The sequence below is a fragment of the Pseudopodoces humilis genome, chromosome 1 (assembly GCF_049639895.1).
Source record: "Pseudopodoces humilis isolate 2021_Gansu_Grassland_sample_001 chromosome 1, ASM4963989v1, whole genome shotgun sequence".
Taxonomy (NCBI): domain Eukaryota; kingdom Metazoa; phylum Chordata; class Aves; order Passeriformes; family Paridae; genus Pseudopodoces; species Pseudopodoces humilis.
In genome coordinates, this window is record NC_142200.1 from 10,971,564 (window position 1) to 11,259,921 (window position 288,358).

Sequence of the window (288,358 nt, forward strand, 5' to 3'; positions counted from 1 at the left end):
GTGTTTCTTTTTTCTTTTTCTTTTTCTTTTCAGTTTGGTGCTGGATGAGATTGCTTCTGGGATGCTTCTGTAGCTTTTGGCTCTGGCTAAATAGCAAGAGAGCTCCCAATAGCAGGAGTCATATGACATGCTCTTGTGCACTTGTGAATGGAAAATCATGTGTCTTCACAAGTCACAGGAATATAAAGACCAGATGTGATGTTCTGAGCTCCCACATATTCACATGAGAATGGGCCAATGCTAGCAAAGAAATATGAAAGGAGAATTATCTGCACTATGTGTTTTACTTTGCTTTAATACTGAATGTAAGTGGAGAAGGGAAAAAATATAAATAAAAGAGAATGTAAAGAATAATGAAAAAAATGTGTGTTCCAGGCTCAGAAAATTTTTTTTTACACCAGCTTTCACATTTTTTTATTATCACCCCTTTGGGCAAAGTCATTCAAAAGAACAAACAGAAAATCATACCTCAGACTAAGATACAGAACCTACCTCTCTCAGCAGACTGGATGTGACAGCAGAAATAAGACCCCAGGATCCAAGTATGGTGGAAAATAAAAATGTTATTTTAAAATATAAAGAAGATCCCAGAATCCAAGAATGGTAGAAAATAAAAATGTTATTTTAAATTATTTTAGTAAGTGGGGAAGTGAGGGGTGAACCCTCTGTTATTACAAAGGTGATTGCCTTACCATTACCTTACCCTAATTTTTCCCCAGATTTAATACAGGCAGACTGAACCACCACCTCCTGAGTGTGATAAGCATCTGCCAGGATTTGCTCCAGGACTTACTAGGGCTGTCCCTAAAGACCTGATTTGCCCTTGAGTGTGTCTGTCCTCTGTGGATGCTGGAGAGACACCCACAGTTGGTGCAGAGGATGCTCCTGTGTCTGGAGCTACGTGTGCTACTTCTCACCTTCACATGGAGTACCTACCTACCAACCACACCACACTACAGGTAGCAAGGATTAGTTGGACTTTCCTTTGTAGCACCTCTTTGCAGACAACAGGGTGCACAGCTGGCCTTCCTTGCTCTTGTCCATTCATTCTTTCTGTTTTATAGGGTTTTTATTTTTTTCAGCCTTCTCCAGTATATCACTGTCATGGAAATTGTTTTACTCACCTTTGATTTGTAATATATGAACACACATACAACCAAGACCTTTGGACCATTGAATTAGCATTCCTCTGCCCTACGGGGCTCCTTCTTTTCCCTTGGGATTTGCTTTCTGAATACTTTTGGAGCTATGACTCTGGCCTATATGAATTAAGGTTGCTCCCATGTATTTTAACAGAGGGAAAAAATTAAGGGACATAAACATGGAGTAGTTTGGGTTGGAAGGGACCTCAAGGATCATCTAGTTCCAACTCACCTAAACATGGGCAGAGACACCTTCCACTAGACCAGGTTGCTCAAAGCCCCATCCAACCTGACCTTGAACACTGCCAAGGATGAAGTATCAACAGCTTCTCTGCACAACCTGGACCAGTGCCTCACCACTCTCACAGAAAATAATTTCTTACTAATATCTAATCTGGATCTACCCTCTTGCAGTTTAAAGCTATTCCCTCTTGTCCCATGCCTTTATTAAAAGGTCCCTCTCCAGCCCTTTTGTAGCCCATTTACAGACTGGAAGATGCTCTAAGGTGTCCCTGGAGCCTTCACTTGTCCAGGCCGTGTAACCCCAACTCTCTCAGCCTGTCTTCATACAAGAGGAGCTCAAGCCCACTGATCATCTTCATGACCCTCATCTGAAGTCATTGCAACTGGTCCATGTCCTTCTTGTGCTGAGAGACCCAGAGCTGGATGCAGATACCATGTCATGCGGCCATCACCTCATGAGGTCCCATCACCTATTAAATTTGAGAAAAATGTGCTCCAGTGGCTGCTGAGCTGGCTTGACTCTTGGAATAGCTGTTTCCACATCCTGTTCAAACTTTCCTCATGACCTTTAGTGAGCTATTTAGGACCTGATCCTCCAGGCTTTTAAAACTTTGGAAGGCCTGGGGCATAGGATGTGTCTATCTTGCAGAAATACCAGCTGGATATGCAGCCTGGTATTCAGCAGGGATTGGTTTGTCTTGCTGCAAATAAGGGAAATTGTGGACTATGGTTCATGATTACTTTAAACCAGAGATTTCTGTTGTATCTCTACAATACTGCTGCCACTTTTTAATTGTAGTGAAGATACACACATAGTGCTGCTGCAGATATGCCAAGGGACACATACACTGAAAACTGAGATACAATGAGGGGATTAACAGAAATTAGCACCAACAAAACAGGAAAAAAATCCTCCCTGTCTGAAAATAAGATATTGCTACACCACAAAGCAAATTTGCACTCATTTGGCATAAAGAGTACTGGGGAGCAGGGTCAAATACTAAGCATCAACACTGCAAAAGGTCTCCTCAGCAAAGGCTCAGGAGTTAGCATGGACCAGGGACTAATAGTAATAGGAAGTAAGGAAGTTTGCAAACTTGTTTGGGAAGCAAAATGAAAAGTAGGGAGATGTCCAGATGATGCCAGCTGGCCCCAGGACCCAAGGGTGGGCACTGGCACCAGTTCCTCAGCACAGGTGTAGCCAGGAGAGGCCAACAGACCCCACAGCCATCAGTGACTTGGCACTCCTCACTGCTATTCATCAGTGACTTGGCCCTGCTCTGGGCTGTAATTTTTTTATGCCCTAAAGAGTGGCTGGCAGTTCCACAGAGACAACAGGTTTCTGCTCCACTGAATATCTGTTAAGGTGTAAAGGAGATGTATCTGGGCTAAGGATGGAGGGTGAGATACAGAAGGATATCACAAAGCTCTGAATGCTTAGTCTAAGTGTAGGCATATTTCAGGTGAATAAAAAGTGGTGGGCAAAAGCATGTAAACACAGCCCAGTCAACATAACAAGGAAGAATATTAAAGAATCTCAGTAAGTCTTTTTGCCAGGTCCATCATGGTTTCAAAGTGACTGTGTCCTGCACAGACTTAAAGAGTGAAAGATAAGGGGGTTTTTAATCCATCTCATTACAAGAGCTGTGAGAAGACCAGCCAGGTCAAGCTAACTGCACCCAAGTACAAGAAAACCTCTGTGGAATCTGACAAGGTTTAGACATGGTTTAAAAAGGCATTTCACCCCAAGTCACACCTCACCTGCAATAAAGAATTGTGGTTCTAGGTCCTCTCCCCACCCTTTACTTCACTCCCTGCATCCCCCCTATGTCACTATGTTACATTCCTCACCAAAAGGTACCTAAAAACAGCAATACACTTGAATTCTCATAGATGAGACCTGATATTTTGACTTAGATTAAAATTTCCTTCATAAAGAGAGCTAATTTTTGCCTTATATTCCAGCGGACAATTCGCTGAGGTGTATTTTTTAGGCACACCTCTGGGTACAAGGGAGATATGTAATAATCTATGTAATAGAGGAGTTCTGAACTCTCAGCTCTGCCTGAGCATGGCCAGAAGTCTTCAGAATGAGGCCTCTGATCTGCATGTTGATGATTGCCCAGAGAAAATTGAATGGACTTTGAAACATTTGTCAAGGCTCACAGAAAAGGTTCAACAGAAAGGATGATTCACAGCAAGAATAAATTTTCCCAAGAAAGTTAACCCTTCCACTAAAAGACACTTTTTGGGAACACAAGAGTGAAGTTTAAACAAAATACCTTGTTAAAAACAGTTATGAAAGAACTCATCTAGTGCTTGAAATGTCTGGTCTTGCTGTACTTTCACCAACTGTTGGGCTGTATCAGGTGCAGGTGGATGGTTTTACTTGGTTAAATCAATGTGATTGTCTTTGTAATGCTGGCCTCCATGGCAAGAGACTGCCAATAAGCCCACAACAGAGCTGAGCTTTTGTGAGCTGCAGCAAAGTGATACTAAGGTCTGAAGGGGGACAGGGAAATGGAAAAATAGGAGAAAATGTCATGATAAGCTCATGTGGCTGTATTCTTAGTTTGAGTCCTTTTGGGGTTTGCCATTGTCAACCTGAGTCCTGATTTCCCTGTGTAGAAATATGATCCAGAAGAGAAATTCTGGTTTTGAAGTTCAGTCCCATGAGTAATGCATGAACTTTTCAACTTAGCACTAGTTTTCAAACACTAACTGCAAGTTTGCAGTTTTTCATCAGAACCAAGGGAAAAAAGCAAAACATAATTTGCACAAGAAGTGTATTAAGGCTATCACCGTAGAGCACACTAGGATGGAGCTCCTTAGCCCCACACTTACAATGTGAATGATATTCACATTACTTTAATAGTGAAGGGAAATGAAGAAATAGGGTAAAAAAGAATCTCCGAATCAGTGTGTAACTGTGCTTTATTTTATAGATGAATGATGATGCTTAATGGCTTAGAATGAAGCAAGGAGCTCAGGGTCTCCATTGAATGTCACCATTTAGGGCTGTAGTGCAGTATTTTTGATATAATTCAAATCCATGAAGGTCTAATTCACCCATGCTTCAGCCCCTGAAGTGAGGAGGAGCATGAGTAGGGTCACAGACAGAGTAAAAGCAAGTCAGTGAATTTAAAAGAAAAATCACATCAGTAGATCAGGACATGGGGTTAGTCCAAGATCCTCATGAACGGTTCCGCTCTCTGCAGCACTTGGGCTCAATGGATTCATAGATGTAAACTGCTTTGAGATTTCAACGGGAGAGGAAAGCAGGTGTCAAACATTGTTATTTACACTAAGTAATTGCATAAAGAAAATCCCAGAATCAGATCTTTGTTCTACATTCACAAATGTATTCCCTTAATGATTTCTTTTCAAGCGTTTCGAGCTATAAATAGGTTTGCAAATTTAAGAGCTGGAAATAAGCCACCAGCAATTGTGGCTGGGTATTGTGAGAAGGGTTTATTAATTTTGTGTTGTGGGAAGGGGCCAGACTAAATCAGAGTAGAGCAGACATGCTGAAACCAGCTAGGGTCCACCGAGGAGAGAGGGCAAGGAATGAAGGGAATAGGGAACAAAAGCAACACAAAACAATTGGGACTAATATGATACTAAATGTTAAGGTAGTAAAACCATGTTAAAGTTTTTGAAAATAAGCAGAGATAACAAAGAAAGTCCTTGCCTTGCTAAAAATAGATATAGGTTATATAAACAGAGGAAAAGCACAAGCACATAGACTTATGCTTAGGGATTTCTTGATCAAAGTGGCAAGGGATTCTATTTCTCACAGCTAAAAAAATATTTCACCACCAGACACTGTCTTTGCAACAATAGGTCAGTGTGGCCAAGCAAGAACAGCATGTGAGAAGTGAGTGGCTGTGATGGAAATCAGGGGAAAAGGGTCTGCTGAAGGATCTCTTCCCTCTCCAAAAATTTGCAAGTGTACTGCCTACTATGCCAACTCCACAGACTCCAGAAACTAAATTCAGGACATCATCTGTTGGAGATAAGCTGGAGCAAGCCAGCACCCAGAAGGAACACAGCAGAATCCTGTGTTAAATTGAGCATACAGCACACTACTGGTGCTTCTCCCAGGAGTGGATGCTGGGTTTCAAGCTTTGGACCATTTTTACTCCTATTTGACAAAGCTTTGTAGCTCCTCAAGGTCAAAATTTTGGTCCTACTCATTGTGAATTTAGTAGAGACTAATCAGCCTTTCCCTGTGCAGGGAAATGTTTATTCTCATGTTGTAACTCACAGAACAAAGAACTAAGTAACTGTATCACCAAGGACGTTTTTTAATGAACTGTGCTAGCAAAAATAACTCTAATAATCTCTAGCATCTTGTATGCATACATTTCTCTAGCCAAAAACTGTCTGAAAGGGACTTCAAAACCATCCTACTCCAGCATTACTCACAACAGCGGAGGGCTGAGGTCTGCAAAATGTCCCAGGCTCCACACCCAGTGTGACTCCTGTTGAAGACACCAACATAAGTTTAGTGATGTCAGCAGGAGCCCCTCTCTTCTAGCCTTTGGTTCATCATCCACATCCTCTGTCTTTCAAAAGTATTTTTAGTGAAATTTGCAGTTAACTATCAGCTACGTGATAGGATTCCCTGTGCATTGCACCAGGATTTTGTCTATCAGTGGGACAAACAAGTTTGTTGCTTGTGCTAAGAGATATACAAGAGCCCAGGGAGGCAGGCAGAGGTTGTGGGAATTAGACAGCAGTGGGATGAAACAAGTGGAAGAGTTTTTTCCCAGTTTATTTTTTTCTCTTCCCCTCTGGCAATGATCAGTTAATAAGATACAGACCAGGCTCTTGAGTTACTTTAAATTCAGTAGGTCAGAGCTGCTTTTATAGCCTTTCAATATGGAGAATAGAGAAGATACCTGCTCTTATCACCTCATGCAGTGAGTCCACAGTAGAGGTGGGGATGTCTCTGAGCATCCTGCTCCTGCACAGCCAGTCTGTTCCCAGTCCCACTGTGGTCTTGTCCTACAGCCCACAGCCAAACCAACCTGAGGCTAGGTTTGGGGGTGACATAGCAGTGCAGACGGCAACCTCACTTCATCACATCATCCTTTTGTATAAAATGTATAAAAGCTACAGTCCCATCTTCTCTCAGGGGCTTCCCAAAGTGCCACTGTCCCCTACTAGAGCTGAGGTCTGCAGAGAGACACAGGTGCCAGGCAAGCTGTGAGACGGGAAAGAGGCAGGCGAGGGATCCTCTGCTGCAGGCTAGGAAAGGATTGCAAGGGGAGATCTGCTCTGGATGCTTGGCTGCTGAGGATGGTGCTATGTGGGCACGCAGGAGAGACTGGCAGCGGAGGCAGATGTTGTGTGAGGAGCGGCTGCCGTCCCCTCTTGCCAAGCCGACGTGTTTGCACACACGGGCTGGTTACTCCCTCTCAGAGTCGCCGTGGGAGGCAGGTTTGGCTGAAAACCACTTCTCACTGCTGAGTCACCCCTTGCTGCTGATACACTCCCTGATCCCAGGCCCCTTGGAGGATGGTGAAACAAACGTTCCAGAAGTGCTTTTGAAAGGTAGTGTGGATGTGAAGAAATCAGTCTGAGTTCTTGGAATGGGAAAGGCAAATATTGGGGTGAGGAAAAAGATAAAACCATTGGACTTCACAAATTTGGGTGGTTCCTTCTTTGGATCTAGCTTTTGAACCACGAGTGTCTGGTCTCATTTGCTGAGAAGTTGAAGACTACCAGCTTCAGATCCTCAGATATTCAAGTACCTTGGAAAATCAGGCAAATCGCATCAAAAGCACAAACATGTGGGCTCTGCACATTACTTTAGAAGCCTGTTGTCAATAGACCCAGACTTGACACTTATCAAAAAGAAAATGCTTGTGCTTTTTCAATCATCAGAATTATATTATAGATTCAGAGCTATATGGCTGTTGGAAAGAGCATAGAAAGTGAAATATAGCATAGATCCCACTGTGTAACACATTTCTTAATGGTATTTTTTAAGCATTTCACATTGGCAATAAAATACAGAGGGAGGGAGAAAAGAGTACAGTCTTCACTGAACATGAAAGACAAAAGAAAAATAATAATCACAGGAGCTTTTCACTGATGTGGGCTGTGGCATCATGCTATCTGCTGCTCAGACAGTGTTTCCAAAATACACAGCACAAATCCAGCAGAGCAAAACTTGAATAACTAGTCATGATCCCCTGGATTTAAATAGGTTGCCAACTCCCTATGGAAAGGGACACCAAAAATAACTAAATCTGGATCACTGGAATATTCCAGTTGTCTCTTAAATAAACAACTTCTGTAGTAACATGTGATTTTCAACCATTTCCCACTGAAGCTACAAAGGTCTGTATCCAGTGATTTATGAGACTGTTGATCCCATTTTCAGGATGAGTAGGGGGTATTTATTTGTTGTTACCCCTTGAGACAAGAATGTGATTTATCACAAAAGAATGGTGAATTTCACAAGAGGGTACCAGGCTCTGTTCAGCTGTGATAGAGAGGTCAGCATTGAGCAGGCAGTGTTTTTAGTACAACCCTGGAAATGTTTTAGGACAGGATTACAGCAAGGTGAAATTCAGACACCACTGAAGATGATTCCAAAAGTCCTGTTGACTTCACCATCGCCAAAATTTCCTCAAAAGAATCCCTATGAATATTTTAAGTCCCTGGAGCTTTATTTTAATAGCAATGCTTTCCCAATGGAACTAGAAATAGAGAGGAAAAAAAGGGAAGTGAAGATGTGGGATAAAGAGGAATCAAAGCTTCCTTCCCCCATCTCTTTCATGGGAAGATGCTCCTTATTACCCTCAGAAATCCACATCTCTTTTCTCTCCTCTTCCTTTTGCTGCTACAGGTCTCATCCCTTCAAAGCAAACGAGCCCATGGGCAGCTTCAGCCTGGTAATGCTCCACTGCTGGCACTTCTTGCTCCACGGGACCAGCCAACAGCTGAACAGCATCCTGACTTCTTGTTCACCTTTATTATAAAAGGTTGACATGACAGAAATGTGATGGCTTCACTGCACCCATAAGTGCAGTGACAATGACTTCCTTCAAGTGAGTCCTGCTGAAGGTCCAGCTTACAAATGGGCTGAAATGGGGCTTTAGCTGAGGTACCTAAGACTCTTCACCAAATCCCTCAGTGTGTTGTAGGCAGTCAGTGCTGAAGAGGGAAGAAACATGACCAGCTATATATATGACAGTCTGTTTCTCATGAATGCCTTACCTTTAATTACAAATAATCAGAACCTTACTTAATCCCCAAACAGGAAACTTCTTTCTCTTTTTCAAAATGTTACTGATTACAAACTGTGATTAGATGGCCTTGATACCTATAGAATTGTCAAGGTCTCTGATTTGATTCCAGAGTCAACCTATAGCTAAGCTGTCCACAGCAAAACTACATGTGAAATAAAAGCAATTTTTCTTATTTTGGTGAAAGCTATTTGCTATTTCAGTCACCTGAGTGATAGTGCTTTGAGAGAATCTGGTGGCTGGAGTTTCAGAGGATGTTTTGCCAAGAAATCACTCACTGGAGAAAGCTGCTTGCAGCAGTACACCTTGCCTCTCCTCCCTTTTTATCTTTTTTTAATCTATTTTTTTTCCCCAGAAAATTATCATTCACCCAGCCTGGGGAAGGAGGGAGTGCTGCATTTGTAAGACCAGCAAAGAGAGCCACTGCTCCCGGTGAGCTCCTGCAAACACATTGCAGCAGGTGAGCAGCAGCACTGTCTGTCACTGTGAGAAGATCCCACCAGCCAGCTGAGAGTGATTTCCTGCTTCTGGGACAGGCTGGAGCAATTGGTTTGTAATCCAATTGAATTTTGGCCAGAACACAGCCTGGGAGACTCACTGCTAAACCACTTCACTTTGACAGCTGGCAATGATTTGTGGAGCCTGCTGAGCTCTGTGCTCAGAGGTGGATGCAGGCTTTCACAGAGCTTGCCAATGTGAGAGACACCTGCTCCTGCCTCCCAGCTCCCACCTGGAGATAAAACCCTCAGCGCCTCTTGAGACAGAAATTCTCCTATCACTTGTGAAATGCAGGAGCCCCTGGCATATAAAGCATCCCTTTTTCTTTTTTCTTTCTCTATTTTGGCCATTGCAGAAAATAATTTTGTAAAAGCCTGCTTTAGTTTCAAGAACTACATTAAGTTCTGAGTCTTAATACAGATCAAGGCATGGACATTAAATCGATTAAATAATGCAATGCCATATCTACAAAATCCTCATTATCAGATTTCACATACAATATGCTGTTATCACAATAGACAGTTCCTCCTCCCAGCATTTGTAGGTGGGAGACTTGCCTTTAGCACCAATAGAAAGTGCATTGAATACTAAAGAAATAAAATAGCAACCTGGCAAAATAAGGCTCAGGCATTACATAGACTGCAATTGTATAAATAAACACCCACAGCTTGAAAAATTAATGCTCCAAAAGTTCTGTTTTATTGGGATATCAGAAAGACAAGCTGACACAGTATTTCAAAGAGCTTATGCTGCAGCAGCTGTGCACCTACTGTGCCCTCTGTGTTTGGTCCACGTGGGAGCAGAAGGACCAGGTTTCACAACACAGACACAAGCCATTGTTCCTCCTTGGCACATTCAGCTTCTTACCTGGGATGAAGGAGCAGGATGGAGAAGGAAAGCAAGCCCAATGAGTGATCACAGTGGGAGAGAAATAACAAAACCTGGAAGCATATTTCCTGTTTGGTACCACTATCTCAGATTGCATTGGCAATCAATGAGTGATTATTGCAAGGGAATATTATTGTGCTCCTTTTAAAATTACTTCATCTAGCTGCATTAAAGTAAATTCATAAATAAAAATGGGGGAATGGAATATATCTATTGTGCTAGCCCTGATAAATATTTTAAATGCAATGCTTGCCATCTTTGCATTTACTTTATTACTTGGAAAGCCCAGTACCTTTAAGAGTAAAGCTGCTAAATTCAACTGAAAGTTAAACTTGTGGCAGGTGACAGACAAATCAGCTGACTTCTCATATTACCTTATTTTTAATCCACTGGTGCCTCTGCAATGCTATGTAGTGTATTTTGTATGCAAAAGTAAATCATCTACATTTTTCAATGAGGTACTCAATTCCACAATTTGAATAGAACACCTTCTAGTAACATCCTGTCCCTCAAAATATATATAAAAAAAAATAAAAAAAAAATCCTAAATATAGTCTATACTGTCAAATCATATATGTCTGCTTAAAACTGCCTCCAGACCTACATCTCTGATCACATCACACTGTCTGCCTTTGCAGCCTGGGAAAGATGGGCCTTGCAATGTGCACTGAGAGGTGGGAAAGGCAAGTAAATTCCCAGCTTCAGGGGCCCTTTGTGGGAAAGATGGAAACAAAAGATTCAACTTGTTTGTCCTGGGGCAAGCTTCACCTCAGTTTGGTTCTGCTCTGCTGAAATAAAGTTGGTGGCACTGGTCAACATTAAGCCTTTCCCCAGAGTAGTGGGGCGCCAAACTTTTAGGGCGTTGTGTTCTCTGTCACCTGAAAATCTCCACAGAAGTCAGATGGGCACTGGCTTCCAAGGCTGTCAGTCTTCCTTTGATGAAGTCCAGCCTCTGTCCCTAACCACACAAATACTCGGAAGTCCTCAGGGAGTGAGAAAACATCCTGTAAACATTTGTTCCTTGGGGATCTATTCTCAAAACCCAGTCCTGTTGCCACACAGCTTCTCCATCACTCTCTCCTGCCACCCAGATTTGTTACTCTGACTTCATTCTACATTTGAGGATTTGGCCCTGGCAAGACTGTGAATGTAGAAGAAAGATCAGAGGTTAATCAGAGGTTAGTGAGGTAGGAAAAAGAAGTGGCTTGAGGCAAAAATGAGGCTGACATTTCCCCAGACCAGTCCTTGTCACAGTCCCTCCATTGGCAAGAGCACTTCAGGAAATATTGCTATTTTTATTATCTCAAGAAGACAAGACAGATCGTAGGCCAGGGTTCTCAGAACTCATCTCCTTTTTACTTCCTCCTTCTTTAGGAAAATATGTCTCCTGAAGTCAGGGAATCCTTCACTTCTCTTGAGATGCTCATCTTTACAGCATCAGGTTTTTTAAATTCTAAGAAATGGTCAGGCTCCAAAGTTGTATTTTTATATAACCTGGAATAAGGCCACATTGTTTCCCCTGGCTTCTGCATTATTCACCTTGCCCTGCAAATCCTGCTGAGTGGATTACAGTGTTTATTGCTCTGCCTTGCAGAATTTTCTTGCCACTTATCTAAACAACCTAGTCTGCAAGAAAACCTGCCAGTAGTGGTCTCTTCTGTCATATGTGTCTGAAAAATGAGCCCATTGCTTCATACCACCAAACATGAAGCCAAAACCGCATTGTCCGTCCCACTGGACAAACACCACCACAGCTCTGGTGCAGCACACAGGGGCAGCTGGAACCTCTGAGGCTGCAGCAGCATTCTAATGAAGATAGAAGACCAAGGGATGGAGCTTGAGTAGTCTGATCTGCATGATTCATTTCAGGACACATGGAAGTGGCAGGAGGAACAGGGAACCAAGCCTGTGGCCCCACATGGTTCAGAGCAGAAAGGAATGCAGGGATTTTATTCAGAACACTCAGTAGTGTACCAAGTTCAACCAAGGAATCTGCAGGCCCAGGCAGCTCTTCTCCTTGTACTACCAAGGCAGCAAGGGAGTACAACACCATGCTTCATCCTGCTTCAGGATGCTGTGTCTTCTCACGATCTTGTGCTGTCACACGAAGCAAACCAGGAGGAGGAAGTTTGCCTTCTGGGATCTTCTACTTTTGTTGCCCTGTAGTCCTCTACAGGAAGACTACAATGATGAACATCCCCCTTTACTAGTGTTCCCAGATATATCTTTATACCTGTTAAATTTGTTAGAGAAAAAAAAATAGATTCGACAATGTAATTTGATTGTAGTGAAATTTCTGAGGCAATTAAAGGTTTGGTTTTTGGGTTTTTTTCAATTCCTCTCTAGCAGAGACACTTTATTTTTATAAAGACACTTTAATATTATCCACTGTATTTCTTAAAATTTCAGAAGCATTAAGGTTGGAAAAGACCTCCAAGGTCATCAAGTCCAACCTTTGACCAATCACCACCTTGTCAAATGAATCATAGCACTAAGTGCCACATCCAGTCATTTCTTGAACACTTCCAGCAATGGTGCCTCCACCACTTCCCTTGGCACCCCATTCCAATACTTAACAACCCTTTCCATGAAGCTCTTCTTGCTGTCCAACCTGAATGTCCCATGGCACAGCTTGAGACTATGTCCTCATCCTCACTCACTGCCTAGGAGAAGAGCCCAGCCCTTACCTGGCCACTCCTACAGGTAGTTGTAGCAATAAGGTTTCCCCTGAGCCTCCTTTGATCCAGGCTAAACATCCCCAGCTCCCTCAGCTGCTTCTGGTGTGACTTGCTCTCCAAACCCTCCACCCACTTTGTTGCCCTTCTCTGGACACACTCCAGCACCTCAGTATCTTGAAGCGAGGGGCCCAGAACTGGACACAGGACTCAAGGTGCATCCTCACATGCTGGACTGAGTGCCCTGTTAACACTACAGCCCTGGAGTGCAATGTGACCATCTCGGGTGGCTGCTGTCAGGGGCCCAGGCTTGTCCTCACTCCAGGCTCCCTTCTTTAGCTCATAAATTGCTCTCCCTACTCTCTGTTGACATACTATGGCACACATAGGAAAGCAGAGAATGGAGATGGCACATTTCTCTTAAGGACAGTGTATGTTAGAAATGTGTCAGGATTCCTGAGTTAAAGCAGCATAATGAGATGCCAGGGAAGACGAACAGAAGGGGAAAACTAAGGCAACAGATTTCCCTGGGAAACTCTGTTTTGCAGAAAAATCATTGGAGGAAAATGTTATTCTGATTAACATTAATTTGTCCCTATTTTTTTTATTTTTTTTTTTTTAATTTAATCTCCGAGGCAGGATATAGGGCAGAACAGAGATCAGGGAAATGGCAGCCCCATTGCTGAGCCAGTGCTGCAGCAGAGCTGATGGATATCTGGGTCAGTGTGCAGCAATTCTTCGCAGATGACTGAGATCTACAGAGCTGAAGGCCGGCCTTGGCAGTAGAGCCAAGGACTCCTTTTTTAACTGAAGGGATGTAAAATCTGCTCCTCCTTTCAAGCAGCATTTGCAGGAGGGAACCCCATGCTGCAGCCTCCATCAGCTGGAACTAACACCCGTCGGCTCTGCTCACCCATCCCTGCTCAGCAGAGCACAGGCTGGGAAACTCAGCGTTGCCATGGGATTCAGCTACAAAAGGCCAAAAGATGTGGATGTCAACCAAGCACCCAGATATACAGGGAGGGTATTTTCCACTCTAAAACTAAACCTGATGTGGAAGCTCTTCTTTAAGAAACAACACTTTGCTTTTTCAGTCACGAGAGCAAAGGTTACGCGGAGACAAGTTTTTTATTTTAAATGTCCTCACTTAGCTTTGAAGTTCTTGGTGTTTCAGGCAGGTTTTAGGAAAATCTCATTCATGCATTCAAACATTTGGCTACTTTTTCCAAATATCCTGCTTGGCCTAATGAGAGACATTACCTTTGCTGACAGCCGCAGAGCCCTCAGAAGAGATACAGCTTTGGAGACCAGCACACTGCCCACTGGGCATACACAGATCATGTATCATGCGATCTTGCTTCTTTCTGCTTCTATGCCTCAACCCACTGGGACAGGAGCATGAAAGGATCAGTGCTTTCTTTATATATCATCCCTGAGCATCAGTAAGACTGGCAGCTGTCTCTCAAGATTTGTGCTCAACCCTTCGTTAGAGGTTGATTCACACAGCCACAGCCTTCAAAGTCAAATGGCACTGCTAGATCATCCTGTCGGGTAGCACAGGCCATCAGGATTTGTGCTGATTTGTGTTTTGTTGAAATTGTCCTTCAGAAAAGGGTAGCCCATTCTTAATTTGACAGCCACAGAAGAGGGAAGATCTGTTATTTCCCTGTACTAACCAAAGTTTAGAAAGTCGTTCAGGAGGTTTTTTCTCAGATGTTGAAAGCACCAGGAGAATTTTTCATATCAATGATCTTGATTCCTGGCAGAATACAGCAAGTTTTGTGCTCAGGACCTAAAATTGTAAAATGTGATGCCAACCAGCTAACTAACCTGCCTTGCCACACATTGTTTAAAGACAAAATATGGAAGAAGTGCCTGATTTTTCAGCAGTAATATCGAGGAAAGGTCAAGGCCAGAAGAAATGTTTGTGTTTATAGAACAAATGCAACTACTTCTGCGTATGCTTGAAAGGAGGGTGGATATTAACACAAGGATTTTGAGGAAGTAGCTGTTTACTACTGGAATTTTGGATGACAGCTGCCACAGTATACGTGTTTATCTAATATTCACCCTAATACTGGTATGCATTGTCTGAACTAGTCAGCCTAATGCAGATCACTCCTTTGTTTCTGCCATAGCAGAATTTGCTGGAACAGCATTTTTTATTATAAACATTTCTGCTTAAATCCTTCATGTTCTGGTGCTGGATAATATCCTCTTCAAATTGACAATATAGGACAAAAGACAAAAAGATTTGGAGCAGAAAACACTTAATTTAGTGAGTAAATAGTATTGTACTCTTTTTATGTGGACACATAGAGGTACAGCATTTGACAAGACATAAGGATTCACACCAATTTCAGATCTGTCCATGCACTTTTGCCTTGGTCCATAGAGATGACCTCATAAATTAAGTGCAGAGATGGTTGTTCACAGTCCGAGTGATAGAGATACACATTCTGAATAGCACATAATGCACATTTAATTGTATTTATTTAGTGGCCATGGTTACAGAGACGTGACTTTTGTACTTTTTTCACATTGTAGATGTGTGACATTGAAAAACTATCTGTCCATCACTAGCTCCTGCACAGGTATATACCTGTGAGGGGTTAGCAAAAATAGGAAGGCAGGAAAGACCTCCTGTAATCTCTGCATTCTGCTGAGGCTTCACACATCTGCTTACTAAGTAAATAAAGGCTATTATGTTCCCAGACATGTTCACTCAGAGTCTTGTGGAGTCAGGAGCATTGCAATCCACGTGGTAAAACTGGTACAAAATGTTGCTAATCGAAGGATTGGAAAAAAGATGAAGGGAAGAGGGAATGAAGCTGTGATTACCTACTATTTTGACTGTTGAATCTGGACTATTCATAGTAACACACTAACTGTATCTATCCAACTGCAGTAACGAGTGATAGCTCACTATTCAACAATTAGGTTTTCCTTCCCCACCTCTGCAATTAAGGTCATAACCTTTTCTATTTACTTTTGGGATGTGGTAAATTAGAGCTTTGGCTTCGTTACAAAAATTAATTAAAACAGTCACACAATGGCACCATTCATGGCTGTGCTTGTCCTTCCCTGCAGTATGTCCTCATGTCAGCTCTCGTTGGTTTTAGTCCCAAATTCCAGTACGTGCTAGCCTGCCTGTATTATCTGGATCAGTAGACTAGATTTTTCTTTTTGTCCATCTTCTTTGACTCATTGGAAGGGCTTCTCTTGTTTCTAATTGCTCTGTTTCTTTCTTTTTTCTTGTAAGAAAGTGTACACTAGCAGGCTCTCATCATGATCTGATGTCCCCAAAATGCTTTCTGGCCACAGAGTTTGCAGTAGAATTTTAACTTGGTCTCACAGCAGAGACCTCTGCCTGACAATTTCTTCTTACTGACATACCAGGTATCTAGGTCTGGAAAAGAGGATTAGTGCTCTTTTCCTCAGAATTTCAAAAACTATACAGAACTTCGGAGATAGGAGGAAAAAAGCCTAACTATTCCCCAGTTACACAGAGTTGGGAGTCTGCCCATTGAAATAAGGCTGGGTTGGTTTTTTTTTTCTAAGCCATTTCTTTATGAATGTAGTGCTTGTTTTAAAAGCTGGATTTATGAACTGGCAAAAAATAATATTTTCTTTTGTAGGAGAAAGTGTTGCATTATGTTTCACATGACCATGTCCTGAGGTGGTTCAACATACCAAGTTCTGTGCATACCAATAAATACAGATCTCAGAGATTTCAGGAGTAGTGATTTACTAAAAATTATTGCTCTATGAGAAGTACAGAAGATCTCAGATTCATTTATATAACACCTAAAAGGAGAAATGGCCAACAAAGGCTTGAACTAATATAGGTGCTGGTGATAGAGCCCAACTGGCAACTTTGATATATATGTGTAATTACACTAAGTCAAAGTTGATGTTGCTCTGAAGATGAGCACATGAGATATTTGCAAGTGACATCTATTATAGGCTTTATTTCTTCAGAACACTTAAGTATGTGTGTAGCTGCAAGTACAATCAGATTTCTTTAACTTACTGCTTAACTACACAGGTGCACTCAGGAAATTTTATCCAAGTTAATTTAGGGCATGACTTCAAGATGCGTTAGCTTTAAAATGTAAAAGGGAAGCCTGACTTTGTAGGGTGAATATGTCCATGCCAGAACCTGATATAAGGTAGTAAGGCCAGTTTGAAAAAGGCTTCAGATCAACAGTTCCATTTCTAAACCTGTGTTGGCTGCAGATGAGAAACAAGAAGGTAACTACTGGGGAATGAGCATGGTGAAGGGTTATACAAGCTGTCCCCTCGTTGTGAAACACAATGAGGCAGGGTTCTCCTCTGGCCCAAAATAATCTTTCCTTGTAGGTTTAGTTTTCAGCCAAATAAGGTTGCTGTGTGACCCATCCCATGGGTGCCTGAGCTGGTGCTGGTGGCACGGGATGGTGCAGGAAGAAAGCCATGGATAGGAAGGGACTGTGGAAATACAGTCAGTGCTACTGTGGACTTGCATGGAATAAAAGCACTGACATAATCTTGGCCATGGGACCCCCTTGGCCTTTTACTGAGGTTGATCATGGAGGAGATTCAAAAGCAATGACAGGCCCACTGCTTGGAAGGAGGTGATGGACCTGAGCTCCTTTTCTGAACCTACCAGCCTCAGATGGCACATGTGAGCAAGGACATCCCACCTTCCCACTACTCCAAAATGTGGCCTCCCTGTAAAGCCCTTGATATAATACACAAACAATTTTCAGATTTTGTGCCTTGCACAGAGATACCTGGGGGCAGAACATTTCCCCCCTATTTGTTAGTAAGGGGGAAATGGAAGACAAGTTTAGTCCCTTAAAAATAAGCATCATGTCCTCTATGTGCCCTGAATAAATAGCATCCCGTGTAGAACTTTGCTGAAAATGCTTTTTTTTTCCCTTCTGAGAAAAGCCGAAAATGAGACCGCATTGATATTTTGCTGCAGAGCTGTTGCCTGTAGGTAGGCTTTAGATGGAGCTGTTCTGTGGAAATCAATCCTGATAAAGCAATAACAGCTGTTATATTGCCAGCACGCAGCAAGCAGAAACAATTGCAGAGGTACCCCCACTACAGCAATGCTACTTGGTAATTTAAAAACAATGCATGACATAAAATAACCCAGATAAGACTGGGGAACCACAGCATTGTGATTTCTCCTGTTCTGAAGCTGCAGACTGTAAACACACACTCATGAAAAAAAGGGAATTATCCTTCACCTCTGTGTCTGGCCAGTGAATCATATAATATTTATAATGCTGTTGGGACAACTGTGTGAAATGGATTCTGTTTGGTTTTCTCTATTTTTTCATCAATTCCTTTTGTCATCCTGCTGGCTGTGTCGCCTGCTATTCTACCTCTCCATCCAATAAGGTACTGCAAAGTGAGCTCATCTGCTTCCATGGACAGAACACGATTGTACCCTTTGAGCACCCTGAGGACTGGAGGGATTTGAGAGACTATTTCTTGGAAGCTCTTGGGCTCTTTTTTTCTTAATCTATAAATAGGAAAACACCATCATCCTTCAAAATATAAATCATTATTAGAAAGCCTCAAATGGGGACAGAATACACTGGTTTCAGAAAAAACTAAAGTATTCATTTTCTTCTCGAGTTTATTGATATATTTTATGAAGGCTCAAGGATAAAAGATTCTGAGGCAATATAATAAAGTATTATAATATTAATTTGCATCAATTTCTTAAAGAGATAATTCAATTAAATAGTTCAGCCTTTAGCAACCTATTCTTTTAAAATCGTATCTCTTTTTGAACTGTCAACCACTTGAAGGAACAGCCCTTGATTCTTTCTTGATTGTAAACTAGATGAGGCAATTTTTCCTTGGGGAATAACATTAGCTAAATTAGGAACACTGTAATTTAAAGGTGATTAAGTACCTTTTGTGATTATTGTTCTACGACTTCAATCTGATAACACTTAAGTGCATGTGTAATCTAGTCTTCCACAGGGCTACTCTCATTCATAAATGGGTTTAAATCCTCGTAGGATCAGGACCTAAATAAGTACCACAATTAAACCTTTTATGGCACATTGACAGAGCATGTATTTGTTCTGATTGCAATGACATTTCACACTTGTGCTTGGTGCATAAACAGTATGAATGCTTTTTAAATCTGGGATTTTCATTTTACAGAAGGAGAAAGCAAGGAACAGGATCCATATGAATGGATTAATTCTGGTCATAAGACAAGTCTGATGGAACACCTGGGAGCACATTGTGGATTCCTGACCCTCATGCATTTGTGTCCAGCTTCACTCCTGCTGTACTTTTTGCCTTGGTGCTCAGCATGGGAGGAGCAGCAGAAACCATCCAGGCCAGGCAAAGTGACCAAGTCATTGCTCAACCTGCCCACTTATGTCTTCTTGAGGTTTCAGTGGAATTTTTGTCAGCAGAGCACCCAACACGTTGAAGGATGTCAGAACATGGACTACTATTGCACCATTGACAAATTTAGGGTTGACATCTGTTGGGGGCTGCTGAGCAAGATGCACTCAGATGACCCATTGTCAAGAAGTGGTGCTGGCATTTGTCCATGCACCAGGATATTTTACAGAATGTCATCACTTGGTAATGAAATGCTCCCTGGTAACTATGGCTCACGAACACAAATAGCCTCTGCCCATAATAAACTTTTGCAAATAATGCTTGCAGGAAGTGATTTGCTACGAATCAATCAAGCAGATCCCAGAAATAATGTGGCAGATGGTAACCCGACATTACTGCAACATCACCAAACTACTTCTTACTCACACTTTAAATAACCATTTGGACTTAGGTCTTTAAAGAAAAATGTTCACTCTCACTCTACAGCTGGTTGAAGCTGAATTGTCACCCCCCAGAAAATTCTATCCTTAGAAGTCAGTAAAAGGCAGAATAAAATTAAAAGTCTGAAATGTCCTCCAATGCAAAAGAAAAAAAAATCAGTTATCAAGACTCTATTTTGATGCCTTCAGGCTATATGCCCTTTCTTTATTTTTAGCTATGTTAGGCTACAAACAAATAAAAATTCTAAATATAAAATGAACATAATCTTTGTTCTAAGTGATATATAAGCAAATAGATTTGAAAAAGAATATGCTGGAAAGAACAAATACATTCCTGTTTGCATTCTGATTCTTTGTCCTATAAATATTAAAGTTTGTTGAAATCATTGTCTCCATTTTTTACGCCCTAGCACCTTCTGACAGAAAATATATTCCACCTGAACAGTTTTGATTAGGTCTCTCTAGGTTGTGACCAGATACACTTGAGTTACAGTGGTTTAAAAAGTTAATCATCTTAACCAGTGAGATGCACTTTCTCATTTGCAAGGTAAAACCCATTGCCCTACATTGTACACCTAACTTACATGTAACAACTGGTTGAGATTGAAAATTATTAATTATTTTTTTCTCTTTACCTGCATATTCTTTCATCACTGTATGAAGACTTGTTGCATGTCACAGAGCTGGCACCCCTGATTTATTTACTGAAGGATCAATGCGTTCCTTAAACAACTGCTTTACTTTCAGAAGGAGATGTTTCCCCCTCCTCTCGCATGTGCATCACTGCACTCTGAAACCTTTCCAGAACCGAGATTAGGCAAGCCACTATTTGCACTAAAACAAGAATTATCCCAGAAATGGGGTGGCTGAAGAAAGCAAAGTAGGCCACAGCTTTCCCTGCCGGATTGCTGGCTGTGGCTCTGTCCCACAGGAACGCTGTCATGCTGGTTATGCGACGGCACCCGGAGCTCGGCATGCGATGAGCAGGTGTCATTATCACAAGACACTGGGGACATTTGCTGGGCTCGTCTTTGGGAGTGAGGGGCATGCAGAGCTCCAAATGAATCGCCTGCTCAGACCCATGCGGCTCAAAGCAGAGGGAAATTGCTGCCACAGCTTGTGCTGCCATGGCCCTGCTGGAGACAGGGCACCTGTCCAGCCTTTTCCCTCAGATAAATCAACACAGAGGATGCAATCCCTCATGTGCACCTGTCTAGGTGCTAGCTGAAATGAAGCAAAACACACTGGCACGGACACTGGCTCTTCTCGGACAGAGTTTGTAGGATAAATTTTAATTACTCGAATTCCTTTATTTCCGTCTCAGCCATGGTTATTCATGCACCACTGTGTGTGTGAACGGAAATACAGACCCCTTGCACCTCTTTCCAAGTCTAAGGCTTATTCTTCCGTACATCCACGTTCCTGCTTCTACAGTAGTTTCTTACTAAAACACGTAGCAGCACAGCCCGTGTCCCTCGAGGAGCAGCAGCTGTCCCTTTGGAGCTCTGCACGCCGAGCCATCCGGGCCGGGCTCCATCGCCCCCAACGGAGGCTCCCGGGCCCCCGGTGTGTTTGGCCTGCGCTGCCGTGTGCCGGCGTCACACGCGAGCAGGCACTGAGCCACGGCCGCTCTGCGAGAGGAAACAGAGGGTTTTGACCACGATGTTTCGTAAAATTTGGCAGAGTTAATGTGCAAACTGAATTACTTTAAACCCCCACGTTTCATACAACCCACTCTCACAGTCTTGCCTATCGTCTGGCATTTGTGGGAGAGGATGAATGAGCAGCCTCACAGCTGCTGCCGGCTGCACTCCCCAGGCTGCAGCTTTGCTGAGAGCTCTCAGCTCGGTATCGGGAGCCTCAGGCAGACGCTTGTCACCAGAAACAGCCGAACTTCGGCCATTTCGGCCAATGTCACCAGAATAAAACAGTTTCTTCGCCCAATGCTAAACATGCAGTCAGCTACTGCCCAGAAGAACGGGACCGGGACCAGCGGGGTCCTCGAGGCGACCCCTTCGGCAGCGGGGCGCGAACCCGCGATCCCCGGTCCGCCGGCCGCGCGGGGCCAATGGGCGGCCGCGCCGGTGACGCGGAGGGGCGGGCGGGGCGCTCTGCGCGGGGCCGGGCCGGGGCGGGCGCTGCCGCCGCGGGAGCAGCACGGGCGGGTGGAGCGGGCTGTTCCCGGAGAGGGCAGGCAGCGGCTCGGCAGCTTTGGCTGTAGTCTGCTCCGCTGGGGTTGCTGGAGTCCCTTCCAGGCTGCTCCGCGAGGACCGGCTTGACGCTCGATCCCTTTTTATAGAGACCGATCTTTTCCCCCTTGTTTTTTCGGGGTGCGCTTCGCCCAGCGCCGCGGGCGCCCGCTGCCCTGAGCGCTGCCGTGCCGGGAGGCGCGGGGGGCCGGGGCTGCGATGCGCAGAGATGGGGCCTGTGGCTGCTCCCGCATGGGCTCGTAGTGCCCGCTCGGCGCTGAGTGCCCGGGTGCCGGGGAGGTGCGTGTAGGAGAGAAGTGCCAGTAGCGCTGGATTTCATCCCGCTCTAGAGGTGCAGGCAGACAGGGATTCAGGTGTGTTGGGGTGTGGTTTTCCTTTTTGTTAGGGTATTTTTATTTTTTTTCCCCTCTCATTGCCTGTATCAGTTTGTTTGCCCCTTCCCCCCCCCCCCCCCCTTTTTTTTTTTTGGGTGAGGTGGGAGCCCGGGGTGTCTGATTTTCTCCAGCTGAGCAGTGCAGTTGCAGCGGTAGCGGTGAAATCCTGCTCCTCCTGTGAGCTCGAGCCAGGAAAATGGAGGCTGTGATAGAGAAGGAATGTAGTGCGCTCGGAGGGCTCTTCCAGACCATCATAAGCGACATGAAGGTAAGAGGCTCAGGAGTGTGGGGGGAGCACAGGGGAGGGCCAGCGTCTTCCCTCTTGGCCCGGCGAAACTTTGCCCCGGGCGGTGCAGCCGCAGCGGGGGCTGGGGGTAGCGCGACCTCCCCGCGGCGCTGGGGGGACGCTGCCCCGTGGCTGGGTCCGCGTCCCCGCCGGCGGGACCAGCCTGGCAGAGGAGCTCCCTGGCTTCACACCCAGGATTTGGGGCTTGCGAGTTGGTTGCAGGACACCACCTCTCTCTCCTTCCACCTTCCCTCTTTTCTCTGTTTGTCCTGCTCAAACACGCAGGCTGTTACCTTGCACCAGGGTCAGCGATTTCCAAGCCTGCCTCTTTATTTTGCAAATATTTTTATCCTCCTTTTTCTCCCCTGGTGTGGGCTGTCAGATCGGTAGCAGAATGAATGCAGCGGGGCGGGAGCGTGGTGCGGAGAGCCGGGCACGGAGCATGTCAGCCGTGGGGTGGGGCTGGGAAGGGCAGTGTGAGCGTTTCGGTGCCAAGCTGATGGGCGCGATGGAAAAAAAATCTCTGCCTGGAGATGCTCAAAAGTTGATGTGTTCCTGAATTAAAATTGCGGCTCAGTCGGTTATGTGGTATTATTTTCACGCTGTGTATGCTCGTGGAGGTGGCATTTCCTTCTTTCTGTGAATGGACGCAAAGGTTTCGAGTCCCGGGGTCCACCAGCCACCAAAAACCTGACTGTGCTGATCCCGTCTCTGCCAAAGGGTCCCTTTGAGAGAGGCGCTCCCACTGTATCCTTGGCACCCAAGGGCACTTCTGCAGGGTTTTCTTTGGATGAGCGGGTGCCTCCCACCCTTCTCTCGTGGAGATAAATAGCGTAAAAGCGTTGCTGTGTTCTGCCCGTCATGTCTCCCCCAAACCCCAGGGCTCGAGGCGCCCAGCCCCCGGCACACGGCCGTACTGCAGAATACTGCAGTGTTCCCCTGGACAAGGGCAGCTTGTCTTCCTGCCAGGGCCGACTGGGAAGGATGCAGTTGTCGGGAGATGTTGAGGGACGTGTCAGATAATGGGGGACTGCCGTAATTTAAAGGCGGTAACCGTGCATGCTATGCTTTTCCCAGCCAGGGCACGGGATTTCTCTGGGTGTTTTAATCCGTGCAGGGCTGGTGAGCAGCGAGGGCTGCGGGAGAAAGAGCTGCCAGGTAGTATTGGAGGACAGGGTCTGCTCTGAGAGGGAGCCTGGCAGAGGTGAATGGCTTCTAGTGTATTTTTTTGGGAGGGTGGAGAAGCTGTTTGCACTGGAAGTTATTTTTTGGCAAGTATTCCTACGCACCTTCCTCTCAACAGATCTTGGGAGACATTTAATTAAAAGCGTGGTTTGTCAAGAGCAGGCAGATTGCAGAGAGGAGGGGGGGGAGTCTGTGTCTATCTGTCAAGACAATGCTGCAGACCTGGCAGTGCTGGTCCTCAAGCTCTCAACCCCCTCAGATTTTTAATAATGACTGCACTTCAAAATAAACCCTCCCAAAACAGGATACAATCACAAATTCTGGAATCATTTTAGTGGCCAGTAAAGGGAACAGACAGGAGATGTTCTGTTCCACATGAAGTGTGGTTTTGGGTTTCATCACAGAGGGACACTGAGGATGTTTATTCTTTCCTTTTCATAAGTGATGCATTTGGTTTTTCTTGCTCTTAAGCCAGTGGCCCTCTGTGTGGATTCATTTTTTTTTTCTTCTACACATTGCTACTTGCATGGGAATGCTGCTCATCAAAAAACATGTTGACATGAGCATATGGAGATGGGCACAGGTGTGAATATTTTTTTCTTAATGCTCCATAGTAGTGGAACCTGTTTTGTGAACTGGCAGTTACTGAAGGGGGAGGTTTGAAAGGAATTGTTGAAGATCTTTAGCAGCATGGTAGTTGTTATGGTTAAAAAATTTGCTCATTATTTAGCATGAGTAGAACAAAGAATTTTTACCTGTAGATCAATTTGATGCAGCTGATGCTGTACTACTGATGAGATGCACTAGGATTCTTTGTGAATTGTGCACAAAGGAGCACAATGATTTTTAAGGAAAAGTAGCTATTTTTCTGATAGTTAACCAGAACCTCTCAACTAGTCATACCTTTAGTAGTATAGTGAAAATTACCATTTTAAGTGCTCTTTCACGTAGTCAGATCTGTGTGGGCAGGCTTCTGGCAGGATCGTGGAGATGTTGCGTAGGGGTCTGCCCACGCATACCCAAGTGCACTATCCGTGCCTATTTCTCATTGCAGGCTGTGATCAAGGCCCCACATGCCCTGCAGTGTTGAGAGATTTGATGCAGCATGCACCTTTTTTTTAACTAAATGGCTCACAGGTTCTTTTATCATATGTATTGCTCTACCTTAAACTTTGTTATAAAGATGGTAGGGTTAATCAACAGCTTAAATTACTCTGAAGTCTTGCCAGTGGATGCAGATGGGTGCTGCAGCTGAGGTGATGAAGATATAGTACATGTGGACTGATTTTTCTCTTTGTTCACAGTAACACAGAACTGGCTCAGGTATACCTGTTGTTAATTTTGATCTCTGCCTGATCTTGACAAGGTTACAGAAACTGGAATTACAATTCTGAGCAATGTGATTGTTTCCATTTGTCTCTGTATACTGTGTTAGGTTTGAAACTTCATATGGGCAATATATGTCCAGTGTGACTGACATCACATTTTTTGACAGCAAGATTGTGTCTTGCTGGCTGAGGTCTCCTGAATGGCATTTAATGTTTTCTCTGTATACCCCAAATTTTTCTCTACCCTCTACCAAAAATATTTTTGTGGCTAACAAAACCTGCTCCAAAGCAACTCAGCATAAAACTAAGTGATTTGGAGAAATGATGTAATGAGTAAATATAAGAACAGTTAATAAACATCCCATTTGTACTGCACGTGTGCATTGCAGAGTCACAGAATATTCTGAGTTGGAAGGAACTCGCAAGGATCATTGAATCCAGCTCTTAGCGCTGCACAGGACACCCCAACAATCCCACCATGTGTCTGAGTGCTTTGTCCAAACAGTTCTTAAAATCTGTCAGGTTTGGTGTTGTGACCACTTCCCTGGGGAACCTGTTCTAGTACCCAAACACCCTCTGGGTGAAGAAACTTTTCATCATAGCCAGCCTAAACCTCCCCTGACACAGCTTCATGCTGTTCCTTCGGGTCCTGTCACTGGTCACCAGAGAGATCAGTGCCTGCCTCTCCACTTCCCCCCGTGAGGAAGCTGTAGATTGCAATTAGGTCGCCACTCAGTCTCCTCCAGGCTGAACAGAACATCTGGAACTTCAACCCCCTAACAAGGGAAGTCCATTTTTTCCATTCCAAACAAGGGTCAGATTTGTTGAGTAATATGGTGGTGTACATGATGACAGGGTTGTTTGTGTAAAGTCCACAATGGGAACTGTACTTGGCCGTTGTGCTCTAGAATTTGATTTCTATGCTTTGAGATTACAGGATCTGATTAAAGAATCATAAAGGTGGGAGCATGTGTGCCCATCCCATCTTTATTTTGATCCACTGTCACAGCCCTGATGTTTCCTACAATACATCACTGAGCATGTGGCACTTATGATTTGTTACGCCTTTATGCAAAATCTTTTTCAAAGCAATCAAAGTTTATAAAAACAAAAATAAAATATGCATGTCCCCTCAGAGGAGTAGTCCTGTGTGCTACGTGCAGACACTGTGCAACTTGTTTTTGAATGCGGTGAATTTTCCGTAGCTCCTGTGGGAAGGGAGTATTTGATCTGAATGGTTTGTAACTCATTTCTTGCAACTGAAAAATGAGGTACTGTAGTGTGCTGTTAATTTCAATATCTCTTTTAGTGCAAAGCGAATCATTGCAGTTAATTTTTGGGAGGGCTTGTGGCAGATGGGTTTCAAAAGAACTTGTCTTCTCATGCAGAGCAGATTTTCTTTAATGCTTCTTTTCATTTTGAGTTGATTTTACATTCCTTTTAATCACATTGTTCTCCGCTGTCCTGAAGGAAAAAAAAAACAACTCTGAAAACATTGAAATTGGCTGTGTTTGTAGTTCACCACTTGTATGATGGCGTGTCTTCGGCTTTTAGAATTCTCTTTATTTGTCTTGCCTCTTCTGCCAGCATGTGTTTTGACAGAGCAGGGGCTTGCTGTGTATGTATGTACAGCACCTGACACCTGTGGGGTGGGCATGGGAGGAAGACGAGTAATGAGCAGTTGGATGAGCACAGGTTGTCTGTGGCTTAATTTATACCAAGTCAGAGGATTTACTAAATTTTTATGGGTCAGGTGTGTATTACCAGTTAGTCTCATTCATCTCCCTGCCTATGAGGGATGAGCAGGTATTGTCCTGAAACAAGGTTCCCAATGGACATGTGAGTTTTTGGAAAAATTTAGAAACTCTTTTATTATATGTGTATGTGCCTAATTTATATTTGTTTAGCTGAAAGCTCAATAAAATCAACTTTTTTGCTTCTGGCAGTAACCTCTACTTTAATATTCTAGAGGAAATGCTGGGACTCCTGGACTAGGCAGTGGTGCACCTTTTCTTTCAGCCATGCAAAGCTCTTGGTTGAAGCAGAAGAGAGAGATGTGAACATAGGGCATGAGAAACATTTATGTTTTTGCAGCCTTTTATCTGCTTTTAGAAGGTGATCCTTGAGAGGCAGCATTTTAATCTTGCTTTTGTAGAAGTTGGAACCAGGGGTGGCCACATCAAGGGTTGAGAGTTTTTTGTTAGGTAGCCCTGTTTGCTCACAAGGGATGTCCTCATGATATTTGCACAAATAATATAAACTGAGGAAAAAATATTTTGTGGAACAAATAGAACTGCTGAGATAGTTACTACAGCAAGTACAGCTGCAAGTCCTCGGTGTTTAGGTTAATCCAAGGAATGGCACACGTACCAGAAAACCTGGGTAAATTTATTTTACCGTGACATGTAGTGCAACAGCTCTTCCCCAGCTGTGCTTTATTTGAAGCTCGAGATCTCTGTGGAGATTAGGAATGTTCAGCTGGATGATTTTAAGGGCTAGTTTCAATCCAATTGTTAAGGATGATAACTACTGCAAGGAAAAGCAAATGTGTCATGTATTGGGACTGGCACAGTTTAACACCTTTGTTGGTGACATTGACAGTGGGATTGAGTGTTCCCTCCGTGGGTTTGGTGATGCCACCCAGCTGGGTGGTGCAGTCATCATGCTGAAGGGGAGCAATACCATCCAGAGGGACTTGGACAGATTTGAGATGTGGGACTGTGTGAACCTTACTGCACCTTGAGTACCTAAAGGGGTCTGCAAGAGAATTGGAGAAGGACTTTAGACAACGGCATGTAGTGACAGGACGAGGGAGAATGGCTTCAATAAAGAAGGCAGGGTTAGATTAGATACAAGTAAGGATTTTTTTTTTAATGGATGTTCAGAACATATTTTCCAGAGAAGTTGTGGATGCCCCTCCCTGGAAGAGTTCAAGGGCAGGTTAGATGGAGCCCTGAGCAACCTGTTCTAGTGGAAGGTGTCCCTGCCCATGGCAGGGGGGGTTGGAACAGATGATCTATAAGGTCCCTTCCAACCCAAAGCATTCTGTGATTTTCTGTGCAGCAGGCAGGTAGGTACAGGCTTGGAGAGGAAGTACACCTGCCGTGTTGCACTGGCATGTCCCTTACACAACAGTCTTTAGGACAACTATCTATTTCAAACCTAGCAAACTGGTATTTCTTCCCCTTCACAAAAAGTCTGAAATGAGTTAATTTGGAGCTTTTCTTCCCACTTACTTTGTTCCTCAAAGGTTTTACCACCAAGGCATTTGGAGCTTAGCTGGCTGCTCTGATTTCTTACCCCTCTACTTCCCAACCACCTGCTTGCTTAGGCAGTTGCTTTGTGTACACTGAAATTCTTGCCTTTTCCAAGCAGCTGCAGTATCTTCCTGTAAACATCTTTGAGGGGGAGGGATTGACATGTAGCAAAGGCTGAACGATGGTGCAGGAAGAGAGCCACTGCATGCCTGCCTAGACACTGGGGTTCAAGCACCAGGGCATAGCTGGGAACATACTTAGTCAAGTAGTTTATTTTTTAGGGACACATGCTTTCTTGATCCAAATACTTTTGTCTGAGCGTGAACAATTTATAACTGCTGAACATTTGCTATGTAAGTGTGTAGGGGGGTGGCTTATCCTATGACATACCCAGAGCAAGGATTTTTAATATCCCTTAAGAGTACTCCTTTTGGACCTGGCAGGATGCCAAGAACTGCACAATAAGGTTTGTGAGGTTCTAAGTGTGGAAGGAGTTGTGCAGTGCTGCATGAAACACAATTGACTGAACAAATGTTGGAGAACAAGAAGTCTGTGTAATTACGGGCTTAGTGCTGGTTAATACCTAACAGGAGGTGATATTCAGTGGAGTTTGCTGCTTCCTTCCTGAGTTCTGAGTGAACTGAACTCAAATATTTGTTAGAAAATACCTGAAAAGCTCCAAAAAAGTTTTTTTTTTCTCATTTTGTTTTTTGAAGCACAGAAGTTGCAAGAGTTGGCAGAGTATTCTTGTGAATCTGTGAACAGCATCTTCTGCATTGCAGTCTATACGTTTTCAACTTTTGAAGAACATTTTTAAGGTTCATGGTCTACCCAAAGACAGTGTGGTCCTGAAGATAAGCAGAGAGTAAAGTAGGAACTATATCTAAAAAGGCTTTTTGGTCTACTTCAAAGCATGCAAAGATGAGAATAGAGAAGTTTGAGTTAGTATCATAAAAAAGACTACTCTTCAGAATAAAGTAGTCTCTAGGCTACATATATAGAAATGCATTTTCCTCTTCAAGGGTACATTTTCAATTTGAAGATTATGTCTACCTTGATACTTTAAGGTGCCAAGCAGTGCTTTGTTTGCTGGGATCTATGCTGACCTTTAAGAACATTGATTGACTTTTTCCTGCTGGGCTGAGATTGTTTGAATGCCAAGATGTTTGGAAGAATTGGAGACAAAATGTCTTGTAGCTTTGTGGCTAAGACCATAGCAGCTTTCATCTTCAAAGTGCTCTCTGTGTGACTTGGCTCCAAGGAATGGCTCCCATTTCAGAGAAAGGCAAGCTATGGCTGCAGGTTTAGTGAGTTCTGCTCCCTCCCCCTAGGACAAGAAGAAATTGGGTGTATCTACAACATGGAGTTAATGAGGGGAGGCTGTTTACCCTCCCAGTATAATAGGTTTCTATCTTCACATGCGCACTACTTTGTTTTTACTGATTAAGATGTGGTGCTGTTCACCCCTGCGATAACCCAGTGTTTGCAGGCAGAAGAGATGACATCTAAAAATGATTGATAAATTCTCAACAGAAGTGTCCTGAACTCCTCTCCTGTAACTGAAAGTGTAGGACCTCTCTTAGTTTTTAGCAGAGAAGCCTGACTGGAACATCTTAACCGTCAGCTGGTTTATCATGAGGAATTTATGGGGTTTTGTGTGAGCTCTGTACTTTTCACTCTTCTGGTCAACAATCATAAGTGATATGTAGTTGATTTGAATTTTAGGATGTTAGCTGGAGTACAGTCATTCTTTAACAAAACATTCTTGGAGGAATGAGCTTGTGTTGGTGTGTGCAATGCTACTGATGAGTGTGTAACTAGAGACATTTGGTTCATGGTACAGAAAGGTTCTCATTTTGTCTTCCACATAAACTCCCACCATGCTTCTCACCTGAGCATGAGATGTTTGGGGTTTTTTTGCCACGAAAGTCACATTTGTGCTTTTTCATGTTTCCAAAGCCCTCTGTGTAGAGTCATAATATGGATTTTTTTGTTCATCAAGCTGTATTTGTGATGTCTCCTAACAATACCATTCATGAGCAAACTACATGGATGCTAATTGCCCATAAGCAAACCAAGGGTCTACTTTGGAGCTTGAAAGGGATTATTTATCATCTCATAAGTAAAATGGAAAGAAATTAGCCTGTGATAAGCATTCTTGTACTTCACTGTCTGTGAGGCAAAGTTCGATAAGTGTTAAAAACTTGGGTACCTGGCTGCTGTCTTTCCCCAGTAGATACTTTTCTGATTAACTTAAGTGCTTGTTAGTAGTTTGGGTCCTGGAGATGACTGCTCATGGGATGGAGATTGTTGAGTGGATGGTCAAAAATTAGGGTTTCTGCTTGCTTGGAAAGAAGTGAGGAGACCCCAGTCATGTTGGTGACATTACCAGCACAGGGCTGTTGGCTTGAGGCTGTTCTGTGTAGGTATTAACTTGACTGACTGCTTCCTGATATTTTAATTATCTTCTTTTTGATCCAGCTAAAATATTGTGGGTTTAGAAAATAGCTGCTGACTATGTGCAGTGGCCACTTAATGACTGAGTGGATGAAAGGTGGTATTGATGAGTCTCTGAGGAGAAATCTGCTATTCGGGCTGGCAAACTTGTTCAGACCTGCAGTGAAGAATGTGGAACTAAATGCTTCCTCTGGAAGACTACTTAATGTCCAGCTTTTCATGTGGCATGGGATAAAAGGTCTCTAGAAGCTGTGGCTAGTTGTTTCCCACCACCCTCCATGTCTTGTGAATAGCTTCCTATGTTTAGAGAAGGAGAGACTATGTTTATGCATGATGTATTTTCTCACAGTATGAGTCTAACTTTTGTTTGCTAATTACTCAATCTTGGATTTACACCATGAAGTGGCTGCTTTGGAACTTAGTTTCTTCATCTTAGAAACCATGAAACTGAGCTGTGGATGGGACAGATTTGACATGGTCCCTGTTGACATAGAAGGAGGCTCATGAGTTAGATTTGTAAACTAGGATGAGTTTTCATGGGTCCTTGCTGTGCTACAAATTGTAGTCAAAACCATAGAGCAACTGGTATCCTCCACTGGGGATGTTTAAGCATGGGCTAAAGCAGTGCAGGTATTATTACAATACAAATTTAAGACTCCAGAGCTCTGACAACGGAATGGTACCAGGCTTGGCTTCCCTCCTCCTTTAAATGGTTATTGAGATCTAATAAATATGTGTGTTCTTGCAAAGTAGCGCTGCATTTCAGTACTGCTGCTAAGGGAACTGGGCATTCTTTAGAGTTCTTCAGGTGGTTTAAGAATGTAAAAAAAATATCTATCTGTGTGGTTGTTCTTTGGGTTTTTTACCCCAATGGTGTGAATATCCTTTTCTGGACTTTCTTGACTGGATTTTATTCTTGATTTCTTCCATGTCATTATCTGTTTATCATTCTAATGCACTATTGAAACTAAAAACTAAACAGTTTTGAAAATATTAAACACCTGGTTCTGTGATAAACAGAAGAAATACTCGGTTAATAGTTTTTTTAATAGTGTATGAGATGTCTTCAGTTGTGTTTTGTTGAGTAATTTTCAATGTTGTGATAATGTATCACCTTGAAAAGCAAAGCTCGGCATGCCTGTTTATACTATGCGTGCTGAGGGAAACTGGTTTTTAATCCTGCCATTCCCTAAACAAGAGGCAGAAATAATGGAAGTAAATATCTGGATACAAGACTGTGGTTTTAATTACCCCTGCTTTATTTCCTGAAGGGTAGTTACTGGTTAAATGACATCTTATGCTGATCTTGGATGTGCTTTTACTTTCACCTGCATGCACTACAATTTCTCAGACCCTGAGTCTGTACCTGTCTGCTCCTCTGTTCAGTAATGTGTGTGTTCAGCTCTTGTTGTGAAATCCCCTGAAGTTCATGTTATTTGCTGTTGATGCCTTTTCACTCCTGGCCCAGCACAAATTGAGAATCCCTTTTGCTGATGGAGCTAAGCTCAAACTTCCCCTACGCTTGACCATTCCTTTAGGTTAGAAAGACAGATGGGACTTCAAAGCCAGGTGGTCCCTTTCCTTTTCTTGTGGGAATATTTCTGCAGGACCTCTATATGAATGTATTTCTCTTCCTGAAAGAGTTCTAGTGAAAGGAAGCTGCCTGACCTTTCAGAGTTGCCTGTTACCTGGTCTCAGAATTGAATGGGTTGTGCAATCTGAAACTTCCCTGCTGAAGCCAGACTGATTGTTTCTTGTCCTGTACCACTGGAAAATAGATGATGGGCAGCATCAGGCTATAGGATGCTCTTGAAATCAGTATTGTGACCTGGCTGAGTTCTCATTCTGAGTACAAGAAATAGTAGATAGGGTAGATTTACATTGGACACAAATTGAGTCACACTGGTGAGACAGTGAAAAAGGTCACCCAGAAAAGTTGTGGATTCTCCGTCATTGGAAGTGTTCATATTCAGTTTTGATGGGTTTGAGAACAGCCTGATTTAGAAAAGATATTCCTGCTCATGACAGGGGGCTTGGACTAGATGGTTGTTAAATGTCCCTTCTAAATTAAGCTGTTCTGTGATTCTATGCATTTGAAGTGAGGTGGGTAAAACCAAAGGAGTAATGGAATATGTTTTGTGTACAGCTGTCATTATAAAGACTGAAGTCTCTCTTGGCAGTAAAATTCCTATTTCAGTAGTGTAGAAGGATTTGAGACTTTAGATGCAGCTTGGAAACATTCATGAGACAGGCTCTTGATGCTTTTCAGAGTAGAAAGAGACAAAGCCAACAAGCAGAGTTTTTTAGATGAAGAAGATCAATTGTGAACTCCAAGGGAAGATGATGCTGATTCTTTGCAAGAAGACGTTTTGTGACTTGTTAAGGGTCTAGGCAGTCCTATCCATGAATCATGGACTTGGTTAAATTAGTGGATTGTACAGAGGATGTATTAATGTTTGGTAGCACTTTTTAACTCTTGCAGTTATAGCTGGCCAAGTGCTCTTTTACCCAGTTTGCTATTGATTCTTCTAGAAAAGAAGAACTTCCAGTGCCAAATGTTACCTGAGAAGGGAAACTGACTATCAACCATTGTGTCTTCCAATATGTTGAGACATCTATGGCTGGAGCCCTCTCTTTCTTCTTCCCCCCTGCCCCCTTTCTCTTTCTTTTAGACTGTTACTGTTTTCCTGTCCTCTTCCATTCCACTCTTTACTGGTTTTGTCTGTTAAAGGACTCAGGAAAAGTGGTAGTCTCTATGTGCAAACCATACTTGCTAATTGCCATTTCTTGTAATATCTGTGTCCTTGTCTGGTGTTTAGCACAATAAATTCTCTTTGCTACTTGGAGGTAGTGTAGTGAATGCCACAGAAATGAGACATTCATAATAATCCTTGTGATTCTGTTATCTGGTAAAAAAAGAAAAAGAAATCTTTTGTTTCCAGCATAATTTACTTTGGAGTGGTAGGAGGACACATGCACAAGCCAAGTTACAATTTTTGTTCCAAAAATAGATGTATGGCATTTGGATGCGTTATTCGGGCGTGGAGCTCTGTAACACTGTTGTGTGTTTGGGACTCAATTTTTAGTTTATCATAGCTGAACAACAGCACTGAGGTGGAGAAGTTCTAACTCCTGTAGCCTGTGTAGTTGTTTTTTTTTTTCCATTTAATTGAAGTCTTGCAGTTAGTCATTGTTAGTTCTTTCCTGGAAGGCATACAGCTCTTGGTTTGATAACCCTTGAGATAAAACCAAGGGGCAGCTCTAGCCTGGTTCCTCTCTCTGTTACCCCTCTAGCTGAAGCAGCCAAATTTAGATTCTGGATTTGCTTTACTGAAGAGCCACCTCCCTGTTTCTTTCCCCCTGCCCCAGAAGTTTAGATGGGTTGTTGCTGTGAACAAGATTCCAGATTGTTACTGCTACCTTTGTACTTGATGTCCCAGCAAGAGCTGGTAATAGGGCTGCAAAGCCTTTCTGATAAATGAGAGCCCTTAAAACAACACCGTCAAGGGTTTTTTGAAGATGGAATGAGTCTTGTCTGTGGGAATTGGGGTTCATGGAAATAAATTAATAAAGTAAGTGTATTTTTGCTTAATGGGAAAAGAAGAATCAACTTCTTGGCAGAAAGAGTGACGGAACATTTTAAAACTGTCAAGGCTGCTGATACACAAGTTGTAATCTTAGATACAACAATCTGGGTTCCTATTCTTGCCATTAGATGTCATCAATAACAATTTCAGAAGATATGATCCTTTGCTGCAAGTCTACTCTTCCTTTTTTGAGGAGTCACTGAGTTTCTCATGTCTCTTCTCACTCCTGGTGCGGGATCACTGGCCTGAAGGGAAGGGAGAAACTGTCTTTCATAAATATTCCATAAATATTCTGTAGAGTTGTGTTTATGTAAGTTGGTTGCGCTGGTTCACCAACAAAAAAAAAAAATCAACACAAGACTTAAATTCTTATTCCAAAGCTGCATCTTGGTAATAATTTCCTGCTCTTCCCTAGTGTGGAGGGCTGACCTTGGCCAGCTGCTTTTTTATCTACTCTTCCTTAATGGGATGGGGGAGAAAATAGTAAGAAAAAGCTCAGTGATTGAGACAATGACACAGAAATCTTGCTAGTTATTGTCATGAGCAAACCAGACCTGAATGGAGAAGATGAAATTTATTGCCAATTAAAATAGATGTGAACGGTAAGGAAGGTATACAAAATTAAGACAGCTGCCCATGTCCATGGGTGTAGGATGGGATTTCACAGGATGATGATGGTTCTCCCTTTTCCCGGGGGCAGTCCAGGAGCTGTGGCTTCGGAGGCCTCCGCCCAGGTCTGGGTGTTGGTGTCTGGCACTCCAGACACACTCGCTGTCCCTGAGGGGAAGCTGTTTCATGTCCCTAATTGCGCACTGGCTACCTGAGTGACAGGCACGAGGCACTGGTTTGTTTCTCAGCCCCGAGGCAGAAAGGTGTTTTCCGTGTTTTCCCTGCCTGTGTTTGGCACAGATTGGCTGGAGCTGGGCTGTGGGATCAGGTGACTAATCACCTATAAGCCCACTAATTAAGCAATGGGGTAGGATAATGGCATGCTACAGCTGACTGTGACATGCTGGGCAGGCAGCTGAGCCCCGCTGAGGAGCTCCAGGGGCCCTGATGCCGTGGAGTGTCATGGTAGTGGGAAACACCCATTCCGTGGAGGACAGGTCAAATTTATTCCTTCAATGATGAAGTAGTAATTGGGCACAAAGTTATTTTGGGGAAAATAGTCTTTGGATTAGTCCTTTAACAGTTTTTAAGAAAATTTTTTAAACAAACTCTCACTGTAATCGATCCCTGGCTTAAACCATGAGGAGCTAAATAGGAATTTGTGACCCAGAATCCTGCCATGGCTCTTTCTGAAGCATGGCTGGACCAGGGGGAGGCCTTCTGCTTTCACAGATAACACCAAGCCTGAGAAACCCTGACATTTGAAAGGGGAAAAATAATTTTCTTTATCAGACAGCTGAAATTGTAAATTGCAGGGGGAGCAGAGGAAGCTCTGGGAGAGGTAGCATTAAAAAATACTGTGTTATTATTCTTCAGAAGAGGCTTTATGTTGCAAGAGCATGTCTTGGACAAAGACATCGAATTCCACCTGCTGTTTCTTTGTGTTTAAATTGAGAAAGTAATACATGTTGAATCAAGGGTGTATGTGTTTTTCACCATTGTTAGGATTTCTCTAGATGCTGCTTTTGACAACAGCAAGAGCAGTTGGTGGAGGTGAGACACACCGGGGCTGCCGTGCTCCAGGTGGCACAGGAAGAGGTCTTGGAGAAGGAGCTGCTGCCCAGGGCGCTGGTGCTGTGCAGATTTACAGTACCAGTTTGATTCCTGCATAGTGGCAATGTTCTTTGGAAAAGCTGAATTGAATGATGCAATTTAGTGCGTGACTTGATGATCTGAGGGAGAGATGAGCTTGTGGATGTGGCTTCTGCAGGGAGAAGTGAGAGCAAATTATTCTGGAACCCAGATGAAGTACATGCCTCTTATTTTCAGCTGAGTTTTAGTGAGACCAAGATATGGCAAGCTGAGCAGATAATGCAGGATTTCATATCACTAATGTAAAACTGTTGGAAGGTTTTCTTTAAAAATGTAAAAACAACAAAAAAAAAAGAACTCCCAACAAAACCCACTAGCAAAGGTATTAATTCAGTGACATTAAAAACTCCCAAAAGCTCAATTTTTCTACTGTCTGAAATGAGATCAGATTCTCTTGGCTGCTATATAGGGAGCCCAGGTAAACAAACTGCATTGATTCAACCAAACAAACTGTTAAATAACGTGAGCTGTTACAGCTTACTTGAGCAGGCCTGGTTTGAGGAAAACAGCATTTTTATAGGCAAGAACTAAACATTTGTGGAAATGTTAGACTTTTCCAATTTTGCTTTCCAGGATGACCACAAAATAGAAAAAAAATGGGGGTGTTTCTCCCTGAGCTGTATTTTGATAGGAGTGTCTTAAGCTTCCCTGGGAGAGGCAGCTAAATGCAGGGCTGGTGTCAATCTCCTGCATGCCATCAGGTGTGTTTATCTGGATAATACACCAGCAAGATGGAAACATAATCAGGCTTTGGTATCCTCTGCTTGCCGGCTTGCATTTTGCTGGAGAATCCTGTAAAGCCTTGGGCCCTACTGGTGATTGTCAGGGCTTTCAGGGCTCCTGGCACCCACATGCATAATGCATGCACGGCGTGCAGGTGACAGAGACGGGGCTCAGAGAAGGGATTGCAGTAAGACTAATAGGTTTAAGGAAATAGCATTTTTTGCTTCTTTTAAATAATTTGGTTTCTTTCATTTCTAAAATGTCTGACAGTTTTTTGCTTAGCACAAAGTGCTTTATATTCTAGGTCTTGCCACCCAGATAACTGCTATTCTCTCTTTCCCCTTCTGTATTTACCGCTGGCTCTGTCATGTGTAGGGTATAACAAGGTTTTATGAACACCTGCTTTGCATTGTTCAGGGTCTTTTCCCTTTTTTTTTTTTTTTTTTTTCCTTTTAGCAAAAACCTCACAAGCCTTGGTGAAAAATACAGGGAGAATACCAATAGGCTTTTGAGCAGGTGTCTGGGAGCTGCCTTGCCAGGGTGTACTGAGGAGCTGAAATTTGTCTGACAGTTTTTGGCGAAGGGCCTGTCTTTGCCCTGAAAACTGTCTCTCATGGCACTGTGGACTGTGGATTTTGGTTTACTTACAGAAAGCAGTCCAGTTTATAAGGGTGGATTGAGTTTGCTACAAGCAACTGCACTTGCTTGCAACCTCTTCCAGTCAGAGGTGGAGTAATGTTAGCCTTGAGGATCTGCCTTATCTGGGTTTTATTGTGTTGTTGCTCTGGTAACAGCAAGTCTTATACCTTTATTAAAGGAAGCAGGAATATTTTATTTTACTCTCTAGACTCCAATCAAAGGGAAGTTTTGAGGTTTCCTTCTACCACATTTTTGCTGTTAGTGGAAAATTTGTACTTGCTCTGCAGAGAGCAATTTCAGTCTAATGAAATAATCTTTTTTGTTTTAACTTTGGCAAATAAAGATCAGGACTTGCAGGAATACTTCATATCTGTATTCTAAGTAAAACCTTGTTTTTTAATCCAGTTTTAAAAAATGGGGAAAATTCTACAGGAAACTTGAGGTCAGGAAGAATTAAACCTTCTTAAGCACTTTGTATACACTCAGTGCCATACTGTTTTATCAGCTTCAATTCATAAATCATCTCCAAGGCTTTTGACTGTTTTGGAAACAGGTCTTGCAGTGACAAGGCAGCTGTCAGGAAAGTTTGCTGTCTCAAGCTGTCACTGTGCTTTTCTGTGTCCTGTTATAAAATTATCTTGAGGCAGTGCTTGAGGTGGTCTCTTGGTCAAGTCACACATTTATTGTACAGGCTCTGAACCAGAAAAAAGCACAGATGATAAGTTGGTAAAGAAAAACATCTGTGATGCTGCCTTTGGTTTTGGGAGCTTCTCTATGCATACTGTTGCAATATACTAGTACCCTGCTTTGAATGGGCTTGGTTTTGTTATGTCCATCCAAAGAAAGACATTTCTTTTTGCTACTTCAGTTGAAATCCCTCTTGCCCAGTGTTTCTATTCAGAAAAACTGTAAAGCCTCATCAGAGGACTACTGTTTCATCTGGATTCTGAAGCGGTCAATTTTGGAGTTCGTGGATTAGGATTGAGTACAGTTTTAGTTATTGTTTTACTGTAGTTTAATTTGATCTATAGTATTAAAACCAGAATTCTCAAATTAAGTGTTCATTGTTGTGTTTTGTTTTTCTTGCAGGGAAGTTACCCAGTGTGGGAAGATTTTATAAATAAAGCTGGGAAACTGCAGTCTCAGCTTCGGTAAGTTCTATGTTACACAGTCAAGATCCCCTACAGTTCCTTGGATGTGCAAACAGTAAGATTAAATGCAGCTTTTGCAAGGGTAATTTTCTAAGCAGGTCCTAGTAAAATTGTGCATATTTCTTAGTCAACACCTGCATGTAATTTTTTAAATACGACTACTGGTGTTTTAATGTATTTAGGAAAATTCACAATATGCCACCAGCTATACATAATAAATGTAAAATGGGCTAAATTTCATGGATTTTGATGAAAAATTGGAAAAATAGTTCATTGTTGTTTAGTGAGCACACATTTGGAGTTAGGTCTATGTTGCCCTTTTTATTAGTGTAGAATACAGAGGGGTTATGTTGGAAGAAGGCTCAAAATATTAAAAAATCTTTGGCAGCCTTAACAGCATTTTTTTCAGACTTAAAAATTAAGGGAATTGCTTTGCTGGATTGGTGATTATTAAAACTTAAGGGTTTGGAGTATACTTAGAAAATGGCATTCTGTATGTTTTAATATATGGCAGATGTATCACACTCAGATCAATTCCACCTCTAGAATTTGTTCATTTGTAAAATTTGTTTCTGCTAATACAAGCTCCATTTCCTCACAATTCTCTCCAAACCACAGTCTCTTCTCTGCTGTATAAAGCACCAGGATTTTTCCCCAGCAGCTGTAGTGGTAACAGGTTATTGGCAGTCTGGTTTGTGGTTCCATGTTGCATTATGAACCATTCCCAATGAAGCCAGGGTTAGCTTCATTTGCCCTAAACAGCTGAAATATGCTGTTCTGCTACACCATGCCTATCATGCCACACTTCCATGTGGTTTTTTTTTTCCTTTTCCAGCAATCATGTCACAGTGAGTATGGAAGATGTAGAGGAAGTAGAGAAAGAAGATAAATGGAGAACTTTCCTAGCCTTTTGTACTCTTCAATCACAGGCCTTCTGGGATGACATGAGGCATAATTTTGTTTATTTCCCAGTCCTGTGGAGCTGCATTCAATCAGTGCAGTGCTACAGGAACATGCAAGCAGGCAGCTTGAAAGCCTGTGTTTGAGGATTTGCTGTTTGTTTCTAGCAAATGTGAGCCTTTTGCTGCTGTTTCATTTCTGCGTGCTCTGATAAAGAACAGCAGATGTCATTTGAGCTGGAGCCAGGTCTTTCTGGATCTTGTTACTGGGGAAATGGAACTTTGTTATTAGCAATATAATTAATAATTAACAGCATAGTACATGAATAACAGTGTGACCCATGAGTTTGGAAGATGAACATCACAAATAGTGTTAAGGAAAATTCTAGAAAAGATTTTCTGGTTCCAGAGCCCAGTATTGCTAGCTAGCTGTCAGGGTGGGGGGTTTGCCCTCCCTTTAATCCCTGGGCATGTGGAGAGTCCTTTTGCATTTGCTTGCTCCTTTCACACCTGGGGTGTTATTTTCTGTGTGTGTTCAAATCTTTTGTGCTGTCAGCAGGCCATTTACTACACTGCCAGTTATGTGCTCTGTACCTTGAGCATATTTGGAGTGAGACTTGCATAAAATCTGACCTAATTAAGCAGTCCTGTGGTCTTTCTGGCTAAGGATCAGCTTCCCTGCAAGTCTGCTGGGTTTTTTGAGGCTAGCAAGGAGCTCACGAAACAAAGTGAATATGATAGTCCCTGTTCTGGATTTTGCTTGAAAAGGCTGATTGACGCAGTCAGGAGAGAAAATCAGAGTTACTGTTAGAAAAGATGTGCAGAAACAGAACCATGAGGTAACTGTGGAGAGGGCAGAATTGGGTTTTACCTGTAGGGCCCTGGCCTACTTTGTCTTTAATTGGGTCAACCAGACTATAAACCTTCAGAAATCAGGACTGACCTGAGGTGTTGAGGGCTCTGGGGCATGCTTATCTAGAACAAATGTGTCTGGAAAATTGTAACTCACGTTTGCTGTCCACTTGAACAGATGTGTGGTCTGTGGGTGCTTTCGAAACATGGAGAGGGAATGGGCTAGTGAGGTTGACACTTTGGATTGTGAAGTCTGAGGTTGCTGGTGTACCTCTCAGGAAAGATCCTGTTTGGATGAACACTAGATCGGAAAGGGATCTTATTTATTTTGGGGGTTTGGGGATTAGTGGGTTTTGTGGATTTGAGTTGTTTTGTTTTTTTCTTGAAATGGAGGGGTTTTTTTCCTTCTTTTCCCATTTTTCCATTTGTCCAGGAACTGCAGACCAGTCTTATTTCCTAGAAATTTCTGTTTCAAGGGATGCTTTGCTCGCCACATGAAAAATGCAGGGAATTGTTTGGCCAGGATCCTAGATAAAAGAAAGTTCCTGCATGTTTATTCTTAAAATACGCATGTTCCCTGAAAATAGCAGTGGCTGTAATTTGTTCACTAATGGGTGAAGTATAATGTGTGTTAGATTTGTTTTTCATGTTTGACTGCTTAATATTACTTCATCAGAGGAAATCAGCTAGAAGGAGGGTGGCTGTGCTCTTTTGAAACAGCACCTGTCCTGTGCAATTCTCAGCATGGAATTAGTGTGGCTGCCTCCAAGTCCATAGTGCTAACACAAAGCGAGGAAGGGATTAAGAAATGAAGGAGGGAAAAGGCTAAGTTCAGATATAAAAGAGAATACTTTTTGTGGCCTCTGCAAGTTCACAGTGTTATTCTTTATAAGCCTAAATGTTTTTGGCAGTAATTAAATAGGCATCAATGAGACGCTGCTAATGTTTTGTTATCTGTATGCATTTCAGGACTACAGTAGTAGCAGCTGCTGCCTTTTTGGATGCCTTTCAGAAAGTGGCTGACATGGCTACTAATACACGTGGTAAGCAGATGTGTCAATATTGAGTTTAACAGAATGCTGTGTGGTTTATGCCATTTGTCGTAATAAAAAGAAGTCTTAACTTGTTACATTGACAAGCAGATCTGTGAGACATCTGTTAGATGGACTTGCACTTTGAAAAAGTGGCACGTGAAAAAGGAAGTTGTCTTTACTGAAAAAAAATGCTGGAAACCTGTAATTTAAATGTGTCATCAATCATGTGAACACTTCTTAATTACCATTTGAATTATACATTGATGAATAATATTTTAGAAAGCAAGATTTACAGAAATCTGTATTCACTCACGCTTCTGTACCTTGTATAAATGTAAAAGGCTTGATAGTCAGCTGGAATAAATAACTGTAGGGCTGCTGGAGACAGAGCAGATACTGGCTGATGCTATGGCCTTTGGGGTCTACCTGTAATGATGACAGGGACTTGTACTTATATCTTTGAGCAAAGACTTTGCTTGTCCTCCCCCTTAAGTCTGATGTTTTTGGTCAAACTGAATTTTCCTGGGCTGTGGGCTTCTCTAGGTAGTAGTCTCAGCTTATCGGTGTGTTTGGAGAGCCAAAACAGTGCAGCTAGCATTCTTTCCAGACTGCTGAGTTGGAAGGAGACAAAAGGCTGCTTCTCTCTGATGCTGGATTCCTGGTGACCAAGGCATCATGTGCAGATGTCCCTGCAGTGGTGTAGGGCATTCTGCATGGTCACTGTCCTTGGACAACTGCTGAAGAGTAAATCCAGAGTGCGGATAAATCACTGCTGAGGGAGTAGCTCTTGGTCACCTCTAAGGGTTTTGTAGCATTTTTTAAAGTCCTAATGTGCTGTTGACATTTGACTTGGAGAATAAGAACATAATATTGCTGATATGAAGAGTGTTTGTTCCCATTGGCAGAGTGCAAGCTCAGTCAGACTTCCCTTACCTGTGGCTGCCAGGAGCTGCCAGGAGCTGCTGGAGTGAGTACCAAGTCATAGAATGACAAGAGGGAAGAATACATCTTTTTCCTGTCTGAAGCTAATATTTACATTCTGATAAGAGGTTCCTCATTATATGTATACCTACTGTAAATTATAGGTAATCTACTCACACAAAATATTAAACGTGACAGAAAGTGGAATAAACTAAGGATGAGACCCAAGGCAGAACTTAACTTGGATTTCTAACATGTCCTTCATTCAAGAATGTTCGTTTCTCTTTCTTCTGCCTTCCCCAAGGGGAAACAAAGTAAACTACCAAAATCCTTCAGACTTGTCTTCTAGCTGTGCTGGCAGGCTTATAGGCCTTTCATTGAGATACCAGCATGACTGGAACTTTCCCACTCTCAAACAAAAATGGCTTGTGTGGGTTTTTGAAGGGTATTTTACACTTTCTGCTGTGTTGTGTCTTGTCTCTTATCTCTTCAAACACATCCTTTACAAAAGGAGCTCTGTGAATCCAGGCATGCCAAATTTGTATAGGTCCTCTGTTCTGTCTTCCCTGACTGAAAGGATAGAAGGGAATTTTGGTTTTATTTTTGGAAAGTGATGTTCTGGGCAATGAATCAAAACTCAAAAAAAAGTTAGCTGGTGGTTCTGATCTGCCTCCCAACCCAACTTCCATTTGTGCCCATTCAGGTTTATCTCTGAGGTTTCAACTTCGTCCTTTAATAAATACAGATCATTCTACCTTGCTGTGATCAGGGATAAACACCTGTCCCCATGGAAGGTGATGGAAAAAATCCCTATGACTTAGGAGGGCACAGTTCAATAAAAAATGTATTTTGCTGTTAGTATAAGGAATTCTATTCCAAAACTGAAACAGAACAAACAATATTTTTCTTCTGTGGTGTGGGAATTCTATCAGGCTCTCAGTTTTCCCTTTGAGGGGTTTCCTAAAGTGAAAAATTCTTTCTTAAATTTTGCCTGTTACTTACCAGTTTATAAAGTTATGTATCTGATTGTCTAATCAAACATCTGTCTGTGTTTCACATTGTTTAGAGGGTTAACAGATACACCAAAGTTTACAGTTAACAGATTAACCAAAGTCAGAAAAGTTCATGTTCAGTTGCTGAGGATATATGAGACTTGTGTAGCACTTCCCATGACAAAGGCAGGGAGGTTGGTGTGTTTTATATTGTGAGGCTGGTTTATCATTGCATGAGCCAAATGCTTCTTCTGGAAGCTAACTGTATATGAAAATGCTGAAGCAGGTGCCTGCTCTGGAGGGACAGTGTTAGTTCCTTGTAGGATGACTGAAGTCTTGTGAAGCTGCGTGCTGCCTTTAATTTGTAATTGCTTGTAGTTCTACAGAAAGTGGCCTGTTATTTTAAGACTCACTGATCTAGTTGATGAAAGTGTTTTGTCAATCAACAGAAGAACTCTGGCTACTCTTTAATCTGTATCAGCATTAGCTTTTAAAGAAAAAAAAAATGTTTGCATGGATATATGTGTCCATACACATGCAAGGGGAGACAGTCTCCTTTCTGTCTCCAGGTGCTCAAGAGTGAGAGCTTACTTCCATCATTGCCAGTCCGTGTTCCAACTGGTATCCTTTCTTTGTGTGCCATTACTGCTTTTCCTAAGCACTGTCTTTGCTCTTTTGGTGCATTGTTCTCACCATTCCACTTACTTCCTTCTAATCCTGCAGAGGTAGTGATGTTAATCTTCACATTCTCATCTAGAGCTCAGATAGAAGGCATAATTTGAGCTCTGCCTGTGGTAAAAACTATGATTGGATGAGTCAGATAACCTGTACTTTGCTCTGTTTTCTTCCCTTTGTAGCTTCTGAAATAGGAAAAACCCTGAATGTGAAGTAGCTGATGTTTTGTGACTCGATACACAAATTAATTTCCCAACCAGCTCATTTCAGCTTTTGCTTCCTCCTTTGCTGTCTCTCCATTTAGATGTACATCAACCCAAAGGTGTCTTTTTTGTTTCCTCAGTTCAGTTCCCTCGGTTCAATGCTTTGATTTTAGCCTGACAAGGGAAAACAAGGGGAAAGTAGTTCTGATGCGTGTATCTCCAAAATGTTAGATTTCTGTAGGTCTGGTCATCTGAGAATCATCATTTGAATGGGGGAGATTAAATTAGCAACATAGCTTGACAAAGTAATGCTAGCAGTATAGCAGTGTGTGCTGTTTTTGCTGTTACCAGAGATTTTTGAAAACCAAATTCCTTCAGATGTTTTGATTTCTGAGCCCTGACAAAATAGAGACATCTATGTAGCAGTTTTTGTTACTCAAGCTTCATCTGTTTGGCATACAGCCCGGCTGAACTCGGTAGACTGCTGTGGAATCTGTGTTCTCTCTCACTATGATTATTAAAGAGAATGCTGACAAAATATTTAATGATTGAGATACTTCAGGGTACCTTTAAGTCCTTAATATACTTTGAATAGTGTACCAGTAACTCTTGAATATCTTAAAAGTGAAGCTGCCTTTTGGGGAGATATGTGCTCATGAGTTTTAGTTCAAGCTTTTCTTACATGACTTATTTTTTTCAATATTTGAGATTCTGAATGTTTCTACTGGCATCAATTGTAACTGAAGCATGGAAGACATTTAAATCTAATTCTGTTTACCTGATTATTTTGCAATAAAAATATATTCTGTTATGAAGGCAAGAAGTGTGCATTCCAAATACTGTGTGTTTATATGTGATATATGTTTATAAGTTGGCTTTCAACAGTATGTAAAAGGGCATGTGTAAATTACTATGCTTTTCTAGTCTTCTTCTGCCTCTGCTGCATTTGGATGTCCTTTGTAGATAAGTACTAGAGCTTTTGTAGATAAGTACTAGAGCTCAGGAACCTGAAAAAGTAGGTGTGAAAAGTAACTATCCTCCTTGTGTTATGAGGGAGATTAATGTGAAGATAGGCACCCTTCTTCCGTATCCACTTAATACACCATCAACAGCTTCCGTGGATAAAACCCTGCCCCAATCTTGCCTACCTGCATCTGCACAGGTGTAAATTAAAATTTATGGAAAGATGATCTAAAAGCTTTGATTTACCCAAGCTTAAAATTGATCTTCAAAGTGAGATTGTTAATGAGGCAGCTGATCCTCAAGTCTTGTGGCTTTTTGTTTTTCATTCATATTGAAAGGTTTTGCATATACATAGGTGTGTTTGATATTAGCAGATTAGTTAAATCACTTCAAGAGGGTGTCGGTCTATCACACAGCTTTCTCTGGCCAGTTGGATTCCATGGATTGTAATGCTGTTTGAAGTTCCCTCTTGGCAAGCGCTACTAGAGGTATGTTTTCCCTGCCTTTGGTAATTCTGACATCTAGTACGTTTTCCATCTCTTTCATTTTACAGATGTCTGAGAGGATTTTAAGGCAATGCAGAGTCGCAGGAAATTCCGCCTGAGTGGGAGACCCTCTCTGCGGACTGAGAGACTTGAGATCAGAGTGGATACTATGGATAGTCAGCCAGCTACCAAGGGGCACTGAGTAGATTTGGAAGCAAAACTCAGCCTGTGTCTGCATGACATGCAGCAGCAGCAGGGTATCAAAATCAGCATAGTAATTTTCATGTTACCCTTTTGAGGGCTGGATATATCAGTGTGGAAGATGTGCTACATTAAAGTGCCTGTACTTTTTTCAGGCCTCATTAAATTTCAACAGCACACAAAAATGTAAATATGGTTTAACACTTTTACTTACAAAATTAAATTTGATTAATATTTCGGAGTGTCTACGTCAGGTAGCTCTTCTGTGACACTACTCAGTGACTGCTCTTCACGTTTAATAAGGCTACTTAAAATAGTACCTTTGCTGCAGATCGGTGTTCCTGGGCAGACTCTGCATCCATGTTGCTCCAGGTAGTGTGTAAGTACCCCTTCAGACAGTCCTTAATCTGGCTGGTCCATTTTTATATTAGCCAGGATCTGTATTGTATGTATTGAAGTGGTCTTCCAAGCTGCACCAAGTGTAGCAGGGCTGAAATTATCTATGATCTCCCAAGCAAGTGTGCTTAGGCCTCCTGAACCAATATCTCTCTCACTGCAGATATGGCGGTGTCACCCAAGGTATGGTAAAGTCTTGGTACTACAGCAAAATGTAATGGAGTACTGAAAGATGTATTTTATTGATCTATTTATTTTCATGGAGGGTTAAAAAAAAAAAAGAAACAGAAGTGAAGCCTGGGGAGCAGAATGACGACACAATCTTCAGCAGTATACCTAAAAGCTGTACAGCATTTTTGAAATAGACTGCTTTGCTCCTGGCTATGTACTGGGGAGATGTGATGGGTATCTGTGCCTAATTTCAGGGTGAAAACAAAGCTGGTCACAAGAGGAAAGGCATTCTCATTGTCCAGTTCCTTTGTCTGACTCCTCTTGAATTTCAGATGTTCATACTCAAATAGTAAAACCTTTGTTTGAGCTGCCTGTCAGTTAAGATAAGGCTTTGTAATAAGTACTTATTCCTCCTGTGGAGTCTTTGAAGAAAAATGCTGCAGTCCAGACTTTTTCTTTGTGGATTTTTGTATATAAAATGACGGGGAAGAAAAGTATTTAAATGAACCATTCAGTCTTCCATTATGTTTTCATGAAGATGATGCAAAATACAGGACCAAAATCAGGATCATGAGCAGATAATTTTGAAGGTGGAGGTATATTACATATCTGTTGCATTTGGAGAAGTGGGAGTTGGATATTCTGCTTTACAGCAGCTAAAACTACAAATCACAAAGTCCATGCTGTGTTATTTGCTGCTTCTGTGTTTCCTGTCTTTCTCTAGACCAGTTCAAATATCAGCCCATGTCTGTCAACAAGTGTGTCGCCCTGAAAACTCTGCTTCTGATGTGAGCCCATTTGGCTGGAGCAGTCAAAATGGGGTGAACATCCAAAATGCTCAAACACAAGAGAAGTGGGTTGATTGATGACTAGATTTTATACTTAAGGGCCTGAAAGGGCTGCACTGCAGGTAGAACCTGGCCATTGTCTTTTCTTTGGGTGAGTGCAGACATTGCAGCATAAAAAATGTTACTTGTTTATGCCTTTTTTTTTTTTAAGACAAAATCTAGGTCAGGGTCATTGACAACATTTGTTCTTATTTGTCCCTACTTAAGGAGAAATATTCAGGGCAATAGACAAAAATAATTGCTATAATAACTTATACAGTCAGATGCCCCTTGGTACAGTGCAGAGATTCACACAGGAATGGAGTTTGCATTTGCCCAAGTATTTTTTTGAGCTTGCTTAGGTGCTTACTAAGAGACTGAAATGTTGTTAGGAAGGGGAGTAAACCAGGTGATTGTGTGTGCTCAGCAGAAAATCTGAAAGCAAGACCAGCTTCTATGAGGAAGAAAAAAAAAAAGGGCAAGGGAAGAAGAAGCAAACAAAGTACTTTCTTTAGTACTTCATCCAAGGAGTGTGCCAGTGTGTTAAGATAGGAGAGGCTGGACTTTTTTCATGTGATTGAATGTAAGTCTGCTCACTATCATCTGAATTGGAAATCTTTGGGAATGTGGGTAGGGGGAACAGCTCAGAGTTAATTTTTCATACACTTGTCATGGTTCTTACACAGCTGTGTTGCTTTTAGGAGGGTAATATCAGATCCTGGTTTTTCTGAAGGCTTGGGATGGATGGATTGATTGTTGTTTCCAGCTACATGATGAATTTATATCTCTGTGGGCATCTTCACACAGAGCACCTACACTTCAGTAACTAAATACTGGTTTTGTAGCTGTAAAGAATTTTCTCAGTCTTGGCAACAGAACCAAACTTTTAATGTCTTAAACATCCAGTTTGGGAAGTAATGAGGATAAATCATAAGTGGCTCTAGATTTCCTTCAGATAATTTATTAGTTTAGAATCAAAGATGCAAAAGCATCCTTTTGATGATGGGATGTGGATTTGAAAGTGGAGGCTGAGGTTTTGGTTGTTGGTTGGTTTTCCCAGTGTAGCACATGTTTCTGTGGTGGGAGATCCCCTTTCAGGCTAATTCAGGCAGCCTTTTGATGTGATAAATTACTAGTTGGCATGTAGTTACAATACTGTAGTAATCACAACAAGAGAGTTGTTGCAACTCTTACTTGTTTTTAATCTGTCACCAGTTGGGTAACAAAGGTAGCTGAAGTTCTGTTCACATTGAGTTTTATTTAGTATCTTTTTTATTTGCCATATGAGAGAAAGGGAAGTTCTGTGTGGTGGGGGAAGAGAATTAGAAAATCAGTTCAGACTAAGCAAGATTTCTGTGAAAAAGGGTAGTGCTTCTTGCCTCGTGGACCTTGCCCATAACAGCCTGTGGAGGCTACAGAGCAGTTGCTGAGCTTCTGTGGCCTCATGCTTTGTGCCTCACAGCTGCCTGGAAACGCAGGTTTGGGGGTTGCCATTTTGTTGGTCACCTTAGTGGTGGCTTCCAAGAAGACATGTGTTGGTGAAGTATCAGATTGGGTGCTGTTAGCTGGCTTCTTGCAAACTTGCCAGACCTCTAGCAGTGTGAGTGTGGATCTAACCAGAATCCTGCAGTTAATGCAACCTCATTACACCCCAATCCATGTCCTTGAACCACTTGTGAAGTTCCTTTGTATCAGCAAGGCAATTTGTGTAAATGCTGTGATACAAAATGTGTGCTTTCACTTGGGGTGTCTTCTGCAGTTCCTCGTCTATTCCTACCCTGGCTGGACAAAAACCATGTTTGTTTCTAATGACATAAGAGAGCTATACAAAAAGTGAAATGACAAGCTGCAGCAGACTTAATTGCAAGCGGAGTGTCCATAACAATGGACTCCATCTAAACATTAACAAAAGCAGTAACAAAACTCATTTTCAAAAGCAGCAGTGGCATTTGCATTGTCTAACAGTTTTTTTGTTTTTTTTTTTGCTTTCCATGATTCAGGCTGCCTTGCAGAATGATGCTCTTACACACATTTTCATAGGTGTCAGGACCATAGATTGTATATGCTCACTCTGTGTGTGTCCATGCAAACTAGTGTTCCACTGCCAGGTGATTTACTTGGTGATATGATTCATCTCATGTTTGCATACCTGCTGCTTCTCAGGAAGCAATCTATGTTCATGGTAATAATGAGGTTTTGCTTAAAAATAGACCAGCTTCCTTCATTTTCTTGTCCTTCTGTTTGCTTGATGATTTGTCGGGTGTTGCCAGCACAAATGTTTGTCCCTGTTGCTGTGCAAGCTGTTCACCCCCTCCCTCCTCCCTTCTTAGTTTTCTTCAGTGAAGCAGTTCCCCGCTCTTTTCTTCCCTGGCTGATGTAGTAAAACCTGCCCTATTCAAGCTTATGGGCTCATTTAGAGAGGTGGGGAAGAGTCCCCACTGGTTCTTGAATTTCAGTAGAAAATTAAGCTCTGCTTGGGACAAAAAGTGCATTGTGCTGTGTGTCTTCCCTCTTCCACTCCCACGCATGATGGAGTCCAACCTGTAGAACTACTTCTGAAAAGTTAAAATAATATGATTACCTCACTGTTTCATTTTGCGGCTCAGAGTCCTCCCTCTTGTCTTTGTGCTTTCTGAAACAGTTTTTTTTCTACAGATTAATCTGTGACCTGCCCTCCATTCATATTGGTGTTTTGGACAGGGTGGAGAAGGAAAAGAAGATGGGCTGTTTCCAAAGGAGCCCTGGGTTGTGACCTGACAGTACTTCCTGTGAAATGTTAGGACTCTCTGTACTTATATACATGTTTAAATCTTCCTACTACTTTGCAGTTGGTGCTTGTTTTGTTGTTTTCACATGGGCTTCTTGCATGTAAAAACAAGTATGTTTTGCAGTCTAATGAAGCCATTGAAAAATGCTACCACCTTTCCAGCAGCCATCCCAACTCAAGCTTTTTGGAAACCACTTCAAAACTAGGAACAGTGGCAACTGTGTGCATGGGCACGTTCATCCGCAGTGTCATGGGGTAGAAGAGGTCTGGGTTTGTACAATCAGCCTCTGCAATTGTTGTGAATTTCTCCTCTCCTGCAGCATTTATTACTATGTAAAATTGAAATCTGCATGATTTCCTGCTGTGAGCGCCTGTGCCGAGGGACTGGTTTCTATAGTAACTAATATCAAGGAGCTGGCTGGGACTTCAGTTTGGAGCGGTATTTGAGCCTGTTTTGCAGTTTGATGCAACCCTGTGTGAGTACTTGATGGATGACAAACAAGCAGTCAGGTTACTGCCGTTACTACAGTAGTAGTGGTGTGCACCTCAGCATGAACACTGAGGGCTAAAAATAGGCATTTTGCAAAATGGAGTTGGAGGTGAGGAGGGGGTTATCTTTTTCTCTAACACCACTCCCCTCCCTTGCAGAGCTGCCAAATGGAAACACTGAAGAATAAATCAATGAGTATTTGTCCTGGAGTCACTTCCGCTCACCCCAAAGGGAAAGATATGCCTGGGAACTGGGTCCATTTTCTCCCAGGAGTGACAGCCATTGGTATTGCCATTATTCTGTTCTGAAGTAGAGCTGGTGTTTGTTCTGCTGAGCAAGATAAACAGCATTGTTAATGTGTTTTCATCTGCAGGACCAGATTCTTCCCTTACTTAGGCCCAGACACACCTGCTTAATGTATTTGGTTTTGCAGGGTTAAGCAGGGGTTGGAGAGTGGAAGCTTGGCTGGTAGAGACTGTAAGCTTTCCGAGTGCTGGGCAATATGCAAAGCCTGGTTTGCACCATTTGCAATTAGTCCAGAAAGGCATAATGGGGTCAGGTGCATGAAAATGAAACTGAATCTTCTATTCAGGGTCACTTCAAAAACTTGAATCATGTGATGGAGGTGAGAAAGGAATGCAGAGCAGTACTCACTGTCCAGACAAGTCCTTTAAGTGCAGAAACTGGATGTAGGCAGGCAGCAATGGTTTGGTCTCTTTCTTCCTCACCCCAGTAGTTCCCCAAATTGTGATGAGGCCAAACCTGGTCTTTAAAGCAAACTTGGGGCATTGATGAAATATAGTCTAAAGTATGAAGATGTCATTTTGTATGACTGAAGGTTGTTTTTCCTGGCTGTGCTAGAAAAGGAGGTATATATCAGATGTGCTTGTCTTCCAAGCCCTCTCCCCCCAGAAGCCAAGCATCTGAGGAGAGGGTGTGTACCTGCAGACATGGACACGAGTGTACATACACACAAGGAGTGCCATTTGCCCAGCCAGCTCAGGGGAATCATTGACTTGGCCACCCTCAGAGCAGCCTGTTATCTGGTATTTAGGGATGCTGGAGCAGGCTGAGGAAAGTGAGTGTAGAGAGTAAGAAATGTATGGTGGACAAAGAGGATCTGGGTGTGTTATACTGAGAATATTTAAGGGACATCTGCTGCATATCCATGAAAAAGCGAGGAGTTTTATTTTTAAAAAAAAATCTGTTCAGACAGGTCATCTTTTATATTCACTGTTTACTTATGCAAGTCCATAGTAAAAGTATTACAGTGATTTTAAAAAACCCCATAAATTACTGGATTAAACTATTTACGTCAAGAGAGTAATGATGCATTTGAATAATCTGAGATAATTTGGCACTGAGATATGACCAGATTAACAGTTTGAGAAGTTGGATTGAAAACTATAATTTAAGAATGTGACCCATGTTGCTGAGAAATCGTCTTCACCTTTGTCCTTGTGTAGAAGTAAAAAAATCTCCCTTTCTTTCAAGCAGGTACTAAGCAGAGTGCTGAAATAAGAATCGAGTAAGATTTTTTTATATTTACACAATACATTGACAGAAGTCCAGAACATTGAGTTGTTATAAATAAATGAAATCCAAAGTGCGTTTAGTAAATACTTTGAGTGCATATTGTGATGGATTATCCCTGTTTTTAATGCTTGTTCATTTTCTGCTAGTCTGCAAAATCACTGGAGTCCAATAGAGCACATTTCCATTGGATGCTATTGTGGCTATGTATCCATTTTAAATCTAGGTTGTCTTGCATGGAGAATAGCAGCTCTGTGTGAGCGTTAGTCACTTTGGTTCAAAGGTAAAGAGTTCATGTGTAGCTCTTATGGAGCTGCTGCAGAGGCAGGAGCCTGAGCTGTTAATATAGTCAAGGGAATGTTTTAGCTATTAAGCTGAAATGTAGCTTGCTGCTGGGGAAATGAGTGTTGTCACTGAGTGTGTGCTGTGATGCAAAGCCCTCCCCAGACTGTTGGGTTCAAGTGCACAATGTGCGCTCAGGACAGATAATTGATTTAGACGAATGAAAGATTTTAATCTTTCATTGTAAGCTTGAGGCTGGCTTCACTTAGAGCTGTAAACTCCATTTTTCTCAAGCTGCACTTTTGCAAGTGTTGTACCTGTTTTCTCTGAAGTGGCTGCATGTTTTCAGAGACTCTGCTCTTCACAACATGTTTTCTTTGTTGGCAACCTTACTAATTTAACGTGGCTTTCAAAATTAGGAGTGGGAGAAAAAGCCTTGTTCATGTGTGTTGCCAGCTGGGGTGAAAGTACTAAACTTGTGGTGTGCACCTCTAGAGACAATGAAGAAGCTGGTTGAGATGTTACTTTAGGATGACTTTATGCACAGTGTAATTAAGCTTAAAGTTTAGATCTGAGTATTTTATGTGCTTGTTAGAATGCAGCTTTCTTGTTAAAGTTTTATTTTAGGGTTAATAGGGTCTCTAACAGGAAAAAACCTAATGCCTTCAGAAGAGCATACAACCACCCATCTGTCCATCATGAATATAGCTAAAGGATTTTTGAGCCTAAGTGACAAGAAGTCTGTCCTGTCCTTTTAGGTCAGTTAATGAAGGCTAAAGCTTGGTCAGTTTAAAAAATTCATCTATTCAATATAATTTCCAAAGCTCCTTGTCTCCAATGTTTTAACTGTTGCCTAATTTGTTTCAATTGGTCTGAATTTCAGCCTCTCTAGAGTTCAGTTTTCGAGGCCATGATCGCCATGGATAAAGAAATGTATGTTTTCTTGTTAATGCGTAACTTTTGTTTACTTCAAGTTAGTCACAGTTTGGTTTCAGCTTATTTTCATGCGTGGGGTTTTGGTTTTTTGGAGTTTTTTTTGTCTAAAAAGGAAGCTGGACTCAAAATTTGTGCCCTCTAGGTGGTACATAAGGTGAAAGATGTATGAATAGCTTTCTTTAAAAGAAAAGGTCTCTTAGATGAAACATATTCAGCATGTAAAAAGCTTCTTGTGACCAATGGGAGTAAACATTAAACATTGATGATGCAGCTTTAAGTTGCATGGAAACAAACTGGGGCAAGTCAGTTCATTTTACCTTTGATTCACTGCTTCTAGCCGTTAGGAAAGGTTGAAGGGACACAAGGCAAACAGGAGTCTTTTCCTCCACCTTTTTCTTGTAATGACATATTTTGCCTCAAACAATACTTTAAGTAACTAGATGTGCAAAATTTATAATTCATAAAATTTATAATATTTTTTTTGTTTTTTAAAAGCAAGCAATGCGATAACAGTAATTTACATAATTGCAATGATTTATAGTTAAAGGGAGATCTAGTTCTGTTTAAAGAGAGAATAAAATACAGACTTCCAAGCAGTGTGCTGGATTGTAGAGGTTTTGACATCCCCCAGGATGGAGGTGTGAAGTGGTAGTTTGACCCCAAGACTTGGATGTCATGCACATCTATTTTGTATGACCTATCTATAGCAATGAGAATTCATTTTGGTCTTAAGATCTGCAAAGTTTGTTCAAGTTACTTGGGTGAGATGCAGCTTTGGAGATGAGTGTGAGATGCCATGTAATTCCTGCAAAGCGACTACATTAAAAATGGAGGGTCTGTATTTCCTGATACCTAATTCATTTAGTAATGTTATTTAGGATCCTAGCTATGCTGCTTTGCATGCCCAGAACTATCCCGAAGCATTACTGGCACTGGAGAGGTGGATACAGATGGATAACTGTTCACAGGATACAGGGAGCAGCTAGAGTTTCACATTCCCCTCACTTTCTTTTTCTTTTCCCTTTTTTAAAAGAAATCTGGGGTAACTTTTTTTCTGGTGTTTTGTGGCTCTGTTTGGATTTCCCTTTCTGGTTCACTTAGTTCTTCTTTGCAGCAGGCATTGTTTGTTTTTATTGGAAAGAGGCTTACGTGTGGTTTTTTGTTTTCAACTTTTGTGGGTTTCTGTGCTTTTTCCTTTCTGACTGTGGCCCTGCATGTTTCCTGCAGCATTTTCAGCATATTTGCATTAAGATGGATGACTCGGAAATACGTGTGTAGAACAGCCTCATTTTGCAAGAGGATTGGTAATAACAAGAGATGAGCAAGATGCAGTATTGACTGGTTGAATGGGATTAGGCCTAGCTGAAGTTATGTTACTCTTTTCTTGATCCCTGAAAACTTCAAGTGCTTGTCTTGCAGCACATACAGACCTTTCTCAGTGGTTGTAGAGGAAGGGTTAAGGCAGACAAACTCGTTTCTGCCATATAAAGAAGGTGTCAAACTAGACAGTCCTGAAAGCCTTGTTTTTAAGGCTCCAACTTCCCTGTCCATATTAGTTTAGGGTTTAATTACATAATAATAAGATTTCTTACATGCAATATATTTGAACAAAGACCTCTCCATGCAGCAATGAAGACTTTGTAATAACTTACCTTCTCTTTTGTTTTCTGTTAACTAGTTTTTGAGTTCAATTCCGTAGGTAGAGCTGCAACTCTTTCTAGGATATTTAAAAAGGGTCTACAGGGAGTTTGCTTTATGGGAATAGTTGTCAAAGTCTTCTCACTAGTTTAAGCTATTATGGAACTCATTTTAATATTCTTATAAGGCTATTTTTAAACTCATTTATGCTGATGGAAGAGTAGGAGTAGAGTTGCTTTGGCACAAACATAAGGAACAGCATCCTGAGTTTGATGGATATGTTCTCAATATAATTTATCAACTAATTAATTCTGTTTGAGAGGCTTTCTGTGAAAGCACTAGAAAGTGATGGCCTTGTATGATTTAAATATCTGTGAGCTGCTTTAGTATGGACAACTGGACAAATCAGTCTTGGAGGAAAAGTAGCTTCTAAGCTTAGAAAAAAGCCTCTTGGGTTGTCCTTGTTAATAGCCATCTAGTGCATAATTCAAAGTTTGTTTTTTTTTTTTTTAATATTTTTAAATTATTAGGGTGAGGCAAGACTAGAAGATTATTCAGTTACCTGTGCAAGAGGCCAAGTTTTGCCCAGCTGATGTGAAAACTGTTCTTTGATAAGAATGACTGAGAGAATGAATAGTGGAGACCAGTGGCTGCCATTTTAGGATTTACTTATGGAAAGCATCTGGCCAGAAAGCCTCTCAGGCTCTTTGTCGCCCTACCCTTTTGTTTCTTAGCACTGAATGCCTCCCTGTCCCACAGACAGAGAGAAGACTGTCTGGCTTCACCTTTCTTCTCTGGTCATCTCTTTTGCCTTGGTTTTGAAATATGTCTGTGCTGCTGACCACAGAAGTAAAACTTGGCTTCAATTTGAGTTTCATCTTGCAGTGGCTGGTCTCTGTCTGTGGGAGAAACTGGACCAGGGCTTCAAAGCATCAAAGTGATTCACTTTGTGATTCACTAAAATTTTCTTTTTAAGGACCAGGAGGACCATTAGATCATCTAACCTGATTATCTCTGGAGGGCTGGTCAGGGCTTAGTCTGCTGCAAGCCTTCTGCTGGACACAGCCACAGCTGGGGCCCTCCAGCACAGAGAGGCGTGGGAACAGGCAGTGTTTCTGGAGTGCAGGTGTGCTGGAAAGTGCTCTAGGTGCATCTTCTTTGTATAAATATATATGTAGAAAAAAAATTAATCAAACTAGTACCCATAAGAAGTCTTGCTTGGATTTCTGAAAGAAATACAGACTTTTGGGTTTGGTTGTGTCTGTCATCTCTGGTTTTGCATAAAATTCACAGGTGGAGAGATTGTCTTGCCACAATTCAGATTGTGCAAGAAAACATAGCACCTATAACGTGACTGTTCTGGTGCTCATGGACTGTGTCAAGCCACAGACTAGAGTGGAATGTCATGGCCAGGAGAGAGTAAGGTGTTGTGGAGAGAGAGGTGACCCCCGTTTGGGGGATGGTTAGCTGCAAGAGTTCAAGTGAAACTGCTGTGAAGAGATCTGCCTTTGCCCTCGCAGGGCTTATGACCTGTTCAGCACAGAGCTCCCATGGGTCATGCTGTTCCTGACAGTTCCTCTTCAGAACTGTCAGTTTTGTTTGCTTTTATTTTTCTTCCTCTTCTGGATTGGAATTTCCCAATGCAAATGATCCTATGCCCAAATTGCCCGAAGGTTACCCCTTTCTGTGAAATAAGCAGAGCTGTGTTGGTGGGAGCAGAGCCAAGAGTAGAGGCTTGCATCTTGATTTCCTATGGACTTAGTTCATTAATGAAATGGATGGTGGTAGTGGGTCACTTAACACTTGAGTTTTTTGCAGTTTTTGTCAGTGAGAGGAGACAAAAAGCCCAGCTGCAGCAGCGGTCATGGAAGCTGCAGGTGTGAGCTTGGCTGGAGAATGCCAAACTGCCATCTGTGGTGAGGCTTTGTGGAGATTTCTTTTGCAGGCTATTTGCCTAGAAATGAGAGCAAGAATACAAAATAACAGGAGTAACTGAAGATAGTTTTCCTCCAGTTTCTGCCACCTTTCTGGTTAGCCAGAAGTCTGTGAAAGTATAAGAGTTGAAATTGCATCAGGCTTAAGGGATGAATGTAGGTGGTTCCCTGCCAGCATATTCAGTCTTTTAGGTACTTTCTTCCTGTGTTGCTTTAAGTAGGTTTGTTTTCTGCTGTCTAGAAGTAAAGTTGCAGGTGTTATTTGCATAAAATATATAAAGACAAGAGAAGCAGCAGCATATTGCATTGCCTGCTGATGTAGTTAATACCCATTTTTGTGCCTGTGCTCTGACATTTTAAAGCTAGATAAATACAGTAAGTAACCATAAGCATTTAAAAAAAAGAAAAAGAAAATGTGATGGTTGTCATAATTAAGTCAGTGATGTCCTTGCTGTATGCATTTTAAATTCCTATATTTAAATTCCCACTATGCTGTTGAACACTTTTGTCTCTTATGCAGCATGTCTGCTTGTTTACAAAATGCCTTGGAGCTGCATGGATTCCCTCGCACTGTGTGCAGAGTGGTGTGTAACAGTTAGGCATGTGTTGTTCTGACCAGGGAGATGTGCTTGGAGCTGTGCTTTGGATTGCACAAATAACAGTTTCCAGGAATGGTCATGAGAATCAGCAGGAGGAGCTTTGAAGAGTGCGTGGGTGCAGCATGATCTTTGGCTGAGGGGAAGCCCTTCGCTGGTGGCTGGGGGAGCTGAAGCTATTCTGAAATGCAGAGCCTGAGCAGTTACTTTCCCAAACAGCTTCCTGGAATAACAGAGAGAAGGAATCTAAGCATGCTGTGTCTCCTCCCTTTTCCTCCTGATTTGCACTACAAGGAGTTAGGCAGTGAGGAAAGTGGTTTTCTTTTAAAGTTGAAAACATTTGCATAGGTTACATTCACAGCTGCCTACTTCTGAGACTTTTTTTTTTTTTTTGGAAGTGGAGGCTTTAAGCAGCTGGAAGACCAGAAATGCAGCACAACGCATTAGCGACTGTATTTGTCATTCTCATCTAGAGAGAAAATGTGCTGATTACATTAATTTCTTTTTTTAGCTGGAGAGAAATGAGATGCTGGTCTTTATTCAGCTAGCTTTGTGTATTTGCAAATTGCAATTTCAACTATCTGGGCAAAAGTGATGGGCACTTAACAATAAAAAGAAGTTAATATCTCACATCTCTTCATAGAGTTGATTGACTAGTCTTTTCATAACAATGAAATTTACATATTTATGAGCTGGTCTTAGAGTTTGGGTAATTTTTTTATTGCATTAAATTTATTTATATCAACTACTGCTAGATGATTTTTCTTTTGGTAGAGGCTGAGAGATCTTCTATTTGACAAGACTTCAAAGAATTAACAGATGATTTTGCAACATCTATCCAGCAGCTTGTTACTTGGAATTTTGATTTGCAATCTAGAGCACTTCAACTGGATGTGTCCACTATATCAGGAGTAAACAGTTTTAGCTTTTACAGATTTGCTAGTGCTTCTATGCAGCTGCCAGACTGCCAGAGGATACTTCTGTTATATCACATTTACAATAATATCTTAAGGTGACTTATTTTTCCTGCATACCAGTCTCCTAGTTATTCTCTTTAGAGCCTGTCTTTGAGCGGTGTTGTATTTTTGGTGTTAAAGTGATAATAGCTTCAGTGGTAGATCTCTGGTTTATATCCAATTCCTGTGACCTGAGCAATTAGTCTGTACCACAGGCTGCAACCTGCAAGTGTCTTCCATCAGACATTCCCAAGGGGTCATAAATCTACAGGTGGTCTGACCTGGCATCTGCTGTAAAGGGACTGAAAATGAGCCCTTCAGAGGCTTCATTGAAAGGATGTATAGCTCCTGCAAGTTAGCTGATGGAAATGACCAGTGAGGTGCCTTCATGGATCTGCTGGATTAATTACTATAATAAGCAGAAAAAAATGTTAGACCAAGACAGTGCGTAAAACGGGGAGGATTGCAGCACACCCATTATCCAGCTATTGTCTTTCTCTATGTGCAGGGTTGAGGAGACAAGTAGGAAGTATGATCCCCCTCCATAATAAGCTGCTTCTGGCATTCAGGGATCTCTTTGGCAGTAAAATGTGGTCATCCTAGTGATTAGAGGAGCTGGTTGGTAAAAGATGGAATTGCAGAGGTCTACAGAGGTTTATGTCTCAGGACTGAGGCTCAGTGTTTTACTTCAAATTGCATGTTCTACAGAAGGTGTTAGTGCTAGACCCATACATCTTCCCTGCTTTGAGCTTTGTCAAGGCACTGATCTTGTCAGTTGGTAAATGTCCTGAAAACAAGATGAGGCTTAGACTATTTAGAGCTGGATGAGTGCCATGGAAGCTGAGTGACAATGCAATTGCAGGTCAGTAGCTGCAGGTTAATAGTTAACAGTATGTTTAATGAATTTTCTGATTGCAAGACCTGTGAAACATTGTAATTGCATTCTCAGCATTGTGTGTTGCTGGGCTTGTCTTGGAGGAAGGAAAAACTCATGTGCCTGGTACTATCAAAATAACAGCTTGAGAACCTTTCACTCTTCCAATTCCTGAGACATTTACACCACAGAAGTAATCAAAAGCATAAGAATTTAGTCCAGAACATTATTTCCTTTAATCCATGACTTTTAAAGCATTACTGTTTTGTTTCTGTTAATGCAATGCAGAACACATGTCTTGCAGTTTTTGAGTAGTTCTTACTGGTACGACCATCTCTAATAGCTCAGACATACTTCATTCAAATCAAAATATACAGGGGCCTGTTTATAAACCCTCAGAGCCAGGTTTATGCCATAGACACTGACTGAGGCTACTTGTTAATTGTGAGAGTGGACTGGATATTTAGCTCTTAATTTCTATGAATAGGGTTTTTCTTAGCTAACCTCATTTGAGTGGAAGTGGGAGATTGGGGGAGGAAAAAGGAATGGGAGAGTGTTCACATTTATTGAACAAATATTTTTGAAAACCCTTAAAGTTATATGCTGTAAATTATACACTAGAATGCACATACATAACGTGCATTTTTGTAGTTGCTGGAATAAACATGGATGGCTGTGACCCTTTGAGATGAATATTGCTATCCTAAATTTAGCACTTCCTAATTAAGGAACCTCCCTTGCTAATTTTTACCACTGAGTGGAATAAGGGCTGTGCATTGAAAATGTATTCCTTAAAATTTTTCAGATCTGTTTGTGACTCTATGATGCTATGTGATATTCTATAGAAGACTCAAATTAATCAGGAGGGTTTCTGGGGCAGCATCTTGGTGTTCAGGGACATCCCAGTGCAAATTCTTGAATTCATCATACATTTTGATCTTTGTCCTTGGATGTTGTATGTTTTTCAGTTGGTGAAAAATAGAATTTTCATGTATGCAAAGGAGATAGTAATGTGGTATGTAAATGAAAAACTACAGGAAGGGAAACTTTTGGTTGCTTTATAATGTATTTTCCCCATAAACATTATTGGCAGAAGGTATTGCAAATTTATAGCTACAAGAAGGAATTTTACTACACCCTCTTTGGCATACGTGCAAGTTGTTCTATGGCACAGCAAGTCAATTTCCTGGACTTACTAATATCTTCACTCTTATAGAGGACAGAATCATACAATCATTTAAGCAGGAAATGACCTAGGATAATCTAGTCTAACCATAATGTTCAGGTTTTGTTTAAATTCTTATCTCTCTTGAGTTCTGAAGATTTAATGTGTTGTTTAAAAGTGACATTGCTTGGTTTAAAAATAAAACAAACCTTCAACAAAATAACATACAGATAACATACAACATACAAGTCAAAATCAAGGCACTTTGCTAATTCAGACAGGATTTGTTCCTGCATATTAAACAAGCTGAGAGCAGGGAAAAGATAACTTGTTTTTCAGCTTGTTTATTTTATTGTTGTTGGCTTCAGAATCTCCTCAGACAAATGATGGTCAGACAAAATATAATGTAAGTATTTAAGTGAATAAACAATCTGCCCCAGTAATAACAAAGCATATCCCATCACTTCCATGTTTGTAGTGCTGTAACTTCAGGTGCAAAAAGAGATTTTTTTTTCCCCTTACACTCATTCTACACTTCTTTTTCCAAGTCTATGTACTGATAGAGCACATCTGTGCTACTTGAGAACAAAAAACTATGAAGTCATAGTCCCATAAATAGCTTGTAGGATGAAAATGCTGAAGACAGCCTTCTTTTCATCTCCTGTGGGTCTCTTGTACGGGACTCTGGAATCTTGGCTTTGATTCTTCATGCAGAGTCTTCACAATATCCCCATCTGGGCTATGAATGTAGCTGAGAACAGATCTGCTTTAGATCTTCGTGGCTAATAATAACTTCAAGAAACAAATGCTTCTAGCAGAAGAATGTTTGTGTGGTCTCTAAAACAGACCAAGTTAAGACAAAAAGGAGAATCCAGAGCATCCAAATAGCATTGAATTGGTATCAGATGCCAGAGTTGTACAAGCAATTCTCTCAATTGACAAAAAATTTAGTTTTTAACTTCTTGATAAATCCTCTGTCACAGTGAAAATTCCTCTCATCTTTCTTTTGTGATATTTGCATATTCTCCCAGATAATCTACATTGTATTCAGTAGAGTGTCTATTTAAAATACAGCATTTTGCAGAGCTTATTGTTTCATTTTTTGTAATAACATACTAGGTCCTTTTCACTAGCATATGTTTTTAATCATATTTTCTTGGAAGCGGGATGTTATGTATTTAAATATCACTGTTCAGTGTTTCTGAATAACTGGTAAAAGATCAATCTGGTTTTAACTGCTAATTACTCTGACTACACCTGCATCTTGTAAAAATACCTGCAATACCTTAAATATGACTACATCAGGCACAGGAAAGACATCATAATTTAAATATTTGAGTAAATATATCAAACACATTTTGGATTGGAAGAAGAGAAAATTGATGGTTGGACATTTTTATTTTTAAATGTCATGAGGGTTGTGCTTTGTTGTGAAATAGTGTCTAAAAATGAGAGGGAGAAAAGAGATTGGCAACGTTTCCTCATTCTTCTGAAGGGAAGCAGCATCACACAGCTGACCTGGGAACGTGTGCCAAGAGATGACATGAGCGTCTCGGATTCATGCGAATGTTACTGTGGTCTTTGCAGTGTCTGAGGAGGTAGGGTGAGGCTGGGAGGAGGATCTCAGGATTTCCAGTGTTTGAATAGAATAGGAAACAAGATTCAAGTGAACTTTTGAATGAAAGTTGAAAGAAGTCAAGGTGACAGCAACCTCACTACAGGTCTCAAAACTGACTTGCCTTGAGTGTGAAGTTCATCCTGGGTGCCTGAAAGAAGAAAAAAATTCTGGTTGGATTTGAATGTTTTACACTTCCACAGTTGTGGGGTTGGAGTTATTTTTTGGTTTTTGTTTTTGTTTTGTTTGGTTGGGTTTTTTTTAATTGCAAGAGAAGAAACACTGGAATAGGCAATGCTTACAATGGTCTGAGGTATTTAACATCACACAGTCCTATCAGCACTGAAAGCAGGCGAGTTTGACAGTAAATTCATAGCTGCAAATTCGTGGAAGTTCATGTGCATCGTTAGAGGCTTGGGGAAGGGTGGCTTGAGAGCTGCTCAGCAGAACAGGACTTGGGGGTGCTGGTTGGCAGCAGCTGAACATGAAGCAGTGTGTGCCCAGGTGGCCAAGAAGGCCAGTGGCATCCTGGCCTGGATCAGGAACAGTGTGGCCAGCAGGACCATGGCAGAGATTGTCCCCCTGTGCTCAGTACTGGTGAGACCTTGAGTGCTGTGTCCAGTTCTGGGCCCCTCAGGTCAGAAAGAATATGAAGCTGCTGCCGTGTGCCCAGAGAAGGGCTATGGAGCTGGTGAAGGGTCTGGAGAACAAGTCTTATGAGAAGTGGCTGAGGGAGCTGGTAGTGTTTAGTTTAGTGTTTGGACAAAAGGAGGCTCAGGAGACCTCACTGTCTCTGTAGATGGAAGGAGGTTGTAGTGAGATGGGGGTTGGTCTCTTCTGCCATGTCTCAGGTGAAAGGATATGGGGAGATGGACTTAAATTGTGACAGGAATGGTTCAGATTCCATTTTTTCTCTCTAAGAGTGGTCAGACATTGGAATAAATAACCCAGGGAGAATGTGAAGTCATCATCTGGAAGTACTCAAGAGCCATCTGGGTGTGACACTTGGGGTTGGTTTAGGGGGTGGTTGTGGTGGTGCTGCTTGGCAGTTGGAGCACATGATCTTGAAGGTCTCTCCAACTTTGATGATTCTGTGAAAATCAAGCCTGGCTCAATTGGTTCACGTGCGTTTTTAAAAAGCCTAATAAGTAAAGATTTAAAATTCAAGCCTTGACATGCCTTTTCCTGGGTTATGCATGAGTGGATGTAGTTCACTGCACAGGAGATCTGGCCTTACTAAGTCTCTCTTTGAGAGCATGCCTTGGTGCTGCACCTATGTTTGCTGGTGCCATTTTTAGCAAAAAATGACAATCCAAAAAGCAGCGTGAGTGCCCAGTATAACATCTTGTATCTTTAGTCTTTGGAGGAAATGCTATAATTTAGTCTTTGTGGAAGTAAAATGTAAATATGTAATTGTGTAATTAAAACTACGCAATTTTTTTTGACTTCTCGTTCCCCACATCCACACAACGGTAAAAGCTCAAAACTATCAACATTTTAAACAGGAGGAAGAGAGGGATTCAAAAGTTTCATATAACCTCATGTGGGGATGGAAGAAGTAAGAGTTAAACAGTTATGTGAATTTAGTGGTAACAGTTTTTTTAAAGAATTAAATGGCTTGTTTGTTCTGCCTTACTCATTTAATTACAGCAGTGTATTAAACTTCTTATTTGCAGTGAAATAACCAGTAACAGACATGTTTAGGTTACATTTTTTCCAGAGACAAGTCCCTGCAAAAAAGTGCATTTGCTATATTTGCACACCCATGTAGGTATAATAGGTGTCTGCTTTTAGTTTTGAATATTTGTTGAACAACCAAAAATAGGTTTCTGGAGCCTCTGACACATCTGAAAACCAGAGTTTGAAGGGCAGGCCAAGGTTCACATCAGTCATGCACAGCAGTGTATTTGTTACCATACTGTATGACAAAGAATAAAAATTTTGGGGATTACTTTGGATGCTTCCTAGACATGTAAAATGAGTGTTCAATCCTTCTACTTTGATGTAAATGCAATTTATAAGTTCACATAGAACTTGGTTTCTTCCCAGCCTCCCCCTCAATATTCTGTTGTATCTGAAAGCCTTGGTATTTCGGTGAAGGGGAACTTTGGCATTTGAGGTAGCTGATTTTCAGCTTCACATACATTTTATCCAAACTAAGGTAATGCTGAGGTGGCACAGTTAGTGTTAAGAAGCGGGGGATTAGGGTGCAGTTGAGATTTCACTGTCATTATCCATTTTCACATGTTGCAGCCAGAAATGTTTTTGCTTTCTCTGCCAAGAAGCAGATTAGTTTATGTTGCTCCAATTGTGGAATTAAATTTTCCATTTTAAATACTGCATAAGAAAGTTCTGTTTCACAGTCAGGAAAACTTTCTTCCAAAGTATTTCAAATCTCTTTCCCACAGAAAGAGAATGGGAATCAAGTAGATATTAAAACAAGCAGCATCTAAATAATTATTCAGGCATAATTAGTCACCCAAGCCTCAAATAGAAAGCCACTTGGAAGCTTACATTTTCTTATTTAATTCTCAAGCCAAACAAGTGTCTACAAACAGCGTTAGTTATGGAATTTAAAACTGTTTTTTCACTGCCATAAAAAGGTACACTTGATAACCATTGATACAGTTGTAACTATTCCAGTAGTAGTTTACTAAAAAAAAAACCCTAGGCCTCCCCCCCCCCCCGCTTTTTTTTTTTCTACCCAGTTAGTTAATTTGTGAAAGGAAAAGAACTATTTTCAGAAACTGAAAAGGGAGGGTTCAAGTAAGTCTCCTGTTTTATTAATTAATTGCTGAATATCCCTTCAGTTCAGAAAGAGCAATTTATTTTCCTCTGACTATTTCCAAGAGGAAAATTAACTTCCTGGGAAGGAAGCTGTGGAGAAACAATGGGACACACAGAATACATTAATCTAAATGTGAGTGCATAAATGGCATAAAACGTGTTCTGGAAGATATCCCTTGTATAGAAGTAACCTGCACTTGCTAGCAGAAAGCTGCATCCTGTTGATGTCAACCAACTGTAAGGAAATACTGTTAGATTCTTAAAATAGGATTAAAATAGGCTGTATGGCTTCCATGAAAGTGTATCTTCCTTGACTTGCTGAGACTGACCACTTCATGAAGAATGCAGTGAAAATCCTTGCCTCTCTCCAAGAAGCTCAGCTTTGGTTCCCCCAAATGCCTAAGTGCAGTTGCCAAGTGGCTGATGCCAGCTGTCTGTAGCCTGACTTGTCCCCTCCTGGGAGGCTCTTAGCTGGTGAAACAGTTCCCAGTTCCTTTAAATATAGCAACACCATGAGTACTGAAACTGGAGAGAGTATGAACTCACAGCATTTTAGCAAGACTAAAGCTTTGGTATCTGACTATCTTGCTTGCTTCCTAGAGACTAGCAGTGTTTGATTTACACGGATTAATGTATCCCAGTATTCTTTCTTGCAGTACCTAACTTGCTTGCTGGAGATAATTGCTCTGTAAGGGGTAGTGAGTGTGTCTGGTGCATGCACTTAGAGCAGTTAATTTCATTACCTTTAACTTTAAAAAAGATATAAAAAGGAGCTGCACTTGATTAAAGACAGGGCTTTGGGAAAAATACCTGTGGAGTGCCTGATTATAGATAAACAGATACAGTGTCATAGCTTTATTGACAGTCCAGTTTTGTCAAAATGGTTTGTGCTAAGTACCCATAACCTCAGAGGGACAGGGAAAAGGCTTAGAAAGCTGGATAGTTCTCATGTGATTATATTATCATGGGTGTATTTATGTCCAAAATAGAGAGAGCACCAGAATAAATAGCACCAGTGTTTATTGCAGAACTTTGTGTTCTGTTTGTTGTGCTAACACAGCAAGTAGTGTGAAACGGCAGTGACAGGGAAGTATTTATGTAATTAGGTGATTTCTGCAATACTATCCTTGTTCTTCTCCAGCTTCTGCACTTGCTGCATGGGAATCCCACCTCATGCTATACTATGTGTTTTCTTTCATTTATTTATTTATTTGCATTCTGCGATTAATTTTGGGACTGAAAGTTGTGTTGTAGTCACACTTAAGAATGACGTAGTTTGTCTTGACCAGATTTAGCAAATGGTTTCTCTGTACCAGAGAAATCTCCCATACGGTACTTGAAAAATAGAAGCTTGCTTGTCTTCTTCCTGGAGAATCACCATTTTGGCTTCTGTGGTCTTCGACATTATGACTACACCTTGTCATAAGAAATGACAATATATGATGTTCCTGATGTAGCCCAAAGAAGTAAATGAGATCTCTTCACAGAGGTGAAATTGTTGGAGTAAACAGAAAAATCCTAGCCAAATTCCAGCCATTACATGTGCCATTTTCTTGTGGCCTCTCACAGGACCATCACAGTGCTATTTACTATTCTTTTTTTTTTTCTTTTTTTTTTAATAGGAATTTTGGCCCACATACCAGAGTTTATGTTAAGGTGGGGTAATAAACAGAGAAAACAGACTTTCCGCCTGGTCATTCAGGGTGCTTCTTTGCATGGTGTTTTATCCTAAGATTTTCACTGCAGCTGCAGTTGCATGTAAGGGAATGTCAGGATGGAGTTGCTTTATTTGGGTGTAAATCTATGGTGTGATGTCCATTGCCCCTGCAAGCCCCTAAACTCTGCTTCGCTGGGTTTCTTCTGTGCTCTCTGTTTTTTAGCCCCGGTGGGGATGCTACTGGCTTGGTGAGATCAGTAACTGCAGAGGTTACAAATGTGCTGCAGATTCTCTGTATAAACATCTTGGTCTTGTTTTTGTACTAGTCCTGGTACTACTGCCAAATACTATTACTGTAATTGGCCAAAGGAAACAGGGGGCCCAGGCTTGTACCAGAAATAGCAGCTCTTGTTAATGTACAGTGGTTTGTGTTGTCCGTGTGTCTTGCTCCAACACTCTGGGAGGCAGCTGATTGTATTGCTTTTCTTTTTAATGTTTGTATCAGAACTGGTTTTAGAAGAAGCAGAGTTCACTCCTGGTCTATGCTCCAGGAAAGTGGTACTTAGTTAACTGGTAAGAGTTTGTATCAGAGGAGGGGATTTGTATGATTGCACTTGATGGGGGAAAAGGGAGACACCGGGAGTTTAAATAAGTCATCCCTTTCTTTCAGTCACTTCTTTTCAGACGTGGTACGTATCTTCATTAAATGTTGCATGAGTGCTGTGATGAGAGAAGTGAGTTCCTGGCATTAGAGGCAGAGTGCAAACTATTTGGGATGGTAAATGATCACATTTGGATGTGGGGTGCTGTGGCCAGCAGCTAAGTCTGCCCTATTCCAGCCCCATGGGAACAGCAAAGCTCAGGAAGTTCCTTCAACAAACAACAGCACATAAGCTATCCTTGCAACAGGGTTGGAAGGACTTGAGAATTATTAAAGTTCACAGTTAAAAAACTACTCCAGGCTCCATTCTGCCCCTGTGTAATACTCCATACAGTGCTACAATTGTGTACCCAGTGGGTCAGTCTGTCTCATCCCAGTCTGAGAGGATTCCCCCAAAATGCTTCTTTCCTTGTGATTGTGGCTGACAGGAAGAGCAGGCTGAGACTGTGTTTTAGATTTTGTTGTAAAGCTGCAGTTTGTGGTTAGTCTCAACTCCTCTTGAGTAGCTTGTTTCCAAAAAGAGCTGCTGCCTTTGTGTGCCCCAGTCAGGAGATTGTTTCCACCAAAACTGGAGTGTTGTGGACAGTGGTGGGAGGCAGAGGAAGGTCATTGCCAGCCCCCCAAAAGGAGAAGGGTGCCAAGCAAAACTCAAACCTCTCTAGGGAACTGGTAGCTGAGCCTGTAAAGCTCGGTTGTATGCTGTAAACATGCAGTGGAGCAGCAAGCTGCTCTGGGATTTGGAGCTGCTTCCAGATGTGCAGTGATAGGCATCAAGAAGTGTCTCTTGTATTTGAAGATGACTCTCACCATGCACTGAAATGCACTTGAATTTGTTGGTCTGAAATAGTACTGGTGCAAGCAGCATTGCATCAGTGCCTTCACGTGACAAATGGCACGGAGCAATGGCTAATAGCTTTCACTTCCCTCAGAGGTTTGCCTTTGTCTTCAAAATAAAATATTAAGAAATTGAGAGATAGTGTTTTTCTTTCTCGTTCCCCCACCCATACACCAAAGAGTGGAAGCAGTGATGCTGGGGCAGGGGTATTACTTTGGGCCTGTGTGTGCTTCTGCATGGTGACAGAGTTTAACCCTTTGGACCCCATTGAGCATATGGCCAAACAGCTGTTGCCTATTTACGTCCTACAGCAGCTGCCCTCAGCCCTCCCTTCCACAGCACCAGCTGGTGGGGAAGCCACAGAGAAAAGCCTCTGCACCCACACATTCCTGTTCCTCTGAACTGCCTGTGGGTTGCTGGCTGGCTGGGAGTCTTCTGTTGGAAGTTATTAAAAGAGCACCCAAGTCTGGTGTGCCTGAGAAATGCATTTCTGTGAGTGGTTGCTTTAAAAGTGAGGGGAAAATACAGATGTTTTATTTATTATAGCCAGCTTTTTTGTGAGTGAAAGGGCTTAGTTTGCGGGTGACCATTCACGTTAGTGGAAAAGTTCGTTTTCACTCTGTTTCATATCCATTTGTCAGATTCTCCATGTCTTAGATTTTTTTTAGATTTTGATTTTAGATTTTTGATTTTTTTAGACTTTGATTGTCCTTTAATCCCTGGAACCCTGCCAGACACAGGAACTTTAATATTATTTTTTTAAAGTTCATTTTAGCCCCCATCCATCCTAAACACTGCATTTTATTTTAACCAGATGAGAATTAAGTAGCTGAATCTAGTTGATGAGGGCTGTTCCAAATAGATCTCGTATTCCCTAGCTCAGTGTTGAGGTTTTATGGCTTGGTTCCTGTGTCTGCAGGGAGTTTCTTTCCATGTTAAAGACTGAACAAATACTTTCCTCTGCAGAGTCTTCTGACAAACTGGTGAGAGGAAGCCTGGTTTCACAAAAATCACAGGAGAATGACCCACAGTGGCAGAGCTTTGATGTGGTGGTGCACTGGCACAAGGAAGCCATTGAACATTAAATTATGCCACTGCTGATTGGGATCAGTGAGCCGCCTCTTAATACTCTGGTTTGGTCATGGGACAAAACTCAGCAGTAGAGATCTGTGTTTCTTCACTGCCATTTTAAAATAACTTAAATGAAAGAGTTTGAGCTTACTTGATGTGTAGATCCCTTTGAGCCGGAAAAGCAGGGCTGCGGCTCAACTGAGCAGTGACTGGTGCTCTCAGCAGGGCCACAGTCCTGTGACTAACGCAAACTTGGGATATTTTTGGTGTTCTTCTTGAGTTGTTTGCCTGGTCCTCTCTGCACTTGGTTAGTGCTGCGAAGGTCATGCAAAGATAATAGACAGTTGTAAAGAGTGTTGAGGGGGCCAGCTGGTCGAGATGGCACTCCACCAGCAGTGCTCTGCTTTTGAGATAGAGGGATCAAGAAGGGCTGAGAAGTACTGGCATGCTGCTTTCAAGATATCAAACCCAGCTTTCTTCACACCTCTTAGCTAGGGGATAGGAATGTGCCAGGAAACAAATCCAGGCATCAGAAAATCAGCGACCTGGTCAGTTTGTCTGAAAGGATTAGGGAGTAATATACAGCCTGCAACCCAATAGTCAGGATCTCTTACCTTGCACCCTTCCCATTCAGCAGGGAGTAGCAGTAGCCTCTCTGTGGAGGGATCTGCCATCACTGAATATATTGACAAAGGGAAATGGCAGGAGACTCCCTTTACTGCTGGACTCTCCTGTAATCAGGTTCCCCCAAGTGTTTGTTTTTCTGCTTCTTACCTTTCGTCTTGCATTGTGAGTATTACAATTGCTGTTGGTGGAGGGTGAAATTAATCCAGCCCAAGGAGTGCTGCTGTCCTTTCACAATGCTGCTGTTCAGGGAACTTAATTGTGTGGCAGTATCTCATGAAGAAACCCTAAAACTCTCTGAGATGATCAGGACTGAAGGGAAAATATGCAGCTGAAGCCATCTCAGACTGTCTCTCAGGAAAAGGCTCTGGGAAAAGTGGGGCAGAAATGAATAAAATAAGTCACCAGAACAACACAGTGGTGTGTTAGCAACAGCTTTCTAGCTACCACTGTAAAGCACAGCATAACTGGAAGGAAAGGACATTCTTGGGAGCAAATAAGAATACAAATAATAAAATTACTTTTTCTGTGTGTATTAGACATTGAATGAAATACACTGGACTACCTTCAATGCAAGAACCATGAGTGAATTGTTTTAATTTACCTTGCAAAGCAGATTTGTTTTTCTCTATATCCTCCACCTGGAACTGCCTCATTCAAGGGACATTCAGGAGAAGCAGGCCTTGACTCCCAACTATTCCCTCTGCTTCTCCTCCTTGTTTGTTCTTCCCTCCATTTACCCAGGTTCTTTTGAGGGATGAGAGATGCTTTTCATTTTTTGGAAACTTCTGGCTATGCTGTTGTGTCTGTGGTTTCCTGAGGAATGGTTGTGTGGGGTTTCTGAACAGCTGCTCAGGGCAGACCCGGGCTGACGACATCAGCCTTGGAACTCTTTCCATTACATTATTGGCATTCCCCCTGAGGCAGGACAGCTATCTGTCTAATGGAATGACACGTTTTTCAGTGCTGTCAGTCCTTAAATATCAAGTAAGTGAATTAATAGAGAGCAGGTGAATGTTTCTTCAGAAGAAAGTTTAATGTCATGTAGCTGTTTGATGCATTGCCTCTGGTGCAACTGTCTTGTCATAAAACCTGACATCATTTGTTCAGTTGTCTTTCAGAATTATTTGCTGATTTTCAGGTTTGTTAATTATAAGTGACGTTATACATAGTCTGATATGAGCTAGAATTACAACTTTCAGATTGACTGCACAGAAAGAAAGCACTTTTCACTAGAAGACAGTGCAGCCTTCATCAATGTACTCGTCTGTTGATTGACAAATATCTGAAGGAATGACTTATTAGGATTGCTCTGGCTCCAGTGTTCAGTACAAATAGGTCTTTTTGAGTAGCACAGCACTGCTGCAGGAGCCTTTCATCAAATGATTTGAATGGGCTTTCTGCTTTGTAGTCACTGCCTTAATCCAGTGATGCAGGTGTGAAACCATGCTGCACACTGAGCTGCTGTAGTGTTGTGAAGAGGCTGATGGTGCTAAGCTGCTGTTGCTTGCTCAGTTGTGGAGCATGAACTTGTAACCTTTATATGAGCACTGTCTCTCCCAGTGAAGCTTTTTATTCCAAAACCAAAAAAGGCAGCAATGAAAGCCCCACACCTTTCCCCCACAGTAACAAACAGTTTGTAGTAGTGGTTGATGTGAATCAGCTGGTCATAAAGTATATCCCCAAAATGCTGTCAGTTGAACAGGAAAAAGTGGGTTAGAGAATTAGATGTCCAGTAAATTGATCTCTAGACAGAAGCAGGGGCTGTTAGGAGCACATGCAGTGGAATAACTGCTGACTGCAGTTGAGGGTGAATGCAGATAAACTTCTGCTGTAGCTTGCTGCAGGTTAAATGGCTTATTAGGGCATAGATGCAGCAGTGTGAAATGTTGGCTTGTTCATGTGGTTGTCTGAGAGAGCTACCATGGAAAAGGCAGTTGTAGCAATTTCTTCCTGTCTGCTCATTAAGCCACAAACTTTGAAGAGGGCTCAAAAAATCCAAAAGGGATATCTTGATCATTGAGCTGCTCCTTTTGGGAAGATACCAGTGTGTTGAGCAGGTAGCTTTTAATATATCACAGAGAACCTTTGTCCTGCTGCTTCTCCCCCAAGACTGCAAGCATCAAATAAATGCATCAATATAAAATTGAGTCTTTTGCCTCCCATTGAGCCTTGTGTTCTTCGAGTACTGTGTGTGTCCTTCACCTTCAGCATGCTTTATCTGGACTGCCTGAGTGTGTTTATATGGTGATGCTCTATTGCATTCTATTTTCCAGAAAATAACTATCAAATACTTTTCCCTATCTTTAAGTAGGTCAACCGTTAATCTAATTGATTAACTTTGTAGGTAGTCAATTAAATTGATTTACTCATATATGGGGGGCATATTTACCCACCGTATCAGTGTAAGTCACTATGTAGTTTTGCATAGAGGAGTTGTGAAAAGCTTTGCTGGACAGAACCTCAGGGGGAAAACCCGAAACCTAATAGGGAAGGCATTGCAAAAACCAGTTGGAACACTGAAGTATCTTTTAAAAACTAGTTCGAAGGTGGTTTTGGCTGAAATTTCAGACTGTCAGCTCACAGGTATCTTCATTGAATGGTGAAAGTTTGAGGGTATTACAAGGCAGTACTTTGCTGGAAACTAACCCATGAAATGCCGCTCTGTTTTGACAGAAGAGTCGCTGAAAGATAGTATTTTAAAGATTAGCTCCTTTGGGGAGTTCAGCAGCCACTACACTTTCATACTCAAAGCCTGAAGTAGCAGTAACAGCTTGCTCATGTTGCTGAGGAATGGACCATCATTCAAAAGCTGCCATGAATTATCCATGGAAAACAGCCCTTAGATAGGAGCCCCTTGGTGGTTGGTTAGTATAATTAATATAAGCATCTTGCTGCAGCTTTACATTTTGGTTTAGCAACTTCTCAATTTGAGAAGAGTCTTGGGATTGCTTAGATTTCAATTATCTCCCTGATGCTGGAGGTGGGGTTTTAACTTGATGTTAATTACATGTCTCAAGGGAAATGCAGACAGCAGGCAATGGTTAGGGTTGTGCAGACAACATAGCTTGCACCAAACATCTGAACCCAAAGCAAATGTACCATTTTAGGGGTTAAAAGTGCTGTGCTACTTGCTTTTTATTTTAGAAAGCCCCCTTTTTTTAAGGTGGCCTTTGGGAAATGTAGTAAATATGGAGTGTTACCAGACTTACATTCAAATCACGTTTTCCATGTTTTTTCAATTTTTTTTGTGAAACTTACTAAATACTTGATTAAAAGAATTCCAGTACAGGATAATGTGAAGACATGAACTGAATGTGCTGTAAATGCTGAAAAGCTAGAAGATAGCTCAGTTTCTTTACTTGTGGTACCTTTTTATTATTGATGTTGGCTGTGCTGCTGTCATGGTAGACAGGTAAGCCTTTGCTGTAAAAGTGATGGATTAAGCAAGGTTGGGCCTTCAGCTCAGTGCTCTCTCTTTGGGCAGATGCAGCATGCAGGAATTGCCATAGAATGAATCCTTTGGGAAGTGCCTTAGGTATCTGGACATTGCTGTCCAGAAGGAATTGTGTTGGCTTTGGGGAAAGACGAGCTAGAAGATGGAAGGGAATTTGAGAACTGAGCAGAGACCATTCCTCTAATAATCAGAGGCAGCAGCTTCAGCCAGACCCATGGTCACAGAAGAGATTGTGAGGGTCTTGTGAACTCCGTAGCACTCCCAGTCTCACAGGGAGTCCAACATACCCCAGCGTTCTATTCAGTGATTGTGTGAATTGCTGCTATTTTCTGTTCTTGGGAAAGAAGTGATGCTGGCCTGATGACCTCAAGGATACAAACACCCTTGGTACTGCTATGAGGGGAGGCACAGAGGGATGGCTGCATGGGGGCTACTCTTTCATAGTGTGGAGCTTGTCAGGGTGGAAAAAGGGAGGCAAGCAGTGCTTGCCAAGCATTGGGAGTTAATTCAGAGAATGCTTGGATTTTGTTTTTCCCTTTTGTCTGACAACACAGCCTCCTCCCAGTTTTCCCACACAATTTCACAATTAAAAATGTTTTCAGCACTGGCTTCTGTATGCACTTCTGCAGTTTCTGGAGGCAGATGTGCTGAATTCTGTTACTGGTTTTTTGCTTTAACATGGCCCGTGGTCCTTCATGCTGTATAGGTTCTCAGTATTCAAAACATGGGGCATTGGGATAAGGCTCAGCTCTCTTTATATGAAGAGCAAAACATACACCCTTCTGAGAAACATCTTTGCTCTGTAAATGTCTTTGCTCCCACTACCTGTTAGAATATGGGTGGATATTGATATACTTTTATGGATAGAACAAGTCAGCTTAGTGTGCTGGGTTTATGGCTATTCCTTTGAAAGTGGAAATTGAGTTAGTGTTACCATGATCAGGCTTTCATGCAAAGCTTCCATCTGCAAAACTCTTTCTCACTTGTTTTATCAGCTGCAACAGATCTTATTTAAAACCCAAACAGTAGCCAGCTCTGACTGTTAGCTTAAGGGTTTAATATCACCTTCTCCATAAAGTAGAAGCAACAGGTTATTTAAAATATGTAGGTCAGATTGGTCTGGTGTTTTCCAGTGAGATTATGTAAACACATTATTATTGCTATCAAAACTCTCCAATGCAGGACGTTTTTTGTGTGTGTTCCTCTTTGCTTCTCAAAATTTTATTGCAAACTATACTCTAAGCAGATTTTTTTCTTTACTTCCAAACTTGATATTAACACCAGAGTATTTCTGCTGACTCTTTTGCAATGGTATTCTTAATGTAAGTGTTGCATTGCAGGTTTAGGCTTAGGTTCAAAATGAAAATGTTTTCCTATGAGAAATCCCATCCTCCTTCTGCAAGAGTGCTGCACAGTTAAACAAAAAGTAAGATGAATGCTAGGTAGCCAGCCCATCCCTGGTTTTTGGTTATCAAAGCTAATAGCTGCAGAAAGTTGTTTAAAAGATTTTTAATTCTGCTAGAGTATTGCTTACAATTTAAAGTCCTGAGGTTTTTTTTATTGGTGTAAGGACAGACAATTATGTAATATAACTTCTGCATTATGGGAAAATTAGACTTGTTAGAAGTACAAATAGATATTTATGAACATTTAGGGCTATTTGCCTAGATATTGTGTTCCATAAATATTTAGGGCAGCCTTTTTCCTGAGACAGTAAAATCCATGGGTGCCTTTTGTAGGAAGTGAGGAAAAGGGCAATATTTACATGCAGAAATGGGCCAGATGCTCATCTGCTGGAATCTCAGCACTGCAGAAATGGTACCATTTGCAATCTGTTTTAAACTCTGGTGTTCAAAGGGCAGCAATAAGATTCCCACTCAGCACTGAAATTCAAGCAAATCTTTCTACAAATCTGTCCCTTTGCTTAGTTGTTGTTAATTGGTTTGGTAATTGTTGTGACAGCTTTCTGTAGAAGCAACAAGCCACTGCATTCTGGAAACAGCTTGGTAAGTTCTTGTCATTTTAACTGGCTGGCTTTAATACTACCAGTCCACAAAGAAAGAGTGGGAAAAATAGATTTTGGTGCTGCTCTGAGAAGGTGAAGATAGGCAACCGTGAATTTTACCTATCCAAGCAAATGACACACTGCACAGGCAGGTTCAAAATTCGTAACCCTCTTCAGCAATAATTCTTATGATTCACAGAAATAAAGACTTTCATGTGTGTGTGTGAGAGAGAGAGCAATCATGGAAAACTGCAGCACCCATGGAGGAAGGAAACAGATGGCAGAAAGAGCTTCCAGATACTTGACAGGCTGCAACAGACTTAAATGCAGGCAGTGATAAATGAGCACGAGATTGGGTTTTGCTGTAGCTATTGTTGTTTAGTCTTCGTTAAAATGCCTGATGTGCTCTATGTTAGCAGAACCAAAGTTTTATGTTCTCTCTGCTTTGGTGGTCCTTTGTTTAGCTGCTGTGGCCACTGGGGTGCTATGAATGGGAATGAAGATCCTGGCATTTCTATGAAAAATGAAGTTTTACATAGTTCCTACTTAATGTTGAGTAACAGCAAGGGAGGAGTGAAACTGAATTCAATTCCTGCATCTGGGTTATTCCAATCTCTCTGGCAGAAATGGCCATGTGAGGCTAATAATGAAAAGAAAAAAAAAGTTTTTGTATGTGTTTGAATGATTCATTCCTCCACCATCCTTGGAGCCTTATCAGGGATGGAAATGGGTAGCAGTTGATACTTTTCACCTTGCTTAGATTGCTGGGAACACTGGCCAGCAGCCTGCTGTGCAGCCAGTGTCTGTCCTGTAAGCGCAGTGCCCAATTTCATGTTGTTGATTATAACAGATAATAGACCAGTGTATACTGAGGAAATCCTATGGTTTCTGATAGGAGGTGCCAGTGTGGACTTCTGTGAGGCTGTTTGGACCTGAGTGAGTAAACACAGCACCTCCTCCTTTTAGGTACAGATCAGACAAATCAGACAACAGCTGATTTTCCTTCCCAGCTTCAGCCTGCAGTTGTGCAAGAAGACAGCTATGCTGCAATGTAAGGCTAAAACCATCAAGCCTCGGCATGAGGGTAAAACTCCACAGGGTTATTTAGGCATGTGACTTCTCATTGCTTAAATCCTCTAATACTTAACAGAAGTTGCCTCCTACGAGTTTGCGAAGTGGTTTTATAGGGCAGTTTAGCCTTTTCACCCTGGGTGCTCTTTTCCCCTGTACTAAACAGTCTTGTGGTCTGTCATACCTGCATGAGTTTGTTTTCAGCCAGGTGAAGTGTAATGTTACTCAAACTCAGCTTGAGAAGGAGCTGCTTTATTTCCAGGCAAGGCGGAGCGTGGGCAGGGAGCTGCAAGCTGTGTACGTGACTGAGGACAGCTAAGTAAGCAGGTACTTAACATGAGCAAGCAGTTGAAGGAATGCAGGCTGGGACAGCTGGCTTTGGGGCAATCTGAAGAACAGGGAAAGCAATTAGGTTGAAAAGTGTCTGCCTGGGCTCAGGAGCCTGTGTGTTCTTACAGCCCTGGTTTTGACCGCTGTCTGGATGACTTCTCAGTGATGGTGCAGTGCTGCCTGAAGTGATCGGCTTCACGTCCACCACTTAGCTGTGTGCAACCAGAGCTTCTCAGCCAGTAGCATTCGGGCTGAGGCAAAGCCAGGGTATGTATAAAGTTCTGAAAGTTAGTTCTTGAAAATATGACCAGAAGGAACTGAAGCCACTCTGTTGTGTACTGACTGTTACAGTGAAAACATCTGGGTGAGATGCTGCTGGTTCCACAGTGAATACCCAGACCCTACTCTGCCCAGGTAGTGTAGAATTGCCCATAGGGAATGTCTTGGAGACAGCCTGGTCCTGGACCACTGAGGGCTCTAAGTGCTTCAGATATTGAAGTGTGAAGATGATGGCCTCCTTTGAGCAGGGAAAAAAAGCCCTAAGGAATTGCTCCTCTTTTGCAAAGTCTCAATTAAAGGAGAAAGTCAAATGTCTGTGTCCTCAGTTGACTTGCTGATGTAATAGTAGACTGGACTGTAAGAGTGATCTGATGGAGCAACTCTGATGATACCAATGATCTGTGACAGAGATAAGTTGCTATGTAGCATCTGATTGAAAAGGTCATGGAATAAGATTTGGTTATTTGTGATTTGCATTATTGCTTGCTTCTCTGTTTGCAGTGGTCAGATGTAATGTTAGTCTGAAGCAATGGTGTCCTGTAGGAAAATAACTTCAAAAAATTAGCTGTTACATTCAGCACGCTGTTAAAGCAGCCCTTTCTAGAAATTGTTTACTTCAGCCTGAGCTTGCTGTTTCGTGTGGTTTTTTTGAACTTTAATGACAATGCTTCAGGATTGAGGTACTTTTGTTATGGGTGCTTTAATTCTATTGGCTTGTGTTAGGTAACTCACAGGGCTCCCTGCAAAGAGGGCTCCCTTCTGCCTGTATCTGCATCAGCAAATGGAGATGCTTTTTTGGTGCATGGCAGCAGCTCACTTAGGGCCGAGGACTACAGTCTTTTGTCGGGAGGAAAATACTAAGGATGTCTGGTTTGCTTTTTATTAATTTTTTGATAGTTGGATTACTCTTTTTATTAATGTCTTGACAGTTATTTAGTTCAGCATCTGTCCAAACAAGGAAAAACAGTAACTGGCTATTGTGAAATAGGGCCTAAATGTATTGCATATTATCTCCAGTCCAGTCTTTGCTGGCCTGGAATAGTGAAAGAGGTAGGGGGTGTCCTTAAATTTTCCTTCATGGGCAATAAAGATGGCAAATAACATATTTAGTCACACCAGGATTATGGTTAATCCTGTAGGTCACATCAGAAGAAAGCTCTATCACTGAAGTTGCATCACCCAGGTTTTTGCCTCCAAGGCTTGTCCACTCATGGAGTCTGTGATCTCTTGGCATAATATTTACTAGGAAAAGCTCCCTCCAGGAACTGCGAGTCTGCCCGGCGTGAAACAATTAAAAAACTGAAAAGATTTGGCAAGTGTTTCCCTGGTGAGTCACTGGGCAGAGGGAGCACAGGGCTCTGCATCATCCTCCCCAGCCTTGCCAGGTGCTTCACTGCCTACCTGAGGGTACAGACACTTCAATTTTAAGAAGTGAAACCGCTCCTTTGTGATCCAGGCACAAAACTGCTGTCACTTGTGCCAAAATGGAATTCCTGCCTGGTTTTGTTTTGTCTCCTTTGGTGTTTGTATTGGCTTTGCATTTTCATATTTTGTATCCAGTGTCAGTATTTGTTTCTGGGAAGAAAGTTTTGCTTAAACTTTAATTTCTGCAATTTGTTTGTTTAAACTTGTTGGCAACTTTGAAATGCTGTAGTCTGCTCCATATGCTAGTATCAGTGTTGCTATTAGTGACTGTCTTCCAAAGCAAAAAGCAGCAATTAGACAGGGAATGTTTTTTATGAAATAGTTGGGAGTATTCTCAGTTATAATAATATTTGGAAATATTTTTGAGCTATTTTGTGGCTAGTTTTTAATAAATGTAGGGTTACTTTGTGGCTGGTATTTAGTCCAGATTGTACAGAGCTGAACCCAGTGAAATTTTTTTTCCCCACAGACTTGCAGTGTATATGGTGGAAGTAGTCCATATATATAATATATATATATATATAAAATCATGATAACATTATGGACATGATAGGCTACAGCTGACTTGAGCACAGCAAAAGCTGTGAGGACAGACAGACGTGTGTTTGTACTTGACAGATGAATGGTGAATTCATTAGAGAAAAATCATGATATTGTATGTTGTAGCTTACCAGGTTAGCTGTGACTGCTGGACAGGGTGGCCAACCTGAGACTGTAACTGACATTTCAATAGCTCAGTGTAGTCAGTCTGTGAAGGTTGAAATAGCTTAAGCCTGAAAGGAAAGAAGAAGTTGAAAACCAGAATGCAGGCAATGATTTTAAGAGTAATTGGTAATAATAGATTAGTGGAAGGAAAGCCAGGTCTGAACAAAGCAACAGGACACACGTATCAAATAAGGAGATACTAGCATTACCAAAACCCAAGCTGAATTATGGGCATCAGTGCTCAGAAGGATGGGAAGAGGCATCTTAGGTGCCTTCAGAAGGAAAGCAAGGATCTAGAAAAAGAGTTGAGAAGCAGAAAGCAGCTATCCCATGGCTGGGTCTGTCAGTGGGTGACTGTGTCTCCAGTGATCAGGAAATGGGGCTAGAGGGGACTTAGTGACCTTTTTTCTGCAGTGGTTCACTTAAAGTAATGCCTGAACCTCATTAAAAAATGGAACTGATCCAAAATGTTAAAGACAGGGAACAAAACTGAAGAGCTAATTTGAGTCATCCACCTGAAGTTGTTTATTTTATGTTTACATTTGAGAATACTGAAAACACAGATACTTTATTCAGTGGTTGAGGATGCTTCACTACAGCTGATCACAACAAAAGTATTTCAGTGGGAGTTTGATCCCCTAGCAGGAGGAAGCTGAGCAGAGTGCAGAGAGCAAAAAGCCTGGGGGATGGAGCTATCAATGACTCCTGGAAACAGCTGGAGTGGGAAGGATGAGTAGAAAAATGGGAGAAGGCTAAACCACAAGAAACAAATGAGAAGACAGTTAAAAGAAGGAGGATGGCTGCTTGTGCTGAAGACAGCTGGTAGGCTGGGGAAGAAGGGAATGGATTGCTGAATGTTGTTCAGAGAAGGTAATTATTTCTGGCTTGGAGATCTGGCTCTGATTCACATAATATTTAAGGAATATATCTGTATTTTTCATGATAAGCAGCCTGAAAGCAAATGCTGGAAAGTTGCCATCTGTGGAGAAGCTTCTTTGCTGTGGATGTGTACCATGAAAGTGAATGTGACTGAAACAAAGTCCATTAAAAAATTCCTTTTTTAATAGAAGTAAGAGGTGAATGCTCTGGACCAGTTGAAATACCCAGTTAAAAAAAGTGCTGAACTGCTGAATTTCTTACCTAAAAAATTAAGTAGCATACGCAGATTTTTCTAGGGTTAGGGTTCAGATGCAAGAAAAACAGTAGTCATACTTCGTGCTGGATTGGCCTACTATTATAATAAATTAGGATGTTTGACCTTTCTGTGAGTATTCCATTTCGCAATTTTGCTTTCATTTGGACTTACTCCATGATATCAAGAGCAATCACTGGATGTATCCATCTGTAGTCCTTAGTAGATATATTAACTTCTACATTTATTTAGACAGTGTGTGTATTTTGAGGTTTTTGAAAACATAGTCTCTTTATCTTACCTGATCTCTAACTCAGTTCAGACCAGAATTTCACATAGAAATTCCTGTAATGAGATCTCCCTGATTTGACTGGGAGGCTTTTGTGCCCAGAACATTTGGGCAGGCTGTTCAAATCTCAGATTTGGATGCCTGAATGGGGATGAATTTATTGCTTTCTTTAGTACACTGGTTAAACTGACCCAGCTCGCTTCTGCTAAATAGAAGCAAGAAAGCAAGAATTTGTAAAAGAAACTCAGATACTTGTTTACACAGTCCTTTGGGAAGAGCACCGTTCTAACAAGCTATTTGAACAAACTCAGATGAGAGGGGGAGAGCTGGGGTGGATGTCTTCAGTCTGCACTGCACGGCGATGAGGACGCACAGAGTCATGTACCACGGCATGGTCATTCTGGAGAACGAGGAGCAGCCCGGGTTTCCTGCACACCGCGGCTGCAGGAGCAGCACCTGCATTAGGCTGTGGTACCTGCAGCTCTGAGAGCAGCTCTGCTGGACAGGGAGACAGGGACTGCCAGCCCTGCAGTGCAGAAGTCTGAAATTCCCCTCTGAGGGCTGCGGTGGTGTTGTCACTGCTCTGATCATGACCCTTAATGTCTGGAGATAATTTTGGCCCAGATGTTATAAATTAGAAACTACATTAGACTTTATTTCATCTGTCATGTAGTCAGTGATTAAATTTTTCTTTATTAATAACTATCTGCAGGAGGCAATTTTTAACCCTACTTTACTTTTTCAAAATGTTTTAAATTGCATGTTCTGTACAACCAAGGCAGCAGGATACAGGATTGTTCAGCTTCCTATAGGGTGACATTTCCAAATCCTGAATACTAACACAGAAAATGAGTCCTGGGGACTATTCAGAATGGCTGAATATACAATAGATTAGTAGTTTGTTGAAATATCTGGGAGCAGTGTCTCATATTTAAGTGTATATGTGTTTGTAGTGGGTTTCTGTGGTTGACTCTTTAGGATGCCATCATCTTCTGCTAACCTGAAATACAGCATCTGAAACATAACTCCCTCCTCCCGCCCCAAACCCAATATTTATCTTCTGTCAAGTATGACAGTGAGTTGGTTTTTGTATATTCAACTGGTTTGTTTCCATTTCTAAGTTTGGGGTTTGTATAGATATATATTTAGCCTTGTCTAGGGAAAAGTCCTTAGCTGTATGTTTGCATGGAGTCTCTTAAAAGAGCAGGGATAAAGCTGTGGTGGTACTTGCAGGTTATGCAGAAAGCCCCTCTAAATCATTCATCTTTGAAGGTGCCAGATATGAAATGTGAAGGTGTTGAAAGCTGCCCAGGAGAGCACAGCATAGAAGATAAAAAGAGTGTATAAAGCCTTTCACTGGAGGCTTGCTGGTTTTTAATATCTTTGTGCATGGGAGAGAACTCAGCTGAAGACTCCACCCAAAGGATGAGTGTCAGCAGCAAGGAAAGGGGACATTCAAGGGGCCACTGGAGATAAGCTGCCACCACTCCCCACCCTTTCCCAGTCTGAGGTTACTATTCCAGGTTACGATGGAAGAAACCGTGGTGGGAGAGAATTCTGCTTTTGCAGCATTGCATGTGAAGAGAGATCTTTCTTTTGCAAAGTTGCTTTTCTGGGTCCCATCTCATGTTTCCTAAATTCTTTGTTTAAAATAATCTCCATGCGAAGAAATCTCTCTTGTTCCTTAACAGCTTCGGGCTGGTTTTTGAACACTGAATTTCTACTTACACCAGATTTAGATGTGTTGCATCAGATGAAGAAACAAGTTAGCGTGTTATTGGCAGGGCAGCCTCTTTGCACATCCAATGCTTGTAGAGGGTGGCAGATACTGTACTTGGGACCTGTGTAATAGGAACAAAGACTCACTCAGCTCTGACATCTGGGGAGGTCTGGATCCACACCATGTGGTGTGGAGCTGACTCCAGCAGGGATGCTTAGCTTCCTCCTAATCTTTGCCCTGACTTGCAGCACTGCTGCAGCGAAGCTGGGGGGCCCACGCTAGACTGGGGGGTGGTTTTTGTGTGTTTGTTGACTTCACTGCAGTCACCTACTTGAAAGGAAAAGATAATTAAAGAAAATAAATGGGGTGGGTAGGGAGTGGAGGAGACCTTTGGTTTTTCTGTGGCACTAGAATTGACAATTTTCATATTGTTTAGGCCTTGTTAAAAATGTTTTGCTCTGCCTTTATTTTATATTGAATCCTCTGTGCTTGGTTAGCTTCTTTTCAAATTAAAAAAAAAAACCTCCATACATGGATTGAAAGCTTTATCTGTTTATCTCCTCATTAAAAAGACTGTCTATGAAATGTGCTGACAGGGCTTTTACTCTCTTGCTTTCTATTCTCATCACATTTTCCACTGAAAGCCTCCCCTCTGCTATTTCTAGTTCCATAGTAAATGGGGCTTTCTGGTGGTGGAGGCTCTGGATGCCGTTCCTGGCTCCTCACAGGCTGTGTCCATTGCTTGTGTGAGAAACCTCAGACATGCAATTCCAGCAGCAAGGAGGCTGGTGTGGTGCATGGGCTTGATCCCCTGAAAGGCACTTCTAACAGCCTGGAGGGGTCCTGGTATCAAACATAGTGAGAAGCACATCACAGTCATCTTCCAGCTGGATATTTAAGCAGGAGGCCCATTTTGAGAAGTGTGTGTGAAGTGAGCTGCTGAGGGAAGGCCTCAGTGGAAGCTGAGCTTCTCAGGAGATGGTGTCAGGACTTCTGGAGCCACTTTAAGAAATAGCTGAACAATTTGGTTAAGGGGAAAAAAAGTAGATACAGCAAGCATTACACCATTTGAACCACTTAGAGGTTTCTAGTGGCTGAGAATCCCTGCAGCCACGGCAAGTTCTGGTTACAGAAGAAATTGTGAAGAATAACTTTTGATATAAGCTGTATTTTTACTAATGTAATTGAAATTCTCACAATAAAAATGGTGATTGTTACCCAAGATGTGATAATGCAGATCTGATCTTGACACTGGACCAGTGATCTCCAGCCTTTGCTGATCTCCACCATTGATATTGATTATCCATTGCTGTTTGCTCTGCTTTACCTATAACTTCTGTTGCACCCAAGCATTTTGCCGAGAGTTTTGGAGAGCTTGGTGGGTTGTGAATGACCATGTCATGCAACTTAAAAATACATGCCTTTGTATATATGTCTCTATATCTGAGAGTCTGTTTTGTTTCTGTTTTCAGATCAAGGAGTTACTAGATAAAACCAAATAATATACTTTCACTCTTATCATGTCCCTTGTTCTCCACTGTGACAAAAGAAGTTTAACAAAAAGAACAAAAGGAAAAATATTTTCATTGTAATAAACAGAATTGCAGAATTTTTGGAAAAGATGCTTCACAGTGTTCATTTGCCAAGTCCTGCAAAAGACATAGTCTCCTGTGGGGTGAAAGCATAGTCATGGATGGGCAGAGTAAACACTTAGTTCTGGTTTTTGCACTGCTTTTGCCTGATCATCCCTTATAAAAAAATAATCCTGTGCAGCAACATGAACTTCGTGACATCTCCTATGTAGAGCAGACAGCTGCAGGCTCAATTAATTCACCCCTCTGATTTTTTTCATAGTATTTTTTTTTTTCCCAGGAGGCTGTAGTGACTTCCAAACCCTCACGGGTGAGTGGTGTTTATGGCTTGTTGACTTTGATTGAAGTGCAGAGTGCTGTTCACAGTGAGAGTGAGTTTGCATGTGAAAGTCTTCACTGGATGTCCTTTCGGGTGGATGGCCTGAGCTGCTGGGTACCACAGCTTCACTGGCACCCGTCTTGCCCAAAGCAAATGAAATTTTGGGCACTGGGCGCAGGAGGCTGAGCCTGCCTGGAGTTGAAGTGAGCCCTGGGAGGTGAAAGCAAGGAGCTGGCTATGGAAGCAGAGGGGGAAAGCAAAGTATGGCAGCCTGTTGTGCACGTTTGAGCCATGTGTGTGCCGTGAACACACAGAGGAAAAGCTGGCAGCTGCCTCTGCTCCCTCCACCCACCCATGCAACCCCCTCTGCCTGCTCTGGGTGAGCAGGAGCAGCAGCTCCCCGGTGCTCTCTGCCAGGGCACACACCTGTAATTCAAACACGGTGTCTGTGACCATGTGCCTGGTGCTGTCTGACACTTGGGTGCTGTCGGGGAGAGGTGTGGATGAGGAGCAGAGCCAAGAGCAGAGCTGGGGGGATTTGCTGCCGAGACCTCATCAGCTTCCTAATCGACGTGCAGGAGGTGGCAAAGCATGGGGCAGTGTGGTATCTTGGCTGAGAGAAAGGGGGAAGCCACCAGTTTGTCCATTTGTTTGCTTTAGAAACTGCTCTCCTTAAATGTGCTTCATCCATGCTAGTTGATCTGCATAGTTTTTGTAGTCAGGAGTATTGTGTTATTTTTGTTATATTGTTTTGTTTGGTTTTTTTTTTTTTCAATAAAAAGTGATTAAACAACAGGCTCTGCTAGATGGGACTGAGTGCTTCATTTTTTTTATTTAAGAGATTAGATTAGATTTGTCTAAAGCACTGTCTCCCCTTCCCCAGCAGTAAAGCAGCATGATGCTGGATATGTGCCTGCTTTATGGTACCATTTTTTTAAGCTTCTGGCTTCTGACATAGGTGACTGTGGGATTATAATGAAGCTGAAGTTACTAAAAAAAAGAAATTTATTACATTTCGGGGATGTTTGGGCTTCACGCTTCTATAGTGCTAATTAGATATGTGACCCATTTTCATTCTGCTTTAGCTCCTGGGGATGGTGGAGCCTCTTTATAAATAGAAGGACAGAGAATGCCCATGATCCTTACTCTAAATAGCTTCTTCAAAACATGCCCAAAGGGCTTTAGGGTGTTTTCTGTGTGGGCATTAGTTGTGTTTTCTTTAAGTGAGGAAGTGGGACAAGAGAAGATTTCTCTCTCCAGAAATAAATAATTGAATATTTTTTTTTCTTTCATTTGGAAAACCTAGTGGCAAATCAAGGTCCTCTTGAATTTCAAGTTTGCCTTGTTTTTATTAACAAGGGAATAAACTTGAAATTTTTTAAGAGCAAAAATGTGTTTAATGTTGCAGTAGCTTCCCATTAGCTGGTATTTTTAGCTCACAGAATCAGTGCAGCTTGTGTCTTTGTGGCATGCACTGAGTGGCTGGCTGGATGCTGACGAAAGGTAGCAGTCATAAGAGGTACTTGTTGGGAAACATCCTGACAAAGTGCATGATGTGACGTAAAACTGAGGCTGCAAGGAGCAAACAGTCCATTCCAGCATCTGTCCTTGGAAAGCCCTCGTGTTCCATGCTCTTCTTGTCAGAACTCAGTTGTTTCCAGAAAATCTGTAGTAAAGAGAGACCCCCAATGACTGAAAATGCTGACCTCTCTTTGGAGTGAACTCCGGGTGAGACCTGGGGATAAGTGTATTAAAAATAATATAAATGGATAAAAGATAACAGAGCGTTGCCAGGCAACTGTCAAAGGAGCTCTGACTCCTGCATCTCTGGGCTTTGCTGAAATGACCTCTTACATTTTGAGCATCTTGCCTGCCTGTGGATGAAATGATTGTTCTGAACTTTGCTGATACACCTCACAGGCAGCAGTTGAGCTTGAGTGCTGCTGTATTTACTGTTACAGTGCTGATGTTCTTGCCCTATCAATAAATATATATATATATATATATATAGTTCAAGGAATTAGAGTAAAGCTGAGCTGAATACAGCTCTCAGCAGAACAGCACTCATGACTAAGTAAGTACATTTTTGTGATTTAGCTATGTCAGTGGGGTTAATCTGAAAGCAGGCAGAGGAAGGAACTCTCCTGTCACTACACTGTTAATGACTCCACTAAACAGAAAGATAAGCTGGGTTCTCCCTCTGGATTTACTGGTCTGAGGACTTGTTCATAAACTGTAACTTGGAGGCTTGCTGTTAAAATTGAGTCTACTAAAGAAGCAGGCTGTTGCAGAGGAATTTGAGGCAGGTTAGTATAACATGAGGATGGTTTCCTGGGCATTTTGGCTGGGATCCTTCGAGAGGTTCTTTGGTGCAGTGGAATACAGGGCTGCGCTCCGCAGCTCCTTCCTTTGCATGATGGTTTGACGTGTGTGCAGCAGATGATGAAGCTAACCTTTTCTGTTTGCAGAGGAGGAGGGAAATAACCTTTTCAAAAGCTGTGTTTATCAGTATAAACATAAGTTTTTACATTGTAAACATGAACAGCATGACTAGGTTTTGGGTGGCTGCTTTATTGCTTGTATCACATTCCCATTTGGAGTATGTTAGGTGCTGTCATCTGTCTCCACCATGAGAAAACTGCTGTCTAAAAATTCCCAGTGTACAACAGGATGAGAAAAATCACTCCTACAGGGAGTCTATGATGGAATCTTACAGTCATTTAAGCTTAATTCACTGTAGATATGAAGGACTAGACAGAGTAAAGGTTAATGCATTTACAAGGCTTTAAAGATCAGAAGAAAACTTGATTTAATTTCAAATTTGTGTTACATTGTGTGATGCCTCACTGGTAAGTATTTCTCAGAAGATGCTGGTGGCATGTTACATGGCTGTTTGCTTTGGTCATGGGTTATTTTGCAGTTTTTTGTCACAGATCTATTTCCACATTTTCCCTCATCTTAGCCAATTGTTTTTCTTAATTCTGCTGTTTTCATTTTCCTCCTGCATATGTTATTTTCAGAAATTTTAGCTCAGTTGGCTCACTGAAGATGTAGAAAAGAAAAAAACTGTTACTGAAAATAAAGTCTGAATATTTTCCCTGCACAGAAACATTGAATTGAGAAGCTAGGTATTGCCAGGGCAGAGCCTTCAGCCTCAGTGAACTAACAGCTGATGGCGTCCTGTTAATTAATATTGTACTGCACAAATGTACAGTGCTCCACAGCTGTTGATAAGCAAGCTTTTCCTTGCAAAAAAAAAAATGTGATCATGAGGTGGTGATTTGGCTGGATGTTTTGAGTGCATATACCCAGACCCAGCTCACTCCCCAGGAAAGCATCTGAGATAGTGGTACTGCGGTGGAGGCTGTGTTGCCTGTGTGCTCCCAGAGGAATGCGGCTCCGTGCCGGGCCCTACGTGCCACGCTGGTGTTTTGCATTCCACTGGAGATAGTGCCTAGGACTTTCTCTTGAGAAGAAAACCAGAAAACACCTGTTGCTGTTGGCAGCTGGTGCCTCAACAGCAAACAGACAGACCAGGGCTCCTGCATTCCTGCCTACCGAATGTGTAGGCTGGGAAAGTCCTGCTTGGGAATAAAGAAATGATGTCTTAAAGAAAAAACTAGTGGTGTGTTTTGAGTCTAAATGGATTAGAGTCGCTATGGATCTCTTATGTAGGAATTTTCAAGGAAGCTGATGGACACATCCTGGAGGTGCTTTTTTTTCCCTTTAAATTAACTCACCAACTAAAGACGTGGAAATGGTGGATATATAATTGATAAAAGTTTTCTTCTTTGGTGGGGCTGAAGTATAAGCAGAGGAGAGAGTTTTTATGAAACTATAGGTAAGTATGCAGAATTTTGCTCTACAGATCACAGTGTCCAAGTATGTTCTCAGGCATAAAGACATGTTACAAAAAACCCCAAACTAATTAATTTATGTGTTTAGTCTTTCAGAATAGTGTTTCAGGCTGAATGAAACAATTTTCAAATCTCCTGGATTGAACCCAACACTAAATAGCTATAAATAGCCTGTTCCCCTGCAAGCACTGCATTTTACAACCAGGCATGCAGGGAAGAGATGCAGAATTTAAAGCATCTGAACCAGGTTTTGTTGTTCCACTGGTTGAAAAAGAGCTGAGGGACCACAGTAAACACGTGGGGAAGCTACTGGTGCATGTTAGCAAGTGTTTGTTTTTGGAGACTTGGTGTTGTTACAGGAGAAGCATTTGAAAAGGTTGATCTGTAGAAGATGCTTTGTTCCACTGTCTGGCTCTATGGCTGGGTGCTTTCCCCAGCATGGGGATCATGATGTGCCCGTAATTGTAGTTAAATGAACATGGCTGGCTCTCAGGCAAATGAAACCTAATTTATCACAGCTGTCAGAAAGATCATGTCATGTTTGTTGCCTTCAGGAGCAGTTTTAGGCTGCAAATCCTGTTAAGGTCACAGCTTTTTCTTGTTAAATATTGCACAGCATGTTTGCTGACCCTAGGATTTATCTTAGTGGGTTTTTTTAAAGGCAAACACACCAGTTCTGTCTCTTACATAAGCTGGGGTTGAACTTCTGTGAACCTTAGTCATGTGGGCTAGAGCTTGTTAATTTGGTGGTCTTCAAGGACTTGAGCATAGCAGTAATTTGAGCATTTGCATAGAGCAATTGAGAGATTTGCTCATGGATTTGTATGACCAAGATTTTGGAAATCGTGCTTCAACTTGGCTTTTAAAGAGCAGCCCTCACAGGCTGGATTGAACACATAGTTACACTGCACATCAACAGCAGCAGCAGACAAAAGCAGCACAGCAGCTTTGAATTTTACATTTGTGCCAGAAGGAAATACAGTAGTATAGCTGTAAGTGTCTGTTCTTAATATCTCTGGAAAACAGAGTGAAGTGTAGGCTTCTTGAAATTCCCCTTAGTCATAATTTCAGTATTTTTTATGCTTTTGTTTCTGCATTAACAGATTTGGTCTAAATTGAAGAGGGCAAGTCCTGTTCTGTAAAACAAACAAATGCTAATTTTTGGATGTGAAGCCTGAGGAAGCAGAGAGCTTTACTGCTCTATTCTTCTTCTAAAAAATGGAAACAAGGTTTCATGTAATTATTTGGATCCCTAAAATACCTGAGGCTAATTTCTCTGTTCTTTGTGCTGGTGGCTGTAGTAGAACATCAGAGGGAGAGGTGAAGGGTCTGTGCCTGTAGATAGTTAGAGTGCAAAGCTGGAAAATGTCAGTGGTGTTCACAAAACTACCCAGAGTTGGAAGAGCTGGGCTTCTAACAGAGAGATCATGCAGGCACACTGCTCTTGATGCAACACTGGCTGCCTCTTGTTTTGGTCACTGCTGAGACTTGGGGATATGGCCACATGGCCCCTTGGGCTGCAGCTGCCCCTCTCTGTGCACCTGCCCCATCCTGTTGGGGAGGACATTGGGCCACAGCTGTCTGCATCTGCCATCAGCTGGTGTCCCAGAGGGATGTCTGCAGGGCCATCCTTTTCCTCCTCCACCCTTCTGTCTGTGGGGCAGTGCCCAGCCCTTGGCTTTCCATCTTCCCAGCTATTCTGGGGCTGGGGAGGGAAAGCAAAGCTGGCTGGGGAATGACCAGTGCTGTGTGCAAGGGAGGGGGGTAGGAGAGCAACTGCTGACCCTGAAAAGCTCTTTCTGCTCTTGAAATGAGTCTGCCTTCTTCCCTGTTTTCTGCCTGTCCTCCCCTCCCATGGCAGGAGTTCCATGGCTCACAGGACTTTCCTTCATTGCTGAGGAGCCTTCAGACTGGCTCTGCTGCTGCCTTTACCTTGTTGTATGTATCATATACTTGGAAATATAGGGATGGAGTGTACCAGAAGACTACATGAGGGAAGATGGAGCAGAATTGGTCAAAATAATCTCAGAGCTGCCTTGTTAATGAAGTTTTGTGCATATCTAGCTGCCGGCTCGTCAGCAGAAGGTGAACAGCCTCACCCTCAAAACTTCATTTGCGTATATTTTATCTCCATTTCCTTTTTCAAAATATAGATTGGCATTCAAGTATCCATCCCTTCCATGACAAGAAACTGCAGTCCCTAATGCTCAACACTTTAAAAATAAAAGCTTCAATCTTTTGCAATAATTACATGACAGTTTAACAGTTAATAAAAGAAAAACAAAAAAGTTATGCATCTGCTTTTGTAGGTTGTGAGGACATGACATTGCAGATAAACATTATAAGCTTTAGTTTAATGATTTATTGAAGCTCATTTTTTCATTTTATTGTGGCTTTCAGTCTCTTACTATGTAGCTGTCTGGTTTCCCTAGAGAACAGAAGACTAGCTCAGAGATATAAATCTCTGTTAATGATTTTAAATAGCTATCTATCTATATATAATACAATTTTTTTTTTCGTTTGCCCTGGGTATTCAATCATGGGATTAGGAGAGGATAATCAATAATCCTGAATGCACAGCAGAGCCACTGTTGGTGGTGAGGGCTCAGAGCTGCTGCAAAATCCTGTTGCTGTCTTCCAGCCTCTCACTAAGAGGCCTCTCTCCCTGCTGAGCATCGTGAGATTTCTAGCAAAAATGGTCTCTCCAAGATCTTCAGCCTACACTGCATGCCAGAAGAGATCTCTGTTTTCCCAGACAGCTCATGTGAGCTGGTCACCTTAAGTCTCTTGTAGAACAAGAGAAATAAAGGAAGAGCTGTGCTGTAGCTTGTTGGGAACACTGTGGGGTTCCGTTAAGTTTTGTTTGTCCTCAGCAAATGAAGGTTGAGTGAGGTTTGTACAAATAGAAGAACCTGTTGTGAAGTAAGAGATACTGTAGGCAGCTGTACTAAGGAGCATGCAGTGAACGTGAGCAGACCCCTGGGCATTAGCCAGGATGTTCCTCATCTCCTGTAGTTTGTGTCTGAACCAGCCCTGGAGGGACCCTTTTCATCATGGAAAAAATATGTAGACCTTGGAACTAACATTCCTTCTATTTGCTTCCCCAGTGATCCCAGGCAAGTTCCTGCAATTGGGATGCAGGACCAGCAAATACCAGGTGTGTTTAAAAGGGCAGGATTATTATGACTTCTTTTTTTTTTTTTTTTTTTATTCACATTAATGATGTATCAGGAAAATAGTGATTTAAGAGATGATGTGTGGCTGCAGGGCCATTTAGCTGTACTTAAACTGGGAGCACATTGGTTGTGACTGAATGTTGCTTCACCTTCAAAGCTCTCCAAAGGCTTGTGCAAATAAATTTGTTTACTATCCTTTTTGCACTGGAGACATGTTCCCAGCATGCTTCCAGGAGAGAAGTCAGCCCCAAAGTTAGTGTTAGATGGAAGTGTCTGCTTGTGAACTGAAGGTGTTGATATCATTTTAGGTCAAATGATGTGGTAGTGTTGATTCAGATGAGCAATACAGGGGCTTGTGGACCACAGCAAACAAGCTTTAGCCTTGAAAATGAGGAAGTGGTTATGAACAGAACTTCTTGAACAGAAGGATGTGAGGTAGTGGTTATGGGGCCTCCTTAGAAGGTCACTGTCCCCGTACTGAATATACAGAGCACCAGAGGCTCCTATGTGCTCTGTAAGATGGGAAAGTCTCCTGTAGCCTCAAGAGGTGGTGATCCTGCCATGCAGAGGAGTCTGGTTGTGATGGCAGATGTATAGTTATTTAATGTGGAAAACAGGAGGAAGAACAAACCTGCTGTTGGTGGCTTTGTACTCAGAAGGCTCTTTGTTCCCCTCTTTCACTTCCCCTTCTGCTCTGTGTTGTTTCCTTTGGCCATTTACCACCAGTGGTGACAGTCCTGCCCTTCATGGTATCATCTCTGTGGGCTTCTTTGATGGCCCTTTTGGCTGGACTGCCTGGAGCAGCCCATGCTCCCCTCCAAGGCACCTTGTCCAGCAGTGTTTGCAGGCTGGCTGTAACAGCAACATGAGCATCCATTTCTGTAATGCCTTGACTTTTCAGGGTTCAGATCACAGGTTCCAAATAAAAAGGAATCTATCCTTGGAGGTAAAATTACTTGCTGTTAGTGTTCGTGATCACTATCTAACTCACATGTCTAATGTCCATTCTGAGCTTACTGGTCGTAATACAGCAGTCCCAGCCTGGCGAATTGCTTGGCAACTCTACGTGCACACCAGCTTGTAGACACTGCGGGACTTCTCCATTTTTCCCCACCAGTTTCTGGCTTAACACTAGTGAATTGGGAAGGGCTGAAAGTAAACCACTGCAAGTGAAACTCTTCATGATATGTTACTGTGCCAAGTGAGCTTTTATTATTGATTTAAAGGCATACACGGATAGCAAATATGGCACCATTAGGACTCGTGGTGCTGTTATGGCGTGAGACCTAATAAATCTTATGTGTGCCTTGTACTTAATTCATGTACTTATTCTGACCCCTGGGATTTATTCTTAGCCCTGCTTTTTTTTCAGGAACTGCTGTTCCTTCATCAAACAGGAGCAGACTGTTGGCTATGTCAGACTCATCTCAACTAGGCACAGATAGGGATGGGAAATGCCTTGGAAAATGGGAGAGAGGGCAGAGTCAGTTTGGAAGTTGGAAAGGGCTGGATCTGATCTCCTTTTACTGGTGGTGTTATTTCTCTTCTTGAACCGCTTTTTACTTCCTTAGTTAATGCCCATTTGCCATTTTCAGAAAGTCAAGAAATACCCGTCAAGAAGACCTGTCCACCTCCTACCTGATCTGTCCATAACTCTGTATTTAACTCTTGTATGAATCTGCTTATGTTGTTTTACATATTGAAGTCTAAGGAATATGAGTATTTAAATCATTTACATAAGGTAAATTAATGTTTTTCATAGTTTCTATGCTTTTGAGTTTGCAGTGGTTGTGTATACTCTGAGACCCGCGTTCGCAAATTCAAATCCAGGAGTAGGAACATATTAGGAGCAACTGGGGGAGTATGTGTTGGAATTGACACTGTTGGTGCTGCTTTTTGTCTGTCACTGAAATGTCAGTAACAGGTTCTTCCTGAGACTTGAAAAAACAATGTGTAGCTCCTGAGAATAGAGAGGAGGACAAACAAACCAACCCTTCCTACAGAAACTTGTTTGACATGTTCTCTACTCACTTTTCACATGAGAGGCAACCTATGAGTTTTGCTGCTGTAGTTCAATTTTGTATCAGAAGAACCCAGAAGGAGCTGCACTGCCTGATGATTCCTGGCCCTCCTCTCAACCGGGTTTTGTTTTTGAGCTTAGTTATATCTTTTTAACTTTTTCTAGTGATCTGTTTTGTTTTGATGTTGAGATGGAAACGATGATGCTGAGTTCTGTAAAAATGTGGCTGGAGTTTCCTATGCTGGCTTTTTGTGGGAGTGGTTTAGAGGGTAGTGGGGTTAAATCCAGCTGGTACAACAGGAGCTCTTCCATCTGCTCTGCTCTGGTGTGCAGTTGCGCAGTAACAAGCCTGATCAAGCTGGTGGCATGTTTAAGTTAAGGCACTTGCTGACTCATTAGCAGAAATACAGTGGTGAGGAAATGCTCTGTTTGCCAACTGACCGTGTACTGTTACAGTCACTGGGGCAACATGGTGGTGCTGCCTGTCAGGGATACCAATGGCCTGCCCCATTTTTTTTTAACATTAAAAAAATAGATAAATAAAAAATTTAAAAAGCTCTGAAATGGGAAGGAGGAAATGTTGTAAAGCTTATTAAGGCTTCTCAAGGTGGTCTGTGGGAAGTAGTTTTGGAATGCAGATCCCCCTTGTTTCATCCTTTTCTGCCTTTCTTCCATGAGACGCCCTGAAGTTTGGACAAGCCACCCATGTTGACACAGACTGATTCTTCTCAATCGCTTCTCCACCGTCTCCTGTGCTAATTACTGCTCTGCAAATCTACCCTCTGGTCTGATTTCTAAATTCATCCAGGAGGCTGAGCAGCTCGGAGGATCTGCTGTAAACATGACTTATCCGGCAGGCAGTAAAGCTGCTCTCTGAACCCTCCAAGGAGAATTAAGCCTGTCTGTAGGGCAGCTGCTTTTATCAATCTGTGTTGCAGATTAAAACATGTTTCAATGTCTTTTTCTGTCAAATCAGGAAGAAAAAAAAAACGTTCTTGTTACCATGTCCCTGGCTACATGTTAATAGAGAACTAATTGGCTAAATGTCAATCACTTGCTCCTTGAAGGGAAGGACCATCTCCCCTGTGCTGAGCATACATGAGCACAGCCCGTGCCTGTTCTCAGGCTGATGGTGATTTTTATGTTTTACCCACTAGAGACAGGAGCTGCTGAAGTTACATTGTGCGAAGCCTAGACTCCCAGGCCAAGGATATATCTGCTCCCACACTCCTGGGGCATGAGGTGGGGTGTAGAGATTGCACTGCTTTTAAAATGCAAAGGTTTAGGGCCTCTCCTAGCCTAGCTGTCAAACATGATTTATTCAGACTTTGTCCCCCTTAAACCTTCGCTTGTGATACCTGTGGCATGCCTCCTTTCAGCAGAAAGCTCTGTAAGTCACCAGTTCAAGTTTTGAAGACACTTATCTCAGAATTTGCCATCATCTAGTGGGGAGATGAAATCTTGTAGGTAGAGGAGCTTCACAGATCTGTGCAGGTCACAGGTATTTGGGCATTTTGTAGTGACTCACCAGGATTTTCTTGTAGGAGTATTGAGGGATTGAAGCACTGAAAGTGATTTTAGTTGAAAGCAAAGATCATAGTGCCTACATACTGCACCTTTACAGTTACTGTGCAAACAAAAGTACAAGATTTTAATGGCACATAAGAGACAAGGTTCAAGGCCTTCTTAGAAAGAAATATGAGATTTTGGATTTAAGTATAAGCCAGGCACATTTCATCTTTCTTGCTTTCTAGTCATGAGGTTGATACATAACTTCACTCTTCACCTGCTTTTTTTTTTGCCCAGCTTATCTTCTTGCTGTGTAAAATGAATTTTTTTTCCTCTTGATTCCCTTTCTGGTGCAGGGGCAAAGTGTTGATTTTTTACCCATGTAAAACAAAACATCTCCCATTCAAATAGGTATAGATATCTCAGACATAAATCTTTCTGCCATAACTGGTTCTGGAGCCCTTTTGCAATAGTATGTTGCAAAACTCTAATTAGGGCTTCCCTGTGTCACAGTAATATTATGCCCATTAAGCAGTAACCGTGCTTTGACACCTCTCTGAATAGCAGTGCAATGCCTAATGAAAATGCAGTTTTACTGGGATGAAAGTATTTATGCTAATGAAGCTATGTTCATACATGCTGGAGCTTACGGTATAGATATTTTCCTTGCAAACCCCTGAGTGATATGCTGATAAGAGTCTTGGTGAATCTAATCTGGATTAAAAAAATATATCATATTCAACATGGCCTTAAAATACAACCAGGGTAGGTGTGAGGTAAGATTAAGCTTTTCCATAATGCAGAACACTTGGTTTAAGAAGTGGAAGAATATATAATAACAGGCTTTGATCGAGCTACTTGCTGTGGAAAAAAATGTTTCATTGCTTGCTCTCTGGGAAAGCTTGTTACTTGTTTTTTCCTAATTGTTGCAACTGCACAACCCAAATGAACTGACCATAGCAGTGGAGTTTGTACCCAAGATTTCTGGATCAAAACCCATGAGCAAATGTTTTGTAAGGTTAAGCACTTATCTATTAGCTTGCAGCCAGTAAGAGATTTCTAAACCTTTTGAAATGGTCAGTAATAGGTGACCAAAGGTAATTTTTAAATAAAAACTTGACCTGTGTGCCCACTGGTGCAGGCTTGGAACAGGAAATACAGTGTGTAGTTCAGTTCTCAGTAAGCATGTTCGACAGTGGGTTGATGGAAGAAACATGTACTCTTCCCACTAATTTTTATTTGTGTTTTGGTAACCCTCTGGACTGTGATCAGAAAAACGGGCTGGTCCTGCAAGCATGAGTGCAACTTGAGTACACTGTACTATGCCTGGGCTTGGTGAACTCAAGTGCTGAGGGAAAGTGAAACAATTCTAGGGGTCCAGAGGCCATCAGGGTGCATGCATGCTTCAGGAATTTGCTGTTGCTGACTCAGTTTTAGGGAGGAGGGATGTATGTTTTTCGTTTTCAGAATTGCTTATCGAGCTGTTGGGGAAAAAGAAACTGCCCTGGAGAAGTGGAAAAAGCTTTGTCTGTCAAGAAGGCAGTTCAAGCCTGTAGATCCTTTCCTGTATAACTTCTGAAATCCAGGTGTGGTTGAAAGACAGTGAAGTCATGTGTTGCATATTACATGGGAAACTTTCTTTCAGTTTCTCCAGCAATTTCCTGACACAGGAATGGATCAGGTAGGGTGAGGGTGGGTAGGTGTTCATATACTGCCATGTTGAAGCCATTTCTGGAGGTGTGAGAGAGCTCCTTAAGAATATATTTGCAGCAGCTAAAGCAGAAAGTGAAGAATGGTGCATCCAGTGTAGCTGAAGGATAGAGGATAGCCTGAGTGAGTGAAGTATGTGCATCCTGAGACCACTGAGAAGGAGAGGTCAGGCTCTCCGTTGTAGCTTGCTGTAAGTTTGCAGCTTGTATCCAGGCACAAGCTCCAGACCTTCTCCCAGATTCACAGTGCCTGCTCCAGAAACAGGCCCATTTCTTGGAGCATCTGGGGTTTTCTGCGAGGCATCTCCTTCAGTCCAGCACTGACCTGGACTGACCCTGCGTAGCTTGTGAGGCAAAACAAAATTGTAGCTAGGGGACGACAGCTTTAGTAATCAGATCCCAAACAAAATTGAAGGCTGTTAAAATGTCTCATTGAATTATGGTGCTACAGGAGCATAGTGACTCATAGTGAAGCTAATCACCTGCTGCTTTGTCTTGACTGCAAAAAACAGATTGCTAGTTAAACATTTAAAGGTCATAATCTTAGTTGTATTAGTGTTGCTTTCCTCCTTCCCTCCTCCTACCCCTTTATGCCTGAAGTTACTAGGGGAAATCAAACAGATACTACTCTGGAGGGCTGTCTTCTGAAGGTAAAACTCGGCATGTTTGTCTTTCAGACTCACACTGTGGACCTTTATGTTTTCATTTATGAGAGAGACCATGCTAAAAACATTGCATTGGCTTGGCACAAATTTCCCCAAATCATCGTCAGTTTGACGTTGGTGTTCTGTGTAGAGTCAAATTTTAAGTCATAGGTATTTTTGGGTTCATCACAGGAAATTCCAGGAGTGAAACCAGAGCTCAGGTCCCTATTTCCACAGCCAAGCAAGTTCAGTATTTTTAAATTAATAGTGCTTTGTTGTTCATTGGGCCAAGAGCATCCTAAAGGAAACAGAGTTTTCTTGGTTCTGCCTAAAGGGGCAATAGACCTCTCTAGCTGGCTGGGAAAAGAACACTCTTTCTTTCTGGCATTAACTTGTCTGTGTGGGTGAAGAGAGGAACTGTGTTGCTTCAACAGAACTGTCATTAATGTCCTTGCAATTGTCCCCAGTTGCAGCAGCCAGGGTGAGGAAGGTTCTGTAGAGAGAGGACGTGGCTCTTTGCCTGATGGATCTTCCCATACTCTGCTGTAAAAGAGCCTTCCAGGTAGATGAAAGTGATCCACTCTTCTATCAAAATGCTGGTCTAGCTCTTCTAAGTGATTCCTGCTCCTTACATCCAGTTCATTGCTGTGAGTCATCAGGTGGCTCTCCTGGAGAAGCATTCAGATGGTGGTAGAGGAAAGCTTGCAGATAAAATAACAGCAAGCCATGCTAAAGCATCTAAACCTCCAGGTCACTTCAAAAGTCAGTGAGTGCAGTGGATATCACCAGCAATATTAGCGTGTTAGTACTCCAATTTAAATACAGATTTTGAGGGAAGTTTATAATATTTTCTGCATATGTATGTTTTATGGCAGGAAGCATATCCTGCTATAAATTACTCTGTTTGAGAGGCTGTATTAAAGACTGTGTGTGACTTAAGCCTGGAAGTTTTTCCTTTCAGAAGTGTTTGCTGTACTAAACTGATAGATCACTGGCATGTTTTAAGCTGGACCACTGCCTTACTTTGGACTGGGCTGGAGAGATCATGGTGTCAGAACAACATGTTTCCTATCACCTGCCAAGTTTTTGTTCTTGTAGAATGATCTGGACAAGCTGAATCAATGGGCCAAGGCCAGTGGTATGAGGTTCAACAAGGTGAAGTGCTGGGTCTTGTACTTTGGTCACAACAACCCCCTGCAATCCTACAGGCTTGGGGAAGAGTGGCTGGAAAGCTGCCCAGCAGAAATGGACTTGGGGATTGTGGACTAGGACAGTGATTGTCCACTTGCACTCAGCTCTTGTGAGGCCACTCCTTGAGTCTGGTATGCTGTTTTGGGCCCCTCACTACAAGAAGGACAGAGGTGCTGGAACATGTCCAGAGCAGGGCAGCAGAGCTGGGGAAGGGGCTGGAGCACAAGTGGTAAGAGGAGCAGCTGAGGGAGCTGGGGGTGTTTAGTCTGGAGGAAAGGAGACTTAGAGAGACTTTATAGCTCTCTGTGGCTCACTGAAATGTGACCGTAGCCAAGTGGGGTTTGGTTTCTTCTCCCAGGAAACAAGTGAAAGGACAAGAGGAAATGACCTCAAACTGCACTAGGGGAGGTTCAGGTTAGACATCAAGAAGAAATTCTTCACTGAAAGGTTGGTTTAGCAGGCTGCCGAGGAGGAGTCACCATCCCTGGAAATGTTCAAGAAATGACTAGACATGGCATTTAGTGCTATGGTTTAGTTGACAAGTTGATGTTCTATCAAAGGTTGGACTCTATGGTCTTGGAGGTCTTTGCCAACCTAAGATTCTGTGATACCTGGTGGCTAACAACCACGTGATGCAGTCTTGTGAACTGAGGGAAGATGGACCTTGGTCTGACATGTGGTGAAGGGTTGGGAGATGCCCTGTGTTGGTTCCTGTCTTTATGCCCAACTTTCTAGTGGGTGTCCTCATCTATAGTGGTTGTTACTTTTAGGAGGGATCTTCGGATGCCCTAGTGGCCTTTTGCAGGGTTGCAGAACTGCTGTTGGGAGACACTGATGTAAGTAACATAGAGACAGAGGGGCCAAAAAAAGGATAAAGGAATAGGGTAGATAACAGCATTCTGCTGTACATCCAGACGTCCCCATTTGTGCCTGGGTTTGCAGTGTGCCTGGAGCTGTCCCAGGCCAGCCTTGCTCGAAGTGCACTACGTCACTTTGGCCAAGGAGCCAAAGAGCTGGCTTAGATCCTGAGCCCATCAAACATGTGCTGCTGGCTGTAGGGAAAAGAGCCACTCACTTGTGAGGGCTGCTGGCTTGTGCAGATTTTGGATAGACCTTTGACCTCACTAGCAGATGGCAGAATAAATTGATGGCGGATGTATTTTTAAATGAGCAGATTGCACTTTCAGTCTTTAAACCTTAACACAAAGGTGCATTTTTAATAGTCAACAGCTAAATTTGGCTAAGGAGCACCTGTCCATACTACTCTGTGGAGGTGAATCCAGACAGGGAACAGGCTGAAGGAAGGGGGTGCCCTCTTGGAAAATAGCTTCTGCTGAAAAGTGTCTTCACTGGTTTTTTTTGCAAGCTGATTTCTTTTGATGTTGTTTATTCTTCCTTTTGCAAAAGGCAGTCAAACTTCAAAGGGAGCTGTATCATACCATGTTCTCCATGTACTTTAGGTTTAAAGTGGAGTCTTCACACATTCAGTTATGGGTAGAAAAAGGTGTCCATGGGGATCCTCTCCCTCTTCCTGCCCATTGTGACTGCTGATTTGACTTGCAAGAACTGCCTCTAATAAGGAGCACTCATTGGATTGGTAATTGCTGATGCTGATTTATACCTGTTTTCTCTTAAGTCACATCCTTAAGTGCTTCAAAATAGTATCAGGTTTACTTTTGTTTTCATAGCAGGTAACTTGCCATGTCACTCTTTGGAGCTCAATACCGTTTTTAATTGCTTCATGCCTAAATCTGCCCTTAGCTCACCTGCATTTTAGAAGTCCAGGTCTAAAGCTTTGTTAATAGATAAACTGGAGCTCCTTTGGTGTGATTCCATTCTTACTAATGTTTACAATTTAGAAGTCTGCCACAGGATTTTTTAGTGCTTCACACCTCTGCTGCCGTAGGGCTCTGTCATATCTTCCATAGAGGAAAACAATGCATGCCCTGTGAATACTGGTAGTTTATCCTGGGTTGACAACTGAGGTACCTTTTTCTTTTATTATCATCTGACCTGCAAGCCATGCCTTTCATAGCCTTTTGATCCTGTTGGGAATGCCAGATTAATGAGGCTAACTACTTTCTTTGGACAGATTTTTTTCATAAGCAGAGAAATACTCCTTACATCAAGACCAAATTATACCGTCCTTTCTCTCATTTCAAAAACCAGTTCTTTGGGGGCTATCTTATTAATTGAATCATTTATTTTACCTAGTTTAAACAAACTGTTCAAAAAACCTAGGCTAACGCCTATTGCAAGCAATTCTATCTGAAATGGCTTGCAGCTGGACAGATTAATTGTGGCAGTTACTTCTGTGGAAGGCATGCCCTTGAGTTCACTCAGGATGAGTGGCAGTGCTGCTGCTGAAAAGGAATTCAGAGATGCTCATGGCCCGGGCGAGTGCTGCATTGCAGTTACTGTCAGCTTACGTCACAAGCAGATACTCCAGCAGCCCAAGGGCTCGTCAGGAGCCTGAGGAGAGCGGGGCTTTAGTACCATGGAACAACAGATCTCATGGTCTGTGTTTTCTGTGCTTCTTGGTGCATATCTTGTGCCTTCTGTGCAGGGAAGCCTCTATCAGCGGTTCTCTGTTCTGTTTAATGCAGTGTAAAAAGCTGTGAGTGCTTATCCATTTACAGCATTTGGGTTGGAGGGCTTTTTAGCCTCATTTTTTAATATATATTTAGAGATTTACACATGTCATACTGTAATTACAGCATTGCACCATTTGAACCTGTCTGTTTTAATTAGCAGTTGGCATTGCCCTATTTATAGATAGATGAAAAAAGCACGAGCTAGCCAGTTTGCAGTGCAGAGTGTATTTTGTTCTGTTGGCAAGTAGTTTGTATCCATTTTTCCATAGCTAAACTGGCTTGGCAACCTACAGATGTTGCAGGCATTGGGTACTGATGCTTGAAATAGAAGTGGACTCTGAAGAAGATGTGGGATAGGGAGGAATAAATGAGAAACTGGTGTTCCATTGGAAGTCTGTTGTGACTGATGATATGACACGCTTACCAGAGCATAACTGCAGAAGTTGACCACATGAAAAAAGAGCACATTAAAAAAAATTATATTTTAAATCTTGCTCCTGTCACATTATTAAGGTTCCTATCCACTTTGGCATGTTGTGGTAACAAAACCGGTTACCAGTACAAGTGTTTGGCTATCCAGCATGGTTAAGTTGGTTGGTGGGTATTTGTGCAAGCAGAAGAAACCGATTGATTCTTTCTGGAACAAGTTGTTTCTAGTCTATAAATGATCTGTTTTTCATTTTAACTGCAGCTTTAAATTTTCAAAAGTTTTGGCCTGCACTGACCCTGCAATGCCCAGGAGACTGTCAAGAAACCAGAACAACAGTGTTATTAAACACCCAGGTGTTAGCTACTCCTCAGGAACTGTCTGCTAATGCACTTTACTCTGGGGAAAACAATTTGAGGCACCTTTGCCCCCTTCAAGAAGCTCTCTTTAAATAAAACCATAAATTACTTCTCAATGCAGATGCTAAATACAGGGATAGGAGTCTTGTTGAGCAGCTCACATGGAGGTTGCTGGGTACAAGGTGAAAAATGCTTTGCTCTGTACAACATTTGGTTGCTACAATTTCAACACTGTTGTGTTGCATCCTGAGCTTTGCAGGGCCTGTAGACTTGTGGTAGGTTATTGCTTGAAAAACACTGCTCATGAGTCAGTGCCTTAAAGCATTACTGCCTACCCATGAGGGGAAGGTAGGCTCTTCAATAACTCCCTCTTTCCTGCACAGCTTTTCAGAGCAGCTGCATCGTTATTCTGTGGCCTGTATTTTTCATTGTCTTGCAAGATTTCAATCTTTCAGTCTAGGACTGAGATAGGTAGAAGCAGGTGGATTTCAGTCAAGCTTACACTTGGTGATTTGGGACTAGAGCCCAGAACTGAAAGCTTCCAAAACCTGGGGGTTCTCACTTCAGTTATCAGCCTAAAATGTCGTCATCTCTGTTGGCTGTTCATGTTACAAACTGCATTTTGTAACATGAAGGGCCAACATGGCAGTAGTTGAGTGCTCCAAGACTTTTCAAGCATGTCCAGCACAGTAATACAAGTTTGAGTTTTCTCAGACACACTGACTGTGTGTGCACATTTGTATGTGTAATTTCTGAGTGACCTGTCCTCAGGCTGACTGTCTTTGGGAGAAGAGCTGGTGGAATTGATCCGGCTTCACATGGCTGAGCAGGGTGCAAGTAAGGGGAAACTATTCATGTAGCACTGTGAAATATTTGAATGTGGGTTACATGGTGCTAAATCACGGTAGTCTCTGGGGGAACATAGTTAATAAATTCTAAATAAGAGGTGACCCTTTCTGAGCACTTTTTCTACACTTGTGATTTATATGCTAGTTCTGTGCATTACAGTGCTTAAAGCCTAAGTCAGAAATCCTCCATCCAAATTTGGCACCTACTCTTGTCTTTAATGGCCAAATTAATAGCAGTAGGTCACAGCCAGCTGTTTTGTAGGTGCAGGTTGATGAGATCTGTTGGAAGAACAAGGGAGCATCAGAGCGTGCAAGGAGTTGTGAGGTTCAGATGGATTTCCTGCATTACCAAAGATGTCAAATGACCAGATGAACATTTCTCTGCTAAAATCAACTTAATTGTAAAGCACTGTTAGGTTTTCGTTTTGTTTTGTTTTGTTTTTTGAGAAACCTGAAGAAATGAAGCAAGTTAGCAATTGGACCAGCAGCTTTTTGTGGGTAAACTTTAATTGGTTTTGTGTAATTTTCAAAATGCCACAGACTTCATTTTTTAATAGACTGGGTTGTGACAGTGCTGGTTTGTGTACTTATGGTGGGTGTTCACATTCCTTTGATATCAAAGATTTCACTTGCATAAAACAAATAAACACTTTCTACATATATTTGCTGTGTTATGTTGACAAAGCAGTGCCAGGGATGCTTGGAAAACTGTATGTTTGAACTGCTGGGACAGTGGACTCTGTGTTTTAGATAAGGAAAATAATTTTCACAGTAGCACTAATCAGCAAATGGAAGAGAAGTCCAGGAATCTCCACCCCTGGAAGCACTCAAAACCTGGACTGGACAGACCCTCAGAAACCTCGTGGAAGTTGAGCCTGCCTTTAGTGGGAAGTGAGCAGACCAGACAGCCTCCCCAGGTCACTCCCAGTCTTGTGTCTCTGGTTTTTGCTGAATGAGATACTGAGAGGAAGGACGAATAACCAAAGGTGTTACATCAGTCTTTGGAGGGGAGCAGGGACTTCCCTCCTCTGGAAAGAGGGGCATCCCCTAGGAAGAGTGTTAACATAAGTTTATATGCTACTGCTAAAGCCTTAGCAGCACTTTGTGTGTGAATTGCAGGATTCTTTAAAGCTGCATAGCCGCAGCTGGTCTAGTCATCAAGGACTGTAAGATGAGCAGGATTTGGCTAGAGTAGTAATAGTGCTCTGAATGTTTGTCCTGTGTAAGGTGTGAATACCCTCCTGCCCCTCTCCCTGGGGGCTGTTCAGTGAGAGGGGGTTGTAAAGGTGTTCTGCACTGAAGGAGAGAATGGATAAAGTGATGGAGAAGGCTAGCTTCTGCTCCTCTTTCAAGGTTTATATTTCAGGATTTATAAAGCCCTGTTCTTAATTAACCTTTGCTTTTCTTCTGCCTTTTGATTTCTAGTCTTTGTCATTGATTGTCCTGGCTTTCTGAAGCTTCTTGCAGTTGTTCTCACTACTAAGGGTGATGGAGTGGTATTTCCAAGTTTGGCCTTCCTGGCCAGGTCTTACAAACCTGGTGTGTGGGTCACAGCAGGCAAGTCCAGCCAGAGTAGGTGCATCTGCTGTTTCAGGGGTCGAGGTATGTTCACTAGAGTTCAATAGAGCTTGTTCGCAAGAAGAAATGCAGTTACTCTGCCCTTGCAGAAGAAGATAAGCACGCCCTTGATGTTTGCATGCCAGTCAGCATTGCCGAGTGTCCTGCTGTATGCTGTGCTCGTCATGCTGTACACCAAGGGAGCTTCATTCGAGCTTTTCTGCAAAGATGTGCCTTTTTCTTCTTGTGACTCAGAGAATCAAAGCTTTTCCCCTGCTGCACTTGTCAGGGTTTAAGCAGGCACACTTCAAATGCAGCCCAACAGCATAGATTGTTTGGAAGGATTCATGGGGTAAGCAGGAGTTTGCCTGCAGAGCATGTGAATCTGTGTATTCAAAGCAGCCAAAGATCTGGTGAGCCCAGCCCTGTGCTTGTAAGATGTCTCACCTCTGCATGCAGCCTTCTGTGAATTTCACTTGCTGCTTACAAGGAGAAAATGTACTTTTTCTAAATTCAAAAGTTCAGTTTGCTGTGTTTTTAAGATCATGTGCTTACTGAGCTTCAGGCCAAAAGCACAAGGCTTGAACTAGAGGAACCCCTAGGTCCTCTGCTTGGAGATGGCTGTCCTCATTTCACTTTCTGTAACAGGTAGAATATACCTTTTTTTTTTTTTTTAGCTGGGTTCACTGTTGTGTATCAAATTCCTTTGTATGTCAGGCTCAAACAGCCAGCTGGTGTCAAACCCATGTGGTGACATTCTCCTTTGCCTTTGTGAAAATTCAGTATATTTTGGTAAGGCTGAGGAAGCTGAAGTTGAAAACTAGTGGGATGCAGCCAAATTTAAAATAAAAGCAGCCCATAAGTGAGGACAAAGCAGGTTAACTGTTAGAGAGCTGACGTGATAAACAGCACAATAGTCTTTATGAGCAATATGAGCTTTGAGGCAATCTTGATAACTAAACACTAGGGCCCTGGATTCCTGCTACCCTTCTGCTATCTGCCTCTTGATTAAAGAGGTGTACAGGTTCTTCATGTGCCTGCTGCAGTTAGGGATTAATAACCCTGAGCAAAAGCATGAGATTTCCCCAGGAGAGGAAACCATACTCCTGAGTACCTGGGGCAGGGACAGAACTTTCCCTTGCACCCAGGACCTGAGATGTTACACTCAATGCTTATGTGTGCATTGAGCCTTTTGATGGGTTGATGATGATGTATCTCCGTATAACTAATTGAAAAATAACAGACATTCTCAAAAATGTCTTGAACTGATAATTTCTTAAGGTGGTTTGAATGATTTTTACCTGCCTTTGTACTCTCATAATCTTGCCCTCAGTTCACTAAGGAAGTATGCTCTACTGGAAGAAGTGACAGCATGTAAAAATAGCACTGCCTTATTTTGCAGATCTGCTTGCTGTGTGGTTTCAGTTAGATCTGCTGACTTGGATTTAAAAATAAACTTTTCTTCTGCTTTTTGCACCTGCTTGTCGTGGTGGTGCTTGATTTTGTGTTTCAGAGGCAGCAGCCTTTTGGTGGTATCTGAAATCCTTGCTGGATTGGGATCAGCAGCACAGGTGATTGGGACACCTCAGTTAAGGGGCTTTTGGGGCCAGGGGTGTTTGTGAGGCCAGTAACTAAACATAAAGAGGAGAAAGACCTTGAGGCTTTTTAGAGCCTCTGTGGAAGTCGTCAGTTCAAAATAAGCAGTATGTGTTTTGCCAAGCGTGCAGTGGAATTGCAGTTGGTGTTCCAAGCCATTTGCTGTAAGTGTATTATCCCTTCCCCTCACTGAATATTGTTGTAGTCTAATCAGATTACATCGCAGTTCATCGCTGGGCCCAGGCAAAATAAAGAGCTGTACTTCTAAAGAACATAAGTATCTTGAATTACTGCCTTCTTCACACATTGGACTGACATTAAGTGTTCATTTAGAGCCAGATTAATGGAGGTATGGAGATCAGTGAGTCTGGCTATCTGAATAGGCCTCAACCAGATCTCCACATTCCACTGTCTGGAGCATGTAGTGGAGTGTGGTCCTCAGAGCATGAGTGGCCCTGGCTGGTGGAGCTGGCCTTTACATGGCCTCTGGCTGTCAGCTTGGCTCTGGGATTCTGCACAGGTGAGGGGTTACTCCAGATTAGCACACAGGCTTGGCCTGGTGTTCTTCAACTTCAGGAACTGTTTTTCTTACAGAGTTCTTTTTATTAGCGTGTTCCAGTTTTTATTGAGAGCACCAGCTTGGTGCTCATATTGCTTGCTTTCCTTGAGCTATCGATGAGTGTAGCAGCTGGAGTAAAGCAGTTGGATCTACTCAAATTAAGACTGTTACGTTTACTGAGCTATGCATAGACTGTTTCTGGAAATACATTTTGCTATAAATCTGAAAAGAAATGGGGAAAAGGTATGGGCAATATTAGTGGACAGCTTGATTGTGAGTACAGATATTTAGCAGACCCTGTATGTTTTCAGTACTGAAACTATTTGTATTCTAAAGAATAAAATGTAAATAATGGAAAACACTATTGTGGCATTTGGTCTTCTAAACAAATATGGTTTTAATCATGCTCTGGTTTTGTGGCATTAAAATCCTGATGCAGAATTCTAGGTTCATAAAAATGAGCAGCAGGCACCTGTAAGGAGGGATGGATATGAATTCTTGGAAGAAATCACCAGAAGCAAAATTCTATCTGTGCTGGCAACACCATTTGTGAAAGAGAGAGGAGGAGGGAGCAAGCCAGCTTGCACTCCTGACACAAATATCTCAAACTTGAGCATTTTGTTCCTGGGAAACACTTCTGCCTGAATATCTGCTGCTCTCTGGCAGGATGTCATGGTTCAGTGATGCATCTTGTGTGCCTCTTTACAAGTTTGTGAATCAATGACAGACTTAGTTTCTCAGTTTCAGAAATTGAACTGATGCATCCTATAACTTAAGCCTTCCCAAAGCACTTCTATCCACTTGTATGTGGCATCCTCTTTCAAAGCAGAGAACCATGGGTGAGATTTGCATTCATGCACTGAAGGCTGACTAAACCCAAACTGTCCAGAGGTCATAGCAGGGCTGGTTCATGCCCATGTTTATATATTGGATGGACTGTGTGGTGACCTCTGTGTGCGTGGGTGAAATTCTGACCCTGCTTCTTTAATAGCAGTGCTTGTGTTGACTCCCATGGGGCAAGGATTTTGCCCAGTGCTAAGCTAGATGAACAGCTAAAGTAGGCAAAAATGCTGCTCACTGAAGGAATGAGCAAGATCAGAAGTCACAAGAGCTTCCTTGCGCATTTTTTAAAAAAGTGACTGGAACATGATCATAGTCTGTTACAAGGACTTCCAAAAGCTGGTGGTTACCAGGGCAGGCTGTGGGCTCCTGTTCCTTTGGCTTCTTTGCTGCTTTAACTAGCTGCCACTGCCGCTCTTCTCAACTCCTTTGTCCTCTAAGATCAATGACAATGCAATTCGAGATCCTGCTAGTCCCCATCCATGAACAAGTGCTAGTTTCTTCTGCAAATGAGAAAATAAGCCACCCACTGCATTTTCCTCTCAGCTGGACTGTGTGGGGCTCTGGCAAATTTGACAGAGAACTTCATAGCAGGCCTCTGTAAATGTTTTCCAAGTAATTTGCCCAAAAGGGCACTCAACCAAACTGCATAGCAATCTGTTCCTCTGCAATGACAACTGCAGATGTGTGGTATATGAAAATGGCCTGCCACAGCTGTTTTATTAAATTTGGTTAACCTGAAATTCATATGTGAGTTTGACCTTGAATCTGCATTTGTTGTCCAGTCTTCACTGAGAGATGTCTAAATTAATTTTTTTTTAAAAAAAAAACTTCAGGAATTTATTTTTTTTTCTGATTTTGAGCAGCTGCCTTCAGAGACTTTACCAAGTGCTGCTCAGAAAGGCTCGCAGCTGTAGGAATAAGGGTGTCCTGTTTTCTTTTTCCTGCTTGGTGGATACTGAACAACATCTCTCTGTTGTCTGCAGTTTTTGATGTTTTTTTCCAACTTACAGGCCTTACCTGGAGACTGTTGACACCATGAACACTGAGAGCTTCCATAGCTCCACTTTCTGTCCCAGCAGTAATACCTGTGCTAGTCAGTTTTAAGCAAAAGCTGTCATTTTTTCTCTGTTTGCTGCAGCCCTGGAGCTCATCCTATCATCCTTGAGTTTCATGGAGGCATAGAAAAGTTTGGCAAGATCAAGGTCTGTGCCCCATGTAATCAATGATGGAAACTGCTTGCTCTTCTAGCAGCATGAGTTTGGATAAGGGTTGAGTAAATGGCCATTAGCTTAAAATGTCCTACTGGTAGTCATTTGTCATAGCCTCCACATTCAGAACTGCATTTAATAATCCATTCTGCTCCTGCTTTAATCTTTACTCAAAAATGGAAGCCTCTTCTGATAACTGCGAAATTGCAAAAATATTACACCCATTTTTCATCATTTTCTCCTTTTTGGGAAAGAGGGAAGTGGCTGGCACGTTTAGACTTTGGTCTAAAGACCCTTGAAGATAAAGGTGAGCTCATTAGTAAGTAGGAACCTTAAAGGCACTTCCTGAAAGGCAGCATCTTCGGAGCCTGCTGGAGTTGCTCAACAGTGAAGTGAGAAGAGGAATATAAGAGGTCGATTGTAGCAAGTTGTTTGGAGTATACAGAGGCCATGCAGTTGTACAGCTGCACATTTCATCAAATAATAATTTCCTTGATATATGATCATCATTAACTACAAACATAATGACTCCCATAAAACAATTGAGTCTCTTTCCTACAATCTCTCCCTGTTGTCTCTCTGTGATACTGAATGACAAGCAAGGATCAAAAGAAATAATCTATGCCTTTATAGTGGACTCACTGTAGTGTCGTGGTCCACAGACTTCTGGTTAATTATCTCACATGAAAAAAGTTTGCAGTCTTTTACGGGCTTAGGCAGGAAAGGGGAAAGCAGGGAAGGTGAGAGTGAAGGCACGTATTGCCTTGCAGAGTTGCCTTTTACTTATGAGAAATAAGGCTGATGTTATCACCCACTTTCTAATCAAATTTGACAGTAGCATTTTGTTAAGCCACTTTCTGTGAGTGGGAATTCTGATGAATACAGCTCTCATCTCCGGTTTTGAAGTATTACTTTACGCTGTTCCCAGGCATTGTTTGCTGTACTGGATGAATTATTATAGTATGTCAGAGAAGTAGATAATTCATGGCCTCATTTTATAAACCGAGAGCCCAAGGCACAGCACTTTTACTTGCAGAGCTGCAGGGCAGTGAATGGAGCCCAGGTCACCCACCCAACACACTCGTTGTTTGGTAAAAAGTTAGTTAGTGTGACCTCAGTATTTCTGTTCGGGCAGTTACAGCTGCTGGAGGATGTCATGAGTTTCTTCCAGGGACCTGCTTATGAGTATAGATGGATAGCGCATTTGGCATATTCCTGACAGACTCCTCTGTCAGATGATCTTTCTACCACATTTGTGGGCTGATAGCACTGAAAAAGAAGTTATCTCCACAGGTCTTTTGTCTACCTGGCTCATGGTAACATACTTGAGCCGGTAGGCAATTGGTCACCTATGGAGCAGGTTTTGAAAAGATAAACTATAAATCAGTTTGGAAGCTGCAGCAGGTTTTGTGTGGCATTGGCCACTGCAATAAACTCATTACTAGGTTTTGATTGCTCAGGTGCATAGCCAGTACCAGGACCAGCACACACATTAATGCTGCTTGTAAGGTCCATCTCTGTGTGCAGAGTGCACACATTGACTGCCCGCTCCAACTGTGAGCAAGCTACTCATCAAACTGTAATTTATATAAAGCATATTTGAGTCAACTGCAGCTGATATTGGATAAAAGAAACAAATTCAAGTTACCATCCCTTGTTACATTTGGATATTTTCAAACCACTGCAGTAGTACAAGGTGGTTCTGTCCTGCCGGTTTGTGTAGCCAGCTGATCCCAGACCTTTGGAGCCAGGAGCATCAGTGCAGTTCTGCTGGTGGGAACCAGCCCTCACAGTAACCTTCTGAAAGCTGAGATAAACCCTATGCACTGTGGGTGTTCCTGGAAGAACAGCTGAATGCATTGGTGATGGCCGTGGTCTTCCAGCTCAATAAATCAAGGGGTGGTGAGAGGCTTGTATTTAACTTTTTTTAAACTTTCTTAGGAAGCATTTGTATCCTTGACAGTTAATATAATTTGGAACAGGGAAGTTAAGCTCTGTTTAACCCTGGTGCAGTCAGGGTTGTTCATACGTTGAGGAGAAGCAGTGGGATTCAGCTGTGGGACAAGATGGGCTGGTACTGTCCTCTGTTCAGTTGAGTGACCCTTGCCAGCCCCAACCCACTCCCTGCACCCCTCCCTGGGTCTGTGCTAACCAAGCAGAGGTGCTGGCTCAGCTCTCCCAAACTTTTCAGCAGCACCCCTCATTCTTCTTTCCAAGCAGAATCCTCAACCCATCTTCAGCAACACCTTGTTTCCAGAAGGGACATCAAAAATTTCTCAAAACCATTTATTTTCCTCTTACCTTCACTTCATTAGAAAGTCTTCATTCACAGAATAAAATTAACACCTCATCCTTTGATGTTCTCATGAACACTTATGGATAAAACAAAGTTTCAAAAGGTGGGAAGAACCAGTAGCCCACTCATCACCAACCACATTTGGTTTTTCTCTGTGGAAAAACCTCATTATATCAGGTTTAATTTATTTTGTTGTGACTTTTTTTTCTTTTTTTTTTTTTCACTCTGAACTTTGTTGGCTGTTCTACTGACCTTGCTCAGCCATCTGCACTATGTGTTGAGGGGATATATTTGTACTTTGGTTGATTGTGTTTCAGTTGAAGTTCTGTTACCTTGGAATTTAATATTAATAGTAACTGACCCTTGTTTCCTAGTCTCCCCAAACATATGGTGCCTTATTTCCTTTTTATTGTTCTGATACGACCCTTCTTTTTTTCATATAACAGACTTAGGAAAACAGTGTCACTTAACAATTGATGGTCCTAAATATTCCAGTATTCTAGTCAGTTTTCAACCTTAAAAACCTAACTTTTGTTTAAACTCAATGCTAGTAGCCAGTGAAATTTTTTGGTTCATTTGTTCTCTGCTGATGCAGTTGTGTACCACATTAGTCTCCGAAATAAAATTACTTTTATTTGGAAGCGGATCCAGAGAAAAAATGCCCATGTTTTGGGACAGAGATATACACTCTTTGTTGTGGATACTGTCCTCTCTCTCCACTTGCTTTCTCTGATACACCTCTCCCCATCTTCTGTATTGCTTTTTGAGTTACTGGTGTCTGTCTCACTTGTGTAAGTGTAGCATCACTGAAAGAGACAGGTACAGATCCAGCCTGGAGTCGGTGTGCTTTTCCTACCTGTATGCAATGAGACTACAGCTCTTTGATGTTACCAAATAATATTATTTCAGAAGCTCCTTATAAAAACGTGAGTAATCAGGCAAGTGTCAAAGGAGTTTCTGTTTATCTTTTTGAACAATACCAAATAGCCACACTTTGTTCCAGTTATTTGATGTCTGTTCCAGAGCCATTTCATGGGCATGGAATTTAATTCTGCAAGGATGCAGGAAGATGGTGACTTGATTTTCGTGTTTAAAATAATCAAAATTATCAAAAACGTTAAAGTTTCGTAGGAAGTTTTTTTTACTTGAGCAATACTATTTTTAAAGCCTAGGGAAGATTTTACTCTATGATACAAGTCTAAGGTTCTTTTAATAATCAAATAAGACTTCTGAATAGGTGCTGATATATGCACTGTTCCAGAGAGCGTTACAGTTTGGAAACAGTTCGTAAGAAGGTTGATGTTTGTCTCCTGAAGTAGTAGATTTGACTTGCAAATGGGAGCTAAGCAAGTACCAAACCTAACGCTAAACAAAACAAAGTTACACGGAGATTTAGTTGGCTGATGGGAGCCGGTGTAGCTGGTGGCAGCGGGGCGGGAAGGGCTGCGCGCTGCGGGCGGGGAGCTCGGGAGGAGCCCCGGGAGGAGCCCCCCTCCCAAGCGCTCGCTCCGTGCCGCCTGTGGCGTGGGGCAGGCTTGGGAGGAGCCCCGGGCACTCGTTGTGTGCCGCCTGTGGGGCGGGAAGGGCTGCGGACGGGGATCCCCGGAAGGAGTGACCCCCAAGCGCCCGCTCCGTGCCGCCTGTGGGGCGGGGAGCCCCTGAAGGACCCCCACTCCCGAGCGCTCGCTCCGTGCTGCCTGTGGGGCGGGCAGGTTCAGGAGGAGCCCCGGGAGGAGCCCCGCTCCCGAGCGCTCGCTCCGTGCCGCCTGTGGGGCGGGCAGGTTCAGGAGGAGCCCCGGGAGGAGCCCCGCTCCCGAGCGCTCGCTCCGTGCCGCCTGTGGGGCGGAGGCGAACCGCGCCACCTGCTGGCGATGCCGGGAGGGCGCCGGGCCGGGCTCTGGAGCGGCCAAACCCCTTTGGGGCGTTGGGTCTGAAGAATCTAGGGATGGGAAAATTGCATCGAATCCCCTCGGCCTGTTTCTAAAATGTGGAAGTAATTTGTCCACGGATGCCCACTCCCTTGACAGCTGTGCTTCTTGGCTTTTGACGTCTCAAACCCTTTTATTTCAAGTCTTCTGCTACAGGGTTGAGCTTCGTGGCACAGAAAGCTGCCTGGAAGAACTGTGGTTTAATTGTGTTTGATTGCTTGGTTCTGGTCTCTACATGAAAAGGAATTAGTCTCTTCCTGGTGTGGCAGATAGCACTGAGATCTGCCCCGTTAATAGCTTAGTCGAGTCTACACTTAATAACTTAAAGTATTGTAAAATATTAATCAATTAATGTTCTACAGTTGCTCTGGAAGACTTGGCACTGACCTTCTCGTTGTTACGACTCTATACCACAGGCAGGAATCTCATCAGGAATCTCACCTGCCTTTTGGTTTTTGTTTTTCAGGTGGTACCAGAGAGATTGGGTCTGCTCTCACCAGGATGTGTATGAGGCACAGAAGTATAGAGTCCAAACTCCGGCAGTTCTCAAGGTGAGTGGCTTCGTACCTGGAGCACTGGAGGTTCCTCTTTCATATGCTGCTGGGGAACATCTAAAGCTGTTCATCAGCATTGGCTTCTCAACTGATCTCTGCCCATGTCACTGAGAGCAGCAGTCATTTTCTCCCTGCAGCACATTAGGCGCTGTGAATATGCAGGGTTTCACTGCGCATTATGGGGCTGGGCCAGTTCACCTCAAATCACCTCTAAATTCTGCAAATTCCCACTGTCAGTTCCTGTTGCTCAGCACTGAGCAAGTGGCTGCTGATGTGACCAACTGACCTGTCTTTGTTTCAGGACTTTAAGCTTTGTCACTGAGTTTTAAATGAGCAGCAGCAAGTGTTGTGCTGCTTCCTCAGCTTACTGCAGGGCCCAAATAGCTTGCAGCCAAGAGAAAAACCTTCAGAAGAGCAGTATAGGAAATGCAAATTCTCTCATCCTGTTTTTGCAGTTGGACTGCAGAGGTAATAAGAGGGATTAACTCATGTGCAACCTAGGCTGTACAAAACCAACCAACTTCTGTAGACAGTAGTAGTTTGCATGTGTTCCTTTTTTAACCAGACTTAAAAGTTATACGTGACAAAAATGATGCTTCGCCATTTGCCTGATGACCTGCCATATTTTTTCCCCTTTTCCCCCATCCTTGAAAGTGTTCAAAGGCAGGCTGGATGGTATAAGCAGCCCAGTCTAGTGGAAGGTGTCCTTGACCGTGACAGGGTGGTTGGAACCAGATGACCTTTAAGGTCCCTTCCTATCCAAGACATTCTTTGATTATTCTGTGATTACTTTAAAACAAAGTTAGTTATGAATTTGTGGAAACTCCAGTTTCCACAGTTAGCTGTTTAAATGGTTTGATCCCAGTCTCATTAATTAGTGGAGCATTACTGGTGCTGTATCATGGACTCCACCAGTGTGAGGTGAGGTGAGGCATATCAGTCGGCAGGATATTGTTCTTTTGTACAGCTGCTCTGTCTTCTTGTGCTATTTAAGTTTATAATCTCCATGGCTGCATGAACCTTTCTGGTCTCCAGAGTTTCCATTTAAATTGTGCGACTGTTGAGTAGGATCTGTTTACACTGAACTGCTTTGGGTCACTCCTCTGCTTTACACTGTTCCTCACTGTCTGGAGCTTTTGTATTTCTGGTTATCTTGTGATGTCAATCTTATGGGTTTTTTTTATTGTGGGGCTTCTTTGGGGTTTTTTTTTTCATTTTGTTTGCTTTTTTAATCTACTTTTTTCTTTAGCTTTCTCTAGTGTAAACATTTTTATGTTCTGATATTTACATTGTGATACTGGTAGCTGTCACAGCAAAAAGTAAAAATACTCCAATATTGACCTTGGTTCTCTCTGTAAGAATAGGGGCATCTGCAGGATTTGATTGCTCTTTGTGTTTTTTCAACAAAATTAGTGCTTTAATTGACTGTCTGATAAACCCACTTCAAGAACAGATGGAAGAGTGGAAGAAAGTGGCCAATCAGCTGGATAAAGACCATGCAAAAGGTAGTTACAGAGGAAGAATGCTTTAATAGGAGTAAGATTGTAATACCAGTTTTGCTTCCTCTTTTTATGTTTTACTGGGGAAATGAATGACATGCTTAAATATGTGAAGTGGTTTTTCTCTTCTAAAACACTCCTCTCCCAAAGTGCCTAACAAAATTTCAACCCTTGCTGTACACATTTTGAAGGTTTAGTTTGCTGGACCCCTGGGGCTGGGTTATTTTTCCAGACTGGTAAGCATTGACTTGGTCTAACTCTGTTAGCCCACTCTCCCTGTATGAACTGAGGATTGGAGATGCCACATCTATCCCTGCAAAGCCTTGGGGTGTCATTAAAAGCAGCTTGTAAGATCATGTTATGCCTCAGCTAGAGCATCCTCCAGAGAATGCACAGCCCTGCAAAACACTGAGCCTCGTTATTTTATACCTGATGCCAGACAGAAAGTGCACCTGGGGAACAGGAGAGCTCTGCTATGGCACATGGGATGCCCAGGCTGCAGTGGGGGTGATGGCTCCAGGGGCTTTCCTGGCGGACTGAGCAGCAGGCAGCCAAGTCTTGCACAGCAAGCACATGTTGGTAGATGCCTTTGGCTTTGCAAAACTTATCCTGGGAATGGTGGCCCTCTAGCACAGGTGCTGAAAGCAGATTGCAGTTCACCACTGACTGACCCTTGAAAATTTAAGATTTTTGTTATGTCTGAAAGAAGCAGCAGCACCATGGGAACTGATGGGAAGGAGTGGGCTTGACCTCCAAAAGAAGATTGCCTTCTTTTCCTGTTATTACTGTAGTCAGATAGAAGCAGTTGAATCAGCAGCTCTTGAAAAACTTCCTGCCTTGTGCTGCAGAGGGTGTCAAGCATGTAGTGAGCAGCAGAGAGGAATAACGTGGGGTCATGCCAGTAGGGGTGACCCAGGCCAAAGTGGCAGTGAGATTTAGAGTTTACTGGGCACACTTGGGTGTTGGGAATGCAGTTGTCTTCAGTACAGTTCCTATGCCTGCCATCAATCTGCTTCTGTTTTTCCACCTACAGAAGAGTAGTAACACTGATCTCATTTGTTAAGGTGTATGTGTACATGTATATATATATATATGCATACATACCTTTTATATATTTCTTTTTTTAAGGATCAGTTTTCATATCTGTACTTTTAGTGTTCCTGCACTAGAGGTTGAAAATTTTGTTCTGGGATTTTAATTCTCCTGGGATGTGCAGCTCATCTGAGAATGAGGACAAGTGTAGTGTGCTCCACTTAATCAGAAGGAGCTGGCAATGTGACCCTTCCTTGGGCAGAGTTTTAGCACCCTGTTTAGCATCTCTGTTTTCCATTCCTGAGAGGGGATGAAATGAAAAGCGCTCTAATTTTGTACTGTGTTCTCAGTTGTTATTTCTGTAAAGGCTTTGTTTACTTAGGAAAGATTTTGGTATGTGAATGTGCTCACATCCTAAAATGTTATATTAAGCCAAATCTATAGGCTTTACAAAATGTGAGCTCTAAGCTGCTTTGTTTAACAGTAGCTGTTCTCTAAAAGTTTGTAGTCTAATGTCTTTAAATGTAGCCTTTTCTGTGAAGAACATTCATTTTGACATTGATTATATTGATAATGGGGATTGTGTGTGTTTTTTAGAATACAAAAAAGCCCGCCAAGAGATAAAAAAGAAATCGTCTGATACACTGAAGCTACAGAAGAAAGCAAAGAAAGGTAACTTGCTTCATACTGTACTGTAAAGAGCCTTCTGAGCTGTGCTCACTGACAAAGATTGAACAGCAATAGGACTTTCTACTGTAATAATCCTGTCCCTCTAATCTATTCCTGGTACCTACTTGACTACCAGGATACAATTACTATGTGTCATTTAAATCATATTCTGAAGCTGCTGTCTAATGTTCTTATACAAAAGCCTTAAAGCTGTTTGTGCAAAGTCAATCATGTTTTAAAATAGAGCCCTTACTGTTAACTTTTTCTTTTTAGCAACACTGATACTTTTAACAGTATTTTTTAACTTGTGCAGATACCCATAAAATTTTCTAGAATCTTTTGGAATAATATAAAAAAGCCATTATGTAAATGTTCCCTAACTATTAACATTTCTCACTGTTCTTCCTTTCTTCTACTTTTCCTCTTCTTTTTTTTAACAGCCAGTAATCTCCTAAACCTTATTTTATTGGTCAGACTGTGAGATGGTGGCATGGGTTGTTTTCAGGGGGGAAGGGCACTTGGAAATCATAGAAAACTAAGGATGAATGAGAAGAAAATGGGAATTTTCCTGATAGGCAGTTTGTCTTTTTTAGCAGCTGTATCTCATGCTCCTGTTGCTCTCCCACCACCACCTTGTCACAGGGGTTTCATCACTCTTTTGATGGAAACAAGCAGCACTGCTAGCTGCAGCATTGCCATCACTAAGGGTTTTACTTGGCCAAGTGCAAACCCCACCAGGCTTTGGAGCAATGATAGGGAGCTTGTACAGAAGACTTCCTGGTTCTTTTTTCTGCACTGAGATCTTCTCAGCTGGGTCTGAAATGTGCTTTCAGCAGCTCTCAGTCTGCAGGTTGAAACTTGTCCTTCCCCTCCTGCCTAAAAACTGTGAACCTAGGGACAAGCAAAATAAATGCTGTGGTGGGGAGTTTCTTGAAATTTTAAAATTTTGTGTTACCCCGAACAGGTGAGCTGTCTCTTAACTGTCCTTCCATATAGGTGAGTCAATAATTACACTGGTAGAAAGCCAGATGACTGGAAGACTGCTCTTGAATGTTAGCTGACTTTATGTAAGAGATAAGGAAAGGAGAGATGAAAGCCAGCAAAAAGGAGCTTAGCTCAGTAGGTTCTGTGTGTCTGTTTGTCAGTGTTCCAAATCAGAATGGTGATTGTTAGGGGAACATGACTTTTTGAGATGAGATTTTATTTTTGGGTGATGCTAAAACATGTTTCTCATTTTGTGTGATGGAATGTCCGACTTCAGACCAACAGCTTTAGAGACTTTGTGATATTCCTTCCATGTCTCCTCCTGTCTTCCCTCTGCCTTTCTGGTCTTACTTCTTCTTGTCCTTGTGTGGTTCAAACAACCCATCAGTGTATGGTTGGTAGACACTGACAAAAACATAAAAGCCTGGGATGGTTGGGTGAATGTCTGGGATCTGTGAAGAAGGAGCCATTTTTTGAGCCTGTTTCTGTGGATTGGCAGCTGTCTGGCTCCATCTCCACTTTATCCTGCTTTTGAGTGTTCAATAAATCAGTGTGCAATATTGAAGGAGACATTGTTTTCTGTAAAGTGTGAAGAGGAAGGAGAAGTACTTAAAAGCTGCTGGAAAAAAACCAACCCACTGTTCTCATACTGCATCTGTCAGCAGTGGTTAAAGCAAGCAGACTTAGTCCTTGGATTTTCTGGTTTCATATCCCCCTCCTCAAATATGAGCCAAGTCTCATGATGAGAGTCAGGAAAGTGGTGTTTTGTAATCCTTCAGGATTGAACATCTTTGAGCAAGGAGTTGAACAGGCCTCATTTTGCCATTTTTGTTATAGCAGCCATGATGTGATTGAAGTTTTGGTTTTGGGGTTTTTTTGTTTGGTTGGTTTTTTTGTTAGTTTGTTTGGTTGGGTTTTTTTTAATTAATCTAATGCCCTTGCTTAATTTTGCTGTTGTGATGTTCTTTTGGAGTTGTGGTGAAGTTGCTGTATTTCTTTGCTGTTGCCCTTGGAACTGCTGTCAGATTCATGGTGTTTGCTCCAGAGTACAAAACCAATAAGAGTCAGGAGATGTTTGAGTGTATGGAGCAGGTGGAAGAGCTGAGGACTCACAGGTAGCCAATACAGGGAAAAGGAGGAGCTGCAATATTTTTGAGAATCTGAGAGTTGTTCCTGTGGCCCCTGGAGAGATGTAGGGAGGCCTTGGCTCATATGGCTGTGAGTGTAAATGCCCAAAGCTGTTGGCCCCAGCACAAGTAGACAGGATTAGAGGAAGTTCTCCCTGCCTTCTTGCAAGTTATCTACAACGCTTAAATGTAGAAGAAAAAAAACAGAAGATGCATTTCCCCCTCTTCTTTGTTTTGATCCCTGTCATGAGGAAATAAAGCTTTGGTCTGACTGCAATGTCAAATGTTTGATCTGACTGCAGTGTCAAATGTTGATGTGAACATGTTTTTGTATGTACCCATCTTGACATATCTGTTCAATGTTCTGTGTGGTGAAGTGTATTGCTCTTGCTACTACCGAGGGATAAAAAATCAAGAAGGGGCTTATTGTGTAACATGATAAAGCTGCAGAAGTGATTCTGCTTTAGGACACAAATGAGGTTTGAACTATGGCAAACCTATGCTGGCAGGCATGAGGCTGAGTGCATGAATGTCTTCCTGTGTCTTCAACTCTCCTGTTTCTCTGTTTTTCAGACTTATTTTTTTTGTTGTGTTCTTCCTCAAGCAGGACCTGTCCCTTTGATTTTTCTGTAAAGTTACTGACTCACCTATGGGAACTCTAAAACAACCAATTTATTCCCTTCCTAGCACTTGTAAGAATACTTTTGAATTAACTTTATGATCACCTGTGGGCAAGCAGGTTGTTTGCTGAATTCTGGATTTGCTTTAATACTGCACATGCTACTAAAAAGGTCCTTTAAGCTTATTCTGCTATTTCCCATCTGACATTATGGGAAAGTGTTTTTTTTTCTGCTTTGGGCAGCTCCAGATGGAGGAGCTCAAATATAACCCTCTCCTGTCCTCATTCATGTCATGGCAGTGGTGTCCCCTGGCCCTGACATGCTGGGCTGCAGAGGCTCTCTCACAGCTGATGCTGCAGCATGCACAGCAGCTCCTTGCTCCTTGTCTGCACCCCAAGGACGTTTAGGAAGGAGGGTCATGGGCTTTGTGGCTTGTCCTGGCAGGAGTGGTGCAGGTTGGGCTCCCTGCTGTAGCTCTGAGGGGCCGAATCCATGGGGGTCTGCCTGTTCCATGGCTTGTGCGTGGTTTGTTTGTTCTCCTTCCACGTGGCCGAGTTGAAAGTTCAGGCTGGGCCTGAAGATCGTGTATTAGAAACTATGTTTGCAGAGTAAGTCTGTTAATTGCAATAAGGGTGTTTCCAAAGCTTGAAGTGATGGGGAAAACACCAAGCTTTCCAAACAAAACAAAAGGAAGTCCAGGGTCCCTTTCTGGAAGTTTGCTAGGATATTCTTAGTAAAGTGACACAATGGCAAAATGAAGGTCTTGCATTTCAGATGACCTCACAGAGAAAATTTTCACTCTATTTGTTATCTTTACACAAAAAAAATATCCACCTGAAGCTAAATCTGTGTATTCTTAAAGAGGATCCTGGTGCACCTCCGAGATCCATGCAAGTCCCCAAGGGTGTCAAGGTGATCTTCAAGGTTCATCGTTTTCCTTACACCCTTGTTCCCATGGGGAAGAGGCCCCTAGGGCTTGTTGCCCACCCCAGTGTTGACATGTAGCTCTTGCCTGAAGAGATGAAGTTTTGTAGTGCATGGAATTGCAGACATCTTCTAAATTGCTCTTCGTTTTCAGAAAAACATTGGCCATCAGAAGTCTGCCCAGCTGACCTGAGTCAGCAGAATAATTATGCATATACTTAAAATAAATTTCATGCTTAGGTTTCTGCTGAGTCAGGGCCTTGTAAGTGGATCCATAGCTGCTAGAAGCTGTTGATGCTATATTGAATCAGGAGAGTCAGCAGCTGTGCCTCTGCATGTAACTGTTTGGGTAGGTTAACAAAATGCATGATTCTTGAAGAAAAAACGATCAAGTGATTAAATTAAAATATATCTGAATGTATGTGTAAAATCTGGAGTGCATGTTTGGTCTATTTTCTGTATTTCAGTTTGGCTATTAATGAATAAATAGACAGGTTTCCTTTCTGCCCATAACATGACTGGTAGGTTTCATTTGCAGGTTCTTCATGTCGGTGTATGTTAGTTTTGAGGAAAATGTTTAAATCCAAGTGGATATGTAAAAAGTTGTTGGATGTAACACTCCCAATAATATAACACATGTTAATAAGAAAACTGAGTTTTATCTGCAAGATATGTAGAAGTTTCTGCAGAATTCCCATAACATTCAGTACAACATTTCTTCTTGTATCCCATCAATGCTGAGTATCCAAATTGACAGTCTCTCCTTTTGAGTATGCAGCAGTTTTGGAAAGTATCCTGTGATTCTAATGAAATTCAATGACTAGAACATGATTTTTAATTTACTGAACATGATTATTAATTTCCTGTAATACTGCCAAAAGTGCTTTTTTTTCTCCTCCTGGTTAGGAAAGATGACCTCTTTTTGTTTTAGAGCCTTTTCAGCTATTTTTGTGTTATCCTCTGGTCTTAGTAATATTGTTACACTGCTCTTAAGGATGGTTGTGCAAAGCCTGTCACTCTAAACTAAAAAGCATAAAGCTCTTCAATGCAATTATAACTGAAGAATGTCTCAGTTCTTAAAGCAAGTGCTGACCTTCTCATTCAAGTACTTTGTACTCTTTCTGTACATGGCATTTGCCCCATCTGGAGTGGCAGGCTGGGGAGGGAGAATTCCTGGACAGAGCCTTCCTCCACCAGGAGGGAGCCTCATTCTTCTAAATTGATCAAGTGTGGCACCATGACTGGAGAGCCAAAACTTTGGAGTCAATAAGATGCAGCTCAGAAGGAGGGAAGCTAATGAGCAAATTAGCCTTATCTGTTGCAGGAAAAAAAATCCTGTCTGGATGAGACCATGGTGCCTTTAGGGTTTTTTGGTGTGTTTTGATGTTTTGGGGTTTTTTTCCCTGCCAGCTTACAATGTGAGCTCTCCTTTACAAAAATGCAGTGAAGACATGTTGCTAAATCAGTGACTGAAGACATTTCTTCAATTTACTTTGGTTCCTTGGGTTTTGAAGGCCTCGTGATAGTTCCCCTCCTTTTGATAGGAAGCCAATTTTATTACAAAATTTTATTATATAAAGTTTTTAAATTAAAATACACATACCATAGTTTATCTTTTTGATGTTCTTCCACATTGCATCAGCAATTAGGTTTTCATTTAACTAACAATCTGTTAATGTAATTGCAGTAGAGAACATCAAAAAGTGCTGTGGTTACTCACGCAGTGCTTGCCCAGAGCTCTGCAGGTATGAGTTCCCTCTTCCCTGCGAGGGGATGAGCTTTGTGCCCCTTGACCAGGGTCTGGTTATCCGTGTGGTTCACTTTCTCTGAAGCACAGGTTTACATGTTCTCACTGAAGAGCCTAAACTGGTTTAAGTATCGTAAAATAAAACTGTGGTAAATAACCAGGGGTTTAATTTGCAGCAGCTCACCGGGATGCAAAACTGATGCATTTGTCTTTACCAGCAATGGAAGAAGTCAAAATAGTGTAGTCCAAACTGCTCACTCTCTTGTCTTGGCGCTTATGATAATGTCTGAATTCTAGGAATGCTGGAATACCAGTTTGACTTTTTTTATTTTCCTTTCTGTGTCAATTTTGTGTCCTGCAATTTCTCACCATGCGCACCTGCCTGACAGCTGAGGCTCTGGGTAAGTCTGTGCCATGCTGTGACCCTGGTGGCTGGTTATTGTAGCCCTTGCTGTGGCCTCTTTATGGTGTCTGGTCTCCACTAACTGCCTAGACTTTAATTTCTAATGCAACTAAAATATTGCCTAATCTTAATGAACAAATGATCTTTTGATTTATTTTCTTTTGGCATCTAATTGGAACACTGTAAAAGAAGAAAACCTCTGGTTTATTTTAGAAAGGGATTAACATGGACAGATAAATCTTGTCACAGCTGGGAGAGAAGTTAAATGGAATAGACATGTCATCAAGGTGATGTTCAAATAATTGAGTATCTGGTTGTTAATATGACTTTTAAAGTCTAGAGCCTAAAGTCCTTAATGTTGGTCTTTGTAACCTGTGATCCAAATTCCCTTTTTTCTGAAAATCGCATGCATCTTTCTTACCCGATAGATAAGAAATCACTATATTTACTTCACGCTTGGGAAAGGGTTGGAATTCAGCATCACAATTGTCTCCTGTTGCCTGATCACATCTCAAATATGTTTAAATTGGGGTGCTGTTTCAGCTGTTTTGCAAATTTCAAGTAGCTGCCTTGAGATCCCATTGTGAATGAAGCATGGTGTTTCTGAATCTGAGCAAAGTACTTATACCTGCACTTGTAAGTGTAATGTGATGTAGGTGTTGCCTTTGGGAGAAGCCTGGATTGATTAAATCAGCAAGCTCTCAAACAAGACGCCTCCACTCCTGGAGCTGGGCCTTGTTGAGCCTGCTGCTTGTCCCCATTTTTGAAACCACACATTGTGGTTTTCCTGGTTTGTAATTCAATCTAGAAATGTCATTTGGCAACTTGTAGCTTTTCTGTTAAGGCAAAACTTTGCACTTTTGAACATGAGCAGCTGACTCATATCTCCAGTAGCCGACAGAAAGACTCGGATTTGATTTCTGAAGGAGTCTGAGGTTAATCCCAGTCATGAGGTTTTTCACCTTTCCATAAATGATGGCAGAATTCTTCTGTTCTCAGCACTGTATTAGTTGATTTGTTGGCTTTATTGTGCAGAACTTAAAGGAGGTGTTCATTCTGGCAGCTGGAGCAGGTGTGCTCTTGTAAAGAAGGTGGTTTGGGAATGACTGACTTTGGTTTGTACAAGTAGAGGTGTACTCATCATTGCCTCATACCATGTAAATTCTGCTGCTCTGTCAAAGTGTCCAGTATTGAATATTCAAGTTCTGTGCAGATGGTTAAAAAAGTGGAAGGGAACAGTTTTTACATGAAGACATGGAAAATAGTCATTTCACCAATATTTGCTGCATTGCATTGTCAATAATGGCATTAAAATTTAGCAGTCCAACTTGCACATAGAGAATTTAAAAATTGTTCTACTTTGGTGTTGCTGAGAGTTTTGCTAGTTTAAGTTGTCTTATAAAATGTAGGCATGAAACTGGGTTGAAAATTAGATTTGCCTTTTCCTTTTTCCCTAATACTTTTCCTTCATTAAAGTTCTTTTTGTACAATAATTATTTAAGAAATTGCATGAGGCTTTCAGCCAGGATTCACACAAAACACTGTAAAATGCAAGTTCTGTTGCATGTTGGTCCTTTAAAGCCCTTGCATGTTGTGATAATGATGTAAAGCACCTGCTGTGAGGGTAGCATATTGAGACTGTCCTTGAAGTAGCAGCAGAGCCATGTTACTTTTGATAAGAAGCAGTTCAGCTCCCTGCATATGATTAGCTATCACTTGCCTGTGTCCAGCCACAGGTCACCAGGCTGTTGGAGCATGGTGTTGTTGGAGAATTCAGTCCTCAACTTCTGGTCTTGCATTTCTGCTCCTCTCTGCATCACCAGAGATCCACTTTCAGAAAGGCTGGATTTGAATTCCTCCTCAGTGTTCAAGTTGTTGACTTGTTCTTCTGGGTGCAGCCGGATATGCTCTTCAGAACCATCCCTCCCTCCCGTTCGTGTCAGGCTGGTTGCAGACCAGCAACCTGTGCCTACATTGGATGCTTTTGACCATTGCTGTTGCTGATTGCTGTGGTGGGTCACTCAAACCTGCCTGCAGCTGGGGTAGGAGTGTCCTTCCAGGTGTACTTTTACAGCTACTGCATGATAAACTGTTCTGGAATTATCTTATGTCATTGTGGTAGTTGTGTTGGTTGGAAGTGTTTTGGAATGCATAACCTAAAGGCCAGAGAATGTGGGCTGAAGGAAATAATCACTTGCTGGTGTTCCTTATGAAAGTGTGCCTTGTGACCACAACAAAAATACTGCAATCATCAAAAATACTGCCTTGGCCAATTAACCTTCTCCTTGTCATTCAAGGGGGAAAAGAACTGCATTGCTCTCCAGTGGTCAATACTCGCTTCTGAGATAAGTAGCAGACTGAAATCAGTGGAGACCCAAGGTGTCTGAGGAGCAGAGGTGGTCAGCAGTTGGCCCTCACACCTTTGGTGTTCTCTGGGTGTAGGAGTGCTGCTGTGGGGATGTGCTCTGCTCTGCTTAGCAAAGGAAACTGGTTCAATTAGGCAGAGATCTCACCCCTCAATTTTCCTAAGCTGAGTGCAGCTGGCGATTCAGGGAGTGGGAAGAGCTATGCCTGCTTTCAAAAGACTGCTAGATTGATGTCTGCATTGTGGAGCTTTCAAAGGATGTTGATAAAGCTTTCCTCCTCCGAAAAGATGAGTTACGAGAAGTCACCAGGAGAGAGCTGTATTCATCTGTAAACATCTGGCTTCAGAGCCTCATCTGAATGATTCACCTAAGCATGTTTCCTGCTCTGGATTATACCTGAGACAGCTTCTGTGTTTTCATAGACTGCCCAAATGCCCCTGAGCATAAAAATGTGTCTGTGAAAATGCTGGTGAGAACTGGTCTCAGTTACTATACTGACTCACTGGAAGAAATAAAATGGGAATTCTGTAGAGGTACAGAGGAAGTTGGAGAATGGTGCAGTATTACACATGCTTTGACCAAAGGCTTAAAATACCAGCCTGAACATTATCCTAACAACTTTGTTCACTTGAGTGAATTATACAGGTGCAAATGAGGTTTATCCTTGCCCCAGGTTTTGGCTGCTCTTGTTCCTCTGGTCCTACTCTGAGGTCCACAGAAAGTACCAAAATTCACTATAATTGAACCCACTTTGGCAATGGTGTCCAGTTGCTTTTTAAGTGTGTGTGTTCTTACTGCATAGGCAAATGCATTTAACAAGGATTTGTATTATATGCATGATTTTGGTGGTGCAGCTGAATGTTTATAGCAGCTCTGCAGAGCTGAACTACTGAGTGTTTGATTTAGTTTGCAGCTAATATATTTTGCATTTGGTGCCTCCATGGTAGTGAGCCAGTATGTAGGCTTGAACAAGAGGTGGTTATTTTACCCACTATAATTCCAAGCAGCACTCAAAAAGGGCATGAGCAATGATGCAAGTTTCTGTTTCCTAAAGAAACAATTCCAGAGAAGTATGAAATGTTTAACCACTGCATCTGATGGCAGAATATGGGGGGGGCTAAAATGTACAGAATGGTCTTGAAGCAAGAAGGCCCAGTTTGTGTCCTGAGTGTGACAGACAAAAAGGCACAGGACCTTCAGGGAGGTACCCAAAACTGTGCTATAGCCTGTATCTGGTAGATGCTGATTTTGATGGAGGGAACAGAGAAACATTAGACTCTGTTCTTAAAGTTTATTTACTTCCAAAACAGTTTTACGACCACATTAGAGCAGCCAGACTGATCTGCAGGATCAGACAGTGCTGAAAGTTTGGTACCAGGTGGCCTTGGTGGTGGCCGTGTCCATGTTGCACAGCATGTGATTCTTCCAGGATCCATTGCAGAGCTCTGCATGTGGGTGTCAGTGCATTTTATCTGGACTATGTCTAACTCTGTACAGAGGAGATTTGGATTTATCCAGCCTGTAATTCCCCTAAGCCAGTGTGATTCTCTTTGCTTCTATTGCTGCTCTCTTTTCCTGCAGCTCTGGCTGTGTATCAGTGCAGGGAGGCTGATGGTTTTGCCTTGCTCTGGAGTATAAGGGAAAAACATGTAATAGTAAGGCAAAGGTTTTTCCTTTGTAAGCCTGACACTGAGTCATCTGCATTGTGTGCTACACACATGAAGAGACTTTTTTCCTCTTGGTCATAGCTTTAAATCCTCTGTACAGAAAAGTTATCACCCAAAAAATTGATTTTGGGTAGCTGCTTGTAACTCACCCACCATCTTTTCAGTGTTACCTTCCTGGTAGTTAAATTGCATGTGATGACCTTTCTGGGAGATTTGCAACAAATTTATACAAATGAGATCCTTTGAAATATTTAGGTGTGTAAGCTGCATGAAAACATCTTGCAAAAGCAACCTTATTAGTTATAATATATCTAAGCAATAGCTCTTAATTCCTAGAGGAATATTTTTTTGGCATGATGCAGTGTAAGCAGTCAGCACAGAATAAAGTACTTACTGTCACAGAAAGTTTTGGTATTATTAGTTGACTAATTAACATGGTGAAGCTTTTAAATTGAAAAACATTGGAATTTTATTATATCCATTGACATATATTGGACATATATGTCAGATATAACCTATAACCTATGTTGAAAGGTTTGGTTTAGTTTGGACTCAGGAATGAAGAAAATCGTTTCAGCAGTTGGTTTGTGCAGAGTACTTGAACCCAGTAGTCGAATGATCAGTAACATGTCCACAGTAGCATTTTGTGTAGGAGACTGATTGATTCCTTTAGTGGCTCCACAAAATTCTCACTAGGACCTTATTAAGCACAAATGCAAGGAGGAGGAGTACACCTGGTCTAGTGATTTATACTCTCCCAGGTAGTAAGATGTTGGTTTTCAGTGAGGATGATGTGAAGAGTTTCTACAGCTAATACTCTGATAAAGTCCTTATTTAAAATGCTGTCTTTGGCTTGTGAAACCTTTTGAATTGAGCTATTCTGTGCAAAAGGGGAAAAAATAAATGCTTTGAAATGCTTGGTTTAATTGGGGGAGGGAAATATCCTTGCTAATCAGAATTAAAGGAAAATGCTGGTTGATATTTGAATTACAAAAGCACAATCCAGCAGCAGTGCTGGCTGAAAATAATGTTATCTTCTCTGGAGAGGCACTGTTTTGACAATATGTGCTCTTGATTGTTTCCTGCATACAGGACGGGGTGACATTCAGCCCCAGCTGGATAGTGCTTTACAAGATGTCAATGATAAGTACCTGCTGCTTGAGGAGACCGAGAAGCAAGCTGTCAGAAAGGCTCTGATCGAGGAGCGCGGTCGATTCTGTGCTTTCATCTCGATGCTGCGCCCTGTGATCGTAAGAGCTCTTCGTTTTCAGTCAGTGCAATTCACAGATTAGATAAGTGGCCAGAAGCCTCTGAAGAGAGTATCTCGTTATGTCTTAGGAATTCATTTCTAGAGCCAAAATCCAGCCTATATCTCTGTCTAGCAAGTGGTGAGAGTTGGGACCTTTCTTGTAGGCGTTTGGAGTAATTCAGCAATGGAAAACACTGAATATCTTTAAGGTGACTGGTGGGTAAATGATGAGCACAAAGACTGAAGTTGGTTTGTGTTCTTTATGCATTCCAGCCTGAGACATTGCAAATGCAATTTTTTCCACTGCTTTCCTTCTTAACATCACATTTTAATAAAAATCCTCCTTACTCCTACTCCAGTGCTAGGACTGATAAATGTTTCAAGACCTCCCCTGTGTATATAATGACATTATCTGACGAATTGCAGGCTGCTTCCATGCAGTTTTCTGATAGCTCCTTTTCTTCTACATGACAGTTTTTCAGTTCATTGGAAAGGTTTGAGTAAATGTTCATCCTCTCAGGTAGTCTGAAGCCTGACAAGGAATTGTTCATGGCTTTGCGCAAGTGAGGCGCATTTCTGAAGGGTCACCAGCATACTGGGAAAATGTTCCCAGTGCTTGTTTACAAAGAACATCAGTCTCAACAGAAAACCATAGTTAGAGAATTAGGAAAGTCATGGCTGAGCAGGAGGAGGTGGATTCCAGACTCGGAGGACCTGGAAGAAATGGTAGCTAAGGAATTAATGTGGTAGTTTACAGTGCAGGAGTCATCCTCTGAGTTAGCTGTTGATGTAATTTGAGCCAGAATCAATCACAGATGTATTAATGCTCTGTAGCTGTATAATGTCTTTAACTTAACTATCAAAAGCTATGAATTTAACCCCTGTTTACACCTAAGCTTAAAATTTTTAGGGCACATTCGTGAGTGTACATAGAACAGTTAGGTATTTGTCAAGTGCAGTAAAACTGACATTTTTTCTGAAGTTGTCACAAAAAGAAGGCTGAGGCTTTTTTATCTTGATGAGAGAAAAGATTTCTGGGCCTTAGAAATTACAGAAATCCTAAGTTAGTTACAAAACTCTAAATTAATATTTTCAACCTTTCATAGTTACTTAATGTGGAAAGAAAATGCAGCTCCACTGGGCATCCCCGCAGTTAAGCAAAATGATAAAGGTCATATATTGTGTTACAGGTCTGATTTTTAAAACCAAGGCTGTGGTTAGCCTGCATTGTTTTTCTTTTCAGGAAGAAGAAATATCAATGCTAGGAGAAATAACCCATTTACAAACCATATCAGATGACCTGAAAAGTCTCACCATGGATCCACACAAATTGCCATCCTCAAGTGAACAGGTTAGCTCTTGTTACCTGGAAAACATTTTATTTGTGGCTTACACCACTTTTTCTTTTGTGTTGTGAGGAATATTGACTACTAATGTTCAGTGGCTTAATGTGATGTTTTGTTGAAGCTTTGTGGCAGCAAGTTCATTTTTAACATGAGCAATTAAAAAAACCCCATCTTTTTTGTTGTGAAAATTTGTTTTCAGGGCTTGAGTGCCCCTAAAATACTTGATGAGATCAGAGTGAAGTGGTAGCAGTAACACTTTGAAGGGAATGAAGATGCCCCATTTCTGCAGAGAGTGTTTGAGAAATGAGTGTCATCTCCTTGCCCTATGTTTGAGCATCCCTGTCTTTTTGTAGTCACAAAATTGCTGGGGTTGTGTAGCTTGATGGAGTCTAACATGTAAGCATTTTTCCATGCTGTCCTTGAAATGCATAGGAAAATGTGTGTCATTAAATGAATCCAAATGGGACATTTTTTTGCAACCCTGCTGTGTGAACTCAGTTTTGTTTGTTGTCATACTTCATAATCACCTTATCATTGACCTAGAAGTGTAAAGCTCTGTTGTGGTTGAATACTGAATCTTCAGTTAATTGTTTAAAATGTTACAGTACTTCAACTCAGAGGCTGTAATAATTTTTTAAGTCAACCCAAGCAAAACGAAAGAAACAAAAACCAGAAAAGCTTCCTTAATGCCAAAAATAAATCTCCAATTTACTTTTTTTAAAAGTTTTTCCCATTCAGAACTGAACTTTCTTTCTATGGTGGCAGCATTAGTGTTTAAGTATGGTAGTACAAAGAAAGCCAAGGATGAAACCAACTCTCCTGTGTGGTACAGGAATTTAGGAAGAGAACTGAGACTCAGTTGGCACTGAAAGTTTGTAGTAGGGATGAATGTTGTATGACAAGCAGATGCTTTATTTAATTGGCCAAAAATTTTCCACATCCTTGATGCTATTGATTATCTTTCATCAGGTAATTTTAGATTTGAAAGGTTCTGATTACAGCTGGTCTTACCAGACTCCTCCATCTTCTCCCAGTACTACCATGTCCAGAAAATCTAGTGTTTGCAGGTAAGTCAATTGGTAATATTTATTTTTAACCTGTTTGGGGGCAAAGGGAGGCAAGTTCAGACTGTGAAATGGATTTGTACACATTCTTAAATCTTAAGTAACAAGTCTTACTGAAACAGTCCCTCATGGTCTTTACTCACTTAAGTGTGTGCTGGGGATATTAAAAAAGATGGACATGACTGAACAACTTTTGAACTCAACACAACTTGAAGATGCTTTTGATTCAGTTCTCTTGAATCCATATTGGATCAAAGAGCAGACTGTACTGATCTAAACTCTGAGATTGTCCATTCATAATTTCCTTTTCTGTTTTTCATGTGATGACTTTTTAGATTATTCTAAGTAGCTGTTACTAATCAGTAAGTTAAACTGTTTGAAAAGGGAAAGAACATCCTTGACAATTGCCCTATCAGTCTGGTAGATGGAAATGCTTTTTTGATACAAGTTTTTTGACTGTTTAATGCTGTCTAATGCTGTCCTGAAATATGTTGAAACACTGGATTCTGTCTATGATTTCTCTGTAAAAACTGTTTTCTCTCATGAAACAGTTTATTAGCATGTTGCCCCCATATCCTGGTGTCTACATTTACTCTTTCCTTTTACTGAAAAGGAAGTTACCCTGTTGTGTATTCTGCTCAACACCTCTCTAGCTGCTCTCAAATGATTACCTTTCAGTTTGCTTTATGAACTGTGTACTACAGGTTCCCTGTGTATGAGCAAAGCTACCTGCAGCATGTCAGAGCAAGTGAACACAACTTCTATGTACCTACTTGTCTCTGCATGCAGATATATATAAAAAACAAGTCAGTACTTTTATATATATATATGTGAAAACGTGCATATTTAGAGCAACGAGCACAGGCTTAAAGATGCAATATCCTGAAGCTATAAAAGAAAATGGCAAAAAACCCCCAAAAATTCATCATCTCCTCCTAATCAATTTCATCCTCTTGTACGGTAAAACCTGTATGGCACAGACTGATGCGTGTGGGTAAAATAAAGCAGAGCTCCTCTTCCTCTGCTCCAAGCTGACTTACACATCTTTGTACGTGGCATTGGTGTACAGGAGGGGCAGGCCACACCTGTGTATCCTTTAGAGCCATCCCTAAGGCCAGGCTCCTGCCAATGGAGCAGGAAGCCCCATCAGGTTGGTGCATCCTGTTCGTCCTGCTCAGCCACCCCAGCAGGAGATTCTGAAAGCTCCCACGTTGTGGCTGGCATGTCCTTACTGTCGTGCATGGATTCTGAGGATTAAAAATCAGTCTCTTTGAAAAATCACTTTGGTTTGTTTTCATGGATATTAACTTGGGGGCTTAATTCTCTGGTTGTCATTGTTACTAACTAAAGCTCCATACCCAGTGGCTTGGCTTTACTCCATGTGCTGTCACGTGTTTTATCTGGTAGGAAGCCTTCAAGTGAGCAAAACGTGTCCCAGGTACTCTGAAGCATCACTTCAGAGTTTGGTGATGCTTTCAAAAGTCTCACACATTGTCCTGTTGGCTATCTTACAGCAGCATGCCTAGAGACAGATGAACTCCAATGTCTTTGGTCCCCCTGCTAGAAATCCTGTTGAAAATTTGGGCCAAATGTAAGTCAGAAATAGGAGAGAACCATCAGCAGGCACTTTCTGAGCAAGTGCTGTGCAAATCCCAGGGAGGGCATATAGCAATTCCTTCATCCTTAACCTGAATTTGAAGTCTGAGTGATTAGGATTTGATCATTGAATAACACTCAAGATAAAATGCCATTTTCTCTCTGGTCGCCAGGGATACTGCAGCTGCTTATGGTTCTTTACTGATATATATGTGCATATATATATATATATACATATATTTAATTTTTCAACATTTTTCTTTTCCGGTTTATGCTGCCTGTTGCTAGAGACATGTGGAATGTTAATTGTACTGTATATGGGTCTCTCCCCACCCCGCCCTTGTGTCCTTTCCTCTCCCCTTTCCTTTCTCTGTTCCTTTTGTCTCTCACAGCAGTCTGAACAGCGTTAACAGTAGTGATTCCCGGTCCAGTGGCTCGCACTCGCACTCACCTAGTTCACACTATCGCTATCGCAGCTCCAATCTGCCTCAGCAGGCACCCATGAGGCTGTCCAGTGTGTCCTCCCATGATTCTGGATTCATGTCCCAGGATGCTTTCCAGTCCAAATCGCCATCCCCCATGCCACCAGAAGCACCTAACCAGGTACGTGCAAGCATGAGAACAAAAACCTGAGTGTGAGCTGTACTCTGTAACTTAGCTCACCTTCCAGAAGAAGGATCTGATGTGGTTTTGGGGTACCTTGGAGTCAGTTTAAACATTGAGAGTAAGGGTTGTCTCAGTGCATTTCATTTATCCAAAAGTTGGGCCTCTAGCTAGAGTGATTTATGCTGCTTTTACATAAAAGGGATGAGTTGCTCTTGGGCAATACAGTTTTCCCTCTGGTCCTTGAGGGAGCCTAGATGCCTAACTTTGAGATAAATACAGACTTAGAGATAAATACAGACGGCAAAGAGCAAGAAGTCCCACCTTATAGGAGGGAATAATACTCACTTTACCCATTGAGGTTACCAGTTAATATCCTGCACAGGTTGCAAGTGTTTTATATCTGGTGGCTTTTTGCTGTTTAATGGGCAAATACTGATGCCAGAACATCCTTTTGACATAGTACTAATACTGGTGGCTTTGGCATTAGAGAGACTTCTTTTATTCCTCCTCTTCAAAGGGTCTGGGATACTCTAAATGCTACCAGCATTATCATATGGAATTGGTTTTGCCATTTTTTATGACACCCATTTCTGTGGATAGGCTTGAATTTTGGACTCTCAGTTGAGCACCTTGCAGAAATAAGGTTTCTGCATGAAAATGGCAGGTATTATTAATTCTTTATGGAACTCATAATAAATGAGTATTTGTGTAGTCATATATAATAACATCCTGAAGCCAGTCAGACAAAGAGGATTTCACTACAAAAATAAGCAAACTTTCACTGAGCATTTTTGGGTCTGCAGAAGGAAGCTGCTACTCTCTTTGTTCATTCCTCTAAAAACTTAGTGGCCATCTGCAGGCAAAGGTTTGCAATGCTCCATGGCCTCTGCATCTTTCAGCACCTGAATTCTCTTTGCTTTTTTTTTTTTTTTTTAAGAAATCACACAGCAACTGTAACATTTTTAAACAAGCCTAAATTGCCTGCTCACATTATAAATACCATTGAAATTCTTAGCTACAAAGTGAAAAGGATCTAATGTCCTGTTTTTGCATATTACTTACTTTAATGCACCCTCAGGTCACTGAAGAAAATTGTCTTTTACTTCAAAAATGTAGTTGCACTCCTTTTTATATGTTGGGGAGTAGGTAGTTTTGTAGGCATGGTTGGAGAGTGTTAATCCTCATAGTCAGCAAATTAGTAGTTATCAAGTGTCACCTGCCCATGTAAACTACCCTAGACCACCTTTGATAGCACAAAGACCCTTGCCTTTTGCAGAGCATTTAGTAAGTAGTACCTTTAGAGAAATTTTTTAAGTATCATCCAAAAAACCATTGGTTATTTAGGCTTGGAACACATTCTCAAGGGAAGCTCAATAGTTTTTAAATGTATTTCCTTCTTTCATTTTAATAGAAATGATTTCTTTTCAAACGATACCTCTTCTGTCCCCAGTCTGGACACATCAGCTTTTTTTTTTTATAGATGACATCCTGAAGAACTTTGTGCACACTAATAAAATGAATGTTTTGTTTAGATTGGCTATGGCTAACCTAAGTGAAATGCAAAAAAGTAAATGAGCAATAATAAAGTAAACTGGAATAGTAACAAGGTAAGGAAGTTGACTTTTAAGATACATACATCAGCTACACATGCTAGCATCATCTTTGGTTTTCATAGTATCCACTGCACCTACATAAAAGGGCAGTAATCCACATGATGATGCTATGTTTGCAGACAAGGATGTAACATTGCAATTGCTCTTAGCATGAAAAAAACCAACACCTCTCTTTGCAAATTCCCCTGTTAAGCAGAGGAGAGAACTTACGCTGGTATCAGGTGGCAGAACATCCTGGAAGTCAATGGGCATCACACTGATTTACACCAGCTAAGTTCATATGCTTTCACTTCATTTTAGAAACTTTCCATAAGGTTGCAAACTGATCCAAGCATCACTTGAGCTTTTCATGAGCTGTAGAAGGCTGCAGCAGTGTGACAAGTGTAGTGTGTTGGTATAACAAATAGGTATGTGCTCTGTATGTCTCTGGTTCTGTTTACCTTTACGCAGAGGAAAAGGTAACAGATCATTGCCTGGCCGCTTCATCTTTGCTTAAGTGTCTTGCTTTGTATGTTCAGCACTAAGTAAGTTGTGTGTGTTGTGCTGACAGATAACTGTGACTGTGAGCTGAGCAGAAGCTGTTCAGTGGGCAGCGTTACCCTGTGTTGTGTGTCTCTAACCAACTGACAGATCTCCCTGTGGGGCTGTGCTTGGAGCATCCGTGCTGGGTGGGAGGGGGCTGCTGCTCTGTCTCAAACACTGATGACATTGTTTCTAGTAGTGACACTGAGAAGGCAGAAAAGCAAGCTTTGAAACCAACAAAGGAAATTAAAAGCTGTGTATCTTGTGCAGGTGAACGCTGATATTTGCTAGCTACACACTGTGGCATATGTTGGATCAACAAAGCCCTTTTTATTTTAATAATGAGTTTTAGAAAAAAAAAGTAGAAGGGGGCCATGTAAAATTCCCATATTATAGGAATGTGAATATATGAGTTATGTGAAGCTGTTATGTATAAAAGCTTGCCTATATTTTAGACAGGCAAGTGTCACTGAAAACTAAACTGAATTTCCTCAGAATCACAGATGGGGGGTAGGGAGTTGATGGGAATCTCAGATAAAGAGTAGCTGGAGATTGAAACAAGACAGACTGTACCAGAGGAGAGATGGCTGACAAAATGAAGATTGCTTTCCAGCCTGTAGTTGTTAGTAAGAGTAGTAAGTCTTTGTCGTTATCACACTTTGCGTAGAAGATAGGAAAAAGAGCAATTATAAAAACAGACTGCTCTTTCACTGGTGTCTGAGGATCACCTTTCTGCATCATTGCTGGGAGTAAAAGTGTTAGCCTGTAGCACGTGGCTGTACATGTGGGAAGGTCACTGTAAAAGGCTTTAATCATAATTAAAGGGGTGCATTTGGGTGTAGCTGAACAGCTGGAAAATCATCACAGGTCCCTTTCTGGAGTGAAGCAGTTTCTTTAAATGCCAGTTGTAAGGTCAGTCATGGCCAGCATTGCCCATGACACACAGTGACCTCGTAAAAAGCTCTTCTGACAGACCTGCTGGAAGCAGAGTGGCTCTTGGAAGGACATTGAATGTGGCTGGTGCTGCTAAACCCACACATTGGCTTGTGTGGTAGGCAGACTGAGGCCTGGGAATATCTGTGATGACGTGATGTGATAGTAGCTTAGTGATGTCTGATTCTGGGGATGATAATAGTAGGATCCACTGGATTTGAAGTGAACATTAGAGGGGAATCAGTTACACAGTTGGATTTTACAGGCTGCTTGTCACTTCATGGAGATGAAAGCAAAGGGAGTGAAAGAAGCAGGTGAAGATAAAAATGTTGATGAGCTGTCAGCAGAGTGATAAGTCTTTATTATTAGAATGCTCTGGAAAGCACTTTCCCTAAACAGTGGAGTAGAGGGAAACTGAATGTGAAGTTGTTATTGCATGTACAGGTTATAAAGTTGGAAAGAGGCTGCATTTTAGGTAGATTCCATTGCTTGAAATAGCTGCAAGTTAAAATAGGGGAAATACATTGTTACAGCTATTCAGTTTTCCATTTAAAGTAAGAAATGCTTCCAAATCAGATCTTAAAAAAACCTCCAAAACAGAACAAAAAAACCCACCAAAAGCAAACAAATTAAACAAAAAACATAAATCAAGTCCAAACTGAAACACATCTAACACAAGTTATCACCAGATATTGTTTCTCCTAAAATTCCTTTTCTAAGTTGCTTTGTAATAGTTTGTCCCTGACTAGAAAGAAGTATCAGTAGAGGCAGATTCCTGGAAATTAGACAGATTGAGGAGGTGACCTTGAGTCAGTATCCAGGATTTTCTAAAAGTAGCTGAGACCGTCTTCCACTGATTCTAGAGGGATATTGGACCACACTCATCATTAGGATTTGGTCTCCTGGGAGACTCTTGTCCAGGAAGCTCCATCTTCTATCTGAGAAAGGGAGAGGGTTAAGAAAGTAATGCTATATTTGAATAGCACTGAATAGCAAACAAAGGCTACAAATAATCCAAGATAACCATGGTCCTTTTATAGGTTAGTCGGACAGCAGATGGAAAATGTAATTGTACTGTCCAGTAGCTCAAAAAATCTTTTTTTTTTTATATTCCTGTTGGCATACTACACCAAACAGCGGGACACTGTCTAAGAACAAGCCATGGCTTATCTGAGGGACCAGACACCAAGCTACACTTGTGCAAATGTACATTTGGGGCACTGCTTGTCACTGCAGAGCATAGTTTTAGCTTTATACTGTTAATATTAAGCTTTTTCTCAGAAGAGATGGTTTTAGAACAGAGAAGAACTGCCATTGTCACAGCTGTGGAAAAAAAAATAGCTAAAATGGAAGAACTGATTTTAAAATTATTCAAATGAAACAGACATTTTAAAAAAGGAATCTACTAAAACAAGGCGAAGAAATCTGATAGTCAAATTTCTCACACCATGGGGTGGGGAGTAGAAATGGCTCTGCCCTGTGTGTGTGCTCCCAGGAGAGGGTGTACCAAGGCTTGTGCATCTAGAACAAGCACTCCAAAGTCTGGACACTATTTGGCCAAGCAGTTTCTGTGCAGTTGCTGTTTCCAGTCCTTCGTATACTTTATGCTAAGAAGGGAGGTCTGTGCTTCCCACACCCAGGTGCAGCTGTTCAGGACTACCTCTGCAGTCTGATCCTTTGACCTGTTCCAGTCATGTTTTCCTTATGCTTTTCCTTCAGCAGTTCAGTATTCTTCTGCCTCCCTCTCCTTTGGAATCCTTTTTTAGGATTCCCTTTCTCTGTGCCTTGCAAGTTTCTGAAGACGAGGAGACACTGTTTCTGTACCACCACTTCTGGCATTTCCGTCAGCTTCCAGGATGTTTTTCCCATGGCATCTTGGTTCAGCCTCTGTCTAGCTTTTCTTGCTGAAAACGAACAGACTGAATTAGTGAGAAAGTCCTTTTTGTCATCTTTCTTTTCACTTTGGAGGAGTCATTTTATTGCAAAAATAAGTTGACCAATTATTTTTTCCCCCTATACTTTGCATCTTCAGAATCTGCATTTTTGACCTTTTTTAATGCATATTTGTTGGTAATAAACTTCATCTGTGAGCTCTCTCTACCATTACTTGACATAACCTTATGAAATTTCTGTCTTGTAGACACAAATAGTGTATTAGATGTAAACTCCAAAGTTCTTACTTGTCACCCTTGTGGCATCTGTAGAAAACAGTATCATGGGAGATGCCATGCTTGGAGCTCAGGACCCTTCACTGTCTCTCCTGCCATGTGCAGAGTATGCAGACACAAGAGGGTCATTCAGGCCATAAGTGGGAGGTTTCAGAAAGTATTTTCTGTAACTGCATTTTTCTGTCTGTTTTTTCCTGGCTAAACCGTAACAGTAGTGTGAGTATTCTCATGAGGTTTTTGCTGAGGTTCCTGTCAGGCAGAACTCTGGAGTTCAGTGTAAAAGCTAGTTTTCTAGAAAGTATTTTTCCTTAGGGATAGAGGCGATAGTCTCATCTGCATTTAGTGCACCATGGTAATGACTGATGGCAGAGTCAACTGGAGCTCATTTTTTTCAGTATTCTTATTTTTAGAGGCTTTTCTCCAATAAAAGAAGCATTAAATCAAGAATGTGACAAGTTCCATTAAGTATCATGCCACTGCATCATCAGGTACGCCACTTCCACTGCTGACCGTAACAGCTATGTGTCATTTGTTGCTTCCCTCTGATTGGACCTTCACCTCAACTCCTACTGCACTTTGAATACAGGCCTTGTTAGCTGAGCATACTTGTACCCTAACCACATTTGACAGGTCACCTGCAGATCATCTCATGCCAGCATAGGGTGGGATGAGTGTTATTTCTATAAAATACTCCATCACTCTACATGCTTTTTAAAATTTTAACAGCCTTTGTAAAAATTTACTTAAATCACAGTTTACCAGTAAACTCAAGATGCTGATACTGTGTTGACTTCTCAGCTACCCCAGCAGTCTTCACTCATGGTGGCAGTGTTCCATTCTGGGAGACCTACATTTCCCTCTACCCAGGCATCTGGCTGTACATTACCCATCTGTAGCTCCTGGTGAGCATTGAGACAACTTGTGGGTTTTAGGAGTAATTGCTCCTCTAGAGTACCTCATATCCAGCTGTTCTTTTATTGCAGACTCACCCCAGATCTTAGTTAATCTTAAAGTTAACTGGTAAAATTTTATTTCTGATGAGATTTCCCTTCCTCTTCAACATGTCAGTCCTTGAAATCTCTGTCTTTGCTACACAAACTGGATACAAGAGAATATTCTCTCTGCTGTCATAAAACACCTTAGGTAGACTTGTTTCACAGGTCCTTGGCTACTAAAGGGTGAATTGGTCTTGCTGGTGTTGAATTTCTGAGAGTGAATAGAGCTCAGTAGTGCCCTGACAACTCTGCCAGTATTCTTGACCATGTCCAGGTTCTAGGTTGGACCTGGACACACACCCCTACAGAGTGGGATGCCACTTCCAAGGGGGATATGTGGAAGAGCATTTTAGCTGGTAAAATGGTTCATGTGGTTATTCCCCTTGGCCTTTGAGTAGTTGAATTAGATGCTGTTGTAGAGGTCTGACAGCAGCAAAGGTACATAAAGGTCTGCACTGAAAATTGGAGAAGTTCCTAGGTAGGAGGAAAGTGTTTGATGTGTTCGGTGGACATTTTGTATCCTGCATTTTCCTTTACTTTCCATCCAAGCCCCTGGTATTTTCTGCCTCTGCTGTTAGGAGAAGGCAGGTGGCAAGCACAGGCCATCACTTCTGCACTCAGCAGAGTGCATGTACCTTCCTGCTGGCTGCTGGGCAGGAGGGTTGGAGTCAGAGTGCTTTTGGTGTATGCATCCTACCTGCAGAGGCACATGCATACAGGTCATGCACTTTGGAAACCTCCGGTTTGGTAAGTATCACTTCTTTCTCTGTTCCATAATATTTGAATTCAGATGAGCTTTTCACAAGCACTTTTGCAGATCAGAATGTACAAGAACTTGTAAATGTAAGTGACATTTGCTACTCCATGCTTTAAATCTAAACTTGGTGTCTTCAAAGTACTGATGATCTGCTTTTCTGTATAAATCAGTTGTCTCAGTATATTGCATGTTTGGACTACAGGTGCCCTCAGCTTCTTGCTCTGAGCAGCAGCAGAATTGAGATGCTGAAATTGCAATGAGGAGTTGAGATTGCTGCCTCAATTCCCTCATTCCTAAGCAGTGTGGCAAGTTCTCGCATTAAGCAAGTGGCTTATTTATTTTTTTCATAGATTTCCTGAACATTAGTAATAGTTTTGAGCAGTTTCTAATTGATTTTTAAAATCCTAACCCTTTGCTTCTCTCATCCTTCCCTCTCTTCTGTGTGTCTCTGTGTATGTGCTTCTTGTCTTTTTGTTTGTGATTTTTTTCTTTTCTGGTGGCTTGTGTATCCTTTCCCTGTGTTGCGGTGCTGTTTTATTTGCTGCAGAATTCGTCCAGCTCTGCCTCCTCAGAAGCCTCTGAAACCTGCCAGTCAGTGAGCGAGTGCAGTTCCCCCACCTCAGTCAGCTCAGGCTCCACCATGGGGGCTTGGGCCTCCACAGATAAGGTGAAAAACTTCATCTCCAAGACATACAAACCTACTAGTTCATTATCTAAACCCTGCAACATTTGGACAAAACCCCCATGCATGGCATGCAGCCAGGATTCCTCATTGTGAGGATGAGATTAGGAACTGCTACACACTCCCTTAGAAATTGATATGTTTGAATAAAAAACACAATTTCCTTTAAACTAGCTACTAGGAGAAGCTACAGATTGGGCGTTTTACAGAGGTAGCTTTGTAAGAAAAGGTAATTTCCTGGCTTTTCTACTCAAATTGTGGAATGCTGCCCAAACCCAGCTGCTTGCCTGACAGAAAGCACCTTGCCCAGGTTGTGCTGTTTGTGGCTTCTCCCATCTCTCCCATTAGGTAGCATACATTACACTGAGTAATGGGGGTTATTTTTTTGACCAAAAAGGAAAGCAGAATACACATGGTTGTAATAAATTACATGGGATACACCCACAATCGGGAGAGGAAGTGCTAGCAGTCTCCTTTCTCATCTGGTAAATCCTTGCTGTTGGTTTTTTTTGGTTTTTTCTTCCACTCACATAGCCAGAACACGTCATGTTTGAAGGCTTTATGCTTGTCCTCTCTGTCCAGCTACACAGACTAAATGCCACCAAAGCAAATGCCTTCAGGATTGGAAAAGTTCTGTTTCTGCGTCCACAGTCTGCAGGGTACCTAAATTGCAAAGGCTTTTTCACATTGTGCTGCTTTCGTGGACAGAAGGGAAAGCTGCTCAGCCTGGAGACAATGACTGCTAGATTGATGCCTGAAATTTGTTAGAGATAACAATTTTCAGGTGATCTCACTTGTGAACCAAGCATCGTATCAATTTTCTGTTTTTTATTTGCAGTGAATTGAAGAATTTCCTTTCTTTTGTTTTAAGATAGAGATTTTCTCCCTAGATCATCAGTCACAGTGTATTTTCGTATTCATTCTGTTTATATTAATTTCTCTGTTTTTGTTTTTTTATTTGTTTCATTTCCAGTTGTCTAATGGGTTTTATCACTGTAGTTTATCAAGTGACCCATCCGTAGCTTCAGTTGGTGCAGGTCCTTTCCCTCATTTCCCGCCTGTCTCCCGCGCGTGGACTCGGGCTCCCTCAGCCCTCCTTCCAGACTACGTTCATTATTACACCATTGGGCCAGGCATGTTACCATCATCTAAGATCCCTAGCTGGAAGGTTTGTGTTCCTTTTGTTGTGGCAGTCCTCACCTCCTCATACCAACAGCATGCGCACAGCAGTTGTTGCTCCCTTTCAGTCCATGTAATTACTGGTTGATTTGCTCTGTTTGGTATCACACTGAATGGGCACTGCATGGTGAAAATCAGACCTAAAATCCGGTTGTGGGTTTTTCTGAATGACCTTGTGTGTTCTGGCACCAACTGAAACATACCAAAGCTGACAACACTTAGGTAGGAAGGAATACTTTAGCTCTGAAAACACTCTGGGCTCTATTCAGGGAGAAAAGAGCTTCTTTAGCACTGTCAAAGTGCTCACTTGAGCAGGGAAGGGCATCCAGTTCTCTTAGTGGGACCATACATTGGACACCCTGATGTTCTCCCTGTGGCTGGGCCCGTGGCTGTAGGCAGGCACACTCTCCTAGATCCAGCTGGAGTGGTTTAAGAAGGTGCTCAGCACCAGGTAAACCCAAGTGGTGACTGAAGCTTACTGCCACAGACTGGAAGTGCTCACCCAGCTCGTTCTGCTCTCTTGGGGAGACCACCAAAAAAGAGTGCAGTAACATCTCTCAGTTGCTCCAGCTGGATCTGCAGGGATCTTACTTGGCATCAAAACATGTCTGCTCTGCTACAGCCTGAAAGTTCATCCCTGCCAGGTGGTTCCCCTGGGAGACTCTGCCCTAGAGCAAAGGGAAAAGGTCTCTTGTTAGTTGCTCTGGATCCTCAGCAAGGCTGATGTGCAATCAATAGTAGCTGTGCAGATTTTAAGTGCCTGTGGATGGTTATATAATACTGCATATGCACCACGGGACCGTGTATATACATGTAAATTGAGCTCACTTGTTACAGATGCCCCTACTCTCTGTCCAGCAGCTGGAGACTGTTGGGATACATACAGGGTGGCCACAGTGGTCCTGGGCCTTCAGGGTCATTTGTTGTGTCTCTGCTAGAAGCACTTTGGCAATATATTTCACAGCAAAACTCTTGGAGCAGATACAGAGCTGTCAAGGCAAAGCAGAGTTTCATCTGAGTTAACAAAACCAAAATACCTGTCTGTACAAGGGGGTGTGTCAGTAGCTGCCTTGTGCTTCTCATTCCTTGGACTGAGACACCTCAGAAATCCCAGTGTGGTCTTAGTCCATCATTAATTGTCTATCAGAAGGCTGTGGGAGTCTGCCCAGCAGGCAGCTGTGAGGGTGTGGGGCCCATTCTCATGCACAAGTTGTTTCTTTCATTTTTAAAGCAGCCTTTGTCTCAGTGAAAGAAAATTTAGGATTGGATTGCCCCTGCAGCAGCTGGTGTTGGGGGAGCTTCTGCTTAGCACTGGTTCTGCATCCCAGCACAGGTCCTGGATGAGTCAAGCTCTTTGTGTGTAGCATGTGGGTTCTAGACACCCTCAGGTGCCCCCAGTGAATACAGCCCCCATGGCCTGAGGAATTTCTGTTTCAAATTTAGCGCAAATAATTTAGAGTGAGCTTAGTCTTTCTTCAGTACAGACTGTCATTATAAACTAGGTTTTAGTTAGTAAGTAAACTGAGAGATAATTCAGAGTAACTTGCTCCACTGTGTTTGAAAAATCTGTTCAAGCCTAATTTTTCAGAACTGAAGACATCTGTAACAGCACGTAATACTAGAACCTGTGTACATCTGGAACAGTTACATCACTGATTGGACATTTATCTGTATCTTTTGCTGTGTGACAATGATTTTTGTGCTTGAAATTCTGAAAATGTAGGCTTAACACCATGAAATTTCATTTACACAAAATTGTAGTATCAAAATGTTGAACACTTTCATATAAGAAGGTTTAGGGTAGAATGGGAAATTTAGATTCCCTTTAATAAAGGAAATAGGTTTAATAAATTAAGATTTCTAATATCCTCAAAATTTATTTCTCACCTTATTCAGAAAGGCATATCCAATTTGATACACAATCTGTTGCATTAAAATTGCCCTTTTGCGTAGTTTTGCTTGTAATTAAAGCACAGTTCCTGCTGAAAGCTGTCCCTAACGAGCTCGTTTCCTTAGGACTGGGCCAAGCCAGGCCCGTACGATCAGCCCATGGTGAACACCTTGCAACGTCGCAAAGAAAAGCGTGAGCCAGATCTCAATGGAGCAGCTCAGAGCGGAGCCCCTGCACCCCCCGAAGAGGCCCAGAGACCTCGGAGCATGACAGTGTCAGCTGCCACAAGGGTGAAGCTCTCATTTCAAATACATTCTTTAAAGTGTAAAGGTGTAAAGGAAATGGCTGTGCTGGCTCCTGCCAGTACTTAGGATGTGCTTCACGTTGTGTTTATCTGGGAAGTGGTGCTGGTGTGGTCGGTGGGAATCACGCGGGCAGGAGGGAATGTGCTGTTGGGTATTGACTTTTATAGAGCACTGTACTCCAAATAAACATCTGTTCCTAAGCCCAAGCAAATGGCTGGGCACAGTCCTGTTGGATTGTGGTGGTGACAAGCTCTGATGGGGAGGAGAGATAGCTAAAAGTGGGTGAAGGTGATGGATCCTTCCAGGCGTAACATGTCTCTCCTGTGTGTAAGCAGCAGGGTGAGGAGATGGAGGCCTGTGAGGAGCTGGCACTCGCTCTGTCCAGAGGGCTGCAGTTGGACACCCAGAGGAGCAGTCGGGATTCCTTGCAGTGCTCCAGTGGCTACAGCACCCAGACAACAACTCCATGCTGTTCAGAGGACACGATCCCATCTCAAGGTACCCATTCAGGAGATGTTCCTTTTTGGAGCATTCCCACCCTGGCCATCACACACTCAGCCCATAGTGCCAAGGAGCAGCTATCACTTGCTAGCTTTGTAGTCAGCTAGGGATGAAGGCTGGCATTGTGGTTAGGAAGATATTTCCAGATTGAAATGCAGCCTGGATTTATTAACTATAGAAGCCTCCACTGCTGCATAGTGTACTGAACAACTGTATTTTCTTGTGCACTACTTCAGTGAGTTTCAGCCTAAGGACACCACGATTTTAAAGAGGATCCTGGAATTATAAATGACACTGACACTGCATCCAGTACTTCTTGGGTTCTTTCTGAGCTATTGTCTCAGCAAATACACACTCATGAGCTTTGCCATGTTCACCAGCACTCACAGTCTGCTCTTTGTTCCCCTTGGTGACTTTTTATTTTCTGGCCTAAGCAGAAATTTTGTAATTGGAAAAAGAATCCATTGGAGACCTTAACTTAGGCATAGCTAGGAAGCTGCAGTAAGGTGTTGGGTTTTGTACCCTGTTTCAGAACCAGCAGCAAACTGAGAGAGACCAGGCTTGATGTTTGCAGTTCAAGCCTTGTTTGCTCAGCTGGTGTGGCTGTGCTGTGCAGTCACAGGAGGCAGAAGGGCTTGTGGAGGGCTAAGCTTGGCTCAGCACTTAGTGGAAAGCAAGGAACCCAGTGCAATTATTAAAGCTGAAGCTGAGTTTTCAGAGCTGACAGCTGGTATTTACTTTGCAAAATAAACAAATTTGCTGCTGAAGTCACTGGTACACAGTCCCCTGAACCCACCTGCCTAATATTTCAAGTATTTCTATTTACACATGGTGGTATGTGGCTTGTACGATGCTGGTTTTGATATCTTTGTGTTGGTGACAGAGCTCATTCTCTTTCACAAGAACTATGGGCCCCCTGCAGCTGTAGGATTGATCTGCTGTGATGCCTTCAGGCATCAAACCTTGGTCACAGAATCTTGGACTTTCTTCCTTCTAAAGGTGGAAACTCCCTTAATTCTTACTGACTCCAGGCTTTTTTGGTTATTTATACATACTTCAGACTTACTGATGTGACTCAGCTGTCTGCTCCAGCTTGATCCTAACTCTGTCTTTTGGCATCAGTTTCAGATTATGATTATTTCTCTGTGAGTGGTGACCAGGAGGCAGAACAACAAGAGTTTGACAAATCTTCCACCATCCCAAGAAACAGTGACATTAGCCAGTCCTATCGCAGAATGTTTCAAACCAAGCGTCCTGCTTCCACCGCAGGTCTGCCAACCACGCTGGGACCGGTCATCGTCACCCCTGGCGTCGCCACCATCCGACGGACGCCTTCCACCAAGCCTTCGGTCAGGCGTGGGACCATCGGCGGAGGCCCCATTCCCATCAAGACTCCGGTGATTCCTGTCAAAACACCGACTGTTCCCGATATCCCGGGAGGGCTGCCCGGTGCCCTCGCAGGGACAGAAGAGTGCCCCGAGCAAAGTCTAGAGTCTCCAGCAGCAGGAGATGGTGGGCAAGCTGTCACCAGCCTGCCCTCGTGGAGCGGGCAAGCGGCCGTCAACCCTCCGGCGTCGGGCCAGAAACTGGGTGCTGCCGAGGAGCAGAGGCAGGCGGTCCCCGAGAGCGAGGGGGAGGAGAGCGAGCGGGATGGGGTCGGCAGCCTGGCGCCCGCGGGGCAGCCGGAGCTGGAGCCCGGCGAGCTGAGCCCCGGTGATGTCCCACAGGGGGAGGATATGCTCAACGCCATTCGGCGCGGCGTCAAGCTGAAGAAGACGACCACAAATGATCGCTCAGCACCTCGTATTTCCTAGAAGTGGAGAATCTGCCAGACTACTGAACGCCGAGAAGGAACTGTGAGAAAACTAATTTGTCTCTATCCATTCCAATCTGTAATCAATGATTTTTTTAAGATACTCGGTAACAGACAGTCTGAAAGTACTCTAAATGAGAAAACAAATGAAAGAGCATAGTAAGACATAATCTTCAGTGGTGTTTTAATTTGTAAATATCAATGATTTTGTTTCTGCATTTTTTTGATCTAAGTTACACTTTTAATTTTTTCTGAAGGTGCCAAATCCCATTTACCTTTTTTATAACTCTCTTTGTAAAGTTTTAATCATAGAAGAAAAAAAACTTGTCAAGTAGTTAACTTCAGCAAAGGGATTTAATGAAAATTTGGCTTTTTTGCAAGCTTTTGTAGAGCGCCTTGTAATAGTGAGGTTAAAAAATAGAACAATGGGACTTACTACAGTTTAAGTCAAGCTATATGGAAAGGATCTTCATTTAAGTATTTAAAAAAGTTCGAAAAGCAGGAATAAAAATTGACAATAAAGCAATATATAATGCAAGGAAGAAACCTGCAGTTGGTAGAATTATTGGGGGGTAGTGGGGGGAGGGAGATGCCATCAAAATAGCAGATGCTGTTGCACAAAAGTAGCCTAGTAGGATGAATTACTAGTAGCTTCATGGTAAATGCATCAGAATAAGCCATATTGGATTGCAGTGTTTTGTTTCTGTAGGGTGTTTTAAAAACTGGGTTTTTCCACATTTCTTTTTTGACTGCACAGCAGCAACTCTCAGTCACATGCATGCAGCCTTAACTGTGTAGGCTTGGTTCTTCCACCTTCACGTTTTGTTCCACTCATCCTTCCGCTGAATACAAACAAGGACAACAGGCTTAAGGCAGTTATAAATGTGAAAACATTTTTAAAATGCAAGCAGGGAGTTCTTAGATGTTATCAAAATGCCTTTTTCTGACTGTGCCCAGCAGGCTGGGCACCTTAGAAAGCCCAACTATTTTGAGAAAACACTTAAAAATTTGACAGGTGAAACCAGCTTGTGATCTAATAAACTGCGAATGTTTCTTTCCAATACAGGGGCTTGTTTTTCTTAACTTCTTTTAAAAAGCAGTTGATTGGCTTTTCTTAAATACCGAAAAGGGTTGAGGGGTGGGGGGTGGGGGGGTGATACTGGTTTTTTGATAATACTGGGAGTCTGACCAATATAATCTCTTTTTTTGTACTTTTAAGTATTTTGGAACGCTGTTGATAGAATCATTAAGAGTTGGATTTTTTCCTTAAAGTAAAAGTAAGTTATTGCTGCAATACCCGTCTCCTAAAGCTGACAGAAATGTGCAGACCCCTTGGCATGACACCTGTTCCAGTCAGACAATCTAGAAGGATGCTGTCTGCCCGTCCACAGCAGACCCACATCTGGAGGGACACCAGACTTGCGGATCCGGGATTGTTTAAAAATGCACCAAATAACAAATGTAAGGGGCTGGTTTCCACCACACACTGCAGATTTCTGTTGGCTCTAGACTTGCCTACATGACCTTTTATGCTTTAATACATAACTGCATTGGATGTGAAACTTCTAGTAACTGTGTAGTCACTGTGTTCTATATGACATTTTACACTGCTGTGCTTGCTAAACTTTTTTTTTTTTGTTATGGCTTAAAAGCAAAAAGAAAAAAAAGCATGATTCTTAGAAAATATTAAACCTTCCTTTCTTTGAAAAACAAGCTCCTTATTACAGAATATAATAAACAGTAGTGCCTGTGGTGTAGCCCACCAATCTTGATACAGTAGCTGATGCATTGTGCAAATGAGGCTGTGAGATGGTTTTTGCATAAACAAAAACTGTTAGAAGATAATCTCAATAGTTAAAAGTGTTATTTAAACCTTTGAAATAAATGGATGTAACTGTACCCAAGTACAGCTTTTCACTTGTTTAGTTCTTAAACGTTAGTATAATCAGTAAAATTTAATATAAAATGTTGCCAAATTCAATGTAGAAAGAATGTGACAAAACACTTTGGATAGTTCTATTGTTTGTGTTTTTGCATATTGTAAAAGCAGTGTCACAGCTGAAAAATAAATTGTTTCTAATGGTAAATTATTGTGGTTTAGTTGCTAGTTTGTACTGAGAGTTGACCTCTCCCTGTGCAGTTTTTTGTTCTAAACTGGTATAAATAATTGCTGTAAGTGTGTCTCCCTTCTACATTGTAATGATTGCTTAAGCCTACATTATAAATAAAGAACTGCTGAAAAACTCCCGTATTTTGCTTCTTAAAGACTTTCTGCTTCCAGAACATTGCATATCAGTGGTGGCCTTCATCAGACATCTCAAGATCATGCAGGTTCCTTCCATCTGTGTATAATAGAAGCAAGAGAGAATTAAAAACCAAGTAAATAAAATTGCATATATCTGTGTTTTACTGATGGGTATCAGTGGAGCAGAAGTGCAGTGCTAACAATGGAAATTCCCATGAAATAGTAGCAGATGACATTTCCTTGCACCTCCCTGTTGTTACCTGGCCAGGAAGCACAGATGACTGCATTTTTGTGCATCCACCTCAGTGCTGGACTGCAGTTCCTTAGGGCAGAGGAGGAAAACTGCTGTCAACACTGCCAGTGCTACAGCCAGAATTTATCAAGCACAACACTAGTACCATCTTCCACAGCTCCCCGAGGGACTGAAAACTTCTTTTGTTCAGCTTTCTCTCCACTGAAGGCAGAGTGGGGAGGATGTTGCTCCCTCTTGGAGCTGCCACACAATAGCCCATTGTTTCTTTGCCACTGCAATGATATATTTTTATCTAAAGGTATCAATTTGTCACTGCACTGGGCTTATGAGGCAGGTTTAGATAGCAGAGGGCTACAGGAGTGGCTTCTGTGAGAAGCTGCCAGAAGCTTCCCCCATGTCTGAAAGAGCCAATGCCAGCCTGCTCCAGGATGGACCCACCACTGGCCATGGCCAAGCCCAACAGTGACAGTGGTAATGCCTCAGGGATAAAAGATTTAAGAAGGAGAAAAGGTTACTGTGGGACAGCAATAGCAGGTGGAGAGAGAAGTGAGAGTGTGAGGGAAACAGCCCTGCATACACCCAGGTCAATGAGGAAGGAGGGGCAGGAGCTGCTCCAGAGGCTAGAGCAGAGATTCCCCTGCAGGGGATGGAGCTGTGCCTCTGCAGCCCGTGGAGGTGCATGGGGAAGCAGAGATCCACCTGCAGCCCATGCTGGAATCGGTGCTCAAAGGAGGCTGAGACCCCGTGGAAGCATGTGCTGGAGCAGGCTCCTGGCAGAACCTCTGGACCCCTGCAGAGGAGCCCATGCCTTTAGTTCACTTTGGGTCAGCTATCCTGAGTCCTGACTGCCCCCTCCCAAGATCTTTCCCACCCCCAGCCAAGTGGTGAGGGGGATGCCAAGTGGACACCCTGGACACTGGAGCACTGCTTAGCAGTAGCACAGCACTGGTGTGCTCTTGGGACTAGGAGGGCTGTCCTATAGAAAGTTAACCCATCCCATCCCAATACAGTCAGGAAGATGTTAAAGGAAAAACCAGTGTGGTTTGGCTGGAAATGTCTCCAAAAGGATCATGGTTCCATTTCCCCATCCCTCTATGGCTCTATTTAAAGTACTGCTGAGCATCTTGTCTTGCTCAGGTGTCAGTGCTTTGCTCAGCTGTTTCAATACTGAAGGCACTTGTTCCAAGTGACAGCTCCAGCCTGAGGTGTGGCACGTACCGAACAGCTGTGCTGGAAGAGGGCACACCTCAATTCCATCACTGCTTTTGGACTGAGCACAGGAAACAGATCCTGCTTCCTGGCGGGAATGAAAATTGCACCTGTGGAATATGTAAAGCTGTTTTTTTGGAGTTTTTTCAAAATTCATACCTATTTTATCATGGAGTCTTATTGGAAATGAGATTAAAAGTTTCTAAAACTCAACCAGATAAAAGCCTTATTCATAAGCTACATGTTTAGTTCCTAGAAGAGCTGAATTTCATACTTCGGCATCTTTTGTTCAGTTTGGGTTCACAGAAATACTAAGCCTTAGGCTTAAACATGGGCACAGTCAAGTAACTTCTGTAGAACGAAGATTAGGGAACCTAAAGCTCCTAGCCCTAAAATCAGGAAAACAGCTGAAGGGCCAGGTTCTCCTATGAGCTTTTGCTCAGTGGCTGTATCCCATCTGTTCTCTCAGACGGCAATTAATGAAAGTGTTAGCACAACATCCCCTGTCTCCTACCAATGCTGGTGACCAGGAGCAAACAGCTTTTTGTCCTCAGTTTAGTGTCACACTGGCAGAACCATTTGTGACCTATGAATGGGCACACAAGAGCCACAATCCTCAGCAGCCCACACATGTTAACTGATACAACTCAGTGATTATCTGGGATTCAGTTTATATGGGGATCAGCTTTCCTCTGATCCATGGATGATGGATCAGAGGATCAAATGGATCCGTGCCATGAGGAAAGCACCATGTTGGAAGGAAAGTTTGTGTCTTGTGAGATTTGATATCGAAGTGAAAAATGCAGGAAAGAATCTGACGAGGAGGGAAGGAAGGAAAAGATCCTGCAGCAAGGTCAAAAATACCCTCATTACAAGAACACCCAAAGCCCGTGTCTGCCACTGTCTGCATCTTTAACTGCAGCTTTAACACCTTGTCTGCATTAATACCATATTCCAAGTTATGGGGTTGATATGAACTGCCTGCACAAGCTGGCAGTGAAATGTCAGTGTGCTAGAGAAGAGCAGTGGGCCAGAAAAACACCTTTTCTGTTACTTTATTTGGCTTCATTCTATATTACTTTGAGGAGCACGTGGTCACTGAAGTGGCACCTGCCTGCAGCACAGACTGCTGCCATTCACACCCATTCACAGCTCTCACATGGGCTGTTCACGAGGTCGAGTGACATGATGCCACCACATGGGGGGCAGATGCCCCTCCTTACGAGCTGGAGGCAAAGCTTCAGTTCTTGGACCATCAGCTGGAGTTTCTTCTTGTAACTGCTTAATCTAGAAGACAAGACACAGAACTGCTTTAGCACATTAACGCACATTCCCATTTTCAGTGCCCAGGCAATGAGCAAAAACGAGCCCCTACTTCCACAGGGAAGAACCCGTGGTAACACCTTCAGCTGACAGGTTTCATGTTTCCCAACATTAACTTCCACTCAGTAATCACTGCAGGCTCATGCTACCTATTAAGAAGGAATCTCTAGGAGCAAGAAGTGATTTACAAGAGAAATTTCACTTAAGGTCATTGTTTCCATGTAATTCACATCTACCATTACTGTATCAAATAGGCTGAATTGTGCTACTTTGGAAGCTGACAAATAATTCCAGACCAAGTTTCCCTGCAGTCAGGAGACTTCTGTTCCTGCATATCAACAACAGCCCCTCACATGCTTTCAATACCTGTTTCTTGAAGCAGCACAAGTGCTGGCTGCCTCTGAGTCAATTCTGCACAGAATGCCAGGTTCCATGCAATCCAACTGAATCAAAAGAACTGTTCTAAGAACACCTTCTTCCAATCAACTTTCAGTTTAGGATGGCCAGAAATAATGCCCAACTGATGACCACTGCAGAAAATCACTTTCAAAGCTGTAACCAGAAAGTGTCAGAGCTCCACAGCAGCAGAAGAGGAATTCTCTGGTTGTTAGTATCCTTTCATTCCAGTTTAGATTCTTTTTTCACAAACTGCTGTAACAGCTCTCACTAACTGACACAAGGCTGCATGTTCAGCTTTAACTTCAAATTCCCTTCACAACCCTTCAGAAGCTGTAGCAAATGTGTAGGCATTTTAGGTTGTTTCACACTGACAAGGGCTCCAGCACTGAAGAGTCTAACTGAGATTGCAGTAGACATTCAGAATTTTTTCCAAGAACACATCTGTGTCACACAGGATACCTGTGTACTAAAGAGACTTTCCTTTACATAGGGCAAGCACTAACCTCTCTTTCCCAGCTTTCCCGCTGCAGCTTCTTCCACTGCTCTCGTTTGGCAAAGTAATCAGGATACATTGCCTTCTCAGAAGGGTGCCAGAAATCCAAGGACCATTCAGGAATCTGTTGAAGAAAAATACAACTTAAAATACTACTTTTATATATTAAATTACATTTGTACACATATGCAGAAGAATGAAACAAGTCTTACTCCCTAGTTGGTTTTTTTTTCCATTTCAAAGTACTACATAAAAAATCCATTTAAAAGCTGCCTGACTATCTTAAGGCATGGGACAGATGTCAGAACTTTTCATACACTATCCTAACCCACAGGAAGACATCATAGTGACTTGCTTAAATCACAGCATTCCAAAACAAGGCCCCATGTCATCTCAGTTTATCAAAACTTATCAAAATAATTCCATGCAGTGGAGGAGATCTAATTTCTTCCCTTCCTTCTCTCAAAGGCAGCAGGTTAGACGAATCCTTCTCTCCAACTACTGATTTATTTTACTTGACAGAGACAGAACATTACAGCTCATTTCTGCTTATCTACAACTACTAAGAAATAAGAGTTTCTTAGGCCTTTCAGATCTTCAGAATGGTCTGACCTCTAAGAGCTTCTGACAAGGGAAAACAACAAAATTTAAAATTTTGCAGTGATTTAAAAAAAACTGATTGTTTAAATTTTTAAGAGAGGATCACCGATTAAAAAAAAAATCTCACCAAAACTCCCAAATAAAAAAAGAAAATTAAGAAGTTTCTCCAGAACTATCATATATTCAGTGATATTCACACTTTTCATTTCCTGCTGTGATTCTCATCACAGAACAAACTCCAATTAAAACCATCCATCAGCCTGAGTTCTAATAATTACATTTTGGAGCAGCATCCACAATGGACAGTAACTGACACACAAACCTGAAAAAGCCTTGTGACAGCCATTTTGTTAAGATAGTTTTAGCCTATCAAACTAGGAAAAGAGAGCATAACCCAGTTCGTGTTTCTGTATGAAGAGTAATATTGACCATTTATTGCTCAGCTGCCCTTTCTTCTGTCCAGAGTCTCTGTCCCTATTATCTCTACTATCACCCAAGACCTTGACCTTTGCATAAACTTAAGCAAGTCCTTCTCCTTTCACTCATATAGTCTTTATTCTGCCCCGATAAATCATACTTTCCTTTTTCTGTAGCTTAATATGCAAAAAAAAAACTCTGCTCAGATCCAGTCTTATGCCATTTTTATCAAATTCATGAGGAAATGGATGCATGCAGTCCCTAGATCAGCATTAACTTCTAATGATTAAAAAGATGACAACAATAAAGCAAAGTACCTATGTTTTTCTATGGAACTTTTGCTCCTAAATAAAACAAAATACTTTGATGGTCAATGCCTGTAGAAGTGCCTTAAAGAGTCTAAAAATAAAGCTTCTATTTCCAAGCAGTGCCTCTCTCACACAGTAGCACACAAACTGCACAATCTGGCAATGCAGCATATGAAGGGAAATAGTAACTTGTACCTCTACTCAAAATGCTGGAAGAACCACAGGACTGAGTGAAGCCCCGACAGCCAAGGTGACACCTGACCTCACCAGAGGAACCAAGGCTGTGCTCGGGAGCTCCCTCGGCGCTGTTCACTTCCCCTGTTCAGCTCCAGCCCTTCCTGCGCCAGCCTGACCCGCCACTGTGCTTGGCAAAAGTGCGTATGATTATCCCCGGGGAAAAAAAACCCCGAAAGAACAAGTAGCGGTGTTCAAACTGATCAAGACGCTCCATTTTCGAGGACCAGAGCAGCTCCTCCCACACAAGCACCAAGATGTTCAGCGAGCAATGAAGTGACACTGCTGAGCCAAGCTGCGGCCCTGTCCAATACAAGTTCCGTAAAAGAAGGGCAAAGCAAGCGCAGCAATCCGCAGCATTACCGGCACTAACCTTGTATAACTCGTATCTCTCGTAGGAAGTGCCCCCAGGGGAGTCGGGGAAGATGTAGGGCTGCGGGTGCTGGCTGGCCCAGAACTCCTCCTCACCGGCCTTCAGCAGCTCGGTAGCTTTCACCATGTCCTTCAAACCCTTGTTCTTATCGAACCGGTCCCTCAGGAGTACGGCGAAGTAGCGGTACTTGTCTCTACGGACAGAGGTCACAGTGAGGAAGAAAACAACAACCTCCCACCCCGAGCCCAGCCAAGCGCGGGGCTGAGCACCCCGATGTGAGGGCGGCCAGCGCTCCCCACTGCCAGCTCCCCTCGCCCTCACCGATGGATGCACCAGGACTCGAGGTGCCGCAGGGATTTCTTGTACAGCCGCAGCACCTTCTGCTGGTGCGTCAGGTACGCGGCCATGGCGCCGGGCGCTGCGCGGCCCCGGCCCCTCCGCGCGGGGGATGCCGGGAGAGCGGCGCGGCCCCGCCCGCGCTGCCGCCGAAGCGCGCCCGGAGCCGCCATGAGCCGCGCCAAGTTCGTCGGTGGGGGGGTGGCGGGGGGCGCGAGGTTTCTGTCGCCGTGTCTTTTCCCCAGGCCCCCCGCTCCTCGCCCGGTGCCGGGCCGAGGCGGCCGCCGCTACCCCACTCCGTGAGGGACCGTGCGCAGCAGATGGGAGTTCGGGCTGTGGGAGGGCTTGTCCCAGCCCTTCATCCATGTCGCCTCCTGCTCCAGCCCCTTATCCGGGGTTTGTCCCGGTCCCTCAGGCTTGTTACAGTCTCTTAGGCTTGTCCTGGCCCCTCTGCCAGAGCTTGTCACCTCCCGCCCCAATCCCTCAGGCAGGGCTTGTCGCCTCCTGCGGTCCCTCTCGGTGGCCTTGGAGCTCCTAGGAAGGTTTGGGAATGTTTGTGCTGTGTCTGGGTGCTGGGGCTGCTGCTCCTTGGTGCCCCCAGCCCTGGGGTTTCGGCCGCCCTTCGTTCCCTCTCTTGCATTGGCACGTTAGTCGTGGTTGTTTCTGATTGTATGGGACTGGCTTGGGTGAAAATGTTAGCATCTTTAGAAAATTCGACGGAAAGCGTGTAAATAACTAAAAAAGGTTGGTTCATGTGGAAGCCCTACGTATTGCAGAGCACCTTAATATTTTCTTGGGAATTTTCCCTTTCCGCTAGAATCCCCGCTGGAAGCGCGGGCGCTGGCAGCTGCAGAGGCGGCAGTTCTGGAGCCGGTGCTTCAGGCCTTGGCTGCGAGGCTGCGGCGCAGGGACAGCCGTGGGAGCCGGGCTGCGCTGGGCAGCTCCAGCCGCTGCCTGCATTGCGGCTGTCCCGTCAGTGCTGCCGGGCGGCTGGCATGGCCCAGGGCTGGCACTAGGAGGGAGAACAGGCAGCTTAAGGGAGGCGTTCTGCTCTGCTGCTCCCATCCCTGGAAGGCTGTATGGGAGATGCTGCATTTTCCCTTCCTTTACGTTTGTTTGTGTAAAATTGTGTTTTCGTGTGAGAAGCAGATTTGTTTGCAATAAAAAACACGTGTGTATTCGCTTTGGTGTTTATGAGGGTGTGCATAATACACTCACAAAGTCTGAAGTTGCACAGACGCAAAAGTTAATTTTTTCTGTCACCTCTAGTAAGGAGTAAGTTTTCAAGTTATGCAAGAAAGATTATGCTTAAGCATTTTATGACTTACCAATGTGTTGGGTAATCAGGATTTAGATAGAGTTTCCCTACCTCATTAATGCTCAGAGTAAAATGTAGAACAACTGTAACTTCTAATTTCTATTTTTGATTTTCCATAGATATTGGTATCAACCTGACAGATCCTGTGTTCAGAGGAATCTACAGGGGAACACAGAAACATCAAGGTAAATGTTTCTTTGTATCTGCTGGAAATAGGATCCCTTTTGCTAAACTAGAAACCTCTTGCAGGTCAGAAAATGAAAGTAGAGTTTCTTTCTTCTCCTCCATATGTACTTGGGCTTAAAAAAGAAAGCCTGACTAAATAAGTTGGATACCCTAGCCAAAATGCTTTGTCTTAATTGCTGTTTAAATGCAGGTAACTCTGCTTCTGGAGCAAAATGAACAATAGCTAATTTATTTAGGATTGCATTGAAAAACTGATATGAGAGTTATGAACTGTGGTCTGTCAGAGTATTGCATTGCTGAATCACAGTTACTTATAATCACAGTTACTAATTATAATGTGGGGCTTTTTGCTGTTGTGGCTTTTAGATATGGATATAAAACTGGAGAGCCTTCTAAAGTATATGGAAAAACTTCCACTGACTTCTTAGATTTAAATTGTATCTCCAGTTATTGCACTTTGTTATTGTCTTTTAAAGATTGATTAAGTATGGTTTAAAGATTTAATGATAAGAAATTTGACTGCATGAAAATTGAAAAGTAGTTAAATTATGCTGTAAAACCTCAAGTTCAATTTATGACATTTTTATGAACTTTTGCAGATGACTTTCTGGATGTAATAGAGAGAGCAGTCAAAGTTGGCATTAAAAAGGTAATTTCTTATCATTACACAGCTTTAAAATTTTAAGCTGCTTTCTAATATTTTGGTTTTTTAGCGCTCTTCCATTAAAACAATGTTTCTGGGACTCAAATGGAAAACGCAGTAACTTCCTTCGATAGCACAGAACAAAAGTGTTCTGTACAGAGTATTGTCTTTCCATTTGCACAGGTCATTATTGAAACTGATTATTGAATTTCAGTGATATTGTAGGTGATGTGGATGTAGAAGTTATTTTGTACAATTTCAACAGATATTCTCCTCTGACCTGCTGCAATGAAGTGGTACATAATTTTCCATGTTGTATTATAGGCAACCATTCTTTTTTTCTTGTATCCTGTGTGGCTCTTAGAGCATAAATCCTATGAGGAGCAGCTGTGGGAGCTGGGAGTTTTTTAACCAGGAGAAAGGGAGGCTCAGAGGAGACCTTATCATTGCAACTGAAAGAAGGTTGTAGCCTGGGGGAGGTCAGTCTCTTTTTCCCAGGCAAGAAGTGACAGGACAAGAGGAAATTACCTCTGGCTCTGCCAGGGGAGGTTCAGGTTGGGTGTCAAGGAAGAATTTCTTCATGGAAAGGGTGGCCAGGTGCTAGAACAGGCTGCTCAGGGAAGTGGTGGTCATCATCCCATGGAGGTGTTCAAGAAAGGACTCCATATGGCACTCAGTGCTATGGTTTAGTTTACAAGGTGGTGGTGATCAGTCAGAGGTGCAACTGAGTCATCTTGAAGGTCTTTTCCAACCTTAATGACTCTGGTTCTTAATTAACAATTACTGCTGAAGAGCAAACTCTTCTGATTAAGGTTTTCAGATATTTCTATATGTAAAGGAAATTGGTAACTGCAGAAGAGCTGGGAGTGCCCACAAACTCTTGGAGTTGAGACATCTGCATGTTTGCTGGTAAATACTGGCTTACAGGTATTAAAACAGCATCATTTGTAACTCTGAACCTGAAATTGGTGTTTTCAGCAGTGCAACACATTCCGTAGTTAAGCCTTCCTCTCTTTCTCTCTAAGCTGAATAAATTTTGGACAAAAATATGAATTACCATAGAATATAATGCATACTGTCACAAACTGCACTGATAAGGCTATCAGATTAGAAATAAAGAAGTAAATGCTCTTCTAGCAGATGCATCTTGGGAGTTTGTTGAAAAACTCTCATCTGAAAAGAGTGGGAAATGCACTGGGAGACAAAAATAGAAAACTAGTGATGGAGAAATTACCTCACTGCAGCAAATACAGGAGTGAGGTCACAGTTATATGTGCTGTATAAGTGCTATTTAATTTTTATACCACACTCTAAAAATAAGTGGCTTTTTTTTTTTTATTTTATCATAAAAAATTGATTGTGTAACTTTTTCAAGATGCCTGGTGGATTGAGAAATGTTATTCAGGAATTCCTGCCATTAGCTGTTCTCAGTCTTGCTACTGGCCTGTACCGTGTAAAAGGCCTATACCATCACAGTTTGTTCTTGATTGCCTAGAACCTTAATCTGCTTATTAGAAAATACTTCTATTTTTCTGTATAGCTGATACTTTATGATAATTTTTTGTGAAGTTTTGCTCTGTGTCATGTATGCACTGAGCCATTTTCAGCTTAACATTTCTCAGTGATGTCATTGGGCTGTGTCCGTCTGTCCTGAGTGCACTGCGGGAATGTCTGAGCTGGTGCTGACAGAGCCTGCTGCATAGCACGTGTAGGGAGAAGTGTTGTCCAAAAGCACTGTAGACATGGGTGTTGCAACCTAGGGTGAAATATTCTGGAAGTGGTGATTAAAAAAGTACACTGTAGGCAACAATTCTCATGTGATAACTTTAAGGTAAAAATAAAAGGTCAGAGATGGAGGTTCTTATGTTTATAATCCCAGCTCTGAATCAGACTCATTTTTTTGTTTAACTAATTACTCATGTTTTAGGTCTTTGGGAGTCTATACTTTCCCCAGATGTAAGACAGGGACAATATTTCTAAATGTCATTTCTTGAGTGCAAATACAGTCTTCAGTCATTGTGTAAAGAAGCTAATATTGTTGCAAATTGAAGTATTATTCTTTTAGTGATTTAAATGCTTAGCATACAAGATACTTGATGAAGGGGGAAAAAATCATATTTTGCTGCCTACTGTATTTACTAGCTCCTGAGGACCATTGAGGTTTATTGCTGATTTATGAAATCTTGTTATATATATATATACTATTAATTGTATTCTGATGTTCTCTGTCAAGATCCTTCCTTGTATCTGAGTGTTTTCTTAAACATTCTGTCTGATGTTCAAAGAACATCCACACTGACAGTAGTTTTCTTGTTTCAAGTTTTTGATTACAGGTGGGAGTCTAGAAGATAGTAAAGATGCCTTGCAGCTGGCACAGACAAATGGTATTTTCACTTTAAATTTATTGTCAGTCAAAAGTACAAGCTTCTCTGCTCTCAAAATTGAGTTTAAAAAGACCTGCTCCAGAGACGTTTACAGAATCTCAGATTAAAAGGAGAAATTACATTTCAGAATGGGATGAATACATTGTATATGAGTTTGTGTGTTGCTCTTTAGATCCCTGATGTTGGAAGGAGCCACTCTTTTTCTGTGTGTTCTATTTCTAAATTAAAATAGAAATTATAGGAAATTTCTGGAATAAAAGTATTGATACAAGTTTCTGTTCTAGAAATAAGGTAAAATGCTTACATGTTGTGAAATATATGGGGTTTCTTGGCTTTTTGTTTGTTTTTTACTCACCAATCTGTTATGACGAGCTTGATCAAGAGAGGTATCTTTCTTTTGATCATTCCCTGGATTTTCCTTTCTTTCTGTGAAAGGAGAATAGTTCTTCTTTCTTTAAGCAAATTTCATTCCACTAATTACTTTAATATGTATTTGAACTAAGACACGTGATAAGTACTGTTTACTAACAGAAACATAAAATAATTTTGGTTTGAATGAACTGAAGGAGATAATTTGGTCCAACCCAGTCCACCTCCCCACTTCCCATCAGGAAGGCAGGACTGGCATAAACATTAGGGCAAGTTGCTCAGGCCTTGTCTGTTTTTTTTCGTTTCCCCAATGCTTTTACACTTAGCAGAAACATAAGTTTTGGCAAGGTAATCTAGATCACATACTTGGGTAAATCAAGCAGATGTGACCTCTGAAATTCTCTAACAGCTTATGCAGGGGCACATGAGGGAAATGCCCTCTTGCAGTTCTTACAGCTGGGATAACCTGATGCTCTTTGAACAAGATGTACTTCTAAATAATCTCAAGAGGTCTAGTTCAGCCTCAACAACTGTATGATTTATTGAGGGCTGCTCCACCAGAACAGTTCAGCTCTAAGCTGCAGTTTTGGAGTACTAAAAAATGACACATGCAAACACCCCCACTGGAGATACTGTATTTTTAAGGCAGAAAATGTCTGTTTATTGAAGTTATCACTAAGATAAATATGGTCAAAGGGAGTTTTCTTTTAGAATTGTGGCCAATAAAAAACCCCCTCCAGAGGCAGATGTTGTCTATACCTAAAATAATTTATTTTTTTCTCCTTAAAACCTTCTAATACTGTCTTGCTTTAGACATGTTTTTCAGTACAGTTGGCTGTCATCCTACCCGCTGTGGAGAATTTGAGCAGAGTAACCCTGAACAGTATCTATCTGAATTAAAAAATCTGATTGAAAAAAATAGGACAAAGGTAATAGCAGTTGGAGAATGTGGCTTAGGTAAGTGTTCTCTTACAACTTCAGTATTTATTTTTTCCAGATATATACTAGGAAAAAAAAATCCTAAAATACTAAATGGGTTTATTTTTCTTTCTGTTTGTAGATTTTGATAGATTAGAATTTTGCCCAAAGGACATCCAACTCAAGTAAGAAACTTTTGATGACTGTGAGTTGACTTGTAGCAATTTACAGGAGTGTTTTCTCTCTTGTGTTCTGCCACATAACATAGTGTCACGTCTAAAATTTGCAGGGTTGGGCCCACAGTTCTTGGCAGAAATGGGAATTTAAAGAAATATGCCTACATGCAAGTAGTGCAATGTGCTATATTTTGATACCTGCCTGGTGTTGACTTACGTCAACATGTCTTATGTCAGCATGTCTTGTTCTGTAAAACTGATCAGAATTTGTAGATTTCTGGGTGCGACAGATGTTCATTCTTGCTAATAGTTAAGAGCTCTAAGAGACTCATGGGGAAAAAAACAAACATAAATGTAGTATGTGAAAAAATTGCATTGTTGAGTGAAAGGCATGAGGAAAGGAACAGAACTATCAAAAGCATAAGTCAGCAGTGGGGGAAAAAAGAGCTTTTAGAGAGGAAGGTGTTAGCTGGGAGCAGATAATGGAGAGTCTGATAGTAATCTCAGGAGGTAGAGAAGTACCACATGCAGCATAGATGCTGAATGGAAAGAAGCTAGCATAACCCCTAAAATCAGCCTGCATTCTTGTATTGAGAACTTCTCTCTGCAGAGGGAACTGATTAAAAGATACAGGTGATAAATTCAAATAAGATGAGTGATTAATGAATTACATTTGCATGTTACTATTTTGAGTAAATTAGTCACTGGGGGGCAGTGGTTGGTTGTGTTTCTAATTGCTTCATGTTAGCAGTAGGAGGAGTTAATTTCTTCATAATGCTTTAGACCTACAGTGAAATACTCAACAAAGGGGACAGGACTTTTTTTTTCTCATAGAATTCAGCGTACATGAAGTTCAGCAAAGCACATCTTAAAGTATAACCTGTTTCTTTTCTATGGCAAACTGAAATACTGATGGAGTATCAGATTTTAAGATCCTTAACTGCCTTGATGTTATAGAGAGAAAAAATACTTATCTCACTTCCTTGTCCAGTGGACTGCAGCTGAAGAACTGTAGTGACTTCTAATTGGGTGCACTGTAATGTAATTGTAAGGAAAGAGATGACAGGCCTGAGCAGTGAACTAAACAGAGGAAGGCAGAGTGTGAAATACCAAGACAGTTCACTGGTTTTCAGCTGCTCCAGAGTTCAGGTGCAGCAGTCACAGGGAGAGCTGGCATGCAGCTCATAATTCTCCTGAAGAAGAACACTATGTTTGTTTCCCAGGAAGCATCAGAGCGTGACCTCTGTTTCATTTAGTACGTAATCAGTATTTTTCTGGTTGGTTATGTTGTGGTTTTGTTTGGGTAATTTTCACCTGTAAAAAATGAACATTATTTTTGAGCCCTTTTTTCAGTTTAAGTTAATAAAGATAAGAATCTAATAAAGATGAAGTTTCTTTGTTGTAGTGTTGCTAAGAACTTTTTATTTCAAAAATCTTTCCCATTCTCAGAACTTTTCCAAGAGAAAGTGGTGATTTGAATGGTAGTAAGATGAAGGTACTGCCTTCATTTTATGGTGAAAGTCATGTTATAAATGGATTGGTAAGGATATAGAAGTTCCACATCTGCTGTACTACTGGGAGGGGTCTGTGGGGTGTAGCAACACAAAGCCAGGAGTTCTCCCAACCTGGAAGTGAACAGTATCACATGCACCATTACTCAAATTAATTCAGAAGTGTTTGGAGATCTACATCAGCAAGGCCGGTTTGCTTTAGCTCCTTTAGTGTCTGCATCCTGTAGCATTTGAACATGATGGTCAAAACTAAGCTTGCTTGAAGGAGCAGGTTGTTCCTTAAGCACTGGAACTCATCAGGGTTAGTTTCCTACTGTGTTATTTTGTTATCATTCCAATCACTGTATGTCTGGTTTCTTTGTGTTTTTCCAGGGTTCGGGTTTTTAATTTTTTTAAAAAAATTATAGTTTTTGTGTCTTCAATAACTTTGCCATTCACCTCCCCTTTCTCTTTGATAGGCCAAGGAACAACATGTGTTGGGCTTTGTTGTTGCTAGTAATGGAAGAAGCTTGAGTTGCATTTCCATTTGTAGGGGTACTAAACTTTACTTTCAAGGGCTCTACCCTTCTCAAAATCAGATTGAAATTGGCCATTAGGTTACTTAGGGAGCTTATTTGCAGTTCTGTCTCCAAAACTTCTTTCCCATGTGAAAGAAATAATCTGTAAAAAGAAAACCTACACCAAAAATCAAGCAATTGTAGCTATTTAACCACAAGAGCAATCAGAGTTGCAATTAATTTATATTTAGTCAAACAAGCTAAACTAAGCATGATACCTAGACAAAGAAGATTCAAAGTAGGTGTAATGCATTCTCATGAATTTTCATGTCAGTTTTCAAGGTTACAGCTGATTTGTTTAACCTGTTTTATGTCAAAGATTTGCACTGATTAACAGGGGAGATAACTTGATCTGAGAAATACTGATTTGTAATATACCGAAAATAGTGAAAATTATATTAAATGACTGGCTGCATATTTGTTTAGGGTCTTTTGTTTTGTTTGGGTTTTTTTAGGAAAATGTAAATCAAACTAGTGGTTTGCTGCCACTTTCCCCTGCTTTTTAAGTGACTCATACACAGCAGTGTGTGATTACTGGAGTTTCCCTTTGAAATGGGTATGATAACTGATGGTGGGAACTTCCTGGTGCCCTGGACTGTATTTTAACAGCAACACCTCAAGAAATCCAGTATGTGCATAGAGCCCCATCCTGCTGGGATTGGAAATGTTGTTCTGCTTTGCACAAATAACGTCATCTTTCAAACAGCGTGCAGACACTGAGTCACCCATGCAGTGCTGGCCTTCTGCCATGCTTAAGTTCCTCTGCTGTGGTCCCTGAGCATGGGTGATTTCCCTGCCTGGGTGGAGCAGGGCAGCAGAGATGTGGAATGGTAATTGCAGAGTTCGATGCTAATGACAAGCACAAGTTAGTTCAGTGCTAAGTAGTTTCCTCTGGCGATTGCACTGGGGAACCTGTCTACCTCCTTACCTTCCTTCTGCCCACATTCCAGTGACTCTTCACAGGGTGGGGCCTTGCTGTTACTGCCCCATCAAAGGCAACTCCAGGAGTACAAAGTTGGAGAGCGATAAAAAGTAGTGAAAAGGAAAGGATGCAGGAACACAGAGGAGGGGAGGGAAATCAGGTAAAGACAACAGGCAGAATGGGGCAAAAGTATGATGTCTAATCTGATATTTGTTTCACCCTAAGAGAGGAAAGCCTCACCACCATGGATTGTTACTCACAGGTCAGCAGCTCTGATGCAGTTTGGCCACTGGAGGCTGTAGAAGCCTGCACAGTGCTCCCCTGCTCACACTCACTGTGTTTATGAGTTTTCTTGAAATAGTGCCCTCTGTGTCATCCACACTCTCCCATTCCTGACATTTCAGAACTTTGTGGAAAGAACAGTCAGTTTCTCTTCCATTAAAAAATAAATAAATAAAAAACCAACTCCAGCACCCACTACACAAGAGTATGTGCTCAGCGTATCCACATATACATTCTGCAGTACTGAGGCTCTTGGCCACTTACCTGTCTTCAAGCACAGATCACAGCTGTGGCAATACATATGGGAAAGAGGTTCTTTTAAATCCTTGCACAAATAAGAACTTTTACATGGCAAATCCATTAATTCTGTCTTTAGCTCTGGAGGACAGAAGCTTGGCAAAAAAATCTTTTACTGTCTTTATTTGTTCTTACACCGAGATTCTCTTTAATGGTGACTTTTACTTTACAGGTATTTTGAAAAACAGTTTGACTTGTCAGAACAGATGCAGCTGCCCATGTTTCTGCACTGTAGAAACTCACATGCTGAATTTTTAGGTGGGTTTTGTTTGAGAATTTCATATTTAGAGCAAATTCTGAATATGAGAATCTTCTATATTCATCTGTTATAAAGTTGTCTTACATTTTTATTTCATTTCATAGACATAATGAGAAGAAACCGAGATAGAGTTGTGGGAGGGGTGGTAAGTATGGACTTCGGAATAGTATTCATTTTTCCATACATGGGTGTGAATATTTGCTTAATATGCAATTTCTTGTTTGGCATGGAATCTGGGTAGGCTTCCTGTTACATGATTTAAGCTGTTATTAATTAGTAAGTTTTCCAGTCCCTTTTACTATTTTTATTTTCATTGCTTATTTGACAGGATTTTTGCAAGGTAAGAAGATAGGCTGAGAAAAGCTCTGCAGCTGATGTGAATGGTTTTTCTTGGCCTGCCAGAAGGACAGTTTAAGCACCTCATAATTGACATTGGCCCTTTCCCAATTCCTCAGTGTCTGTAACTGCAATGCATTCAGACCACAGATAATTTAGATGCATGTTCCCAGTGGAAGCCATAACCTCAGACATTTGCTTCTGACATTAGACATCATTTTTCAAATTGGATCCAGATGGAACTTTTGATTACTTCATGTCTTTAGATATTCAGATCATGTTTTTTAATTCAAAAGTCTAACAGGAAAAGCTTCGGGTGAAACAATCAGGGAAGTCCAGCAATGCTATTTCAGGTTTCCATTATGACTGCATTTTTCAAAAGTAATAAATGCTCATGATTCTAACATGAGACACCTCCTACAAGAATATTGCAGTCCCCAGGTTTGTCCTTGGCTACCACAAAACCCTTCTCCATGTTCAGTGCTTTGCATGTTCTACTCCTATGTAACGCTGTGAAGGCTCTCCTTCCTTCCTCTCTTTTTTTTCCTGCACAGCCAGGAAAGAGGGGAGAAATGAGCAGGCACCTTCTGCAACTGCCTGTCCCTGTCACAGCACAGGGTAGCAGAGCAGACAGTGTCTTTACTCCACTCAGGCTGAGAAGATGCAGTTCCCAGCTGCATTACACTTTGTTAACTTTTGACCCTCCACTTTCCTTTCTGGAATGACCAAGTCCCTGGAATGACCAAGTGGACTGTCTCACTGCTTCCAGTGGACTAGCATCTGTGGAAAACAGAATGCTCTCTTATGGTGGCACTGACAATGCCCTGAAGGGAATACCGAGGAAAGAATCTAAGAATTTGGCATGCCCAGGATTACTTCCTGAGTATGATCTCCCAGTTACCAGTTACAGGGAGTTTCAGGGCCAAAAGAATATCACTGGATAGGCCTTTTCTACACATATTTATCACTGTTAAAGTGTGGTAACCACTTCTAGTGCAGCATTCAGGTGACTTCAGCCTGAACTTTGCTGAACTTCAGAATCAACTGAGCCATGTCCCATCTTGATGTTTGTAATGATGTGTAATGCATACTGTTGAAGGTATTTGAAGCTAATAAAAGGTAATGCATACTTTTGAATGATTGGAGTTTTAATAAAAGTATGTCTGTGTATCTGTATGTGTTCTAGGTACATTCTTTCGATGGCACAAAGGAACAAGCAGCTGCTCTAATAGATTTGGATCTTTATATTGGAATAAATGGCTGGTAAGTTCTTTACAAGAAATATAACTGCTTTAAAATGGCAGGCGTAGTGAAGTCATTGCTTTCTTTTAAACAATGAGGTCAAGTTTTCAAAGCTCACTAGACCCTTAGCCATCTGACAGATTTAGAATTGCTCTCATTAGTCTGTTAGCCATCAAAGTTCTTGCCGTGCTGGTCAGTGAGCTAATCAGTATCCACTCTACTACCCTCAGGACAGTCCTTGTTTGTAATGAAATAAGGTTGTTGTGCGTGGAAAGATTCCTTCTGAGGAGCATTTAAAAAACAGCCTGACTTTAAGCTGCCTGTCAAATGCTGGAGTAATGCAAATGTAACCTGAGTGCCTCATCTCCTGGTTATGCAGTTTGGGTTCTCAGCAGTCACCTGGCCGAATGCCAGCCAGCAGCACTTTGTAAGGCACAGAAGCTGTCACCAGGCAAGCAAGGGCAGCCAAAGGGGTTCTGCAGCTTACTGGGGTGAGATGGCTTCTCCCACTAAATCTAAATTTGCTGTTTTCTGCACAGTGTTAATTTACAGGCATACTGTTTAAAAATAAAGCAAATTTTATTTATGAACAAAATTATTTAGGAAGCTGCTTTTGCTACAAAACACTTTAACAGGCACAATAATTACTTTTATATGCTTTTTATGGACTTTTTTTAACCAAACTCTCAATTTTCTAGTTCACTGAAAACAGAAGCCAACTTGGAAACACTGAAATCAATTCCTAGTGAACGATTAATGATAGAGACTGGTAAGATTTTATGTCTTGGTCAGTTTGTGGCAAGGGGCAATGAGATATACTGGTGTAGCAATCATAAAGCAGAATTAAGACTTAAAGAATTCAGAACAATGGCCATTTTCTCTACTTGAGAAAGCAAGTTTACAAACCTACTCCTTTCCAGTCTTCTGCTGGAAGGAATAAGCTGTTGTGTCAGTTCCTGACATTGCAGGGGAAGATAAAAAGGACAAATTGACAACTCAGATTTTTAAATGTACCAGAAACCTGCTTGAGTATCTTTTAAGATGCAGCTTGCTGGCGATGTGCCAAGCACAGGGCAGTGACTCTGTGTTAGGCACTGGCAGCAGTAATGGCATTTGGAAACAACTGCTCTTTAAATGGAATACATGATGAATGCTTGAATTCCCCTTAGCCCACTAAGCAATCGTTTTAATGGACTAACTAGGGATGTCATGTTTTATTTTTTCACATTCAGTTTTTAATAACTGATAGTTAAAAATACAGTAATTATTTTAATTTCTGACTCTGAAAAAGGAAAATTGCAAACTGCTAAATCCTTAAATTTATTTGAACATGAAGTAGAGACCTGTCATACAGGAAGTTTCTTTGGAATGCATGCAGTGTATCTGGCTGTTTTTATCATGTCAGAGGAAATTAGTGTTACGTATTATTATTGCTGATTTTTTCAAATGTAAAATTCTGAAGACAATGGTATAAAAATCCAAAATGTTAAATTTCACAGATTTCTAACATTTCCTTTTGAGTTGAAGGTTGCTGCTAGAAAGAGATTGCAGGAACTTTTGTCTGTAGAAGTAGTTGATGAAATTATCTCATGCTATTCTCAAACAATTGCACTCCTAATCCTTTTATTCAAATTAAATTAGATGCACCTTGGTGCGGAGTGAAAAATACTCACGCTGGATCAAAATACATTAAAACTACTTTTCCTACAAAAAAGAAATGGGAAAAAGGGCACTGCTTGAAGGACAGAAACGAACCCTGCCATATAATGTAAGTGTACCACTGTACTCTTATTTTAAATACTTCAACTCTGACATGAAATAAAAAACTAGAAAAATCAATAGTTCACTAGTAATGGAGAAAATATAATTCTAAATGTACTGAAACATGTGCAAGGTTTTGCTTTGTAGGCTGTGGAAAAAATTATAAGTCTTAGTTTTCCTACTTAAGCAATTCTGGATGTAAAATGCTCCCTGAAAGTGAAACCAGTACAGTTTTTATATTTCCATTTGATACATTGTAGAAGAGGCTAAACCCTCAAAAGGAACCTGACTTGAATATTCATTTCACTCACTTGTTGTTCAGGTAATTTTTAAGACTGATCCAGCCCTAGGGGTCAGGGGACAGTCCCACAGGTGGGACGGTGCTGAGGCACCAGCAGTGCCTGACACTGCTCCTGTCACAGGCCTGTGACATGAACTGCCACAACATGCATTTTGTCAGGGATGTTTCTTCCTTCTGCTGTTGTGCTTCAAAGAACCTGATCCTGTGAAATTTAGATATGAATGACAGCAGCCAAAATACAGAGTAGTGAAAGAGAACTCCAGGGGCTTACGGACAGAACTGGTAAGCACAGACACTGTTTTCTGCTTCTTTCCACACAGTTCCTCACTGTGTGTGAAAAGTGAAAGTGTGAAAAGCAGGAAAACGTAATTGTTTTAGTGAAAATGTTTAGTTATCTGCATTAAATACCATTAATATATGATTAATAGATGAAAATAGATGCTGAATTTTCAGAATTCCCTGTCTAGATTTTGAAATATTGCTCAGGATAGTTCTAAAGATCCAGGTATGTAGCAAGGTGTTTAAACAAGAGTTTATTTGATAAGTGAAGAAAATTCTGCTGCTTTTTGAGACATGAAGGAACTTGGAAAACCACAGATGATGTAAAAGCACAGTTTAAGCTTACATGGTGATGTCTCCTAGTGCTCAGATACATTAAATGCAGTTAGGTTAATTGTAATATTTGGTTTTTAGGGTTTTTTTTTTTTTGCATTTTAAATGTGAAGAGGACACATTAGCATGGAAGGATTCCTTCAGTATTTTAAGACTTTCTAGGGTCAGTCCATGATTTGGGAGTGGGGGAAGAGATCAACTGGAAACACTCCTGATGACAAGTAAAGGGCCTCTACTGTTATTATTTCAACCAGCCCTTATGTCAACAACACCCCCTCATATTTGTCTGCTGCCTTTGTTGTGGTTTACAGAAATGTTTCAGAAACCTCCAAACTTGAAATGCATGGCCTGTCCTGCACAGATGCACAGTGCACAAATGCACTCAAGATCATTACACAAATGCTGTTCTTTGGCTGTTGCCCTTTTTATGAAAAAAAAATTTGGTTCAACCTTATTTTTAAATTATTATCCCAGTAATGTTCATTATAACCAGTTGAATTTCAAGAACCTCTTAATCCTTAAGAAAAATTAAGAATAGTAACTGATAAAATCTGGTGTGAGGGAATGTTAGTCAGTCCACAGTGTTCTTAATGTGTAAGGTGTATATACTGTTTAATACAGCTCAGTTGGCAGGAGGAGTTTTCCATTTGTCTGGTTTTGGTGGTGCTGGACACCTTTCCATTTTGATGGTGATATTTCTGCTTCATATATATATATTTAGAACTACTCCCCTTGGAAGCTTTTTTTTTAAAAATTCAGCCACAAGAGACTTCTCTTTTCTCCTCCAGCAGTTTCACACACACAGTGTTACAGTAACATACAGCCTTCTGCATCCAAGTGAGAAGAGATAAGCAAGGCCTAAGTTGTCTTGGATGAAATTCTTTGGAATTTGTTACTTATTTCTGTGTAGGCCTGATCTCACTCCATCTCACCTAGATTATCCTCTTAAATCAAGAAGCTGTTTGGCTAAATCTCTTCTAGGAAAATAGTTGAAATAAATTAATAATTAAGAGCAACTTTTCCTACTCTCTCTTTTCACCAAAATAAGTTCAGCTGTTGCCTCAGCTTAGAGGTGAAATCCAAAGCCCACCTACCACCCAAGCTTAAGCTTCTTACTCTTCACAATGAAGTTTGAAGTTTTTTGCTGCTACTGGAAAAATCAAAGTATGACACATCTCAGGAAGGGTACAGCATAGTACTCTTTTTTTTGTTGTTTTGTTTTAAGAATGACTGATACAAAATCAAGAAAGCAATTGCAGAGAAAAGGTTGTGGCTTGGTTTTAATCATGTTCATCCCATTTATTTTTCCTTCTCTTCCTGGCTTGTATGAAGGCCCTGGGCCTTTTGCAATTGCTCATTTAATATTTACTGCAAATACCTGACTACATTAATCACAATTAAGCTAAAGAATGGGGAAGTAGGACTAAATTACTTTGGCAGCACTGTGCTCTGATAAATCTGTATCTGGAATTTAAGCTTTACCAGTCTAGTCATAGTGCAGCTTGACAGGCTGATGAGTTTTAGTTTGAAAAATGAAGATCATTGATAAAAACACCCACAAAATGACACTTCCTTCAAAACAGAAAGCTGTTTAATTACCTCCAAACAAGAGTCAAAAGACCAAAGATGAATCTGTACCGGTGAGCAAACCAGTGTTCAGTGTAAAGGAAATGGCAGTTAGTAACTTAAAAGTGAAGCTATTTGCATATCTGAGCACCCTGCCCTATTGCTCTTAGTGTAGGTTTTTATTCCAGCTTAATCTTAGTGACTTGTACATACACATGCAGCAATTTGAAGTACATTCTGAAGTACTGGGTTGCAGTCTTCTAATATAAATCTTTCTTTTTTAGTCAAATACTGGAAATAATGGCGGCAGTAAGAGACGATGACCCACTTGAGTTGGCCAATACTCTATATAACAACACTATTAAAGTCTTCTTTCCAAATATGTAAAGTTGTTTTTCTTACATTTATTCAGCATGACTTCAGTAAATATATTGCAAAAACTTAAAAGTCATCATACCTGCAAGTTCTAATCAATGGAAGCCAGTATGTACTGGGTTTGGGGTTTTTTATGGTACAAGATTAAAGTTGCTTTTGAAAAGGTGGTCTGCATTTGTGCAGTTTCTCAGCCCTGTTCCCCTTTTATCAAGATTCAGGATTGACTTCAAGGCCATCCCATGCCTGTAACTCCAGTTAGCAGTGGAGCCACAGGATGAGCACCAGGCTGCTGCATTCACATATAAAGCACTTCAAGCTAGTGCTGGCAGTTCAGGAGGTTCGGTCACATCCACGGCATGCGCTTTGCTGCTTCATCAGAAAGCTGAGCAGTGTCGCCTTTTGTTCCATATACGCAAATGCTATAGCATTAAGTCTACCAACCTAAATTTTTATTTATTTTTTAAAAACATGACTCACTAGTTTTTTTGCGATAAAGCTCTGCTAATACTGAATTTGTAAGTAAAGCTGCTTTGGCTCAGGCTTTCATTTTAGTTGACCAGCTGAACAGTCTGTTTTCACCAGTATTTTTCATTTGCATCCAGAAGACATTGATTGGGCATTACTGGTATACAGTCTTTGGCACAGCATTATCACTACATCAATTAAAGAGTGTTTTTCCAACCATCTTAAAAACGTGAAAACATTTTATTCCATGTACAATAATGTACATAATTTTAAGGTGGTCATGAAAAAGACCAGCAAAAATTAGAGGTATATTTACAGTAGCACACACCACAGTAAACAACCACCATTCACAGACTCAACATTGAGATACTGCTGTTGTGCTTAAGTACAATAACTACAAAGTGATACTTTTATTCTGTTGAAGTCAATCTTGAACAAGTACCTCACGGCTTAGTAAAGGACATCCTAATCACCAAGAGAGTTAGAGTCAACATTAAGAGTCTCATTCAAGTGCTGTGCCACACAGTCACCATCTTCCTCATCACTATCAGAACTGTCATTATCTTCATTTAATTCATTTTCAGCATCAGCAGCTTCTTCTGCAACCCGTACAGGATTTTCGTTCGGTGCTACAAACCCGTTGTTGTTAGATATATTGGCATTTTCTTTGTCCTCAATATACACTTTCTGATGGCACATCGGACACGTGTCCTGAATGTACAGCCACTTCCGAAGACAAAGTGCGTGAAAATAATGGTTGCATGGAGTAATGCGCGCAGAGGTGGTGAACTCGTGGTAGCAGATTGCACAGACATCATCAATTTCACGTAACCGAGCTCCTTTTACCTCTGGAAGTGAGTTGATTTTCTTCACAGCAGTTCGGCGGTTTATAAAAGTCTTCCAGCCATTCTTGGCTTGCAGGTAGATGTTGAAGTATGCGTGGAGACACATCATGCAAGCACGAATCTTGCTTCCCGATTCAAAAACCATTGTGTAAGCTCCATTTCCAAACATAATTACTCCAAATATAAACTCAATAATATTGCCAGTTGAGCGAACATAATAGACATAATCATCAAGTTTTTCCCAAAGCACATTATAGTAGCCATCAATCATAAACAATATATAAACAGTGATAGAAACTATTACTTTTAGGCAAAGCTCTACACAGAACGCTGTGACTGCAAAAAGCCAAGTATTTAGTGCATAGTGGTGCCAGAGGATGTAACTGAGCAGAACTGGAAGAATGAAAAGGCAAGCAGAGACAAACAGTACAGGGAAGTGTCTGCGGAACGATGACACATGGGAGGCACTGAGAGACATCAGCACGGGGTCTGTCATTCCATGGATAAAATGCAGGACTGCGGTCAACAAAAGGCACATGTTTCGACTCAGGCGAACTAATCGTTCCTCTGGTTTCAGTCCACTTAAACCAGTCTGCAGAGCCAGAATGAAAAACAAGACAGGTGCTACAAACCCAAGCCTTTTGTCATCCTCGTCAGTTGATCCAATGAAGGCCAGGATACCAAGTCCCAAATAATGCGCTATTGAGGAAATGACGGCACTCATGCCCAATACAGTTAAAGTAGAGTCACACCCACTTATGATGAGGCTGCAAATCAGTTCCCAACAGCTATCCCATGAAATCAAGAAGAATTTTTCTTCCGTGTTGGTTTCAGCCATCTTTACAACATATGTTAATACCACAGCTTGTGCTGTAAGTCTTGTTAGCCAAAAGACACGCAGTACAGCTGGAAAACGAATCCTTTTCCATGTATCTTCCATCAATAGCTGTAATCCATAAATACGATACATGTGCCTCACCAGCAGATAGACATAACGTACCGAATAATAGAACCACTTCATTTTTGTAACTAAAATGGCTGTGGTATTTAGTGTCAGAACTAGGCCTGAAATAAAAACAAGTACTTGCCGGACATTTAAAGGTAATTCAACAACCAAGCCAATTACAGGAATCAGTATATCCAGGATGATGAGTTGAGAGTATATGGACTGCATGTTTAGCAGTGTAACATATCCAATTCCAAAGGTAAGCTGAAGGATGGAAAGTGCCATCCATAGCGAAGGTCCTTTATGTGGGAAGATCTGAATTCCAAATGCAGCTGTGTAGTAGGCACTGTAGAAGTTTATGTGCAAAGCAGCATAATAATTCACCAACACTGAAGTTGCAGCCAGCAGAAACGCTGAGGCGATCATGTAGAACTTGAAAAGTGCTCGCTGTTGTAAAACCAGAACAACGCTGGATACAAAGACACCTAAAACCAGATTGAAATCATTTAGTTCTCAGCAGAAGTTCAACAACAGATTTTACTCTATCAGCTTTGGAGCTACATTTATTTGATGTATCACTACCCCATCAGTCACTTGTAACTTTGCATTACCAATGTTGCCCTTGTCAGAGAATGGGCAAGAGGATGACCTAATCTCTGCATTTAACATCTGTCCACTACAGCTGTGATGCAAAGCCACTGCAAGCCCTAAATCACCATTACTAACAAGTTTGTTGCAGTTTTAGACTAAAACAGTGACAACTCACAGCCTTTCAGCCTTAGTCCTGAAATCCAAGGGTAGACAAGCTCTAAAAATAAACAAAAAACCTCCAACAGATAGAGCATCACCTGTATAAGCAAAGCTAAAAAGAATAAATTAGTAAAATTTAGTAAGTTCCCCAATTCACTTGAACAAGGCACTCAACTACAGCTGTCCAAGCTGGAGTACTAAAGATAAGTAACCAAAACACTTTAGTTAAACTCTTTAATGGGAAAATTGTGAAAAATTGTTGTAGTTTGCTGTAGGGAAGGCACTCCTATTTCCCTTCAGTTTGCTTTTATTTCTGGTGACAGTGGTGATAAAAGCCACATGAGAAGACCTTCCACAGTATACAGTTTTTGTGCACAGAATTCAAAACTGCACCAATTGCCTCATTGCCAATGCAAACTTGTGTCTTGTTAGAAGTGAGATTTAGGCCTTGAAATTCCTGTTTTGTAACCTCTCCCTATTGACCATGACCACATCTTGACCATGCCCAGGAAGTCTGCACCTTCCTATGAGAAATCCTATCAGAGAAACTGCAGTATTGGGAGTTTGGGATTACATGTCCCTGCAGTAAACTTCTGTAGTGTAATTTATGAATTCCAACAATCTGCACTACATAGGTAAGGGCTCTGCCCTAAGAGGTGTTAAAATAAATGGCACTTGGCACTAGATTCATTTCCTTAAACAGTTTTTTTTCAGGAAACATACTGCCTTTGTTTTGGACCTCTCAATCAGCTTCCACTCTATGCAACTGCTTTCTCATCCAAACCAGTTTGGAGAGATTTTGATCTCTATCACTTATATTTAAGTTGCTTTCAATCTCTGTAGTAAAACCAATGAAATCACCAGTAATCCTCTTTCTGCTGGTGGACAGCATCAGTCTTTTCTGACAATTGTAGTTTATGTTGTTCTAAATCTGCCATAAACAAGTGTTTAAAAAAAATTAAGCTACATTCTCTTGATCATGAGAATAAAATCTTTGAAATAGTATTTGATTCTACCAATAGTGTGGCTAATGCTTGTATAAAGAAAAACAACAACAACAAAACATACACAAACACACGCACACAAAAAAAACAACCTCCAAAGCCTGGAGGATTGAGAAGGGAGAGGATCAACATGAATCAACTGCAAAGGGCAGGCTACATATAAAGTTATTGATACACCTGAACAATATTCCTTGCCAGTAGCACTGATTGATATAAACACATTCCTTAATTAATCATTAACCTGGTAACCTTGTGAAGTGGACTGAGGAAAAGCCTCTGTCAATCTTCAGAAAGCCCCTTGCATTATAGCTCAGTTCTTCCAGGAAAAGCTGAATATTGGTTACATGCAGCACTTTTTACAAAATAAGCTTGACAGTTGCCTTGTCATTTTAACCACCACAAACATCTTTAGGAAAGCCAATACGTATGATGAATTTGTAGCATTTGTCTTTTCTCAGAAGTCACAGGAAAGGCTCACATGCCTGTACAAGGTCGTTATTTATGTAATTCCGATCATTTGAGCCAGAGGAGATGCATTTTGCAGTAAGCAGGCTGCTCTGAAACACGCCTTAACAAAACCTATTTTTGTGCCTTGCAGTGGCAGTAACAGGCCTGTATTTAGATACTGCAGGTCATCTTAAAACACCGACGTTTCACATGCAAGACATATCTCTAAAAACAGTACAACAGTGAGTCAATGGAGCTTGTCCTACTGGTTCCTCTGAAGAGGGACTAACAAAAAGTACAGCATATCTCTATTAACACTTATGGGGAAAATTGAAGACTCACTGAAGGAGTTTCAAAAGACCCTAAGAGGTAACAGATCTCAGAAGGGGCAGTGAGCACTCCTTTCCCACATCTCCATTTATGTCACTCAGTTCATCTCAACACAAGAAGACTTTGCCTTGCCCTGTGCCCAACCCCCTTTGCCCTCCAAAACAGTAAGTCTTTTTCCATTTTCCCTCTGCTAGGAAATGCTGCAGTTCCTCCTTTGATAAGGTGTTTCTCTCTATTCATATTTACTGTTTCTACCGGTGCCACCCCATTGGCAACTGTCCCTGTATGGCCTCCAAACACAGCATTGAACCAAAACACACTGCACTTACTTTTAAAATAATTTCTTGTGTTACAATGAATGTCTGAGTCTCATTTTCTTTGCTTTAATTCCTGAAATGTGTCAGCATCTTTATAGCAGCCCACTACTTAGGATTTGCTTTCAGTCATGTGCAGGGGACAATCAGTTTTACACATCAGCATTTCATTCATGTGGAACTGCCAAACTATTTTTCCCTAGCTCCAGTCATTCCATTTACTTCCACATCTTTCTGCAGACTCAAGCATTTATAGCACCCTTCTCAAAACTCAGTGTCCTCACTGAGGAGGGACTGCTGTCTGAGGTGACAGTCACACACTCCTGGGGGTGGTGGTTCTGCTGGAATTGAGATACTTAAACCCAGTGCAAAGATACGATAGGTAAACATTGTGCTGGGGACAAAGCAAGGTTAGTCAAAAACGTGAAAGAGAAAATGTGCTCCAGCTGTGGAAGTTGGTTCTGTGCCAACTGTGTTCTACAGTATAACTCTATATACTTGCATAGAAAGTGATGGAAGAATCAGACCAAGGAATCTTGTTATAAAACTTTATAACCCACACAGATCTCTATTAGCATTCCTGAAGAGTTTTTTTCAGAATATTTTTTGAACTATTTAACATCACCCCCAAAAATCATCAGTCTCTCCAGAGCTTCAATCTTTGTATTTGGTGGACAGGCTGTCCGTTTATCCTGTACTACTGTGCTACAGGAAAAGCTTGGATCAGTACGGCAAAGTCTGCAAATGGTAAGTAAAAGGCCATTTTCTGACTATTAAAATACAAAATGATCCAAAATAACTTTATCACTTTCCTAAGAGCAGCAAAAACCCAATCCTGCAATCATTAAATTCAGATGAGAAAAAAACAGATGCAAAAGCACTCAGTTGTCTGAACTACATGGAAAGTGTTTAAGATCATCTTTAGATCCCTACATTCAATTCTGGAAAGCAAAAAACCACAGACCCCTTTTCTAAACGTTCAAGATAAGTTGAGACATAAAACATTCCCAAAGCTTTTTTGCAGAAAGCAAAAATTACCCACTCCTTCCCCCAACCCCTTCCAGAAAAGTGTTCATATAAATGCAAATCTCAAAAGTGGCTCAATCTGTTAATCCCAGTACCACACTCAAGGGATATTATTGAACAATACATCCACCACTCTCATTTACACAGGTGGAGTTAATTTCAATGCTCTTCTTATAGCATCTGGATCATATGATGAAGGGCTCCTCAAATTAAATTGGTGAAGCATTGCAATGTCATTTTTTAAAAAAAGGAATTATCACTCTTAGCAATTCTGTAAGAGTTCAACAAAAGGTCAAGAAAATGGGAAGTAGGGAGGAAGAACCTCTGCTCCCCATCCCAGAGCTGCCAATACCCATGGCACGGCAGACGAAGGAGGCAACTCAGGACCTCCCCAGCATCATTTCTCATGTGAGCAGAGACTTGCCCTGGAACCCTTAACCAAAGCAACAATAATAAAAAACATAAAAAATATAACAACTGTAAAAAAAACACAACACCTGCTGCATTTTGTAACCTCCTCCCTTTGCTTTCTTCTCACCTGCTGTCTTGCTATAGGTTATTTTTTACTTTTCCCTCCTCTGCTCCTCGGCTTGTGTGATGCAGTCACACCACACTTCTCCCTGTGCACATTTCCTTTAACCCTCTCTTCTCTGCTTCCTGCCCCAAAAGCTGTACCACCTATTTCCTTCCTGTTTTTCTTCTACTATAAATGTCAAATAAAACTTAAAACCCATCTTTCTCAAGTCTGCAAAAAACCCAAATAAAATCTAAACAACAGCTTGATTCGTTTTGTGTTCTCCTTCCTGCCTCGGGATTGCCAGCTCTAAAATGAGATACACAGCACAGTACCACCTGTACAGTAGTTCACTGAACGGGACTCCCACCAAGCTGAGGCTATGTAAGAACCCAAGTTAGCAATACTGAAAACACTATCACCTAGTTATACCAGTGACTTTCATCCTTCATGCAGGGGAACAAAAAAAACCAACAACTTGAAAATAACCACTGGCAAGTTTCAAGAGGCTTCTCTTTCCTCTGGGAACCAAATACCCGGCATTTCTGAACTGCTGTTGCTAAAATAAGGCTTTAATAGCGTATTTCAGGAAAAATTCACATTATCCAAAGAGTTTTTAAAAAACCACATGAAAACCCTGTAGCCACCAAGTCCTTCCGCCTTGGAAGCCCCCAGAGTAGGGGGGGAGGCGGGTCACAGCCCCGAGCCCTCGCCGGGTACTCGCACGTCTACGGGGACAGGAGGAGGCGGAAGGAGCCGGGGATAGATCGTGGGGGTGAACCGAGACCGGAGCGGGGCAGGAGGGGCCGAGGTGATGATCCAGCCCCGGCGGCCGAGCAGGGGCTTGGGGGGGGCAGAGAGGAGCCGGTGAGGACTGGAATCAGGGGCGGGGGAAGGGGCGAGACGGGCCGCAACAGTAGCAGCAGCCAGGCGGCGGGTGAGGGGCGGGGAGCAGCGGCGGCCGCGCCGTGCCCGCGGCTGTGAGCGGGGCTGGCGGGGCACGGTCCGTGTCTCTCGGGAGGGGGAGGAAGGGAAGGTGTCTCACCCAGCAGCCGCAGCAGCGCGGCGCTCACGGAGCCGCCCGGCAGCGGGGCCGAGTTGAAGATGGCGTCGATGAGGAACAGGCTCGGCACCCGCAGCGCGACCTCCAGCCCGGCCCGCAACCGCGGGCCCAGCCGCAGCTGGGGCAGCCGCGGGGGGCCCGGGCCCGCCATGCCCTGCGCGGGGGGGCAGGCGGGCCGCCTCTCCTGCCGCTGGAGGGGCGGAGGGGGCGGGAGTGAAGGAAGGGAGGGCTGGAGGGAGGGAGGGCGGCCAGGAGCCGCTACCGCCCCGCGCCCGCCGCCCGGCGTGCCCGGCTCTCCCGCGCCGCCGCCTCCATGTTCCTGCCCGCCGGCCCGGGGGCGGGACCGCGCCGAGGGGGCGCATGCGCAGCCCCGCCCCTGGGACTGCCGGGGTCGATTGGGTTGGGAAAAGCGCGGAGCCGCTGGAGCCGGGTCGTGACCGGGCAGCGTCCTCAGGGCCACAGTGACCGGTCTAGTCAAACACCTCCAGGGACCGTGACCCCTCCACTTTCCGGGGCAACCCATTCCGACGTCTAATCAGCTATTCTCTGAAAAATTTCCTGACGACCCCCCTAAACCTCCCCTGTCGCAGTTTAAGACCGTTTCTTCTCGTCCTGTCGCTGGTTTCCTGGGAGAAAAGACTGATCCGCACCTGGCTACAACCTCCTTTCACGGAGTTGTAGAAAGCTATACCCTTGGTATAGATCCCCCTTGGCTCTCCTTTTCTCCAGGCTGAACACCCAGAGCTGCTCCTGGTGCTCCAGATTCAGGTGCCCCAGCTCTGCTGCCTTCTCTGGACCCACTGCAGCCCCTCAAAGTCCTTCTGGAGGGGCCCAGAACTGGACACAGCACTGGACACAGCCGTGAGGTTGTGACTGCACCACTGAGTACCACAGGACAGTCCCTGCCCTGGTCCTGCTGGTCACACTGTTCCTGACACAATCCGGGATGCCGTTGGCCTCCTTGCCCAGCTGGGCACACGCTGGCTCAAATGGCAGGATGGCAGCGGGCCTGGTCCCATGAGTGCTTCGGCCCCTCGTGTCCCTGAAGTTCCCCTAAAGCCCAGTCTCATGACAGGAAACCTCTGCCAGCCATAAAGAGGCGTGTTCCTGCTGCAGCCCCTTGTCCCCCATCCCACACGCTTCTCATGGCTTCAGCTTTGCCCTGCCCTGTCCAGGGATGTTGGAGCATTTGGTATCATCCAGGGCTATCAGGGAGTTTTGCAGCCTGAAGAACTAATGACCTTTAATCAGAATTCCCAGTTCTCTTGAGTGGGGTGCACAAGACCTGTCTTAGCCAATGCATAACCATAGAGAAGGGTCAGAGGAAAAAAGGCATTTTCCTTTCAAATCCTTTCTCCTTCCTCACAGATTATCACAGAAGCCACAGATACAAGGACAATTGGAAACTTCAAGCTGACTTGATTTTTCATTAAGAGCTGTAGTGATAGTCCAAGGAGTAATGGGTATGAATTAAAAGAAGAAAAATTTAGGATAGACATTAAGAAGAAAGTTTTCACTGTGAGAGTGGTGAGGCACTCAAACAGGTTCCCCAGGGAGGTTGTGGCTGCCCCAACCCTGTCAGTGTTCAAAGCCAGGTTGGACGGGGCTCTGAGCAACCTGGTCTAGTGGAAGGTGTCCCATGGTCGGGCAGGTTGGGACTAGATGATCTTTAAGGTCCATACCTTAATATTCTGTGATGGTACAATTTTTACTAAATAAAGAAATAATTGCTAAATAGGAAATGTGTAACAATGTGTAGCAATGTTAGCCCATCTGAAACTGGGACATTTCCCACCCCATCCCTTGTGGGAATTAAAAACAGGCTCCAGGACACAACCGAGATGAGCTTGTGAGCCTGTTGGCATCTTCCATGCTGCAATTTCCCACCAGTGTCAGCCTCCTGCTTCACCTGCTGGGGCTCAGCCTTTGCATGAACCTCATTTGTCCATGGTTTAAGCCCTTGGAAGCCTTTCTATTGTTTCCAAAGGGGTTTGGATTAGACCACAACAGTATTGCACAGGAATTTTCCTAAGCAATGCCCCAGCTAACAAAGCCAGAAATGTTGCCAGATTGCTAAAGGATTGTATTACAAAATCCATGGACATGGACAAAGTGCTTGCTTTAATCACATGCTGAAAGGCGTAACTCTGACCTAGTAAGTCTCCCCACACCAAATAATAGAGGTCAGGGTTTAAAATGTGAAAACGTTTGAAGATGGCTGAATCACAGTGATTCGGACTTGCCTGAATCATTTTACTCCTCAACTAAGTATAAAGCTGCTGAATGCAAATAACAGTATTTGATTTGAAATTAAAAACAATGTAAATCAAGCACATCAGAGTACTCGATAATTTCCAGTAATCCATATGAAAATATTAATTTATATGAGGTCTAATTTCAAGAAATGAACAACTCAAAGCACTATTTATGGAAATGGAATTCCCTGACCTCCCAAAGCCCTTTCAACTTCATTTAATATTCTCATCTGTAAAGAGGATCTTAAGTCTATTTTTGAAGTACAGGCTTCAGAATCAGAGGCGATGCTGTAGTACATATTTATATTTCTTTAAGGACATGTGGATTAAATGGAACCCAGTAAATGGATTTTCAGGTTTAAATGCATTTACTGGCATATTTTACAGATGTTATTTGGGCATGTAAGTGCAGTCACGGATATCTGCAAATTTCTTTGTGCATGAACACTTCCAGAAAAGAAGTTGCAAACATTCCAGAAATCCTAGTAAGGTGTGTCACATCAAATGAATATGTTTTTCACAAGTTTTTCAGAAAACTTATTTATGTTAGGACTCCTACTTTTGATTTCAGTTCAATTAAAAAAAAAAGGTAAATCTAAACTGGATTATCAGGCACATGGGATGCAGGATGATGACATCTACTGGATATATTTCATTTTGCAATTTGTACTACCTAGATTCAAATGTGGAATAATAAACCAAATTCAGCATTGTTACACAAGCAAATCTCTACTGAATTCACTTCAGTCATAGACACAAGTGCAGGAAAATTTGGCATATCTTTTTGAGAGTTAATTGCAGTCTCAACTTCTTTGTATATTTGGGGGTTACATACTGTTCCCAGTACATTTCTATTAATACACAAAAAAAAGTTTCCATGGTTGAGGAATTCTTCTATTTCTCATTCATAAGTAACCTACAAATTAAGAAGAAAGCTGCTTTATTTGTCTGTATAGATGAATTGTTAAGGGAAAATAGTCCTGGCTCCAGATGAAGGTTGTTCACCAGAGTATTGCTGGGACTGGGTGTACTTGCCCTGGTATCAGGTGTCAGGCCCACACCCAGGACACGGCAGCATAAAAAAGGACAGGCCCTAGGGAACTGTTTTATAATAAATAAGGATGTAATATTCAAAATATTTTCAGAATAACTTAATATACCTCCTGTGTGAGGCTGAGTCAGACAGATGCAGATCAGTCTATTTCCATAACAAGTCACTGGAATTCTTTGATGTTCTTTACAGTATGTGGCAGAAGGCTGGGCTTTACTCTGTTGTGTAAAAACTATTTTTGATGTATTTTTGATAGTTTGGAGTGGTCAAAATTCATATTATTTTTTTCAAAAACTGTTAATATTTTTCCATCTGATAATTTTAGAAAAAGAGGAACTGCATAAGTACAAATTATCATCTGTATTAGTCATATGCCTTGAATTAACTGGACATAAGGGGATTTTTATTATCTTCTGGAATGGTAGAATAGCCTGTTTTCTTTATCAGTCTGCTGAGACCATGCTTAGGGGCTGTGCCCATATATTATGACCAAATTTAAACCCACTTTTTAGCAAAACAACTTTAGATTTCTTGAAATTCCCCCATTTACTTAAATGCTCTCATGATCCCTTTGAGGCAAAGGCTTTATTGGATTAATGCAAGTGCTCACATCAGATAGCAATGTGAGCACTTGCGAAAAAAATCACATAGGCTTGCAAAAATCACATTTTTATAATTAAAAAAGGAATAAAAATGTAGGGAAGGTTTTAAGAAGATTAGGTCTGGGGTTTCTTTCCGAACTACAAGATCTTGAAAAACTAAATGCACATAATACCTTTGCCTTGAAACACCCTCTGTACATTTAGCATGATTCAGTAACAGTAATTTTTTTAAGAATGAAAACAGTTGTCTCCTAAGAAAAACAGTGAAAACACACATGTCAAAATTGTGTTTTAGTTTGCAATGCATGTAGCAATCCATTAACTATTCGCAAATTTCATTTCTCCTTTCCAGAGACCTTTTGCAGTGGATTCCGATATCCTATTGCATTCCTCATATAAGAATAAAGCTCTGTACAATGTATCTTTCTTTTTGTTGTAGCAGTTTTTCATTATGATCACTAAGGATCTGTACGATCTGTATTTTGGACTGAAACAAAAACCAAAGACTCATGAAAGGAACCTAATGTTTTTTTTCTCCTGGGATGATCTTACATTAAATAGACTGATCTGCATTTTTAAAAAGCCAAATATCAATGTTTTATTAATGCGGGCTTTGGTGGCTTGAGCAGGCAGCTGTGCCCTGGTGAAGCAGCTTTGTGCCTCCCGCAGAGAACAGCCTGTGGCCCAGCCCTGCCTGGCTGCAGCAGCAGCCTGGAGCTGTTGATGTGAGCGCTGCTGGGACAGCAAAGTGCCTCCCCAGGCACAAAGATGCACAGGCTCTCCTACATCTCTTGTGTTCAGTGCAGACAGACTTGCATATGGGGACTGCCAATGCAGTAATGGCAAAATATTTAAAGATGAATGAACATATTGCTCATGTGTGTATTTTTAATATTATTATTATTATTATTAAAGACACCAGTAGTCTTTACCCAAGAGCAGTTTATATCTGTGTCTTCTTCTGAAGAGAAAAAAGCAAGTCAAAATAACATTTTAAAAGCTAATTTAATTAATTTAAGGTAAAACCTGTAAATGTAGTGATTGACCTAGGAATCTTCTGGATATATTAAAAATTTCCCTACGAAAATTAATGTGGTTGAGATTTGTTATTAAGTTTTGGTTTTACTCCTTCTCTACAGCTAAATCCCATAGGCTTAGATAGCATGTCTTAAAAGGTGCAAACAAAGCAGAAAGAGATTTACTTGTAGTTAATATGTAGCAAACCAAATTGTAATAACTTGTTTGTGTGAAGGATTGATTTTGATTTCTCATCTTAATGATGTGACAGTGTCTGTAACATGAGCACTGCATCAGGCAGTCTTCAACACATGGACCTGTTGGAGCAAGTCCGGAGAAGGCCACCAAGATGATCCAAAAGATGGAGCACATCTCCTATGAGGAAAGCTTGAGGGAGTTGGTTTTGTTCAGTCTGGAAAAGAGAAGGTTTTGGGGTGGCCTGATTGTGGCTTTCCAGTACTTGAAGGGAATTACAGAAAAGATGGAGAGGGTCTTCTTGAAAGGGCATCCAGTGACAGGACAAAGTATTGCTGTGTATAAATGCTCGCTCGCAGTGAGAGACTTCTCCAGGGTCAAGCTGTTCAAGTATAAGCAATTTATTATAAGGGTAAAAGGAGGGGAGACCCATGTCCGCCACCAGCCTCGGCGTCCACGTGGTCAGGGGGAGGGGAGAGAGCACAGGTAGAGCAGGGGAGGTGAGGTTGGAAGGGGGAGGGAGGGAGTAAGAGAGCGAGGTTCTTGTTACAATCCAATATATGCTTTCCTATAGTGAATATTCTAATTCTTAGTAACCAATCACCATGAGACACACCCACTAAAGAATTTACATACAGCCTATGGGCTTCCCTATATTAACATCCAGTGTTGCATTTTTAGACTCTACAAAGTTTTACAAATTCTTTCCTTGCTTCTTTACCTTTGTACTTTTCTATCAGCAGAAGGACATTGTTTTGTCAGCAGGGATTCTCCTTCAACTGGCTAGGCTATTGTCCTTTGGTCATATAGTAACCAGTACTCTGTATCTTATGACTCAAAGCAGGCTTTCATTTCTATCTCAATTCTAGGCCTCATACCTTCAGAATCTTTTGTTAAATAATCACATTTAGAAGGTTTCCCTGCTTCATCCTCCCCAACAACAAAGGGGAATGGCTTCAATCTGAAAGATGATAGGTTTAGATTAGATAGTAGGAAGAAATTCTCTGCTATGAGGGTGGTGAGGCACTGGCACAGGTTGCCCAGAGAAATTGTGGATGCCCCGTCCCTGGAAGTGTTTAAGGCAATTTTGGCTGGGGGTCTGAGCAACCTGGTCTAGTGAAGGGTATCCCTGTCTGCAGCAGGGGGATTGGAACTTGTGTGAGCTTTAAAGGTCCCTTCCAGCTCAGGCCATTCTGTGATTGCATGGTTCTATGACTCTGTTCCCCTTAGTGGAGCATAGTGTTATTATGCGTTATTATTTGAAGGGAATGCTCACTTGAAAATTTGAAGCGCCCAAAGATTTTTCTGTCTTGACAAAGCAAGGCAAGTGCTGGAGAGTCAAAGCACATAGACAAGCCTTGGGTCATCTCTGGCAGGAGACAATAACCTACAAGTGCATCATCTGTATGAGGAGAACCTCTTAATTCTGTAATTTTCTCATTGTCCTTTAATGACAAATTTTTCATTTTCTTTAAAATAAATGATTGCTAAGAAATGTGTTAGACCTTGCTGGTCATGGCTTTACAGTTTTCTACTGAACAAAACCATGCAGATAAAAAGCCTTTGGCCTTTGCCTTCTGTGAAAATAAAAAGGGGCTAAGAGAACAAAGTATATTAATAGTTGCTTGTTGGCCCATTTCTCTCATTTGCTATCTCTGGCCAGCATGCTTAGCAAGGAAACAAGAAAGAGGGAGACAAGGGATGTGTCTCAGGACTGCAGCCCCCTTCCTGCATCTCTCCTGCTGTGGAAGGAATGTACTGGTGGACAGCTCCATGTGGCTGCCAGCCAGGGCCCTGGCCAGCTCCTGCCCGAGGCACCATGCCCAGGGCAGCCCTCCCCTCTGGCTTCCTCAACCCACATCCTCCCTCTGCTGGGGCTGTGGGAAATGCACCACTTAAAATCGCTCCTCCCGGATCCCTCCTGATCCTTGCTGCTGTTGTTTTGTTTTCCAAGCACTACATGGAGAAATATCTGTCTTTTCCACGTCTCCACACACATATTGCAGCTCCTGCTGCAGCGATCTGCCTTCTTTCCCAGAGCTGCTGACCCTGTATTCCAGACCTGATTTGAAGACATAACTAAGTAAGCAGAAACCAAAAGAATTAATAAAGATCCTTTTCTTTTTTCATTATTGCCGTGTAATCCTTTGTCTCCTGCCATTGTTTTTGAGTGTTTGAGTGCATCTTGCTTGAGACAGGCAGTATTATGAGCTTGCCTGTTGTGTATCATCCCCTTTCTTAGTGGTTTTCCCAGCCCCCTAATCCTGTTATTAATCCATAGTGAAAAAAACAGTACAAATTGCATACTCAATAAAAACAGGTCTAGAATGTCAAAGTAGTAAAATATATTAAATATATATAAAAAAAATATATAAATATATTAAAATATATATTAAAATAATATAATATATTAAAAGTATCTCAGACCAGATGCTAGAAAATTGTCCTAAGAATTAATATTAATTTTATTTCTAATATTTCTGTATTTTAATATTAGTTTAGTTAGTTAGTTAGGTTCTGTTCTGCTCTGTAGCTGTTCCTGGCTATTACTTCTTGTAATAAAGGTTCAGTATCTATTTGTTCAAAGAAAAATGTCTCTGCTAAAACAGGCAGGAAGCTGCAACACCCTGACAGCTGGTGCAGCACATTTTTTCAATTGCCAGATAGCAGCTCAGAAATTTCTCCCTGAGAGGGAGAAATTGAAATGATTGTGATACTTCGTGTGGAGCACATGGAAAAGCACATGCTGCCCTCACAGCAGTTTTTCTGACCTCAGCCATGCTGTGTGTTAGGCAGCTGTAAATGTAAGAAATAAAATGCAGATCTAGTGTTTATTTTTAGACTAATTAATGAAAATTTTCCCTGTGAAACAACAAATTAAATAACAGCTGTACATATAGAACCTTTCACTATATGTTGTTTTTTGTAGCTAAGGAGATGAATTATGCATTGCACTCAGTATTTTTTCCCCTTACAAGGTGATGCGTGGCTGCATGTGGGGCATTTGTATCACTGAAAGGCAAGATCTGCCTATTCTAATTCAATATTTGCTCAGATATTTAGTAACATCTGGAATGCATTTACAGAACTCCTGATTTACAAAGCAAAGTAACAGAGGGCAAGGCAAGTTCCTTGAGTTTGGGGCTCAATATTCAATATTCAATATTTGTGCTATTTGTTTTGTGAAAGACAGAAGCGGAGAGAATCAGAATTTTACTGGAAACTGGCCATGCCACAGCAGTTTTTCAGGTCTTCCTGAAAAACCCTGCCTTGTAAAGGAAGTGTCGTTTGTGAAACACCAGTCTCCCTGTCACCCCTGAGCTGAGCCTTGCTGCCAGGCCTTGCCTCTGCCTTGAGCTTCACGCTGCAATTCCCAGTCTCACTGAACTCCACTGTCAGTACAAAGCCTCAGTGGAAAAAATTCACAGTGGAAACCTCAACTTTCTGAAGTCACATAGAGCACAACCCTGTCCCTAGATCCCCTGTCCTCTGCCTACACAATTGCAAACAGGAACTGTTTGCTAATCTGTGGGCTACTAAATTTAGCTGGTGCCTGATAGCTGAAAACAGCTCACAGTCAGGATTGTACTGCTGGTCACCAGCACCTGTAGCTTGATAACACCAGCTAGCTGATACAAAACTAGGTGAAAATAATTGACTGTGTCAGCAGCTCTCTATAGTAGCATTGAAATAATAGTAATAGTAACAATAACAATAATAACTATTATTATTGTTATTATAATTGTACCTACATACTGAAAAGAATATTTTTTATACTTTTTACTGAAATTATGCATCTCTCAGGATGATTTCAGTCTTCAGAAGAGTTGATCTGGGAGATACATGTTCACAGACAACATGAGAGAGACAAAAGTAGAAAGAATGCAGAATTATACAGGAAACTAGATCTGCCATGGCAGAAGATGTGATTTTCCTGAAAGATCCTCCCTGGCTGAGGAGGATATCAAGGTGAATATCAAACTCTAGTACTGGCTTTAATTACAGCCACATCAAATATTTATGTTGGAACCTAATACCATATGAACTTTGTTCAGCCTCACCTTCCACTGCAAGGTTAGTGTTTAATAACTATTTATAAAAACTGTAATTCCAGTTTTGATCAACACTAGATTCCTATAAAGGCCACTGAAACTTGTGGTTTAAATGTAAAAGCAGCATAATAATACAGACTTTAAGCCAAATGTTTACTTTGAATAAATGAATTTTGGGATATTTGCAGGTATGAAGAGAGAAACAAAAACTCATGAAAATCTTTGTGAATCAAGAAAGATGAATTTTGCACAGTTTGAAAGCTAAATTCTTCTTGATAGGGGGACTTCCCAAAGCAAAATTTCACTTCAAACTGCTTCCTTGGGTGGTTGTGTTAACAGCCAGGAAAGCCTGGGTGGTATAGACACTTGAGAGTGCATTTCCAGCCAGCCCCATGATGCTTGGTGGCCTGGCCAGAAGATGGCAAGCTTGTTTTGTGGGAGAAGAGACCTGTGCCAGGCAGACAGGTGTTCTGGTGGTGTAAGAATCAAAAAATTCACAGTCAAGATTACAAATGCTAACATTATTTACACAATCCTTGTAGTGCTTGAACTGAGATAAGGAAAGAGACAAAATCTTTGATAATTTACAGCTGCATATGCACGGGGGAGGGAGGAAGCACTTGAGGAGGCAAATCCCTCCAATCCCACTGACATGGGATGTGCTCCAGAGGGATGCAGCAGGTGCCAGCCTTGCACCTCTGCTGGCCCACATTTAGTGTCTGTCTCTGTAAGAGCAGTTCTTGAACAGCCACGGAAGATCACACACAGGTAACAAATAGTACCCAGCATCTTCTTCCAGCTCTGGACTTTCTGACCCAGCACCCACCCTCACAATGGGCAGGAGATGTCTTTTCTTGCTTTATGAAGTGACAGTGAATTACAATCTTCAGTTAATTATTTGCTTTGTTCTGCTATTTCTTTATTTCCTTCCATACCTTTGGCATGGGGAGGGGCAAGGACAGGCATGCAGTGAATTTAGATACTGCTTTACAGCCTGGCACTTCTCTCTCAGCTATCAAAGACTGGCAGTTCCTGATTGCTTTCCAGAATGGCACACAGTCCTTTTACTTCCTTAGAAGTAGAATAATTCTGTCTAGTGTTTCAGCCACTAGTAACTGGATAAAGCTCTTTGTTTATCAATTCATTTTTGAGTTGGCTGGAAGTGCAGATTGGAGAAAGCAAAATGCCTGCTTCCCTGTAGGGCCTGGACATTCAGATTCTACAAAGCTCCTATTCACTGACCTGGCATTCCCCACTGTGCAAATAGTCTCTGTAGGGAAGACTAAATTGAAGGGATACATTTACCCCTTAGGGCAAAATGTCATGATGCTCATAATGACTCTGAACTTACTGGAGATCATGTCATAGTTTTGGACCCTGACTACAAGAAGTATGACTTTCTAGACCAGGGAGCTTTAGTGTAGTTGTAAGATACTCTGCTCTAGTAGAAATCTGAATTGCTGACACTGATTTTCATTTCTAGCCTTTAGCTGATCTATCAGATATCCTGGGCACAGGTCCCTGGTTCCCCTAAGGATGAGGACATAGGTCTTGAACTTAATTACACTTTGTAATATGAACTGTCATAGGGAGCAAAGGACTGGGCTGTGAAGAGATTAGGCAGTATTACATAGACTTTTGTCAAAGGTTTTAGACCAAATGTGTTGTAACACTGTGATCCAGCTGATTCAAAGGTACAAAATGTTTCCCACTGCTGTGGACTGTTTTAGGGGAGCTGTTGGGGGCCTCAGACATTTTAGTCCACAGAAGTGGCTCAACATGATGGCTCAGATGGGTGGGGTTTGAGTGTTGATAATGCTTGAATTGGATTCCTCAGACAAGGTCATGAGGGGCTACATTTATTTATGGACCAGAGAGACAATGGATCCTCTGTAAAATGTTCAGTTATCTGTCATTGCACAGGATGGGCTCAAACACTAATGCTGTCCAAACACTCCAGTCACTTTGGACACAGATGGACTCAATGATCCAACCTTTACAATTCTATGATTCTATGACTTTGCTTGCAGTGGAGCTAAGGGGCAGAACAGAATTTTTGGAAAAGAAGGCTGATGCAAACAAAATAGAACATACCACAAATAGGAGAAATGCTTTTTTTTCCCATGCATTTTCACTATGGTTGACTTTTGCTAAGATAATTTTCATATGCACGTTCTGAGCAGCTAGGAATGTCATGAACAAGGAATGAAACAGAAATTTCAGATGTTTCAGTGATCAAAAGTGTGTGTGGAAATGATACAGGATGGAGAGATTTCTTCTGCTAATTTGAAAATACTGTAGCTTTGCCAGAAATTTCAAATATTCCTGACAAGGATGATGTTATATGTGAGGCTGAGGAAGAAGAAGTTATCCTCTCATCTCCATTTTTTCATTTAAGATAAGATGTATTTCTTCCAGTTGAAAGCTTTGTAGCCCTCAAAAGAAAACATATCCATACACCAGTCGATTTTTTGAGGATAAAATGACCAGATCACGTTTCTGCATTCCTTCTGAGGGCAGGAAAAAAGTGGATGGCATAATATGCACCAAAAGATTATTCAATTAAGTATTACAGAAGTCTTTCCATCTCCAAAGGCAGCTCAACACAGTGATGAGCTTCCTAGTGAGATGTGGAAATTCTACTATTGATGGGTTTTATAACAGGAGGACAGGGAAGTATCTATGAAGATTTATTTTTATACCTCCTATCAGTGTATTGATTTACAGAACATTCATAATTAATTTCTATATAGTAAATGATGGAGTGTTTCCAATGTTTGTATTGTGCCTCTGTGATGTGCTCTGTTCTGCTCTGTTCTGTTCTGTTCTATTCTGTTTAGCTGCACAGCATCTCTTCAAGGTGCATTGAACTTTGAAAGGCATCCTGCTGGGAAAAAAAAATCTAGAAGGAAAAAATACTTCTCTTCTACTGGCTTGGCAGTTCCTCTGTCCAGCTCAGTGTTTCTCCACAAGCCATGTGCCAGGACTGCTTTTGAAGAAACGTTCCTGGAATTGCACCTTTAGTTTTCCCCAGTCTGTCATGACGATTCTTACAAAAGGATTTATTTGCACTGTCAGAAAAAAAAATGGTGCATTCTCCTTTCTGAGAGTCAGATTCTTGGTCCCCACACAGGCTCTTATTAAACAGGATTCACTCCTTACAGCTCAGTGCTGTGAGAAACCTTTGCAAAGTTGCAGTGGATGATTCCCAGATGTTTTAGCCAGGCTGTCCAGAGTGCTACTATAAGTCACTCTGTCTCTGCTCACCCATCTCTGAAATCCTTCCAAGAAGAGATAATGTGGAGGGCTCACAGTGGCTTTAGCAGGATTTGGATCAGGCCATCTGGCTAAATTTTCTTGATCTGTTTGAACCAATGGACTTCTGTGTCGCTGGTGAAATGGGTGGTCCCTGGTTTAATCCTTGTCCTCCCTTCATCCCAGCATGGAGCTTTATGTGGCTTCACAATGAACCAGACTATGGTGTGAGCATCTTTTCCCAGCCCCAGATTAGTTCCCTGATTTGCATTATCCCATGAACACGCAATTGCAATTCTGGCCTGAGGAAGCAGATGGGATCACACACGAAAGCAGGGATAAAGACAGATCCACCTGTGCCAGATCCACCTCATTGAATATGGGCGAACATCCTTTGAAGACCTGTTTATACCTTTTTTCATTATCAGTGTCCCAAAACCTTGCAGTTCACATATGGCAAAGACTGTAACTATAGGAGCAAGGAGTTTTAGTAGCTTTTCCATTATCTTTCCTTGACTGGAAGGACTATCTCTTGGGAGTCAGAATTGGCCTTTTGAAAAAAAGACATTATCTAAATAAATTCAAAACAAAACAAAACAAAAACCCAAAACAAACAAAACCAACCAACCAAAACAAACAAAACCAAACCAAAATGAAAACCCCAGCCAAACAAAAAAACTGCAAACAACCCCAAACAAACAAAAAAACCTGCCAAAAACAAACAACTCTGAAAACTCCCAGTAATCCCTTTTGGTGAGGCTCTTCACAGGAAGAATAAATGTCATATTGTCAGACTGGCTCATACACCTAACCAAACAGGCCTGTGGTAATTGTGGGAGGGAGGAGAAAGTGATGGAAAGAGCTTAGTACATTAGACCTCAGAGTAATGCTTCTGACTATCCAGGGCTAAGTGGCCCATCCCATTATTATTCTCTCTCTCTCGCTGCAGAGTTTTGTAGCACTTTGTTATTTTGGTTTTTTTTACCCCAAGTCATTTTAAAAATAGAAACTGTCATAACTGGAATGCTTTTCTTCTTGTGTTGGAAGACAACAAATTACAAATGTGCCACTGGAAAATGATGCATAGGTATGTGTGTTTATGAACTTCATATTTTTCAAAGCCAAATTAGTCTCAAGAAAAAAAATAATTCTGGTTGTTGTCCAAAGTCAGTTATACAGGGACCACTTATAGTGTTGGTATCATTCTATCTTTGTTAAATGTTCTTAGAGACATTTTGAACCACCCAGTCCTGTTCCCACCAAGTTATGTTGCCAGATTCAATCAATATTTCATTTCTGTCTGGACTTTTGTCTCAGCAACCAGCCTAATACACTGGTTTTACCTTTTCTTCTTTTAGATTTTGTGTATTGGAGTAACATCCAGGATTTATATGATGGAATAACATTTAGCCATTAGAACAATTTGTCAGCTATTCTCAGATTTTTGAGCTCAGTGGAATGAAGAAAACCAGCTGAGTCTGTGACAAATGAGGAAAGTTTTTCCAGAATCAGCATTATTTCTGTCTAATGACACAAAAATCAAGCAGAGGTGTCTAAATCTAAATATTTTTCTTCAACTCTTAAGAGAAAATTATTAGGACTACAGCCATTTACCTCATTTCTTCTACTATAACAGCTGGCATTGCATTAATAACAGTGATTTGTGTAAATTCCAGCAACACTGTGGCGTGCACTGCATGGTCTGCAATCAGTGCAAATTCAGTTCATTTCAGATGGAAGGTACCTGGGGGTAATTTCTCCTTAGTTGATGAAAATTGATTGATCTGAGGGATAGGATTTGAAATGAAGCCTGACAGGACTTTGTTTCTAATATAAACATTATAGAGACAGATGACAAGCATTACTTAAGCAAGATACAAATATGTGCATAACAGAAGCTGTTTTTCTTACCTGTGGCAGTTCTGAGCCCTCAACGCTTGTGCTGTCCAATGGAAACTCCAGTTTTCAACAGTTTTCAACAGTTTTCTCCCACTACAAGCCCTCTTTCTCTTGTTGCATTTGTCATTCCAGTCACTATCAAATCTTAACAGCTCTTTTCAAGGAAGGAATAAAAAATATACACGTATTATACCATATAATATAATCAGATTTGAAAGCATTTTCTTTTGTAGCTCCTATATTTCCCTGTGTTCTTTCTCATTTTACTTAATATAACTACACTTTTAAAATATATTGTGTGCAGCATGTCTTTCTGTGAGATCCAAGACACACATTGTGAGTTCTCTGATAGTTACAGAAGGCAGCAGAGTGGGGAATTACAGGTCATCTAAACCTGGCTGGGATAAAAGTGTTAACCAGTAATGCATAGAGAACATTCCTGGGTTGGACTAGGGGGATTAAAAACCATGAGCTGATTATGCTAATTTTCTTCATCTCCTGATGTCTTTGGATTTCTTCATGGAAGTTGAAAGGAAAACTTCCAGTGATTTGTGTATAGACATATTTCACCCTTAATTTCACAGAAAGATATCTGCTTTATATGATAAATACAAGATAACTATGAATTTGTTCTCTACTGAGCCAAACACTTTGTTTGCAAGAATTCAGAATACAACACTAAATGTTGTGTTACACAGACCTGGTTTTAGCTCTAATCAATTACCATGACAAAGTTTAATATACTTTTGCTAGCACCAAATACCTGGCAGCTGTTAACTATGATGTGACAGCAGCAAAGCGAGTAATTTATTTTCCTTGGCTGCACATTTTCCCATTTTTTTTTGTTTTCAAACTCATCTAGTTTTCACATTACTTAAGCAATTAACCATATGAAACCTCTTGTTCTCACTTCTCTGTCCGCAGAATGTAATATTCCACCAGACAAGCCCATTAAGTCCCCATTCTGGGACACATTATCACCTCTGCTGCCCTGTACACAGAGAGGTGGTGGGAGCAAGGACCAAATTGCTGTTTTCTGAATGTTCCCCATTTCCATATGTGCTTAGACATCAACAAAGATGACAAATAAGGAATGAAATAAGCTGAACTGTAACCAGGAAGAGAAAGAAAGCCTCCTTCCTTTCCTATTAGCTGCTTTTTACCATCATCTTCAATGTAAATGTAAAGCTGGAAGATTAGCTTAACCAAGCAGTTACTGCAAGATATGGGAGGCAGCAGATTTTTAGGATTAATTTATCCCATGATGGGCTCAAAGCAAATGCTGAGCCTCTTCTAATCACTTTAAGAAGACATGGTCCCATACCCAAGTGCAATGTATGACATCTTGGTCCCTTGAAGTAATGAAAATTTTACAGCTGAATTCACTGGGGCAGGATCTTGTGTTAATGGCTCCATTTCTATTGCTTGTTTTGCCTGCTGGAGCCATTTCCAGGATGGCATGTATTTTCTGGGAAGGTGGTTCTCCTGCAGCTCTGACTCTTGCTGGTGCAGTGTGTTTCCATGCCACTTGATGGATGTGAGCCTTCAGAGCCCTGCTCCTCTTCTCCATAGAACAATGGCTGCTCACAGATCTCTGTCAAGGGAGGTTTTGGTTGGACATCAGGAAAAGGCTCTTCACCCAGAGGGTGATTGGGCACTGGAACAGGCTCTCCTTGGTCACAAAATCAATCTCATCTGAGTTCAAGAAGCCTTTGGACAATACCATTGGGCACATGGTGGGACTCTTCAGGTTGTCCTGTGCAGGGCCAGGAGCTGGACACAATTCCAGCTCAGGATAATCTATGATTCTAATGCCTCTCATCCATTGTCTCTAACAAGTCTTCTTAACTTGTCAGGTGTTGCAAAAACTGTGATGGCTGAGGATTAGAGAAAACCAAGCTCCTATTGAGGTTTTACTTGCTTTTAAAGTTAAAAAAAGGCATGGGAACATGCCCAGTGGCTCCCAAGTAGGGGTACTGAGGCTGCAAGGCGCTGTCTCCAGCTGCTAATGGGTGCAGGTATAGGCACAGCGCTCTGCAGCTGTGTTGGCTGTGGAGGTTGGGGAGAGAAGCACAGGTGAGAGTTGTGTCATGAGCTGTGTCCTCACTGGTCTGTTGGATGGCTTCTGAAGAGCAGAGTCACCTGCCTCCACTGGTCACCTTTAGATATGTCCCACACAAGCGTCTGCATCTTCTTAGTCCTTGCCCAGCCTCTTTGTCTCATCTACTGCAGGCTTGGACTGGGATAGGAAAGGTCTCTAGCTGGAATGCTCCTTGCTCCTGTTTCTCCAGTGCCCATCCAGGATCAGAACTGGAGTAAAAACACAGCAGCCTCAGCCTCCTGAGATGACTGAACAGAGAAGGTTGGTCTTTCTCCCCTGTAATACATGTCTGACTTTAACACCGTGGATAAAATTATTAGAGAAAATCACCTGACAGCTTCACCTGTGCCACAGATATTATTCTCTTTAATGTAACGTATTTCAGTTCTTCTGTTGCTTTCCCAGAAACAAGTAGAAACCCCTTTACACAGTAAGAATAAATTTGTATAAAATCCCATGTTTTCAGATTGCTTTTAAACCATCTGAGTTGCTAATATGATATGGACATGACTTAGACACAAACTTCATTGCTGACAATAGAGAAGAAACAAGCAGGAGAACATCCCACCAATTTATAATTTATAAAACTGAATGTCTATAGCAAAGGCTGAGAAAACTGCTTTTTTCTTTCTACACAAGGGTGTCCTAAAAACTAACAGAACTATGATAAAAAGTAATAGACTAATTTTTATGTATAACCAAAATTCCTCTTCTGGGATTGAATTCAGCTAAGGTGCTAATGAATTCCTCCATAACATCGAAAATTAAGTCTGAAAAACTGCATTTTAGTGGAATCTTTCTGACTCTGATGGGAGAACATGAAAAATCATTAAAAAAAAAAAAAAAAAAATCAGCAGTGTCAGTCCAATTTTAAAATATATTCCAGGGCAAGAAAATTTAGAAAGTAGTAAGTCTGAGTCCACCACACAGTACAAAAACTTCAGAGATTCATAATAACTAATCAAATATGCATAAAGTTTTATGATTCCTTTCAGCCTACTATGTACAGTAAAGTGATTATTTTAAAATTAAGAATATTTTAAGACAGTTAATGGTAAGGATACCATGTATCTTCACAGGAAAAATATTGACAGTAGGTTTCACTCCCTCTCACCATTTTCCCTCCTCCAGAACTGGCAAAAATAACATTAAATGTCAAGCACAACATCAAAATAATTCAAGGGTGATCTGCTGTTCCAAAAATATTTGTAGCTACATAACCCATCAATTTATATATTAGTGCCTGCTCATGTGTCTGGCTGACTATGAATGCAAGCCAAAGCATATTCCTGAATCCTGTTTCTCTTGATGCTGCTGGTCAGAAGTGTGAGTGGAGGGGGTCATCAGAGAAATGCCCTGGTGTGCTGGTGGAGTTGCTTTGTTAAGATTCAATACTGAGGCTTGAATTGTGAGAATGAAAAGACACAAAATAATTGGCAAAGTCAATGAATGCAGGAAGAAGGGGAAAAGGAAGCTAATGGGGCTTCCTGCAAGGCTGTGAAGCTGAGAATGAGAAATGTTATATTAATGAAGTTGATGGCAAAAAGGAAGTGCTCAAAAAAGGAAAAAACAAGTGACACCCAGTTTAGAAAGTGTGGGTGGCAGGAAGAACAGTGACACCATTAGTGACAGATAAAAGAAGTGAGGGGACAGGGATGTTAAGAAAGATACTGAGTTCAAACACTACTGCACTGCGACTATGCAGTTGTGTAAAAACCAGACAGAGAAAGGATCTTCTTGTATGGCAAGGAGAGATAACTGTCTTCATTCATGAACTTCAGAGATTTTGGAAAAAAGTTTTCCTATTGCTTACACATGCAAGATGGAGTTAAGTAGGAGGAACAGATGAATCTGGGATAAGGTCAAAGAAAAGTGAGTATCAATAGCTACTACATTATATTGTATTGAAGAATAGAGTAGAATATAGCAGAGTAAAATAGGGTATAGACAGTTTTAGTTGGAAGGGACCTACTGTGTCCATCTAGTCTGCCTGACCACTTCAGGGCTGACCAAGAGTTAAGGACTGCTGTCAAGGGCTTTGTCCAGATACCTCTTGGTATACCAATACTTGGGGCATTGGCTACCTCCCTAGGAAGCCTGTTCCAGTGCTTGAACACTTTCTTGGTATAGAAGTGTTTCCTAATATCCAGTCTATTCCTACCATGAGGCAGCTTTGAACCATTCCCACGCACTCTTCCACTGGATCCCAGGGAGAGGAGCTCAGCACCTTCCTCTCCCCTTCCCCTCCTCAGGAAGGTGTTAGGAAGCAATGAGGTTTCCCCTCAGCCTCCACTTCTCCAAACCAGACAAACCCAGAGCCCTCAGCCACTCATCACAGGACATGCCCTCCAGCCCTTCCACCAGATTTTTTGCCCTCCCCTGGATGCATTCAAGAACATTCACATCTTTCTTCACTGGTGGATCCCAGCACTGCACACAGAGCTCCAGCTGAGGCTGCACCAAGGCTGAACACAGCAGGATAATCACCTCTTTTTCCTGGCTGGTCATGCTGAGTGTGTGACTGGATGGGCTTTGCCCTCTTGGCAGCCAGGGCACACTGCTGGCTCCTTTTGAGCTGCTGCTGACCAGCACCCCTGGATCCCTTTCTTCAGGGCTGATCTCCCAGTCTATACTTGTGCTTAGTGTTATTCTACACCTGGTGCAGAATCTTTCATTTGGATATGTTAGTTTCCATCCCACTGCAATTATAGTATCTTATATGCTATATATGATATGATATTGTATTTTTTTTGCTGGTCAAGATAATCAAGTATCTGACTGGTAGAGACTAATCTGGCATGATAATTCTCTTGGGATCTAGAAGAAATCTTTTAAATTAATGTAACTGATTTTTCATTGAAATTACTTCTAATTTTGCAAGTGTATCAAGTAATGTAAACTTTCAAGTTTGCAATTTTGAATGATTGCATAAACGTGTAGATGCTTAATGGTCGAATGTTGATTTAATTTGAAATTAAAGAGCAATAGAGAGACAAATTTGGGAAACAAAATTTAAGAAAGTTCCGAGCTTGTGCTTCTTTAGCTAGTGAAATACTAGTATCAGCATGTAGAAGCATTTTCTCCTTGTAAAACAATGCAGATTTCTCCCTCATTTGTTGAGGATATGATCTTCTGAGCTTCATGGTCTACAAATAACATCATGTGACTACAGTATAATAACCCAGTGGAAAATTGCTATGAAGAGTTAAGAACATACGTTCTTTGTCCCAAAATCTCCCTCATTATTATCACAGGCATAACATAGGACAGATAAAGAAAAGATTTTTTAAGTAAATGGGGAAAAGAAGAGGGGATTTTCCCAACCTTCATCAAAAGGCATGGCAGTGCATGTCACTGTTAGCCATGTTGCACCCTTTTTGTTTGTGTTTGTGAACACGTATTTTCTTTGGACAGGGCTGACAGCTTTTAAGATCTTGATTTTTCTGTGCTGAAAAACACAGAAGGTGCTCCTCCTTTGCCTATATCTGCCTTGCATGGGATTAATTTTGTGTACTCCACAATGGAACTTCATAAGAACTTCACATAAGAACTTCAAAAATTAATAAAATCACTAAAACACATTCTTCTCTGTCACCCTTTCCCCTAAACTAGGCTCTTCGTGAGAGCTGCCCTTTACTGCCTCCAGAAGGAGCTGTGCTGTAACCTGACACACTTTTGAGGAAAGCCTTACTGAGTTGTAGTTGGGGACTTCAGTCTTTCAGTGCCCGAAGGTGGGGCTTAGAACTAAATTTGCTACAGGATTCTGAATAACCAGGTGAGAGGGGTGATTTCTGGGTGATTTCAGCAAAGAGGTAGAGATCACATTGCTAATGAGACCACTCTTAGCACGCACAGACAATGTCAGCATGACCAGAAAAAATTGTCCTTCTCTAAGGGTGGTGAAAAAGATTTTATGTGAATTGATCATTGTCTTACAAATAAGTTTAATTGGTAAATATATAAAATATATAACTTAATATAGATAAATAAGATAGAGGAAGATGTGCATAGTGTAGCAATATTCATTACTAACCTACATAGTTTATATTGATACATAACTTCAATCACAAATAATGAAATTTTTTTTGAAATCTACTCACAACAAGATACTGTATGTGTGCTCAACATCTTTATTTGCTATTACAGAGAGATGATGGAACTCTGTATAGGACTACAGCAAAGCTGAGGCTTCAGGGTAGATATAATTGCTGCTATTAACTTTTTAAAACCTATTTCACACTGGGAAGGTGCTCTGTCAATTTTAAACTCAGTTGGGGGTATTGGATGGACAAAGCTTTAGTGCCTTGGACTCTTTTTACTGAATTTTTAATAGCCATTTTCAGAAGGCTTTAAAGCCAATTCAGGCTGCTTGGCACATGACCTACAATGGGACTTCAATGGCTTGAAAGCAGGATTAACCTCTCCCAGTCTGGGCTGTATGCCTGTGTGTCAGATCACACAAGTTTAAGTCTGCATCACAGATCACGGTGCAAGTCTACAGCTGAGGGCTTTGGCTTCTGCTAGGGCTGGATGGCATTGGGCACTGCTGGGTACAGCCCTCAGCTGCAGACAGCAGCTCACCTGGCCCTTGCAGCAGCTGCAGCAGGGAAAGTGCTCTAGGATGCCGCTGGCAAACAGACCACAGCACCCAGCATGGAGAGCAGGAGCTAGCAATGGAGCTGCACAGCAAGCTCCTGACTCAGAAGTGCCACAGCAGAGTATGATGAAAGGGAAGCAAATGAGTCAAGCCTCACATGAAGTGGATGCAAATGGGTAGGTCTTATATCACTGATTCATTGTGTTTTCACTGCTTGTAAAATAAAGTGGAAGTACCTTCTTCCAGAGAGAAGTATAAAGTGCTATACAAATATGTTGTCAGAATGGCAGGAGAAAAATTTACCTGTGGCTCCTTGATTGCTGTGTGTTCTTGTCACTACCATTTCATAATGGTTTGGTATCGAGCTTATCGATAGGATGGTCAGTGCCAGACTCCTTTGGCACAAAGCTCTCTTAAATCAGGGCCCTATTCTCTTATTTCCTTGCAATGTTTGCAGCAGCTGCAGCAATGAGACTGTGAGCATGAGTCTGTGGAGACTCTGAACTAGTAAAGCAAACAAAAAACAACTGCTTTTAATTTAATCCACAGAGATGATTATGGATTAAATACTCATTAATATGTGTATGTTCTCCCACACTACAGCCTATAGAGTTTTACCTATTTGGCATTAATTCTATACTTCTGTGTAATTGGATCCTTATAGAACATCCTTCTATATACTGAGCCAAGTTTTTCCTCTTTCATTTTATGATTATAAAGGAATCCTACACAGGCTGTATTCTTTTTTTTTATTATTATTGTTAAGTATGCTATTGAGCAATTCACTTCCTGATTATTTGCTGAGAACATGATGGAAAAAGAGAAGTTTCAGTCAGATCTTCCAAAACAAGACAGAACATGCCCAAAGGTAAAGTGCATGCACAAATAGAACTTGAAACAAGTTCTGTAACACACTTTAGGCATAATTTCATATTCTATATGAGAAATGCAAATTTCTAGATAATCTTGGCTGTTTGTGCTTCACTTGCACAGAGTTCTTGTAGGAGCTCATGGAGATTTCATTAGATCTGTCTTAGATCTGTGATTTATTTTAGATTAAATGCACCCAGAAATCCATTAATATGGAAAGTTTCATTATATAGGCAGTTTGGAAATATGGCACAGTTTGTTCAAAACACTCCTAGAAATCCTAATTTATTCATTTGACTATAAACAATATTTACAAATAGAGACATAAAGTCAAAATTGGCACATGGCACCAGGCTACTCTTTAAGTACCTCTGACCTTCAAATTGGAGTGCACTTAAATTTCCAGCGTCTCACTTGATGTCTAATCTTATATGTGCTGAGGACCCCCTAATGTAATTTCATTTGATTGAGGTAAGCAAACCTAAAAGCTATGTGCAAGCAGTTTCAATCACCCTTCCATAGAGTAAAACTCTGATCTGGGCAATCATTAATAGTTTTAATGATTCTCATGATAACAAGTGGGGCTTTTGAGAGCTCAAGTCTAAAGTTTGCACAATAGTTCTTTATATTGTTTTTGTTGCTTCATGTAAATTTCTTGTCACTGCGACTATTATAAAAACCTTGAGGACATTGACAGAATGTAGTTTAAAAGCCCCAAATTCCCCAAGAATTATAAAAGTGGGAGCATAATCTAAATGGTGTTTTGTAAAGATGAAGCAATACAATGTTGTATGGGAACTTATGACTTAGGTGCAGTCTGTAGTCTCATTTTAATGTGACCAGTGTCTTCCATTTAGTGAATGTAAGCAAGAGCTATAGGGAAGCAGAAAATGAGACAGGATTGGAATAAAAAAACATAGAACTATTTTGATACTAATTCTCTGAAGCGATTCCCAGTTTACAGATGTTTAAAAATTGTTTTTCTTGTATTCTACCCCCAAAATCAAGTATCTGTGTTTATAGCTCTCTGGCCAACCACACTATGGTAATGAAAATACACAATCAGGGAAGCAATAACTTCAACTTTTTGTGCTGTGGAAAACCAAAGGCAATTTCCACTGTTGGGAAACTAGCATTCTCCTGTTTTGAAACTCTCCACATGCATTTTGTGGTGTCTGACATACACTGTCAATTTAACAAAAAACAACGATTTCTATTACTAGATCTCAGATTGCATATTCTAAAAAAATTCATCTCATATCCTGGTTTTATGGGTTATGTGCAATATTAAACCGCAAAGTTTCAAATTGCAAGTTCATTTGTTTCTGTGTCTTGGGAAGTATTTACTTAAAAGCAAGCATAGTAAACTCATACAACTGAAAAGAGGAAGAGGTAATAGACACAAAGAACACAAGTGAAGACAGTGCATTTTTGTCATACATTTTGAAGAGTTTGTTCTTTCTTCTCATATAATCACACAATTATCTCACATTGGGAAGGACAGCAATCAGGAAAAATTGTGTTGCAGTGACTGGTATAATCACTGCTGTGTAACTGACCACTTACTTGATTTGTAGCAATACCAAGAGCAAAACTTCTGCTCATGATTCCACTTGTGCTTTTAAGTGGCATTGCAATCTCCAGTTTGGAGGCTGCTTCTCTGGAGGACACCATATCCCCAGTACACCTATAGATGAACATTTGCCACCATTCCTTAACACTATGTCTAATTACCTATATTTGTCAAACACAATGTGCTTTGGAGCCCTCCATAGCAATAACTTTGTAAAACAGTTAAAAATCACATTTCTGAGTGGCAATACAACAGAAAGCAATGCTTGGTATCAACAAATTGTTCCTCTGGTGCATCATGACTAGAAACTTCTAGAAAAGTAGTTGTTTCTCCCTCAGTTGCAGTTCATGTGCAAAGACTATTGTTTCTTTTTCTCTCCAAAATACATAGTTTTGAGAATATACCAGTTGTTCAGATAATTATTTGTACTGGCAAGACCAGTTCATATTCCAGAATAATTTGAGTCTGAAGAGTGTAAAAGAATGGGATAAATATGGATTGAGTTACTGCAGACTGTGGGATTTACCTTCTGACACATCTGGTAGAAAATGCAGGTTCCCTGGTTCTGCACAAATCAGCTGACCAGCTGAGAGTCCATGCATTGAGCTCATGTCCTGTTGTCCCTTGGGTTTATTTCCTGAAGAGCAAACATGCTGATGAGCAGGTTTAAAATCCTACCCAGGATTTGCAGTTGAAAAAGCAGAGTCAATAAAAGCAAAGTAACATCTGAGGACAAGTAGTATCTGTGCTTTAAAGGTGGTTTTGAGTAAGCCTACCTGCTAAAGCTTATACATCTAGAAGTTAAGCATTTAAGTCATAGTCATTCCCAGTTACCTTTGCAGTCTGTGCAGATACCTAGGCACCAGAGGATGGTTAAGCTACTCACTGGACAAGCCTCTAAGCTAAATTAAGTGAATTAATTGTCTTCCAGAGGTGTCTGCATCCCTTCCTGCCAATACTGAGAGGCCAGACACCTGCACTTAGATGCTACCATGGATATCTGCAAAGTTAGGTGTGTAAATCTGATCTGGTTGCTCTACTCTCTTGACAGTCCATGGAAAACCAAAGTTCAGGCAGTAAAGCCCAGAAGGAAAACTGCAGATGAGCCAGACTAAGGAGACTGATAGAAAATATACAAGCATGACACAGGGTCAAAACTGTAAAAATTTGTGTCGCTGCTCCAGATCACATAGGCTGCAGGGAGTAAGAAGTGAGGCAGCACAGAGCAGAAATGCAAGAGACGGATGCCTGGAGATCACTGAGGTTAGCCAATACTGAAGCAGAGTAATAAAATAAAATCAATAGCTTCTTGTATTACACAGCTGTGAAAAAAACAGGCAGGACCAACTCTATCCTTCCTATGGGCAAGCAGTCTTAGACATTGAGTAGCATTGTTGGGGGAAAACATTTTTTAACATAAGAGCTTTATTTCTTGTAGTTGTGCAAGCGTATAAAAAGACAGTGGAATAAGGCAAATAAATAAAATAAATAAAATAGAAATAATAAACTTGCAGTTCATTTTGCTGTTAAAACTATACTATAAACTGAATGGGTTATGGAGTGTTACACTGAGCAATAGAAATGTCATAGCTCCACTGAGCCTCTTTACCTCCAGGCACCTAAAAGTTTGGCTCAAATCCTGTTTGTTTATCAAATACAAATATATAAGTAATACACAAATCCCCATAAAGGCAATTTATTCCCTCCCCATCTGTTATTTCTTTTAGAAGAAAAATCTCCTTGAAAAGAATTCCTGTATAGTGTTAAAGTACTTGATGAAAACAGGTCAATAAATCAAAAAACATATTTTCAGTTGTTGTAGCACCTTTTAAGCCCAAATTCCAATTTTGTACATTTATTCATTCCCTATATATAAAGAGGGTAATTCCAGGACACTTTGCTGTAGCAAAAGAGAAAACTTTGACTTCTTGTTTTTCTCTTTTGACTGAGAGCAAAAGAGAAAAACAAGAGTACAATAATTGTCTACTGTGTTGGTAATGAATGGACACAAGACTGATCTGTCTTTTGTTTTATTTAAAAAGGTCAGAGCAATGAGTAATTCAGCCACTCTTACGAGTGGCACTGCTCTGTCTGAGAGAACATGGGTCAATGTATTTCAGCACAACATTGCTCTATGGGTTAAAAAGGTGCTGGAAAATTCAAGGTAAATATAAGTAGTTTAAAAGCAAGGTAAATCCCTGGATTTCACAAGTGAGATTCAGTGGCAGTAAGCATTCTCCTTTATTAACAGGACTTGCTTGTGTACTCCAGAAGCATTGGTTCTGACACTGTTCATGTGGCATGTTGTCCCTCTAGTTCACAAATCTCACCTCTGACAGTGATTTCTACCTGACCTTTGCATGAATGCAAGAAAACCACAGCGGTTAGGTATGGAATAACCTGCTTTCCATAGAAAGTTTCCATAGAAAGGTTCATAACTAGGGTTTGGGTTCACTCCTGACTCAAAACGTTCATTCTCTTTTCCAACATTTTCACATTTAATTTTGATAACCATTCCGCTAAATGTCTCATCTTGTTCTGACTCTTCTTTAGCTTCAGAGAAATTTCTTAAGGGCTTAAACAGGACAAATTTAATACCCTGTATCTTGTTTTATAACAATTCTCCCAACAACAGCCCAGGAAAAAAGGGGTGAGGACATCAAGAGAACACAAGTAATGGAGCCAAGACACAGTGTCCAGAACCTTGTATTTCATTGCAATGAATATTGACAGTTTTCTGCCTGTGAGATTAGAAGAATTCCTTCTCTCAACTCCTTGTCCAGGTCTCCTGGATAAGGCTGTGTATCCAAAATTTGCAAAGGAAACCAGGTTCTCTCTTTATTTTGCTTTAAAAATACACTAAAATTTGTTACAATTATCATCGAAAGTACTAAAACATCTTAGATACTAACCTGCACAGAATGCATGCTAATATTATTACATACATGCAATAGTCATTCCTTACCTGTAACAGCTGGATATCAGCTTCACTGGGTCATTTGGAATTTAGTGCCAAGGCAAGACTGCTTTCCATGTGCTGCTGCTCTGTTCATGCACAGGTACAGCGAGTGCTCTCAGAGACTGCCAGCACTGAACCCTCAGTAACAGTGAAGCAGCACATCAGGCTGCGCCTTGTACCCAGCCAGCTGCCCCTGACAATTAAGATTGTTTCTTTTGACACAAAATGCTGTTGTTCAGGAAGGAGCTCAGGGTGTTGTACTGCCCCAGACACTGCAAAGCAGTGGCTTTTGGTCATTACTGATTCATTTTACATTTGCATCTGGTTTTCTGGGGGTAAAGAAATTTCTCTTCATGAACAAATTCTTTGCTTCCTCTCATATGCAATTTGATATTAGGTTGAATACAATACTAGAAACAGTTGGCTGGAGTAACTCATCAGTTTTTACCTGCACAGGAGTCAGTCACGCAAGCATAACATACATATTCCAATTCTTTGCTGTGAGTGGCCAGTTACTATAAAAGTTTGCTACCTTGTAACTCTTATCCTTAGGAAATTATTTTCTTTTTCCTAAAGGAAAGAGGAATCAAGACTTTCAAAATTTTGATCTTTATTAATCCATACAGAAATTAAGTGGTTAATTAAAACCAAAACCACCATGACATAAAACATGTTAAAAATGCCATTTGATTTAATGGTGGATTTAGCATCTCTCAGTCACTTGCGCATTTGAAGATTATTATGTCTCCGTGGTTATTATGAACTACCTATAGCTTTTTCTTCCCATTGCTGAATGAAACATTAGTGCAAACTATCATCATGATCTTACACACCGTCTGTTTCTGCTTCTTTTCTCATCTTTCTGTGATCATACCTCTCCCTATTTTAAATAGATTTATATGTCCTCTATAAACAATTAAATAAATCTTGTAAGCAATAGAACTTTTGATGATCTCACTGAAATAGTGGAAGTAGTCTGAAATTTAAACAGACAGTAATTAAAAATTCATTGCCGGTCTCAGAATGAATTAAGCCAGCAGTTAAATCTGCACAGCATCTATTCAACAGGAAACATCTAAATGTGGATTTTAATATATTCTGAGTATTGATAATTTTTTTGAGGGGATATGCACATGTGACCCTATTCAGGAAAAAGTTGATTCACTGGTTTAGATGACCCTCAAGCTTCCAGACGATGAGGATACAAATAATCTTACAGTAAGACTTTGAATTTTTTGGCACCTCACACATGTTTATTTTCTTTTTTAAAACTATCTAAGTGATAGCATCAGTTAATTTTTTGGCATCCCAACTTGCATTCATAGAACTCATGTGATTTTTTAAATGGAATTTTCATGAAAGAGTTTAAGCTATGAAATTTTACAATTATTGACAGGGGCCATCACATTATCATGGTGTATAATCGTATTTGCATTTGTATAACAAGACAGCTTCAAATAGCAACTTAGTTATCAAGAATTTAGGGAACGGAGATTGAAAACTGCACTGAAGAGTTCAACACAAGTTGTCATGGTTACTTCTGGAAAAAGAGGGGACCAGCAAGTAGCAATTGGACTGGGGAAAGCCTGCAGAAACCAGCCATGGGACCTTGTAAAGTAACGGATCAGGCACAGCCAGGCTGAGTATATTAACAGTGTAGTGTGGGTGGAAGACTTCTAGAGTAGAAAGTGAGAGAGCAAAAGAAAGTAAGAGGCTGATGAAAATGAAAAACTAGGAAAACAGAGAAATCTGTGATGTCAAACTGCCTAAAAACCTCTGGGGGGATGTAGCAAAGCTTTTTTTCATGACCTCCTTCATTGAATATGTAAACAGGCCGAACAACAGCTTTGGCTGCCCTTTCAGTGGTATTTAATTCTCATCTCCTGTGTCTAATTAGCTTTGCTCATTAGAAGTAAATGGGATCAACGGACAACATGGATAATGGTGATGGTGATGTTCTATAAAGCATGAGGGAGCAGCAGCCTCAGACACAGAGACACATTATCAAGATGGGGTCACTATAGATCATCTCATCCATTTTACATGGTGCATGTCTCCTAGGCCTTAACCCAGCTTGTTGTAAGGCTTTGAGACCTTTATCTTTCCTTAATGCTTAAAAGAAGGGCAATGGTATAATATCCTTGGTGTGATACACCACCCCAGAACTTAGCAGCCAGGTGCTGGGCAAAGGTGCTTTACCAGAGCTGGACAGGAGCTGTTCCTTCCTCACTGTGAGGAAGTATGTCTAAGTACCCCCTGATGACAGTCACAGCTTTACATTGATGTTGGAGACCCTCTGCACAGCAGAAATTATCAGAGAGAATTTTGGACCACATAGTCCTTTCTTGAGAGAAATAAAATAGAAAACAGCTAAGTTGGTTCAACAAATGTAAGCTGTATATGTTGCTTTCCTTTGACATTCCTGAGAAATATTTTGGAATATTTCTCTTCATACATTCCCCCAACACATTTTAATGCAGTTAACTAACTGAAACAGTTCAGTGCTCCCACCTTACCTAATTTACTAACACACTCATTTATTTGATCTCAAAGGAAGTAGTGATCTTCATCTTTTCCAAGTAGAAAACAAATACTGCAGAACAAAGAGAAAAATTTTCCATTATGTTTAGTGTGAAAAGCTCCAGGACGCATTTGAAGAAATGTTGTGAACCATATATTATAATTGTGGGAGGAATTATAGTAAACACCTATATTTGGCTCTTCAAAGTCTAAAGAAAAACTAAGAGATTGTCTAAGCAGAATTATGAGCTTGACTAAGATATAATTATTATATGAAGCAGATCCCATCCTGTAGAAAATAACCCTTCAGAAAGTTGTTCCAGTTGTTATTATTTTCACTGCTAAAATAAAGCTTTAATTCTGACTAGTTTTGGCTTCAAGATTTGCCATACATCAATATACCTGGATAGCTGTGACTGTACTGTATATTTTGTGCTGAAAATGTTGTTTTATAAAGCAAGTGTCTTAAAGACTATATTTATGTAAAACTCACAAACTCCCAATGAATAAAGTGAATATATTGATCTTTGAAATCTCTTATTAACCAGCATTTTTCCAAATCTTTACTAATTTTCCCAATTTTTTTTTTAACTATGTGCAATTTATCTTAGACTGAGGACACTGTAGCTGAATACAATATTCTGAAAGCATTTACCCTGAAAGACAGACTAGACAGAATATGTGTAACTTCACATCTTGTATTTGATAACCTCATGTTTATAATTCAATAAACTCACTATCCCTTTCAGGCACAGTGTTCCAGAGGGAGTTTCTTCAGTGGTTTCCTACCACGATCTTCAGGTTTGTTCAAACCTCACATTGTGCCTTCTGCTTCCTGAATTTTAAAAGCATGGAGTAAGTTACACGAGAAAGATGAGGAGCAGAAAAGATCTTGACACTGTGTAAGCAATGTTCAATAGTAACTAAAACATCCCTGTGTTATCAACAGTTTTCAGCACAAATCCCAAACACGGCCCCATACCAGTTACTGTAAAGAACTTTAACTCTGTTCCCGACAAAGCCAGTAGAGTCTAAGCCAAAAATTGTCTTCAAATAATTTATAAGTGTTCATCAATATTATGATGCATGTGATTGTACAAAGCTCTAGAAAGAAGGAAGTGGTGATGGCTGCACTTGATCTCCTCTAAGTTCTTAAGCGGGGAGAGCAACTTTTTACACAGAGAGATCATGACAGGAAAAGGGGCAATGCTTTTAAACTTTTAAAACAGGAAAGATTTAGATTAGAAGACAGGAAGGAGCTCTTTACTCAGAGGGTGGTGGGGCACCGGTACAAGTTGCCCAGTGAAATTCTGGATGCCCCATCCCTGGAAGTGTTCAATGCCAGGTTGGATGGGGCCTTGAGCAGCCAGGTCTAGTGAATGACATCCATGCCCATGACATGGGAGCTGGAATGAGATGTCCTTCAGATCCCTTCAACCCAAGATATTCTGTGATTCTATGATGATTGTTTTAAGAATACTGCAAATTCTTCTTTTATTCCTAAATGATATTACTCATTTTTTGCATTATTGCAAGAAATAATGGTAATTTAACCTCCTAAACTTGTCTTACACTCATATTTTAGACTGTAGATAGAATTTTGAATTTTAGCAAATCATGTATTTCAGGGTTTCTTTTCTGAGTGAGCATTTGTGTTTCATACTCTGTGGATTCCTCCACATGCCAGCACACAAAGGACTACAGGGTCAGCCCCTAGCTAGGCTAGCAGGACCAGAGGAGCCTCTTGTTTTTCAGAAATGTGAGGCAAAATAAAAGTAGTTTGTACTCTCTGGGGCTATTTATCTGCAAGTCACCTATAAGTTTTGAGATGCATAGGTCAAAATATAGTACTTTATATAAAACTTATAAAACTTTAACTAGTAAAACACAAACTGTGTGTAGTTGCAATTTATGTTGTCGATTATCAGCCTTTAAATATTGGTCTCACCTTAGCTAACAATATTCACCTTTACACTGGGCAGAGAAATCATCCTTAATAGAAAGTTCCTTCATTAATATTCTATTACTTGACCACAGAAGAATATAATTATTAAATGTACACCGATTATTTATATAGGATGAGGGCTGCAAAGTATTTTCTGCCAATATCCACAAAAATACTTGTCTCTCAGCTCTGCAGTCCCTAGAAGACCTTGCAGAAATTCTCTTAAAGATAGTTGGCATTTTTCTGCTGCTATCTACATAAAGTTATTTCCAGTTTTTAAGGCTGAACTTATCTAACTTTCTGTTTAACAATTTCCTTCTAGTTCTGAGAGTTGGTGTATATCTCAATTAGTTTGGTCACTCATAATATAAATAATATTAGGAAAAAATTAGGTTATCAACAAAAACCCTAAGAAAATATGGGGAAACTTCTGCATTTTTCAGAACATTGTGAGAAACATGAATTTCAGCAGGTTCTCAAGCTCTGCTGGAGTGTCATGGACTAATGAAAGTTACCATACACCACCCACTGAACTGAGTTAAATAGACAGTCTGATTAATTAAAGTGTCAGTTCAGCCAATGGTTTCAATTTCCCTTTTTCACAAAATAAAAGCTCCAACAAAAAATATGGAAAAAACATATTAGGTTATTTAGGTAATTTCCTGTCCTTGCAGAATAGTCCCACAAATGACATTTTTATTCCAATTTGTTCAATGCAGTTTAAAGCCTTGGAAAGGTGTAAACCACAGCTGATGGCCACAGAAGAATTTACTGTCTGCTAATCCCTGATCTCAATCCTGACACACAAGTAATGACCTTTATATTCAAAACAGTATTGTATATTGTCTACTTAAATAATGTCCTTGCACCTCTCTATTGAGTGAATATTCCTATACAGCAAATACCTAAAGGCTATGCTAGAAACTTCTTGCTCATTGTCCTTTGCTGCCTGAAAAGACCTGCAATGTTTTGAGTCCTGTCAAAACACCCCAAGAATAACCCAGATGCAAAAACCTTGTGTAATATCTGTACAGTGTGACATGGGCTGCAGTGGTGGGAAAGAGATAAAGTCTCTTTTCTTGCCAGAGGCCAGTGTTCCTTCTTTGTTCTGTCTCTGTAGTCTGGTGCAATTCAGCTGTGTGAACATAAAATAAAATATAACATATAACACAATCAGAAATACGTCAAATTAAAGTATCAAAGGTTTGGCCTCTGGGAAGTTTGGTTTTTCCTTAATTTTCATGTGGCATTTTTTTCAGGTGTTTGTAGCCCCATTACATGTCCTGCCTTTCCATGTACAAGCATGCTTTTATTCTGTAAAAGCGATCTGGTTACTAAAATTTTAACAGCATTTTTTTAACAGATTTATGAATTTTGTTGTTACAGTTCTCTGGGATTGAAAACTTTCACTGTTTTCCATATTTCCCCCAAAGAACAGCAGAAGATTCCATTTTTTGAACAAAACAATAGGGAAGATAAACACAGTTCTGAACACCATCAAAGGCTTAGTGGCTCTGAATGCAAATAAACAGTATTGAAAAAAGTCTCTCCTCTCATAGGCAGGCTCTATAGAAATAATAGTGGGAAAAATGCATTTAAATGAAAATAGTAGCCTGTACTCATCTACCTCTGCTATTTCACTAACAGGGTGATAACTAAAATATATATCCAGGCCTTTACAACTTATTTTTTACATTTCTGCACTCACTTTCTGCTCCCTCTGTACTGTACATATAGTATATGTAAATACCCATAGTTTCGAATGCATAGTCTAAGTAAGACATCTCTGTTTATCATGAGATCTTTGTCTTTATACCATATGTTAACTCTGCAGCCATGAAAATGGAAAGAAAAAGCTGTTTTTTCATGCAAAGTTAAAACTTTTGTTTGCCTTCCTCCAAGAAGGCAGCAGATCCCTGTGGCTGAAGAAACCACCTGTATGTACATCAGTAGGTCGGCTGCCTTTGGTGTCAAAGAGCTAGAGATACAGCAGTGAATTCTGAGTGCCTTCTGAAGTCACCTTCGTATTAAACGAGCTAGGCATAAAATGTGTGATTCCCTTGTGGTTGTCTAAGGTTCTTTGCAGTCTAATTACAATATCCAATACAATTTGAATACAGGGTTTTGACAAAACAGTGAACAATTGCAGATTAACCCACATGGATGGTATTTGTAGTGGTGAAACAGACAGGTTTAAAACCAAGCCTGATTTTAAAGCAACCTCTGTTCCCTCAAGACACAAATTGTCCTGAATGTGTTTGATTTTTGTTTGGTTGGGGTTTTGTGGTTTTTTGGTTGTTTTTGTTTGTTTGTTTTAAATAACTGTTCCGGGTGTGTCAGGCAGAATATCTGCCAATGAATTTAAAAGAATACAACCGCTAAATGTAAGCGAAGCGTACTAAATCTAAAACTGGATGATGCAACAACACTACAATACTCTAAGGCAAGGGCCTGGAAAACGGGCGAGACAAGCCAAACCTCATTTCTGTTGCCCTGCTAAGCTGCTGGAGCCTGGCGCTGCGGGAAGCGCTGTGAGCACTCAGGCACTGTAACAGCGGCTGTAACACGAAGGGTTTGGGAGCGAGCGCTGCCCAGGGCCGGCGCCCGGAGGTCGCCAGGGGCCGCCGCCTCGCCCCTCTCAGAGCGGCCCGGCTGGCGCCTGCGCGGGGCCGCCCCTCGGGCCCCTCCGCCCCGCCCTGCGGCCGAGGCCCCCCGAGCGGAGCGGGGTTGGGGCCGGGCCCTGGGCCGGGCCGGGGCGGGGCGGCGCAGCCGCTGCCGGCGGGAGCTCGGCGGGGCGGTGCCTGGCGCGGACCGCCCGGCCCCACCGGCGGAGCAGCCGCGGGAGCGCGGCCCGGGCGACTCGGCCGCGGGCGGTTCTGGCGGCCCGGTCGCCGCGCCCTTCCCCGGCTCCATGTCGGCGTGGCTCGGCCGGGCGGCGCTGCTGTTGGGGCGGCCGGGGGGCCCCGCCGCCGTCCCCTCGTCCTGCTTGGGCTCGCTGCGGGGCCCGCGGTGCTGCTGCCGCCGCCGCCTGGGCAGCCTGCGGGGCGGCGCCCAGGGGCTGCTCCTCCCGCGGGGGTCGCGGGCGCTCGGCACCCACCCCAAGAAGGAGCCGATGGAGGCGCTGAACACAGCGCAGGGCGCCCGTGACTTCATCTACAGCTTGCACTCCACCGAGCGGAGCTGCCTGCTGCGGGAGCTCCACCGCTTCGAGTCCATCGCCATCGCCCAAGGTGAGCTGCGACCCACCCCGAGCCCGCTGAGGGCGGGAGGGCCGGGCCGGAGCGGGGCTGAGCCTCCAAAGTTTGGGGGTCCTCCCGCCCTCGCCCAAGCGACTCCTTCGGGCGAGTAGGAAACTCCAGCAAGAGGAGGCATCGAGAGGCGCTCGCCCCTGTCTGTTCGCGTAATTGGGTATAAATGAGGCACACGACCTGAAATTTAGTTTCCAGAAGCATCCGCAGCACCTTTGGAACTTAAATCGGCCCAGTGTGCCAAATCCTCGGTGGGTCTTTCATCTCACCGGGTGTTTCAGAGAGCCACGGGTGGCCATTTTTCGGAATGGGAGTAGGAAAGTGTCTCATCAAATCCTCCTGACACCAGGGCAGCAGTAAATTGATTTCAGAGCTCTTAAGAGACGCCGGGCTGCTGCTGCTCTGGGAGCTCATTCATGAGTTACACTTTCCTGCACGGTGGGCTGCCGGCGCTGCTTCTTGGAAGTATCGGTTCTCATTCGGGAAGGTGTGTATGTGCTGGGGAGGTTTACAGATGTACCTCTGAATGTAGGGCTATGCAACGCCAATTAAAGTAATTCACAGTGATTTTTCGCGTCCAGTCCTACTGTTCTTGCCAACTTGACACTGTTTTCCTCAAACAAATCAAAACCTGACAAAAGTAAATCCTCTTAATTACAGCCTTCTTACCTCTAGTTCTGATCCTCAGCTGTAATTTACAATCCCTATTGCAGTGAAGATGATAGCGGGTACTTAAGAGATCAGTGTGCATTTGATCTAGGCCTCTTTGTGACTTTGATAGTAGCGTGCCCTTGGAGAGGGCATTTCTGTGCCTTGTGGCTCCTCTGTAGATGTCTGGAAAAAAATTTGGGTGGGCAGATAACGGGTCTGGGGGTCAGCTGTAAAAGTGTTGCTTTTGAGAAGAGACAGAGCCCTTTCAGGTATCTCTTTGGTTTTGTTTGTAGCACACTTCCATATAAACACTACTGTTTCTAGTCAGAGTGAGAGTAGTTCACTTAAATGCCTCATTTTGGGAGCAGCAGCACTTCTGTTTTGCAGACAGTGAATCAGGTTTATTTGTTTTACAGCACAGAGGGTAGAATGCTTTGAACTGTAAGTTGACACTAACTTTTGAATACTAACAACTAATACTCTTCCCAAATAAATCCTTCTTAGCTTCTGAAGGGTACTTGCCATGAGGTTTTTGCATGAGTTTCTGTCTCATCGGCTATTGCTCAGGTTAAACAGAATGGAGCTGTCTATGTGCAGGATCGTGTGGTGGATATCAAAAGGAGACTTTAAAATGTCAGTATAGTGTCTCAACGTTTATACAGATATAAATCAACAGATGGCCATATTTAATATCTTGTTGCTCAGATGCTGTTAGTTATAATATGAAGGTCTGTTGTGTAAAATCCTGTGACTTTCTGATGATTCAGGGTTTAGAAGCAAAGTAATAAGAGCATTAGTTTGAATTTAGACATTTTACTGCATGCAAGATTATTAGTTGGTTTTAAGTTTATTCCACTAGTGGAAATTACAGTTCACTTGTGCCTGAAACTGTAGTCATTAATTTTGCAGGAGAGATTGTTTCAGCAAAATCTCAGTTGTGGGCTTAGTAGTCTCATAGGTAAGGGCTGCATAAAGTGTTGTAGTGCCATCGGACCTCAACCTTGAAGTCAGATTCTTGATCTGCCAATCTATCTTGATAAGACTTCTTTTGTAGATAGCCTTTTCCTTTAGCCACCTCTGTTCATGGGATATTTTGACAGACTGCAGCATGATTAACTGCTGTCAGCTTTTACCTATAAGAAATTCTGTTTCTTCATATATTATGAAAAAGAAAAATCATAACTGAAAAGGGCTTCTAGTAAGTCTGTTAAATAGAAATTGGAGGGAAAAACCTATCTTGAATTTATTGCCCATAGCTATTTTCTGTAGAGTATTGATATTGAAAGAATTCAGATTTTGTGTGAGGAAGAGCAGAGAGGTGTAGGATATGGATCATCACTCCGAATGCTGTAGAGTGCCAGAAGAAGACAAGGTGGATAGAAAGGCTACCCTTGAAAGAAAATTAGAGACTTTTCTGAGCTAGATGTTTGTATTCTGTATTTAAAATGCTTTATTATGTTTAGAAAATATTTTGTATGATTGCTCCTTTCCTGCTGTTGAAATTATGACTGTGTAGCAATGACCTGACCTGAATAGGTACGCAGGTTGTGAGTAGCAGATCACGGAAGACCTATGTGTGCCTTGCTTTCTAGGTACTTTCTCTGATTGACTAGTGTCACTTTTGATCTTTACAAATCTTGAATTCAGTCAAGACAAAACTGTTTTAGAGATGTTGGGTTTTTTATCAATTTTCTCATTTGTTGGCGTCATGCTGTAGCTCCCAGCAGCTGATTCTTTAGCTGAGGTCACCGATTGTACTTTCGTGTTGATTTCCAATGAAAGTGATCCAAATGCAGACTTCAAATTCTCTTCTTTACTGCTTGTGTAAATTCCCGTGTTCTGTTTGAGCCTGAAAAATCAGTCTCTCCTTAATCATAAAATGCCTGTGCAGTTTTGCTACTATGCTTAAGCTTGTTTTATGCCTGTGATAGTTCTTTATTGAAAGGGAGGTATTAGTCCTTACCCTTCTTAACACAGTCCTTATTGGGTTAAGTTTTGACCTTCTTCCTTCACTACCTCTTCTGTGCCCTAACAGACCCCATATCAGCTAGGGGAGGCTGTCAGCAATATGGGGAGACCTGGGCACATCAAGAACCAAATGGGGCAAGTTCCTCAGCCCATTCCCAGGCCTACCACCAGAAGGATGCAGTTCCACCAGCTAATTGCCCTAGCACGAAATATGACAGGACACACTATCTGTGGCCTCCGCTAATGGCAGAGGCTGTGGGGAAACCCATCCTTTGCTGCAGCTGCTACGCTAAAGGACGGTCCTCAGGTAGGTGAGTTGTAGCTGTTACCTGTAAGTTAGGTGAGTCTCTGAAGCCTTTTTGAAACTTAAAACATCTGTTTGTGCTGTAGTCATGAAAACTGTAGGTGGGGAAAGGTTTGTGGATATGTTCCTGCCTGCCATCACCTTGTCACTTGTATTACCTGGAGCTTCCAGATACTGAGCACTAGAGATTGGTTAAGCAGTCTAGCTTATGAATAAACACTGACTAAAATTCTGCTGTTTTAGTGCTTTAGTAGACAGAGCTCTATCTGTGAGCATGTGATGGCTGAGAGCTGAAAGCCCGAGTTTAAATTCATAGATGCATTTTGCATAGTAGAAACTGGGGGAAGACTGTGAAACTGTATCTTGATAGACTAGTTCCCAGAAAATATTTTGAAAACTATCCTGATTTAGACTGTATCTATATCTTACTATCTTAAAATTTAGTCAAAACATCACTGAGCTGTTGTTTCTGAAGACAACTGCAAATCCTTTCTTGTCTGGATTTAGTTTTCCTTCTGCATTGAAGGCTTTAAGTCTTTTTTTTTTTTTTTTTTTTTCTTCCCCCTTTTGAACCTTGGAAAGATGAATAAGGTGTCCCACTTTCCCAGGAGGAGCTTTGAAACAAAGTTTTTAAATTTTATCTTGTGTTTCTTATAAGCATGTCAGTCACACCCAGCTGCACTACATGGAGATGATAAATGTGGATTTGAATACAAGTAATTTTTATATTTGTATTTCCATAGTTACAGGAACACTGAAGTAGCAAGTAAGTCGGTTGATTTAAAATGTAACAGTCCTGCTTTCTGTTTCTAGAACTGGTGCCCCGTAATCAAGACTTAGTTTTGTTTGCTTCAGATAGTCAAATTTCTGTTGTTTCTTTCTTGCATGATGGAGATGACTTTCAGAAAATATGGAAAATGATTTAATGCTTCTGACCTTCTCTAGCAATAATCCATTGACAAAAGTGTCATTAGAAAGAAGATGTAACTTCTTTCTTATGGAGATTATATTCAGGGTTTCTACCCTTAGTTTCCAATGTGATATACTATATGTGATGATTCATGAAAGATGCTGTTGTAAGCAGTGCAGCAAGCCTGGTAACGAAGAGGGAAAATACTAAAGAGTGTGACTTTTTAAAGTAATAAATACTAAGCTTGACATTTTTGCAGTGTCTTTATTGCTTCCTAGGGTAATGTCGGTCTTTGTGCTGCTTTGCAACATTCTTGAACCCAGATTTAACTACTTTTCATTAATATTACTAACACAGTGATTATCTAGGGCCTCTATGAAATCAGATCTTGAGAGTGAGAGAATCCTTTATTTTCCCATCTTTTGTTGCAAAGATGGGAAAACAATTCCTGTTTTCCTATCTGTGTGTACATACACATAAAATATGTATGCGTGTATATAATACATAAAATAGATGCTTCTGGTATATAATGTATGTACATTGATCACAATTCCTTGAAAGCACCCAGTTTCATTTTATATTTTTAGTGGAAGACTTTTGTGATATGATCACTAAATAAAAGGTCTTTTGAAGTGAAATTTCTTCTTCCTCTGCCTGTTGAGGTTGTGTATTGAGGTTGTGTACCTGGAAAATATGCAAAAACACCATAGCAATGAGTCTTGACAGCTGGTTTTGTCATTTAATTTGCAGGCTTTGGAGAATGCAGTTTCTAGTTAGTTTCTCTTTGAAAGCACTGGGATATCATACCATACACAATAATCTGAGATACATAAATAATCTGAACAAAACAGCGCATTCTGATAGAAAACTGTTCATAAGTTCAAGCTACTGCATTTTTTTCTAGTTAAAAAAAAAAAACCAAAAACATAGCATGCAGGTAAAGGGCTCCACTTCCTTGCATTCAGTTGGGCTGACAGCTGGTGCAGAATCTCTGAGGGAATTTGCAGGGTTTTAGCTATTATTGGGTGAAATCTTACTTTGGTATCAGAAGAAATCTCACTGGCTTATGCTCTGGTGTAAAATTTATGAGCTCCCCATTTTACTGGAATAGCTTAGGGAGTGTTTGAGCCGGTGCGCCTCTACTTCTACAGCTTTACAAAGAAACATTAATTGAAAAGATGCAATGTCATCAAAGACAAGTGGATTTCACTGAAGTTTTTAGACATTTTAAGCAAGTGTCCTGTGAAAAAGGTTCTCTGTGTTGCCTGAATCAGATGCTTCTTGCTAATATGAATGAACTGGTTCATCTGCCGTGGTGTTTTAGAACCACTTGGATTTTAGTGCATCTTTCTGTTAGAACTGAATTGGTGTTAACACAACAAAGCATAATTCCACTCTTCTGGAAGTACTTGTTTGAAGAGCGATTTCACAGTGCAAGTGTGAGGCTTGTGGTGAGGACTGCCCTCAGCCTGCTGAGCTGGGATAAGAGGAACTGTTCATGCTGTTGTGCTTTGACAGGTACCATGGCACCTGGTGGGGACAGTTCTCTCTTCTTTTCTTCACAGACCCAGCATATGCAGGGGAATGCCATGCTGTGTGTGGAGCAATGTCATCTACTCTCCCCCTTGCTGTGACCTAGGTCAATAAATTTTTTAACTCTAGTGTTTGATTGCTATTCTAGGAAAAGGTCTTCTGGCAGATTGCTGGCAAGTGTCTAACTCACAAGTTTGAAGTGCCCTGTCAAGCTGGTAAAATGACAAACTCTTGCCAGCCTGAGTTCCTTTATGCTCTTGGACCATTGCAGCCTACACCAGAACTGTTACTAATCTCACTGCTGAGTCAAAAATACTAGGTGTTGAAAGAAATATTGTGTTTCAGATGTCAGGATGTGCTACATTTTGCTTTTGAAACTTTTTTTTTAATATACCACCCAACATCATGCCCGGAGTCTTGGAGTCCTCTCGTGAGGGCAGAGTGCAGAAGGAAGAGTGCTTCTGGGGCTCTACTGATCCTTAACATCTGAACCTCACGAATCACAGAATCATAGAATATCCAGAGTTTCAAGGGACCCACAAGGCTTGTCAAGTCCAGGTCCTGGCCTTGCACAGGACACCCCCAAAAATCACACCATGTGCCTGAGAGCATTGTCCAAATGCTTCTTGAGCTCTGTGAGGCTTGGTGCTATGACTACTTCCATGGGGAGCCTCTTCCAGGATCCAGCCACCTCTGGATGTGGAACCTCCTTGTGATCTCCAACTTCAGTGTCCCCTGACACAACCTCAGGCTTTTCTCTTGAGTGTGCCCCAGACAAGAGATCAGTGTCTGCCCCTCTGCTTCTCCATATTGATTGAATTTGTGCTGTTCAGCCTGGAGTAGAGAATGGTCTGGGGACACCTTGTAGCACATTCCAGCACATAAGTGGGGTTTACAAGTGTCCTGGAGAGGACTTTTCACAAAAGACATACAGTGATAGGGCAAGAGGGAATAGCTTTAAAGTGTATGAGGACAGGTTTAAATTAGCTATTAGGAAGAATTTCTTTACTGTGGGGGTGGTGAGACACTGGCATAAGTTGTCCAGAGGAGCTGTGGGTGCCCCTTTCCTACAAGTCCAGGTTGGATGGGGCTTGAAGCAACCGGGTCTAGTGGAAGGTGTCTCATGGGGTTGGAACTAGATGATCATTAAATCCCTTCAAACCTGGACTATTAGCTAATTTAGGGGCTGAGGTTTTATGTCATAAACAAGAAAATTGGTGCATGGTCACTCATGGTGAAACTATTCTGAAACTGCTTTCTGAAAATGTCAGCTGTTACTGTCTACCTTTGAACCACCTGCAGCAAGGTAATGTTTTCTGAAGTTCGTGCTTTTGCTGTTGTGGTTTGGTTTGCTTCCATATTCTGAATTTTTACTTGCTCACATAACTTAAAGCAGGTTCTTGTCTACTTAAATGCAGAAACTTTGTCTTATTTTTTTACAGAGAAAACCCTGCAAACAATCAAGTGGAATTGGTGTAAAACCCCTAGAATTCCAGTCTTAATATTTATAAAGGATCTTTTGCTGGCAGATTCTCCAGTATTGATTGGAAGATTTTAAGTAATGACTGATTGATGTTTTGCTTTTGAAAACTTGTTGTAGCATTCAGGTATCCTAAACCACTGGTACCACTTGAGAAGCCAGCAGAGGAGGTAGAGTCACCAGAGTCGACCAGTGCATTTGGTACAGTACAAAAAAAACCCAAATGGAAAACTGTGTTTGCTGATGTGTGCATTGCATAAGGCCAGCAGGCTGCTGGTTTGACAGACTTCCTGCATGCTTGTTTTGATGCATTTGGCATGTGTTGCTGCAAGAAATAAAAGTACACAGTTTTTGTTTGTACTCATATAAAGCCTTCAGTCTCAATTTCAGCAATCCACATCTTCAGGTGGATTACGCTTAATTTGACCAAGATGTTTCAAGCATAGGTCTTTTGGAAACCGCTGCACTATACTATAGATTCTAGTTAATACTTGAGCAGAGATTTCAGGCAATGTAACAACTTCATTTTTTTGAAGCAGCTCGGTGTCGGCTACTTTATGCTTTTTTCTTGGAAAGTTATGTGCATTAAATTACATGGTCCAAATATAATGCAAAAATAATACTATTATGAAAAAGTATTATTTAGTTAGCTGCCTTTGTCCTTTCCTGCCAAAGGTAAAATGAGATTGCTTCAATTAAAATATAAGATTGCTCAAATTAAAATTTATTTTGTCTTTTGCATGTGTTTAAGCATGTGATGACTACAAAATAGGTGTCATGCACAAATATATTTTAAATCACGAATCAGAAAAAATATCTGAATCTTAAGCCATTGTTCTTCAGCTGTGTCTTTTGTAAGACAGTATATTTTAGAGCTAAAAGGAAAATCTGTGTCCCAATAACTCTCTTGTCCAGTACAAAAGCTGCTTTTGATTCAGGGCTTTTTACAGATCATTTGAAATGTAGCTTTTACTTAGAGTGCAACTTAAACCCTTGAGAGTGATAGATTCAAAACATTTAGATCTCCCAACAACAGACATGAATGAAATAGATCATGTTTATTCTGTGAACACAGAGGTTCCAGTGTGTAACCTCAATTAAAAGAAGAGGAAGTCTTCCAGTTTCTCTAAGAAAGAAATTATTTAAAGCTGACTCATTCAATTGAAAACTCTTAGCTTTAGTCAGCCTTATTTATTATTTAATCAATCCAGATATGAAACTACAGAGACATCTGTTGTCTCCAGAAAAAAATCATTTTTAAAAACAGCAAGTAAATGGAAAAGTAAGAAAGTAAGTATGTTATGCAAGCAGAGTACTTAAAGAAACTGTCATGGATTCCTGTGCAGTAGTTTAGATTTTTTTACAAAAATGGCTCATTTTGGGGAAAGCTGGACATTAATATATCAGCTGCCTTGTGCCCTCCTTCTACTTTATTCTTAAATTAGCATGGTGATATTTCAGATATTCTGGAAGCATGCCTTTTTGTTTCTCTTTTGTTGCTGTGTGTGAGAACTTCCTTTAACAGTGAATGAACATGGAATTTTTTGAGATATGACTAACTCATGCCTGAAACACATGCTTCCTCTGAAATGTTGGGAGCATTTTAAGGCAAAGCCCACAAAATACTTTTTTCAACCCAGAAAAGAGCATGTTTCTTTCAAAACTATTGAATATAAAGTGGTAGCTTTTTTTTTCCAGCGTTAATTTACTTAGGGTTCTTAGATATTTATATGTTAATTATTAATAAAATACCTTCCCCAGCAGCCATAATACATAGTCATACTTGATACTAGCTATTTTCTTTTTCTGTGTCAGTTGCCAGTTGCCACTTTCCGTTTGTATGTGATGGGCTCATCATGTTCATTCATTTTTGGGCATCTTTTTGAGTTTTTATTTAATTTTATTTAGACTGAGATACTTTTGGCAAATACCAACAGGTCATTAAAAAAAAAAAATCACATTGTTTTCTCTAGATAATTAAAAGGACAGATTAGAACATATTTAAAACTCTGTATTTTGAGATAGATCATATTCTATATCAACTCTCCTATCAGCTTAAAGCAATCATAAGAAGCAGGTGGTTTGTTTTATTATCTCCTACTGCTTGTGTGTAGGGATAAATGCTTTCCTGAGTTCCCCTGAATACTTCATGGCTTTTAGGCATTTCCAGAATTAAAACATGCCTTACCATTTGGCAGTGATCCTGGTGAAAGAGTCCTGCATGACCTGGGGGAAGGACACAGCTTTGAAAAATCTTTCTGATTTCAGGAAAAATGGAAAAGTTTGAGACAAGAAGGTTTCTACAGTGAGACCAACTTCAGCTGAGAGGAGCCAGAGACAATATCCACAGTGGCCTGGCCTTAAGTTTCCAAAGCTCACTTCTTGGAGATAGTCTGGGATCTGTTGTCTGAGCATGAGCTTTCAAAACATTCTGGGAAGCCTTTGGGGGAGGGTTAAGGGATAGTCCCTGGTATGTGACTCTTGTCCATGCCATGGACAGAGGTCTGTGCTTTGGGTTGTGTTGTTGTATGTAAAGTTGTATTGCCATAAAGCTCATGTCCAAATGCTTACTGGGAGCCAACAAGTAATTGCTGCACTTTGACCTGCTCAGTTTTTTTTTTAGGCATTATCACTTTCTGGTTAGTGTACTGTTACAGTAACTTTTAAAATTATTTGCACTTGATAGTGTTTGACTTTGTGCAGTGATCTATCCCATAGTGCTGGCTGATTTACTGTAACTTGTCTTACGCTAAGGGTATGAATCATCAGTCTCCATGAGGCTATTATCCCATCTTTCATAACAATCTGAATTGGTAGAAACTGTGTTTTATTTGCTTTATTTTATTTTGTGGAAGACTGGAGAAAAATGTGAATGGAACAAACCAATTTCTTTAGCCAGCTGCCCTTTCAAATACCATCAGCTTGTATTTTCAGATTACAGATAACCTGTTGATCCAGTTGTTTCTTTGCTTTAGTTCTGGCAACAGACTGATTTTCACAAAGTGCAAGTAAAGCTGTGATATTACAAATGTAAAATTAACTGTTTTGCTCAAGATTGAGATTTAAGTATTTCCAGCTAGATTACAGCCGTCTTGTCTAATAAAGCTTTTTGCCATAAAGAGGAGATGGGAAAACAGCTTGAAATCCACTACTCCTTCCCCAATTTCATTATCTATTTATATTATTTTATGGAGTAAAGTAAATAGGTAGCTGCAAAAGTGACACTGCTGTTATAAATAATCAGCCTGGTGACCTTTTCCTCTTGCAAATATCCGACAGACTTCTTCTGATTGAATATCCCTTTCCCGGAACAGAAGAAATGTAACAGTGTGCAGTTGAATTCTGATAAATCACAAATGACCCAGGCTGAAAAAGACTGTTCTCATTGGGAATTGTATGTGACCTTTTAGAAGTTTTTTACTTGTTTATTTGATCTGGTTTACCAAAACAAAAGAAAAAAAAAAAGTATTTGGATTTGTAAAGTTTTCACTGTTGGGTTACATCTCAGGGTTGGTGCTAGAAACCTATTGTATCTACCTTTTTTCCATGCTTACATCAGTTTTTGCAGTTACACATTACTATGGCTGAGTTTTGCTGTGATTTATATCTGATGCTGTGTTAAAAGCTCAGTTAAAAAAAAAAAAAAGAAAAAAGCTCACTTTAATTACTTTTCCCAACCATAGAGGAAAAGCTTTCTCCTGGGTTTCCGACAGTGGGAAAGAGGAGGCCTGGATGAGCTGTGCATGAGGTGATGTGTAGTAGATATGACTTGGCCATATAGGTGTGGATTTACTGCTGGCTTCACCTATTGTTTTTGTGCTGCTCTTTCCCTGTCCCAAAAACCTCTGGGTATGAAAGTCTCAGTTCTGCTTCCTATCCTAGCACTGCTGTTCTTCTCTGGGCCTGGCTGTGTACCTAAGAACGAGTGCCAGAAGAAAGGAGAAATCCCAAATACATGTTCAGGGAATTTAGGAACAGGAGGAAAAGCATCAAATCACCTCTTGCAGTAACAATGTGGTTTTAGATCACTTCAGGGTGCAGTTTTGTATTTGACTAAGGTTCTGCCTTTCTGTTTTTCTCATGGGAAGTTTCAGGAGGGTTTTTGTGCCTCAGGCAGGAGTGTGTTCTGGGATCTCTATGCTGCTAACAGCATATGGTGACTTGCACTAGTGGGCATTATTAGTTTGATCTTTCAGGTTACCTGTGCAGTTTTAGCAACTACTCGCAGTTGCACTTTTTACCTCAACATTTGTTTTGTGGCTAGGAAGGGATCCATCTCCCCTCTCCTCTCCGTCTCTCTATTCAGGATTATTCATCATGGTCTGAGTGGCTGCCCCGCACATCACACAGTACTTTGCTTTAGCACTGCAAAAAGCAGCCTCAGCCTGAATCTATCCCTGTCCTTGCTGCTGGAAAAGGGGCTGTGTACACACACACAGATTTTAGAGAAGCAGAGGGAGGAGAGAATGAGGGAGGGGAGAGAAAGGTGCTGGAGGCACACCATGATCAGTCTCCATTGCACAGTGTGAAAAACTAAAGGGGTGCATATTGCATTAAGATCTCCAGTAAATAGTGGCATTGCAGTATGTCACTGATGCAGGCAGCGCCACAGCATACTTTCCATTGCCGCAGGGAGAAGTGGTAAATGCATTAGATTCCATATTTCCTCCCCTGTGGAAAACACAACAGGCTTATGCATGCAGAAAACTCTGAGCCGAGGATTTGTGTTTGTACTTCACAAATTCTCAAGCTGATTAGCAGAACTGGAGGTGAAGGGTGTAATTTCAGCACTCACAGGATTTTGCTGCCTGCTTACAGTGAAGCTGTGACAAAAGAACTGGTTAAGAAAGCCTGTCGGTGGAAAAAGGAAAATGCGTAAAGTTGAAAAACAAAAGCTGTCCTAAGTAGCAGAACCATGTGTTTCATAAACTAACACTGGGTACTTTCTGGGAAAGTTAAGAAGCATTGGGATTAAATAGATGGACCAGATATGCAGCTCTTCATAGAGCAGAGGTCCTGAGGCAGCTTTAGAGGGAGTGTGTGCACAGCTGGCACTTGCAGGGGTGTGACGGGAACTGAAGTTTGCATTGGCTCTGCAGGTGGAAGCTGCAGGGATGCACTTGCAATTAAATCCTCCTGAAAGAGGCCTCATGCTTGCCAGAGGCTTGAGAAACACTGATCAGGAGAAGGATGTTCTTTTTTTGTTTTGCAGAATAAAGAATAAATTTCAAAATTGGTTGAAAGTAAAAAGTGGGCTTAGTCAGAATTGTTCACTTTTAGGAAGAGTAGAGCACAGTAGCCTTTTTCTTCTGCTTCTTCCTTCTGTATGACTTTATTTACAAAATCAGCAATCTTAATATTTCAGATAATTTTTGTGAACAGAGTGAATTTTTTATTAGAACTTAAAATTCACGTACAGAATAAATTATTACATAATGCAGTTGCATAACAATCCAGTAGATATTCCATACTCTAATAACATAAAAGCTAGAAGAAAATATTTTAAGGTGAAGTTCCATTTTACGGAAAGTGAAATGATTTTATCTGTTTTTATATTATTCCTTCAGCTATTTGCCAGAGAAAGTGGTCATTGAAGCTTGAATTTGGCTATGCAGGGAGTCAGACTGGTTTCACAAATGAGGCTTTGCTAAGTTACATGGGGAAGAAAAGAGGGTTTCAAAGTGATGAATCTACTGCACTACCTCTAGCAGCCAGTGAAGAGTGAAGAGTTAAGAATAACTTCATTGCTACTGCATTCTGTACTCATTAGGCATTTTTATAAAGAGGCACAAATTACTGGAGTGTAATTTATGGCTGGAATTTAAATTGTCAGTAGCTTCTTAAGGTGTTCCTTTTGCTGACAGGAATAAATAGATTCTTAAGGACTTCAAGGCAGCTCATACTTTTATCTTTAATGCCCCAATGCAATGAAAAATTGGGAGGAATGTCATTACACTTAGAATGAGTCTAAATGTCAAAAACAAAATGTTCAACGATCATTCGGTTTTTCTGTCCTCTCTGTCTCATTTTGGGTACCTATATTAAGTCTGAGACAGATGAAAAGCAATAAACTACATGCATTTAAAGTTATGTCAGACAGAAGCTTATTTCTGCAGTCATACTTGTTCCAGGGTCATCCTCAGGCAGGGAATGAAACTTTCTGCTTTCAAGAGGGGTGGTACTTAGTGGTGTTTGATTTAATAGCAGTTTGTCTTCAGCTCTCTGTGAAGATTGTAGCTGAGTTTTCTTAAAAGAAAATAAAATCCCACCAGACACATTTAATGTGCCAGGCCCCTGCCTGGTGCTGCTGCAGCTGCCTGCGGGTGGTGATGGCTGTGGGAAGGGTTGTTGCTGTCCGAGTGCAGGTACTGCTGGTGCCATTGCTGAGGCACAAGCCCCTCGTGTTGTTATACTCTGTTTTGTGCCAGGCCAGTGGAGGAGGGAGTGCCTGGTTCCCCTGCGTTCTGCACAGGTTGTTGTCAGTGAGCTGAGTTTGCTGCTGCTGGCTGCAGGTACCAGACCTGGGATGGAAAGCCAATGCTGCTCCCTGTTTCAAAACCGTTTTCCCACTTCCTCTCTTGCCTGGGGAAACAAGAGTAGTTTTGTGCTGGAGGGGAAGGGGCGTAAGGGAGAGGAGGGGCAGGAATAAAAACAAGCTTGTCTCTCACCAGCTTTTCAGATTTCTTGTTAAAACAGGGCCTGGGGGAACATAAATGAATAAAGGATATAATTGTACCTATAACTCCCTAGATATTTCATGAGGTCTCATGCTTAGACATCAGTATTGCCTAACACAACTCTATTTAAAGGTGATGAAAGTCCTCTAATAGATCAGATCTCTGATAGTGCACAGAGTGCTGATAATTCTTGTTAACAGATCTACTGTGGTGTCCCGCAGAATTGTTTTGCTTCTCCTTTCACAGGAATGTATCACACTCTGATAATGCACAGATACCATGGTGTTGTTTCCAGTTCATCACTGTTGCTGTGCTGCTGCTCTGCTCAACTGCAAAGCCATGAAATGATGGATAGATCCCTGCCTCAAACAAGAGGGGCTCAAGAAAAAACCGTGCTGACAGAGAAATGCCAAAACTTCACCTTACTGAAAGAGTTATCTGAATAGTATGAATATATTTGGATGAAATTAATTCCACTCTGTTAGTCAGAAGAACTCATCCAGTCTTCTACCAAATCTAGTGGAGAGGTTAGTAATCCCAGGCAAAGATTCATTCATCCAGAGATGGGAAGGGTTTGCTATGCCGTTGGGAGGTGTCCCTCCTCTGGCTCCCAGAAACTCCTTGAAGTTCTCAAGCACTGAAATGGAGTGTGAGGAGGGAAGGCAGAGCCAGCCTCCTCTTGGGAGGATGAGTATTTGGATTTCTGAGGCAGAGAATTTTAACTCTGAAGATGGTTCTTTCCAGTCAGGGAGTTGCTATAGCAAGTTTTTTTCTCCGCAGCTCTCAAGTACTTTCTTATTTTTTATTTTTTTTTCATAAATAATAATATAACCATTTACTTCTGGAACACAGATTATAATATATCATTATTTTTCCTGTTTGCTTTCCTATCAGCAATACTATGTTGCTGTCACTTTTATGCACCTTTTTCTTATATTTTCATTTTCTTTCTGAAGGAGAGAGCTCAAACTCCCTATTTCTGTCCTTATGCTGCAACTCTATTACAAGCTGCAAGTCCTTTCTGTGTTGTCATCATTTTAGCTGATTAACCCCCTTGAATCCCAAGGCAAGCATCTTAAGTCTAACTTTTTCTTTTTCTTTTTTTTTTTCTTTTTTTTTTTTCTAGATGTGGTTTTAGACCTTTTTAAGGAAACCACTGCAAATACTATTTTGCCATGAACCTACTTAAGTGGAAATGCTGACCTTCACATTTATAAGGCACTGATGGAGATTGGGATCAGGTCAAGATTAAACCCTCTCAATGATGAGGACAGTGATTTGAGCCTCTGGATACCTGTATGCATTTTATGTTTTCTCCTACATTTCCAGTTGGGATTTCCACCTTAGGTCTCTCTGTTTTGTCAAGCATCTTTAAAAGGATATGAATGCTGTGCCACATTTTTAGAAGGGATAATAGGATAAGTGTATTGTATACTTACTATAGGGGATCACAGGAGTGAACTAAGCCTGAAGTCACTACTGGAGTTTGTTCTGAAGGGAATTGATTGGCCAGGGAGCACACTGCATTCTTGCAAAATTTGTTCAGCTGTTTGTCCAGTAGATGTAACAAAAGTTTCAAATATCATTTGCTACTTCACAGTTTTTCAGGAAGGGTGATGCAACACGATTGCTGTGTAATTCTCTACGATGTTACAGGGAGTATATAAAAAATACTATCCTATTTGTATTTATGCAGAAATTTTGGTTGGACATAGTTACCTTCTCCAGAGTAGTAGAGATATTTTCTATCACCTCCTCTGTCTATTTGTACCAGAGCTCCGCCCAGCTTTCCCTATGCTGGGCATGTGACTGAAGGGGCTGACAGCCAGGTTTATATTTAGCACTGCACAAGTCAGCATCCTTTTGTGCCTTAATTGCTGTAGTAACAGGAATCCACTTGCGAGTTATAACAAATGATACAGAATTTTTCTTTGTTGTTTCCCCATCTGGAATACTAAGGGAACCAAACTGAGGATCAATGGGACAAGGTTTTTAAATTTTTCTTGATTGCAGTTTTGGTGAAAACATTGAGGAAGAGCAGAGGAGGAAAAAAGGATAATGAGGAGGTGCCTTATGAGCTTATTCCATGAATGAACTCATACATCAGAGTCAGAAATTGCTTTTTAGGATCCACCAGAGCAATAACACGTCTCATTTTTGGGCTCCAATACAGAATTTTGGTTGTAAAGATCCTCTCATGAATTGAGGTGCAGAGGAGTACTCTTTTTCGTAGACACAACAATTGCTCTGACTTCTTGTTCTAAGTGATGTTTTTGCTGTTTCAGTGATGTGTATCTGAATGATTGGCTGAAATTATCTGGATGGGCTTTTTGGAGGAAACTGATGAATTCAAGATAACACCCTCTGCAACTTCTAGATTAGATGCATTTGAAGCCTAAAATGATGTTATAGTAGATCTAGATTATTAAGATTTTTTATATTCCTCTTCTTGATACTCATGGTTTAATAATTAATTTAAACAATCCAGTCAGTATTTAAAAAGCTATAAAACACTGCTCATATTTTTGTCTCAGATATGGCAGTACTCAGCAGTAGCAAGTATTTTCCTAGGGTAGCTCTTGCAGTAGTACCTACATACAGTGTTAGTGTTTCCTGCCTCTGGGTGACAGTAACAGATTCAGCTATAAAATTTTATGGTGGTGTTAGCTGCAATTCAAATAAAACATGATACATGCCTTTAGGCTCACAAGTTCTCTTGTATGTCAGTTCTTAAAAAATTAATAATTCAGAAACTGGTGATGACAATTTGCTGCATTTTTCTTGGTTGTTTTTTTTTTTTAAATAAATGCACTCCCATTATCCATTAGTCACTTGTGATTAGTTTTTCAGCTAAGAATAATAATTCTAAAACTAAGTTGCAAGTACTTGGCTTCAATTAGCAGAGTGACTTTAACTTGCTGAGTTTGGACCAAGTTATGTTGATGGTTTTATATTTCATTCCTTCACCCCCTGTAGTCCACCCTGGGTTCTAACTATTTTTTAAAATAGATAGAGAAAAAGATGATACTATAAATTTAAAAAATACCAAGAACAGATTTAAGAAGCAGTAAATGTTTTTCTGCTTCCCAGACTTTGCTAATTCAGGACTCCTGACATATATTGCACGGGAACCTTGGTTTATAATCTTGTTTATGATAATGAATGTCAATTAGAAAATTGCAATTCCTCACTCCACCATTTCATTTTATTCTTTCTGCAATAAGATGAATTCTGTGTCTTATTGAATGCTGTGGCACAGGATGAGCTGGTGAATGGCCATCATGAAATGCATTTCTGGAGTACTTTAGAGTTGTTTTCTTTTCCCCCCAGACATTTAAACTCTGAATTGTTTGATTCTGACTGAATTGAGCTCTTTAAATAGGGTTTTGCAAATTTGATTTTTGTTTTCCCTCTGGTAAAACAAAGGGAACGTTTCCTTTGCTGTACTCTCTGAACATTTTTATTCTTGTTTTTTGCTGAGTTTTGAAAACTCAAATAGTCAGAACAACTTCCTATAAATAAATACCGTATTCCGAAATATATTTTGCTATCTAGGGTTTTTAAAAATCTCTTTAAGGATTTTTTTTTGCTCCCAGTGCTTTCATATCTTGCAGAATTTTAAAGTATGTTATTCTTTAAAGAGGTGGTATTGGAAGTGATTCTGTAAAAAGGTTTTTGACTTTCATGCCACAGTGGTTGGGGTCTTTTGTCTGCTTTAATTATTTTCTCTTCCCCATGTCGCAGCTTTAAACCAATCTTTGGCCTCTGCAAGTAGAGCTGAGCTGGAGCAGCCCTTTCCTGCAGCAGGCGGTGCTCTGCACCTGGCAGAGGCAGAGCACCAGTTCTCAGGGAAGTTGCCTTTGTGCTTTAAAGCCTTGTTTTGATGCTCCAGAGGGGACAGCTTTTCCCATGCGTCTTTTCCTGCAGGTACCATGTGACAAGGTCCTGACTCCCCTGCTCTGACTTGGCCCTGCTTTGTGCTGGGGTGGGATGAGATGCCTTCTCAGGCTCTGTCCTGGCTCAGACAGAGAGGGAGCTGCCCTGTCCGGAGCATGTGCAGCGTTCACCAGCACCAGTGATCTGAACTTCATCTGGCAGACTTCCCTATCTCTGTCTTATTAATATGTGTAATCACAGATTTTTTTCACAGATTAATTTTTATCTTGATGATGAGGGAAGATGCAAGCCAAGCATGCTTCCACATGAGTTTACAAGACTCATTTTTATAAAACAAAGTTCTTGCATGTGCAGAAGGAAGATGCCATTACTGGCATGAGCTCCCTGTGGCTGATCAGGAGCAGTCTGGTCTCTGGAGCAGAGCGTGGTGCCACCGTGCTGTTCCCAGTGACCTCTCTCACAGCTTCTGCCCTGATAGTGGTGAAGGACTGCTTGATAAAATGCCTATTTAGCAGGAATCCCACGCTACTGAAACAGATTATGTCAACGATTAAGTAATTTTTGTCTATATTTGATCCCCTGGTATTTCCCTCTATCTTGTATGTTGTAGTTAGGGCCTGGCGGTGCGGAAGAATCCAGGATGTAACGGAAAGCTAGCAAACTACCCCTCTCTCTAGGATAGTAAGTCCTCTTGTAATTAGCCAGTAGCACCTAAGTGTGATGTAAACAGATGGGAGTAACACAGTGACCCCAGACTATAAAATGTTAAGTTCTTCTGCAATAAATCGCCATATTCGTCATCCATCACATTGATGCTGTGAGATGTGGTCCGTGCGGCTGGGGATAGCCGCCTGTGCTGGAGCTGGCCAGGGCGCCTACCTTGCTTGAAACCCAACACTTGTACTAACTTGTCTTTCCTCTAACCTCAAAGTAGTGTCCCCCAGCCTCCCTTCTTTTAGAAACATCCCAAGGTAGTCCTTGATCTATGTTCTGAAGGAGGAACTGATGTTCTTTTTATTGTAACTTGGAACTCTTGTTATTCCTATACATAAGACATTTTCATTCCTTTTTCCTTCTACCAAACACTTTGATTCTTCCTTTTGGTACTAAGTTTCTAAAATCAATTATGCACTGTTTTTTTTAGCTTTTTTAATAGCTGTCTAGCTAGACTGAGTAGAGTGTAATTGTGTAGAATGACAGGTGCTATCAAACTTGGTTGTAGTTAAATCCAGAGAACTGATGTTCTAGATCTTTGTGGTATTTTGTGACAAGCTGAATAGTCTTTTGTATTCTGTATTGATACTCAAAATAGATTGAAATTATCTAATCTAACTGGCTGTCATAATCAAGAAAAACTCTGAAAATATGTTTTCCTCAGAGGTAGAGTATTTCCTGGAAATTAATTTATGTTGTTACAGTTTCTTGTCACAAAATCCCTTATATGGAGACCTAGATCTGGAAACTAGATGGGCACGGCAGCAGGGGTGGTTTCAGTGGCAGTGCCACAGGAAGCCCGGGAACCACAGTGGTTGGTGTGAGAGCTTCCCGTCAGAGCAGAAAGCAACAGAGGGCAGCACTCTGTGACCTCCTGTGCTTGTCTTTGGTTTGGGGTTTCTATTCTCTCCTTGGCGTTCACCAGGATGGAGCAAATGAGTTTAGGGAAGCTTCATCAGAAATGTGACAGTGTTGCCTTAGGTTGCCTGGCTACCCTCAGGGCGTCTGGAGCTTTTGGAAACAGTGGCCTCAGCTAATCTCTCTGTTTCAAGGTGCCTCCGATTTCCTCAGTGTTGTGGAAATTTACTGTCTCTGAGAAAAGCTGCCCAAAGGGCAGTACTGGTGTATATAGATAGTTCCGTCTTTGTCCATGCTTATGTAAAAGGTTTGCTTAACCTGTGAGGAGACCATATAAAAAAGAGTCCCATCCCCAATCCCAGCCTTCCTGAACACAAGCTGAAAATTTTGGTCTGATGTTTTCTTGCTGTTGATACTCAAGGCTTCAGAAGATTGACTCTCACAGGGCCCCCCTCTGTTTACCATTCAAAGCCTGAGCTTTGAATCTGTGAATTCCTTGTCATTTTCTAGGGAAGAGCAAAATAATCTTTATTTCTGTAGTATTGGGGCTCTACTTGTCCCATTTGCATGGTGAGTACATCTGTTGTTCTTAGAGCTTAGGTAGTGTTTATATTGGGCAGAGGGAGGAAGCACCTCTTCAGTAGCTGCTAGAGCTTGAAAGATGTTGAAGACCTTCAGTTGATGAAATTATTTTGCAAGTCAGTGTCCTGGTTGGCTGAATACTGGTATTATGATCTAACTTTTATTCCTCAAAGGCACCTTAAGTGAATATTTTCATTTCTTCTTTATAATAGCTTTGAATCTAAGAGTGATTTGGATGCAAGAATACTCAGTATGCAGTGCTCAGACATAGGCTAAAATTAATCATAGTCTGTGTTTGCAGCATTGTCTTTCTATGCACTTTGGCTGCCCTAAGTAAAATTTGAATACTTGAGTGTTGTAGGTTCCATGTTTTACCATTTTTAACCTTTGTCTGTAGAACTTGCCTCAGCAGAAGTATGGAAGCAACTTGTCAAAACCTCAGGGTTCATAATATTGGAAAATACTGGGGGAATGATTTTTTTTCCTGCTTTAAAAAGGAGGTCTTGTTCTCAATGTCTACATTAAAAAATACACAAGAGAAACCAAAAAAGTAGCTAGGTTTTTTCCCTTGTTGCTGTTAAATGAGTAACTTGCTGCATTCTGCACAGCATCTCTGATCTCAACTGCATTTGTTTTCTGTAGAGAAAGTACTCTGTTAGGTTCAGAAATGATGTCCTGGTCCTTGCTAACTGTTACTGATTTGAGTTCAGGATACCTGAAACATACACCAAATGACCAAACTTAATCTGCTGCTACTGAAATCAGTGGTCTATATTTTTCTTTTATTCTTATGTTGCTCTGAAAAATACCTTTTGCGAGAATATGAAAGGTAGGATTTGTTTTGCAGACTCTCTGAGGGAAAGAAGGTTGTGTGTTGCATGTGTAGAGGACCTCTAAAAAAATAACATACAATAGTCTCTAGAAGATTTGATTTTTCAAATTTTAGTGTGGTTTTGTAATTTTCAAATTAAGATGGCTGTTAGACTGCTTTTGAAGTATGCTGTTACTTTGCATAATCACTTATACTAGTGTAAGCTTGTAATAGTCTAAGACTTTATGGCTTTTAATAGTTTTTAATGCTGTCTTTTGTAAAAATAATAAAAACGTAGGTGTGAAGTATTTTTCTTTCCCATTTGAAAGCTGTTAAATAACATGACTGCTTTTTTGCCTGCAAGTAATTTGGTAAAAACTTGATAATAAACCAAATTTGTGATGAAGCAGCTAACTTTCTCATTTCATTTTGACTTCTCTAGAGAAGTTGGAGGTTGCGCCACCATCTCCAGGACAACTGAGACATGGTAAAAGAAGAATGTTTGTTGAATGTGGTTCAGTATTTGTGCAGTCTCTCTTTGAATTGGCTTCATCTTTGTTCCACGAATGCTGGTCTGTCCTCATCCCTGTTGTATGGAGTAAGAGAAAACCAAAGCAAGCACCAACACTCACCCTGCTGCCTTTGTTTCATAACACCTCGGCTGGAGAATGTGCAACATTTAGTGAAAGTAGGACAGAAAGCCCAAATGAGAGCATGCTGTTCAAAGCCAGCAGCAAAGATTGTTTTTCTAAGCCAAGCAGTGTTGGTGCTGCAGTGCCTTGTGGAGGTTTTGTCTTTTAAAAGGACTGAGAAGTGGTATAAAATTGCAGAGAAATTGGAAACAGATTGTGTATTTATAATACCATGATTCAAATTCTGATTTAGTTTCCAAATTAGTGTATTTTGTGGTTTTGTACTCTGCAGTGAGCAAATTTGTTTAGGCAAACATTTTCCTTTTCTAATTATCTACATTTTTTTCTAATTTGGTTTCCCCCCACCCACGTTTGTCCCTGGGGTTCTGTTTATTTGACGAATTCCAAAATTCTGTCCATTTCACTGAGAATTTGAGGTCCCAGTTTAGCTCCAGTACGCACATTTTGAAAACACTTGGCATATCTGTGTGCTTTTTATGTTATTTATGTTTTGGTGGGTTTGTCCTGAGATAGTTTAAAAATAATTGGAAAGTTTCATAGGTTTTGTGCTGTAGTCTTTCACCTGTGCATTCAAAAGATAAGTGTATCTCACAAAGTAGTTACAGATGTCCATTCATGTTCTAGTTCCTAAGCATGAAAGATCTTGAATGTGGCTTTGGTTTTTTTGTGTGGTCATGGGTTCATACTGTCTGCACAAAGGAAACACAAAAGGTACTTCTACCAGTTTTTTTCTACATGACTGTGAGGTTCACGCACTCTTCTTTCATCCCTCTTCCTAGGTTTGCATCTCTTTAAGTTTATAAAATGTAGAAAATATTGTCCAGTATAAAGTGAAGAAAAAAAACCAAACTCCAACCAAATCCAAACTGAATATCTGCTGCATTTCAAATGTTAAAAAAATGAAAATTTTAACCTTTCAGCTGTATTTTTGTCATGTAGTCTGTCCTTACGCTGTATTTAGTCTTACGAAATGAGCACCTTGAAACTCAGCTGGAGACAACACTGTGCAAATTCAGTTCCACCCCCATCAAAAGCTTACAGGCTAAAACCTGAGAGAGAAAATGAAGCAGGGCAAAAAGGAATGATACAGTAGCACTGTGCTCATTCTTAGAAATTACTCAGACCAGAATGTTCCAAGCTTCTGCAACAGAAAATATTTTCAGAAAGGATTTAATGGGTTTCAGAAGTAAAAAAGAAGAAAATGCATGAAACAAAAAGTGGACCTTGGCTTCTTAAGCAGTGTATTATGGAGCAGCTACAAGTCTAACTTGCACTGGAGATAATGCACAAACAAAATCAAGATAGAGAAGTTTTGGTTGAAATGGTGAGACAATTAACAGTATATGACACTCTAGTGAAACCCACCTTAGTAGATTTGGCTGAAGGAGTTTTGACAAGAATTGTCTAGCTCCAGACAATGCTTTTAAAATATAAAATTTTAGGAATGTGTGAAGAAGATGGAACTTTTGCCCAGAAATAGCAAGGGACTTGCAGAGAAAGGGCCTTTATTTCAAGCAAGAGAAGAATGCAGGGAATCTGGTGAGACAGTTTGGTCATCTTCAGTGATAATGCATCATCGCTGTAAGGTCTGTAAATAATACCAGAGTTTGTGTAGTTTTAAGTATTTCTCTTGTGCACTAATAGGCATAAGTCACTTCCACCTGAAATTGTACAAGTATTTGCAAAGTAGGTTGTTTAACTGGTTCTTCACAAGCCATTAGTAACATTTCTGTGTCGCAAAGGGTTTCACCATACCTGACAGCAACAAAAAGGTGACCAGTAGGAAAGGAATTTTGTGTATTTCGCTTTTGTTTCTCTTAAAACCAGTTAGACATTTCAGTTGTTCCTGTGCACTAGAGAACTCTTATAAATATTTATTTTTTCTTTGTTACTTATTTCTTTTAGTGTTCTTCCACAATGCATTACCTTTTGTAGGGTTTGGATTTTTGGATAACGCAATTATGATTGCTGCGGTAAGTTCACTGTTTAATTCCTTGATCAAGTCTGTAAGATTCATATTTTTCAACAGACTAGAATGGCCTGTGAGGTCTAGTCTAGAAAGTCCCCCTAATCAGGACCTTCTCAGGGTCTCTAGTCTAACCTCCTGCTCAAAGCAGAACCAGCTGTAAGATGAGACCAAGTTGTTCATGGCTTTATCCTGAGGGACTTGAGAAATCCAAGGGCAGCCTGTCTGAGCAACCTGTTCCAGTGCTCAGCTGTCCTCACGATGGAAAATGTTTTGCTATATCCAACTGGAACGTGTCTTGTTTTAGTTCATGCACATTGTCTCTCATCTTTTGACCATGTACTGGTGTTTCATAATGCAGGCCATGTGGTTACGTTTCTTCAGATGAAAACATAAGGAGCTGTGATACTGTGTTTTATTTGTTTGCTTGGTATTTGTAGAAGTTTTTGTTCAGAGCTGTACATTCAGCTAAGAATTGCCAGTGGGGAAGATGGTATGCAGGGATAGAGGTTGCAGATTTGTCTGCCAGCTCCCTGCTACAAGAGTAGGAAATACTGAAAGATTTTCAGAAGTAGGCCCTTGCCTTAGGGGGAAATATATATGCCAGGAAGATAGGATTTCTGTGATCTAAAAGGAGAAATGTCCATTTATCCTTTCACTTTTAACGTAGACAAGCAATAAACAATACTTCTGTCAGTTGTATCAATATAATTTATTTTAACTCCAAATCCCGCAAATAATGAGAAAACTGTTTATTTTTCAGGGAACCCAGATAGAATTGTCAATTGGAGTTGTCTTAGGAATTTCAACTATGGCAGGCAAGTATTAAAATTGCAGCACATTTAGAATAGTATGGCACATTCCCATATTTTAGGCTGAAAGTAGCACACAGGGCTGGAAATGGTTCTTCCTCAATTTTGCAGCTGCCTTTCCTAATAAAGAAACAACCTCTGGGTGAAGCAAGGACATATTCCATTTGCAGAAATGGAATTTCAGTTCAAATAGCTTTTGAAATGCTTTTTGTTGATTTCAGCCTAATCATTCAAATCCTGGGTTAGTTCAGAAAGTGTATTTGCATTTCTGTAATGGAGCTGCCCTAGATTCCCCAGGGCCCAGTATCAATGTGTGTAGATATATGTGTTTGTACGTTGCTGTTGGCTTGCACTGCTAAGTGGAGATCAGTGTTGGTGTCTTTTTACTGCAGTTCTTGGTGGCTTCTCTGCCTGGATGAGATAGCCCAGGAAGGCCAAGCAGCCACCCTGTTCCTGCACTGGGCCAAAACTGATAAGCTCTGCTCAACAGCTTTGATGCCTCTGCAGTGTCAGGGCGCTCATGGATCCAGCAGCTGCAGGTGCAGCATTGCTCGAAAGCATGAGGAGAGAGAGCTTAACTGAAATTGTTATAGCAGAGCAAGTTAAAGGTTTGGGAATTTGCAGGCCTTGGTTCAATATGAGACAGTCACAGGGAGGCTTATCTTAGTAAGGTCTGCTGTGAAATCATGTATTTTGTGTGTAACTTTGTTCACTTCTGTACAGTATTTCTTCTTAATTTGACACAGTTCATGGATATGTTGACATGTTTATCAAAGCTGCATACCTAAGTGACAGCTCCTTCTATTTCCAGTGCTCCTGAGCCTCTTCAGGCACTGGAGGGCCTTGCTTGGTGTCTAGCATTAGCTACATGGAGCTGATAACCATGCACAGCTGTTCTTAACTCCAATCTCAAAAGTTACGTTGATTTCCAGGTGTTAGTGTTTTTTTTGTATTTGTCAAGTTTTCACCATGTAAATTGAGAAAAATAGTTGCGCCTCTTACTAATTCTAGTCTGCTGCTGTTATGAAACTGTAATAAGGTCAGAATAAAAACACTAAAATATAAAGAACTTAGGTCTAGTCTTTAGATCTATATAAATTAAGAGTAAGCAAGGGTTACTGAAGGGTCGGAGCTCGTTGGTTCTGTTCATAGCTAAAATAATACCTTTTTCTCTTCCTTCTTCCTCCCTCCAGCTGCAGCTTTGGGAAACCTTGTTTCAGATTTAGCTGGACTGGGGTATGTATGAACTTGTGTTAAGAACATTAAGTGCATTCATTGAGACGCAAAGTGGAAAAATATTTTTATTGTAATATAATATAGTTCTGCCTAATATACCTTCTCAGGTTGTTATCGCCAGGTCTGAAGAGATTTCCTTCTCTTTAGCTAAAACAGTATCTCTGAAATGTCTTCAGGTCTAGGCATACCTATTTCTGATAAAAATAGATACAGCTTATTTTTGTTTTTAAAGGAAATTTCTGCATAACTGCTGAAAGTAAAGCTGTTTGTTATGCCTGTTTTTCCCACTTTCCCTCTGTTTTGTTTTCTGCAAATTACAAGGCTTGCCACTAACTAGTCTGTGTGTAACCTTTCCTCCAGTAAATGTTACTTAAAAAGCTCTGCATAGATGCATTGACATTCACACCAGTTGTGTTGTACTGCATAAAGTTTTTCGGAAATATTGTATATTAAAGCAGTGAGATAATTAACTTACATTGTAAAATGTGACCTTTAGAAGTCTGAACTCTTTCCCATGGTTTTCTCTCAATCACTTCATTGGTATGCTGAAGGAAAAGCTCTGTTTTTTAAGTGCTAGTATTTCAACTAGAAAGAAACTTCACTAGAAGATATGTGAGATTCAAAATCGTTTGTTCTTTTCTTGTTCTTCCAGTCTTGCAGGTTATGTAGAAGCTTTGGCTTCACGACTGGGTCTGTCAATCCCTGACCTGACACCCAAACAAGCTGACATGTGGCAGACCCGTCTCAGTGCACACTTGGTGAGTGTCCTGCAGGCAGCACTGCTGGTGTGGAGCTTTTTGTCTTATTAGCTTAGTCTTATTAGCTGATTTGTCTTATTAGCTGATAAATGCTTTTTGTCACTTTTCCCATTTATTCCTAAATGACTACCAACATTGTGCATGTTCTCCAGAGTCTTGAGCCCGAGTCAGGGAGAGCCAAGAGATTGGTTTTTTTTTGAGCTTGAGTTTATTTCTATGCAGCAAACCCCAAGTGACAAGTGCCATGGATAGTCTCTGCAATGACTGTGTATGCTTTGCAGATACCTGGGTTGAGCTCTGGCTACGGTGATAATTTACTTGGAAGTAATGACCCCTTCGTAGTTTACTCCTATACAGTCTTTGTCAAGTGCTTGCTATTCATATACCTGTGCGGGTTTGTACTAATTTCTGATATTCTATAATTAGCTTGGATATGAAATTAGCTTTTCTCTGGCCAAACTTTTAGCATTTGAGTAATATTCACTGCCTGTGTTTACAGTTACAGGCCACTCACCTTGCAGATGCATTTTCAGGGTGATTACTTAACATTTAAACATTTGAAGTGGTCCCACTTCAGCAGTTACAACAATGATTATAGAAACAGATTATCAGAAACAGAGTAAAGAAACAGATACTTCACTTTGCCAGAATGAGCCTTCATTGGGAAAAATACTTTTGCAGATTCATGGGAAGATAAATAGCACTTACTGAGGAAAAGTTGTAATAGAAAAAGTCAGGTTTTAGCAGTGGTAGATCAAAGCACAGAGCAGTGAAGAGCTGACAAGTTGTCAGGGATCTGCCCATAGTCTTAAGAGTCTTCTCAGTAAAAGCTGAGCCTATGGCAAAACCCTGTCATTGCACTCAGTTTGTTCATATTCCTTTTCTGTGAAAAGACTTCTGTGTACCTTTGCCTGCATGGTAGCATTTTTTCTTCTTTACCTGCTGTCTCAAGTTTTTCAACACTATCCACCTTCTGCTATTGATGTGATTTGGAAGTTGCTTGTCTTTCTTATTTCCTCTCCTCTTGACTTATACATTCAGGTCAACTGAAATGTTTTCCAGTTTTTGTTGGTTTTGCCTTGTGCCTTTGAAAGCCATCATGTTTGCAAGGAGCCACTCATTCCTTTGGTGATTTGCAGTACCAGATACAAGCAGATGCATTTATAATTGCACCTAAAATGTCTGTAGGTGTTGTTTGGTGGTTTGTTGTTTTGTTTAGTTTTTTTTTTCCTTTTCTCTCTTCCTGGCCATTCTGCTAATCCTTTGAATGTCTGTTTCCTCCCTTACCACTTGTCATGATCATTGCCCTCGTCCTTCTTCAGAATTGTCTTTTATCATAGCAAACACTGTTTCTAACCTTGTCACATCTGTCTCACTCTCATAGACTGTGTTTGTAGTCTGCATGCAAAGAAAAACATGACTCCCAGCTGCAAACTAGAACAAGGGGTGTTTGTTCCTGGTTGTGGTAGTACATGGGAAATGAGTAACGACTGATCAGTGAAAAATTTAATTTTTTTCCCCCTTTCTTTAGGGTAAAGCTATTGGAGTGACCATTGGCTGCATTTTAGGAATGTTTCCCTTGTTGTTCTTTGGCGAGGAGGAAGAAAAACTGGAAGAAAAATAATAATCTTTTTACAAGACATATACAAATGTAAACTACTGTACCTCAATTATTCAATTATACTGTCAATATTTAGGAATTAACAGACAGTAAAAAAATGTATAGACTTGGGAACAAAACCTTCAGCATGTCATTTTATGGAAACACTAATTTATTGTGGCCTTGTTGTGTTCAGTACTTCTTTTTATAAGATATCATCTAACTTTTTATTTAATTGTAAATTTTTGAAGTGTTTTCACTTATGGCAAGATGTTTACCACTTTCCCCTTTGAACTTATTCTTTAATGGATTATTACTTCAATAATCCACCATGGATGACAGTATCACTCTTGAGTTGCATATTGGTTGCTTAACAGTTGTAATCACATGACAGAAATATCACTGGTAGTCCTTCTGTGCAGATTATTAAGAAGGTTAGTGATGAGTAATTTGAAGTCCCTCACTTTTCAAGGTCACTGGTTGCCCCTCACCAGCCATCATTTTACACTGCCTTAGATTAGATATTTTAGTGATCTTTGACAGTATAGGTTCATTTTTTTTCACAATTCTGACTTAAGTGTCTCTGAATTGTCTTTTGAGATGATCATGTTGATGCTTTGACAAGGTAAGTGTTTCCAGTGTAGGCTCTCTACCAAGTCCATTTTTAAAGTGTTTTAACACCTTCTATATTTCCATATTCATGCCTTTTTTTCCTTTCTAAACATATTTTGCTAATTGAGTTGAAATATCCTTGTATTTGTCTTCCTGTGGTTTGAGTGTGATATTAAAGAATTCAAACCAACTGTTTCAAAACCACAAAGAACTTTTTAAATTGTTCTGCTTAAAATAAGGTGTGACTAGTTGATTGGGTAGATGAGGCCAGGGAACAGTTCAGGGTATGAATGAATGCTAGCATTACAAGTTTGTACTGAGTGGTTCAGTTGAAATGGTAAGTGTACCATCAGTCTGGATTAGAGGATTTGATGATAATACCTTTGTGTTTAAGATTAAGCCTTTGCTACATTTTTTTTTTTTTACTGAGACAATTACTTATAAAAACTAGGCAACAGAAATAGGAGAATCCAGACCTTTTTACTTTCTTTACATTTGTTTTTGCAGCCTTACTTGGCATAATATAGACCTGACAGTGCAGTATCATGTAACTGCTTTTTTCTATATGGTTATGAATAAAATGATGACAACTATTGAATAGTCATAATATTTCAGGATCTTACTTGCTAATAGCATAATGCTAAATTGCCAATTGTCTCTTAGGTTTCTTACTTGTTTGAATACCATTTGGAAAAGCCACTAAAAATTGGCACAGCCAGGGCACTTTGAAAGTTTTATTGCTGAAATTGCTAGCACTTCTGAAACCTAGAAAGAAATGCTAAAAAAAAAAGTCCCTTGATGATTTTTATTTGCTGTAGGAAAAGTCTTACTGTAACATGTGTGTATTTTACAAAGCTCGTTGCTTATCTCATTGTTATAAATCTGACTTCTCTGTTCTGATTTCTAAAAGCCCTTTAACAGCAATACTGAAACTAACTTTAATGAAGGTGACACTTGTATCTGTTTCTTAAGAAACAGATGTTGACAGTTTGGAGTGAGTAGTCGTAATAGTATGTGCTGTACTTCGCACATTAAACCATGAAAATCTGGACCAAGATGTAAAACTGAATGAAGGCTCAGCCAAGCATCAAACACAAATGCAGAGGAGTTTTGGCTTGCACTTCAAAGGTGGAAGCTTTGTTAAAATAAAATTAAATAAAACAATAAAAAACAACAACAAACCCCACAACTCTTAACAGAAAACCAAAAAACCCCAACCCACAAAAACAATCCAGAAAGGCAGTTATGTGCTCTTTCACCAACAGATTGCTTCAGTACTTCAGTGTTCAGAAGTATTTTTACTCATTTATCCCACATTTATCTTGCCTTAAACTTCTAACTTTTCTGCCTGTCCATGCATTTTTTGTTTCTATACAAAGCTGTTTGTATTTCCCACGTTTTTCTTAAACTGAAGTACCAGTCAAAGCAATTTTGCATAGCTTCTTTTGTCACTGTTTTTACAAATATTTCAACACTGTTTCCCATTACGATACTGGCATCTTGATTGGAAACTTCTAGCAGTGGCCAAATCACTGTTCTTTGGCATTGTTCCATCAGAACACTGTTTTCATCACTCTATTACAGCTCATGAGAACAATTGGAAGGTTGTGCCAGCTGTCACAGTAATATTTGTTTTATAATGGCAATAGGAAAGGCTGTGTACTATTGTTAAATAGCTTGTGCATGTAAATTGAGTACCTTTTGTTGCTGTATGTCAAACTATTGTACTGCAACCAGTGCTTTTATTGAGAATCAATGAACTAAAATATCTTGAAAGAAGTTAATCATGTGTCGTCTTGTTAAACTGTTTAGTTGACCACAAAAATGTGGAGGGCAAGTGACACATGGTAAGAAATATTGGGTATTTCAGTCTGATACCATAAAGAAGAAGGTGACTTCTGGGGGTTCAGTATTTTATAAAGGTGAAGAATAACTTGTGGTGTGAAAGGATTAGTAGTGCTGCTGGAAGCTCAGAGAAAGTGCTTGTTGGGGCCAAGCTGCCCCCCTGAGAACCAGGTTGTTTCCTTTGGATACAGGATCCTTGCCTGTGTGAACGTGAGACTGCTTTGTGTGGAAGGGAGCATCTGTGCCTGATCTGTGCCCTGTCTCTCCACAAGGAGAGTGGCTTTTTCTGGGGTATATGGATGAAAGTAATCCCTGATGCTCTGATCACTTTTACTAAAAACCTGAGAAGACAGAGTCCCCTTTATTTTCTGATATCTTCTCCCTCCTTGATAAAAGGAAAAATTAAACACTTCAGGCTTGTTCAGAGACTTCAGTATTGCTCTATTTTTTTTTATTCTATCAGTTTGTCCTGTATTAACAGGAATTGTTTTTGCCTTGAAGGGCTGGTAGACCTGAAATTCTGTTTGAAATACTGTCTTCTATTGTAACTTAAATTATAAATGTATTTTTGACTGTATGTTATCTCTAGGAACAAAGAACATGCATCTGATAATAGGGTTACTCAAATCTTCTTGCCAGTGTTTTCTCATGCATGTATTTTACATAAATTATTTGAATTCAGACAACATATTTTGTATTGTCTTTAATTAAATTGTTGAACTTTCTGTAAACTTTTGTACTACAGCAAAGCTGTTCTGTGTTTCTTTAATAGACCAGATGCTGGAGGGAAAATGTTAATAATATCCTGTGGGTATTCAGCCTCAGTTACACAAAACAGGAATTTATTATATTTAAGTTATAAGCAAGTGGTCCTTTGTCACTGTCATAGGAAATACCACTGTGGAGTGGTACTTCTGTCTCTTCATGCTCGGAAGAGAGCAATTTAAATAATTAAAATGTTTGCATGGTTAAACTCGTGGTGTTTGTGATTAATATTAATTAGAAGTTCACTTGCACTTGAACTTTTGGAACTGAGGTTTTCTGTATGTAAACTAAACTGTTTTGAACTTTCCTGGACTTTGGATCTCCTCAATTTTTTTTACTCGATCAGTCCCTTTTGTGGATGTCTGTGCAAGAAGTGCTGTGAGTAAAACATCTGTACTGTAAGGATGGTCTAATTTAATTTTGAGAACCTGTACAGGCTGGCTGTTGTTTGACTCCATTGTGGTTGTATTGTGTAGTTGAACTTCATTTGTGTTGTTCAGAAAGTCTGTCACACTTCTACCTTCTACCATTTACCTCTTCTTGGTCTGATGTTTTATATGGTCTAATGACAAGCTGACAGAGCAAGCAGCAGTATATAAACTGAAGGCCTTAATTAAGTATAGAGGAATTATCACCCTGCTCAGAGTCTTATGCCTCTGGATTTTTTTGATCTAAAATATTAAGAAAATAGTTAGACCTCATAACATAATTTTAAGCTCCCATTTTAAAGTCTTTATTAGATACTTGTTAAGTCTTTTCCCTTGTCTCAGTGTTCAGGACCCTTGGCATCCCGAGTGTTGCTTCAAAATAGGGTTGGGGCAGGGTGGGGGCTGTGGGCCAAGGATTTGGGCAAACTAGAGATTTTGAAGCCAAGCAAGGTAAATGCAGAAGGATTTTTTTTATTTTGTGTTGGAAGACAGGTGTGTGTTAGAGTGCTGGTGTAGTACTTCTGTAAGGAGATGATGCCAAGTTATGGCCTTTTAAAGGCAGGAAACAGTTCTGACTTAACAGTCTTCAACTTAGTAGTGGATGAAATGCTGCTTCACAGTCATCAGTTACTCCTTCTGCGTATGTGCGCAAAGATTAAGTTGCTGTGAAATACCAAAATTATTTGAGACCTTAAATTAATGCATTTTGCATCCATTTTGTGTTCCGTTCTTGATGCTGTGCTCAGAGTGTCTTGTTTTTGTCTATCAGTAAGAAAAGGATCTTATGCTTTTACCTGGAGAGCTTAAGCACTTCCAAATATGTGAGTATTGATTTATCTGTTAGAAAATAGAGTATCTTGTTATGGAATACCAAGTGTCCTGAATGGGACCATTCACTGTTTAGAAAACATGGATCCAAAGGGTAAGATTTGCCATATGGGACCTATGCTGCCATTTCTGTTGAGAAGAGGATTCCACTGACCAGTACCATGGATTGGTAGAACAATAACAGAGGATGCTACCTTGTCTTTGTACAGCACTGCTGCTTGGGTTTGGCGGGATCTGTTTGCGCTGTGGTGTTTCTTTGTAGTTTTGCTGAAAATTGTCTGTTACTTCCAGCTAGTAACAAGAAGGAAAGTGAAGAGAATGAGATACTTCTCAGTCGTTTTCTCTACATGGGAATACATAGGGGTCTTATTAAAAGAGGAAAAAAACTCTATGATTTTCATTCGTGGTACTTTCCTGCTGTTCTCTGTGCCTTGAGAGCACTTTTGACTTGCTGGAACATTGGAAGAGTCCAAAGGGCTGTGAGGTTTCCCTTCCCCAGACTGGCTTCTCTGCACATCTCAGCTAGAGAATCATAGAAGGAACTATCAAAGGAAAAGGGATACAAATGGACAGGGGTCCCTGAACAGGAAGAGAAGAATGTTTACAGGTGATTTACCTTTGCAATACAAGTGCTAAGCTACCAAAGACCACACCAAAAGCCAGTTGGATATTAAAAGAGGAATAGCCTCTTTTGGTGAAATTTCAGGTAGGCATTCATGAAGATCTGTGACTGGTTTTTTTTTCTATGCATGATTTCCACTATTAATTACTTCCCCCTTTTTGTGTAGGAACACTGAAGGCTATCATTTTCCTTCTACACACTTTGCTTCCTGGGAGCTCCACAACCTCTAAGGAATGTCAGGACTGCTGCAGGACAAGTCATAGGTGTCTTCTAACATACCAGGGGTGTCCTCTGATAAGCTCTCAGTATGAACTGTGGTTTTTGCAGACTTTATCTCACATCCTCATCTAGTCTTATTCTGGTTAAAGTTTGCAGGTAGTGTCCTTTAGTTGGTGATGTGGTAATTTCTTTTATTTCCTCCACATTGTAAGAAGGTGCAGAGGGAGTGGTAGTGTCACAGATGGTTAGAACAAAAGGTTGGAGGAGTTTCTGCATTTCCTAAACATGCTTTTTTCTTTGCATGGATACTGTGAAGGTGTGTGAATATTAGAAAAAATTAAGCATCCATAGCTGCTGTTGTCCATAAATGACTGTTCTGCCTGTACCTGGCAACATTGTATCAGGTGTTGCAGGCATGGTATTGCAATAGATTTTTAACAAACCATGGTCTACAGCTTTGATATATTTTGCTTTCAATTGTGTGGAAGTTTCCTTCTAACCTTCATTTTCAGCTGTTCTCAGTTTACTGCTTTGAATTAGTACTCCTCAGTGTGTCATACAGAGTAATTCCTCCCCATGGTAAGTGTATATGCATGTTGAAAACTCATCTATTGGAAATATATCCATTCTTTTAGTTACACTTAGTCAGTGTTGGAACATAATCACTCTTTTCTGTATATCCCATTAATCCCCTGTAGCACTATTATTTCTGCAAGTAAATAAGTTCCATTTTCCAGTGCTTTAAAACACAGAATGAGGTACTTTAGAGATTTTCACAAGATAGCTATAACAAATAGGAAAATCTTCTGGAGTTGCTTTCCCTTCCTCTTGATAATCTTGTCTGTGCAGTCAAAACAGTGTCAGCCTTTATGACTGCGCAGAGGAAGTGTCCTTCATTTTCACTCACCTTTGGCTCTCCAACCCTGATGACTCCTAAAACACACTGGCTGTTCCCAATTTCTGCATGTGCAACTAGATTTTATTTTTATTTAAAATGTTTGAATTTTCTCCTAATCTTTTTGAATTCTTCTGACAGCATCCTGCCACTAGCAGGGTGTAAGCAATATTTAAGGGGAAAGTGTATTTAGTTATTTATTAACATTAATATTTTGCTTCCTGTCTTCTAAGTGCTAGTTATGTCAAAGTGTGCTTATTCTCAGCATTACTTACCACCCAGGCAAAACCAATATTTTTGCTGGTTTTCCCCGCAATCTGTGTCTTTTTTTTTTCCCCATAATTTTGAAGAACTATTAAATGTTCAACACACAGGAGGAAACTCTGGTTTTGCTGATCTTAGTGAATCAATTTATAGAAACTGGCAGTTTTGTCACTTAATAATACTGCTGGAGGAATCTACAGCATGTCAGCTTGTCATTCTGTTTGCAGGGTAGTATTTGTCTCACTCACACTTCTCCCTCTGAGCCGTGCAAGGAGTCAAAGAGGCACTCTGGAGGGTGTTGCATCCCCTGGCTTCCAAAGAGGAAGAATAGCTGACTAACTTTAAGTTATGCCCCAAACTTTAGACTTTAGTGGGTAAGCTGAGGTAAATCCAGTGCCAGCACTTCATGGCTTTTGAACTGTGTGTAGTTTATGACTCCTTGGAACCAGATCCTGTGCTCATGGCATATCAGACTGTGGGACTGAGTTTGAAGATTTGCTGCCCAGTCTGAATCCTGGGAGAAGATGAACCAGCGAAGTCTTTTGCACATCTGAATCATGGGGGTGACCCAGTCCAGTGAAATGGGCATTTGCAAATATGATGGATAAATCCTGGGGTTGTCCCAAATTAATTTTTCTGACTCCTGGGACTCTTGGCTGTATGATGATTTTGATATATGGCTTGTAGGGTCTATAAGACGAGTGACTTTTGCAATCAGTGTAAATGTAGAGAGGAATAATAGTGGTGGATGAGAATTTTTTTTAACATGACTGTACTCGAAACTTGGAGTGAACTCAAAGATATAATAAAGTATTTCACCTTTAGGACTAAACACTACTAAATTCAAAATAAAGGCATTGGTTTTGATTGTGGTGTGGGATTGGCAGAGTGGTATTTCTGTTGGCAGGCAACAAAAGGGCTGCTGTCACTGGATAAAGACGGAGGCTCTTAGGTTCTTGGCCTGAAAGAAATGTAGTGCCTCATCCCCATTGGAGACTTGCCTTAATGTCTTAAGTGACTTTTGGAAAAGCAGCTCAGAATCTTTGCTAAAATGCATTCACAGCCTCTAGTTCCCTATTCAGCTCTGGAAACTTGGCAGAGCAGATTCTGGCAGTGGTATATGAGGTCTTCTAGACAGTTTGAAGCAGATTTGACAGGCCTGTATCCAGAACACAACAGTAAATGGAAAATATTCAGAGACTTCTGTGAAATTCAGTGAACAGAAAGCAGGGCCTCCATCCAGTGGCTGCTGGTCTGATTCACAGATCGCCGTGGGTGTTGTTTGTCTGTGTAAGGCACATCTGGGTCAGTCATCCGGGAAATTGGGGAGGCTCCTTTTCCAGGAGCATAAGCTCTAGTTAAATTTGAGCAATTGCCACAGGATGAGCACCCGTTGTGTGCATGAGACCTGGGGTAAACTCATGCTGTGCTGAAGCCACTCCAGTTTACTTCTTGTGATGAGCCCTTTAGTTAAAGTTTAGTTTGGCCTGTAAGACCTGTACAGAGCCATCAAACCATAGATATAGTGCATTCCTGCTCTCTGTAATGCTTTATGTGCAATATTTGTCAATTTACTTGGGCTTTTAACAACGAAGTACACATGTAACTACTAAGGATCCAGTCTTGTGAAGCTGGAGTCACTCAGGTGTGAAAAATTAGAGTTCACTGTCTCCCTGAAGACTGTTCTGGGTAAAAGGTTCATCGTATCTGAGGTACAGCACCAACAGCAAGAAAGGTATGAATGTCCCTACAGTCTAGAAGATGAGGACTAACTGTAGGCACAGGATTATTTTGACCAAATGATAATAAAGATTTCTCCTTAGAATGTGGAAAAATTGGGGTTTTTTTTTGTCGCAAGTGTGGCAGATTTTGTCACATTGAGAGAGGTTTTCCAGTCCTGTTTCCTCAGTATGTCCTCCGCCTGAGACACTCACTCGTCCTGTCATAGCTTCAGCCCGATTGCTGACCTAATGTTTGGCCTCTAGTAATGTGGCTGAAGAAATCTGCTGAAGAAACGCCTTCAATGAGGAGCAGATAGCATCAGTGACAGCAGAGTCTGGCACCAGGAGGGATTGGGTTCGTACCAGCAGCAGGGAGATGTTGATGCACTTAAAAAACAATTTGGCACTGGACACAAAACCAGCTGTCATAGCAGCACAGTGTTAAGTCCAGATACTCATACTGAATGCTTGGTCCTGTGGAAGTAAAGGATTGTTAGAAGCTCACAACTGGTGACAAAAAAAACAAACATAGGATCAGTGATGAAGGAAAGACAAGAGGAAAAGTAGCACTGAGATCATGGTAGTTTAAATGGGATATAAACTTATTTGAACAGGGATGTGAGGGATGCCTGATGCTGTGGAGCTTTACTTAGAGTGCACAGAATGGATGGGTCAAATAGGGAGGTGTGAGAGAAAACAGTATTTGCGTGTAAAAATTGGCCTGATGGAGAGGTGGTGAGTCAGTAGGACAGAGGGCAGGCAAGTGAAAGAGGGATGAGAATTCACTTCTAAGAAATTGTTAGAAGGAAAAAATGCTTCAGAATGTTATCATATTAACCATATTAAAACCTCATGGGGATGTATGGATTGTTCGGGATGTTAAGGCAGGCAGCAGGAATACACCTTGCCAGCCTTCTTTGGACTCAAATAGTGGGTGTTGAAAATCAGATGCTTTGGTTGAAGAGCTTGAGAGACTGCATTTTTTTGCTCTAACTAACCTGCTTGAAAGGTTTGGTCTCTCCATGGTTTTCCTTGTGATCTCAGGGTTGTGTTAGAGATGTTTGGCATTTTGTTGCAATTTGGCAGAGATGTGCAGTTTTTTGCGTTTCAAAATGAAAATTAAGTAAATTGGTGGGGGGAGTAATTATGTAGCTCAATAGCAGATAGAAGTCAAGATACTTTCCTCTCAACTGGCTTCAAGTGAAGCCATCTTCATTAGCATGCATATTTCAGAACACATACTTAGTCTTTATCATTAATCTTAATATAGATCATGTATTTAAGTCAAGAGGCAAAAAAACCAAGGCAGCCTATGAATGGCTCTGGTACATAATTTTCACTCAAGAACACATTTATCTTGATGGCATCTCTGCTGGAGCTCTAGCAAATGTGTTTTTCCAGGAGAGATATGGGAATAAATAGCTACTAACCTGACTGACTGTAATACAAACCTCACTCTGATGTTATAAATTGGTTATTCTTAAAATAAGCAGGAATGTGTGTTGTTCTAGATAAGCATAAAAACTGAATCACAATTCAAGGATTGCGATTTATACTTTAAAATAATGTAGTTTGTCCTGTGTGTCACTTCTCTCTAGTTCTAATTGAATTTGGGTACCCTTCTACAGGGATGATGGGCAGAGTGGTCAAGCAGATGGCAGAGTGATGGATGTGGTTTATCCCGCCTTTAACACATGGACAGTCAAATGTGCTGAAAACTGCCTGAATGTCTGGGCACAGAGCCATGTCCAGACAGAGGACAGTCACTACTGGTGGTGCAGGGCTTGGTACTGGGGCCAGAACTGTTTAATCTCGTTGTTAGTGAACCTGTTTGATTGTGCTGGTGTGTCAGCACATTTGCAGATGATACAAAACTGGGAGGATTAGCCGAGGCACCAGAGTTGTGTTGCTATCCAGAGGGACCTGGACAGGAGGAATGTGACAGGATCCTCATGATGTCCAACCATGGGATATGGCAGGTGCTGGCTCTGGGCAGGAGCAGCCCTATGTGCTGCTACAGGCTGGGGCTGACCCCAGAAGGGCCCTTGGGGTCCTGGTGTACCCCAAGGTGACCATAAGCCATCAATTGCCCTTGTGGCAGAGGTGACCACCTACATCTGGGACCTGTGCCAATAGGTGGGCTCCTTGTTACAGTAGAGACATGGCCATGCTGGAGCAAATCCAGTAAAGGGCCACAAAGATGGGTAAAGAATGGAGCATGTGTCATATGAGAAGGCTTCAGAGAGCTGGGATTATTTAGTCTGGAGAAGGGAAGGTTCAAGGGGGCCTTACCCAGGTGTGAATACTTAAATGGGGGGAGGGGTAAAGAAGAGAGATCTGGTTCTCAGTGGTTCCCAATGTTGGGACAGGAAATTCTATTTAAGCATAGTAAAATACCCAACATTTTATTGTGAGACTGACGGAGCACTGGATTGGGTTGTCCAGAGAGATTGTGGAGTCTCCATCCTTGGAGATACTGAAAACCTGACTGGACATAGCACTGAGCAATATATGCTGTAGGTGACCCTATTTTGTGGAGGAGCTTGGATTAAGCCATCTATAGAGGTCTCTTCCCACCCCAGTCATGATGTGATTCTGTGGGTAGGATACATTTTTGTTATCACAGGAAAAAAAAATAAATCACTGGAATGAAATTGCAACTGTTCAGATGGTTTCAGGAGAAAACAGGAGTAAAAAGCACTGTGTAGCTAAAAGTTCATAATAGTTAAAACTTGAAAACGTTACTGTATTCAAGTCCATGTTTTACCTTTTACAGGATTGTCAGTTCTTGTCAGAGGATCACAGAATCACAGAATGGTTTGGGTTGGAAGGAATGATAAAAATCCTCTAATCCCACCCATGACACCATGGGCAGGAGTTGTCACCAACCATGAAGTCAGGTTGCTCAGGACCTCATCTGGCCTGGCCTTGGAAGAGAATGAAGGACACTTGTTTTGAATTACACTAAGAGAGTTTTGGTGGTGGAAGCCTGGCTTGGAAAAAGTGACTTTGAATTTCCTAGCAGGATGTGCTCCTCAAGCAGCATATCATGTACATGGTATTACCTTTGTATATGATGTACCACAGCTGGGGAGAGCTCCTAGAAGAGCTTGTCTGCTTCTGTGCCTCCCTGCCAGCAATAAACAGTACCAGGATCTCTATTGCTTTTTAAATGCATCTGATTTGTTGCTCACCTTCCTTTTTGTGTGTTTATTCCCAAAGGTGTTGTCTTTCTAAGTTGGTTTGCTCTGAAAAAGCTGGGAGTATAACAGCTGCAGGCTCTGATCTCTCTGGAATGAGTTTCTCGGAACACTTGAGAGAAATGCAGTCTCAGCCTTCAGTAGCTTGCAGGGCTTGGCATAAAATTGCTCTTGTGGGTCCCTTCCAGCCCAAGGTATTCTGTGATTCTCTTGTGGGCCAAGTTTATCTCTGTGCAAAACTGAGCATTTTCCATATCCTCTGGGCCATTCTCCTCCTGAAAGCCATTATTTTGTAATCAAACCTGGAGAGTATTGATCACTGGAAGAGGTTAACTTGGCAGGTTTTGAGGGCTCTGTTTGAACTGGAAGTGACAGCAGTGGGAGTGGGCATTTCTTTTTGTTTGTAGGGGAGAGTACAAAACTGAAGAATTTTACTCTAAACTATCTTTGGTATTAATGTATGGTTTAAACAGTGGCTGGGGAGGGGATATAATCTGCAGCTTACTGGTGGTGGGCATGAGGAAAAGACTGGTTGTAGTGTAGGTGAAAAAGATATTAGCAGCAAGAGCTTCTGAAATGCTATCTGCTGAACAGTAATCCTGGTTACATGCACCCCCGGTGTAATTAGTGTGTGAGTGGGCTGTGGGGCTGTAGTTGGAGTAGAGAATTTTCTTTTAAATGTATTTACCATTGTGAATAAAAAAGTGGAGAGGAGGTGGCTTTTTTATTAATAAAAACTGTTGCAAAACATCATCTTTATGCAAATATTAAATAAGAGACATGTCTGTGCACAATGAGATGTAAAAGGTGCTGGAATGAAACTTGGAAAATATAAAGGCTGTTATTTAATAGCAAATCAACCCTCATTTTCCCTGTTTCATTCCTTTTCTGCTTTATGTTTTTGTGCAGCATGGGGAAGGCCTTCAGACAGCTGTACTGACAAATTCTAGTTAAACTGTTGTACCCTGAGCCACAGGGTGGCCTTGGGCAATGCATGAGCCTGACATGATGAAAACATGTTTCTTTCAGCTGTCTGTGTCAGATTCCTGGATCTCAGGTTTCTTTTACAGTCAAGATTTTTGGGCCCATCTGGAAGTATTGTGAATTCACTATACCAAAGCCTGCATGCAGACAGAGATCCTGCAGTAACCCTGGGAGTATATATGTATATCTATAGGAAGTATATAAAATGATGCTTGTTCTGCAGGATTTTCTGGGTAAGCCATAGAAAGTTTATGCTGATCCCTGTCCCTGGGTATGCAGGGTTGGATATCTCTGCCAAGAAAAATCCTGCTACTCCTGCATGGACAAGAAGTAGGTAGAACCTTTCTTCTTTACCCTTTCTTCCCTTTCACAGCAGTCATGGCAGAGTCAGGGCCTTGGCCTTTCCCTACCCAACAGCTCTAAGAGCGAATGATGAGGAGTCATTTCCAGTGGGATGGAAAACAGTTCAGGATGGGCTAACTTCCCTGTATTTCCTCAAACTGTGCTGATGCTCCACCCTATGGCACTATCTCAGTACTCAGATAACATTGAGGCTGGTGCAGAGCTGGTGAGAGTTGTTGTCTCTGGACTCAGGCTAGACACTGGAGGAGGCTTTCACCAAGCGCTGGGGCAAGAGGTAGGGAAGAGTCAGGGTCAAAAATACACAAGAACAGAGGATAACAAGACAGTGATTGCTATGAATCATAGTCGGCCTGGTGGAAGGCGCACTTAGGATGGGTCAGGGTTGGATCTGGAGTACTTATGTTTACCTGCAAGGACCTAAACATAAAGTTTAGAGGAAAACTGAAGATTTTCAGAAATTCTGAAATTCAGAGGAACTGCAGCTAACAAATCCTTATGTGTTTATCCTTAGAGTTTCCCAGGGGCCAGCTGCATCAGCAAGAGCCTCCTTCAGCAGCCACAGCAAGAGCTGATACTTGCTGTTGGTGAGTTTGGTCCCATCTTATGGGAGCTGAACTACTGGAGAGTGCTCCTTTCCCTTGGTGTCTGAGGGTGCCTTGGACTCTGAACATGTTAAATCCAGCATTAATTGAGGCTGGTCTTTTGAAATGTAGGAAAGTTGTTGCTAACAAGTGTTTGGGACAATGTGTAAATAAACAGGAGATGATAGGGAACAAGGAACATGTCTGTGGTTATAAAAACAAATGTAAATATTTGGCTTACAGAGAACCAGAATTCTGTTGCAATCAGTTTTCCAGGCTGTTGGTGCCTACCATTTCATGAGACTTTGCCATTTGGGGCAGTCATTTGCTGTGCCTTTGTATAGAGGCTTTTCAGGTTGAACCTGACCCTAATATTGGTCAAGACCATGTAAAAACACAAAGACCAGAGATGAGCAGATAGCAGAAGTGAGCCTATGAGACCAGCAGCATTACATACAGAGAAACTACAAGCAGGATTCACCTGTTCAGACCCTCTCTGTCTAATAAGGATGTTGATAGAAAAAGTATTTAACTCTCTGTGGTAATTAGAAAAGAAAATGGTGAGACTTAGTTGCCATTTGAGAGAAAACCGGCAGCCAGGGCAGAGAAGTGTGCTGGTACTTGTCTGCTGGGACTTGGGCACAGCCTGGGCTTGAAATCTGGGAGGAGGAAAAGGAGCCAGGTCAAGGGAGACTTTCAGAGATTGCTTTAGAACAGTCTTGGGCAGAGAGAATGTCTTCAGTGCACTGTAAGACCAAGCACAGACATGCTCCTGAGTTAAACCTGCAGCAGGGGTGCCCATTATGTCATTTGTCTTTTACATAGAATGGACATGAGAACAAATATAACTTGGAGGTAGGATGAGAACTATGCAGCTTGGTGAGCAATTAAATTTTATTTCTATTTTTTGAAACCTCTGTAAGGACAGCTGTAAAATCTTGGGTATCTCCTTGGAGTTTTTGGTATAATCATGAATAAATTAATAGCAAACAAGAGGGCAAAATGAAAATCTGTGGACTATTAAGATAGCTTTGGAAGAGAGAGCTGTCTCCTGGGTCTCACTAGTAGTTTCTCCTGGAGTACAAGGCTATTTGCACCAGGGCTGCTCCGGAGCTGAGCTCTCAGGACAGACCCACAGATATCACAGTGCACCTGCATATCTGATGTGGAGAGTCTATGTTTTTGAGAATAACAGGCTGCTTGCATTGGTATGATCCAGGTGTTTCCTGCATTTGCACTGCAAACCAGTCATTCCTTACAGGTGAATGACCAGAACTAAATAGTCATCACCTGCATGTTGGCATTTAAAATGTTTTGTGTCCTGCAGTATTTCACATGAATAAGTTCAATCTTCAGGTGGATTATTTTCCCAGCAAAGAGTGTAGTTTCATCAAAATGGAATTGTTTGCGTGATATCTGCTGCTTTTTATGGGTCTCTAGCTGGAAGATTTATTTTCTTCCATTGAAATGCCTAAGAGTTTCCTTTAGACTTAGATCTGCAAAGAGGGTATTGTATTCCCTTTGGTGTAATCCAATATTCAGACTTGAGTGAGTGGAAAAGATGCAAATGAAAAGTGCCAGAAGGAGCAGAGAGAGACTTTGTTTTGTAAGAAAGGTATTGAAGTTTCTTGTCAGAGGCACTACTGGCAATGTTTGTGCTGATTAATAATACATATATTTTTAGGAGAATTTATTATAAATAAAATGTACCTCATCTGTGATAATGTTTGATCTTAAGGTATGGTGTATTTAAGGACTTTATCAATAAGGATTTGGAACAATTGTTAGATTACTTAGTCTGATCTCATAGATTCCTGGAATTTTCTAAATTCTGTATCTTATTCCCTTAAACTGACACTTGATGCATTGTGTTGGAGCTTGAATAAAGGTGGACTGTAATTTCAGATAAACCCTGGGTGCAGAGGAAGTGAATGAATGAATGCAAGAGGTGAGCAAGGTGTTGCATTTGGAGGCTGGTGCTTTTCTAAGGCATGGGGAAGGAATCTGGCACACTTCCCAGAGCTCTCTCTACCTCCCTCTTCCTTCCCGTGGTGTAAAGGGGATGAGTGGAGGGCCTCAGACCTCCTGCCATGGAGGTGTGGTGCAGAAGGTGCCATTGCTGGTGACTGTCTTTCCACAGCCTCCAGCTCTGAGGCGAACATTTCTCTGAACCACCAGCAGGCGTGGCCTGGATGTGTGGGACCTGATATGCCAAAGGAACAATATTCTGTAATCAGCCCCAAGCAATTAGTTTTGAAGAGACACTGTTCTTTTGTAAAGGTGCCAGGCTCTGGATGGAGTCAGAATGTGGATTTACTTATTTATTCAAATTAATTCACTTGCTGACAAGCAGGAGAATTTCCTTCCTGGGTGCTGCTGTAGGCACTGATCATGGTGCCGCTGCTCAGCACTAAGGTAAACCAAACCCCTCCAGGGCCCAAAAATCTCACCCAGTGAGATACTTCAAAGGACTTAGTTGTTCATGTTCTCTGAGTTAGATACACGGGAGAAATACTGATTGTATTCTCAAGAGGTCAGAACAACAAAAAGAACTTTACTGGCCACTTTAGAAAATCAAAGAACTTTGACAAAAGACTTAGAGCTGCATTCAATCAACATAAAGCACTACTCAAAGCATTAACTTAGCCCATTCAACTAGCAAACTCTAAGCCTGTCTGATTTTAAGATTCTCAACATCCCAAGAAGAGGGAATTAGAAGAGGAAAGTGAGAAAGACAGAAAAGAACAAACATAACTACACTCCTAGTTCTAGCAGTGTTCAGCTGATAGAAATTCTAAGAAAAGGTAGGATCAAGACACATGCTTGCCCCATGTCTCAGATTAAATGACCTTTGACTTTCCCGGGCCCTTCCCCTAGGTGGAACTCTTGGTCATTTGGCCTCTCAGGAGCTGGGCTAGGGGCTCCAGAGATGCGTCTGGAGTGTTGCCTCTGGTGTGCCAGGGATTGCAGCCACTGCAGAGCTGGATTACAAGCTTGGGGTGTGGGGTGTGCAGGGCAGGGCATCACCTCACCAGAGCCAAGGCCTGACCTGCCCCTTCCCTACAAGTTTTCGAGCCTGAAATGTTTTGAGCCAGCAACACTTCCAACCTCTCACACCCTGAGGTGCTGCCGTCCCCTTGGCAGGCGCACATGAACACCTGTGCAGAGCAGGGCTGCAGAGATGTGGCCCTGGACTGTCCCACCATAGCACAAGGGCTACATGTGTGATGTGTCCAGCCCCAATTGTGTCACAGGTAGATAGTGTAAAGCTGGGACAAAAGCTGCCTCCTTTCCCAGCTGTATATATTCACATGCAATCATCTTTCTGCTCATAATTTTTCTACACCTTGACTTAGCAATTTCTGTGTAACTTTTTCTAAAAAATTCTTTTTTCTTTCTTTTTTCTCTTTCTTGATTCTGCTGCACTTCTTCTGTATTTCATCTTTCATCTTTCTCCAAATTTCAGTTCTTTTGACTTGAATGAAGCACAGGAATGAATAACCTGAGGAAGGATGGAATGATTTTGTGGCCAAGGCAGCTGAGTGTTTTGTTCAATATATTCATAGCTGCCTAAAAAGGGGAATGATCAACAGCACTAAGCTGGGAGCAGTAAAAAAAATCAGCCCATGTGAAGAATTCAAGAAGGATCTTGGGAGGCATGGTGACTGGGCAGAAAACCATGAGATTCCACTATTTGTGATTGTACAGGGATATATGTGGTGAAAACCAGTCCTAACATCACGTATAAAATAATGTTTAGCTGACTATTGCCATTTAGGAGTGGTTTACCTGGGCTGTGATAGCTTGTGTGGTGAAGACATTATCTTGGTTGCTCAACAATAGTCAAAAAAATAAGTCAAGGTGTCCAGGAATTAGTAGGAAGAGGACAGAGCAGCAAATTTTGTGACTCTTGAGCAGTCTCAGGCAATCAGGCTAACAACCGTCTCAGGATATGGAAAACTCCAGACAAATATGTCATGGGAGCATTTAAGTAACGATAAGGAGGTGTTATTCATAAGGGTATAGCTATATTGGAGTACAGGCAAAACAAATTTATACCCAAAACCCACTAGACATTTGTCTGTAAGAAACATCACTGCTGCTGTTGTGCCTCGCAAAAAATTCAGTGATGCAATGTAAGTTTTTATTGGCTCAAATTCAAGACTGCGTGCATTATTCATAAGAAACAAAGGTACCACTGAATTGTTCAGGGCTTGCTGAATAAGTGTTGAAAACCAGCAATACCACACTAATTTAAGTATTTTTTTCTTTAATTATACTACAGCCTATGAAGCCAGGGCCCTCTAGCAATTGCACCTCTTCCTCTACAGGCTTGGTAGTGTAAAACAAATATTTGATGCATAAAAATATGCATATGGGACATCAATGTTTTTTCTTGATCAATGACTTCATGATAATGTATTGCAGCTTGTTTGCTGCATTTCCAGCAGTTTGGGGAGGATATCTCAAGTGGTGTGGCAGGTGCTAGTAGCTGAGATGGCAGGAGGACCACCCTGCTGTGGCTGTTCAGTGTATTTGTGGAGGAAAAAATGTCTCAATCCTCTCCTCCTGAGAAGGCTATGGCACCAAGACAATCTTCCTCCTCACACACAAGATGCTTCCTCCTCTTTACATCCTGAGCAGAGTGAGCCCAGTGGCTGCTGTTGGCAGATGCAGGAGCTGCTGTAGAACAGTAAGGAACTCTCATTTCCAGAGACTAAGATATGTCTGGTGTTTGTTAAAGGCTGAACATTATTTACCCTGCAAATGAGATTTATAGAATTTTAAAGAGAAACTCTATGTCTTTGGGGGGAAAAAAAGATTTTATGTGTTATTTTCAGGATTACTGAATTTTTAAAGCTTTCCTTAGAGAGTGGGTCACATTTTCATCTGGTATAAATATTGTACAATTAATGTGAAGCATATACTGGCCTTTTGCCAGGTGAGCATCTGACTTTTTATGTAATTTTCTAAAATCCATCCTTTTTTTCTCAGTGCAAGGATTTTCTTGCAATGGGGGAAGGTAACTGGCCAATTGTGCACAGAACATTGGCTAAAAGACAACATAAATAATGAAAACAGGTTAAAATGTGTATCTTCTTTCTCAGAAGCATTGGCATGTTCTCTAACTGCATAGATACACAACTTTGGGTCAGGTTTCTGGCTGTTTGAACTGGTGGTTGATGTAGAAGGTGTTGCCTTTCCCAATATTTAGAGGAATTAGAGAGCAAGCTGTCAAACTTGGAGCTAGTGGGAAAAGAGCTGGTGAGATGGCCAGAAGTGAATGGTTTCTTTGGGAAAATCACTGCTGGCTGAGAAAATATCATTTGTAGAACAAGACAAAACATTGTATCTTAATAATTTAACTGAACAGGGAAATAAAAGTGCCCTTTTGATGCTTTTTTGCTTCTTTTTGTTTGATACAGTGATAGCACTACAGGCTTCTGACTCTACTAGTTCTGCTTCCCAGAATGAAGCCCACCCTGCTATTAATGGGTGCCATCCAACTTGCTGAAAAAAGCCACAGAAAAAGTCTGAATAAATTTTGTTGATTTCATTAGAGACCTTTGCTGACCTTCAGTGTCCTGTTCCTGGTAGGTGATGGGCATCATGCAGGAAGACTCCTGCACCTGCAGAAGCCCCAGGGATTTGTGTGTCACTGGCAGGTGGGCTAAGGCCAGCACAGGTAATTGACCTTTCTTATGCTGATAAGGTGCTGCACTTATCTCTGGCATGGTCTGAATGAACAGGGCTAGGTCTCTACTTCTTAACTGAATCTCCAATGGCTCTGTTAACAGCAATCTTTCAAGACTCCTCAACATATTGCTCACATCCACCTGACAGCTCTTAGACATTTACTTAAGGATCTCATTGCTCAGTTTTTCAGGGGCCTCTTGCCCAGCAGGACCTTGGCCATTTTGGGAGGACATTCTCAAAAGGGCCTGTAATTTCATAATTTTATTTTCTCTCTGGTGAAGGTGACCTTAAATGCCCTTATAATCATTGATCCAAATCTTCAACTCTGAGCTAAGTGCCCTATACCCTAAAACCATTTCAAATAGCCAGAATAATTTTCTCTATTTCGTTATAAGTTTCCCTGGCTATCTTTGTCATGTCGGTTCTACAATGGTTGTTAAATAGCAAAGCAAAAACTATTTTTATGTCTGTAGGTTAAATGCAGGTTAAAGACATCTCACAAATGAAATTTCCAAATTAAGCATGGATATACCTAATCCATTGTAATCTGGCTTTACTATGGTTTCCCATACAGATAAAAATTCCTATTCAGTAGTCTGGTTTATCTCCCTTTCCAATCCTTTCAGATTAAATAATAATATTTTTTTCTATTATGACTTATTATTATGCCATTGAAAATTATGAGCAAGCATTAGATTTAGTCACCTAAATGTTTCAAAGGCAAAGTTTGCTTGATGGACTCCCAGGACAGCTTTTCAAAATACTAAGTTCTTAATCTATTTTAACATAACATATTGTCATGATACTTTTTTTATTAAGCAGGTAGCAGTTATTTGGACAAAAAAAAGTGCTCTAGAACATCTTATCTTCAGCTTTAATTTCTAGGTCTGAGTCTGGATGTCCAACATTTTACTTGTCAAAGCAATTAAGTCTATAATCCTGATACATCCTGTTTGCTTTGGTTTAGCATTTTGCTTTTGGTAGTTCAGTCTGCATAACTTCTGTAAGTAGAAACCATCCTTCTTGTTGGTGATCTAATCAACTGATCTAATGTTTGAACCATGTATTTTTATAAATTATTTCCTTAAATTTCACTTTTTCATTCCCTAGCCTGTTAAAAGTCATCTGGTTGGTTGAGGTGAACAGTAGTGAGTTTAGAATGTCTTTTGGGTATGAATCATCATTACATCAGTAGTATTACAGAAAAGTAATACTGCCTGTAATTTAAAACTTGAGAACAATTGTAATTTTTGCTATTTTACACTGGAAGCCACACTGACCTATTAAATTCGTCAAAGCTGCAGGACTGGCTGAGGCAGACAAAGCAATAAATGAGCCAATAACACCTTTGATCAATGCTTTGTGCTTTTTCAAGGAAGATACTTTTCAAGCTCATTTTACTTTTACTAAAAAATGTTTGCCTTTCTTTTTTTTGATTTTTAAAACTTGAGGGTAGAATTAGACTCGTGGTGTCTAGCCACATCAAAACCCCTGACCCCCATATTTCGTTGAGGAAGGGAGACCTCTCTAAAGATGAACTATTACAGCCACACAAATCTTTGTGTTAGCACGGGCTCATACTTGTCTTTTGAAACAGCTAAATGCTTAGAATCACATAGAAAAGCATTTTTCTGATGCCCTTTTCAAATGGATTCACTTATCATTTGAATTGAATTCTGTTAAATTTAAGAAGTCTAGATTTTCAGGTGTGTATCTGGCATGAATATTTTAGTGACTTCAGTCATATGGGCTCCCTTTAAAAAACATCTCCATTTTATTTCTGCCAGACTTTTACAGGAAAATGAATGGACTTTAAAATTCCATACCAGTGCTTTCTCTTATATATTTTTGCTGTGACATTAGTTTGCTTAGTAACATAAACCCAACTACTCAGATTGGGAAATATGTATCTGTGAGTCCTTCTAGGAGGCTCTAAAAATATTAAAACTAATACTTAACTCCCTAATGATCTGCTTTAGGATCTGATTTGCTAGGCAAGGATGCTTTGCTTTTGAAACCCTGCATCTCTCTGGGTAAGTTGCCAATGTTTACCCTGGATGGAGGATAGAGCCTTTGCCTTTTCAAAAACACGGGCTGTCAGTTCAGCACCAGGAACCAGCCACTAGGGACAGGTGAAGGAGACTAATTAATGTGTGGCTTACCTGATTGCTCACTTGATGAAAAATCATCAGCTTTATTAATGTGATGGCAACTCACATTTGTAACCTAAATGGGTTTGTGCCCTTGTCAGTGCTGGGACAGCAGACAGATATCTGATGAGCCACAGCTGCTCTGCTTGAAATAGGAATAGCAGAAGGCAGGAATTGTCATCTGTACAGAGGGGATGTGACACAGTGAGGGGGCTCAAGCACAACACAGATATGAACAAGCACCTGGTGCCTCAGGTGCTGTCTTTCCTAGGGGAGCTCTTCCACTCTCTCCTTGTGCAGAGCATTAACATCGTAGTGCAGGTGGTGAAGCATCACAGAAGAGCTTTTAGGAAGGAACTGAGATGAGGTCCTGTAAATATAGGTGTTTTTCCCTGGGCTGATGGACTGCGGTTAATGACAGTCTGAGTCCTTCTGTGAGCTAAAACTTTATATCTGAAAATGAAATGGCAAAAAAAGAAAAAAACATGCTAAAGTGGCTGTAGAAACCTTGTGCTGGTGTTGAGCACTGGAGTTATTTTCATCACATGTCCTGTGGTGGCAGAGGGAAGCCAGTTGTTTGCTGCAGGAGTAGCAAGTATCAGCTACTCTGAACAACCCAAATGCCTGCCAAGTGTCCTGATATGCTGTTCCAGGAGCCAGAAGGAGCAGTGCACTGGAAAAATGAATAGAAAGATGGAAAGGGTTTCTGATGGGGCAGTGAACAAGTATCATAAGGCATCATTCCATCCTAGTATAAGAAGGAATTTTTTTACATTGAGAACAATCAATCACTGGAACAACCTCCTTAGGATATGGCAAAGTCCCCATCACTGGAAGTTTTCAAGGTGTGATAGGATATGGTGCCAGGTAATTTTATTCAGGCTTCCTTTTCCACAAATGGTTGCCCCATATGACCCTTTAAGGTTCCTTCCTGGCCTGGTCTATGATTCTAAAAGTGGTAGCCCTAGTGACATGGGCCTGTATGTGGGTATATAAGAGCCATGAATTTGTTCTTGGGATCCAACTACGTGTTATACTGATACAACTTATCTGAGGAACTGGCAGTAAACTTTCTTAGGGCATAGTTGCTACTGAAAGATGCCAGCAAGAGACCTTCTGCTTCAACATTTGGTTGCCCATAGCAGAATGTGCCAGAGCGACTCTACTTGGGCAGGGCAAGGTGAGTCAAGAGTAAATACATTGCTGTTGCTCCTGTGCAGGAGTAATTTCTACCTTACTTGATAGAAGCCAAGCAGCACAAATCTTATCTGCTTCCATCATTTTCCACACTTGGGTTTTTCACTCTTGAAATTAAATTTTTCTTTGGTTGCTTCACACCACCAGGGTAGCACATCATTAATGAAATCAGAAGAATTTTTCCCTCTGAAGCCCTCATGCATTGATTAGTTGGGAGGTGTCAGAAGAAGAAACAAATGTTTGTATATCCCATTCCAAGCAGCTAAAGCGCTGTGAAGGTTGCTGGTTCTCATTCCCAACATGTCCTAGCGATGCATCCCACATCTTCACACAGCATGAAGGAGAGGTGCTCAGGATAAAGATTAGCAGTGCTATCGAGAGGTGCTCAGGATAAAGATTAGCAGTGCTGTCATCAATTTTGTATTTGTGAGCTATTGAGACTGCAGTCATCACTACAAAATTCCACTTGGTGCACCAGTGTCACTGAAAATGTGTTGCTGCAATCTACTTAGGGAAGTGGCAAACAGTGGAAGAGGCTTTAACCAGTTCCAGGGTGCTGTGATTCTCCTTGTTGAGCCCTTCCTCACTGGGTCTCACAGCAGCCACTCTAAGTACAGATTCTCTGCAGGCATTGCTAGGAAAGAGCCAGAGGAAGCTCAAGAGCTCATTGGAGACCTGAAAAATAAAGTGATTTCCTGAGCTCACCCAGCCCTAGAGATGCTTCTGAGAACACCCAAGCCCAGGAATATTCTCATTCCCATAAACACTTGTACAGGATTTACTCAACCCTTCACCTGATGTCAAAGTTGCATCCCTCATAATTTTCCACCATTGACTCCCTTCTTTCCTCCCTTTATATTTTCCATTCCCTGTAATGTACTTAGCTCCTTTTTTCTTCTAATTTATAAATACTTTGATAACAAAATCAAGCCTGGAGCACAAGCTAGGATGCAGATATTTTTCCTTTTGTTAATAAAGATCCAGGCAATCCCAAACCATTTTGGGGCGGACTCATTTGTTACCGTTTGATGGACTGCCAGGTATCCATGGCATCCAATTTCCAATTGTTGAGTTTGTAAGCACATTTAATGTGGAAAATCTGCCAGCTCCAGACTGCTAACAGACCTCAAGGGCGCATGGGTTGTAATTTGAAAACTACTGTACTGCAAAATAAGACCAGTAACAGTGTGACACTGTTTAGGGGATTGTGACACTGTCATTAGTTGTGGCAGAAATGGAGCCTGCCATATTCATCAGTATTGTCCTCTTGCAGGTTGGTTGTGATAGGGAAAGAAGTGAACTTGCCAGTACAAGGCTGATATAGAAGTGCTTCTTCTCTATGTGTATTGGGACTGGAGTTACCTCCCTTGAGCCCGAACTATGTCCTAGTGACCCCAGCACTGTGTTCCACCAAGAAAACTGGAGATACTTGCTTTAAAAGCAGGGAAAGTTTTCCCAAGACAGATCCATGTCTCTTTATCCCACTGAAACCTGCAACTCTAGGAGCAGGCTGGGCAAGGATTCTCACTTTCCTCCAAAATGCAGGGATTTGATCTAGTCTAGGAGAGAGGAAAAGGTCCTCCATTCCTTCATCAGGCTTTGTGAGTGACCTTCAACAGCCATTTCAGCTCTGTGCCTCAAGTGCCCACTTCTAAAAAGAGGTAATGGCATGGACCTGCTTGTCTCATGTGGGTCAGAAATATCCAGAGAGGCTGGATAAGCACCAACAGTGCTTGTGGATGGGAAAGTTGCCAGTCACTGGTTTCTGGTGGCCTCTGTGCCAAACCCAGTAGCAGAGGGGCAGCCCTTGTGTGTGTCTGATGGAGAATTGAGATTCTGTCTAATGGAGAATAATGGCAACTTCTGACAGCTTTGTTCAAAATCATGCTGATCTGGTTTATGATTGCGTTTATGGGCTTGGTTAAGAGATGAGGAGAGCTATGGCTTTGTCTCCTCCTTTACAGAGCAATGACAAAGCATCAAATGACTGTGAGAAATGTCAGTGCAGGCTGGAAGTAATGAGCTGCATCAGCAGGATGTAATTGGAATTGGCAGGAGCCAAGAAACCTTTGCAAGGTGGGCAGGTGAGTAGCAGTTGTCTCCATATAGATACTGCTGTTTTTCTCACAAAAATGCCTAAGATGCTTAAGAGGTTAATCAGAAATTTGTGAAGGGATGCATGGCAGCTGGCCAATGCTTTATGAAAGACAACAGCTTCCTTAAAATAAATGAGGCTGTTAATTAATCATTGGGTTCTTGGCATATAGTTACCAACATGCATAGGCAGATCAACAAATGAATAATTTAATTAACTTATTCACAGTGGTTTATGCCCAGTGAATGCTAATTTAAGTATCAGTAAAAACGTGAGGTTAATTCTGGCATATCTAATTATAACATAAGTAGATTTTACTTCACACTATTGAGATAGTTAAAATCTAGAGTGAATAAAATTACTGTGAAAGCCTTCAGTACCCTGCAGTCTGCAGAAGAAACCTCACACTTGCTCATGGACTCATACTTGAGGCTGAGGGCACCGTTTTATGCCCCACCAGCCCTGCAGAGGCAAGCAGAAGCAGACATGGGGTGGGAGGTGACCTGGCAGCTCGGGAATGAATTTCTTCCCTGGTTTGCATCAGGGATTTGGTGCCGATGCAGCTCCGTGCGTGTGGCCGAGCTGTGCTGGCATGGTATGAAAACACACCAAAGTGGAGGTGCAGCTGCAGAGCTCAAAATGAGTAAGTGGGATAGGAGGAAGAGGAGAAGTGGAAAGCTGCTGATATTTCCAGGTTACAAATGAGATTTGAAGAGGGATAAAATTGCTTTGCTTGAGTCACACAAAGCAGTAGCACTGAAACACTCTGCTTCTTCAGGCTACTTCAGGCAACAACTGACAGAATGAGAGGACAGTCTAAAGCTGCGCCAAGAGAAATATAGGTTGGATAGTAGGAAAAAGTTTTTTACAGAAAGGGTGATAAAGTATTGGAATGGTCTGCTCAGGGAGGTGGTGGAGTCACTGTCCCTGGATGTATTTAAAAAAAAGACTGAATGTGGCACTCGGTGCCATGGTTTAGTTGAGGTGTTAGGGCTGGGTTGGACTCAATGATCTTGGAAGGTCTCTTCCAACCTAGTGATTCTGTAATTCTGTGTCATTCTGCCCTCTGGATCCCAGCCCAGCATCTCACATGGCTCCTGCCTCTTAACTTGCTTCCCCTGGCTTGCTGCAATGGCAGGGGAAGTAATTTTTCCTCCTCTTTTTTTCCTTTTTTTTATATGGGGATATTTTTGCATGGGCATATTTCCCCATATGATCGCATCCAAAAGGAGTGGTGGATGGTTGGTTTTTTCTTTTTCCCTGTGGTTACTCATGAATAAAGAGCTGCAGAAAACCAAGTACAGTAAATAAATGCTGATTGCAATGTCAGAGTGAAGCGATGAATTGTGAGGGTAACAGTTAACTCTGATTCATCTGCTTTATTTTTACTTTATGAATATTTTAAAAAATCCATAGCTCATCAGTAGGAATCTGTGAGTCAGGACCCAAGGCTTTTCCACAGAACATGATGCAGTGAAGAAGTGGCAAGCAGAAGTCAGTGGGTGAAACTCGTCACCTTCTCTAGTCCCATGGAGATCCTCAGAGGCTACTGTTGGATGGGGTCCATGCTACATAAGAGCAATGCTGCAGGCCTACAGCCTGTTATTAGAAGTAAGTCTGTAGCTGGAGTTCAAGAATTTTTTAACAAAATGCAACTTCTCCTTTGCGTTCATATGAGAGAATGAGCATAAGCACATAGGGGCTGTCCTTAAGGAAGAGCCTGCTTGAGGAACTTAGTTTGTGGATGCTTTTACTGAAATCTTCCTCTGCCTTGGCCACACAAATCAGGATTTCAGCCTTCCTTCAGCTCCGAAATCTGCATTAGTATTGCAAGAGTACCATGAAGAGTTTAGTCCTTAACAGCAAATATCACAAATTAAATGCTCAGTACTATGCCAAAAATTTTTATTTCTATGAATGAAGAAATGTTCCAAGATTGACTGGAAATAAATAAAAGCAGCAAATAGTAGAACAGAAAAATGTCTTGTCAGCTTTGTGCAGAAGGCAAGATACTGTTAAAAAAAGATATGCAGAAAAACATATAGATGACTATACTGGTTTTTTTTTTACCATAACAGGTGCATGTGAGGAAGGGGTACAAAGAAAATGCTTTTTACAAACCCACTGTCTGCAGCATCAAATCAATCAATGTTGTTAAAAGGAAAAATGGACTGGAATGTTTGAAAGGCAGCAAATGTCTGAATGTGAAAAGGACAGAGGCAGCCGGTCTGTTTATCAGAATCTCTGAGGCAACAGTGATTTTACAGTTGGATATTTCTTTTGATTTGTATTTGTTCTGTCTCAAATGAGTCATATCATGGTTATCTATCCTTTTTGCTGTGTTTTATGGTGGTAGCCTGTACCTTAACTCTGAGACTCAGATTTATGGAATGTTCTACAAGTAATGCCTCCTAAATCTGGGAGAGGATGAGCAAAATCTGTCAGGTAGAGACTGGAAAAATAATTGAATTTTACCAAGTTGAAATGAGCCTCTCTGGAGCAGGGCTTTGGCCTTTATTGAGCCAACTCCGACTTCTTTGAACTCAATGGGAGTACAAAGCCTGTGTAGGGAACTTTTGAGAGTCTCACTGACTTTATTTTCATAGTTACCCTGAGAATACTGCTGTAGTCAGATACCTCTGATTTAATGATTTTTCAAATGCTTTTATGTGGCTCAAGGTAAGGTGTGTGACATTGTTGGAGAGGAGGTGGTGAATTGGTAGATGTCAATTCTTTGCAGACTGTGGTGTCTGAGGCCTTGGGGTAGGGAACTGCTCACCCAGAACCTAGCAGAGGTCAATGGAAAAGCTGCCATCAGCAGAAAACTTTAAGCAACGAAAGTATTCCAGAGTTGTTAGATGTCCTATGGCATTCACCCAGCCATTAATCAGCACCACAGAAATGCACACACCTACTTACATGCTTGCTGGCAAAACTGAATTTGCTTAATGTGATTCAGCCTCTTCTTAGGGCATAGAAACCTTGAAAGCCAAATGAAAAGATCCTGTTTGCACCTTAGTTCCAGAAACATTATACCTGTACATAAACTGTTCCTGTGTTTTTCTGCCTACACTTCACTCGCATGTATACCTCCAACCTCTACTTTCTGCTCCCTATAGACAGCTCCATAGGATACCAAAAGGTTGATTTTTTTTCTGTACATTCATTTAACACATCACTAGAAACCCTCTCACTGACTGAAATGTGTTTTGATTTGGGTTGTAGGCAAATGATAGAGAAGATACAAAGTCAGGTTGTTGGAAAACAACAGCATGTCTTGTATCTTTGCTACTGTGCAGTTGTATGGGATTTGTTTCAAGTCAGCACTGAAAACATCAGTTTTCAGAACAGTTTCAGGAAAGAGTGAACTTTCACAGCTGACCTGTTACTACTTGTTTCAGAACAGTAAAATAGCCAAATTCCTCAAAGGACACTTGCATATAAATACTACTTTAGCACAGGTTTGCTTGTGATCTCTTGAAAATGAAATAATATGCAGTGTCTGCCTCTACCGAGAGGGGAAATTTATGTCTAATATTTACAGTAAATCAGTAATCCTCTATTTTGTTTATTAAACTGAAAACAATTTAAAAATTCTTTCCCAGTGAGCCTATTTTAAACATAATATCTTCAGAAATGTATTTTGAACTCCAAGCAGAAAGTATTTCATATGCTAAGTGAAGAGAAACACTAAATTTCAATTTTGTGTTTCATTTTTCCAGCAATTCATCACAGTAGGAACATTTGATAGTCTTACATATACAAATTTTCTTATTGGATTTAAATAATTCTGATTACTCCATGAAAATAATTGCTAAAGAAACAAATAATTGCTACACTGTTTCCTTGCACTATACAGAAAATCTTGAGTAAAATTGTGATGGAAAAAATTGCTTTTCTAATGGCAAATGGTGTTAATAAGGAATACACATTCTTAATGAGAAACTCATTGGAGGTGATGGGGAGAGCATGTGCAGTCCCTTTACATGGGGGAAAGCTGACAGTCTCAGAATTTCATTCATGTCATTCTGTAGTTTTAGATTTAAACTACATTTACAAGTACTTAGAATGAAGCATTTTTAGAATATATTGTTTAGATAAAGTGGCCTATTTCCCTCCATTTAACATAAAGACAGCTCATGATAACCAGATAGGAAAGAGAGATAAAATCTCAGTGAAGTGAGTCTCATGTTGTGCTGATTTTGGCTGGGGTAGAGTTAATTCTCTCCATAGTAGCTGTTTGGGGATGTGCTTTGGATTTATGCTGGAAATAGTTGATAAAGCACTGATGTTTCCATTACTCCTGAGCAGGGCTTACACAGAGTCAAGGCCTTTTCTGCTCCTCACCCCACCAGCAAAGAGGCTGGAGGTGGATAAGGAGCTGGGAGGGGACACAGCCAGGACAGCTGACCTGAGCACTGGTGTTTCCTTTCTGCCATGCAGATCCAGACAGGGCATGAGCTCCTGGGTCTGGTGCCACAGGGAAGCCAATATGTATTTGGTAAACTGAGATGAGAGAAAATTTATACTAAAGGCTTGTCCTCCATTCTTACCATGGATTCATGGGGATTCAGTAGTTAGGAAAACCAGAAGATTGTCATGTCCACTGCCAATAACTCATTCAGAAAGGACATATGCTTCCTTGAAACATATATTTTAAAATACTGTCTGGAATAGTTTACTATTTTCCCAGTCATTTACCTGCAAGATAAATATTCATGATTTCATTGCATGTTATTGATGATGTAATTTGCTGATGCAGGCTACATTATCAGTCTTGGGAAACTTCCATTAGGAAAAGAAAGAATAAATAGATCAAATCACGATTAGGTAGAAAATGTTGCTGGTTTAAGACCATTCTTGTCAGTTTAATGTCATTCTTTTGAGACCTTCACAAATCAAAACATTGATACCACACTCTTAATAGTCAGAATACCTTTTCTGATTGGCATGTGCACTTTTGCTCTTCTGACATCTCTTATTCTTCTAATTCTCTACATTACTTAATCACGTTTGTCAAAAACTCCCCAGAAGCCTTTTGGTGTGGTGTATGTCCAAGGCCATGTATTTCCTGGAAATGTTGGGGCAGTTACGGTGGTGAGAGCTGAGACAGGCGGCTGCACTCTGCTCCTTCCGACTGTCTCAGGAACGTCACAGAGAACTATTCAGTGGAGTATGTTGCCTCTGCAGATCTCAGCCTTCAGACTAAAGTTTACAACATGCTGAGGAGTATTTCTAACAGCTGTAACTTTTGTTCTCTGACACCCAACAGATGTCAGCAGATTTTAATGCTTTGCTGTCAAAGAACCATCAATCTCACTATGCCATGCTTAAAAATGTGCTTTCTTTATCCAGTGTAAAGAGACTGGTTTTTTAATGAAGTTTCCCATATTCAAATGCATTCTTTTAAATTCTGGCAATTTTGCCAAGTAGTCCAGATCACTTTGCAAAGCAAGACGTTCTCTTACTTGCTTGCTAGTTGCCTGATCTTGTCACATGCTGCATATTTTCACAGCAAAAAGCATTTGTCACAGTCAAGGCATTAAATAAATGCTGGCTAAGTCTGATCTCTGCTGGAGTCTGCACCAAACAAGTCTCCTCTGGCACTGTTGATGCCTGGGCACACTTGAAGACCTATATGTGTCCCAGCCTTGAATGTATCTAATCATTCATAATCACAGAATCGTAGAATATGCTAAGTTGGAAGGAGCCCATTAGGATCATTGAGTCCAACTCCAGGCCCTGCACAGGACACCCCAAGAATCACACCATGTGCCTGAAAGCATTGTCCAAATGCTTCATGGGGTCAGACAGGCTTGGTGCTGTGACCACTTCCCTGGTGTGTACACCTCTGTCATGCATGTTGATTGATGAACACACTTGTTGTGGTTTAACCCCAGCCAGCAGCTCAGCCCCACACAGCTGCTCACTCCCCCAGTGAGGTGGGGGATGGAACAAGAAGAGTTAAAATGAGAAAACTCGTGGGTTCAGGTAAGGATGGATTAACAGGTGAAGCAAAATCCACATGCTCAAGGAAAGCAAAACAAGGAATTCATTCACCACATCCCATGGCCAGTCAGATGTTCAGCCACCCCCTTAAAAGCAGAGCTCCATCACACATAACTGTGACTTGAGAAGACAAATGCCGTCTCTCCAAACATGTTCCCCTCTTCCTCCTTCATCAGCTTTATGAACTGAGCATGATGCTATGTGGTGTGGGATGTCCCTTGGGTCAGTTGGGGTCAGCTGTCCTGGCTGTGTCCCCTCCCAGCTCCTTGTGCACCCCCAGCTCCTCACTGGTGGGGTGAGGAGCAGAAAAGACCTTGACTGTATAAGCCGTGCTCAGGAGTAATGAAACATCCCTGTATTACCACACTGTTTCCAGCACAAATCCAAAACATAGCCCCATGCAGCTACTATGAAGAAAATTAACTGACTCTCAGCCAAAACCAGCATGGTATTGCATAACACTCAAGAGTCTCAGGAATAGCTTAGAATATTATATAGTGTATAGATCTGTAATCTTGTTGGGAAAATGTCCAAGCCTTCCTTTTTCACAAGCCTATGCTGAATTATAGGGTGGTCCCTCAGATCTGCTGATCTAGACCCTAAATTAAGTGCTTGTTTTACTGTTCTGGGATAGCCTTTCTACAGTGTACATTATCTGGGGTTACTGTGTTTTTTCTTGGGAGCTTTAGCAGTATTTCAGCCCCAAGGTGCTTCCCCTAGTTTCCGTAGAGATGTTGAAACATCTCTGCTTCCTCCCTCTAGGGGTCTTGTCTGCAAATTTTAGCAGATGACACCTCACCTCCTCCTCTGTTCCTCCTGTGCGTTGAACACCACCAACATCATATGGATAAATATATTCCTCTGCTTCAGTCCCAGTTTGGCATGGGTAAGTCAGAGCCCAGAGTGGGCTCCACACAAGGCACAGGGTGTCTGCTCAAGCAGCACTAGTGCCTGGACTGCAGCTGCCAGCCCAGACAGGCAGGAAGCCTTGCCCTGCCACAGCCTGTTGGGACAGTGTGCAGGAGGGGCACAGCACAGTCTGTACCTACTTGGCATAAAACAGTACTACCATGTACTATATATTTCACAGTAATCTGGGAACTGAAAAGCTAAACAGTTTCACAACAAGCTTGGCAACTGTCTAAACCTACACATCAAAACCTGACGGGAGCTTAAGATTTTCATATTAAAATGTTGCCAAAATCAACATGCTTTGGTGCAAAAAGCTGCAGTATGGCTGTACGTAGGATTTTCTCTCTGAAAACATGACTCTGACTGTAGGCACAGCCCAAAACAAAGCTTGTGGTAAGGACACAGTTGGTCCTTTTGGCTGCCAGCTCATGCTCCTGGCTCAATTCAACTTATCATCAACCCAAGTCAAATTTAGAACTCTTGGCTGTCTAAGTGGGCAGTTTAGTCAGAAAAGCTCTCTGTAAGTCAGCTGGTGTTTCCAGGATCACTTCTGGTGTCAATAAGCACAAGGAAAGTGGTGGCTCCTCTCCTGCAGAGTGCCACGTGTGAGCCATCAGCAGAGCCAGGACATTGTCTCTGGCAGTGACCAGAGCGTGCCACACAGGCAGGGCAGCAGGTGCTGACTGGTGCAGGCTGGTGCTTAGGCTGGCTCTGGCATCTATGCAACACCTGGACCAAGAAGTGGGACCTTCTCATTTCAAGGCTGTTTCATGGAGAAGGTGCTGTATCAGTTCAGTTACCAGGCACTGCTACAGACCAGACTTGAGTTACGATCTGAAATCAAAGGCAACAAGGTTACAGAGGATGGTATTCAAGGTTTACCTTTATTGCTTCTGTCTCTTGCCTCTCTCAGGGACTCACCTAGGAAAAGGTGATTCATATAAGAAAGCATAAATTTTTCAGGGTGCCTCTTTGGAAATGTTTTGGCAATATTTTGATACACTTGCAAAAAAAGTTATGGTGAGTTTTTGCCCATTCCTTTCTCTTAGACAAATACTTTGGAAATCTGAGGCTTTTACAGATTCAGCAGTTCCAAGGGAGACAGCCAAGATGATGGGTCACATTTTTCTCTTTAGTGCAGATCTACTTGTTTTCCTGGTACAGAAGAGGGACTTCAGGCAACAGCCATGACTTCAGAGAAATTGGGGCAAATATTTTGGGGGAGGTTCCAAGGTGCTGCCTACTTGGTACCTGACCCAAAAACTATCCTTTTAAGAAAAAAGATTAAACTCAGAAAAGAATTTCTGTGGTCTGAGTTGTACCACAGGCTGCTGCCTATACCTGAGCCTAACAGAGTCTAACTCCCTGCACATAAACCTCTGTGCTTTGGGTTACTAATGGAAAATATCCCTGGAAGAGGAGATGATGGGTGTCCTGTGCTGCCATAAAGTTTCTGTATACTGGAAGGAGTTTCCTTTAATATGATTACTTATTTGAGGTGTGAAGGTCACCAGTAACTCTCACCAATTTGATGGGAGTTGTAAGTACTCACTCCATAAAATATGGAGAATGCTGTGTAGAGGTGGATAAACACACATAATCTCATAAATACAATAGAAAGCTGCAGTACATTTTCCCCCTAGTCTGACACACACATCAAAGCCTATATACATATTTTTCAGCAGCATTTTATTTTTTATAAGGCTGTCACATTACTGGGAAATTAAAATTAGCCATAAAGAGACAGATCCTGCAAATTCTTTGCAGTGGAGGGAGAGAAAATGGATGGAGTTTTATCAGGATATGAAAATCAGGCCAGCTTTATTGCCACATCAGGTGTTATTTATTGCAATGGACTTGTTCTAACTCTAGCACTCACTTAAAGAAAAGCCTCCAGTACTCATTTAAAGAAAAGCCCCAAACCAGCCATCTGTCCTGAATGGAGAAATTGGCTTCCTAATGCAAAGCCATTCACAGAGTGTGCAGCAGAGTTTGCTCAGTAGCTCACTTTGTGCTGCAGAATGAATGGGAAGGTTTTGCCAAGAAGTTCACCAGTCTTTTGCCATTATTACAGGCAGAGGTACTGATAGGAATGTAGCTGTATCCATGAATCTCCGTCCTGCCTTCTTTCCTGAGGTGGCTGTGGAGACACTGAACACCAAGATGCTGCTTTGGGTGTGTGTGTGTTTGTGTGTGTGTGTAGTTGCAAAATGATAAAGACTGTACCTGATTGTGCCTGTTTGCTGGCCCCATTTTCTTCTTTCCAGCTGAACAGTGAGCATTGTTAATTCTCCCTGTGGGAATTCCAAGCACAGAAAATTCTCAAAATTTTGTGCATGCAGGCTCAAACACAGAAATTAATACAGGGTTCAGCCTGACACCTTGGAAAAGGCTTCTTAAATCCAGAAGGATTTAAAGACCATGAGCAAGAATGTGGGTTTGTAGTTTAGATAGAAGGACATTGAGCTAAGTAGTGGAAAGTTTTAAGGTTTAAAGTTAAGCTATAGAAGTAGTTATAAAGAAGTAGTTATAAAAGTAATAAGAAATTTTAAAGTATAGCAAATAATTTTGTGTGTCATTATACGATTGGTTAAGAAAATCTCACTGTGGCAAAGACATATAAGACAAAATAATTAACCATTGGTGTGAAAGTAGAAACATTATTTTGTGGCAATAGATTATTGGCTATTAATCTTTAAGAGACCTTGTAACCTGTGATCTTGTGACCACTGACCATGGACATCTAGCAGACATGGTGAAGACATTCTCACTCCTTCATGAGACTGTAGAAGAAGAAGAATGAATCAGGCTTTAAGATGTCTCCCAGTGGTCCTGTCTCTCTCAAAAATCCCAGTACTCCCCACTTTTCCTTTGGTAAAACATGTAGGATAACCTTAAATACTAAACCTGAACCCTTTTTTTTACCAGGCTTGAAACTAGTCCACCCATAAAATGATTGTTTCTACAGTCAAGTTTGATTATTATCAATCAGATGCTAATAAAAAAATTATATGTTAAATAAGCAGACTGCTACCACCCTCAGCCTCAAAAATTACTTTTTGAAAGATATTTTTGCATAGAGTTATAATACCTCTGTTAATAGATTTTCACTCTGCCTCCTCTACACTTCACAGATAACAGTGGAGTTATATATAGTGATGGAGTCTGGCAGCAGGGAGGAAGTATTTCCCTAGGAGTCTGTTACTGGTGTGTGTTAGGTAAGAGCTGCAGACGTAATCCTGGCCCATCAGCATGGGCAGTGAGAGTCTCAGTGGCCTGGGAATACCATGACAGTGTGCACCTTTATCTGCTTGCATTGCTTAAGACAAATGGTGTCTGGACAACACTTGAATGGGAGAGAAGTCATTATTTTTCATGGGTGGGAGCACTGCAATCAAGGCAAGAGGCACAAATTGTTGCTAATTCTGCTATTTTTTATAGGATCATGGCTATATAAATATTGAGCAGACAGTAAATTGCTATGTGCTTTTAGGAGCAAGGGAGCTTTTACATGGTTTTACAAATTGTCTATCAGAGTGGAAGTATCAGCTGGGCAGGAAGCTATACAGGATGAAGTCTTTATCTTATAACACGACTACAGTGAACTAGGGAGAAAAGATTGGCAAGAGCAGAGCCTCATGCTAATTCAGGGCTCTTGTTCCTCCAGGCCAGCATGTGGTAGAAGGAGATGTGGGAGTGAAATCCCACCGAGGACAAATAAGAAAACAGAAGATGAAAGTTGGAGCGAAGTGGTGATACAAAGGTCAGACAGATCATTTCCATGAGAGCCATGGGGGGGTTATGAAGAGGCTGTTCCCATCAAACTGATACTGTCTGTTCTCACATTACATTGCATTTCAGCCACCCTGAATCCAAACTGTTTGAACAGAATAACTCAGCCTGGTTTCTCTGGGTAAACCATGAGGAGAAATCCTAGTCAGTGGTTCCAGCATCAGATCTGGAATTGAGACTTGCTGCTTCACTTCCACACCTCCCTACCCCTGCCCTTGCCTGTGCTGTACTCCACTGAGAGGGTGAAGTGGGACAAGTCACAGCTATTGCTGCAAGAACTGCTCTAGGCTAGGGCTCAGCTAAGTGAGCACATGGATATGAATTCTTCATCTATTTCCTTTATGCCTTGTGTCATTCAGGACTCAAAACTCAACGTGCAGAACAAGCAGACCAACATGGCTGAAGCCAGAAGAGCATCATCCTGAGGCCCTGCTCAGGGCAAAGCACTCCCCTATATGTGTGTGTTCCATCTGCAGAAGAGAAAGTGCATTTACAAAGCATTTTGATTCATCCTAATAATGAAGTTATAAATAAAGCAGTGTGAAGCATCTACCTTTTCATTTGTGCTTGATTAGGGCATATTCAGCTTCTACTTTGGAATGGCAGCAAAGCGTTAGTATTAAATAGTCCAGGTCTCCTGTTGAAGCTCTGGAACTGAGGACTGGAGATACTGGGGTACCACACAAGTCTGGCTCTGACTCCATGATGGGAAGAAATGCCTGTAGCAAGGGCCCCAAACATAACGTTTCCTCTCCTGCCACAGATTTTTGTGGCCCTGGCCAGTTGCTTGATGCCCATGCCTGGATGAGGATAAATGCCCATGCCTGTACTTGTTACCTGATGCTGAGCCCAGCTGCTGAGGGGTGGCTCATGTCTTCCAGGCAAACTTCAGATGGTGTAGCCTGACAACATCCAGTTTGTCTGTTGACAATGGTGTCAGCTCCATGTGCAAGCCTGTGCTCTGTCAGGGGATTATCAGACTGTGCTTGCCAGAACTATGAGCAATTTAACAATACGTAAAATTGAGAGCCTTGCCAGGGAATATTCCTTGGGGTTTCCAGGCTGAGGAACATAGTTACACCACCAGAGGTAAAATTGCAAAGTTGCACACACATGTATATGCATAAATTATGTATAACTTATATAGTTATATATAGTTATATAGTTATGAGATTAAATATGGGAAAAATTTTAGATGCTTGGATTTATTGCAAAGATATTTAAGCCCTAATGGTCAAAGAAATGTCAGTGGGAATTCAATATATCTGCATATTTGCAGATCTGTGCCACAGTCCCTGTCCCAGAGGGGTTTTAGTCCCACTAGATACTTCTCTGCTATCAGGAATGAAGGACCAGCATAAACGATGATGTGCATTTTCCTTTAATAATTTCCCTGCTTGACATTCCCATCCTTTGATAAGGTGCCAGTCACTCCCACCCCCCTCCCCCTGTTCCTTTTTTTGCCAGACCACACAGAGGAAGCTCAAAGGTACTTGCAGTGATTTGAGTGGGCTGATTAGCCTTCACCTCAGTGCCCCAGGTATGGAGCTGAAGGCCATAAATCTCATTCAAATTGCCATCTTAATGTGTTTTCTTAAGGCTCTTTAGGCTGGGGTTTGGATGAAGCTGCTCACTGTGTTCATTCATTATTCTTACTCTGTTGCAGATTTCACCAGCTTACTGATCTATATCTAGGTCAGTTTCATAAAGCATCATTTCTGTTCTAGGGCTTCCTAAAGCATCATTTCTATTCTAGTCTTCAGCTGGGAAGACGGTTGTAAGGGGCTGGATGAGAAATGGTGAGACTGCATGGATCTCCAAGTGAGTGTTAGTCTTTTTCTCTTACTTAGTGCCTTATAACTATTTGCAAAGACTTGTGAATTGAGAATGAAATTGTTAATGGCTTAAACCTTCTAAAATCGTTGAAGGACTTCTGCCCACCGTGGCAAGCTGCAAAGACACAGCTGAACATCTGGGAGAACTCAAGCCCACCCCTCCCCAAATATGCCTAATACCTGGAATTTGGATTGTGATGGGAACTTGAGATAAGATAAAGGAGGTATTATTGTCCAATCATCCCAGGATTCCATCTAGGGAGGAGAATGTATTCACAAGTGATACAGGAAGAAAGACTGGAATGCCAATGGTTCAAATATTCAAGGGGAAGCTGCCATGTGCAGCCATCAGTGCAGAGGGTGAGCACAGCCCTCCTCAGGCTACCCTGGTGTTGAATGAGGTAAGGAAAGAGGCAGGGAATTGTCTCTGTCCTTACTCCAGTGAACTCAGCTGTATTTACTCCCCTGCTGGGAAGTACCAGAGCACTCACAGGTAGCCTGGAGGTTTCTGTCTCTGCTGAAGGGCCACCATGGACCATAATGGACTCAGCTGCACTGGTGTAATAGGCAGCTTTATCTCCTTTAAGTGTCAAAGACTCCCAAAATGTCCTGAAATACACAACATTACATCACCCAGTTGAAACTCCCTGCTGCAGGGGAGGTATCTGGGCATTCCTATTTGAGCCTGAGTGAATATAAACCAAACAGGGTTTGTATTCTGGAGGTTTCCTCATCACCTGATGGATCCAGTCTGCAACTGTCACTTTGACTAAGACTGTGACCATCCCTTTGACCAACAAACATTGAAATGGCAGCAGCTGAGCCTCTTCACAAGGCCTGTGGGTGGTGAGATTTTTCTACTCTTATCCATTCCTTCTCTTTCTTAGATGTTTTCTGAAATGATATTTTATGCTTTTATATTGTCATATTACTGTAGATAACAGCAATCAAAATGGCTACATACCTGTTTTCCTGTGCAACCAAACTGTTCTACAAGAAACCCTACATATGTATAATTGCAAACACCGATCATTCAGTGTTTCACTCTAATCCACCCCCAGTGAGTTGAACACTGAGGTATACTGATAATATGGGCTAAAAGCATTCAAAATGGGGTGATCGATCCAAGGCTTGCTCTAAGGGGTGAGCTGTCCTTTAAAGATAGCACGGGGGTGGGGCTTGGCTGCTGCTGGGGAAGGGTAGAAAGGAAAGAAAAGCAGGTAGAGTCTAATGAAAAATGTTTTTCTGCTCTATTAATCTTGAAATAAGAAGTTAAAATGGAAGTCTCAGCAGCTGTGAGGTCAGACTTGGCTGCAATACACACAACCTCTGCTATAAGGGTGACAAAGAGGGAGATGGAGTTGGGTGAAGAAGAAGAAGAAGAAAAGGAAGGAAAAGCAGGCAAAGAAGAAAAGAGATTTAAAGGCTGAGTTGGAGAAAGAGAGAAGAATTAAATTATCATCAACCCTGATTTACATTTGATGTAGAAGATATATGGTTTTTACAGACTCTCAGAAGAGAGAAAATCTGCTCAGAAACAGCTTTATCTATTACTTTGCAAAGCAAAGTTCTTTTTCACACTAGAAGGAAAAAAAACATAAAATAGCACTTTGTAGAAGTGAACTGAGTTCCCATGATGAGCTAGACTGTTAAACCTGTCCTCACCAGGCTCTTTTTCTGTACCATGGTCCTGTTTCATGTCAGTTTTTGAATCAAGCAAAGTGTTGACAATTCAGTGAATTGGAAGGGGCGAAAAGTAGAGGTCAGAACAATCTTATTATGCATGAGGAAGGAGACTTATGTTTTCTCTGGATCCATAATCTGATTTTTCTATTGTATCATTTTTCCATGCATGAAATCTCCAAGCAAAAGAATTTAGTTGAATGACTATATAGTAATTACCCAGATGGTATCTATTAAATTGGAAGGAGATAAATATCTCAGTTAAATTAAAAAAAAAAAAGCTATTCCTAATAAATTTCAGCAGACATCTGCCAATGAGGCAAATCTTATGCAAGGCAAGTGTTTGTGATGCAGGAATATTGAAAATAGAGGGAAAGTCTACATGCACGCACATAAATAGCAACAGATGTGAACATGTAGGCAACCATCCTTTGGGGTGTTTGCCAGTTAAACCAGCTCCAAATCTGCCTATATTCCCAGCATGCTGAGAAGGGATTCAGCTTGCAGTAAAGATTTCAAAATGTCACTTAATCCTGTCAGCCTGTCCTGTTGTCAGGGCTAGTCAATCTTCACAATGCCCCTTGGTGTGGGAAAGCTATGTCATGAACCTCAACAAGTAAGAAGGAGACATGAGCTTTTTCCCCATGTACAACAAGTTCTGGTGTGTCTGCTGCAATTGGGTATTTGGGAGGAAGCCTCGTTTTTATAATCATTCAAAAATCCTGGTACAAACCCCAAACAAGTATTCAATTTCCTTTCAACAATGCTAACTTGCCATATAAAGTCCCAGCAGGTGTTTTGTCATTGTAATTTTTGTGTGTTTTGAACTTTGTCTTTTTCTAACTCCCATTTTAATTTTCTTCTGGAGTTCCCCCTCTTCAAGGCCATTTTCTTGTTCTTGGCTTTGCTGGGATGAGAAACAAGTCAAGTGCAGGGGCCAGCTTTCCCATGCTGTGTCCAGTCTGTCCATCTGCAGCAGCCCCACTGCAGAGGGAATCCCTCTGCCAGGAGCCTGGAGCTTGTGCAGGATCCCTGGGGAGTGCCTCTGCTTTCCTTCCACACATTGCTACCTGCTTGTTCAATTCCCCGAGCTGTAATGCTAGACAGGAAAACGAGCACAGTGTTTGGAGCTTGAGCACTGCTCTCATTTAGGAGCTGTGGAGATATTTTAGGAACTCAGGATGTCTGAGATGGTTTGCCTCTCTAAAATGTGAATGTTCAGGGCCTTGTTGCCTCATTAAATAATAAAGTTACTCTCAAGTGCACTGAAGACCTGGGATGAAAACTTAAGCAACCTCTGATTTTAGTGTGATGGTGGTAGGCTGCTGGCTAATTACATGGCTGTCTTGAAACTGGTAACTCAGCTCCCCGTGGGGACCTACTATGACTCCAGACACGTGGTTTCTTAATTCTCTGAGAGCGGCAAGTAGATCAGTCAACAGCTTGCAAGTCAGAGGATAATGCTGCAGCAAGCGGGATCTGGGACTTCAGGGTATTCAATAAAAAACAAACCCAGCTAACTTGTTTTCTGTACAGGACACAGCCTAGTTCTTAATGATTTACTTATTCTGCAGCTACATAGCAGTGTGGGGTTTGGGTTTGCTTCTGAAGAGGAGCTGAGTGCTGCAAGGTCAGGTCATGGCACAGAAGCACCTGTAGTGCCAGGGAAGACTACAGGGATGTAGAAGCATTTGAGTCTAAGGACTTCTTCTTTTGGTAGAGTACAGTTTCCTTTCCAAATCTATTTCCAGAAAGCAAAAGCTGTAGGTCACTGCCCCAAAAGCTTCCTGCTGGAGGAGGGAGTTATCTAAACAGAAGCAATGCTCAAACAGAACTGTGAGGACCAAAACAGAGTATTGGTTTCTCTGAGCTCTCACAGCAAAGCTGAAAGCTCCCACCTTCAGGTGCCAGTCTGTGCCTTTCCCCCTCTTTCAGGTGTCTTCTCATGCTTCTTCTGTCACCCTGGGCAGATGAAAGAAAAATGTTGCTGATGAGATTTTCTCTCCACTGTTGCTGACAAGCAATCTGTCAGTTCCTTATCTCTAACACTCTGATATAGAGCCTTGCTCGTCTACGTGTACTGTTAAAGGTCTTGCAGCTGACGTGTCTGCATTCCCTGGACCTCACATTACAGTGGGGACTGACATTTCCTTTAGACTTGAGGTCAAAAGCCATATAAAAATAAAAACCCTTCATAAGATGATATAAATGAACTTACTCTGTAGCTGGCCTGAACCTCCTTAGTATCCACAGCAATCAAGTCAGTAATATTTTATAAGAAAATAAGGTTCCAGAATAAAACCTTCTCTGTTCCCAGAGCCCTTTTGGAAAATAAAAACATCCCCTTTTATCCATTAGAGATCCAGTGCTTTGTTCCTGCCCTGTGAGCAGTATCAGCATCTTCCCTACAAGTCAGTCCAGCTGTGAGATCCTAATGAGTGTTACACTACAGATTTCTCAGCACTAAGCATTGTGTTCCAGGCTCTGTTGTCTGTTTTAGCTGGCAAAATCTGACCCAAGGATGATGAGAACATCCAGAGGAACTTGGGATAAAAGCTAGGTGGAACAGTCTTGTCCCAGGAGTATCCTACCTGCCAAAGACTCTTCTCCCAAAGCCTTCTCAGTGTACTGTTGTCTATTCTCATCTTTATCATCACAATTATTAATAATTTGAACCACTGTACTGCTTTGAGTACATGTCAATTCTAGGAAGAGGATCTCCCTGAAGCAGACAGAATGCTCCTGTGTGTAGCAGGAGATGGTCCATGCAATACAAAGCTCAGAACATAAATATATGAGATCAGAGGCTGGGAGAAAGCAGGTGGCAGATTCTCCACTCAAGGCTCCTCTCCCTATATTAAGCTCTACTCTACTTATGAAACCCAGAAAGATTTTTGGCGACCATATGCTGTTAGTAGGAAAGCTCAATTGTTCTTAAATCCTTACAGGATGTTATCTGCCCCTGTTGCTTAGCTAGTGGGAGTGTATCCATCCATCTCCAGTTATCTAACAGTTTAGCCATCTCCTCTAGTTTTCCATGGTCCCAGTATAACTTTGAGAAAGATATAGGAACATACTGACTCTGCATTCCTTGGCTGCTCTCTTCAAAGTGTAGTGAGTGCTTCCACCACCTGCTAACAGAAGGTGCTTAGGTTGGTCTCTTGGACTAGAACTTGACATCCATGTGATCAGATTAATTGAGATTATAAACAAGCTTGTAGAACAAGTAACAGAGGAAAATGCTGAGCTGCTGCTGAACAAATTGCTGAGAATTTTCAGGTACTCTGGCTGTATTATTTTAGGATGGCATTAGATGAGTGAATTGCACCTCAGCTACATGCTATGGAAAAAGGGGTGTTTCTTCCCATGTCTTTATGGAGGTTGCAGGTCTCACCCAAGCATCAGATATAACTGGAGCTTTGGACCCCTTCCCCAGGACAAAGCCTGAAGGTTTAAACTGCCTAAAGCCCCACTGATGAGTGGTGAGTGGTGGTGGCAAGAGAAAGGATGAGAAAAACTGAAAAAAGAGGCAAGAGCAAATATTAAAATGACCTCAACCCTTTAATCCCCATCCCATTTTAATCTATGACTGCACTCTATTAGCATGAAATTACCAATTACATTTATTTTGTTAAGGCTTTTCTGAGTAGACTGACCCCTAGTTTAATGCAGTTATTAGGTATATTTCTGTTCTATACAGAGGTGAACAGATGGGTTTTTTGTGTGTGACTGTGTAAGAAAACCCATTTCTGCAAACAGGGGATGCCAGGCGAGTTAGTGGAACAAACTTCTACTTCTGTAGTAAGTTAATTGTGCAGCAAAATTAACAAAAAGTTAATTGTGTCAGGTTGGTTTCCACTCAGCTCAGGTAAATTAATTAACTTTCCAGTGCGTTACTGGAGAACTGAAGGCTATGCTTGTGTTTTTGGTTGTGCATGACATCAGAACACACACTGTAAGTGGAACCAGGAGCCTTTTCCACCTTGCTGATATCAACAGGAGCTGGTTTGATCAAGCCCATGGTAACCCCTGTCATAGCTCAGTCTGGCTTGGATGGCAGTGAATCAATGATGAATACTTAAAAAAGGTAGCTGTGAAATCCCATGAGAGAGAAAAAATATTTGAGGCTAGGAAAAGCTGTTAATATCCATCTCAACCTTCAGTAAGGCAGAGGGAAAGATTTTCAGTTGGTTCAGATGCATTGCATTGTATCTGATTGTACTGGTAAAACAATAAAATACTATTTTATTGTTGATTGCTAATAAAAATATATTTGTATAAAAACATTTAATCTCATTACCTTGAATTAGGAATACATATATATCTATGTGTTTAAAATGAATATGTGCTGCTGAATATGAGCATAGCTATTGTGATTACTCCCATTTGGCTGCACATATCTTTGATGAAGACTCTGTCTAAGCTTTTGGAGAGAAACAGGGACTTCATGGGCTCATCTGACTAATTTTAGGCATTTGTGTTATAATGAGATGGCCAAAATCCTGAAACCTCTATACCTTTGTGCTGATTGAAATGAAGAGGTAATGATTAACACAAAGGTAAAAGTCTGCATCGAAGGCATCCATATTTCCTGAATAAATCTGACTGGATTTTTACTGGAAAACTTTTAGTATTAAAATGAAAAAAAAAAATAAAAATAAGGCATTCCTTAGAAATTGCCAACTGATGGCATAATAGAAGAGCAAAAACTCAGTTCAGGAAAACTGTCCTGGAAGAGTTTGTAAATTGGCCAGATCTTTAAGGTGAAATTCCCAGGCTCATTTGTCATGTACCAGAAATTACAATGGGAAAGAACTCAACTTTGAATGCTCTGTGCTCCTTGGATTTTACTAAACAAGGCCATGCAATTGCCAAGTGAAGACTGACATAGAAGCTGCATTTGAACTACACTTCATAGGGATTAACATTTTACTGAGTTAATCAGAATCAATATAAATTTAGGTTGTTTTTTTTTTTTGCAGATATGGAAGAGATGGTGAACTGAGTGAAAGCAATAGAGGCTGTGAATAATCATAAATATAGATTATATGTCTTTGTTTAGTAAATAAGATTATTTCTGCTAAAATCAGTGCTCTGTTTTAACTTGAATATTCAGCCAGGCCTATTATTATACTGCAGAAATTATGTGGTTTAAAACTTTTAGTTTGTTTGATACTTCTCTTAAAGGGCAGGAAAATTCAGTGAGAGAATGGCATGAACCACAAGCAGAACAGTTTTTCCTCTCACTCAAGATAGCCATGTATCACCAGTGTTCCCAAATCAGCTTACTAATCTTCAGTGTGCAAAGATATTTTAAAAAAAGGGTTGAAGAGGAAAAAAAGAAATAAAAATTGAATAGCTGGTGAGATGCTGAAATGTAACATTTGCAAGCTACTGCTTAGAACATTTCACACACAGCATGCATTTTGAGAAAATAGAGCTTTTTCCAGTGCTACTTTCTCAGACAAAGCAGAATGACCTCTTTGTGAAGCAAAGGTTTCAGTTTCATCTACAGTGTTGAGCTTTTGTTCTCCCCTACACCGGGGCTTCAGGAGCTTGTGGGGCTCATTATACAGCAGGAAGTCAGGAATATCTTCTGTCCTGCTATGAGTCAAGTGTGCTGACCACAGGGGAGCTGGTGTGCTGACATCTGAAAAGAGATGCTCAAACCTGACATGATTTCTCCTACAGGCACTGGGTATAAACTTACATGAGTCTTCTCATCAGTGGGAGCCCCAAGAGGTGTCCCATGGACCTCAGAGCCAGGGGAGGAGGAGACATGGCTTGCCCAGGACTCTGCTGCTCAGTGTGGAGCTGGCTCTCGAGGACATGGGCCTCTTTCACCCTGCTGTGCCCTGGCCTTCCCTCACCCCGGGCTGGGAGTGGTGTGTGGGCAGCATCCCTGCAGGAACACCTTACAGATCCATCCCAGCCGGACTCATATCCCTGCTCTGCAGATCATGGATGCTTTTCCTCATCTCCTCCTGCTGCACAGGAAGGGTAATGATGCCAAGTAACTTGTAAAACTTCATTTTGGCCTCTTTCTTTTTTCATAAAAAGCCAAGTGTGTCTGACCAGTTTCTCTGTTTATGGGCAGGACATGAAAAAAAAATAAATCAGGGACATGTATTGTGATTGTTCCAGAAGCTGTGCAGCTCACATTGCAAAATAAACCAGCAAGCACCAGCACACAGAGCTACATATGGCAAAGGTCCACAGCCCCACACAGTAAAGTCTGTGTGATATAATGATGCCAAGTCCTATAGCTCCCTCTGGAATCTTTGGGTATGTCTTTCTGGGCACCCAGGAGTGCTTAACCTCATGTGCTTCTCCTTTGTGCCTTCGACTTACTGCTGATGAAGAATTACTGTCTGACGTAGAGAAATAACTGGGCCAAAGTACACTCAGGCAGGAGGGAGAAAAGGAAAATGTGTGTTATATCTCTGTACCTTTTATAGCTGCTACAAGCTTTGAAGTGAAGTATTTTCAGGAGTGCAAACCCTAGTAATAATTGTGACATGAGTGGTATTTACCATGTACATGTTTTCCTCAAGGGAGATAATGTGAAATCATCACTGCCATCCAGACTGGCATTTTTGGAAAAGGGCACCCTCTGTCACAGAAAACCCCTTGTGCCTTATGTACCCCTTCCCTTGTGCTGGTGGCAGCAGCTCAGCTATGTACCAAAGGTTAGCTGCTGAGTCACTGGAACCAAAGCATCCAAACAGTGACTTACTTGAAAGCTACTTGTTAGGAATGGCGATTCACTGATTTGAGGTCTCTTTCATATGAATTTGAGAGCAATTTGATTACCCTTCTTTCCTGAAAGATTTTTTTCCATTTCATACTTTTCCAGGAACAGGAGCAGCAGAGCAGCCATACAATGCTGGATGCTCATCTTGGCAATTTCCAAAATGCTGTAAGCAGAGAATGCCAGGAATCTTGTTTCTAAACAACCACTCAAGGTCTTCTGCCTCTGTTAAAGCTTCCAGCCCCCTTATTCTGAAAGCTGGAAGACTTTTCCTATGCATAAATATATGAAACCTCCCTGTCCAAACTTGGGCTTTTTAACATATCTGAGGAAGCTGCCCTAGCGCTTCCTTGGACTGAATCTGCTTTTCCCTGCTCTTGCTTCACAGACCTTTAGTTACCAAGTCAGTCATCCTGTCTGCTGTTAAAGGTTGAAATTCATCCCCTATTTGTTGTTTTGGCAGCATCCTCATTAGACTATGTCCTTTCTGACATGGCTTTCAGCTGGGAGAGAATCAGCTTTATCTGAGCTGAGAACTGCCTGGAGAAACTCAGTGTGGGCTCTCACAGTATTCACACACAGTGGGTAAGCATGGTTGATAAGCATGCCTTGGTAACTCACAAGTGACTGAGTTATTTAGTAGAAGAAGCAGAAACAGAATTGCCACTTCCTAATTAGCACAACTTGACATGACTTAGCAGAGACCAAAATTCCGCTTATTGGTTTACCCAGGCCCAGATGTGCTGTACAGTGAAAGGTAATTATTGGGGCATGATTGTTTACAGGATGTGACAACAGTCTCTCTAAGGTCTTGGGGTTCAGACTCCTTTTTTCATTTCATATCTGTCTGGTACCTAGCACACTTGTTTTGTCTTATCAAAGAGATTCCAGTGATAACATCATCATAATTCATGACAGCCCCTGCATTTTCTGACCTGTATTTCTCTTGCAGATTAAATATCTAGCCATTCAAAAAATATATAAATACATAGTCTCATGGAGCAAAGGTGCAGTCTGGGCTATCAGCCTTGGATGGAAGAAGAGAATTATGCTCTACTCTTTTGGTTTTCTGAATTACAATCCCGCTGAGCACAGCTGGGAATTGCAGTAAATCCAAACATTCAGGACAGAGCTGAAGACTTAAATGTGCAGTGTCAAACACTGCCTCACAAGAGAGAAATTTTTCCTAACTTAGTTGCAAGAAATAGTATCCTGACTGTATCTTTTATTTTTCAACTCAGGGAAATTTAAATAGCCTAGGCCAGAGGTGCCATGTACCTGGAGCTACAGAGCAAATGAATGAACTGTAACAAAAGCGTAGAAAGCTTTTTCTTGCAGCATCAGATTGCAAGTTACAGACTATAGATTTTGTGTCCAATAGAGTTGAGGAGTGCCTGCAGATATGTTGAGCAGGATCTGACTGATCCTGAATCATCAGAATTCCCTGAGATGGGCTCAGGGAGGTTCCTTTATATTCAACCAAGAAAAACAGGAATTTCTCCACATTGACTAGAAAGGGATTGATGGGTGACCAACACGACTGTACCTGCATTTGGGATTTCATAGCTGCTCATAATAAAGAGTCAAAAAACCCTCAACTTTTCCCTCCAAGTGGTCACTTAGGGGGCTTTCCGAGGAGAGTCCTGACCAGCTGGTTTGTCAGTACAGATCCTGCTTCACACTTGCCTTGGCTGCATAAACTGTCTTACAGATCAAGGGGTGCTATCCTGATATGGAAATTCTGTCTGTATTTATTTTACTATTTTGATTGTATTTTCTGATCTTGCTCCATGCATTGAATTAGATTGAATGTGTCTGTTCAGGCTAACAAGAGAGATTACTTGGACTACATGAAGATTTGGACAGTGAACAATCTTTATAAATAGAGTAAATATGTGCTTCCCATGCAAGACACAAGCCCTTAGAGAAAAAAATAAAAGGGAAAAAAAGCAGTTTTGAATCTATTTTCTCCTTCATCCTCATCAAAGTAGCTAGGAACACTAGTTACCACTTATTTATGAATTGAACTTGATTTAGTGATTTTGTAATCATCCTTGGAATGAAAGTGGTTAGAAATTAATCCAGGTAGTTTACACTTCAGGAACTGGCAACCCATCTTGAATAAGCTTTCAAACACTGGGATCTTCTAGTGTTATTGGCCACTCAGAAATGACAGAATTATTCTGGAAATGATCTTTTAAAACAGAATTGAATTTTCTGCATTAACTCAACTGTTGAGTTGCCCATGGCAGCTTGAGTCAAATGTCATCTACATCTGAAACTTCAGAGCATCTGACACTTACGTGCCTGATGGGAGGTATTTTGGAGCTGTGAATTGATGTGAGTTTGGACTCCCTGAACTCAGTGAACTGAGTAAAGGAGAGTGTGATGGTAACAGATGCCAACGTCCTTGCTTCACAGAGGCTGGAGCAGCAACTGAGCATCACGAGGGCCTGAGGAAAGAGCTTTGTGGTGCTTTTAGGTGTGACTGAGAAGGGATTTTCCTAATAAGAAAAGTAAATCTCTGCAGTGTCAGCCAGACCTACTATCACTGTTTTTACTCTCCTTGCAGCTGCTGCCATGGTGGCACAAACCCCACTGCAGCAATGGAGCAATTCTGTCTCTGCCTTACAGAAGAGACAACCTCTTCCAACAGTCATATAAACCTGCTGGCCTTCTGTGAAGGAATGCACTCTTTCAAACAATAATAGGGGAACCATAGCAGTCCTTACTGCTCTCAGGGAGACACCAGATGTAATATTTAACACTTTTAATGTACAACTGCAACTCTCTTTTTGTTATATAGCTTAGTAATGAGAACCTTTTTTGCCAAAATACCTACAAAAACACTTTCTACTAGTCTGCCCTGACCTTCCTGTTTCTCCTCTCTGAATATAATGCTCAGAAGCAGGGAGAGCTGTCAGAGGGCAGGGAAAAATAAACAATCAGTGCTTTTCTGTTGTTTGGATTTCTGTGTGATTTATGCACAGGGTTATCTGCTGGAGCTTAAGGGAGCTGCAGTTACAGATCTCAGGCCATCAGATTACTTCTCAAGGGGCCAGAAGCTCCCCTTTAGGAGTGGTGACAGATTCAGCTGCCAAGCACTGCCTTTCACGGAGCATATGCACTCACTTCAAAAGGCCAAAGGTTTTATTGGGATTTTTCTCTTTTTTAATCTGCTGCAGAGCAAAGGATCAGAAAACAGTAGGACCTGCCCCAGGGAGCATCCATTGCTGGGAGGGGATGAAGGAATTGTGTTGCTGCAGAGCCAGTGCGGCTGGTCCCACCCAAACACTGGTGCCTGCCCTCACAGGGGGTGTTTGCACAAGTGCAGCACAATCCAGTCTCTCCCCTGCCATGCTCCATGCTGGGCCACTTCCAGCTGGCAGATCTTCAAGGACCTTGAGGACTTCTGCTGCATCCCATGGGGAATAAGCAGTGCCTTACATCTGAGTGTGCTCAGATCTCGTGGGCTTCCCCAGCACCAGTGCAGCCAAGATTTATCCCATATACAGGACAAGACCTCTCTGCTGTGCCTTTGCTGTTTGGGAATTAAGATAGTGCAGCTATGTCTGTGTGACCCCATTGTGTAACTGATTGAAAGGGCAGCAAGAGGCTGATAGAAATTATTATTTATACTAGTGAAATGAACTGAGTTAAACCCAACAGCAATGATGCTGCAAGCAATAATGGGCAGTATTTTCCTTGAAATTGCATTGAAGTTTTACCACTGCTGCTGTTGAGTTTAAGAGACGCATTCAAGCAATGGGCTGGCTGGTAAACGTGAGCCACCATGGCCCAAAGCTGGTCACATCAGTGATGGTGCAGACATCAGTGCAAAACAGCTCTGTGTTTTTAAAGCAAGGAAATGGAGCATTTTATTTGAAATAACCAGTTAAAGTAAAAAAAAAAAATCAGTTCATAGGCATTGTTTGTTTAGTAGGCAATTAAAGAGAAATGCTGTTCATTAGATAATATCATTAAAAGCCAAGGAAATCAAGCAATTTACTGACACCTATGTGGGGTATTAGTTTGTTACTTTCCATTGATTTATCTCATTTCGCATTTCTGGAATGATATTTACCATCCATTTCCATGAAGTCTATAAATTATGGTATGCACGCTCTATCAGAGAGTCTCTAACACACAAAATATTCTCTTAGTTCATTAAACAATCTAACATTGCCCTAAGCAAAGACAGTACCTTATGATCTTCTCCTTAATGAAGTCAGGATAAGTTTTGTAGTACATATGGAATTTCCATAGGCCAAGGAAGATGAAAAGCTGGCTGTGATTTTGCAATAAAGTACATTATTTTCTTTATAAAGCAGGATAACTTGGGTATTGATTGGACAATGACCATGTCCTATAGAAGTTTTCAAAGAGAAGTAAAACTGATTTCATAGAGAGTGACTTGGGAATGGCATCTCAGTCTGTCCTGGTCTAACTATTGTTACTTTTGCATTTGAGGTTGAGGCTCCTT

The 288,358-nt window shown here is 41.4% G+C and overlaps 5 protein-coding genes across 32 annotated transcripts; 3 read left to right on the top strand and 2 right to left on the bottom strand.

The window, feature by feature from the left end:
- Positions 1 to 21,675: 21,675 nt before the first annotated feature.
- Positions 21,676 to 147,220, top strand: MTSS1 (MTSS I-BAR domain containing 1). 21 transcript variants are annotated; one of them, XM_014255294.2, is made up of 17 exons: positions 21,676 to 22,077; positions 22,230 to 22,366; positions 38,411 to 38,472; positions 41,193 to 41,266; positions 112,624 to 112,708; positions 114,125 to 114,216; positions 115,840 to 115,914; positions 121,703 to 121,714; positions 126,842 to 126,999; positions 128,242 to 128,349; positions 129,314 to 129,411; positions 131,397 to 131,607; positions 139,146 to 139,265; positions 140,254 to 140,448; positions 142,476 to 142,640; positions 142,991 to 143,153; positions 144,426 to 147,220. In XM_014255294.2, exons 2-17 carry the CDS (start codon positions 22,295 to 22,297, stop codon positions 144,968 to 144,970), a joined length of 2,235 nt encoding a protein of 744 aa, XP_014110769.1. In that variant the 5' UTR covers positions 21,676 to 22,077; positions 22,230 to 22,294; the 3' UTR covers positions 144,971 to 147,220. The 21 variants fall into 21 exon arrangements, with proteins under 21 accessions (XP_014110769.1, XP_087920412.1, XP_087920345.1 ...); XM_088064219.1 differs by having other exon boundaries at positions 21,678 to 22,077; positions 131,400 to 131,607; positions 144,279 to 147,220; XM_014255274.2 differs by having other exon boundaries at positions 21,678 to 22,077; positions 131,481 to 131,607; positions 144,279 to 147,220.
- Positions 147,221 to 149,715: 2,495 nt separating this feature from the next.
- Positions 149,716 to 153,292, bottom strand: NDUFB9 (NADH:ubiquinone oxidoreductase subunit B9). Its single transcript, XM_005516915.2, has 4 exons — positions 153,145 to 153,292; positions 152,824 to 153,016; positions 150,902 to 151,015; positions 149,716 to 149,963 (listed from the first exon to the last, which is right to left on the bottom strand). The coding sequence occupies exons 1-4, from the start codon at positions 153,228 to 153,230 to the stop codon at positions 149,832 to 149,834; spliced, it is 525 nt and encodes a 174-aa protein (XP_005516972.1). The 5' UTR covers positions 153,231 to 153,292; the 3' UTR covers positions 149,716 to 149,831.
- Positions 153,275 to 169,212, top strand: TATDN1 (TatD DNase domain containing 1). Of its 2 annotated transcripts, XM_005516918.3 has the most exons (12): positions 153,275 to 153,352; positions 154,597 to 154,662; positions 155,263 to 155,312; positions 157,627 to 157,690; positions 158,873 to 159,016; positions 159,120 to 159,162; positions 162,895 to 162,980; positions 163,086 to 163,126; positions 164,504 to 164,580; positions 165,258 to 165,328; positions 166,201 to 166,327; positions 169,084 to 169,212. In XM_005516918.3, the coding sequence occupies exons 1-12, from the start codon at positions 153,331 to 153,333 to the stop codon at positions 169,184 to 169,186; spliced, it is 894 nt and encodes a 297-aa protein (XP_005516975.1). In that variant the 5' UTR covers positions 153,275 to 153,330; the 3' UTR covers positions 169,187 to 169,212. The 2 variants fall into 2 exon arrangements, with proteins under 2 accessions (XP_005516975.1, XP_087921909.1); XM_088065783.1 differs by lacking the exons at positions 153,275 to 153,352; positions 154,597 to 154,662; positions 155,263 to 155,312; positions 157,627 to 157,690; positions 159,120 to 159,162 and having other exon boundaries at positions 158,883 to 159,016.
- Positions 168,807 to 177,091, bottom strand: RNF139 (ring finger protein 139). Its single transcript, XM_014255242.2, has 2 exons — positions 176,861 to 177,091; positions 168,807 to 171,915 (listed from the first exon to the last, which is right to left on the bottom strand). The coding sequence occupies exons 1-2, from the start codon at positions 177,027 to 177,029 to the stop codon at positions 170,105 to 170,107; spliced, it is 1,980 nt and encodes a 659-aa protein (XP_014110717.2). The 5' UTR covers positions 177,030 to 177,091; the 3' UTR covers positions 168,807 to 170,104.
- A 33,589-nt stretch (positions 177,092 to 210,680) lies between these two features.
- Positions 210,681 to 274,156, top strand: TMEM65 (transmembrane protein 65). 7 transcript variants are annotated; one of them, XM_088051619.1, is made up of 11 exons: positions 210,681 to 210,999; positions 213,704 to 213,943; positions 231,845 to 231,889; positions 233,961 to 234,028; positions 234,785 to 234,839; positions 236,027 to 236,069; positions 236,722 to 236,827; positions 257,353 to 257,440; positions 272,949 to 273,032; positions 273,482 to 273,577; positions 273,966 to 274,156. In XM_088051619.1, exons 1-10 carry the CDS (start codon positions 210,681 to 210,683, stop codon positions 273,568 to 273,570), a joined length of 1,137 nt encoding a protein of 378 aa, XP_087907745.1. In that variant the 3' UTR covers positions 273,571 to 273,577; positions 273,966 to 274,156. The 7 variants fall into 7 exon arrangements, with proteins under 7 accessions (XP_087907745.1, XP_087907750.1, XP_087907763.1 ...); XM_088051624.1 differs by lacking the exon at positions 272,949 to 273,032; XM_088051637.1 differs by lacking the exons at positions 257,353 to 257,440; positions 273,966 to 274,156 and having other exon boundaries at positions 273,482 to 273,510.
- Positions 274,157 to 288,358: the final 14,202 nt, after the last annotated feature.

Bases quoted from the DNA above. Each gene is read 5' to 3' on its own strand.
- NDUFB9 (XM_005516915.2), bottom strand. From the start codon at position 153,230: ATGGCCGCGTACCTGACGCACCAGCAGAAGGTGCTGCGGCTGTACAAG. The intron at 151,016-152,823 runs GTTAGTGCCGGT...TTTCTTCAACAG, and splicing joins AGAGATACGAGTTATACAAG to ATTCCTGAATGGTCCTTGGA. The intron at 149,964-150,901 runs GTTAGTGCTTGC...CTTGTCTTCTAG, and splicing joins GGGAAAGCTGGGAAAGAGAG to ATTAAGCAGTTACAAGAAGA.
- TATDN1 (XM_005516918.3), top strand. From the start codon at position 153,331: ATGAGCCGCGCCAAGTTCGTCG. The intron at 154,663-155,262 runs GTAAATGTTTCT...GAACTTTTGCAG, and splicing joins GGGAACACAGAAACATCAAG to ATGACTTTCTGGATGTAATA. The intron at 159,017-159,119 runs GTAAGTGTTCTC...TTCTGTTTGTAG, and splicing joins AGTTGGAGAATGTGGCTTAG to ATTTTGATAGATTAGAATTT.
- RNF139 (XM_014255242.2), bottom strand. From the start codon at position 177,029: ATGGCGGGCCCGGGCCCCCCGCGGCTGCCCCAGCTGCGGCTGGGCCCG. The intron at 171,916-176,860 runs GTGAGACACCTT...ATCTGGTTTTAG, and splicing joins CGCGCTGCTGCGGCTGCTGG to GTGTCTTTGTATCCAGCGTT.
- TMEM65 (XM_088051619.1), top strand. From the start codon at position 210,681: ATGTCGGCGTGGCTCGGCCGGGCGGCGCTGCTGTTGGGGCGGCCGGGG. The intron at 213,944-231,844 runs GTAGGTGAGTTG...TGACTTCTCTAG, and splicing joins CGCTAAAGGACGGTCCTCAG to AGAAGTTGGAGGTTGCGCCA. The intron at 236,828-257,352 runs GTGAGTGTCCTG...TGTTCCTGGTAG, and splicing joins CCCGTCTCAGTGCACACTTG to GTGATGGGCATCATGCAGGA.
- MTSS1 (XM_014255265.2), top strand. From the start codon at position 22,295: ATGGAGGCTGTGATAGAGAAGGAATGTAGTGCGCTCGGAGGGCTCTTC. The intron at 131,608-139,145 runs GTACGTGCAAGC...TATTTGCTGCAG, and splicing joins CACCAGAAGCACCTAACCAG to AATTCGTCCAGCTCTGCCTC. The intron at 143,154-144,278 runs GTACCCATTCAG...TTTTGGCATCAG, and splicing joins GGACACGATCCCATCTCAAG to TTTCAGATTATGATTATTTC.